A 288,358-nucleotide genomic window follows, 5' to 3' on the forward strand; every position below is an offset into this window, starting at 1 on the left:
CTCTGCTGTATGGCAGGAGTTGGTTTAACACACTACAGACTACCCATCAAGTTCTTCTGTTTCTGGTGGCAAAAATCAGGGCTTCGATATTTAAGTGGCGCAAGATACTACAGGATGTAGAAGCAAGGGTCTGGGAGATCTGTTGCCCTGCAGCCATATTTCTCTGTGGCTAGGCCACACCCTTCACAAAAGTAACATTTTGAACAAGACACATCAAGGAAAAAATTTACATATTCAGATGAAAGAAAAATAAATTAGATGCCAAAACATTTGTTATTTTACAGCCTGCACTAAATAAATAAGCTTTCAAGAGCATGCATTTGTGATATAGCTAATCTGCATTATAAAACAGTCTTCAAAATGAAAATGAAGTCGGAGGGTAACATATTTTGCCAAACAAGCCTGTCTCTGACGACCTGGTGGAGTGGGCTTGTGGTGAGGCTGAGAGCAGCACGAGGAGATCCAGCGGTCCAGCCTGGGACTGCGTCTGCAGACGGAGCTGCCAATTGTGAGCTACCAACCGAGACCCTTTACGGCAGACCCTCTCATGTTTACCAGGCACCTTTGAAAACTGCAGCAGTGCTCCTTCGTGGCCCCTGAACACTACGGGCTGATGCTGGGGCTGTGCTCTGGGCCGCTGCTGCCTCCTTTGCGGGCTTCCGATTAGCTCTGCCATCTTGGGACCCCTCGTGGGGAGCCTAAGCACTCTATGTGGAGGTCGCCCACCTGAGGCCATGTGGAACCAGACTCCCTGGTCCCTGCACGGCTGGACGATTGTGCCCCAGGACCCATAACCCTGCGATGGGCGTCCCCTGGGCCCGCCGCTCCTGGCCTGCTTGTGGAGACTGTGTTGGCTGCCTCAGCCCAGTGGTGGCTCTTGAAGACATCGCTGAGGCCTGAAAGGAGTCGCAAACTCTGCACCTCTGCCGACCCTCGACCAGACCTATGGACCTGGCTGGGCGCCTGGACATCCGTGAGGGACTTATCTGACAGCGCTGGACACAGCTGCTGGCTCTCCTACTTACAGTTGAGGCAAGCAACCACAAGATCAGAGGTAAGGGGTAGGATCGGCTGCGAGGCTGCACAGCGGGCCCCTTATCCCCACCCTCCTTGCAAGCGCTATCTGGGGCTTCCTGTTGGGTCCTGGAACCGAGCCTGACTGCATCGGATGTGCATGCTGCTCCCGCACCTGAGCTGAGGCCTTCCCCCTTCTTGATGCTAGAGATCTCTGCGCAAACAGGTCCTGAGGGCTGCTTCAGCAAGTTAAAGAGCCTCGCCATACCGAGACTTCCAATTACTTGACTGGCCCTCCTTGATCTTGCAGCCGCCGGCCTCAATGAGCTGGAGGAGACTTTTCTAACGTGGATATTTGACAAGTAATCCTCCCCCCCTCCCTTAGCGCCTTGAGACCCTCTGGGTATGTAGTGCGCTATATAAATTCTCTGACTTGACTTGACTTCTACCCCCGGACCACCAGTCCTGTAAGGACACACACTCTGCGGTGACCGCCAGGGCCCCATGGAGCTCCCTCATGTCCTGAGGGAAGGGTCCTATGACTGGCAACACTGAAAAGGGACATCGCTGGCTAACCCCCGGTGCTCCCTCGGGGGCCCCTACGGCACTGATGCTGCTTTACACCTGGATCTGGCTGGCATTTTTAGCCCTGCATAAACGGTGGGTCTTACTGGGCGCACAACTGAGTTCTTTACGTGTTTGTTCAAAGTTGTATGGTGCAGCCGGGGTATCGCTCTCTGACAAAATACTAGAAGATATCCACATTCAATTATCTAAGCATACAGCAGAAGTTAGTGAACGCAAGATTCGCAAACTAAGGAGATATACCATCGATTACAAGATGGGAGAAGTTTACACATGGGCTGACATTTATGCAAAGCGCGGTCAAAACAAGCCTTACACAACTAATACAGACACTTCTTCCTCTGAAGGAGAAGCAAGTAACCGACAGACAAGAACTGGACGTTATCCTCCACAAAGACCCATCGATAATAGATCTATGCCCCAAACAAATGCAGAGACCCCATCAACATCGACGGAGTCTTTTTTAGAGGTAGGCCAAGAAAGACAAGAAGAACCAGGAGGGGCAAAAGAAAAACCGAAAGAGCCACCTCAGACACGCACAGTAACGGCCAAGAAAGACAAACCGAAGGTGAAATAGATGACAATTTGGTAATTAACATTTCCAATTTCCCCCTGAGCGAAACACAGACGAAAATCTTACAAAAGGGAACATTGTTTGTCCCCACGGCCAACACTAACAAACTTGAACTTGAAATCTCTTTTTTCAAATTGATGAGAAAATTGCGGTTGCGCCACTACTTCGACAACGTTATACAAAATCCCAGTGACACTGATGAAGATCAATTAAAAGGTTTACGTCCAACCAGCACCTTTTTGGCACCTATATCGCACAAAAGTCTTGACACCTTTGAAACCTTGTTTAAAAACGACATCCAAAAACTAAATTGTCAATCCAAATCTAAAAGGAAAAACTATACCAAAAAAGAAATGGACACCCTCAAGACTATCTCTCAAAACAAGGATATAATGTGCGTTAAAGCTGATAACTATAGCTCTGCCTTTATCTTGAACACTACATATTACAACGAACAAGCTATCCTCCACCTCTCGGACCAAGATACATATCTTAAACTGGAAGCAAATCCTACTACACAATTCAAGGAGACGCTTGACATACAGCTTGCTGTATGTTGTCCCTCCTGAGGCGGAAGCCGGGAGGTTGTGTTGTGTGCCTGCGTGACTGTCAAATAGAATTTGCTCTGTTCCTCTTTTAAATCGCCGCATTTTAGAATACTTAATTTGCACTCTTAGAGGAATACTGCACTTTAATTTTCGTTACCACATTCCTCTAAGTAAAATCGCCGCATTTTAGGCTACATCATTTGCACCTCCTTCGAGGGAATATCGCACTTGATTCTACCTACCCCAGATCAGGCAGTAACTGACCCCGTGCCCCGCATTTGCTGCTGGTTCTCCCGGTGCTCGGCCGATTTTGGCGCCGAGTCACACGGACCCGGAGCACTGCGGCCGCCATCTTGGGGGGGAAGTCTGAAGATTCCAGCGCTCTAGTCCACAGCATATAAAAGAAACGGTCATGCCTCCGCGTAGCGGACGCGCCGGACCTGTGCCGGAGTCGCACCAGAGTCCTGCCCCTCTGCGCCTGTACGTCGCCCCTCGCCCAGGCACCAGAAGGAACTAAGAAAGGTGAACATATGTACTCTAAACACGATCTATTAGCTCTCAATCGTTTGAAAGACGACTGTACTAAATTCAACCTTTCACACAGTAACACCTTCCCTGCGTGTCCTTGTGGTTTTTCCCTACCAACACCTTCACTACCACCGTCCTGCACTAAAACCCCTTTGCAACCCATTAGACTAGGCCAACTGAATGTCAGGTCCTTGCCAAAACACCACCTGGAAATCCACGACCTACTGTCCAATTACACCTTAGACATCCTATTTTTAACAGAAACGTGGCTGAAGGATGATATGGACTCAGTTGTAAACCTAGCTACCCCGAAGGGTTACACGACGTATACCCTAAATAGACACACTAGGGGTGGCGGGATAGCGATGATAGCTAAATCCCACCTTACTTGTACCTTCACTAGGCTAGAAATTGAGGACTGTGAATGCGCCTGATATAATATCAAGATTAACCCCCAACTTACCCTCGCGGGTCTTTTGATCTAGAGACCTGTGGGCGCTGACGCAAACTTCATAACATCTCTCCTAGAGAATGCATGCTCCCTGGTTATCAAAACCGCTAATTTCTCTATCATTGGCGACCTAAATATTCACTTTGACGCCACCACAGATAATAAGATTAATTCCTTAATAGCTGATTTAGCCGCCCTGCAGCTCTGTCAACTTGTGAGTGGACCCACGCACAGTGGCATGCACCTCCTAGACCCGATCTTTTCCAACCTGACCAACATGAAGGTTAAACCGCCCATCCCCATGACTTGGACAGATCACTATTTAGTGACTATGGAACTACCCACGGGGAGCGACTCATACACTAACCCTGCTCAGCAGGTCAGGAAAAGACCATGGAAAAAGCTTTGCCTTGAGGAATTCCACGCTCTTCTCACAGCAGATCCCCCCATGTCTAATGAAGATCCCAACTTAGGGTATGACAGTCTTTGCGACTGGATCAACAAAGCTTTAGATTCGCTGATTCCAGCGAAATGGACAAAGCCACGATCCCATGAATCCAGCCCTTGGTTCAACAACGAGCTTACTCTACAAAGAAAATAGTTAAAAGTAGCAGAACGTAGATGGAGAAGGGACTATGATCCCACGTCCAAAACCCTATATGTCCAGCTACAAAAAAGCTACCACCGCAATATATGTAGGATTAGAGCTGCATATTATGCCACTGAAATCCACAACAACCAGAATGCTTCTAAAACTATTTTTAGAATCCTGAAAGAGCTCAGTGCTAAAAAAAAAACTGTAAATAACCCTAACATCTCTCCTGCACTATGTGATGACTTGGCCACCTTTTTCATGGATAAAATCAAGAAAATCTACAACTCCTTTCCGACCACGTCCCAACCCACTTCCATAACAGACTCTAACAGACCCAAACTTTCCATCATCCCGGCAATTAGTCATGAAAATTATCTGACACTATGTGACAAAATTAAATCTGGCTCCCCTGCAGATCCCCTGAAACCTGAATTTTTCAGAGAAGCCGGTGATACAATACTAGGCCCACTCAGAGACATTACTAACTCCTCTTTTCTCACGGCCAATATTCCCGCCACCTGGAAGCAAGCATGGGTCTCTCCTATCATAAAGAAACCCTCACTTGACCCTAACTTACCTGAGAATTTCAGGCCAATTTCTCTGCTTCCTTGGCCAGCCAAAGTGGCGGAAGCTCATGTTGACTCCACCTTGACCAACTTTTTGGTATCTAATTCCATTCTAGACAGGTCTCAACATGGCTTCCGGGCCGGGCACAGCACCGAAACTGCCCTCCTGAGTGTCATTGAACATCTCCGGACTATACTAGACTCAGGAGGAACGGCAGCACTGATTCTTTTAGACCTCAGTGCTGCCTTTGATACGGTTTCCCACAAGGTGCTGTTGTCCAGTCTAGAGGAAGTAGGGGTCCTTGGTCAGGCTCTTAGCTGGTTCAAGGCTTTCCTGTCAGATAGATCTTTTAGGGTCTCTATCCCACCGTATCTCTCCAAGGAATGTCCAGTTGAACAGGGAGTACCCCAGGGCTCTGCCCTCAGCCCCACCCTGTTCAATGTTTATGTCCTTCCGTTGGCAGAGGTAGCCAGGAAGCGCGGGCTCTCACTGGTGTCCTACGCCGATGATACCCAGCTGGTGGTAGCACTAAAAGACGAGAGCGTCCTGAGTGCACAGAATTTCAAACAAACCCTCGCAGATATCACCAGCTGGATGTCATCAAACTACCTCCAACTTAATGCCGGCAAGACGGAGGTCCTGCTACTAGGTAAAGACACAACGGCCTGGGGAAATAACTGGTGGCCTGAAACTATAGATCAACCACCTGTGCCCAAAAATGTGGTAAAAAACCTAGGAGTGTGGGTGGACTCTGCCTTGAACTTTACCCACCACACTAAAAAAGTGGCTGCCACATGTTTTGGAATTTTACGAAACCTACGGCCTATTTTAAAATACTTTGACCATCATACCCGCCAAGTGGTGGTACAATCAGCAATTCTCTCGCGGCTGGACTACGCTAGCTCCTTGCTGTTGGGAACTAACGTGGCCGAGAAAGCCAGACTACAGCGAGTTCAAAATGCTGCCGCAAGAGCTCTGATGGGTCTTCCCCCGGCACAAATCTGTTTCCTCTACTCTCAAGAGCCTACACTGGCTCCCTGTTGAAAAGAGGATCCATTTTAAAACCTTGTGCTTTGCTTTTAAAATTTTGAAACTCGCTTCCCCCCCCCCCCATGCTATGTCCACTTCTCTCACCCTACGCTCCTCGACGCACTCTACGGTCGGAGGGACAGAACCTGGCCACTATCCCTCGCATTAAATTAAGCCGAATGGGCGGTCGCTCATTTAGATACCTAGCGGCCAAGCTCTGGAACGGACTCCCAGCCCAGATTCGTGAGTTGAAGGATCTTCTATCCTTCAGAAAAGCCATTAAAACTCACCTTTTCGGTTAGTTATGTTGTGTTGTGTTCACTTCTGTTTACATCTTCAGCAGTCTCCTTTGGACAATGGCAGCTAGCGCCGGGACGCCCCTTGGCTGGGGCAGCCGTGCGCTATACAAACACCTATAACATAACATAACATAACATAACATCCTACAAAAGGCACTTGAAAACGGGATCATTAACAACAAAACCAAAAAATATTTGTCATCACAACACCCAAAAAGTCCAAAATTCTTTTTGGTTCCTAAGATCCACAAAAATCTTGAAACACCACCTTGCAGACCTATTGTTTCCACCTGCGGGAGCATTCACAAACCTGTAGGCAAGTTCCTCGATAAATATCTCCAACCAATAGTAATGTCGAGACAGACATATATCAAGGACACCACAAATTTCCACAACAAGCTTCAGACCCTAAACCTAGATGATCAAGACCAAATATTATGTACAGTAGATGTCATCTCACTGTATACTTCCATTCCTCACTCAAAGGGCATCGAAGCCATTGAATATTACCTCATGAGAACGGACCTTGATGAATCTTTTTAAGTATTTCTGATGGAATTGTTGGAATTCGCGCTATTTCACAGCTACTTTGTATGGAATCAGGAATGGTACCAACAGAAGACAGGAACTTCTATGGGCAATTCGGCAGCGCCAGCTTACGCTAATTTATTCATGAGCAGATTCGAAGAGGAGCACATATTATCTAACATCATTTGGAAGGACCATCTGAGAATGTTTGTAAGGTTCATAGATGATATTTTCCTAATCTGGCAAGGTCCTCAAGCAATCTTAGAAACTCAACTCAAGCTACTCAATGACATAGAATCTCGTATACTGTTCACACATGATATTCAGGACGAATCAATTGCTTTTCTAGATGTCAAAGTAACCAAAACAGAGAGAGGATTCGAAACTGATCTATTCAGAAAAAAAACGGACAGAAATAATACACTACACTATTCCAGTTTTCATCCTCAACCTCTCAAAGACCATTTAACCTACAGTCAATTAATAAGAGCAAAAAGAATAGTCTCAGAGCCAACGAAATTACAAGAAAGACTACAAAACATGACAACAAGATTTGAAGCACGTGGGTACCCAAATCCTATCCTTGAGCAGGCCAAACAACGCAGTGCTAGTCTCACGAGAACGGAACTTCTACAGAGCAGAGAACCCACAAGTAAAGATTATATTACCATAGTTTCTAAACATTCAACCATGAGCACAAAATTCAGGAACATCATTAAAAATCATTGGGAGATTCTTCGAATTGAACAAGATTTTAATCATATTTTTGACAGGGATCCGATTTTCGCTTATACGAGAGCAAGAAACCTAGGAGAACTGATAAAACATTCCAATCAAAAACCAGTCCAACACAAGGGTACATTACCATGCTGGAATTGTAATCATTGTAACAGCCTAATTAAGGGTACATCCATCAATCATCCCATGAAAGGATATGAAATCAACATCAGGGCAACAGCCACTTGTGACACATCTAATGTGGTATATATGTTAAAATGCCCCTGCGGAAAAACTTATGTAGGACAAACTGAGAGGAAGATCAAAATCAGACTCAATGAGCATAAGTCGAACATCAGAACAAAGCAAATCAAGTCCACAGTGGCCCAACATTTTATTGAAGCAGGACACATGAGCCAAATACGCTTTTGTATCCTTGAGACAGTACCCAGAATTGAGGGTAAAGACAATCATAATGTACTTTTACAGAGAGAAAATTATTGGATTTCTACCCTGACCAGCATGAGACCGTACGGCCTCAATGACCATATGGAGTTTACTTGTTATTTATAATCTGCATCTATTCCTTTGTCCGAAATGTGGTATTGCCATTTACATGTTTTTTTAATGCTATCAGCATTGGTATGAACTGTACATATACTGTTTAAATTGATCCTTATTTCACCTTCCATTGTAGACACGGAGAGGGATACTCTCACCATCGTCGCTGTCTATTGCACTCCTTGCACTTTTTTTTACTTTATTGCGTAGGTTTCACGCAGGGTCTTACGACCCTTTGCTTTTTTATTTTGAACAATTTTCACTTAACGTTTATCAGTCTACATCACTTTCCTTTAGTCATTTATCAGTCTCATAGACTTTCACCATTATTAATTTTTACGAACATACTCACGAACTTCCACGTCGCTTAGCAACAACACCACCTTTACTTAACTCCGAAAACACTTCCGAGTTTAGACACACCCACATCTGGATCGGCTATACTAGCACGGATACACACAGCGGTAAGCCCGCGCTCTGAATATTTTAGCGGGGATATTTTTACGATTAATTTAGAACCCCAATCCACTCACATTTAATTTTTTGAATACCTGGATCCTGTCGAGTCATTAACTTATCTGACAGGATTGAAAGCGTGCCTTTACCCGATTTTTTTTACACACATCACAAGCACAACACTTTCAATCGGGCACCTTCATTTATTGTTTGAACTCACGGACCCTATTGAGTCCTTTACTGACCTGAAACGAGTATATGCATTTTTTGAATCACTATGTGATTACAATGAGAACAAACCCTTTATTTGCGAACCATTATTATTTAGATAACCCCGTTTACTGCACTACATGTATGTGATAGTATGTTTTGACTACCGTTATTTAGTTATTAGACCACTGAGTGCATTTTCTTTGTTACAGAACATTTCCCCAGATGAAGGCTTTGCCGAAATGCATTGGGATTGTTGAAGTGTATGCCTAATTAATAAGAAATGACGATTGTGAGAATTACATCCTTGTGATATGAACAAGATGAATTAAATAACACATGGATTTATATCTACAAGATCGGATGTAACTTTTTTCATTTAATTTGAAGAAACCTTTATTTAGAAGGACTTTCATTGAAGCCCGGGGGACACTTTCCACGTCTGGGGGAAGTGCTGCCCTTTATCATTTTTAGCCCTGCAGCATTACCCTACCCTGCCTGTCCACCATCTACACACCAGAACATATAAGAGTAATTCAGCTCACACTCTGTGTACCGGGTGATACTCCTCTGGACATGCCACGCACCAATGCTGGAAGAGATACCCTGTCCACCCCGGCCAAAGACAACCCTGTGGCTAAAATCTAACCTTCCCCACTGGCCAACACAGAGCCCGCTGAGGCAACGGCCTCAGTTGAACATGTACATCTCATTAAGCATATTAAACTTGGCTTATGGAAATAAAACAATTCCTTACCCAGGAACAACCAATTCAGTGAGTAGAGATACCCACTTTAGTAGATAAAAACCTCCACTTCATTCCTCAGCACCAATAAACAAGGCATCAAGCTCAGGGGAGCCTCTCATTAGGCATTAAACAACAAGGCACCCAGGCAGGGGTTAATTTGTACCAGTTGAGGCCCCCACGATGTCTTGAGGGGCGTCGACCCAGGTCCAGTGCTGAAAGGGGGCCGATTAGAGCCAACAGGGCCCAGCCACAGTCTACCCGAGGGGAGGGGTGGTTTCGGGGCCTCTCTCTTACTCTTGGGAGGTCCCACGTCAGTACAGGTTCTCCGCCCTGCCCCTGGGGCTTTACCTGCTGTTTTCGGGCCTTTCCAGGGCCCCTTGTGGTGATTGCTGCCGAAGGGAGTGCTCCCGCTCTCCGGAGGACCTCACTCGGCTGGGTGCGGGCGGAGAGGCTCGCGGAGCCCCCACTCCGCACTAGAATCGGTCCTGGGCCTCACGCTGACTCCGGGGGCCCAGGGTACAATCTGGCAGAGCCTCGGAGTAGTCGCGCCCGCAGCCGCCGATGTCAGAGCGGCCTGTGGGGGCGGACAACCAAGGCTCACAGCAGGCGCCGCGCCGGCGGGGGCGGAGCCCAGGTTGCGCCCCGTCACGTGACTCGGGAACAGGCTTCGGGGCCCAGCGCGGCCTACTGTGAACCTGGCGGCCCTCTTCTGACACAGAGGGCCGCCGCAACGATGGCATAAGTGGAAGGGGGGGTCCTCAGACCGGCACCCCGACGCGATGGCGTCTGCTGAAGTAGAGGCAGCAGCGGCGTGATGCTCCAGCACTGCAATGCAGCAGGCAGTGCTCTGGGGGCACACAGAGGGTCCGCGGTGGTGGCGGTGAGTACCACAGCGCTTGGGCATTCCAGCGCTCGAGGGGGGGGTTCAGTTCGACAGTTCTGGCGATATTACTGGTAACACAGTGCTCTTTAAGAATTCAGCAGGAGAGTGCTAGGGGGCCGGACAGGCCACACGGAGGGAGTAAAGCGCCTCAGGGGCACAGCAATTCAGGCAGTTCAGTCAGGGGGAGTTAGGCAGAACAGTGCAGGGACCCAGGTGAGGCAAAGGACGCAGAGTGGACACAGCCCTATACCTGGTTGATCCCCAGTAGTCCTTGGTAGTACAGGAAGTAGGTTCTTTCGGCGCTAGATGGTTCCTGCGCCCTTGTAAAGCAGTTGCTTGAAGGGGGGAGGGGAGGGGGGTTGAGGTTGAGTTGAAGGCTTTCCTCAGCAGGTCACTTCAGGTGGTCCCTGGGTTCCCCTCCCGCCGGGCCAGATAAGTGGGCTAGTTCAGTGTTCCTCACACAGCTTGGTGGGCAGCGCCTAAACCCTGTCACCCCCAGTGGTATAGGTTCCTGACTGGGCCCTACCGCCTAAGTCTCCTGCGTAGGGTCCCCCAGGTCAGTGATGCCCCAACTGACTAGAACATTTCCCTCCCTTTTCTTTTATAGTGCCAGTTTGGCAGTTGGTGTCCACTCCCCTATTCTGGAAGGTTCCAGGAGCTTCCCTAGTCTAGCTATGGGCAGGCAGGCTGGAGTCGCAACAATGTTTAGGGTTTCCAGCCAGCTCCTGGCTACTAGAGTGCGTCTAAACAGACCACGCTGCAGTAGCAGGGGTCAGTGGCAGCCATGTTGGGGGAAGAGAGCACCTGCACCTTGCCATTGGTTAGCAATGGGAAGGTGCCCGGAGACCTAAGGCCAACAAAAAGAAGGTGGGAAAAATGAGGCAAAGGCGAAAAAAAATAGGGAAAGACCACCCTAGGGCTGACAGGTCTAACATGCGTCCCCCCAGCTGAAAGTGGGGCGAGCTACCCAACCTCTAGGGAGTTCTCGTCACTAAGGCGGAAAAACCGGGAGAGACCGTCAGCATTGGCGTGGTCAACTCCGGGCCAATGTTCCACCCGAAAGTCAATCAATCAATCAATCAAAGACATTTATAGAGCGCACTACCTACCCGTAGGGTCTCAAGGCGCTTAGGGGGGGGGGGGGGGGGGGCCGTTACTGCTCGAACAACCAGGTCTTGAGCTTCTTCCTGAAGGAGAGGTGGTCCTGGGTCAGGCGCAGGTCGGCCGGGAGGGAGTTCCAAGTCCATCCCTTGTAGGGAAAAGGACCACCTTAGCCACTTGGGGTTTTCGCCTCTCATCTGCATGAGCCAGCGAAGGGGTCAGTGGTCGGTTTGAATTAGGAAGTGAGGGCCAAAAAGGTATGGCCTCAACTTCTTCAAGGCCCAGACCAAAGCGAAAGCTTCTCGCTCGATGGTACTCCATCGCCGTTCCCGAGGGAGGAGTCTTCTGGAGATAAAGGCCACAGGTTGGTCTTGGCTGTCGTTGTTGAGTTGCGAAAGCACAGCACCTATGCCGTGCTCAGAGGCGTCCGTCTGCACGATGAACTCTTTTGTGAAGTCAGGTGTTGCAAGCAACGGAGCGGTGCACATCGCGTGCTTCAGTGTTTTGAATGCCTCTTGGCAAGCAGCTGTCCAGATCACTTTTTGTGGCTGCTTCTTGGACGTCAACTCAGTGAAGGGGGCTACGATGGTACCATATCCCTTGACGAACCGGCGGTAATAGCCAGTGAGGCCGAGGAAAGCTCGGACCTCAGTCTGGGTTTTGGGGGGCTCCCAGGCCAGGATGGTCTCAATTTTGGCCTGGAGGGGTTGCACCTTACCCCCGCCCACCAGGTGTCCCAGGTAGACGACAGATCCCTGTCCAATCTAGCACTTGCTAGCCTTGATGGTCAGGCCAGCACGTTGCAAAGCCCGAACCACCTCCTGGAGATGCTGCAGATGGCCCTTTCAGGTGCTACTGAAGACAGCTATGTCATCCAGGTATGCCGCTGAGAAGGACTCCAGGCCAGACAGCACCTGGTTCACCAACCGCTGGAAGGTGGCTGGAGCATTCTTGAGCCCAAAGGGCATCACTCTAAATTGAAAGTGGCCCTCAGGGGTGGAGAACGCTGTTTTCTCCTTTGCTCCATCGGCCATGGCAATCTGCCAGTACCCTGATGTTAGATCAATGGTGCTGAGGTACCGGGCTGCTCCCAGCCGGTCAATCAGCTCATCTGCCTGTGGGATCGGGTGAGCGTCTGTCTTGGTGACAGTCTTTAATCCCCGATAGTCCACACAGAACTGAAGTTCTGGTGTGGTGTCCGGTGGGGCCGCTTTCGGCACCAACACTACCGGACTAGCCCAAGGGCTGCTGGAAGGTTCAATTACCCCCAGCTCCAGCATTTTGGCCACCTCACCCTGGATACTGTTCTTAACTTTATCGGACAGCCGGTAAGACTTTGTTTTTACAGACGCACTGTCCCCTGTGTCCACATCATGGGTACACAGATGCGTAATTCCAGGCGTGAGGGAGAACAACGAGGTGTACTACTCCAACACCTGACGGCAGTCCCTCTGTTGCTCTGGGGTCAAGGATGGGGAGAGGACAACTCCCTCCACTGAACCATCCTTCTCCTGGGCCGCCAGAAGGTCAGGAAGAGGCTCACTCTCTTCCTCCTCGCTCCCTCCGTCACCATGAGGAGAGCAAGCTCCGAACGCTCATGGTGGGGCTTCAGGCGGTTGACGTGGAGCACCCGATGGGGCTGACGTCAACGACATAGGTAGACTGGCCTCGACGCTCCACAATTTCGTACGGACCAGTCCACCGGTCCTGGAGGGCACTAAGCTCCCCGGGCTCCATGACCCACACCTTCTGTTCAGCGTCCAACTCCATCGTCCGAGCGTTGCGTTCATACTACTCCTTCATGACGGCTTGGCTAGCCTCCAAGTTGTCTGAGGCTTCCTTCCACAGCTTGGCCATCTGGCTGCGGAAAGCCAGCATGTAGCTGACGACATCACGGGGAAGCTTCTTCTAAGTCATCTCCCACCCCTCCTTGACAAGGCTGAGGGGACCCCTAACGGGATGGTCATAGAGCAGTTCAAAGGGGCTGAACCCGACTCCCTTCTGTGGCACCTAGTGGCATGAAAACAGCAAGCAAGGGAGGAGGATGTCCCATTTCCGCCTCAAGTCCTCTGGCAGGCTCCGGATCATTCCCTTCAAGGTCTTGTAGAAGCGCTCTACGAGCCCGTTAGTCTGGGGGTGGTAAGGAGTGGAGAACCGGTAGGTCACTCCGCACTCCTTCCACATGGCTTGCATGTAGGCAGACATGAAGTTCGTGCCCCTGTCTGACACCACGACCTTGGGGTATCCCACTCTGGTAAATATCCCCATCAGGGCCCGCGCCACCACAGGGGCAGTGACGGTCCTTGGAGGAATAGCCTCCGGGTACCGAGTGGCGTGGCCCACTAACACCAGATGAACCGGTGTTCCGCAGAGGTCGGAAGGTCCAACGGGCCAACGATGACGATTCCGACCCGCTCAAAAGGGGTCCCGACCACCGGGAGCGGTTCCAAAGGGACCTTTACTTTAGTCCCAGTCTTGCGACTTGCCTGGCAAGTCTTGCAGGTCTTGCAGTAGGTGTCAGAGGCAACTCTCATCCTGGGCCAATAAAAATGCGGGACCAGCCGCGCAAAGGTTTTGTCCTGGCCCAGGTGTCCAGCCAAAAGAATTTCATGCGCCAGTTCCAATAAGAAGGCCCGGTAGCATTGGGGGACCACTAAGGCCCTCGAGGATCCATGCACCGGAACCTTAGGTTCACTGTAAAGGAGGCCATCCTCCCAGTACACGTGAAAACTGCCGGTCTCCTGATCAGTCGCTTGGGCTTCGGCCTGTCGCCGCATGCCTTCAAGCGTGGGGCACTCCTTCTGCACCAGACAGAATTCCTCCCGGGTAGGCCCTTCTTCCACATGCCACTCGGCAAGGGTCGGCAAGTCCCCCACGGGAACAACATCCACCTCCAGGGGTACCTCCACAGGCTCCCCATCCATCACACGCGGTACCTCCTTCACAACATTCTCCTCTTCAGGACCAGCATTGGTTGGGCTGTTGACTCAGGCTCCAACCCAGTTTGAGTTCCTTGCCGGGCAGCCATGGACCGCGTGACCACGCAAGTCCATCCTGGTAACCCCAGCATCTCAGTGTGGGCCTTAAACTCCACTTCCTTTCAGGCGGTATGTTCCAGGTCGCTCCCTAGCAGACAGTCCACAGGCAAGGCAGGGCTTATCGTAAATCTCAACGGGCCTTTCACTCCTCCCCACTCAAAGGGAACCTGAGCCACAGGATAGTAGCTCAGAGTGCCGTCCGCCAACACGGCCGGATGGAACACCTCCGGTACTACTTGCTTAGGGGACACCAGCCGCCTCACTACAGTGGTCATGCTGGCACCTGTGTCCCTCAGAGCCTCCACCTCCTCCCTGTTAACCTTCACCCTCTGCTGGTACTTAGCAGTGTTCGATGGTAAGGACGTCACTGGGACCATCTCTCTGTCCCCGAGTGAAACCAGGGTCAGGCCTGTCTACACCCCTTCCCTATCTAGGGGCAGCTCCACCCCAAGCGCTACACTAGCCACCCCAGGACTCTTGCCACCTGTGGGGGCTGGGGGTCGTTTGCGACACTGGGCATCTCCCTTGTAGTGTCCAACCTCCCCGCAATCATAGCACCGGACAACTTTTGGCTGCTGACTCTTGTCAGGGTAAGTGGGTTTTGGGGAACTGGAAGGAGGTGGGGTACCTACTCCTCTCCCTAACTGTCTAGTTTGTGGGCCTCGTGAGAACTCCTTTTTTTATCTCCCCCCTCTTTCTTCTGGGGGACGCCCTGTCCGCCTTTCGGACCATCTCCCCCGGGGCCCTTGTGTGACACCCGGGTGCTAACCCAAGTATCCGCCTCCTCCGCAAGCTCACGGGCATCAGTTCGCTTGCGGTCCACCAGATGTTGGCGCAGCTCCGGAAAACAATTATCCAAGAGGTGCTCTCTCAAAAATAAATTGTACAGGCCCTCATAATCATGCACCTCGCTGCCACGCACCCAACCGTCCAGAGCCTTACGGGCATAATCAAAGAAATCCACCCAATTCTGCGTGGACAGCTTATGGCTACCACAGAACTTTTGGCGATACCTCTCGGGGTTGAGGCCAAACTTTTTAAGGAGCGCCTCTTTCATGGGGGAATACCTGAACTGATCCGCCTTATCAAGGTACAGGAGGGTGTCCCTGACATTGGGAGGTATGTAACGATACAGGCCACCTCCCCAGTGTTTCTCGGGCACCCCATGGGCTGTCAAGGCCACTTTATACGCCACCAACCACTTGGCGATGTCATCCAACTGAGTGTAGCTCTCTATCACCTCCTTGGGTAACCAAATTCTAGGCTCATGTTGAGCCCCTGGTACGCTGCCACCATTGGGACTTCCTGGCGCACTAAATTGCAAGGCTCTCTGCTCCAACTCCTTAAGCTGAAGCTTGTGCGCCAACTTCCTCTCTTCCACAGCTAATCTTTCCCTCTCCCTCTTGTGCTCTAACTTGGCAAGCTCCCATCTCAATTGCCTCTCCTCCCTCCTGTCCTCATATTCTTCTGACGACCCACTCCTAGATCCACTACTGCCCGCCCTGGAACGTCTTCCTGACAACACATTTTAAGTAACATCAATACCCAGTAGGTCTAGCTTTTCTTGGGTGGACGCCTCCCCTGGTGTGTCCTGCCCCTCCTGTCCCCCATCACCTCTCCCCTCTGGGTGGGCCCTTACCCATGCCCTCAAAGAAGTACGGAGTTCCTCCTTGGCGGCTCTCCGCCCTAACCGGCACCCCCATCCCCTGACAAAATTCCCTTAACTGCACCAGCGTATACTCTTCAAGGTTGGCCAGCTGGAACTCCATTTTGACAGGTGGGGACCCAGATAAATTAAAGGAAAAGTACTAGCACGTAGGTAACAGGCTTGGGTCAAAACAGGACTCTACACACTCAGGTTAGACAGTGGGGGCCAATTCAGTAGACTTGCATGCACGATAGGTGTCTAGTCTAATTGCAGCGCACACTGTCCCACTGGAGGGTGCTGTATAGTCACAGGTCCTGATCCCACCGCTCGCCACCAAATGTAGGAACTGGGTTCACCAGGTCCCCGAGGGGTAGCTTGGCCCGAGCAGGTAGACACCAGAAGCTTAGGTGTTAAGTGACTACACAGCACACACATCCACTGAGACAATAAGTGCATGAAGAGACTGAGACCACACCAGTATGTTTGATTCAAATACATAAGTTTTATCTAAGGTCAAGATCAGGCAGTCAAAAATCCCAGTAGTAACAACTCATTACCTTTCCTTAAAACGCATATTTTTCAGTACTTGGCCATAAATACATAAATAAATAGTAAATAGTAAATAACGGTAGGCCCTTCAGAAAATACTGCATTCGACAGGATTAAAACATTTCATGTAGCATTGATAAAATCTTCCAGTGAGCATCTGCAAAGCATTTCATTAGGTATGAACCAATACCTCATCAGGCCCAAGTAACCCCAGCATTAGGCAAAAGTAACAAGGCCTCAGTTGAACAAGTACATCTCATTAAGCATATTAAACTTGGCTTATGCAAATAAAACAATTCCTTACCCAGGAACAACCAATTCAGTGAGTAGAGATACCCACTTTAGTAGATAAAAACCTCCACTTCATTCCTCAGCACCAATAAACAAGGCATCAAGCTGAGGGGAGCCTCTCATTAGGCATTAAACAACAAGGCACCCAGGCAGGGTTTAATTTGTACCAGTTGAGGCCCCCACGATGTCTTGAGGGGCCTTGACCCAGGTCCAGTGCTGAAAGGGGGCCGATTGGAGCCAACAGGGCCCCGCCACAGTCTACCCGAGGGGAGGGGCGGTTTCGGGGCCTCCCTCTTGGGAGGTCCCGCATCAGTACAGGCTCTCCGCCCTCCCCCCGGGGCTTTACCTGCTGTTTTTGGGTTTTTCAAGGGCCCCTTGTGGTTATTGCTGCCGAAGGGAGAGCTCCTGCTCTCCGGAGGGTCTCACTCGGCTGGGTGCAGGCGGAGAGGCTCGCGGATCCTGCGGAGCCCCCACGCCGCACTAGAATCGGTCCTGGGTCTCACGCTGACTCCAGGGGCCCAGGGTACAATCTGGCACAGCCTTGGAGTCGTCGCGCCCGCAGCCGCCGATGTCAGAGCGGCCTGCGGGGGCGGACAACCAAGGCTCACTGCAGGCGCTGCGCTGGTGGGGGCGGAGCCCAGGTTGCACCCCCTTCACGTGACGCGGGAACAGGCTTCGGGGCCCAGCGCGGCCTACTGTGAACCCCGGCGGCCCTCTTCTGACACCGGGGGCCGCAGCAACAATGGCACTAAGTGGAAGGGGGGTCCTCAGACCGGCCCCCGACGCGATGGCGTCTGCTGAAGTAGAGGCAGCAGCGGCGTGATGCTCCAGCGCCCCGATGCAGCAGGCAGCGCTCTGGGGGCACACAGAGGGTCCGCGGTCGAGGGGGGGAGGGGGGGAGGGGGTTCAGTTCAACAGTTCTGGCGATATTACTGGTAACACAGCGCTCTTCAAGGATTCAGCAAGAGAGTGCTAGGGGGCCGGTCAGGCCACACGGAGGGAGTAAAGCGCCTCAGGGGCACAGCAATTCAGGCAGTTCAGTCAGGGGGAGTTAGGCAGAACAGCGGAGGGACCCAGGTGAGGCAAAGGGCGCAGAGTGGACACAGCCTTATACCTGGTTGATCCCCAGTAGTCCTTGGTAGTACAGGAAAGTAGGTTCTTTCGGCGCTAGATGGTTCCTGCGCCCTTGTAAAGCAGTTACTTGAAGAGGGGGGCGTTGAGGTTGAGTTGAGTTGAAGGCTTTCCTCAGCAGGTCACTTCAGGTGGTCCCTGGGTCCCCCCCCCCCCCGGGCCAGATCAGTGGGCTAGTTCAGTGTTCCTCACAGCTTGGTGGGCAGCGCCTAAACCCTGTCACCCCCAGTGGTATAGGTTCCTGACTAGGCCCTACCGCCTAAGTCTCCTGCGTAGGGTCCCCCAGGTCAGTGATGCCCCAACTGACTAGAACGTTTCCCTCCCTTTTCTTTTATAGTGGCAGTTTGTCAGTTGGTGTCCACTCCCCTATTCTGGAAGGTTCCAGGAGCTTCCCTAGTCTAGCTATGGGCAGGCAGGCAGGCTGGAGTCGCAACAATGTTTAGGGGTTCCAGCCAGCTCCTGGCTACTAGAGTGCGTCTAAACAGACAACGCTGCAGTAGCAGGGGTCAGTGACAGCCATGTTGGGGGAAGAGAGCACCAGTAGAGTGAACAGTTTCCCTTGGGTGAGTAACTGAGTAAGTATGCCCAAATATTGGTCTTGGACACAAAGCTTCACTAAGCAAAAGCATAAACAAAAACAATTTTGTATATAAAATATAGAAATTTTATTTAGACGCACAATAAAAACCTATTAAAAGCATTATTCTTTCATAAAAAAGACCCTTTGCATCAATTACAAAAACTCATTCACAGTTCACATACGTAAACAAATACTTATACTGTAATCTAACAAATGATCATAAAAGACTTTCTATGTATCAAAAAGAAAAACGAGAGGGGAGAGACACACAAAGACATCAACAGTTTGTCATTCGAAAATGCACATCATAACCCTCATTAAAACTCAATCCAAGACTTGGCTTTTTTTCTTGTCCTTGGGATGAGTTGGGTGGTTGGATTATGCAACAGTGAGCGTCGACGCGCTTCGATGGCTTTTTTTTATTCATATGCCATCTTTTTCAAGACTTTTAGATTTTTTGTCTCTCCTATAATGGCACTGGATGGTTGCCTATACGGATAAGTCCTTATTCCATATTCAATTGGTGGACAGAGGGTTGGTTTCTATTTTCTGGTTTTGCATAATTTCACCATAAACTTTCATTAAAATCTGTTGTGTTGTACTCTGGTGGTTCTTGTCTCACCGTTGTCCAATTAAATTTAAGGAAATGTACCCCCCTTGTTATTGGCTGCAATGTTGCCGTAGGTATGAATCTTCTCCTCAACATTCAAACATGGAGTTTTCAATGAGTAACAGTGTTCCTCTCTATTCCGTTGCTAAAATTGCGGTAAGTTAGTCCTTGGGTCGGGTGGATGGAGAGGATACCGCGTTTATAGGCGTAAAATCACAGGCGCTTTCTTGCACTCTATCGCGCACTGATAGAGAGGCGCCTTGTTTTTAAAACTCAGTATTACTGGGGTTTCCTTGCGCTCTATTCCTCTTTGTTAAACACCCGAATCCCGTCTCCTCGCTCTCTTCAGCGGTTCCGAAAATTGCTAATAGGAAGAGAGCACCTACACCTTGGCATTGGTTAGCAATGGGAAGGTGCCCGGAGACCTAAAGCCAACAAAAAGAAGGCAGGAAAAATTAGGCAAAGGCGAAAAAATAGGGAAAGACCACCCTAGGGCTGACAGGTCTAACAGAGGGCAAATGTCGGAACTTCTGCTCTCTGCAAGATGCGAAATAACTCTTACTGCTCCCGACAACGCCCAGAGACACCAGCCCCGGGCTGCCTCCAGAGAATATATCAAGCCTGAATGGTCCATGATCAACCCCCAAAACCCAGAGCTTGCACCAAAGAACAGGCATCTTCCCAAGCGAAGAAGGACATTATCAAACACCACCGCACCATGGACAAGTCTCAATCACTGGCTCATTCCCTCAAGCTTTCTGAGTAAAGGATCATACTACATCATATTGGCCCCAACCAGGCCATGGCTCACACTTTGGCCTTGTCCCATGGAGGCCCTGGTCTGGTGCTATGGAGCGTGTAGATGGATGCTCTGAGCGAGGAACCTATGGTGCCACTCTACCCCCTGCTGAATGACAAGTTTTAGACAGACCAGCCTTCCTACTGTAAGGGGCCCGCGTATGGCACTCTTAGTCTCCCTGCTCAAGCACTGCTGTGGAATGCGGCGATCAGCCCATTGATGTCGCTTCTCCCCATGCCCTGAACGTTCAACTGGTCTCCTTGAAGAGTGACTTCTTCAGATTGGTCCTTGTTTTTTTACTTTTGAGCTGTTCCAGGACGATGCTAGACCTTATAGGCCCTGATGGCCACCCTCTTTTAATCACACCTTGCCCCCCCTTTCTACCCTTATCTCTTTGCCCGGGGGAGAGATGAGCCAGACGGGGGGGCCCTCCTGAACACCTACTCCGCACACTTTATTCTGAGGGAACTCCATTACTGCTGACACATACTGCACACATTGCAACTGACCTCCCTGCCCACTATCATGACCACATTCTAGTCCCTTAATGTTAAAGGGCTTAACTCCCCCCAACAAGAGACGAAAGGTGTGGCACTGCCTACTTATACAAGACCCCAACATCATCTTCCTCCTAGAAACCCACCTGAAATCTTCCGACACGTTGCATGGCCCACCCCCAATACCCATGTCAATTCTGTGCATTCTCCACATCCAAATCAGCCAGGGTTGCAATCCTATGTAAATCTAGATGTGGGTCCACGGGTGGTGCGGGACAGTGAAGGCCACTACTTAAAGGTTTGAACACAACTAGATGCCCCGCTCCTAACTCTGCTCAATGTCTACGCACCTAACCGATTGCAAGATGTTTTCCTGAGATCCCTACTAAAGGGGCAGTTGACGCGACCGAAGGGACATGTGATCCTCGGGGCGACATCAACCTAGTCTGGGGTCCAGACATGGATCAAAACGCCTCCTCCGATCAGGGCACAGGGGCAATGTCTCCCGCCCTCAAACAGGATATAACTGACTTGGGGCTAACAGAGGATTGGCAATATCAATTCTCTGTCTCCCAGGACTGCTACTTCTCCCACGTCCATTGCTCTCACTTGCGTATTGACTACTGTTTTCCCCCTTCTCTCTGGTGCGGGCCCTGAAATCAGCTTCCTTCTTGGATATCTCTATAATGGATCACGCCCACCTAGCAGTGGTCCTACAGAGCACTGGTGGAGGCAATGGTTCCCACTCTCGCTGGTTTAAATTGTTTGTATGTCTGCGGGTGGAGGAAAACCATTAGGTTTTATGAACGCCCTCACCCACCAACCTAGTTGGTGGCATGCTTCATCATCGGGCCCCACCCGAGGTACAGAGTGTACTTCAGGTGTGCTTCGACGCCAGATTACTGCGGATCAGCTTTTTTTGGTTTGTGAGGGTGCTGTGAGTGTGCTCTGAGTGAGGTTTAAAATACTGTCCTGGGTGTCCCAAAGACTGTTTTAATGGTGGGCCCCCGCAGTCAATAAAAACAAAGGCTATCGGACGTGCACAGTAGGATTATGGCCTCCGACGTCCAACGGTCAACTAGTTTCAGCCAGGCCTTTTTTTCTACTGGCTTTCGTCAGGACCTTATATGTGTAGGGTGTTACAGGGGTTAGTATGAGTTTGTCAGTGCCCTGTGTGTAAAGCACACGCTGCAGTGCTTATATGTGCAAGAGGTGTTTCCTCTCGAGTTGTACACCTGATTTTAGCGAACAACTCAGCATGGAGCTCAGCCGGGGGCCAGGACCATGTGCACTTGCGCAATGTCGCTGGGCCCGCAGTGAACCTGTTGTCCGGGCAGAGGCGCCTTCTATGAAGACCTCTAAACCGAGACCTCCCATGCCCAGGAGGAGATATCCTTCTTCCTTGCCGCATACCCCTGGGACACCATTGCCCGTCAGCACGCCCAACTCCTTGATGTCCCAATCACGTTAAGATGAGCTACACAGGGCACCTTCCGCCTGGGAAATCTCCTGGGCTGGACGGCCTGGCCTTCCTATCTCATGCTACCGCATCTTCCTCCCCCAGCTCCAGGACCACCTCCTCCACCTCTTCAACACATTCTCTGAAACCTCGGGTCCTACCCCCTTGATGTCAGAGGCGGAAGTTGTCCTCATCCCCAAACTGGGAAAAGATTCTAGTCAATACGCATTGTACTGACCAATCGACCTGCTCAACACGGACACCAATGTACTGGCGAACCGCCATGAGGCATATCTCCTCGGGTTGATAGACCCGGACCAGGTCAGATTGACACGACACCGCTAGAGAGCAGATAACATCCGCTGGGTGGCACATCTCATCGAGAAGGTCCAGCGCTACAGAGAAAGCCTTTGACCACATCGATTGGTATTTCCTGTGTGCATTCTTACAAAAAACAGGCCCAGTCATGATTTCTAGGCTCATGGCATCCTCTGTATCCCGATTTCCAAAGAATCCTCTGTATCCCCCAAGGATCTGCATCAACGGTCCTCTCTCGCCATCCATCCCTATGCACAGGGAAACCAGGCAGGGGTGCCTGCTTTCTACCTTGCTCTTTGCCTTATCAGTGGAAACCCTCGTCATCGCGATAAGTTAGTTGGCGGAAATCACAGGCATCCTCTTCGGAGGTCATGAGCACAAAGTAGCCTTTTCGCAGACTATCTCCTACTCTCATTAACTGACCCTAGCACATCTCTACCTGCGCTAGCCTCCCTCCTCTACTCCTTTAGGAAGGCCAAATCCCAGGCCCTATATCTAACTCCCTCTCCTCATGAGGTGCAACACCTCCAAGCCCTTGTGCCGCTGCACTGGGCCACCCACTCGATGCGATACTTGGGCCTAAACTTAACTCCCTCCTGGTCCCAGGCTAACTGGCCAACCTGCAGGCAGGATGTCCTGGAAGACCTCCGCCGATGGAAAAAAAAACTCCCAATCTCGTGGCTAGGCCACCTGAACACGGTTAAAATGTCTATTCTACCAAAAGTACTGTATCTATTCCAAACCTTGTCTATGCATATCCCTCAAACGGACATCCAAAGGCTCCAGCGCTACCTAAATTCCTACATTTGGGGGAAAGGGACAACCGCACTTTCACAATAAACTGCTTAAGCAGCCCCAATTACACGGGGTTCTAGCCTGCCCCAACCTTTTGGAATACTACTGGGCATCCCACCTCCGCTATATATCGGAATTGGTTGTCCGCGAAAGTTTGCATACACTTGGTAACCTCTAATTAACCAATTCTCCAAGCTAGAGCACTCCCGCTATACTTCCCCCTAGGTTACGAGCCCTCCAACTCTTCAAAAACTGCAACCCTGCCATACGACAGAGTCCACAGGCTAGACCTGTGCTTTCCAGGTCCGGAGAGGAAACCCGTTCCGACTCTGTTTCCCCAGTTGTGTTACTTGGTCACCATTGAGGGCTTACCCTCCCTAAAAGCTTTTGATAAGCTTGTATACCCCTCTAGATGTTGGGCCGCTGATTCTTTTTTTCATTTTTTTTTAGTCCTTATATGTGATAATCTAATATAAGGCTTTAGTTATGGTGTAGTCAAGGTCTGGAACCGAAGCTTGTACCCACATCCTGCTGGATATTCCTGCCCCTGATGCACCTACATTCAGCCTTTATTTAGAGGTGGTGAGGTTACCCCCACTTTCCCTCCCCATGAATTCGAATGTCTTAATCCTTGGACCATTTACCTACTATTACCTAGTTTGATTTGAGTTGTGGAGTACGAGGGGTTCCTAAGTACTAATTTTCTTCTCTGAACCATTCACACAGTCCCACCTACCAAATCGCCTAGCCGCCCTTAACCAAGCTGTACAAGAATGCAAGTTGCTGGAGACCCAACTAATGCATATTTCCCTTCAGGCAATTATGATTAAAATCAATAGAAGCTGTTCTGATAATAAAGTCAGCATGAATCCCAAAAATATTCCTAGACAGGCGTACCTCTATTTTTCTTTTCAAAATGGCAGTCAATATCTTACTCACTTCTAGCCTAAGCATGAACTCCTGGGCACTGCCAGAACAAGTGCACATCATCTGCTTTGGCCAATCCGCATTTTGGGCAGCACCTTATTTCCCCTCCTATTCTGGATAGTTTCTTGGGGGACCAATATACCCTATGTAAAGTAAAAAGATGATTCTTCCTCTATGGAGCATATTTGACAAATGACCAGAGTGTATTCATAGATACTTGCGAAAGAGATGTTAAGTCAGTATCAGGTAAAACATCCCTTCAGGGGTTTGTTATGGCAATCTTCCTCCTGGACCAACATCCAGTACCATTTAGTGATGTCTTTTTTTTGTAAGGGGTTACCACATAGTGCTGTCTCACGATTATTTGAGCCACCCACAAGTACTTGACTTTGAGCCCAACTTGTTAATTGCAAATATATTAATTGGGACATCTGGTTATTAGTTTTCTTTGATAGATGTTCCCAGGAGATTGCATTATGCTCATCCGTTAGTTGGCCCCATTTCTCAATTGGAGCTTCCTTGAGTGGTATGGACAGTGAGTCTTGTAAACACACAGGGGTCCCAGGTGATTTCCAGATTTGGGCAAGCTGGCTGTAGTAAGGTAGTCTAATATTCTTTGAACGTGAATCAATAATTTGCATGCCGTGCTCAGAACCTTTAGGCGAACCTTTTTGAAAAATTTAGGATACCCGTATTTAAACAGGAAACTGCTGCCTTATTCAGCAAAGTCATAAGTTAGAGTTCCATAGCATGGCATGGCATGGCTAGTCGTTTAGCAATTTTCGGTTAGTAGCTTCTAAATTTTCCAGCTGAAAAGCCCAACAGTACATCTGGAAGTTCGAGCCCACCTTATATCTTTTTTTTCCTTAGCTTTTTCCAGGTGATTCTTGGATTCTTGCTAGCCCAGATAAAGCTGATCAAACTGCGTTGAAATTTCCTGAACCACTTTGTCTCAAAGTGTAACGGTAAAGCATTAAATATAAAGGTGAACTTCGGGAGGATCATCATCTTAATCCGATTTACCCTGCCTATGATTGAGAAAGGCAGGTGAGACCAAAGTTGTAGAAGCCTCTTGGTCTCTCTCATGAGTTTCCAGAAGTTTATCTGGGCCATTTCTTCCAAGTTTTTGACCCCCTGGACTCCTAAGTATCTTATCCCTCTTTTTGCGTTTTTTCTCCAGGGTGGTACCAATTTGTACATTCCACGCCAATATCGCTGTCTTTTCTTCATTGACCTGATATGCTGCTACCTTTCCAAAGTCCTTTAGTAAATGCATAATCATTGGAAATTATTCTATGGGATTTTGAGTATATATGATTGGGTCATCGACGTAGAGAGCCTCTTTCTTAACCCAGCCTTGATGTTGAAAGGGCCAGATCCTATATTCTTTCCTGATTCTCCTAGCTAGGGGCTCGATGTATAGGTTGAACAGTACCCCTGCCTATCGTAAATTGTTTAGAGAGGGAACCATTGATTTAAATCTTTGCTGAGGGGCTTCTATATATATTTTTTATAGCGTTCTGAAACTTATCCCCTCACCCATCATCACTCATTACAGCATAAAGGAAAGGCCAGCTAACCCTGTCAAATGCCTTGGTGGCGTCAACAGTCAAACTGGCTAATGGAAGGTTTTTATCTGTGGCCAAGTCTATAGCGCACACCAAATCATGACTGAGATCATTTAGCTACCTGCCCTTCATGGACCCTTTCTGTGAAGTCCCCATTAGGACCCTAGAACTGAGTCTAATCTTTTAGCCAGTATATTAGCATATAACTTATAGTCCTTTTTAAGTAAGAACATCGGTCTGTAGGACTTGCACTTTTTGGGATTTTTGTTTAGTTTCAGAGTTAGAGTAATTATAGCATCTTTTCGAGTGGGAGACACCTGCAATATTATCTCCCTGTATGCGGATGATGCCTTGTTTTATCTGAGGGCCTGAGGGAGGAGCTGCCAGTGTTGCTCCATCAGCTGGATAGGTTCGGAGACACGTCGGGACTGAGACTCAATAGACACAAGTCCCTGATTTATCCGTTGTCAGGGCTAGAATTGATGCCCCAGGTGGATTTGCCGGAGCTCGGGCTACGATGGGAAACAGATAGTTTTCACTATTTAGGTATCCATGTGGCCTCAACGGAGGCGCAATCACTGGCCTGCAATATTGATAGGGTGATTAAGTCCCTACAACGCTCTGTGTCCTTCTGGAACACCCTGTCGTTATCTCTCATGGGTCGGCTGGCCTTCGCTAAGATGGTGATGCTGCCTAGGACACTTTATATACTTCAGAACACGCTATGTCCTCTTCCCCCTAGGGTCTTTCGGACTCTGAATATGCTCCTTACATCCCTACTCTGGGCGGACCGGCATAGTAGAGTAGCCCTTCATACAGTGGTGCACTCCTATGAGGAGGGAGGCCTAGAGGCCCCGCGCTTTGACTTGTATTATTATGCTGCGCAGCTGCTACCGGCTGCCAGATGGTAGAGCAACGGTACAGGAGATACAGGTGGCTTTGATGCGGGGCAGGAGGGCAAGTGAGACTTTGCCCTACGCAGTGCGGCACACAGCGAGCGTTTGGCACCGATTCATAGAGAGGGTGTTGTGGAAAGCGCCCTTCCACAGAGACCTGCCGATTTGGATCCTGGCGCCCATGGTGACAATGGAACAACATATGTCCTTTCGGGCCTGGGAGGAGGGGGGCTGTGAATCCCTGGCCTACCTACACCCCACAGAGACCTTTATGACCTACGAACAAGCGGAGGAGGCCTTCAGTCTTCGTAGAGGGCAGTACCTGCATTATCAGGGGCTGCGAGATGTAGTGCGGTCGCATTGACCTCAGTATCCAGAGGTGCCCCAGACGACTCACACCTTGAATATTCTACTGTTTTGTGGCAGGGGACGTAGACTTATTTCCCTACTATATGCTGCCATGCGTCGGGACTCAGCCCCGCCGGTGCCACCGGCATGGGAGGCCTGGGAAGCGGACTTAGGTACACCACTGGACCAGGGGCAGCGTAAGCGAATAGGGGCCCTAACACAGAAGGTATCTTGCAATGCACGCTTTAAATTAATACATTTTAATTTCCTGCACCGCACCTACCTTACTCCGATCTTATTGAAGCGTTATTCCCCGGACAGGAGAGATAATTGTCCCAGATGTTGCGCGGAGGGGGCAGGGTTCCTGCACTTGGCTTGGGACTGCCCGCTAATCCAGAGTTTTTGGGCGAGCGTAGTGGAAGACATAGTGGCCACGACGGGACTCCGCATCACACTGACACCTTTGCACTGCCTGTTGGTGCTGGTCCCTCGGCCAAAGAAACGAAAGCTGTCTTATAGGTTAATACAATTGATGTTGGTGCTAGCCAGACGCAGGGTGGCTATCACTTGGATGGGCCAGAGGGCCCCGGAGATACCCACGAGGATCAGGGATGTGCGAGAATGGTCCCTAGCTGAGGAAACACATATGCAGAGCTCCAGGAGGGATGAGAAATTACAAGAGGACCTACTGGCCTGGCGAGCCATGTGTGTGACAGGATTGGGGGTACGGGGACACACTTTCCACAGCGACTCAAAAGGGACGAGTGGAGAGCTATTCTCGCCGCAGGGATCGGGATCTGAGGAGGAGGCCAGGGGAGCCCCCTAAGGTAAAGCTAGTATATTGTGTAGTGTAGGGTCTGGTTATGTACTCACAATGATGCTTGTTTCTTGTATGTTATTCTGACATGTCTTCTGGGTGATCATGTATCTCGGTGAAGCCTCTAGTCAACGAAAGTGCCTTAATTAGTCAGTCGATGTGTGTACGTGCTGTTTTGATGCCAATTGGGGTGGGGGGGGGGGTTATGTCTGTACGATATAAAACTGAAAAATAAAGTTTACAAAAAAATTATAGCATCTTTCCAAGAATCCAGGACAACAGTTCTTCTATATAGACTGAATTAAGTAATGAGGTTAATGTGGGGTTTATTTCATCTGCCAAAACTTTGTAGACTACACGAGGGATTCCATCAGGCCCTGGGGCTTCTTCAGATGTTATTAGTTTATTGAGAAGGAGTTTCTTATCTTGTGTGAGTTTTGGCAGGGGATCATTTAGAATCCAATTGTTCCTCAAATATTTGTATCTCTTCCTTATATACATTTTGAAAAAAGACAACGAAAGCGCTCCCAATACCTTGGTCATCATAGCAACTTTCAACCAACCCCTCCAGGACTATTTCCTTTATTGATTTCTGTACTAGGTCCCCTCTAGTCTTCCATGCCAGTAACTTCCAGCAAACCTTCCCATATCATAGTTTGAGAGTTTACTGGCAAACCATGTTTTCTTTACTATGCCTTCAAAGTGCTCTACTAGGTCTTTTTTCCCTCGTCAATTTGTGCCTGAATATTATTAATTGAATCTAAATCAGATACATCTTGCGAATATTTTTGCCAGGGTGCTAGTCTCTTCTCTTTCTCATCGATTTTGTTATCAATTCTTTTCTTCCTACGGATGGCATAGCTGGTTATTCTACCTCCGACTAAGGCTTTGTACGTGTCCCATATAACACGCAGGGGGCAGAACCTGCATTCAATGCAAACTATTCTTTGGTGTCTCATTTCAAGTTTTCTAATATTTCATGTTCGTCTAGAAGGGACCTATCTATTGTCCATCTGGATTGAGGCAACTCATGATCTAGGACTAACTCTAGGATTACCTCTGAATGGTCTGATAAGTGGGCTGGCTGATGTAGAACCGCCTTATCCTTATTACTTAATCTGGCGTCAATCAGGAAGTAGTCTATGCAGGAAGCAAGGCCATATTTCTTATTCTGATGTGTAAACCCTTTATTTCTACCAGCTTTCTGTCTCCAGGGGTCTATCCGTCCCAGATTCTTAATCATATTTTGGATAAAAGTCTCATCTTCGGGGTCTTAACTGTTGGCCTTGGAGTTGATCGGTTAATTCGAGATAGAGCAAGGTTTTAAAATCCCCTGCCATTTTAATGGGATTATCATCATTAAAAATCTGTTGGAAAAGATTCTGTAATGGTGATGGGTCATCTATGTTTGGGCCATAGTAACTTATCATAGAAAATTTTGGGTTGTGCACTCTAATTGTAACAATGACCCATTTCCCTTTAGGGTCTGAAACTGTTTTTATTATTTTAGCTGGGCTGAATTCTTAATCAAAATTGCTACCCCTTTGACATTGCAGTTCTGGTTAGTACATGCAAACTGTTGGACTCACTTATGTCCCTTAAGTATTAACTACAATTCTGTATGCCGCAGATGCATCTCTTGTAGCATTATTATTTCACTTTTTGACTGTTTAAGAAATTAGAGGATTCTCCTACTATCAACCCATTGATGTTCCAACTTAATGATGTTTTTAATCTAAACTAGAAATTTTCCAATAGTATCACGCTTTCCATGCTTCCTATTATGTGTGTGATTTTCACATATAAGGATCATGTTATTTTTCCTCCCAATGCTCTTAACCCTGTGTGCTATTTATATAGTGTGTAAGAAGCTACCCTAACCCAATCCCGCTGCCCACCACCCACCCACCCCAGGTGAACCCTCCCTTCAAGACAATTGGGCATAATCTACCCAACCACCCTCGACTCTCCAAGCTTTTAAGTGTTTTGGGAATGGCCATGGATTTAGCCTATTTATGTCCTTATTAGCTTGATGCAGCATTCCACCGCCTCAGGGTCTTTAAAGGTATGCATTTTATTGTTCCACATCAGTTTTAATGTAGCAGGGAATTTGACGTGCTTGGGTTTCTTTTGCAAGGTCCGAGCGAATACGAAAAGACCATCCGTCTTTATTGTAAGATCCAGCTTTCAATGCTTCAGAGAGTATCTTTTCTTTAATAAAGTAAGTGTTGAAATTCACAAGAATTTTCCTGAGCTTGTCTCTGCTAGGATTACGTCTGAAGGGATCTTTGTGATTTCATTGAATTTCCTGAAAAAGATCTAAGTCCGGGACTTCTGGTACTATTTCTTAAATCACGGTTATGAAAAACCCTTTCAGATCCTCGCCTTCCTTTTCCTCCGGCACGTTGAGGAGCCTTAAGTTGGTGGACGCCTCCCCTGGTGTGTCCTGCCCCTCCTGTCCCCCATCACCTCTCCCCTCTGGGTGGGCCCTTACCCATGCCCTCAAAGAAGTACGGAGTTCCTCCTTGGTGGCTCTCCGCCCAACCGGCACCCCCATCCCCTGACAAAATTCCCTTAACTGCACCAGCGTATACTCTTCAAGGTTGGCCAGCTGGAACTCCATTTTGACAGGTGGGGACCAAGATAAATTAAAGGAAAAGTACTAGCACGTAGGTAACAGGCTTGGGTCAAAACAGGACTCTACACACTCAGGTTAGACAGTGGGGGCCAATTCAGTAGACTTGCATGCACGATTGGTGTCTAGTCTAATTGCAGCGCACACTGTCCCACTGGAGGGTGCTGTATAGTCACAGGTCCTGATCCCACCGCTCGCCACCAAATGTAGGAACTGGGTTCACCAGGTCCCCGAGGGGTAGCTTGGCCCGAGCAGGTAGACACCCGAAGCTTAGGTGTTAAGTGACTACACAGCACACACATCCACTGAGACAATAAGTGCATGAAGAGACTGAGACCACACCAGTATGTTTGATTCAAATACATAAGTTTTATCTAAGGTCAAGATCAGGCAGTCAAAAATCCCAGTAGTAACAACTCATTACCTTTCCTTAAAACGCATATTTTTCAGTACTTGGCCATAAATACATCAATAAATAAATAAATAGTAAATAGTAAATAACGGTAGGCCCTTCAGAAAATACTGCGTTCGACAGGATTAAAACATTTCATGTAGCATTGGTAAAATCTTCCAGTGAGCATCTGCAAAGCATTTCATTAGGTATGAACCAATACCTCATCAGGCCCAAGTAACCCCAGCATTAGGCAAAAGTAACAAGGCCTCAGTTGAACAAGTACATCTCATTAAGCATATTAAACTTGGCTTATGCAAATAAAACAATTCCTTACCCAGGAACAACCAATTCTGTGAGTAGAGATACCCACTTTAGTAGATAAAAACCTCCACTTCATTCCTCAGCACCAATAAACAAGGCATCAAGCTGAGGGGAGCCTCTCATTAGGCATTAAACAACAAGGCACCCAGGCAGGGTTTAATTTGTACCAGTTGAGGCCCCCACGATGTCTTGAGGGGCCTTGACCCAGGTCCAGTGCTGAAAGGGGGCCGATTGGAGCCAACAGGGCCCCGCCACAGTCTACCCGAGGGGAGGGGCGGTTTCGGGGCCTCCCTCTCACTCTTGGGAGGTCCCGCATCAGTACAGGCTCTCCGCCCTCCCCCCGGGGCTTTACCTGCTGTTTTTGGGTTTTTCAAGGGCCCCTTGTGGTTATTGCTGCCGAAGGGAGAGCTCCTGCTCTCCGGAGGGTCTCACTCGGCTGGGTGCAGGCGGAGAGGCTCGCGGATCCTGCGGAGCCCCCACGCCGCACTAGAATCGGTCCTGGGTCTCACGCTGACTCCAGGGGCCCAGGGTACAATCTGGCACAGCCTTGGAGTCGTCGCGCCCGCAGCCGCCGATGTCAGAGCGGCCTGCGGGGTCGGACAACCAAGGCTCACTGCAGGCGCTGCGCTGGTGGGGGCGGAGCCCAGGTTGCACCCCCTTCACGTGACGCGGGAACAGGCTTCGGGGCCCAGCGCGGCCTACTGTGAACCCCGGCGGCCCTCTTCTGACACCGGGGGCCGCCGCAACGATGGCACTAAGTGGAAGGGGGGTCCTCAGACCGGCCCCCGACGCGATGGCGTCTGCTGAAGTAGAGGCAGCAGCGGCGTGATGCTCCAGCGCCCCGATGCAGCAGGCAGCGCTCTGGGGGCACACAGAGGGTCCGTGGTCGAGGTGGGGAGGGGGGGGGGGTTCAGTTCAACAGTTCTGGCGATATTACTGGTAACACAGCGCTCTTCAAGGATTCAGCAAGAGAGTGCTAGGGGGCCGGTCAGGCCACACGGAGGGAGTAAAGCGCCTCAGGGGCACAGCAATTCAGGCAGTTCAGTCAGGGGGAGTTAGGCAGAACAGCGGAGGGACCCAGGTGAGGCAAAGGGCGCAGAGTGGACACAGCCTTATACCTGGTTGATCCCCAGTAGTCCTTGGTAGTACAGGAAAGTAGGTTCTTTCGGCGCTAGATGGTTCCTGCGCCCTTGTAAAGCAGTTACTTGAAGAGGGGGGCGTTGAGGTTGAGTTGAGTTGAAGGCTTTCCTCAGCAGGTCACTTCAGGTGGTCCCTGGGCCCCCCCCCCCCCGCCGGGCCAGATCAGTGGGCTAGTTCAGTGTTCCTCACAGCTTGGTGGGCAGCGCCTAAACCCTGTCACCCCCAGTGGTATAGGTTCCTGACTAGGCCCTACCGCCTAAGTCTCCTGCGTAGGGTCCCCCAGGTCAGTGATGCCCCAACTGACTAGAAAGTTTCCCTCCCTTTTCTTTTATAGTGGCAGTTTGTCAGTTGGTGTCCACTCCCCTATTCTGGAAGGTTCCAGGAGCTTCCCTAGTCTAGCTATGGGCAGGCAGGCAGGCTGGAGTCGCAACAATGTTTAGGGGTTCCAGCCAGCTCCTGGCTACTAGAGTGCGTCTAAACAGACAGCGCTGCAGTAGCAGGGGTCAGTGACAGCCATGTTGGGGGAAGAGAGCACCAGTAGAGTGAACAGTTTCCCTTGGGTGAGTAAGTGAGTAAGTATGCCCAAATATTGGTCTTGGACACAAAGCTTCCCTAAGGAAAAGCATAAACAAAAACAATTTTGTATATAAAATATAGAAATTTTATTCAGACGCACAATAAAAACATATTAAAAGCATTATTCTTTCATAAAAAAGACCCTTTGCATCAATTACAAAAACTCATTCACAGTTCATATACGTAAACAAATACTTATACTGTAATCTAACAAATGATCATAAAAGACTTTCTATGTATCAAAAAGAAAAACGAGAGGGGAGAGACACACAAAGACATCAACAGTTTGTCATTCGAAAATGCACATCATAACCCTCATTAAAACTCAATCCAAGACTTGGCTTTTTTTCTTGTCCTTGGGATGAGTTGGGTGGTTGGATTATGCAACAGTGAGCGTCGACGCGCTTCGATGGCTTTTTTTTATTCATATGCCATCTTTTTCAAGACTTTTAGATTTTTTGTCTCTCCTATAATGGCACTGGATGGTTGCCTATACGGATAAGTCCTTATTCCATATTCAATTGGTGGACAGAGGGTTGGTTTCTATTTTCTGGTTTTGCATAATTTCACCATAAACTTTCATTAAAATCTGTTGTGTTGTACTCTGGTGGTTCTTGTCTCACCGTTGTCCAATTAAATTTAAGGAAATGTACCCCCCTTGTTATTGGCTGCAATGTTGACGTAGGTATGAATCTTCTCCTCAACATTCAAACATGGAGTTTTCAATGAGTAACAGTGTTCCTCTCTATTCCGTTGCTAAAATTGCGGTAAGTTAGTCCTTGGGTCGGGTGGATGGAGAGGATACCGCGTTTATAGGCGTAAAATCACAGGCGCTTTCTTGCACTCTATCGTGCACTGATAGAGAGGCGCCTTGTTTTTAAAACTCAGTATTACTGGGGTTTCCTTGCGCTCTATTCCTCTTTGTTAAACACCCGAATCCCGTCTCCTCGCTCTCTTCAGCGGTTCCGAAAATTGCTAATAGGAAGAGAGCACCTACACCTTGGCATTGGTTAGCAATGGGAAGGTGCCCGGAGACCTAAAGCCAACAAAAAGAAGGCAGGAAAAATTAGGCAAAGGCGAAAAAATAGGGAAAGACCACCCTAGGGCTGACAGGTCTAACAGAGGGCAAATGTCGGAACTTCTGCTCTCTGCAAGATGCGAAATAACTCTTACTGCTCCCGACAACGCCCAGAGACACCAGCCCCGGGCTGCCTCCAGAGAATATATCAAGCCTGAATGGTCCATGATCAACCCCCAAAACCCAGAGCTTGCACCAAAGAACAGGCATCTTCCCAAGCGAAGAAGGACATTATCAAACACCACCGCACCATGGACAAGTCTCAATCACTGGCTCATTCCCTCAAGCTCTCTGAGTAAAGGATCATACTACATCATATTGGCCCCAACCAGGCCATGGCTCACACTTTGGCCTTGTCCCATGGAGGCCCTGGTCTGGTGCTATGGAGCGTGTAGATGGATGCTCTGAGCGAGGAACCTATGGTGCCACTCTACCCCCTGCTGAATGACAAGTTTTAGACAGACCAGCCTTCCTACTGTAAGGGGCCCGCGTATGGCACTCTTAGTCTCCCTGCTCAAGCACTGCTGTGGAATGCGGCGATCAGCCCATTGATGTCGCTTCTCCCCATGCCCTGAACGTTCAACTGGTCTCCTTGAAGAGTGACTTCTTCAGATTGGTCCTTGTTTTTTACTTTTGAGCTGTTCCAGGACGATGCTAGACCTTATAGGCCCTGATGGCCACCCTCTTTTAATCACACCTTGCCCCCCCTTTCTACCCTTATCTCTTTGCCCGGGGGAGAGATGAGCCAGACGGGGGGCCCTCCTGAACACCTACTCCGCACACTTTATTCTGAGGGAACTCCATTACTGCTGACACATACTGCACACATTGCAACTGACCTCCCTGCCCACTATCATGACCACATTCTAGTCCCTTAATGTTAAAGGGCTTAACTCCCCCCAACAAGAGACGAAAGGTGTGGCACTGCCTACTTATACAAGACCCCAACATCATCTTCCTCCTAGAAACCCACCTGAAATCTTCCGACACGTTGCATGGCCCACCCCCAATACCCATGTCAATTCTGTGCATTCTCCACATCCAAATCAGCCAGGGTTGCAATCCTATGTAAATCTAGATGTGGGTCCACGGGTGGTGCGGGACAGTGAAGGCCACTACTTAAAGGTTTGAACACAACTAGATGCCCCGCTCCTAACTCTGCTCAATGTCTACGCACCTAACCGATTGCAAGATGTTTTCCTGAGATCCCTACTAAAGGGGCAGTTGACGCGACCGAAGGGACATGTGATCCTCGGGGCGACATCAACCTAGTCTGGGGTCCAGACATGGATCAAAACGCCTCCTCCGATCAGGGCACAGGGGCAATGTCTCCCACCCTCAAACAGGATATAACTGACTTGGGGCTAACAGAGGATTGGCAATATCAATTCTCTGTCTCCCAGGACTGCTACTTCTCCCACGTCCATTGCTCTCACTTGCGTATTGACTACTGTTTTCCCCCTTCTCTCTGGTGCGGGCCCTGAAATCAGCTTCCTTCTCGGATATCTCTATAATGGATCACGCCCACCTAGCAGTGGTCCTACAGAGCACTGGTGGAGGCAATGGTTCCCACTCTCGCTGGTTTAAATTGTTTGTATGTCTGCGGGTGGAGGAAAACCATTAGGTTTTATGAACGCCCTCACCCACCAACCTAGTTGGTGGCATGCTTCATCATCGGGCCCCACCCGAGGTACAGAGTGTACTTCAGGTGTGCTTCGACGCCAGATTACTGCGGATCGGCTTTTTTTGGTTTGTGAGGGTGCTGTGAGTGTGCTCTGAGTGAGGTTTAAAATACTGTCCTGGGTGTCCCAAAGACTGTTTTAATGGTGGGCCCCCGCAGTCAATAAAAACAAAGGCTATCGGACGTGCACAGTAGGATTATGGCCTCCGACTTCCAACGGTCAACTAGTTTCAGCCAGGCCTTTTCTTCTACTGGCTTTCGTCAGGACCTTATATGTGTAGGGTGTTACAGGGGTTAGTATGAGTTTGTCAGTGCCCTGTGTGTAAAGCACACGCTGCAGTGCTTATATGTGCAAGAGGTGTTTCCTCTCGAGTTGTACACCTGATTTTAGCGAACAACTCAGCATGGAGCTCAGCCGGGGGCCAGGACCATGTGCACTTGCGCAATGTCGCTGGGCCCGCAATGAACCTGTTGTCCGGGCAGAGGCGCCTTCTATGAAGACCTCTAAACCGAGACCTCCCATGCCCAGGAGGAGATATCCTTCTTCCTTGCCGCATACCCCTGGGACACCATTGCCCGTCAGCACGCCCAACTCCTTGATGTCCCAATCACGTTAAGATGAGCTACACAGGGCACCTTCCGCCTGGGAAATCTCCTGGGCTGGACGGCCTGGCCTTCCTATCTCATGCTACCGCATCTTCCTCCCCCAGCTCCAGGACCACCTCCTCCACCTCTTCACATTCTCTGAAACCTCGGGTCCTACCCCCTTGATGTCAGAGGCGGAAGTTGTCCTCATCCCCAAACTGGGAAAAGATTCTAGTCAATACGCATTGTACTGACCAATCGACCTGCTCAACACGGACACCAATGTACTGGCGAACCGCCATGAGGCGTATCTCCTCGGGTTGATAGACCCGGACCAGGTCAGATTGACACGACACCGCTAGAGAGCAGATAACATCCGCTGGGTGGCACATCTCATCGAGAAGGTCCAGCGCTACAGAGAAATCCTTTGACCACATCGATTGGTATTTCCTGTGTGCATTCTTACAAAAAACAGGCCCAGTCATGATTTCTAGGCTCATGGCATCCTCTGTATCCCGATTTCCAAAAAATCCTCTGTATCCCCCAAGGATCTGCATCAACGGTCCTCTCTCGCCATCCATCCCTTTGCACAGGGAAACCAGGCAGGGGTGCCTGCTTTCTACCTTGCTCTTTGCCTTATCAGTGGAAACCCTCGTCATCGCGATACGTTAGTTGGCGGAAATCACAGGCATCCTCTTCGGAGGTCATGAGCACAAAGTAGCCTTTTCGCAGACTATCTCCTACTCTCATTAACTGACCCTAGCACATCCCTACCTGCGCTAGCCTCCCTCCTCTACTCCTTTAGGAAGGCCAAATCCCAGGCCCTATATCTAACTCCCTCTCCTCATGAGGTGCAACACCTCCAAGCCCTTGTGCCGCTGCACTGGGCCACCCACTCGATGCGATACTTGGGCCTAAACTTAACTCCCTCCTGGTCCCAGGCTAACTGGCCAACCTGCAGGCAGGATGTCCTGGAAGACCTCCGCCGATGGAAAAAAAAACTCCCAATCTCGTGGCTAGGCCACCTGAACACGGTTAAAATGTCTATTCTACCAAAAGTACTGTATCTATTCCAAACCTTGTCTATGCATATCCCTCAAACGGACATCCAAAGGCTCCAGCGCTACCTAAATTCCTACATTTGGGGGTAAGGGACAACCGCACTTTCACAATAAACTGCTTAAGCAGCCCCAATTACACGGGGTTCTAGCCTGCCCCAACCTTTTGGAATACTACTGGGCATCCCACCTCCGCTATATATCGGAATTGGTTGTCCGCGAAAGTTTGCATACACTTGGTAACCTCTAATTAACCAATTCTCCAAGCTAGAGCACTCCCGCTATACTCCCTCCTAGGTTATGAGCCCTCCAACTCTTCAAAAACTGCAACCCTGCCATACGACAGAGTCCACAGGCTAGACCTGTGCTCTCCAGGTCCGGAGAGGAAACCCGTTCCGACTCTGTTTCCCCAGTTGTGTTACTTGGTCACCATTGAGGGCTTACCCTCCCTAAAAGCTTTTGATAAGCTTGTATACCCCTCTAGATGTTGGGCCGCTGATTCTTTTTTTCATTTTTTTTTAGTCCTTATATGTGATAATCTAATATAAGGCTTTAGTTATGGTGTAGTCAAGGTCTGGAACCGAAGCTTGTACCCACATCCTGCTGGATATTCCTGCCCCTGATGCACCTACATTCAGCCTTTATTTAGAGGTGGTGAGGTTACCCCCACTTTCCCTCCCCATGGATTCGAATGTCTTAATCCTTGGACCATTTACCTACTATTACCTAGTTTGATTTGAGTTGTGGAGTACGAGGGGTTCCTAAGTACTAATTTTCTTCTCTGAACCATTCACACAGTCCCACCTACCAAATCGCCTAGCCGCCCTTAACCAAGCTGTACAAGAATGCAAGTTGCTGGAGACCCAACGAATGCATATTTCCCTTCAGGCAATTATGATTAAAATCAATAGAAGCTGTTCTGATAATAAAGTCAGCATGAATCCCACAAATATTCCTAGACAGGCGTACCTCTATTTTTCTTTTCAAAATGGCAGTCAATATCTTACTCACTTCTAGCCTAAGCATGAACTCCTGGGCACTGCCAGAACAAGTGCACATCATCTGCTTTGGCCAATCCGCATTTTGGGCAGCACCTTATTTCCCCTCCTATTCTGGATAGTTTCTTGGGGGACCAATATACCCTATGTAAAGTAAAAAGATGATTCTTCCTCTATGGAGCATATTTGACAAATGACCAGAGTGTATTCATAGATACTTGCCAAAGAGATGTTAAGTCAGTATCAGGTAAAACATCCCTTCAGGGGTTTGTTATGGCAATCTTCCTCCTGGACCAACATCCAGTACCATTTAGTGATGTCTTTTTTTGTAAGGGGTTACCACATAGTGCTGTCTCACGATTATTTGAGCCACCCACAAGTACTTGACTTTGAGCCCAACTTGTTAATTGCAAATATATTAATTGGGACATCTGGTTATTAGTTTTCTTTGATAGATGTTCCCAGGAGATTGCATTATGCTCATCCGTTAGTTGGCCCCATTTCTCAATTGGAGCTTCCTTGAGTGGTATGGACAGTGAGTCTTGTAAACACACAGGGGTCCCAGGTGATTTCCAGATTTGGGCCAGCTGGCTGTAGTAAGGTAGTCTAATATTCTTTGAACGTGAATCAATAATTTGCATGCCGTGCTCAGAACCTTTTTGAAAAATTTAGGATACCCGTATTTAAACAGGAAACTGCTGCCTTATTCAGCAAAGTCATAAGTTAGAGTTCCATAGCATGGCATGGCATGGCTAGTCGTTTAGCAATTTTCGGTTAGTAGCTTCTAAATTTTCCAGCTGAAAAGCCCAACAGTACATCTGGAAGTTCGAGCCCACCTTATATCTTTTTTTTCCTTAGCTTTTTCCAGGTGATTCTTGGATTCTTGCTAGCCCAGATAAAGCTGATCAAACTGCGTTGAAATTTCCTGAACCACTTTGTCTCAAAGTGTAACGGTAAAGCATTAAATATAAAGGTGAACTTCGGGAGGATCATCATCTTAATCCGATTTACCCTGCCTATGATTGAGAAAGGCAGGTGAGACCAAAGTTGTAGAAGCCTCTTGGTCTCTCTCATGAGTTTCCAGAAGTTTATCTGGGCCATTTCTTCCAAGTTTTTGACCCCCTGGACTCCTAAGTATCTTATCCCTCTTTTTGCGTTTTTTCTCCAGGGTGGTACCAATTTGTACATTCCACGCCAATATCGCTGTCTTTTCTTCATTGACCTGATATGCTGCTACCTTTCCAAAGTCCTTTAGTAAATGCATAATCATTGGAAATTATTCTATGGGATTTTGAGTATATATGATTGGGTCATCGACGTAGAGAGCCTCTTTCTTAACCCAGCCTTGATGTTGAAAGGGCCAGATCCTATATTCTTTCCTGATTCTCCTAGCTAGGGGCTCGATGTATAGGTTGAACAGTACCCCTGCCTATCGTGAATTGTTTAGAGAGGGAACCATTGATTTAAATCTTTGCTGAGGGGCTTATATATATATTTTTTATAGCGTTCTGAAACTTATCCCCTCACCCATCATCACTCATTACAGCATAAAGGAAAGGCCAGCTAACCCTGTCAAATGCCTTGGTGGCGTCAACTGTCAAACTGGCTAATGGAAGGTTTTTATCTGTGGCCAAGTCTATAGCGCACACCAAATCATGACTGAGATCATTTAGCTACCTGCCCTTCATGGACCCTTTCTGTGAAGTCCCCATTAGGACCCTAGAACTGAGTCTAATCTTTTAGCCAGTATATTAGCATATAACTTATAGTCCTTTTTAAGTAAGAACATCGGTCTGTAGGACTTGCACTTTTTGGGATTTTTGTTTAGTTTCAGAGTTAGAGTAATTATAGCATCTTTTCGAGTGGGAGACACCTGCAATATTATCTCCCTGTATGCGGATGATGCCTTGTTTTATCTGAGGGCCTGAGGGAGGAGCTGCCAGTGTTGCTCCATCAGCTGGATAGGTTCGGAGACACGTCGGGACTGAGACTCAATAGACACAAGTCCCTGATTTATCCGTTGTCAGGGCTAGAATTGATGCCCCAGGTGGATTTGCCGGAGCTCGGGCTACGATGGGAAACAGATAGTTTTCACTATTTAGGTATCCATGTGGCCTCAACGGAGGCGCAATCACTGGCCTGCAATATTGATAGGGCGATTAAGTCCCTACAACGCTCTGTGTCCTTCTGGAACACCCTGTCGTTATCTCTCATGGGTCGGCTGGCCTTCGCTAAGATGGTGATGCTGCCTAGGACACTTTATATACTTCAGAACACGCTATGTCCTCTTCCCCCTAGGGTCTTTCGGACACTGAATATGCTCCTTACATCCCTACTCTGGGCGGACCGGCATAGTAGAGTAGCCCTTCATACAGTGGTGCACTCCTATGAGGAGGGAGGCCTAGAGGCCCCGCGCTTTGACTTGTATTATTATGCTGCGCAGCTGCTACCGGCTGCCAGATGGTAGAGCAACGGTACAGGAGATACAGGTGGCTTTGATGCGGGGCAGGAGGGCAAGTGAGACTTTGCCCTACGCAGTGCGGCACACAGCGAGCGTTTGGCACCGATTCATAGAGAGGGTGTTGTGGAAAGCGCCCTTCCACAGAGACCTGCCGATTTGGATCCTGGCGCCCATGGTGACAATGGAACAACATATGTCCTTTCGGGCCTGGGAGGAGGGGGGCTGTGAATCCCTGGCCTACCTACACCCCACAGAGACCTTTTTGACCTACGAACAAGCGGAGGAGGCCTTCAGTCTTCGTAGAGGGCAGTACCTGCATTATCAGGGGCTGCGAGATGTAGTGCGGTCGCATTGACCTCAGTATCCAGAGGTGCCCCAGACGACTCACACCTTGAATATTCTACTGTTTTGTGGCAGGGGACGTAGGCTTATTTCCCTACTATATGCTGCCATGCGTCGGGACTCAGCCCCGCCGGTGCCACCGGCATGGGAGGCCTGGGAAGCGGACTTAGGTACACCACTGGACCAGGGGCAGCGTAAGCGAATAGGGGCCCTAACACAGAAGGTATCTTGCAATGCACGCTTTAAATTAATACATTTTAATTTCCTGCACCGCACCTACCTTACTCCGATCTTATTGAAGCGTTATTCCCCGGACAGGAGAGATAATTGTCCCAGATGTTGCGCGGAGGGGGCAGGGTTCCTGCACTTGGCTTGGGACTGCCCGCTAATCCAGAGTTTTTGGGCGAGCGTAGTGGAAGACATAGTGGCCACGACGGGACTCCGCATCACACTGACACCTTTGCACTGCCTGTTGGTGCTGGTCCCTCGGCCAAAGAAACGAAAGCTGTCTTATAGGTTAATACAATTGATGTTGGTGCTAGCCAGACGCAGGGTGGCTATCACTTGGATGGGCCAGAGGGCCCCGGAGATACCCACGAGGATCAGGGATGTGCGAGAATGGTCCCTAGCTGAGGAAACACATATGCAGAGCTCCAGGAGGGATGAGAAATTACAAGAGGACCTACTGGCCTGGCGAGCCATGTGTGTGACAGGATTGGGGGTACGGGGACACACTTTCCACAGCGACTCAAAAGGGACGAGTGGAGAGCTATTCTCGCCGCAGGGATCGGGATCTGAGGAGGAGGCCAGGGGAGCCCCCTAAGGTAAAGCTAGTATATTGTGTAGTGTAGGGTCTGGTTATGTACTCACAATGATGCTTGTTTCTTGTATGTTATTCTGACATGTCTTCTGGGTGATCATGTATCTCGGTGAAGCCTCTAGTCAACGAAAGTGCCTTAATTAGTCAGTCGATGTGTGTACGTGCTGTTTTGATGCCAATTGGGGTGGGGGGGGGGGGTTATGTCTGTACGATATAAAACTGAAAAATAAAGTTTACAAAAAAATTATAGCATCTTTCCAAGAATCCAGGACAACAGTTCTTCTATATAGACTGAATTAAGTAATGAGGTTAATGTGGGGTTTATTTCATCTGCCAAAACTTTGTAGACTACACGAGGGATTCCATCAGGCCCTGGGGCTTCTTCAGATGTTATTAGTTTATTGAGAAGGAGTTTCTTATCTTGTGTGAGTTTTGGCAGGGGATCATTTAGAATCCAATTGTTCCTCAAATATTTGTATCTCTTCCTTATATACATTTTGAAAAAAGACAACGAAAGCGCTCCCAATACCTTGGTCATCATAGCAACTTTCAACCAACCCCTCCAGGACTATTTCCTTTATTGATTTCTGTACTAGGTCCCCTCTAGTCTTCCATGCCAGTAACTTCCAGCAAACCTTCCCATATCATAGTTTGAGAGTTTACTGGCAAACCATGTTTTCTTTACTATGCCTTCAAAGTGCTCTACTAGGTCTTTTTTCCCTCGTCAATTTGTGCCTGAATATTATTAATTGAATCTAAATCAGATACATCTTGCGAATATTTTTGCCAGGGTGCTAGTCTCTTCTCTTTCTCATCGATTTTGTTATCAATTCTTTTCTTCCTACGGATGGCATAGCTGGTTATTCTACCTCCGACTAAGGCTTTGTACGTGTCCCATATAACACGCAGGGGGCAGAACCTGCATTCAATGCAAACTATTCTTTGGTGTCTCATTTCAAGTTTTCTAATATTTCATGTTCGTCTACAAGGGACCTATCTATTGTCCATCTGGATTGAGGCAACTCATGATCTAGGACTAACTCTAGGATTACCTCTGAATGGTCTGATAAGTGGGCTGGCTGATGTAGAACCGCCTTATCCTTATTACTTAATCTGGCGTCAATCAAGAAGTAGTCTATGCAGGAAGCAAGGCCATATTTCTTATTCTGATGTGTAAACCCTTTATTTCTACCAGCTTTCTGTCTCCAGGGGTCTATCCGTCCCAGATTCTTCATCATATTTTGGATAAAAGTCTCATCTTCGGGGTCTTAACTGTTGGCCTTGGAGTTGATCGGTTAATTCGAGATCGAGCAAGGTTTTAAAATCCCCTGCCACTTTAATGGGATTATCATCATTAAAAATCTGTTGGAAAATATTCTGTAATGGTGATGGGTCATCTATGTTTGGGCCATAGTAACTTATCATAGAAAATTTTGGGTTGTGCACTCTAATTGTAACAATGACCCATTTCCCTTTAGGGTCTGAAACTGTTTTTATTATTTTAGCTGGGCTGAATTCTTAATCAAAATTGCTACCCCTTTGACATTGCAGTCCTGGTTAGTACATGCAAACTGTTGGACTCACTTATGTCCCTTAAGTATTAACTACCATTCTGTATGCCGCAGATGCATCTCTTGTAGCATTATTATTTAACTTTTTGACTGTTTAAGAAATTAGAGGATTCCCCTACTATCAACCCATTGATGTTCCAACTTAATGATGTGTTTTTAATCTAAACTAGAAATTTTCCAATAGTATCACGCTTTCCATGCTTCCTATTATGTGTGTGATTTTCACATATAAGGATCATGTTATTTTTCCTCCCAATGCTCTTAACCCTGTGTGCTATTTATATAGTGTGTAAGAAGCTACCCTAACCCAATCCCGCTGCCCACCACCCACCCACCCACCCCAGGTGAACCCTCCCTTCAAGACAATTGGGCATAATCTACCCAACCACCCTCGACTCTCCAAGCTTTTAAGTGTTTTGGGAATGGCCATGGATTTAGCCTATTTATGTCCTTATTAGCTTGATGCAGCATTCCACCGCCTCAGGGTCTTTAAAGGTATGCATTTTATTGTTCCACATCAGTTTTAATGTAGCAGGGAATTTGACGTGCTTGGGTTTCTTTTGCAAGGTCCGAGCGAATACGAAAAGACCATCCGTCTTTATTGTAAGATCCAGCTTTCAATGCTTCAGAGAGTATCTTTTCTTTAATAAAGTAAGTGTTGAAATTTACGAGAATTTTCCTGAGCTTGTCTCTGCTAGGATTACGTCTGAAGGGATCTTTGTGATTTCATTGAATTTCCTGAAAAAGATCTAAGTCCGGGACTTCTGGTACTATTTCTTAAATCACGGTTATGAAAAACCCTTTCAGATCCTCGCCTTCCTTTCCCTCCGGCACGTTGAGGAGCCTTAAGTTGTTTCTTCTAGAGTTGTTCTCTATCATTTCGATTTTTTCTTGTAGAGCTTTCTCTTTCTCCTTGCAATGTTGTATTTCTTTGCTGTCACCAGCTACCTCCCTTCTCATGTCTTCTGTGGAATTTTCAAAGTTTCTAATCCTGTCAGTGAGGTCAGTAAGATTTTTTCCAGATTCTCACAAGCATCACGGATTTTGGCTTGACTTGCTTCTGACATTGCAAATCTATTTTTGAATTCCTCAGAAAGAGTTTGCAATAGCTCCCCAATGTTTTCTTGCATCAAAGTATGTATAGGTGCCCCCTCGTCTGATTGAGACACAGCCAGCATGGGCTCACTCTCAATAGGGGCATGGATCCAGGGAATGGAGGGCTCTCTTCTAAACCTCGATATCTGTTAGTCTGAGGTGCAGATTGCTGGAGTGAGGAGGGCTCACAGCTGACGCCTTAGCCGGCCGCCATGTTCCCCGGGGCTCCGACTTTTGTAGGCCTTGAGATACATTGCATGTGTTCAACATTCATATCTTGCTAATGTACAAGGCCTAATAACCTTACACTAATGCTTTAATGACTTACACTTTGTATGGTGGTGATTGTTTATTTTTTTTCCTGATCTGCACTAAACAGATTCTCACTAAAATAGGGTTTGCAAAATTTGGAACGCTTTACTTTTACATCTACCCCTGATTTGTCAGTGATCTAATGCTTTGCCTTACAAAAATGAAAGGTATGCACCATTTACGGGCAACCTGGTTCTCTCTAGATATTTTGGAAAGGGCAAATAAAAAAGCGTCTTCACCTAAAAGTGGCCACAGCATCAACTACATTTGGGGACAGAGTGATTTGAGCACAAAGTGGCTGTGACACACACCTAATGGGGTAACTGTGTAAGAACAAACATGGACCGTTAATATACTATTTAAAAAATCTTGGTTGACACTCCACCTGGTGAAAAAGGTAACCACGAGTCTACTAAGCACATTCAGACTGAGAAAAAGGTTCAATCGAATTCTAGTTAGATAAGTAGTAAATAACAGAATATTTACAGAACATCTGTTTTCCGCACATATTGAATTAATCATGTGAACAAAATGAGTGGAAGAAAAGAGTGACACAAATTCTTTCAGCAAGTAATTTGAATTTACACTTCTCCATGCAATGTCTCTTGAGGTCTCACATCTCCCTTAATTCATCTTATAAGTAAGTGTTTTCTCTGCATAATGTTTATATTCGGCCTGCTCTCACAGCAGATGTTTTCCAAGCAGTCTATATTGTGGGTTGAAATCAGAAAAAGTCGCATGTTTTTGATTTCCGCAGTTTTGAAGACATGTTCACAAACTCCATTCCATCTTCTTGCAAGAATCTACGACAATATTTTCCAAAATCAATCCAGCGCTGATGGCCAGCAAAGACATTTTTCGACTTGTGTTCAAAGTAACTGAAATATACAAATGGATACATTATGTAAGACTTTATGAACCATGCCTGTTAATAGTATATGTTTATCCTGAGAAAACTCACATAGAATCCAACAAATTCTACTGTGCATAATCAGACTCAATGAAGTGCTCAACAATCTCTGATACAATTTATACAAACACTGCTGTCTTACTTATTTTTATTTAAAGTGTTTTATAAGGCGCGCACATGACCCAGGGGTATCAGAGCGCTGTACATAGGGTTGAATCAAACAAGATGAAAGGTATAGAAACAGATACCTCTAAAGTAAAGAGCCCTTTTGGACTGTTGCAATCAATATAATAATTATGAAAACCGTCTGTCCATTAAAATTCCGTTAGTCTTCACAGCTCTAGCGACTTCATGGTGGGTATTTGCTGCTGCTCTGAAACTATTCAGAACCACGTACCCAGAGGATCAGAGTGTTCGAGGGATCTCCAGTAAACAACGTGCCTCTTACCAATCTAGAGGTTGCTGCCATTGATACGTCCCTTGTGCCCTGTCTCGCTGAAAGACTATGCCAGGAATCTATTCATTAGGATCTTTTTTTCTCTTTTTTTTTGAAAAAGTGGATCAATGGCTTTGAGCATTCCTTGGGTGGTAAGGAATTCCAGATCCTTGGTGCTGCTCCGGAGATGGATCGTTTATACATTTTATGCTTTTGGAATCTAGGAGGTTTCAGGCTGAGAGAGTTAGCGCTTCTTAGGTGGCGGCTGCCACAAGATATTCAAATCTTTTCTACCAGGTAACTTGGTTCTTTAGAATGTAATGCTTTGTGTGTGAGGATGGCAATTTTCAGTTGAGCTTTTGCTTCAAAGTTTAGATTCCGTGAGCAATGGGGTGATGTGGTCACAGTGTCTAGTTTCTGTTATAAGTCTTGCTGCCGCATTAACAATCGCTTTGAGTGGAGCTGTTCTTGTTTTGGGTAGTCCTCAGAGTATTGCCGCACCGTATTCTAGTCTGGAGATCACAAGTGCTTGTACTGCTTGTTTGAAGTCTGAAGGTGGTAATGGTTTCAGTTTTTTCAGTATTTTGAGTTGGGCTCTCATATTTAGACTTTTGTCCAGTGTTATTCCCGGGGATTTCGTTGAATCAATATTGGTAGGTGTGCAATTGAGTGCACCTAGGTGCTTGAGCCAATCATGGATGAGTGAGGAGCTGTTTTGTGGGGAGATAAGAAGGAATTCGGTTTTCAGAGAGTTCAGCTTGAGTTTGTTTTGAGAGACCATCAACAAAAAGGAGCAAAAGAGGGAAAATTATAACCAGGTTGCCCTCAATTCACTGAACTATAATACACAAGACCTGATTATAAAAGAAAACTATATCTTTTTAAGGACACCAAGGGCAATCTGACACTATCTCTGCCCAGGAGCTGGCTTTGTCAAAATGCCAGTCATACCTGGTTCCCAGTGTTCAATTTTAAATTGTTTGTCAATACACCAAATAACATCTCATGAGAAAAAACAGGAAAAAAGTGTGAGAGGTCAGAAAGTACCTCACGTAAGCATCACCAAGGGAGCTGCTGGTTGGTACTCACCAGTTTGCTCACGCTATCATCATTGGTAACTTTCATTACTGTGAAGAAAGAAAAAAGCAGTGTCCTAATTTTGGAGGCGAAGAAAAGAAGAGAATTAAGTGGAAAAGAATGCAATATAAATGCTAGTGTCATTCTTCGCTAACCGGACCCCAATGTGGGAAAGAAGAAAACTGCTTCTCCAAGCTAAAATGAGTTGTGACTCCCTTGCAGGTATACATACTTTATTGATTGCTGTGAGCACACTCAGATTAAAAGAACAGCATGTGTTAGACCATTTCAATTAGGAAAGGCAGACATGTTTCATTGCCAATTATTTGGGGCAATTTCATCAGGGCTTGGGGACCAGTCTCCACCTCACTGCTTCAAGCATAGCCTGTAATGATTGGCAAACGATAAAAGAAAGATGGTGCCAACCATTAAAAACACATTAAAATTGTTTATTGGCAACATTGCCCAGACGTTGATGCATGCAAATTTACTAGGTAATGCCATATTTACCAGATGGTTGCTAACAGAGTTCGTACCAGCAACACATCATCGGGGAAGCGCACACAGCTTTTAGCCACACATCCCCTGCAGAGAGTAGCAGTCGCCGCTCATCAACCTGTGGGTATACGTACATACATATTCGTGGATCTGCACTGATCAAATCTCCTGGGTGTCACCCATATTTTCCATTTAGTTTGTCAATGCCCCCCTCACATCTGTACATCTATCCTGCTAGGTACAATTCTCAATCTTCAAAGCCTAGCAATACGATCGTATTCACGCTGTAGGCATCACTGACTATGTTCTATATTGTTCATATCTTGCGGAAACCCCCACACAACACATCATAGCACTCAATCGTACATTGCAGTGACCAGTGCTGTCACTTGTTCAATAACCAGGGATCCTCACAACCCACAATCATGCTATCGTACTCTTACCGCACTTGGAAATGTCTCTGTCTTGCACTCGTTCCGGATGACCGGAGTGCTTACGCGCTCCTTCAAGAGCGTGGTGTGCGTCCCCGAGGAGCATTGGGAAGCGCGCCCATTGACGTCAATCGGCATCCGCCCCATAGTGTGAAGCAGGACACTGGTACACGTCCTGCTCACCCGCAAGTGCAATCTTAGAAAGATGTTATATAGGCCAAAACTGTGCATGAGGAATGACACTTGTGAATTCATATCTATGCTGTATTGCGCCATTAAAAAAATATATATTTTATATAGCCGAGAGCCGAGGCTCTGGCCAATTATAGGCCAATTTCACTTCTTCCGGCCCTCACGAAGATCACGGAAAAACACGTCCACGGTGTCCTGTCGCGCTTTTTGGAAGCTAACAATCTGCTCCACCCATCCCAATCCGGTTTCCGTCCTAACTTTAGTACGGAAACGGCATTGTTAGAGGTCACTGAGATCATCAGGGAGACTCTGGATGTCGGCGGGAGGGCCATGCTGGTCATGTTAGATCTATCGGCGGCCTTCGACACCGTCCCCCATAAGGCGCTCTTAGCGAGGCTTTATGACATCGGCCTTAGGGGGACGGCGCTCAGGTGGTTTACATCCTTCCTTGAAGGCCGCCGCCAGACGATCTGGGTTTCCCAGAGCTCTGCCGAGATGCCGCCATTGGGAGTTGGGGTTCCACAGGGTTCTGTGTTGAGCCCCACGTTATTTAACATCTTTATGTCCCCTTTGGCGGCCTTGGTGGAAGCATATGGGGCCCAGATCGTCTCCTACGCCGACGACACGCAACTCCTCTTCACTTGCGGGAAAGAGCAGGAGTTCGATGGAGGAAGAATTCGGGACTGTCTTACATTGGTCTTTGACTGGTTCCAACGGAACAGTCTAAGGGCCAATTCTAGCAAGTCCGAGGTTCTGTTTTTTGGTTGCGTTGTCGATCCGGAGTGGCAGCATTGGTGGCCGTCCGACATGAGCCCTCCTGCACAGTCTTCGTTGGTGGCTAAAAATCTGGGTGTCAAGCTGGACAACCAGCTGTCGCTGCGAACACATATTCTGGGTCTGGCGGGCACCTGTTATGGAATTTTGAAAATGCTCCGTAAATTCCTGCCCCTGCTGTCTGAGGAGCACAGGCGTATTACTGTGCAGGCTCTCGTCGGCTCTAGGCTAGACTATGCTAATGCCCTCTTCCTTGGCCTCCCTGATTACCTAGTTCAGCGCCTACAGGTGGTACAGAACTCTGCCGCCCGGGCTATCTTTGGCTTACGTAGACGAGCCCGAGCTTCCGGGCTGCTACAGGCATTACACTGGCTGCCTATCCGGAAGCGGATCCAGTTTAAGTCCCTGACTCTGATGCATAAAGCCCTGTTTGGATCAGGGGCCGGATACCTGCGGCGGAGACTGGCCTTCTATCGACCAGTCCGCTCCTTGCGCTCGGAATCCCTTTACAAAGCGGTGGTCCCTCGGGTGAGGAAGGCCCGTATGGGAGGACGCTCTTTCAGCTGCAAAGCTCCACAGCTGTGGAACTCGTTTCCTCTTTCGCTGCGCAGCACTGCCAATTTGTTCCAGTTCAGGAAAAGCCTGAAGACTTGGCTTTTTAATCTTTAGGCTGTTCTTATTGTTTCAGTTTCAGTTCTTTTTCTTTTTCTTATTTTTCTACTGTGTTGTGTTATTTTTATTCTGAGCTGCAGGTGGAAAGCGCCGGGACACTCTTTTTGAGTAGCCGTGCGCTATACAAGAGCGCTATAACATAACATAACATAACATAACATTACGATCTTCTTGTGTTTGAGGGTGCGTTTATTCATTACATTCATTTTGGAAGGAAAGGAACATTCACTACAATGAGTTGCTTAACTGAGCAATAGTGAGCTGGCCTGATTTAGAGACACTGCAATGGGAACCCTATGCACTTTGCATGATAGAGAAAAATATGTGGCTCTCTAACAAGGTCTATCAGTCGTGTTCTACCTATGACTGATAGTTATGACCATAACCCCCTTGTGCCCAAGTGGGTCCCTAGGTGTCCTAAAAGGTATACATCAAAGCAATGATGACAGTGTGATATGATGTAACATTACAACAACCTGTATTTTGAATTGTAATGAGGACCCCATTCTATCCTTCCCAGGCATACCCTAAGTAGTGTGAGCTCCTCTCACATGATGATGCCCCTGGTATGTCCCACCCACAACAGGTTCCTATCTGCCAACCTTGTTCCACTAAATACAGTCGTTCAATCCTATTCGGTCCACCTTTTCTGAAAAAATTCAATGCGCCTTCTTCCTAGCAAGTACATCTTCAGCACTATCTGTGTCTCCCACTATTCTCTAAAGCAATGTCTATTTCAGATTCCTGAAATTGTGTTTCTGCTCCTGATAATGCCAAACCATTTGCATGGTTAGTTTTCCTGTCTTGAGGGTGCTGATGCGTTCTTGTATCCTCACTTTCACTTTGCAAGACGTGAGACCAATATAGTGCAATCCACACACACAAGTGAGTGAGTGGAGAAGTGTGGCTCAATGGTTAGAGCGGCAGACCCTGATGCAGAGGTCTGGCCCGGGACCAGGGTTCAATTCCCGCCTCGGCGGGTCTTGGGCTCAATTTCCCCAGACCTGATAATTCTCGCCTCGGTGCCTATTCTAATCATGGGTCCCACTCTGCAACTCTGGGCAATAGCTTGCTTAATCTCCACAACGGCCCCAACAGCGCTGGGATGCCTGGCTTCACCTTGGGGGTGCCCAGGAGTGGACATTTCACAGGGAAAAGCCAGGAAGGGTTCCTCAGCGGTATGAGTACAGCGCCAGGACGCCCCGTTGCTGGGGCAGCAGTGCGCTTTACAAGTACAAATTCCTTTCCTTTCCTATAAATGACATTTGTGGTGTTGGTTGCTAAATTTATTTAGATGCCACGTCCTGCCATCAGTCAACTGTTTACATGGGAAGTGCACTGATGGTAAGCCCGAATTCATTACAAGACCGGGGGCTAACATCATGCAATAACTTTTATGCTGCCCACACATGCAGCCCTTTAAAGAACATGTATTACATCATGAGGTGAGACATTCCATAGAACATAACGAAACGTTGTAGGAACTAGGCATCTTCCTCTTTTATTTGCTGCCCTTGGACAGTTAAGTATATGTTTATTATATCTCTCTATATTGTACTATTTTAAATATAAGAACTACCATTATAAGATATTGTTTACCTATTCTATCAAACCCAAAGATGATCTCCTTCATTACAGGTAAGGAACTTTTTGTTATACTATATCAGTTGTATTTTGACCACCTTTTCGCTGTAGGGAAGACCTTTCAGCATAGGTGAGTAAACGACCCCCTTCGTATTGTCACCCTTCCAATTTTGTGGGGTTTGCTTATTTTTTTCCAACCGTTTAATTTATCAATCTTTAATCTTTAAAAAGAAAAAAAAACTTGATCAAGCACTCAGCGCGAGACTCGTCTTCTCCTGACCCCAGCTGACTTAAATTTAAATACCCCAGACCGAGTGGCTTGCATCCTGCCTGTTTACTTTCGCGACCTGCGAGCCTCCGAATGTACCCCGGCCTCGGCTGACTTCAACGGCTGGGACCGTGTCACTCACGGCTTTCCCTGTTGTTCACAGCTTTCGGCTCTGCCTCGCGGGGTGGGGCTTGCTCACTTCCGCCTCTTTTGCCTCGGACGGGCTCCCCCTTTGGGACCAGCCACAGTGATAATTTGAATTTAAAATTATTTATAAAGCGCACGTTCACTAGCGGTTTCATGGCGCTACAACTAACAAAAGATCTGGACAAAGGGGCTGGAGCTGAATGAAGGAAAAACAAACTGCTAGTGGGTTAATTGAAGGACTTTGTGAACAGATGAGCCTTGAGCTGCTTCAGGAATTGCGGATACAGGGTTAAGGCTCTGAGCTCGAGAGGCAGGGAGTTCCAGAGGAGCGGGGCAAGGGTCGCAAATTTCGAACCTCCCCATTTTTTTCTCCGGAACCGTGGGACTGTAAGAAGGGACTGATAGACGATTGATACAAGCTCCGAATGATTTTACAACATCCTGGAGACTGAAATCTCTGAGCAGCTGCTCATTAGAAGTGCATATTTCTTCCCTAGGTGCCAGCTGGAGTACAAAAGTCCTTAAGTCCATCCTTGCAGTGGTGCCAGGTGGCGTATTCTTCCAGTTGGGAATTCATCTGTCGTCCTCACTCCCAGGTCCATTTTGTATTCCACCAATATACTGGATCTGGAGAAGTTTGTGCTGGGTTTTCGCGCTGACCGCCGACTGCGAGGCACGAAGCTGAAGGACGCCAAAAGCACTGTCTCGCGCCCCGTGGCTTCCCAACTCTGCCTGAGGGGTGTGCTGCGCCTGGGATTCACTGTGGATGACAGGCAGAGAGCGCACTTAGACCGACGACCCTCTGATCGGGACCAGCGTGTGGAGGAAACTGTCCCGGGAGCGGCATTGTGCGCAAGGATACAATGGTGCACGCATACAAAGAGACCGCCCGGACAGAAGGGCGCGCGAATTGCAGGCGGGAGAGGTTGGACTGCCTGCCAGGCAGCCTCGGATTGGTAACGTGGGCATTCGGGCAATGCCCGAGGGGCCGGTGTCTGAGTTCCTGCTGTGGGCTGCTTTTTTGAGCAGTCTGGGGCCGATTTGGGAGGGGTGTCCATTTTCGCAATACAGCCAGCGGCCCAGTGGGTGGCTGAGTGACCTCTCTGCAGGCAGATGGGCGCTCATTACCACCCTCCCTCGCCACCAACACCGCCGATCCCCCACCCCCGGTTTAGTAAAAGGCAGAGGTGTCACTCCCTTTGTCTCGCTGGCCGGCCCATTAATCTGTGCACATACTGAGCGAGACAGGGGGCCTCAGTAGAAGTGGCCTTGTTGGTGTGTTTCACTAGTGTAAACTAATGCGTGCATTTTTTTAAGTCCCACCCCCCTCCTTCTTTTTATTGCAACTACGCTGAAGCAGTGATTTGAGGAAAGGCATTATGCAAATGAGGGCCGATTTTTTTTGTGTGCCCGGGCCGATTTTCAGTCCCAATCCGACCCTGCTGCCAGGGGCCACTGGGGAGCTTGCCCCTGCTTTAAGCCTGGTGTTGGAGCTACCGGAGGGTCCCCTTGGAGAGGCGTTGAGCGCCCTGGGTGCTACGAGGAGCAAGTGCTGTGACCACACAGTGAAGCTGCTGCACAGTGGGTTGTGTGCAGGGACAAGGACTGGCACATTGGTAGACGCCTCCCTGGGGGGTGTTCAGGGGGCAGGATTGAACTCTGATTCCCACCTCTCATACAAGACATTGACTGTAGACACAGATCAGATACTTGACCTGTCGCCAAACATATCTGGAAGCACTACAGTCAACACCCTCCATCCACTCTCACAGGAAGCTAGATCCGTTGGCTATAAATCGTCTGGTATACAACCAAAAATAGTGTCCACATTTGCCTTTCTGAAAGACGTAGAGTCAGCCATCTTCTCTAGCAATATGAAAATCAAGGGGTTACTTGTTCCTTTGAGCCCCACTGTGACCATCTGCAAGGGAAGCCCTGGCGGGAACATCGAGTTTGGCAAGATGCAAAACAACACAGTCACAGACACCAGCAATCTTGAGGAGCCAGACACATCCCACGTGAGAGGAGACTCGAACACTACCACTTTGGGAAGTTTTGGGGTCCCAACAGCTGCCCCGGCCGAAGGGTGTATCAAAACCATGACCACATTAATTCCCCCAGAGATAATGAACAACTTCGCAGCCACTTCCGCAGCCATTCCCCATGCAAGCTCAGACATCATGTCCGAGCTCACCAATTAAGCTAGGCATACAGGGCCGTATCAGCGTTATAACAGAAGGGAGAGTGGAAACTTCTGCAAACATACCGTACGTCCGCAAGCACATTCTTCACAATGCAGGACGGTGGGAGAGAGCTCGCCCAGTGCTCACCCCAGGGGCAGGGCTGGATTATGCCTTTGCCATATGTGGAGGATGCTTGCATCTTGGAGAGAGATCTTTCCTTTTTACAATCAAAAGAATGGGAAAACATGCTTTCATCATATGGTAAGGACGTTCCCAATTACCCTACGCACTCATCGGTCCCTAAAGGGGGGGTAAGGAGGAGGAATTTAAACAAGAGACAGCATGGGCCACTGCTTTGGACATTTTACAAAGGTCAGCGGATGCCATGACATACCAAGCGAATAAAATGGATATACAAATCAGCCTTTTGAACACACTGGCGATGCACGTCGCTAATATAGACAACAAAATCACCAATTTAAATAACCTGATAAGACAGGCTCAAGTGTATGCCGACCCCCAGCGATAAGGCTGCGACTGCTCACCAATAATTGGCAAACTAAGTACGCTCCCAGAGATGATGGCAAAGCTGGTGGTAGACTTAAAAGCCCCCCCCCCTCCTCCCCCCCCCCCCCCCCAAGTAAAAGAGATGGTGCAACAAGCCCTGCCAACAAAGTTAAGGTGGCGGCAAGCCCAGGGGAAAGGGGGGCCAAGGCCAGGGACATGTCATCTCACCCAGAAGCACCAGCCACAGCAGAGGAATGACCAACCAACAAAAATCCCCAGCTACAGGTAAAGCAGAGTCCATTTCACCACCTCTATCAGATAAGGACACAGAGGATTTCAACTGCAAGGGGAAAAGGCAAAGAAAGCGAAAGGGCCGTAATAAGATCCGCCATATCATGCATGACTCCAGCCTTTACCCACTGTTTAACACCCACACATAAGCAGCCTCAACCGGGCATAACGATTCAAAAAGAACAGATGAGGTAGCTAAGGAATCAGAGAACCCAATAACCTCATCTGGCAGTGCCAAAAATCAGGAGATTGGCTCTCCATCCCTTAAGGAGGAGAACGCTGCTGCCAGGGTAGACCCTGAGCCCACGGGAAAAAGGGGAAAAACAGGTCAGACTGTTAACAACCAACTGGCACTCCCTGACCCCACGTCTTTGCCTTGGGAAGAGGGCCCAAAGCGCACCAGGCATACAGACTTTATAGGCAGCACCAAATCACCTAATGAGGCCAAAGCCAGCAGCCGGCATGAAGAACACTTGGGTAACTTTATTACACCCAATCAGGTCAAGGGCAGTGAGGCGCAAATCGGCCGCGGTACAACCCAAAAGAGCTCTAAAGTACCGAACAGGTTGACCCCTCCACCAGTTCAAAAGGCAACTAAGGATGTAGCCCCGGACTTCCCGCAGGAACCATCTCTATGCACTAAACGCTGGGGTCAGAATCACTGCCCGGGCCTCCTGAGGTTCTCTTTGGGCAGGGACCTTCTTATAGGGAACTGAAACAAAGAAACCTCACTAATGGCGATCCAGAGACCACTTACACTGCAACCAATTATGAAAGTCTTCAGACCACTAGGCAATCTCACGGAACTACAACTTTCACTCTATTCTATCCAGAGTACAAGTCCAAAGGCAGCTGTGACATACTAAATTGCGGGAACATCATGAAACTGATAGAAGCCATAGGCCTGTCAAACGAAGTCACATCACAAGACATTACCTCCATAGAATTTATTGCACCAGGCCAGGGTCAAACAAACAAACTTATCAAGGTCACCCAGCGCTCTGCGGATGCATCAAAATAAATCTTGAGGCACATAGAAACCTTTAAGCAGTGGGGTATTTCCATAATCCCTGGCAGGGAACCAGGCTACCCACATGTTCTTCAGAACATAGGGCTGCAGAGCGCCCATGCGCAGGACCAAAACCGGTGTATTTGGTCCTGAGGAGCGCCAGGGGTAAAACCCCCTCCTCTAATTAGTGGCGGGGTCACTAAATTCAACCAGACTGCTACGTTGACAAAATAACAGTCAAAAGGCTCAAGAAGATAGCCCACTAAGAATTTGCTCTTGGGAATATAAACGGGCTAGCAAACAAACTGGGGGATGAGGCTACGTTCTCCTACCTACGGTCATTAGAGATTATTCTGTTACAAGAGACGTGGCTTGTGGAGCAGCAGCACTTGGAAGGATTTAAAATTACCCATACTCCAGCAATGATAATGGGACGAGGTAGCGGAAGTCTAGCCATCTACATATCAGCTAACAGCGCATTTACCTCATGGGATCTTGTAAGTTCCTCCCAGGCTCTCCAGTCAGTGGGAATCACACTCAGTACCCACATAGGTCATTCCCGGACCGTAATTTTATTGAACATGTATATCCGTCATAACTCAGTGTCCAGGCTAACCCTATCTGACGAGGTGACAGCGACAGTACTAAAAATAAGATCTGGGACCCCGAATGCAGACATTATACTATCTGGGGACTTTAGCATGTGGCTGATGTCTGACTTACATAAGAATAAGATAACTAAATCACAGGAAAGCGACTGGTCCATACCACTGCAGGATCGTCCTGGAAGGTGCAAGGAGGACCCAAAGTGCTGCGCCCTCCAAGGCAATTTGGAACATCTCCGCCTCAGAGCCCTCAACTGGCGTTTTTTTCCCTGACAGGCTGCCTGGTCTCTCATTTCTATCAAAAACTGGCACATCTCTGATCGATTACTCTTTTGTCAGCCTTTCCCTTTTGAATCATGTCTCTGGCTTTGGGTTTGGCAATAGATTAGAAAGTGGCCACAGCCCTCAAGAAATACTACTCAGCATTAGGCTGGTGCAACACGTTCAGGCAACGGCACAAGCTTTTGAAAGCTTTATGATCAACTTAAAACGTATCAAGTGTTCAGTTAATCATCTCCAGCTCGTAGTAACGGAGGCAAAACACATGATAGTGAACACCAGCAGGATAACTGAAGACCCAATTGCACCCGGACAAGCTTCACAAGGAATTTGATAGCCAGTCATGCAAAACCGACCGGGTCCCATCAGCCAACCCCCTGGGGCCCTGTGATACGATCGGCTAAACGCAGCATGAACCGGCTATGGCGGGAACTTAAAAGGAAGCCAATGGACCCACTAATAATAACTAAATTGAGAGATGCCCGAAGTCACTTTAAGGCTGTTAAAAGAGAACATCGAAGGGATCATTGGAATTCCTTTTGGGCCAACAATACCATGACATAAGGTCAATCAACCCTTTGAGGTTTTGGAGCACCATAAATAGCTTAGGGGGCAGTGTCCCTAAAGTTGCCTCGTCAAACATACTGGAATCTGAGTGGTATCTCTTCCTGCATAGTCATTTTAATGACCCACAAGACTATATCCTTAATCAGGCTACTGGTACAGAGGGCAACAAAGCTCCGGAGGCTCAACATTGGACGGAGGGTAACTCGCCTCTAGAGCGTTTCCACAAAGCGCCAATAACCGAAGAGCGTTTTCACAAAGCGCCAACAACCGAAAAGCAAATCGATAGTTACAACCGAGTTAACAGCATAGAGTACAGTGCAGTCCCAGAGGATCAAATCCAAAAGCAGATCACAAAGGGACAGAAAGATCGGGCCCCAGGACCAGGAGACGCATCCCTTCAGCTCTGTTTAAGGAGGATCCGGCTTTCTGGGCTTCTAAGCTAGCTCCACTCTACTCTACCATCCTAGAAAGGAACATCATTCCATCCTCTTGGCAAGGATCGATCCTCGTCCCAATTTTCAAAGGAGGAGACAAAAAATCTCCAGGAAACTATCGGTTGGTTGCCCTAATCGACAACAAAGCGAAGTATTTCGCAGGGATACTGCTCAACTCACTTTGGGCAAGGGCCACAGTACGCTCAATAATCCCACCAAACCAAACTGGATTTACACCACATACCGGCACTATGGTCAATCTTATGGCACTTTCTTGTTTAATTGACCAGGCAGATACTAGCACCAGACTGTTTTACATGGGGTTTATCGACTACAAATCGGCGTTTGACTAGGTCAACAGGTCAAAGCTATGGCAGACGCTCTCTTCACTGAACATTTGAAACGGATTACTGAGAGCTGTGGAGCTTTTGCATCAGGACACATGGGTCAGGATCAAGATTGGAGATGGCTCCAGACTGTCACAACCAATTTCGACAACGCAAGGCCTCAAGCAAGGGTGCATCTTGGCCCCCACACTTCTTAACATATTTCTATCGGATCTCCCGGAAGCCCTGAATGCAGTCAACTCGCACACACCCAAACTAGGTAGTCTCCATTTGTGAAATTTATTGTATGCTGACGATGTGGTCCTCTTAAGCCACACAAAGATAGGTCTACAAAGGCTCCTGGATGCAACTGCCACATACTCAAATAAGAATGGGCTTCAGATAAATAATAAGAAAACCAAAATCCTTTGGGTTCGACCGGGAAGGCCCAAGAAGCTGTCCTGGGTCTTAAACTCGGAAAGTATTGAAGAAACCTTTTGCTACAAGTGTTTAGGAGTCTTCTTCAATAACAACGGACAATATAAAAGCCATTTGGGCGAGCAAAAAAAGAAAGGAACAGCACTAGCATTCGCACTTGGCTCTATCCACAAGAAATTACTTGGCCCAAACTTCGCTCCAACACTTCAGGTGGCCTAGGCAAAAGTCATTCCAACTCTAACATACGGAAGCGAGGCCCTAAAAGGACTGGATTGCGGCCAACTAGATAAAGTTGCTGCAAAAATGTTTAGAACGGTCTTCCAGCTACCGTCACACACTTCACCGGCACAAATCAGGCTGGAACTGGGCATCTGCAAACAATCAACGGGCAGAATGATGACCTTTCTAATAAGCTCCCATAAGCGGAGGTCGTTAAAGGAGGGCAGTCTAGCGCAGCATTCATGGACCAACCTTAACACAAAACGATGGCTAGCGGGGGACCGCTATTTGGCCAGTGGGCTTAACACCTTCGGCCTGAGCGAGGTCTGGGACCTACATGTAAGCCAAAATGAGTTCAAGAGGCTAGCAAAAATTAGTCGAAAAAGCTTTCCTCAAGCCTCGTAGCTAGAAGCCATGGTTGGATGACCCACAAGATATATGATCAGCTGAAATCCTACAGCTATTTAACTTTCTCCTTCAGTGCACGCACCAAGTTCTGCTTTTTAAAATTGAGAATGGGGGTGATCCAACTGACTTGCCATCTTCCCAAATGGAATCCTGTCGGCTTTGCGGCCATCATAGGGAGGACTTAATGCAAGTACTGTGCCTGTGTCCTAACCTCTTGAAGGAAAGAAGGGCTCTTCTACCGAGGGGCTGGAACGACAAGGAGGTTGATCGTGCAGAGCTACAGTATTGGCCTGTTTTGATCCCCGGAATACTAACCTAAATTGCACACTGGTGAGGTTTATGGACCGCGCAGCAAAAAAAATAGCGATGGGGAAATGCTTAACGTTACCTTGGCTGGAGATTCAGACCCCTGACTCAACTCAATAGACATTAAACAACTCTTTTTGCAGGGCAGTCAGACACATGAATAATTGTCGGAAATACCAAAACAAAACGACTATCGGAAGGGGAATGGCACATAGGCTGGCTAAATCTGGGACTCAAAAGCTACTTCAACTAGGACTACAATTGCCCCTTAAGGGAACACCATTATAGGATTTATGGACAGTGCACTTACAAGAGAGTTTTACAATTGGGATGTTAGGTGCTTTTATCTACAGGAGCCGGGGTTCTTTTTAACAAATTTAATAAGTGCTACATTTTTTCTTTTTGTATTTTGCAAAGGTTTTATCAGGTCATGTAATAAAGTTTTCATACATTCAATCAAAGATCTGAGTTTCTCGGAAGGCCCGCTCCGGCTCGTGGTGTGTTCTTTTTGTATTTTGCAAAGGTTTTATCAGGTCATGTAATAAAGTTTTCATACATTCAATCAAAGATCTGAGTTTCTCGGAAGGCCTGCTCCGGCTCGTGGTGTGTGTTTCCATGACAACGCACAGCACAATGCCCAAAGGCGAGTGTTAAGGAGCCATTATAAAGAAAGGACAGCTTTTCAGCGGTAGGAGCGCAAATATTATATTACTATGTTTTTTAAGGAACAAATAGCCTTGAGATCAGGGCAGACGGTGTATAAACACTGCACTGTACCCTGCTTTACGAAATTAACGCTCTAGAAGCGTTCTATATATAATTACCGCTCAAGAAGCGTTCTATCTATACAAATAATAATTATTAAAAGGGAAAGTTTTTTCTTGTCCTAAATCATTTAAAAAAAAAAATTTCAGACAACGAAATGAAGTTTAATGGGGATATATTGCCCTAACAGAGAATTCTTTAATGAATTTATTTAAGAGACAACTGAAATCCGCTCTGAAAGAGGAAGTAAAGGAAGCTTTTACCAAAAGAAAAAAGGACCACATTTCCAAGGACAACTCAGCTGATATCTCTGAAGAGGAAAACCCTCTACCCAAGAAATGAGGTAAGGCTTTGAAAAAGGCAAAGCACCTTGAATCCCATGGTAGCCTGCGCGCTACAAAAAACCCAGTGTTATCCCTAGGTAGCCTGTGCGCTACAGATGAGCTGGGTGCCCCTAGCAGCACAAAGAGAAAGAGTGACCTTCTTGGCGCAATAAGTGCAGCTGCCCCTCGCGGCACAAAAAGACCAGGTGTCCTTCTCGGCACAAAAGACATCAGTTCTATAACCGATGATGATGATGACTATTTATTACCAATTGATATTGACGATGAGGAACCAAATATATATTGGATCCACTCGAAAAATTTGTGATGACCTCCTTGATGAGGATTTAGAACAACCCAGTAACTCCAGCTCAATTAAGTACCCAGCTGGGATGGAGATGTTTAATCCCTCTCGCATTACTCATCCTAGGGGATCTGACTGGTGGCCCTTGGCCCACATAGCCAAGTCTATCAAATTCTGGATAAGAACACCACTTGATAAAGATACATGAAACCTAATGAGGTCAGAATGCCCTAGACCCTTTTTGGATAATGAGTCAGGTATGATACCAAATTTAGCACCCAGAATGAATGAGCTTCCGGTTTAAAACAGGAAGGGACCCGAGGAAAGGTCTGGAACATTGCCTCAAGCAGTGACAAGACAAATTGCTGGACACTCTAGTACCTCAGGCTAGAATCCTAGACTTAGCTGAGGAATCCTCTATTAAAGGCACTCCAGTGGATACCGAAATCCTCCAAGGATGGAGTCAGCGTACTCTATGCTTTCTTGGCAATGCCAATGCAGGCCTTACCTTGGAAAGGAGAAGAGCTATACTGATGTGGATGAACCCCAAACTAGGAGACCTGGCAAACAAGGATGTCCAGGATGACCCGAATGGGATACTCTTCAGAGAAAACTTAGTTAAAACCATGGGGAAACATATTTCCACCTTCTCCACCTTCAGTAAGGCCCAGTCAAACATGAGATGCATGTTTAGAGGTAGAATTTTTAGAAGGGCTGACAGGACGGGCTGGTTGTCAGCTGCGGACACTACAAGTCTCCCTTCTACCAGCAGAATCCACGAGGGTATGGAAGATCTTTCCACAGGAACAATTCCTTGTTTACGCAAAGAGGTCACAGCAATCGCACACGAAGCAGAGGAAGCGGAGGCAGATTCTCAAGCCATGGACAACAAGGTAAGGACTCTTCCCTCTGGTTCTTCCCTCCCAAAGGTAGGGGGAAGGCTTTGCCTTTTCTACCAGAATTGGTCTTTATTAACAAACAATGTGTGGGCACTAGATACTATAAAAGGATTCAGAATAGATTTTGTTACAACTCCATACCAGGCTATCCAACCCAGAGAACTTACCCTAGACCAAGAACAATCAGCTCTGGTAGACACTGAAGTGAGTCAAATGCTATCAAAAGGGGCGAATTCCAAGGTATCGAAGACTGGTCTGGGTGTAGTGAGCACAATTTTTCTAGTAAAAAAAAAGAGAGAAAGGTTGGCATCCCCTAATAAATTTGAGGAAACTAAATACTTTCCTTGAGTACAGACACATCAAGATGGAAGGTATCCATCTTCTGAGAGACATCCTCCAAGAGAAAGATTGGCTCATAAAACTTGACCTCAAGGCCGCTTACTTTACAATTCCTATGGACATAGAGTCTCAGAAATACCTAAGGTTCAAATGGAAAGGTGTGACCTACCAATTTCATTGTCTCTCCTTCGGCTTCTCCTCAGCACATGGTGCTTCACCAAGGTCCTGAGACCAGTGGTGGCCTCTCTGTGGAGAAGAGGAATTTGACTAGTAATATACTTAGACAGTATTTTGCTGAAGTCTAATAGTCAAGAACAACCTTTTAGAAGGTTTAGGATTTATTATCAACATAGAGAAGTCTATTATGACACCAACACAAAACCTTGAATTCCTAGGTTTCCAGGTAAACACCATTTCGGCCCAGTAACAACTCCCTTTAGAGAAGTTGTCCAAAATAAAAAAGGAAGTAAGTTATGTTTTATTGAAAAATGTAGTGAGCTTGCGGGAACTAGCGAGAGTAGTTGGTCTCTTATCCTATACGATGCATGCAATATCCCTAGGACCTCTTCATTACATGGCCTTATAGAGACTGAAATCTTCAGGGCTGAAGAAGGGCCTTTGGTAGTCAGACAGAGTTCCCCTGTCATTGAAGGCTCGAGAAGACCTCTTACGATGGCGGAACAATCTAGAAAGCTGGAATGGGAAAGCAATATTTGGGAACACCCCGGATCACACTCTGTAATCAGATACAAGCAATCTAGGCTGGGGTGCCTGTCACGGCCTGTCGTAAATAGCAGGTAGTATACACGCACAACACTAGAGATGGATGTAAGAAATGAGTGAATAGGGACTACAGCTCCTAGAATACCTGCGGAGAGGCTAGCACCGATCACGGGGTAATATAAGCCCCGCCTTTACATGATCAGGTGCTTGTCAATCTTTCTTTGCAGTAACATAGAGCGACATTGCCCTTCGTCCGCGCTGGAGTGCCTTGCCAAAGGAACTGCCATTTCTTGTTATCCGGGCTAAGGAGCCTTGTGCTGCGCTATTATGGTGCTCTCCTCTTCAGCCTTTTAAAGCACGTCCCTAAGAGTATGCCTGGGCGCATTCAGCGAAAGAGCCGTTGGGAAACTCTGCTTCCGCTGTTTCTGCATTCTGACCCGACCGCGCTGGGGCGCATTTGCATATTTCACTGCACTGGAGTGCATTGCACATTTTCTCCACGTGGATATGTGGACAACTCTGACCGCATATTCTTTCAGTCTTCCGAGGGACCTTGGAGACACATAGTCCCAGGAGCGCTACATAGAGTAATTAATGGCCGCCTTGTATAGTGGATGTTAAAGAGGCATATACATCCATTGTTCGTTCTTGGGTTGGAGGCAGAGGCTCTGCCAGGACTCCGCTTAATCAAAGGAACGGAAAGTTCTGTGAAGAGAACAGAACGTGTGGGGTTCCTACAAGTACAGATAAGTACATTGTGTTGAGCAGTGACATTTTCTTCTCATATCGTTTATGGAACATTGATTTGGATAACAGACTTGTTTGTGTGTTTCCTAGCAAGGAGGGTTATCTCATGATCACTCATTTCCCGTAAGCTTGGATATTTTTTATTTTGGTTATCTTTGTTTTCTGTCGTTTACATGAGGCTGTTTGCGGCAAGTGTGTACATGTAGACCTATATATTATACCATGCATGTGGGCACGTATAGGGTAGCACAACACATCTTTCTTTTGTCTTGCTACAGGGAACACGGGGATAGATAGCCTGAGTAATAAGAAGAGAACTGGAGCACTACGTCCTGAGGAAGGTTTTGCCTCTCGTGTCTACTACAGCCACAACTTTATTGTTTCTTTTGTCCCTTTCCCCCACATGGTATTTCCAGTTTGAGTGCTATTCTTTATAGGCTGGACACTCCATGACAGGGTATAGGGTGGCCTAGCATCTTCCATCGCTCCGCTTTACTCAAGACCTAAGGCAAGTACATTTCCAGTCTGAACTTGACAGATTGACAAGCCCACGTATACCTACGGCCCGGGCGATGGATACCAATACTGTGCTTACTTCAGTACTGGAGTACTTGACCGTCTTGGGGATGGAGGTAGATGCTTTCTGTGGGGAGAACCTAGAGTTAAGAAACAAGATGGGTTCTATGCGAAGAGAAGTAGCTGGATTTTCTCGCAAAAGCCCAACTAGCAATAAAGGGGGTTCATAAATAAAGGGATGGGCGTTACTGCCCCCTCTTCAAACACATAACACGGACACTGATCACTGGGCCAAGCTCAAGGAGGGGGAGAAACTGGGTCTGGGTCTTTCACAACCACATTTTCTAACCCCTATCCGGTCCCTCCTCTATACAGGTGATTCAACCCATGCAGTTGCCTCTGGCCCCTCCGGAACAATTCTTTGGGGACCCCAAGACATTTTTTATTTTTTGGGGACAGTGTAGACTACATTTTATGTGTAAACCTGCAGTATTTCCTAACAATCAAGCCAAAACCGTGTTTATCATGTCCTATTTGGGTGGTAACACAGCTAGTTGGTCCTTCCCCTTAATAGTGAGAGATGACTCTGTGTTGTATAATTTTACGGATTTCTGCATTATGCATAAGCTGTTTGATAGAAAGGCCCATTAGTTGTCCCTGGATAGAGAACTAATTTCCCTAAAACAGGGTTTAAAGGACTTGCTTACATATATCACTTCATTTAATAGACTTCTTGTGGAAACTAATTGGACTACGGAAAAAAGAACTTCGTGACAGAACCCCCTCTCAATGGCCGACGCCCCAACAGCCTACCAGGTTAAGATGGGTACTGAAGGTGAAACTGCCTAAGAAACCCTGGACAACTAAGGTTGCTCCTAGGTTCCCACGACATGTCCTCAGACCCATACACTTTGCAATAAACAAGATAGTGCACCCGCCCCCTCCCAAGTTTGGAATCGAGAACACGCCTGACTTCGTATTACTCTTCCCCATCAATTATATAGGAATGGGTTTTGCGGGTAGTCTAGTCTGTGGAGGGCAAGGACGTAACCAAGAGACGTGGAACACAGGATGGATGTGCCACGAGGAAGGGAGAGACAGACTCATAGCAACCGAGATGATCATCCTGTCTATAATATATGGACCAACAAATTTGGGTTTTAATCTAGTGTTCCCTTTCATTCTGAGATGTTTCCTGTTCAACCAGACTCTATACCCCACCTGATAGTAAGGTTCTGGAGAAGGTTTCTTGTCTGCATACTGTTTGACCCCCCCGGAGCTCCCGGGGGGGGTCCCGCAGGGGTCCTCCCTAAGCCCCACTTTATTCAACATCTACGTTGCCGCTCTTGCCCCAGTAATCAGATCCTTCGGGTTCGAGTTAACATCATACGCCGATGACACCCAGATTGTGGTCTCGGTGTTCCCGGGGACTGAGAGGGAGGTGGCAGGCAGGTTTCAGGATTGCATGTCTGCAGTCAGCTCCTGGATGGCAAAAAGCTGTTTAAAATTGAATTCATCAAAGACTGAGGTGATCATTTTTGGCCCAAGTACTAATCTTTGGAGCCCTAACTGGTGGCCCACTGATATGGGGTCTCCTCCTATCCCTGTTACAAAGGTGAAGAATTTGGGGGTCGTTATTGATAACCTTCTCACCTTCAAACCCCAAGTCAATGCGATGAGTTCCTCAGTACATTACACTCTGAGAATTATCAGAAAGGTTCTACCTTACCTTCCTGAGGGCTGTAGAAAGACGGTGGTGACAGCCCTCGTTCTATCACGCATTGACTATTGTAATAGCCTTTTTCTCGAGGCACAACAGGGAGTGCTCAACAAGCTTCAAGTTTTACAAAATGCGGCCGCCCGCCTGATTGGGGGTTTGCCCAAGTTTTCCTCAGTCTCCAAGGAGTTGGATAAACTGCACTGGCTTCCGGTACGGAAGCGAATTAGGTTCAAGGCCCTCTGCATTGTCTTTAAGGCACTGCATGGCCTTGGCCCAGTGTTCCTTCAAGATCTTTTTCAGTGGTATAGACCAGGTAGACAACTGAGGTCGGCCAGTCTGGGGCTGGTCAAAACCACCCGGATCAAGAGGGTACGCTGGGGTGGAAGGAGTTTTGTCAGGGGAGCTGCGATGGCGTGGAACTCCGTCCCTCTCTCCCTCAAACTCAATACAAATCTCCTGGCATTCAGGAAGGATCTAAAGACATGGCTCTTCTCCCAATAAGTACCTAGATTCTCGCTTCTCTGGAATTATCACTTCAGCGCCAGGACGCCGACTGGTAGCAGTGCGCTCTATAAGTGTAAAAAATAAAATAAATAAATAAATAAATAAATAAAATTTGTCATACGCATGTGCCTTGGCTAACTGCGCTTTGGCCTTCTTTAACACTGCTCTTAAATGTGTGTGATGCTCCTGAATGGAGGGGTGTTTAGACTGCACAGGCCATTCAAAGGGCAACATATTAGGATGGTGTTCATTCAGTCACTAAAAAGGGGAACAGCCCAAGGTGGAATGCTCAGAATTATTGTAAGCGAACTCCACCATCCATAGTAGCGTACTCCTTTCCTCTTCATGTTGTAGCGTAAAACATCATAGGTATTGTTCAAGGGTTTGGTTGAGTCTTTCGGTTTTGCTGTCCATCTGCGGGTGGTAGCTTGTGGACAGACGGGTGTCTACTTTCATTACGTCACATAGCGCCTTCCAGAAGTGTGAGGTAAATTGCATAACTCTGTTGGTGATGATAACAGCTGGTATACCATGTGAGCGTATAACATGCTGTAAGAAGGTCTGGGCCAATTCTATGGAGGTTGATAGCATTGGTCAGATGGTCTATAACTACCAAGATGGTGTTGTTGCCTAGAATAAGCAGCATCTCAACAATAAAATCCATCGACGGAGTATGCCAAGGTACTGGAGGTATGGGTATGGTTTGTAGCAATCCGCTAGGTTGTTGATGCTGTGCCTTTCCTTGTGCACAGATGGCACATTCAGTAACGTTTTGGGGTTTATCCGCCTGTAATGTGGTCCACCAGAAATGCCGCTTCATGGCTTGAACGGTTGGCCGACTACCCAAATGTCCTCCCAGGGTAGAACCGTGAATCCAATGTAATACCTGTGCCTGTAGAGATCAGTCCAGTACCTACAATCTTTTATCATTGTACAGTAAGTTGTTGTTGACTGTTCGGTGTTCGGGGTCCTTCTGCAACCACGCCTGTTGATCCACTTCAGCTGTCCGTTTTCTTACTTCGTCCAAAAACTCTTGCTGAACGGAAACCGCAATGATTTCCTCCTGAAATGAACACTTTTGCAGAATGACAGGAGGATCGTCCTTAGAGGTCTTGCTTTTCTCCAGGTCATGTCTAGGTCTCGAAAGGGCATCAGCCTTGCCGTTTTGGGGTCCTGGTCAGTACTTTATCACGGAGACATAGTCTGAGAAGAATAACAACTAGCGCAGCTGCCGAGGGGTCAGTGCCCTTGCCGTCCTCAGGAACAACAGGGGTTACGATGGTCAGTGTATATTTCAACGGTATGTTGAGCCCACATTAGGTAGTGCCTCCACTTTTTACAGACTAGTGTTATGGCCAAAAGCTCCTTGTCAGTGATGCAGTAATTCACTTCACAAGATGTCAGTTTCTTCAAGAAGTATGCCACAGGATGTAGCTGCCCTGTGTTGGGTTGTCTCTGGGATAGAACACCACGACCGCGTAGTGTGATGCATCTGTTTCTACCATGAAAGGAAGGGCTGCATCAGGATGTCTCAACACAGGGGCGCGTGTGAAGCATCCCTTCAGCGTTTGAAAGGCGTGCTCTGCGGACTCATCCCATACAAAAGATACTCATTTCCTTATCAGGCGTTGTAGCAGGGATTCCGTTCTCTTACAGAACTGTGCATAGAGATCCGGAACCTCAGTGAATTAGGGTGACCCAAAACTCACCTCAGTATCCAAAATCCCCTTACCTAGCTAGCTACAGTGTCTCATTGATCATAACAAACTCCCAATGACTTAGACAAACCAGAACATGAACTTAGGTTACCTCAGGTATCGTGGAACACATGAACACTCTTTCGCTCTATAATCATTTCAAACCAGAACGTGGAGTAAAAAAAGGACACGTGCACTTTTAAAATATTTATTAATCAATGCAAGGTTCTCAAACGCAGTATCTTATATAATACAAGAAGACATATTATAAGAATCAGAGTTATCAGCATAGTCACTAGTCCATAATAAGCAAACGGTGATAGCATATTATAATGCAAAAATCAATAGAAATTTATATCACCTACTTCTCGCACTCCCTATTTAACATACTATATTATATCTAAGAAGGTCTCATTTGGGTTTTAGCAGGGCGGGCCCATACCTCTAAATGTCAGGAGGAGAGGATCACATCATCTGCTACCAGCTCTCTGCATGCGAAGCATCATCAAGTGTGTTTTTGCATTCTCAGTAACTCTATCTTAAACCTGCTTAGAGCCCAATGTTGGCAGCAACTGTATTTGTGTTATGTCTAGTGGTGCGAGGATCAGACCTCCCAGCAACCTTGTGTTAGGTTATTCTTAGAGGGTTCAGCACTCACTGTTCAGACAGTGTACCAAGCACGACTGATATCAGAGTAATAACATATTATTCTCAAATAAATCACATATTTCGTCTAGGTTGAAAGCTACAATAACAATTATGTGTCGTGTGCAAACTGAAGCCAAAGGAAAATATGTCGTTTAAACACTTAATAAACTCATGCTAACTTAACACAGTATATAGAAAAGCAGCATCTATATGACAGCGTGTTACTGGTTGGATGATTTTGGAAAAGTCTTTTATAAATCTCCTATAAAAATTTGCGAAGCCTAAGAAGCTCTGCAAGGCTTTGACACTGGAGGGTGTTTCCCATTGAGTTATGGCCTGTGTCTTTTTGGTATCAATGCATAGCCCGTTGGTTCCTATGATGTACCCCAGGAATTCTACTTCTGAAGCGTGAAACAAACATTTCTCCAGCTTCACAAAGAGAGAAAAACGCTGTAGGCGTTCCAGCACCGCCTTCACATGAGGGACATGTTCTTCCATGGATGCCGAGTATATAAGGACGTCGTCAATGTATACAATGCAGGAAACATCCAAGAGCCCTCGTAATACCTCATCCATAAATACTGAAATGCGGCAGGTGCATTGCACAGGCCGAAGGGCAACACCTGGTACTCATATAGTCCGAAAGGCAGTCTTCCATTCATCTCCTCGCCTCACTCGCACCAGGCGATAGGCTCCCTTTAGGTCAAGTTTGGGGAATACTCTAGCTCCTTTTAAGTAATCCAACAAGACAGGAATCATGGGCAACAGGTATCTATTTTTTATAGTTACTCTATTGATTGCTCTGTAGTCTAAACAAATGCTCAATTCTCCTTCCTTCTTAGGTATGAAAAACAGAGGCGAGGAGGCAGGAGAGGAAGAGGGACGTATGAACCCTGACGATAGCAGTTCTTCTAGGTATCGCTGCAGGTATATGATCTCCGGTTCTGTCAGAGCATGGATCCGACTGCATGGAATGGAGGGTCCTGGCACCAAGTCGATCCTACATCGTAATCCCTGTGCAGGGTTAGCTTCCCTGCTTCCTGCTCACTAAAGACAGTATGAAACTGTTGATATAAATCCGGTAACGTAGAAACACAACACAAAGTCGTGTCATTGCATCCGATGGAAAGATTAGCAGGGTTTTCCTCTGGTTCTATGCTGGATACTTTTTCCCGGGTGCAGTTGTCTCTGCAGAATGAAGAGTTCGTCATGACAGTACGTGCCACCCAATGCATCGTAGGATCGTGATGAGTTAACCACGGCATTCCCAGTAGGAGCTTAAAATGAGGGGCATCGATGAGGTTGAATTTAAGTTTTTTAAAGTGGCTCTCTCAGACTTGCAATTCAATCAGATGCGTGTGATAGCATACAGGTCCTAACGTCAAGGCTGTTCCATCCACTGCCTTTAATGGTTGGGGGAACAGCTTGCGTATACAGGGAACCCCTATTTCCTGGACATACCGCCGATCGATAAAGTTGCCAGTGGCTTCTGAATCATACAAGGCATGTACAATTACAGGCTCACCAGGGTTTCGTACTGGCGCTACAGTCTTTGATGAAGTGTCCAGGCTTCCCACAGTACATGAATAACCTTTGCCTCCGTCTCTTTTCCCGTTCTTCCTGACTTAGGGTCCCTCTAATTCTACTGATCTGCATGAGTTCTGTTCCATCACTGGTGTGCAAGTGTTCCTCAAGCACAGGCTTAGGATGTGGTGCGTTGTACCTATCGTCAGCTCTGGTTTTGTCTCCTTTTCATTCCTGAAGTCGGTGGTCTAACTGCACCGTGAGGTCTATCAACTCATCGCAGCTGCTTTGGGACATTTGTCCTACTTATGCTAAAAACGTCTTTTAGTTCGCCTCTCAAACAATGAAGTTCATGGTCATCCATTAAGGACATATTCATTTTTTGTAGGCACTAGAAAATTAGGTGATTTGTAGAGAATCACAGGATGTTGAACAGACCCCAGCTCCGAAGTCAGCAGCTTTGAACATTATGACACATCCTCTCCCCACTTGTTGGGTTTCATGGTTAGCAGTTAGTTCTGTTATAGGCGGCGCTAATAGGAGCAATGGTCTGGGGCAAGCTGCCTCCTGACTAGAGCCCCGGCACTTATTTTTTCACTAATTAACTACGGCATCTAGTAAAACGCAGGTTGAGAGACTGAAGTGGAATGGACTTTAATGAATACGGGTGCCTGATTAGTTATTACTACTGTGCCATGTATGCACTGTTGCTTATTCCGTGGGCTATCTCAGGGGCTCTGTAGTAAGGTGGAAATACTGTCAATAACATCAAGCTAAATTTAAATATTTAGAGAAGGCGCGCCAGACTAGAAGAAAAGACCAGAATATTTATAGTAAAATCGCTTGCACGATCAATTAAAGACAGACCACTAACTTTTCAAGCAAAAACGTGCACCTTGTGCTTTTGTGCTTGGCGTAACCTATGCTCCAGAATGTTACCACAAAGGAGAATATAGCAAAAAAACTCTCTCAGACAGTTTATAATGCCTATTTCAAAGTTACATACTCTGCTAAATCAGTTTACATTGATTTGAAGCTGAAAAGGAATGATTAAGAGTAAAATAAAGTGCTGCGATAATACCGCTAAATTTCCATTTTTGCGCAGCTTAATTTGCAAATCTATGCCACAATTTCCTGGGGGGTCTGACTTAGGACCTAAGGTTAGTCCACTTCCAGTCTTTACTTGACAGTGCCAGACTGGGAAATATGGAAACAAGGGAAATGGTCCCAAAAGGAAACTCACACTACACATAAATTGCTTATAGATGTTGGCAAGCTTGACTGCATTAATGAGCTTCAAGTCAATCCTAAAACACAGCGTAGTCTTTATCAAACTGGACAACGTTAGGGCTGTCTCTTACATCAACCGCTTGAGAGGGGCAAGGTGAAGGTTACTTGCAGATCTAGCCAAGAGGATTTGCTTCTTTTGCTGGAGTCAAAACATTGTTCTAAAAGCATAATTCATCCCTGGCCATCTAAAAACGAGGGCAGATTGCAATTTGAGATTCCTAAAAGACTCAAGCAACTAGAAACTGAATTCAAGTCAAAAACATTCAAGATTTATGGGCCCTTTCCAGGTGGATCTTTTTCCCAGCAGACTAACTTTTCAGATAGATCAGTATTTCAGCTGGAGGCCAGACCCCAGTAGCGGCCGGTAAATTTTGGGGGGGAGGGGGACGGACGGCACACACATATACATGCTCACATACACATAACACTGACAACCAGGGGCACACACAAACACATTCATTCACAACACTCTTTCCCAAACATTCACACATGCACGCACCAAACAATGTAAAAAGAACTTAAATCACACTTACCTTTAGCCAGCTCTGCTCTGCCTCGGAAATGCCAGGAGGCTTGGGACTGCTGCCTTCCCTCATTGGCTGACCTAAGGTCAGCCAATGAGGAAAGGTAGCAGTCCTATCATCATCACAGAGTGGGATGGGGTCAGGGAGACTACTGACCCCACCCCACTCTGTGATGAAGTGTCACTGATTGACACTCGACCCTGGGCGCTTCAGGGCTTAAAACTGAAGCGCCCAGGTGCGAGGCACTCAGTGACAATATCCCTCGTCACTGAGGGGAGGGCCTCAGCAACCATTGCTGAGCTGAGAAAGTCACGCCCAACGGAGCTGTGTCTTTCTCAGCCCAGCAAAGTTCAGTTCAGGCAGCCAGGAGCCAGTGCTAAATGCGCATGTGTGTCTCCTGGCTGCTTAAACTGAAAGTGAATAGTGTCTGTCAGGCTGACTTTTGTTCAGCCTGACAGACACTGTTCCTACGGGGAAAAAGGGGGCGGGCAGGGCAGGGCCCTTCTGCCCAAATGGACCAGCCGCACCTGACAGACCCCCAAGCTGCTGCAGTGGACTCTCTGGTTCAATCTTGGAACAAATGGAGATGCTATGCCTTCCCTCCATTCGAACTGATTTCGAGAGTTTTGCTCAAAGTTCGAATGGAGCGTTGCCGCATTGTTCTCATTACGCCCTTTTGGAATACTCAAATATGGTTTCCAGGGGTGATGGAGTTGGCAATGAAGGTCCAATGCCTTATCCCAGGGAATTTAGACCTTCTCCAGGGGCAAGAAGGAGAGGAACACCCTCCTCTTTTGTAAGGAAACATGAACCTTCTTGCCTGGAGGATTTCAGCAGCTCACCAAGATACTCTGGCCTTTCAGGCGAGCCTACAGGATGAGTCATGGGCACCGGGAACAAGGAAAAGATACACTGTTGTATGGAAAAAAAGGTGTAGTTGGTGCCTGGAACGGGATCTGGATCCCGTGTACACTCCTGTAGTAGAGCTAGCCAATTACCTAGCAGGTCTATTTAATTCAGGTTTATGATACAGAACAGTAAACTTCTACAGATCTGGAATTTCAGCAGGCCATTCACTGTCAAATCATTTTTCTATTGGTACCGATCCCTTAATACGTAGAGTAATGAAGGGAATAAGACTTAAGCATTCTCCAAAGGCCAAATATGATTTACATTGGAATGTTAATCTCATCTTCGACCTTTTCACCGCTTGGCCAGATAACTTATCTTTCGAGAAAACAATTATCAATAAAGCTAGCAACATTACTTTCTCTAATATCTTTTAGAAGAGTGTCAGATGTTAAGGCTTTAGAAACCTGTAACAGAGTCTATTCCCCAGATGGAGTATTTTTGAAATATGGAAAAGGACCAAAATTATGTCTGAAAATATTTTTTATGCTTACGTTACTGATTACCCCAAACTATGTGTGGTGAGTTTTAGGAACAGAAAATGAATAATTATAGACCTAATAGTGAATGTCAATTACTAATATTGTTTGTAAAACCCTATAAGGCAATATCTTCTGCTACAATTTCGAGATGGGTTACAACAGCAATGTTGGAAGCAGGGATAGACTTATCCAAGTTTGGCGCACACTCTTCCTGTGGAGGTTCCCTTGCGGATATTCTCAAAGCAGCAGACTGGTCAAATGCTTCCACGTTTGTTAAATTATACCTTAAACCTGTGGAACATATAAGCAATATAGCATTAAAAAGCTTTAAACTTGCATAATGGTAGCCTCCAGTCTTGTAATGAAATGTCGATTCTCCAATTAGCATACGGAGAGAATCTTGATTTAATTAAAGACTACGAAGATTGGCATTATCCGTCCCTCCACTCCCTGGTGGATTTTTAAGAGACTGTATTATTTGTTTTATACATACGTAATTGTTAAATTTTACGTCTTACTTTGTCTTGTAGTTTTGAATTACTTAGCAATAGTTATTACTTGCTCTCCTTCTTTCTTTCCAGACACTGTGTGACTGTGAGAACTCTTTTCTTATCAAGTGTAATTAACATGGAAGGAGTAGAATCTACAAATACTTTACCTTGTAGCAGCTCTAAAAGGAAGATGCCAGATTACCACAATGTTTTGTGGAATGTTTAACTTATGATGTAATACATGTTCTTTAAAGGCTGCATGTGTGGGCAGCAATAAAAGTTAATGCATAATGTCAGCCTCCGTAGTCTTTATTGAAATCAAGATTCTCTCTGTATGTTAATTGGAGAATCTACTCACAAGCGGAGTTGAGGGGCTGATCTGGCTGGGCACTTCTGTTTACCCTGATTGACTCGACCGTCGCTGGATTTCATCGCTTTTCACTTTGGACGCGGCTCTCCTCAGAGAGTTGCTGCTGCAGACTACAGGACCTGCCCACACCGCTGCGGGACTGCGAGGCAGTCTCCACACCTGTAGCCTCTTCCCGCAGCGCCCCCGACCCCCACCCGGTGCTCCATAAACTTTCGCAGCACCCGTTGCGCGGGTGCTACTCACAAGCGGAGTCGAGGGGCTGATCTAGCTGGGCACTTCTGTTTACCCTAATTGACTCGACCGTCGCTGGATTTCATCGCTTTTCACTTTGGACGCGGCTCTCCTCAGAGAGTTGCTGCTGCAGACTACAGGACCCGCCCTCACCGCCCACACCGCTGCGGGACTGCGAGGCAGTCTCCACACCTGTAGCCTCTTCCCGCAGCGGCCCCGCCCCCCACCCGGTGCTCCATAAACTTTCGCAGCACCCGCTGCGCGGGTGCTACTCACAAGCGGAGTCGAGGGGCTGATCTGGCTGGGCACTTCTTTTTACCCTGATTGACTCGACCGTCGCTGGATTTCATCGCTTTTCACTTTGGACGCGGCTCTCCTCAGAGAGTTGCTGCTGCAGACTACAGGACCCGCCCTCACCGCCCACACCGCTGCGGGACTGCGAGGCAGTCTCCACACCTGTAGCCTCTTCCCGCAGCGGCCCCGCCCCCCACCCGGTGCTCCATAAACTTTCGCAGCACCCGCTGCACGGGTGCTGCTCACAAGCGGAGTCGAGGGGCTGATCTGGCTGGGCACTTCTGTTTACCCTGATTGACTCGACCTTCGCTGGATTTCATCGCTTTTCACTTTGGACGCGGCTCTCCTCAGAGTTGCTGCTGCAGACTACAGGACCCGCCCTCACCGCCCACACCGCTGCGGGACTGCGAGGCAGTCTCCACACCTGTAGCCTCTTCCCGCAGCGGCCCCGCCCCCCACCCGGTGCTCCATAAACTTTCGCAGCACCAGCTGCGCGGGTGCTACTCACAAGCGGAGTCGAGGGGCTGATCTGGCTGGGCACTTCTGTTTACCCTGATTGACTCGACCGTCGCTGGATTTCATCGCTTTTCACTTTGGACGCGGCTCTCCTCAGAGAGTTGCTGCTGCAGACTACAGGACCCGCCCTCACCGCCCACACCGCTGCGGGACTGCGAGGCAGTCTCCACACCTGTAGCCTCTTCCCGCAGTGGCCCCGCCCTCCACCCGGGAGGATATAACCAGTCAACTCGTCTCGCGCAGCGGGACGCGCGCGGGACGAAGCCAGGGCTGAAGACCGGGCAAAGAGCGGGCCGTTTGAGGCCGTTAGAGGCTGGGAGAGACTGGACTGGGCCATTCTCTCTGGCCCTATCCCTCTACAATATCCGCACTGTCTGTTGAACATCCTGACCAAGCATTATGTCAACCCACGAGTACAAAAACAGGGCAGCTAAGACCAAGCTGAAAAACGGTACACTAGATGACTTTATCACCAGGACCCACACAGCCATTGACACGGAGATTGCTAAAATGCAACATAGAGTATCCATCGAACTAGATGCAGCAAGGAGGCTATCACAGGAGCTAGCTGCGGCCAAAAAATCCTCCCTAGGGCCTATTGCCTTCGCTAAAACACCTGATCGCCCAACTGGTCCTGCTCCTACCTTGATTGTAACACAGGCAGACATCCATCAGCCACTAGCACTCACGATAACTTTACCTAAGGGGGGGTCTCCACTTGCATCCACTAATTCCTTAAGATTCTCATTGGGTGGGGCAGCCAGGCCGGAGAAGGAGGTTGAGGGGGGCCCACTGGAAACGGCACCAATCCCTAAATTCATGGAACCGGGCAGCGGGAATTCCCATACCCCACAAAAATGGCTACATAACAAAAGGAAGCGTAATAATACATCGGCATACTCAAGAAAAAAAGCCAAGATAGCGAAGGCTCAGTTATCCACCAAGGCACCACTCCAGGCACCCCTAGATCCCTTTCCAGCGAGTAGTACATACCCACCTGAACTAAGATTAGAACCCAGCTCTTTACAATCGGCAGGTACACATGAAAATGATAATCTTGCAATAGAAAGTGAAACTAGTGGGGTTCCACTTTGTACTATAAAAGGGAAGGATGTGGAATTTTTAACAATTGTGCGGGAAACACTTAAAAAACTGCTAACCCCCTTGAAGTGAGACTTTCACGCATAGAAACTCAGCTACTGGAGACTGAAAAAAGTATTTTGAACCTAGCAACTATTAGCATGCACGACAATAAACCAACTTGTTTACAGGAAACCACTAACACTACATCACTACCTGTTGTTAAAACATCAGCTGCTACTATCCCCTCGGTTGCCCCGAAGGTTAAACCCCCGGGAACTATTAATACCACATCATTACCTGTTGCTATAACACCGGCTGCTGCTACCCCTATTGTTGCCCCGAATGCCAAACCTATTCCAAAACCTCGGCACAAGGTTACTACAGATACTTCTGCCAAAGGGCAACGGTGGCTATAAACCAGCCGGCGGTTGACAATTTACCACCCCCGCCAGCCGCGGCAGGCCAACCTGTATCACCCTTGACAGATTCGTCCATCCCGAGGGCTACTGGTAACAACAACAACAACTACCCTACCACCCAGAGAGTAAACACTAACAAAAATCGCCACAGGGGTTATGTCGATCTTCCCCCTGAGGTAAGACCCTATGTAGTTGTGCTGACAGGGGTGACGGAACTGACTTACCACCAGCAGGAAGACTTTGGTTTATTAAAGAACAAAGTAATCCACTGGCTTAATGTCAACAGGCCAATACCGAACCACCTGAGGAGTAAAATCCTCATGGTGCGCAGGGTCCCCTGGGTAGGCACCTCACATAAGTCTATTTGTGGCGATTGCGTAATTGCCTCATTTGAGAATCCCAACACTGCGCATGCCATATACTCCTGGAACTACAATAGTGCAAATTCACCTATAGCATCTAGACCCCTTACTTACTTCTACCCACCTCATTCATATCCGAACTTGGGAGGGAATTGGAGCTGGATCCCGGAGAGAAAAGGTGGGCGGGGAGGGTTACCTAATTATTGGTCAGATACACATGGTGGGTGGACCGGGGCACCAATTTCTAACAGATATGGGTGCCTCGAGGAAGTGGACTGACTTCCACATAGGCCCACTACCACTCCACCAGTACCTGACCTATCCAGTCGTTCCATCTATCCCTTGGGCCGACCAGTTCTTATCACACTAAAATCCCAATTGGGCCGATTTGTTTCTCCCCCACTACAAAACCAGCTGGGGAATTATAATCAAACTGCAGGGGAAGGCAGGCATAAGGGTAGGGCATCTATAACATTCAAGCTTACCAAGGATAAAACCAACAACTCTGATAAGTTTAAACTAGATCCGAGTGATAAGGACAACCTCTCCTCTGAGGTTATGCCGAAAACAAAGTTAGTGCCATCAGTCATACCCCCCCCTACCCAGCAAGGCGAATCCGGCCTACGCAAGTGCTCTCTGACACTAGCTACCACTGACACGGACAACCTCTCTTCTGAGGTTATGCCGAAAACAAAGTTAGTGCCATCAGTCATACCCCCCCCTACCCAGCAAGGCGAATCCGGCCTACGTAAGTGCTCTCTGACACTAGCTACCACTGACACGTCGGAGGCTCCTGGAGTAATATCCATACTCTCCTGGAATGTCGCCGGGCTGGCTAATAAATTAGATTCTCCTGAGTGGGGGGAACTTATTGAAGGGCATGACATATGCCTACTTCAAGAAACGTGGGCCAGGTAAAAAAATACCCCCGTGCAGGATAAGCTACCTTTGAGATCCAGGCAAAATGGGGTGGAAAGGGTCGACCATCAGGGGGCCTTTTGATTTGGGTGGGTTCCCATCTCGGTTGCAGGGCTACATATCTGGAAACTACGTCAACGGGGTTATCTCTCACCTAAACGGGGTCGTCAACTCTGACGCTCCCAAATTAGCTGGTGTTAGGGTGCAGGCTGTCATGTTCGCCGATGACACCCTGCTGCTTTCAAAGTCTGCAACGGGCATCCAGCGGGTCCTTGATGGTTTTGTGGACTTCTGTGAGGACCACGGACTAGAAATCAACACCTTAAAGACCAAATTCATGGTCTTCAACCCCCCACCGAAATTCCGCTTCAGCCCCAAAATTGGACAGAGCAGGCTTGAGAGGGTGAAAACTTGAATATCTTGGTGTCATGCTAAACGATAGATTGTCCTGGAACACGCATCAGGAGAAAGCACTCCTTAAATTGATCCAATACTCGGGGGGCATCATGAATCTTCTGGCGAATAACAAATCATCGATCAGGCCCATAGGTCCTCCGATACAGATCTACAAGATACAGGCAAGGGGGGCTGCCATGTATGGGTGTGAACTTTGGGGCCATGTAGGAACATTAGATCTGGTGAAAGAGGAGAACAAATGTATTCGACGGGTTGTAGGACTCCCTTCTAGTACGCCCCTTGCCCCTCTCAGGTTGGACCTGGGGCTACAACCAAGACGAAGAACTGGCTTTTCGCCCTCTGGCTTACTGGCGCAGGCTGTGGGCAACCCCAGAATTGGCCAGCTACAGACAGGGATTACAGGAGGTGCTCGCCATGCCCAATGCTGGGAAAATTAAGTGGCTTAAATTTATTAAAACAGAACTGGAGGGTATGGGACTTTCAAAGATGTGGTCTGACCCTTTAGCTGCCTGCCCACTTATTCCCAAAAAGAAATTAGCTAAGGCATATCATGATAGCAAACTAATGGAACTTTTTAACCACCAAAAACCTGGTTCATTGACAGATTCCTTCATATGGTTTAAGGATACTTACAACTTTGAACCAACTCTAGATAAATTGCATCCTCCTTCGCTCAGGAAACTATATTTGCAGTGGAGACATGGGTCTCTCCCTATTCGAGCATTCACAAGCAAATGGAGCGCACAATCAGTCAGTACCTGCCCAGCATGTAGAACGTCTGACGAATCTGAACTTCACATACTCTTTTTCTGTCCGGCTTACCGAGAGATTCGTAAGAAATGGATAGTTCCCCTATGCAGAAATCTGGGATTTGTGGAGTGTTTGGCTGCCCTCAGAGTTTTGAAATCTAATTCGACTGACTATATTGTCTTTGCAGTGGCCAAATACCTGGGTGCTATCTGGTGTCTGAGAAGAAAATGTCTCAGGGCTGGCAACTGACCCTAATGCACCAAGGACATGATATTGTAACAAGGAACTCTGTCTTTTAACGATAATGTTTGATTTTATATTGTATAAATTTCCATTTTTTAAAAACTTTTTAAATGAATGTTCTAAACGTCTTTTATGGTAAAAAGTTTACCGAAATAAAGATTTTTGAAATGAAATGAATTGGAGAATCAGCATTCTCTTTTATGCTGGATTGGTCGGGTGTGGACCAGCCGGTCTCTAACATTAGGTTCTCTCCTAAATGCAAACCTTGGGGGAGGCATCTTGGTCTTACTTATGTCCAGCAATGCCCAATGCTTTCTAAAAATCTGCCTAATTTTAGTAGACAGGGTTCAAAGGTGGTGATCACTGGAAGACAGACCTCATTGCGCCTCTCATTTCTTTCTAGCAATGCCTCATGGGGGGGGGGGGGGGGTGTTAAGCGCTCTCTTTGCATGCCCCTTTAACCACCTTAGTTGGATAAGCTCTATTTTCAAGCCTTTTCATCATGTCCTCAGATTGTTCCATATACATTATGTAGATGTACAGTTCCTACGATATCTGAAAAACTGCTCCATGGGAAGATTATCCCGCAGGGTCCAAGGATGGAAGGAATGATAATGTAACAATAAGTTTCTATCAGTGGGTTTTTGATGGACAGTTGTGTGAAGTTTATTGTCAATTGCAGCAATGTCCAGATCTGAATAGACAGCCGAATGCCTACTGATGGTCTATGTAAACCAGAGGCAACTATCTGCCTCATTAAGCCATCTTAGGAAGTCAAGCAGTTTATCCTCTGGCCCAGTCCAGGTACACAACACATCATCAATAAACCTCTTCCAAGGAGAGAAGTTATGTTGGAAGGGGCTGGAGACATGATGGACAAAGTGAGGAGGGCATTCACTAACTAAATTGGAGTTATGGGTGACAACCAGCAGATTTGATCAGTGCATATCCACTAATATGTTTGTACGTATACCCACAGGTTGATGAGCGGCGACTGCTACTCTCTGCAGGGGATGTGTGGCTAAAAAGGTGTGTGCTCCCCCGATGGTGTGTTGCTGGTACGAGCTCTGTTAGCAACCACCTTGTAAATACGGTATTACCTAGTATATTCGCCTGAATGAATGTCTGGGCAATGTTGCCAGTAAACAATTTCAATCTGTTTTTAATGGTTGGCACCATCGTTCTTTTATCGTTTGTCAATCACCACAGGCTATGCTTGAGGTACCAGTGAGGTGGAGACTGGTCCCCAAGCCCTGATGAAATTGCCGCACATAATTGCCAATGAAACAAGTCGGCCTTTCCTAACTGAAATGGTCTAACACATGCCGTTCTTTTAATCTGAGTGTGCTCACCACAATCAATAAAGTATGTATACCTGCAAGTGACTCACAACTCATTTTAGCTTGGAGAAGCAATTTTCTTCTTTCTCACATGGGGGTCCTGTTGGCGAAAAATGACAAGCATTTATATTGCATTCTTTTCCACTTTATTCTCTTTTCTTCACCTCCAAAAGTAGGACACTGCTTTTCTTTCTTCACGGTCATGAAAGTTACCAATGATGATACCATAAGCAAACTGATGAGTACCAACCAGCTGCTCCCTTGGTGATGCTCTAGTGAGGTACTTTTTGACTTCACACTTTTTCCTGGTTTTTCTCATAAGATGAAAGGTTATTTGGTGTACTGACAAACAATTTAAAATTGAACACTGCGAACCAGGTATGACTGGCACTGGCATTTTGACGAAGCCAGCTCCTGGGCAGAGATAGTGTCAGACTGCCCTTGGTGTCCTTAAAAAGATGATATAGTGTTCTTTCATAATCAGGTCTTGTGTATTATGGTTGTTTTGAGAGAGTCAGAACTGGGTTTTGATTAGAGTGTTATTTATTTGAATGACGTCGTCTAGGGAGGCTATCTTTAAGTATAGTTGTGTATAGTCTGCCTACATGTGGAATGCAATGTTCGATTGGTTGAGAATTTCAGTTAGTGGTTCCATATATAGGTTAAATATTGTGGGTGAAATGGTCGACCCTTGGGGGCTCCACATCTCACTGGTGGGGAGTCAGAGAATGAGTTGCCAAGTTTGATGCACTGTGAGCGATCCTGTAGGAAGGAAGCAAACCAAGAAAGCACTTTCCCAGACAACCCCATTATGTGTTCTAGTACTTTTAGTAGGATGTTGTGATTGACCTAGAAAAGAGATCGAGGAGGATGAGTAGGCACGAGTCGTTGTTGTCTAGTATCTTAAATGTGTCATCCATTATATGCACGATGGCTGATTCAGTGCTGTGTCCATATATATATAGCATTGATCCATTGGATTCGGAAGGAATGAATAATTGAGCACTTTGAGATAATGGCAAAGAACACAGTTTTTATCATAACTTTTTTTCTAAATATTGGGAAAATGGGTCAAATAGTGCAAAAACAGTATCAAGGATGCTGAGCATGCAAGCATAAGCCACCTCCACAAAGAGCAATACATTTACCACTTATATGAACAAAATCAGTATTTCTGAGCTACAACATATGGAAAAACCTATTCATTTATTTTATTTGTTGGTGATTTCTTAGACTCACTTGAAGCACAAGAGAAACGCTGGGCGAAAAGGAAAAGGAGGGGGTAAAAGGAAACAGGCTATCAGTATGGTACTTTCACAGTTTCGATTTGTCGCTTTCCAGGACCTATTTGGCAAGTAGCATAAGGCGTCCAACTTGACAACCTCAAGTGTGTCATGAGGCGGAGTCACCGTCTTGTGGTTCCAGTGGTTTGGGGTTCATGTGGAGTCTAGGTGCAGTGTAAGAGCTCTATTCCAGCAAAGGGGCATTAATACTCAGAATCGTCCACAATAGGTTGATACTAACCATTGTCAACAAGAGCAATGATGAAAAGTTAGTGTTATTCTTTTTAAGACCACTTTGAGCAACACAGTGCAGGCGGATCAATATGGGATGCAAAACAACAAGAAAAAGAACTACTGAGATAAACTGGCAAAATTGCAGCAAAGCTTTTTCAGTTAAGCACTTTATTACAGAGACCTGTGTCCAAGCTGCAGGTCACATGTTGAAATGCTTAGCCTTCGACACTCCAGTGGCTAATAATAATAATATTGCATGCACTTAGACACAGATCAGTTTGTGGTGCACTATGTAAATTTGGTCAATATGATTAGCACTGTTGTTTAACAATGTTAATAATGTTGCAGTCCCCACTGTACATCACTCTCTGCCTCCTGCTGCAACCACATAATTCGCACTGCCCTACAAACCCCTGAGCTGTCCATCACCCTGTATTTACCTGATGCCCTGCACCTGGTGTTCTGTTAAGACAATTCGCTGAGTTCCCCGTTAAGGGCCATTACCCAGTCAGTACTCTTTGTGGTGCATCACTAGTGCTTTCTTCAAGCATACCATTTTGTGCTCCATGCTGGAAAGCATTCTGTGCCTCTGATGATGCGCAGCACAAGTCGACTCCGGCTGCACATAGGTATGTATTAATGTTCCTCTGTGTTCATGGATGCCTGCATGTTTGTTGGTCTGTGTGCGCAGGCGCATGTACATCTGCTGAACTTTGTGAAACGAGTGTTCCCAACCGTGTTAATCTCTTGTAAGTGAGCAAGTTCTGTAACGCAAGTATCTCCTTATCTTGAAAGTCCCTGTGTCCATGTACTATGCAATAGCCTCACATACAGGCTTTTTCAGCGCTGGCTTTGAAAATGTTGCTATAGGGGTTTGATTTCAACCCCCTTTCTCTTTTAGAGTCCAGTGCACATGGTATCAATACATGTCTCTGCCGGCGCCATCAGAGACAATTTAGGTAATGTACATAATTCAACTTGGCAAATTGAAAGTCAAATTTACTTCGCCTGGCCCTTCATTCAATATTACATGTCTAGGGCTAAAAGTTCAGTTCCATATGAAAATTCACTTTATTCTTCATTGCTAGCAGAAATGGCTAGGCAATACGGCACAGCTTATCAAAGTGATGACAAAAACATTCAGGAAGTTCCTAAATAGAGTTTTTCCCTTGACAAAAAAAGACCAGAACGCTTCTCATACATCAAGCATTAACAAGCTAGGATTAATGGTGGGTTCCGAAGTTTAGGCAATCAATATGTACTATCCCCCCCAAAAAAGCGACAACCATTAGTGCAAGTCCAGTCAAACACCATCGCTCCCAAGACAAAGCTCCTGAATCATATTGAAGAATCCAAGGAACACGAATCTTGGCCAATAAAATCTGCATTTAATTCAACTGTGATTAATCCTTGTGGAGGGCACGCAGACTTCCGTTAGAATTGATACTATAGAGGAGATGGTTGTATCACCCCTGCAGTGCTACACTGCAGGACTCTTGGCCATGACAACCCGAGACACAAAGGACACAATATCTCAGCCCAAAATGGTGGCATTTGCGGTTAGCACTAGGCAACTAGTGTTTCGGTTCCCACTCACTTGTTCTTCCTCGTCGCCAGTGTCGACTCGGACACTCCAGAGACTGAGCAGGCTGGTGACTGAGCTATAAACCGTTTGGAACACGGAGTCTCATGCTGTTTTTAGGTTTTGCCTCGCCGAAAGCTGCGAAGCAGACTTTTGCGCAGGGCGAAATCTTATGTCTAGAGATGTGTGCTCATGTCCCGCCCCTCTGTTCCATTGGCTAGCTCCATAAATGGGGGCTAGCCATTGGAACAGACATCTGTCCGTCATGGCCGGAGCAGATTCGTGGGCGTTCCCCCGAATTTTTACTCATCCCGCCCCTTTGCGATCGTCATGCGGCGGTGGGCGGTGTTTTTTCTTTTTTTTTTAAATGCTTTGTTTTCGCTATTTTGGAAGTGTCTTTTTAAAGGGTGGGTTGCACGATGTCCCGCTCTCCGTTCCCGCCCCCCCTCCCGCTGTCCATGTGCCCGTTCCAGCGCCCCCTCCCTCTGTCCGTGTGCCCGTTCCCGCCCCCCCTCCCGCTGTCCGTTCCCGCCCCCCCCTCCCGCTGACCTTGTGCCCATAGGTGCTTGTTTAAATAGGGACTAGTCAACATTTGTGCCCTCTCTGAAGAGTCACTGTTTAGTAATTGCATCGGTTTTGTGTAATTCAGACCGCGCAGTAACATTCCGTCTCTGCCGCTCCTCTCCTTCCTATACCGGGCCTCTTGGCTCTCTTTGGCGGTGAGACATGCTGCTCTAAATGTGACGGTGCCAAGTGACCCGAGTTCTGGTGTCTATACATACTGGTACAGCCGGGGGTCACGGAAAGAGAGCGGGGACAAAAGTCCCGTTCTTTTCTCCTCTGATATCAAGTGACGCGGGACCCAAAGAACGTGTCACTGGCCCGTGGCATTTGTATGACAAAGCCAGAAAGAAGGCGGCTGACGACAATAACAAGTATTGTCTGCTGTGCCCCCCCAAAGCATATTGTGGTATAAAAACCACTAAAACAGCCACTCTACAGCACTGTTCAAAGTAATTTACAGGTTGGAGCAGGGAATGACCCTTAGGTCTAAACCTTTGTCTTGCGTTGTTATCAGTGCGTTTTTCGAACAGCTGTGCTTAAAAAGTGTCCTGACCCTTATTTATAATAAAGTATGAGTCTGAAAGTGGATATACATTATCTTAAGCTTGAAACTTTTTCTGGCATACAACTTTATTTTTTTAAATTCTCGCAGTTTGTCTGTCACCCGTCATATCATGTTCTTTCTTTCGCCCCAGTTCTCCGAGCAATAAGCGGCTTTGCTGATGAGCGCAAAAGAGTCAAAGGAATGTGAGCCAGTGAGGTGGCAGGGCCAGGTTAATTTTTAAATATATTAAACATCAGTCCTGCCGTTGTGCTGCAGAGACTGCAACAATTGGCGCTGGTGATTATTTTTCTTAGCGCTCATTACTCAAGTACCTTTGCAGCATGGCATGTGGTATCTGCACAGAATTCTTTGTGGCAAGGCCTGCCATAGATTGTACAGAATTTCAAAATAAATGTGGACAGAATACCCACATATTTAAAAAAAAAACTTTTTATAGTACTGGATATTTCAGTCAGAAAATCAAAAATGTATTAAAAGCCTAGTCCACTAACCAGAGCACGTAAATTATCTATATAACGTACTATTTGTATTCCTGCTTTATTTCAGACTTCACACTCTCAAAATAAATCATTAAAATCGTCCTTCTTGTTTCTAGTTTCGCCTTAAATATATTTTTTTCAATTCGGTATCGCACATACAATATCTTGAGCTAGCACGGGCTTATCTAAAGAAACTTTCGTTTTTAAGAGGCAGAATTCTGAGCCTAAACATATACAGTTTCCTAGAAACGAGAGTCTGGCTTGAATCCCGCAGCCACTGAAGCTCAAGGCATCTCTTCCAGGAGGAAACCACATGTTCACTACATCTGAAGAATGCATCGTGTAAGGGCCCTCTTAGTGGATGTATCTGATGTTATAGGTACAGGGTTACCAAAGGAGGTTTACCAAGGATATTGCTGTTCTGCAGTAACTTACATATTTTTAAATTCCATTCATTGAGCAATAATATTTATTTATTTATTTATTTATAGCATTTGTAAAGCGCTCTGTAACCCTACGGGCATCCTGGCGCTGAGTACATATAGCTAAACCCTGTGGACACAGAAGAGGACGGGGAACAATGTGCTAATCAGGTTAGATTTTTTGTTTCTTTGGTGGATTTTCGGGAGATTTTGTGAGAGATTTTTATTTAGGGAAAAGCCATGTTTTCACCTTTTTGCGAAAGGTCATCAACTCATTTGTTTTTCTAATATCAGCAGGGAGGTTGTTCCATAGGTGGGCCGCGGCTATACTGAAGGCTCTTCCCCCACAGGTGGCTTTCTTGATCCTGGGAATGCTAATGAAGTTTAGAGATGATGAACGGAGAGACCGGGTGGGCTCATACCAATTGAATTTGTTCTGGAGTGGTCGGGGGGCCTAGCCCGTGAACTGCCCTGAAGACAATACAAAGGGATTTGAAGCAGATCCTCTGATGTATAGGCAGCCAGTGTAGGTCGGCCAAGGCAAGAGTAGTAGAAGATCTTCGCTCACGAGAGAGTGCCAGTTTAGCTGCTGCCGCCTGGATACTTTGGAGTCTGGAAATGAGATAGGCAGGGGATTCCAGCAAAAGGGCATTGCAGTAATCCAGACGGCTGAGGATGGTGCTCCTAACTATGTCAGCTCTAGTCTGTGGGGGCAGGAGAGGTAGCAGCCTTCGGAGTCCTCGCAGTAGGGCAAAACAGCTGCCAACCTGTTTCTTGACGTTGGTTTCTAGGCTCAGTTTATTGTTGATGGTGACTCCGAGATTCTTTACTGAGTTCATTGGGGTGGGCGAGTCCCCTAATAGCTGGGGCCAGAAGTCTAAAGGTAGACTTTTGGGGATTTTTCCTACTGTGCAGTGCAATATTTCAGTTTTCTCACTGTTAAATTGTAGTGAGTTCTGGTGAAGCCAGCGTGACATTTCCAGCATGCAGGTGTGGAAAGTCTCCAGTGAGTTTGCATGGGCTCCATCAAGAGAGATCATCAGCTGAGTGTCATCTGCGTAATTTGTCACGCTGATGCCATGGCTTTTGATGATCCACATCAGGGGTTGCATGTAAATGTTAAAAAGTATGGGGCTGATAGCAGACCCCTGTGGGACCCCATACGGGACTTTGACAAACTCAGATTGGTATGGAGGAATAGCTACTGCCTGCTATCTATCCGTCAAATAGGAGCGGAACCAGTCGAGCGCGACACCTCGGACTCCGATGTTCTTTAGTCTTTCTATCAGGATGCCGTGGTTCACCGTATCGAATGTGGCGGACAGGCCAAGCAGAATCAGAATTGCTGATTCTCCCCTGTCCGCCCTCATTCGCAGGTCATCCATGACTGTCAGCAAAGCTGACTCCGTTCCATGAACTGGTCTAAAACCAAATTGCTCTGCTTCCAGAATGTTGTTGGTTTCTAGAAAGAGGGCTAGGGATCTACTGACCCATCTCTCTATGATCTTTATTGGATATGGTAAAAGAGATATAGGTCGGTAGCTCTTTTGGCAGTTTGGGTCCAGATTTGGTTTTTTTAATAGCGGGGTGACAACCGCCAGCTTCCAGTTTTTTGGTACGGAGCCAGTGCAGAGAGACTGATTACAAAGCTGGTGCCGGGCTGGGAGAATGTCTTCCTCGAAATTCTTGGCTATTCTATGGGGAAGAGGGTCTAGAGGAGAGTCAGATGACGTATTGAGAGCTGTTCTTAGAAATTCCTGTGCTGAAGGGACCACAAAGTTTTCCAGAGTAGCGTTTGGAGAGGAGTTACTAACATATTCCACATTCTCATCTCTGTTCGTTTGGTTGCAGTTATCCTGCATTATGGGGATAGACTTACTATTCATACCCTCTACAATTTTACTGATTTTTTCCTGAAAGAACACTGCTAGGCCGTCACAGAGCTCTTGTGAGGGCTTGATTTGGCTATCAGCACAAGCAGGATGAGATAGCTCTCTGAGGAGTCTGAAAGTGTCGCAAGACTTATTGGAACTTTTGAGGATTAGATCTGCGAAGTGGCTTGTCTTGGCAATAATTATCTCCTTCTTATATTGTGCAATAGTGAGCCTCCAACGCACTTTCTCCTGATCTAGTAATTTTTCCTCCAGAGCTTCTCCACCTTTTTGCAAGTTTTTTTCAGTGCTCTCAATTTGTCCGAGTACCAAGGGGCAAAGGGTTTTCCCCTTTTCATCGGAATGATGGCGTCGAGTTTCTTGGTTATCTCGTCACAAAATAGGAGATAGTTTGTAGCGACGTCGTTCTCAGGTTTGAACGAAGTCCCAACCTGGCAGAGGTCGGATTTTCCATCCTCTTTCCTCTTCATCAGGTTCCTCCAGTCACGACCTAAGAAGGTTTTGGTCTGTGATCTTGTGGATCCTGTGTGGGTCGGAATATGGATATTGAATCTAAGGAGGTGATGATCTGACCAGCCTACTGGAAGAATAGTGTCTAAGGTCAATAGGTCTTCTGCCGCGAATATTAAGTCTAGTGTATTTCCTAGTATATGTGTGGGAGTATTTATCCACTGTTTCAGTCCTAGATTGTGGCAGGATTGAGTGCTATTGTGCAGGGCAGTGCATAGTTGGTCATTGTCCCATATATTAAAATCGCCCAGAATCAGCAGCCTGCTGTGAGAGATTGAAATATTATTTATGGCAGTGATCAGTTCCTGTTGTTGTGAGGCATTGAAGTGCCCCGGAGTCCTATAACATATTAGGACCGTAAGGCAGTGTCAGAGTCGTGTTTTATGGAGATCCCGAGGATTTCGACACAAGAAATGGTATCAACGTCCAGCGTGGTGATGTTTAGCTCCTCCTTAAAGATGATTCCCAGGCCTCCTCCTCGTCCTATATGTCTGGGTTTATGAATGATCTTATATCCTGCAGGACATGCTAGGCCTAGCTCTGATTCTAATCCTGCAGTCATCCATGTCTCGGTTAGAAAGAGGATGTCTAAATTATTGGCCTCAATCAAAAGCTGTATTTCGGTAGTATGTTTCGGAAGGAATCGGACATTTAGAAGTCCGTTAATTAGATTTCCCTTAGTGCTGGGTTTGGGTCCCGCTTGGGCTGGTATGTAATAGGTCTTGGTCTTGTCTGAGGTAGGAATAGGTTTCGGTATAGATTTGGGGAGGAGGGGGTTAATGTGTGGTAGCCGTCCTTGACAGTTGGGGCATACGTTCTCATCCTTATGTATTATCAAGGGGGCTAAAATCGTGGGCACTCGGTTTTATCTGCCCTTGGGTTTAGTAGTGTAAGTGTATCCCTACTGTAACTAAGCGCATCGAGGGAGGATGTTGGACGGATAAGGGGGGGGTGCCCTGTGCCCGGCCTCGGCACGGACGAGCGCAGACGAGCTTGCCTTAAGCGCGCCTTCGGCGTGCAATCGTCGCGCCCGCTGCGCTCGTCCACTGCGCTTCCGGTAGGGACACATGCTTTGTAAAAGCAGAGGGAGGGATAACATCTTTTATGAATGCTTGACTAATTACTGCAATGTTACCATCGATATTTAGTTTATTTGTAATTTTGTAAGTTAAGTATTTAAATAATTAAATAAATAAAAACATTAAACACACTAGGTAGGGCTTGTGTGTGTGTGTCAAGTTATAAGACCCTTTATTGGGCTGTTGTTGCAGATGACTGCCAACGAAGGTATCATTTTATAGATAACCTTCCATTTCAAAAATGTTATGCTTCTCTAGTTTTTCTTGGTGCCCTCCAGCAGAGCCTTCACAGAGTGACTAGGGAGTGCTAGGGAGTGCAGAGTGACTATGGAGTGCTAGGGAGTGCAGAGTGACTAGGGAGTGCTAGGGAGTGCAGAGTGACTAGGGAGTGCAGAGTGACTAGGGAGTGCAGAGTGAGTGCGGAGTCACTAGGGAGTGCAGGGTGACTGCAGAGTGCTAGGGAGTGCAGAGTGACTGCAAAGTGCTAGGGAGTGCAGAGTGACAGCAGAATGCTAGGGAGTGCAGAGTGACTGCAGAGTGCTAGGGAGTGCTAGGTAGTGCTAGGGAGTGCCGAGTGACTGCAGAGTGCTAGGGAGTGCTAGGGAGTGCAGAGTGACTAGAGAGTGACTAGGAGTGACTAGGGAGTGCAGAGTGACTGCAGAGTGCTAGGGAGTGCAGAGTGACTGCGGAGTGCAGAGTGACTAGGGAGTGCAGAGTGACTAGGGAGTGACTAGGGAGTGACTAGGGAGTGCTCGGGAGTGCTAGGGAGTGCAGAGTGACTAGGGAGTGCAGAGTAACTAGGGAGTGCTAGGGAGTGCAGAGTGACTGCAGAGCGCTAGGGAGTGCAGAGTGACTGCAGAGTGCTAGGGAGATTAAGCATTAATGCTTCAGTTTTGCCAAAGTAAGGAATAAAGAGCTGCTTTTCAAAAATCATTGTCGGGGAAAAGGAAAAAGCTTTCTAACAAATAAGACAGGAGTGGAGAGGATGTGGTACACCGGCCAGGGCTGCTGACTCGAGAGCTGGGGGTCCCAGTTCAAGTCTGCTGCACCAGGCAACACTCCGAGATTCTATGCAAATCACTTGTTTTACTGTGCTTTCAGTTTCATTGCGACTGTGCGCATTTGTTTACATGTGGCTAGCCGTATTTACTTTACTGCGGCTGCACGGACGGGAAGTAGCAGGGGGCACAGCCACACGGACGCCCCCACCCTCACTACAGTAAGGAGCCTCTGTCAGATGAGTTCGGGCAGAGAGTTCACTAAAGTGACGTACCGGGACAAGGTTAAACTGGAGTATTAGAAGAGGGAGGCGAGTGTGTGTACAGCACTACAGGGAGCAACATATACCCGGAGAGTATACACAGGGGCAGCAGGCACTGACGAACCAGGACAGTGGGCACTGTCTCATGGGGTGAGGGATGGTCATCGGTACAGGACAGTGACGAACGTGCCACCACCACCATACAGGGGTTAGAGACGTGTTTGCCTCAGTGGACAATGTGTTACTGGGCCTGTGCCCACAGAAGGTAGTTATTTGGTTCACTGAACAGTAGGCTCGATGGCCAAAGTGCACCACCGGGTGATACAAGAGAGAGAGTGTAGAGTGCCACGAAGCGGTGGGGGCTTGTTTTGTTAGGCACGGGGAGAGTGGGGGGTGTGTGTGTGTGTGTATGGCTCCGGGTGTGTGTGTGTGTGTGGGGGGCTCTGGGTGTGAGTGTGTGTGGCTCTGGGTGTGTGTGTGTGTGGCTCTGGGTGTGTGTGTGTGTGGCTCTGGGTGTGTGTGTGTGTGTGTGGCTCTGGGTGTGTGTGTGTGACTCTGGGTGTGTGTGTGTGGGGCTGGCTCTGGGTGTGTGTGGCTGGCTCTGGGTGTGTGTGTGTGGCTCTGGGTGTGCGTGTGTGGCACTGGGTGTGTGTGTCTGGTAGTAATTGCTGTCTGCTGAGCTCGTCCGTAGGGTACAATAGGTCTCACATTTGCAAGAGATTAAGCTACTGGCAATGTAAATGACAATGCCATTTATTTATCTGTTTTCAAAACCAACACATAAATACAAATTTTGTCATTTACAATGCCAATAGCTCTAACTTTTCCAATGGCGAAACCGTTGCATTGTAAATGCTTGTTGATTGAGGTAAACTCCAGAGTGATGATACACTCTAGTGACAGGCTATGCACCAACAGAATTCCTGTCAGGCATGGTGTGGCCTGATGGTAAGCTAAGATCCCTTGCTGAGTTGTATGCTCCCCTCCCCCTCAAAACAGTTCTAGAGTGTAAAGCAAGGGAACACACTACTAGGATTGCCGCTTTTTGCAGAGAAGGCCAGTGGGCAAATATGCCTGCCTAGAAATGATGCAAAATGTAGCTGATGGTCTTGCCCCTTTATTTGCAACATATAAAGAACCTGCCCAGGTTCCCCATTCTTCTGTATGAACGTACCAGAGTGCCACCTGGTGCTTGAACCTATGTTTACTGCCCATAGGTACCCTTTGGAAAACGAGTCCGATGGGCTGCCAGGATAAAGCTAGGAGAAAGTGCCCTCGCACTTTACAGTGGCCGATAGACAGTTCTCTGCCCACCACGGATATGGAACTGTAAGAGTTAAATCCACAGGTGTTTCGCACTAGGTGAGAGGATTAGCAGATAGCCAGTGAGCATCAGGAAAATAGTTCGAACGGACAATACCCTGGAGGCACCAGATTGTAACCTACGTCTGGCCAGGGATTTCCGTCTATATGCACAAATGTACTGCTCCAAGGTGTGGCAGATATGCTAAATGCCTTAGATAAGGGTGTCAATTTGCCACTGTTTACAGCGATGTCATCTTTAACTGTAGCTTTTTGCAGGAATGGCACTGCAGCACACATATTATAAGGACCATGGGAAGCCACAAGGACAAAAGTGGTTCTGTCAGTGCATTCTAAGAATACCAAGTATTGTGTTATGTGGGCAGCTCAATATAGTGTCGTCATCCCATGTACCCATCAACAACTTGAAAATGGGTGTAACTGTGGGTCATCTGATAAGCGAGAACAATTAGACTTGGTAAACCTTTTTCTTGTACCTAGATATCACACGTGAAAGAACTTTTGGCCTGCTCATTGTAGGTGGTCCACACTAAATATTTTGAACAGTTGACCAAGAAAGCCGATATAGCAATCAATATTACTTACATTGGCATTTGTAAAGCACATAATCTGTCTCTAGTATTGCACTGGAGCGCCGTTCGGTATTCTGGGGGATCGCTCTCCTCCATGTGATTCTAAAGTTCCTAACACACACACAGGAGTGATATCACTCAAAGTATCAGTACTTGGTGAGCACACTGGGTTTGCTTAATATAATACAGCTATACACGGAATCAAAATCCCTGGATACAAACCTCAAACAGTACTATGAACTTTGACAACAAACTCAATTGATCTTCCATTATTATTGGCTCACACTGGACTACAGAAGGCTTCCTACAACATAAGAGTATGCTACACAATCTCTCATGCTGGCATGTTAAATACATTATACATGAGATAAGGTATTCCCTACTATACATTACAAGGATACGGAAAGTCACTGAGGACTTCCATGACTTTATAGAGGACCAGGGCTGAGTTCCTTTATAAGGACATGGGACTCCCTGCAGTGGGTATTTTATTACTTATAATATAAGGTCCTTCCACAAGTCACTTAAATCATTGGCGTCTTGCTTTTTCATATGAAAGCGATTAAGTGGTTTCAGACACGAAGAATATGATTAGACTATGTATTGCAAAATTAAACACATCAAAAAGCATTTAAAAATGTGTTGCAAAAAGATATAATTATCAGTTTAAGATATGTCCGATTTAAAAATGCTGTCGGTCAGAACGTGTAGAAACATGGGAAGGGATTTTATTTTTCTTGTAATGACCCACAGAACAAAAAATAAGCATCTTGGCAAAAATTTCTCCTTGTGCTGATTACTGGAGATTTTAGAGAAAACGATCAGAAGAACAAAAAGTTAGTTCTCCTTTTTTCGTTGTTTAATCTGCAAATGTACTTATGCTGTTTGACCAGCCTCTTCCCAAGTCTGCTGGCTCTGACAGCAGGCATAATGACATCACAACTGAACTCTAATAAATGTTTACAGTTGAGCTGCTAAGGCATGTTTTTATTAAAGATGATTAGAAACGTCACAAGTTGCCTGTAATAAGGACACACGAGAAGAGCTTTTACACAGGGATTGTAAATTCTCATGTATTGTAACGATGTTGTAACCAAGCTGTATAAACTAGTCATAACTCAATGTGCCCACATATGTCTTAGTTTCACATTTCGCCTAGTAGGTAGAACCACACTCCTCTGTGGTTTCTCCTCGCACTGACTACAGGTATACAGAGTGAATGTTATTTTTATTCCGACCCCTTACCAAAAAACTAAGAAATTGTCCACATTCACATTTGACTATCACACAAACCTCACAAACTGACTTTAAAACTGTGGGAAGCTGGCTTTTTATTTAGTGCACCAAAATGACGTACACTATGTAGAAAGTCCAGACGACCCTTATTGGCTTACAGGGCTTAAATTATTAATCCCAAATGCTCTCTTTGTTGTAGTGTGGGCGAGCAGTTTAGGCTTATCAGAAAGCTGTGTTAGGCATTTGCTGTACACACAGAGTCAATAAATGAGAGAAACACTCATGAAGAAACTCAAGACCAATTTAGAAATATAACAGATTTTTATATAATTTTAGACACTAAGATCATTAGAATCAGGTAAGTACTTTAGATGTTATAAAAACAATTTACAGTAGCAAATACGAGTTTTAGATTTGAAGGAACAAGCCTCGAAAGTGGTAATGTTAGTCTATGAGAGAAACATTCACAGCATTGGTACACTTACAGATGACTTACACGACTGTTCTTCTGGATTTAAGGTAAGTAGAGGCCAAGGTCCAAGAAAACACCAGCATCAAGTTTACCTGCCCTGGGGTGTCCAGGTGCAGAGGTGCTATACGCGGTGGTAGCCTTGAATGCTACATGCTGAAGTATATGGGAAAAAGTACCTGTAAGAAAAAAGATGCAATGGTGTCTGGGGGACCAGTACGGCAGATCCCAAGTGGCGGCTCGGTTTTTGAGGGTCTTAGTGTAGGAAGGTGGATATCTGACTATGGTTGCCCCCAACTTTTTGCCTGGTGTTTTGCTGTTTTTCGACTTAGTTGACCTGGGACCCTGCTATTCAGGACCCCAGGCCCACTGCTCTCTCTGTAAAATTGATTCCATGTACCTTAGGTACATATCTAATTGGATACTGAGTCATCTTATCAGCCCCTGTACAGTGTACCTTAGGTACCCAGGGCATAGGTGTACCCAGGGCCTACCAGGGGCTGCAGCATGTATTATGCCACCCCTGGCTGGCCATCCAAATCTGACACAACTGGCTGCACAACAGCTGGGGCAAGGTGGTGTAATCACCCTTTGCTTTAGAAATAGTATTCCTATATCTAACCCTAAAATGGACACATATATTCCTATCAGTCACTCCTATGGCAGGCCTTATCAATCCTGAAGGCAGAGTGCTTGGAATTATGTGAGATGGCGCTCTGGCATGAGCTGAGCCCGTTTGCAGCTTGCGGAACCAAGTCCTAATAGCTGCTCCATGATAACGCGTACCATATACTCTTAAGTGCCTTATAATCCTCGCGGTTATTTGCCAATTTTGGTATCGCTTTATCAAAACATGTCGAGTAAGGTGTCATACGAATTGGAATACTAACCCCTCGCCAATTCTGGCGACGGGGTTAGCATTCCACCCTTCTAGAGGGACACGACATGTATGTAACTGTGAACCCCGGTTAAAGTTAACTCGAGCCTCAGCATCACAAAATGGATGCTGCCACCACAGACACAAGTCTGACCTCCTGCTGCTGGGAGTCCTTCCAGCGAGGAGAGCTCGGACAAAGGGTTTCCTGTCAGGGGCGGTGCTAGCACCATCCCAGACAGGGTTTTGTGTATCCCAAGTAGGCAGGGCTGAGAGGAAAGTGACTGCAAGTGGCACCCCGGTGCTCACTGTGCATATGCCGGCTCAAACCAGTTCCAGGGGCACCCCAGCCCCTGAGCTGGGGAGAGACTGGACAAAGGAGAGGGGTGTAACCACCCCCCCCCTCCTGGTCCCACCCATGGGCAGGACCTAGTCGCGTGCCAGCCCCCTTTCTTAGGATAAAGGTAGGAGAAGGCCCCCTTCCCAAAGTAGATAATTCTGAATCTTGAACTACTTTCCACGAAAGGAACTCTTGATACCTTCTGAAGACTCTCCCTTGTGGCTAAGGAGTAGCCACCCTGCACCAGCAGGCACCATCTAAGCGCTTGCGGTTTGCTGCACGTCCATCCTCCGGATCAAGACTGACCAGCTCGACGAGACCCGGATTCCCTGGCATCTCTGACCTCTACCTGCATCATCAGCCCAGCTGAGATTCGTGGGTGTGACGAGACCTGAGGGACCGGCCATCTTCAAGACCAGCACGGCGCTTAACCAGCACGACCGCCGAGGGATCCTCGAGTGAGTGCTTTGGGGTTTGAGAAGCCCTAACCCTGAGCAGCTCCAGCACCGAAGTCCAGCCCCCCAGCATCCACGAGATCTGCGTGGGGCCCTTCTGCTCTTTGCTGCTCACCGCGTTGTCCGGTCACTTGCCTGCTGGCTAGTGGCCCTCCTGACGACGCACCACAACGTTTCGCCGCTGGTCTGGTTGCTCCAGACTGGCCCTTGCTCCCTTCCAAAAGAGGAGCACCCGGACCCTCCTGGTCCACTCCAGACGCCATCTTGACTCCACCGCGTGGTCGTGCCTTTGCCAAGGCTTGTTGCTCCACTCCTGGTTCCAGTATCGCCGACAGCAGACACCTTCGTGGGACAGCTCGCACCTCCAGCCTGGTCGCCGACAACGCCTCCTGGTCCGAGGGACAGCAGAGTCCAGCATCACCCACTCACCTGGTCGAGGTGACTTCATCCGGTGCCATCCTGGTTCCCACACAATCACTGGCTAGTGATTAAGAACTGAGTCCCCTCTGCTTTCAGGTCATCTTCATCACCGATCCAGGCTTGGATCACACCGAACATCTTCACTGGTCGCCTGCCAGCAACTTCTTCTTTCAGGCTCCATAGACTACAACGAGGATTCCTGACGTCTTTTGAACCCTATGCAGCCTCGGCCCCTGGGCTAGGTAACCTGAGCATTTCGGTGCTCCAACGTAGGTTCACTATCTAAGTGTCCAGATCCTTTTTCGTTTTTAGTCTACCTAGTCGGATTCGTCCGGAAACAGTGACTTTAGAAATACTAGCCTCCATAGACTTTGTCCCGCATCCCGCGTGAGAATGCACACTCTGCACCCGATCTCCCTAGGCCTCCTGCTCCTAACCTTAGGGTTCAGTAGTGTAGTCCTAGCGATCCTGAAGCCTCTGGATCTTGTTACTTACCTGCTAGTATTTCGCATTCCACTTCTAGAGTATATGGTTTTTCGTGCCCCGAGGCATTTGTGTAAATTGTGCAACTTGAAGTATTTTCTTAAGAGTTTTGTATTGTGCTTAGCTCCCTGACTCATAAAGAGTTCAGGGTAGTCTTGTTATAAATAAATATCCTTTATTTTCATAACAACTTGTGTGGTGTCCTTTCACTTGGTGTTCAAGGGGTATATGTGATGGTATAACAGCTGGCTTAACACGCCCTCTAGAGTTTAGCCTAAAGTCTGCTCTTGTCCATGCTACTAGGATAGCTGGTCTATAAGGTTGACTTACAACCAATCATCAATAAGGGTCGTTTGGTATGATACACAGTGATCACTAGAATAGTGAGCACTATATATCAGGCCAACTTCTCACATTGGTGAGCAGCGGTTGGGATTTGAGCTTGCTGTTATTTTACCACACGTATCCTAAGAATATCATTTGAAAGATCACATAAGTACCAAGGTACATATAACTTAGCTTAGAATACTCTGAGTTCTACTGAACCAGCTGTTGTAGTGTAACGGGGCTTAGCACACCCTGACTACAACTCTTAGCAAGGGATCAGTAGGCAAACAAATAGTGTAGGTAAGTGCACCACTTACACCTCACTAGGAGCATGTCTAACCACGGAGAGTCTTCAGAGACTCTCCTTGTGGTTGTTGACCCTCCACAGATCATGTCAAGATATGCAGCTCTTAGCTTCCAGGAGATGAGACAACTGTGTACCTCCAGGAAGCTAAAACAGGGTTCTAACCCTACCATCCCATTCCTGATAGGTCTCTTAGAGACTTATGATGCCAGAAGGGCCTCTAACACAGGCCCCTCTAATCCAGATGGGAGCATGCCCCCCTTAGAGGGAACCCTTGGTGACCCTGACCTTAACCTCCATGAAGCAGAAGGTGAAGAGGAGGAAGAGGAGTTATCAGGGGATGAGGCAGACAAAGGTCAGGTAGTAGTCAGTAGGCTCACCAGGACCAACTTAAGCAGGCATGAGAATGGAACTGGGGGACCCCCAGGCCCACTCTCAGGCAGGCTTAACATTGGGAATGGACGAGTTAGGTCTCTCTCCAGAGGCTCTAACAGATCCACTCGTACCAATGGCTCTCAGGCCTCTTCTCACAAAGGGATGACATCCCCTCAGAGAAGAGAGCATGAAGCTAAGATTAGGGAAGTCAATCTGAGGATTGAGAGGGAAGAACTTGCCCTTGCCAAAGAGAGACTTTCCTTTGCCAGAGATCAGAAATTGAGTGGGGCAGACCCCACTGGTGGCAGCATTATCCCTAGAGATAAGGACAGGAGTTTTGATACTAGACACCTGAGTAAAATAGTGCCCCCCTTTAACCAAGGGGATGACATCCACAAATGGATGACTGCTTTAGAGAGGGCCTGCACTGTCCAGTGCATCCCCCAGAGTCAGTGGGCAGCTATTTTGTGGCTCTCCTTTGAAGGCAAAGGTAGAGATAAGCTCCTCACTACTAGAGCTGAGGATGCTAACAATTACCAAGTCCTGAAGAATACACTGGTTGATGGGTTTGGCTCAACAACTGAACAGTACAGGTTGATGTTCAGAGACACCCAGAAAACTCAGTCTCAGGACTGGACTGACTTTGTTGATTGTGCCACTAAGGCTCTAGAAGGCTGGCTATTGGGTAGTAAAGTTACTGACTTCACAGGATTGTATAATCTTATTATGAGAGAGCAAGTCTTAAATAATTGTCAGAACCAGTTATTAAACCAGCACCTGGTAGACTCTGATCTGACCTCTCCACAAGAATTGGGTAAGAGGGCAGACAAATGGGTCAGAACCAGGATTAGGCCTAAGAACCAGGGTGGTGACCAAAAGAAAGAATCAACCAAGCCTCAAGAGAGGAGTGGGAATAAATCTTCTGATCAAACCCCAGGGCCCCAAAATTCCTCTGAAAAGGGTGGGTCCCAAAATCCTTCCAATACCCAAAAGAAACCTTATTGTCATACCTGCAAACAGGTAGGCCATTACAAAACTGACATCAGTTGCCCAAGGGCCAACAACAATAAGGAGAACATACCCCTCAAGTAACACTTCCAAGCCTCCTGTTACTACTAGTAGTAATCCCCCAGGTGGTGGGAGTGCCCCCAAGAATTTGGGTGCATTTACTTTGGGAGTTCCTGGGGACTCTGGCCTAACCAGGTCGCCTGACTTAGATACTCTTGTCTGTGAGACTGGCATGGGGTTTGCCAACTTCACAGCTTGTCCCAACACTTTGGGCAAGTACAGACAGGAGCCCCTCATCAATGGTTCAAAAGTTGAGGCCTACAGAGACACAGGGGCTAGCATCACCATGGTGACTGAGAGCCTAGTCCCCTCAAGGCAACTTATACCTGGAGCCACATACCAGGTAACCAACATTGATGGAGTGCAGAGAGATCATCCCATAGCAGTGGTCAATCTCAGCTGGGGAGGTGTCACTGGCCACAAGAGAGTGGCAGTGTCACCAAACTTGCCTGTAGATTGCCTACTGGGGAATGATTTAGAGATCTCAGCCTGGGCTGAGGTAGAGCAAGAAACCCATTTTAAAATGGTAAACCTCCATGGTAAGGTTAGTGGGGCAGTGATAGCCACAGCCCCAGTCCAAGATGTCCTCCCTGAACAGGTCAGGAGGGCTGTGCCAGCCACAGCCCAATCTCAGACAGATTCCTTTCCTGAACAGGTTGGCAAGGCTGTGATGGTCACAGCCCATACCCAAACTGGGTCCCTTCCTGAAAAGGTTGGTGGAGTTGTGATGGCCACAGCTCAAACTCAGACAGATGATAGTGTTGTGAAGCCTGAAACTATGGATCACTCCACTCAGAGAGAGAGCATTGAGGAGGAAGAGAAATCTCCCTCCCACCAGACTCTAGGAAAGGATCAGCCTCCTTAGGGAACTGATCTGACCCCTTGTGAAGGAACTGCCCCAGAGGTAGTCAGGCCTAGCATGGCAGAGCCACTGATGTCAGTGGACCCTTCCAAGGTGGGATCCAGTCTGGAGCAGGGAACCTGCCCCTCTCTACCCTGCCTCAGTCAGCCTAGGGCTGTAGAGGTCAGGAAGGCCAGTGGTGGACCCCAAAGGGCCCCCTGTCCAAAAGAACTTCCCAATCAGCAGATTAAGGGCACTGAAGCTAGTAGTCCTAGCCAAGTGAAAATAAAACAAACTCCTGAGGGATCCCCCTTAAAATTAGTTAGGGACCTCCCACAGATGGACACTGTTGGGCACAGCCAAACCTGGGACCTAAAAGCCCCAAACCTGACCTGTCCCTCCAGTAAGCCAAACAGAGGGACTCAGCCTCCAGCTTTAGGTAGCCAGAGGTTGACCCTGAGAGCTCACAGCAACTCAGTCCTGGAAAGAAAGGCACATATGGTGGATAGTGATTGGAGGAAGTTGAACCCAACATTAGTGGAGTCTCACTTCGGTACTCCATCTCAGCACCAGCCTTTTACTTTGCCAAAGCACACCACGGGTAGAGATTCCCTATGGTGGAGACCCTCAGATACCCTTAGGGTGAGGGATTGCTTAGTGGACCATGATATAGGGGGTAACCATGCCAGTGCATATACCACCTCATATGGCCACTCAGGCAATATAGGCTTACCTGGTCAAGGATAGCCTTATCTCCTTTCGTTTGGGGTGGGGGGGTTATGTAGGAAGGTGGATATCTGACTATGGTTGCCCCCAACGTTTTGCCTGGTGTTTTGCTGGTTTTTCGACTTAGTTGACCTGGGACCCTGCTATTCAGGACCCCAGGCCCACTGCTCTCTCTGTAAAATGGATTCCATGTACCTTAGGTACATATCTAATTGGATACTGAGTCACCTTATCAGCCCCTGTACAGTGTACCTTAGGTACCCAGGGCATAGGTGCACCCAGGGCCTACCAGGGGCTGCAGCATGTATTATGCCACCCCTGGCTGGCCATCCAAATCTGACACAACTGGCTGCACGACAGCTGGGGCAAGGTCGTGTAATCACCCTTTGCTTTAGATATAGTATTCCTATATCTAACCCTAAAATGGACACATATATTCCTATCAGTCACTCCTATGGCAGGCCTTATCAATCCTGAAGGCAGAGTGCTTGGAATTATGTGAGATGGCGCTCTGGCATGAGCTGAGCCCGTTTGCAGCTTGCGGAACCAAGTCCTAATAGCTGCTCCATGATAACGCGTACCATATACTATTAAGTGCCTTATAATCCTCGCGGTTATTTGCCAATTTTGGTATCGCTTTATCAAAACATGTCGAGTAAGGTGTCATACGAATTGGAATACTAACCCCTCGCCAATTCTGGCGACGGGGTTAGCATTCCACCCTTCTAGAGGGACACGACATGTATGTAACTGTGAACCCCGGTTAAAGTTAACTCGAGCCTCAGCATCACAAAATGGATGCTGCCACCACAGACACAAGTCTGACCTCCTGCTGCTGGGAGTCCTTCCAGCGAGGAGAGCTCGGACAAAGGGTTTCCTGTCAGGGGCGGTGCTAGCACCATCCCAGACAGGGTTTTGTGTATCCCAGGTAGGCAGGGCTGAGAGGAAGGTGACTGCAAGTGGCACCCCGGTGCTCACTGTGCATATGCCGGCTCAAACGAGTTCCAGGGGCACCCCAGCCCCTGAGCTGGGGAGAGACTGGACAAAGGAGAGGGGTGTAACCACCCCCCTCCTGGTCCCACCCATGGGCAGGACCTAGTCGCGTACCAGCCCCCTTTCTTAGGATAAAGGTAGGAGCAGGCCCCCTTCCCAAATTAGATAATTCTGAATCTTGAACTACTTTCCACGAAAGGAACACTTGATACCTTCTGAAGACTCTCCCTTGTGGCTAAGGAGTAGCCACCCTGCACCAGCAGGCACCATCTAAGCGCTTGCGGTTTGCTGCCAAATTAGATAATTCTGAATCTTGACCTACTTTCCACGAAAGGAACTCTTGATACCTTCTGAAGACTCTCCCTTGTGGCTAAGGAGTAGCCACCCTGCACCAGCAGGCACCATCTAAGCGCTTGCGGTTTGCTGCACGTCCATCCTCCGGATCAAGACTGACCAGCTCGACGAGACCCGGATTCCCTGGCATCTCTGACCTCTACCTGCATCATCAGCCCAGCTGAGATTCGTGGGAGTGACGAGACCTGAGGGACCAGCCATCTTCAAGACCAGCACGACGCTTAACCAGCACGACCGCCGAGGGATCCTCGAGTGAGTGCTTTGGGGTTTGAGAAGCCCTAACCCTGAGCAGTTCCAGCACCGAAGTCCAGCCCCCCAGCATCCACGAGATCTGCGTGGGGCCCTTCTGCTCTTTGCTGCTCACCGCGTTGTCCGGTCACTTGCCTGCTGGCTAGTGGCCCTCCTGACGACGCACCACGATGATTTCGCAGCTGGTCTGGTTGCTCCAGACTGGCCCTTGCTCCCTTCCAAAAGAGGAGCACCCCGGACCCTCCTGGTCCACTCCAGACGCCATCTTGACTCCACCACGTGGGCTTGCCTTTGCCAAGGCTTGTTGCTCCACTCCTGGTTCCAGCATCGCCGACAGCAGACACCTTCGTGGGACAGCTCGCACCTCCAGCCTGGTCGCCGACAATGCCTCCTGGTCCGAGGGACAGCAGAGTCCAGCGTCGCCCACTCACCTGGTCGAGGTGACTTCATCCGGTGCCATTCTGGTGCCCACACAATCACTGGCTAGTGATTAAGAACTGAGTCCCCTCTGCTTTCAGGTCATCTTCATCACCGATCCAGGCTTGGATCACACCGAACATCTTCACTGGTCGCCTGCCAGCAACTTCTTCTTTCAGGCTCCATAGACTACAACGAGGATTCCTGACGTCTTTTGAACCCTATGCAGCCTCGGCCCCCGGGCTAGGTAACCTGAGCATTTCGGTGCTCCAACGTAGGTTCACTATCTAAGTGTCCAGATCCTTTTTCGTTTTTAGTCTACCTAGTCGGATTCGTCCGGAAACAGTTACTTTAGAAATACTAGCCTCCATAGACTTTGTCCCGCATCCCGCGTGAGAATGCACACTCTGCACCCGATCTCCCTAGGCCTCCTGCTCCTAACCTTAGGGTTCAGTAGTGTAGTCCTAGCGATCCTGAAGCCTCTGGATCTTGTTACTTACCTGCTAGTATTTCGCATTCCACTTCTAGAGTATATGGTTTTTCGTGCCCCGAGGCATTTGTGTAAATTGTGCAACTTGAAGTATTTTCTTAAGAGTTTTGTATTGTGCTTAGCTCCCTGACTCATAAAGAGTTCAGGGTAGTCTTGTTATAAATAAATATCCTTTATTTTCATAACAACTTGTGTGGTGTCCTTTCACTTGGTGTTCAAGGGGTATATGTGATGGTATAACAGCTGGCTTAACACGCCCTCTAGAGTTTAGCCTAAAGTCTGCTCTTGTCCATGCTACTAGGATAGCTGGTCTATAAGGTTGACTTACAACCAATCATCAATAAGGGTCGTTTGGTATGATACACAGTGATCACTAGAATAGTGAGCACTATATATCAGGCCAACTTCTCACATTGGTGAGCAGCGGTTGGGATTTGAGCTTGCTGTTATTTTACCACACGTATCCTAAGAATATCATTTGAAAGATCACATAAGTACCAAGGTACATATAACTTAGCTTAGAATACTCTGAGTTCTACTGAACCAGCTGTTGTAGTGTAACGGGGCTTAGCACACCCTGACTACAACTCTTAGCAAGGGATCAGTAGGCAAACAAATAGTGTAGGTAAGTGCACCACTTACACCTCACTAGGAGCATGTCTAACCACGGAGAGTCTTCAGAGACTCTCCTTGTGGTTGTTGACCCTCCACAGATCATGTCAAGATATGCAGCTCTTAGCTTCCAGGAGATGAGACAACTGTGTACCTCCAGGAAGCTAAAACAGGGTTCTAACCCTACCATCCCATTCCTGATAGGTCTCTCAGAGACTTATGATGCCAGAAGGGCCTCTAACACAGGCCCCTCTAATCCAGATGGGAGCATGCCCCCCTTAGAGGGAACCCTTGGTGACCCTGACCTTAACCTCCATGAAGCAGAAGGTGAAGAGGAGGAAGAGGAGTTATCAGGGGATGAGGCAGACAAAGGTCAGGTAGTAGTCAGTAGGCTCACCAGGACCAACTTAAGCAGGCATGAGAATGGAACTGGGGGACCCCCAGGCCCACTCTCAGGCAGGCTTAACATTGGGAATGGACGAGTTAGGTCTCTCTCCAGAGGCTCTAACAGATCCACTCGTACCAATGGCTCTCAGGCCTCTTCTCACAGAGGGATGACATCCCCTCAGAGAAGAGAGCATGAAGCTAAGATTAGGGAAGTCAATCTGAGGATTGAGAGGGAAGAACTTGCCCTTGCCAAATAGAGACTTTCCTTTGCCAGAGATCAGAAATTGAGTGGGGCAGACCCCACTGGTGGCAGCATTATCCCTAGAGATAAGGACAGGAGTTTTGATACTAGACACCTGAGTAAAATAGTGCCCCCCTTTAACCAAGGGGATGACATCCACAAATGGATGACTGCTTTAGAGAGGGCCTGCACTGTCCAGTGCATCCCCCAGAGTCAGTGGGCAGCTATTTTGTGGCTCTCCTTTGAAGGCAAAGGTAGAGATAAGCTCCTCACTACTAGAGCTGAGGATGCTAACAATTACCAAGTCCTGAAGAATACACTGGTTGATGGGTTTGGCTCAACAACTGAACAGTACAGGTTGATGTTCAGAGACACCCAGAAAACTCAGTCTCAGGACTTGACTGACTTTGTTGATTGTGCCACTAAGGCTCTAGAAGGCTGGCTATTGGGTAGTAAAGTTACTGACTTCACAGGATTGTATAATCTTATTATGAGAGAGCAAGTCTTAAATAATTGTCAGAACCAGTTATTAAACCAGCACCTGGTAGACTCTGATCTGACCTCTCCACAAGAATTGGGTAAGAGGGCAGACAAATGGGTCAGAACCAGGATTAGGCCTAAGAACCAGGGTGGTGACCAAAAGAAAGAATCAACCAAGCCTCAAGAGAGGAGTGGGAATAAATCTTCTGATCAAACCCCAGGGCCCCAAAATTCCTCTGAAAAGGGTGGGTCCCAAAATCCTTCCAATACCCAAAAGAAACCTTATTGTCATACCTGCAAACAGGTAGGCCATTACAAAACTGACATCAGTTGCCCAAGGGCCAACAACAATAAGGAGAACATACCCCTCAAGTAACACTTCCAAGCCTCCTGTTACTACTAGTAGTAATCCCCCAGGTGGTGGGAGTGCCCCCAAGAATTTGGGTGCATTTACTTTGGGAGTTCCTGGGGACTCTGGCCTAACCAGGTCGCCTGACTTAGATACTCTTGTCTGTGAGACTGGCATGGGGTTTGCCAACTTCACAGCTTGTCCCAACACTTTGGGCAAGTACAGACAGGAGCCCCTCATCAATGGTTCAAAAGTTGAGGCCTACAGAGACACAGGGGCTAGCATCACCATGGTGACTGAGAGCCTAGTCCCCTCAAGGCAACTTATACCTGGAGCCACATACCAGGTAACCAACATTGATGGAGTGCAGAGAGATCATCCCATAGCAGTGGTCAATCTCAGCTGGGGAGGTGTCACTGGCCACAAGAGAGTGGCAGTGTCACCAAACTTGCCTGTAGATTGCCTACTGGGGAATGATTTAGAGATCTCAGCCTGGGCTGAGGTAGAGCAAGAAACCCATTTTAAAATGGTAAACCTCCATGGTAAGGTTAGTGGGGCAGTGATAGCCACAGCCCCAGTCCAAGATGTCCTCCCTGAACAGGTCAGGAGGGCTGTGCCAGCCACAGCCCAATCTCAGACAGATTCCTTTCCTGAACAGGTTGGCAAGGCTGTGATGGTCACAGCCCATACCCAAACTGAGTCCCTTCCTGAAAAGGTTGGTGGAGTTGTGATGGCCACAGCTCAAACTCAGACAGATGATAGTGTTGTGAAGCCTGAAACTATGGATCACTCCACTCAGAGAGAGAGCATTGAGGAGGAAGAGAAATCTCCCTCCCACCAGACTCTAGGAAAGGATCAGCCTCCTTAGGGAACTGATCTGACCCCTTGTGAAGGAACTGCCCCAGAGGTAGTCAGGCCTAGCATGGCAGAGCCACTGATGTCAGTGGACCCTTCCAAGGTGGGATCCAGTCTGGAGCAGGGAACCTGCCCCTCTCTACCCTGCCTCAGTCAGCCTAGGGCTGTAGAGGTCAGGAAGGCCAGTGGTGGACCCCAAAGGGCCCCCTGTCCAAAAGAACTTCCCAATCAGCAGATTAAGGGCACTGAAGCTAGTAGTCCTAGCCAAGTGAAAATAAAACAAACTCCTGAGGGATCCCCCTTAAAATTAGTTAGGGACCTCCCACAGATGGACACTGTTGGGCACAGCCAAACCTGGGACCTAAAAGCCCCAAACCTGACCTGTCCCTCCAGTAAGCCAAACAGAGGGACTCAGCCTCCAGCTTTAGGTAGCCAGAGGTTGACCCTGAGAGCTCACAGCAACTCAGTCCTGGAAAGAAAGGCACATATGGTGGATAGTGATTGGAGGAAGTTGAACCCAACATTAGTGGAGTCTCACTTCGGTACTCCATCTCAGCACCAGCCTTTTACTTTGCCAAAGCACACCACGGGTAGAGATTCCCTATGGTGGAGACCCTCAGATACCCTTAGGGTGAGGGATTGCTTAGTGGACCATGATATAGGGGGTAACCATGCCAGTGCATATACCACCTCATATGGCCACTCAGGCAATATAGGCTTACCTGGTCAAGGATAGCCTTATCTCCTTTCGTTTGGGGTGGGGGGGTTATGTAGGAAGGTGGATATCTGACTATGGTTGCCCCCAACGTTTTGCCTGGTGTTTTGCTGGTTTTTCGACTTAGTTGACCTGGGACCCTGCTATTCAGGACCCCAGGCCCACTGCTCTCTCTGTAAAATGGATTCCATGTACCTTAGGTACATATCTAATTGGATACTGAGTCACCTTATCAGCCCCTGTACAGTGTACCTTAGGTACCCAGGGCATAGGTGCACCCAGGGCCTACCAGGGGCTGCAGCATGTATTATGCCACCCCTGGCTGGCCATCCAAATCTGACACAACTGGCTGCACGACAGCTGGGGCAAGGTCGTGTAATCACCCTTTGCTTTAGATATAGTATTCCTATATCTAACCCTAAAATGGACACATATATTCCTATCAGTCACTCCTATGGCAGGCCTTATCAATCCTGAAGGCAGAGTGCTTGGAATTATGTGAGATGGCGCTCTGGCATGAGCTGAGCCCGTTTGCAGCTTGCGGAACCAAGTCCTAATAGCTGCTCCATGATAACGCGTACCATATACTATTAAGTGCCTTATAATCCTCGCGGTTATTTGCCAATTTTGGTATCGCTTTATCAAAACATGTCGAGTAAGGTGTCATACGAATTGGAATACTAACCCCTCGCCAATTCTGGCGACGGGGTTAGCATTCCACCCTTCTAGAGGGACACGACATGTATGTAACTGTGAACCCCGGTTAAAGTTAACTCGAGCCTCAGCATCACAAAATGGATGCTGCCACCACAGACACAAGTCTGACCTCCTGCTGCTGGGAGTCCTTCCAGCGAGGAGAGCTCGGACAAAGGGTTTCCTGTCAGGGGCGGTGCTAGCACCATCCCAGACAGGGTTTTGTGTATCCCAGGTAGGCAGGGCTGAGAGGAAGGTGACTGCAAGTGGCACCCCGGTGCTCACTGTGCATATGCCGGCTCAAACGAGTTCCAGGGGCACCCCAGCCCCTGAGCTGGGGAGAGACTGGACAAAGGAGAGGGGTGTAACCACCCCCCTCCTGGTCCCACCCATGGGCAGGACCTAGTCGCGTACCAGCCCCCTTTCTTAGGATAAAGGTAGGAGCAGGCCCCCTTCCCAAATTAGATAATTCTGAATCTTGAACTACTTTCCACGAAAGGAACACTTGATACCTTCTGAAGACTCTCCCTTGTGGCTAAGGAGTAGCCACCCTGCACCAGCAGGCACCATCTAAGCGCTTGCGGTTTGCTGCCAAATTAGATAATTCTGAATCTTGAACTACTTTCCACGAAAGGAACTCTTGATACCTTCTGAAGACTCTCCCTTGTGGCTAAGGAGTAGCCACCCTGCACCAGCAGGCACCATCTAAGCGCTTGCGGTTTACTGCACGTCCATCCTCCGGATCAAGACTGACCAGCTCGACGAGACCCGGATTCCCTGGCATCTCTGACCTCTACCTGCATCATCAGCCCAGCTGAGATTCGTGGGAGTGACGAGACCTGAGGGACCAGCCATCTTCAAGACCAGCACGACGCTTAACCAGCACGACCGCCGAGGGATCCTCGAGTGAGTGCTTTGGGGTTTGAGAAGCCCTAACCCTGAGCAGTTCCAGCACCGAAGTCCAGCCCCCCAGCATCCACGAGATCTGCGTGGGGCCCTTCTGCTCTTTGCTGCTCACCGCGTTGTCCGGTCACTTGCCTGCTGGCTAGTGGCCCTCCTGACGACGCACCACGATGATTTCGCAGCTGGTCTGGTTGCTCCAGACTGGCCCTTGCTCCCTTCCAAAAGAGGAGCACCCCGGACCCTCCTGGTCCACTCCAGACGCCATCTTGACTTCACCGCGTGGGCTTGCCTTTGCCAAGGCTTGTTGCTCCACTCCTGGTTCCAGCATCGCCGACAGCAGACACCTTCGTGGGACAGCTCGCACCTCCAGCCTGGTCGCCGACAATGCCTCCTGGTCCGAGGGACAGCAGAGTCCAGCGTCGCCCACTCACCTGGTCGAGGTGACTTCATCCGGTGCCATTCTGGTGCCCACACAATCACTGGCTAGTGATTAAGAACTGAGTCCCCTCTGCTTTCAGGTCATCTTCATCACTGATCCAGGCTTGGATCACACCGAACATCTTCACTGGTCGCCTGCCAGCAACTTCTTCTTTAAGGCTCCATAGACTACAACGAGGATTCCCGACGTCTTTTGAACCCTATGCAGCCGCGGCCCCTGGGCTAGGTAACCTGAGCATTTCAGTGCTCCAACGTAGGTTCACTATCTAAGTGTCCAGATCCTTTTTCGTTTTTAGTCTACCTAGTCGGATTCGTCCGGAAACAGTTACTTTAGAAATACTAGCCTCCATAGACTTTGTCCCGCATCCCGCGTGAGAGTGCACACTCTGCACCCGATCTCCCTAGGCCTCCTGCTCCTAACCTTAGGGTTCAGTAGTGTAGTCCTAGCGATCCTGAAGCCTCTGGATCTTGTTACTTACCTGCTAGTATTTCGCATTCCACTTCTAGAGTATATGGTTTTTCGTGCCCCTCGGGCATTTGTGTAAATTGTGCAACTTGAAGTATTTTCTTAAGAGTTTTGTATTGTGCTTAGCTCCCTGACTCATAAAGAGTTCAGGGTAGTCTTGTTATAAATAAATATCCTTTATTTTCATAACAACTTGTGTGGTGTCCTTTCACTTGGTGTTCAAGGGGTATATGTGATGGTATAACAGCTGGCTTAACACGCCCTCTAGAGTTTAGCCTAAAGACTGCTCTTGTCCATGCTACTAGGATAGCTGGTCTATAAGGTTGACTTACAACCAATCATCAATAAGGGTCGTTTGATATGATACACAGTGATCACTAGAATAGTGAGCACTATATATCAGGCCAACTTCTCACACTCAGGACCACAGGGACACCATTGGTTTACTCAAGCCTGGGGAGCTCAGGTGCAGAGTTGTTTTGTCCAGCGGGTTGGTGAGTTAAAGGCTCCCACGGTTCTTGGTGAACCTGCAGAAGAGGGAAAAGACACACAGTCGGACCACTCTTGGTGTGGTGCTGGCCTTTCTTGAAGTCCCTCGACATCCAGGTAAGGTTTGGCGGCAGTGATGATCCGACTGAACACAAACAAGCTTTGGTTTTTACAACTGGTGGCCTGGGTATTGGTGCAGGGGGGTCCTGGAGGGTCTAGCAGCTCAGTACCCGCTTTGGAACGGAGGCTGCCTCGAAGTGCTTCTTCTGGGGCTCTGATCCCTCGGTGGGCCCAGGGGTTGACAGAATGCTGTACCAGGCAGATGCAGTTGGTGAAGAGGCTACTCCAATCCAAGGTAGATGTTGCTGGGTCGATTAAGTGCAGGGCAGATCTCCAAGGGTTTGGGAAGGCTGTTCTGCTTCTGGACTAGTCAGTGTCAGTGATTGTCAGGACAGCAGCAGACAGGCAGGGTTTTGTGCCAAGTTCAGTGCTGGTCCACAGTGCTCACATCTTCGGCTCTTCTTTGTCATTCTTCTTTAAGGCAGCCAAATCTGAGTTCCTGATGTAAGGGGGCCACCTAAATACTAAGTTTAGGGGCGTTAATTGGAGCGAATGGTAGCAGCCAATTGGCTACTTACCCCTGGGATCACTACACCCCCTATTTGACTACTTCCTGCGGAGAGTGGGAATAACCCTGTCCCAGAGTTCATAATTCCACCAAAAATGAGATAGTGAAACCTTCTTTCGTGAAGCACATCAGGTAGCCCACGTTAGGTGTGTGACTAGCCTGGAAGTGCAACACGCCTACTTGCATAGCTAATTGTCCACCGGTCCTGGTGCCAAATTAGCCTCAGGGCAGGGGGTGGCATGCTCCAGGTCCGGAGGAAGCCGGGGTTGCATATCAAAGTTGGAAGAGGCTTTGAAGCCTCTGGCCTTGGTATGTAGATTCATTAGCCATCCTGCTGGAGGAGGTAGTAACACCTTCTCAGGATCAGGTATTGTTTCCTTACCTTAGAGAGCACTGGCTCTCACCTACAGGGGTTCAGACACTTGTCTGTGGTGGCAGGCTGAATGATACCAGTCAGTAAGCACACTAGAAGACTAGTGGCGTTCAGAGGGCACAGGTGCCCTGTGGGTGCCTGTCATAAAAATCTAATACTGGATTCAGTATTATTCTTTAAGACCAGGTGTTTAATACCAAACACCATAGGTTTCAGTGAAGCCATTGTGTAGCTCACAAAGACCAGTACCCAATCCATACCTTAAGATGGCTTCCCTATTCACTTGCAATATCTAGTAATTGGACTAGACACCACAGGGGAATATCTGCTCATGCAGATATGTCCTCACATAAAATATAATACACCTTGCCTTAGAGCTCTAAGGCCTGCTATCGGGTTGCCTCACATATATTATATGCAGTGACTTTGGCATTTGCACACTGTGTGTGCGCCATGTCGTGTTTTCACACATTGTTAGCAACCTGTCAAACAGCCTGCAATGGCAGCCTTCATGCAATTTGTATAATGGTCCATTAGGGTGGCAAAATACATGCTGCAGCTCTTAGGGACCGTCTTTAATACCCATGCTCTAGGTGCCAGGGGTACCATTTACTAGGGGCTAACAGGGGTGCTAGACAATATTCAACCTCTCTCTGTCCTAAGGCACCAGGCCCTTCAGAAGAATAGACCACCTCTCCTGTGCTGTTTCATAGATTACAGTACTTCTTTTGACAGATTAGATAGGGCTATCCTCTGGAAGAAGCTTGCGGTGTGGGGTATGCCAACAAATTTGCTAAGAGCTATAACATCACTATATACAGAGACCTGGGTTCGGGTGATAAATAGCGCAACAACAGTAACACAGAAAGTAAAAACAAACTGTGGGCTAAAACAGGGTTGTGTATTGGCACCTGTTGGTTAATTTGTACGTGGCTGATCTAGGGAAAGTACTGGGCGGATGCAGTGTGGTTCCCCCTAATCTAAGGGCAGTCGGATCACAAATAGTTCAATACGATGACGATATCGTGGTCATGCATCATACCATGTCAGGTTTGCAAAGGGCTTTAAACGCTTTGGGTAGATTCAACAAGGCTAACCACCCATTGGTAAATCAGTCCAAAACTAAAGTCCTGATTTTCGGGGGTTACCGAAGGAAGAAGCTGGCAACTTGGCAATTGGAAGGTAAGACCATTGCTGCAGCAAGGCTTTATAAATATCTGTGTGTGGTTTAGTGAATCTGGTTCTGCTGTTGCCCAAGTTAAAGATCTTAAAAAGAAAGCGGCATCTATTACTTATGGAATTGGTCAACTGAATCGCTTATTAAGTAGCGCTTCTGCTTACCCTATTTTAAAAGTAATAAAGGCAACCTTCACCCCAGCCCTGCAGTATGGTCACTTTGCTTATCCTGGTGCACTAGTTGATGCATTGGAGTTATGTCACATTAGAGCATACAAAAAAATATTCCATCAAACACAACACATCCGATGCTCCTGATTAAGACTGGAGCTAGGGTTAGTAATTCAATCAATCGAGTGTAAGGCACCCATGTTAAAAGATTTTATCAAGTGTAGGACAGCTCCCAAGAATACGTTAAAAAAATCTTTCAAAACTGATTTACGAAAAACCTGGTAACCCATGGTCTAGACAACTCAATGAGGCAATTTGGTATTTAAGATTGAGGAGTCTGCCTTGGGGGGACGGTGATATCCCATATCTGGCATGGAAGACAGTTATTAACTAGCAATTGAAAGAGTCTTCCTGGCAACAGGACTTACGTACAGTCGAGGACTGAGGATTGGCACAGCCCCTAAAGGATTCCTATCATGTTGGGAAGATACACATTTTTTTTCGGATCTCATTAATGCAAATACTCGGGATCAAATCCTCTACATGAGCGTGCTTGTACTACCAATAAGAGATTTTAACCCGCGCTGGGCTGGCTTAGGGGGTGACATCAATTGCAGGCTATGCTACAACTATCAAGAATCATGGTTTCATTTGTTATGCTGTTGCCCTCCCCTAGATCATCAAAGGAGACTACTGTTAAAACCTATCTTTTTGGCAGAGGGAGTCCGTTCTTGTGCACAGGCATCTTCCTTTTGCTTTAGCAGTAGATCACCTGGGGGGCTGGGGAGATATGCTAAATTTGTGAATATTTTAAATCAAATATTATCGAATAGCCTTTCCACTGAAACAACATCAGTTAACAATTACATCATTTACAATTCGTCCTGGGCTACCTGTTCAACAGTTGGGATATAAGTAAGAGCAGATTTGGAGAAAAGTCGCCCCCTATGATGGATGGTGCCCGTTAGTGAGGTTTAAACCTTCTTAGAAGGAATATTTGGCATTTTAAGGCTCATAAAAGAAGATTATGTTGGACTTTTTGTGTGCTCCCTTGCATGTTGGCATTCCCCTCTGGAGATGGAGGCACCAGGAGGGTAGGTCAGAAGCAATAGGAGGGACAAGTCCAGTAGCCATTAAGCTCAAGCAGGTATATTAGAGGTTCTAAGTATAAGACTAGAGTGCAAAAATCATCCTGTCCTCCTAGATTGTACTACTCCACTGGATCCCATGGAAATGATTTAGGCTTTATTGTAATTAGGTTCACCATAATTATAAACCTGATCAGTGTATAGATTGCTGACTCTGTATTATGAACATTTTATATTGAATATGAATTTTAGTGGTATGAGATTATTTTGTATTTTTATGAAGGAAATTGCTTATTTAGATAGGGTTAGATCTAGGCACTTGGCACTTTAATAAGGTATATTGCGCAGAGTACCTTAATAATAGAACATTGCTGATTTTATTGTTAATTAAGTACTTGAAAATGTAGTGTTTCATATTGATTATTTTCTTAATTTCATGTTTAATTGTTATAGTTTTAATCAACTATACAATAAAATGCTACAACTTTACAGGGGTGCTACTGTGTGTGCCAATAGTAACATCATTAGACCATTTTACCTTGTTTTTAGGGAAACAGCACTGCCACTGAGGCCTGGTTAGCAGGGACCCAGTGCATATCAGTCCAGGGTAGAAGGTTAAAATGGGCCAATGTGACCCCGATCACCTTCCTAAAAGAGGTTCTAGCAAAGGTTGAAGAGGAGGTAGGCATTTGTTTAGACCCCCTTTCCCCTAATGATACTATTGTACAGGCCTTCAACCGAGTATGTCAGCAAGTAAATAATGACTTGACCTTGAAAACTAAAACCGGGGGCAGAGAGGCAAACGGTGGTTTGACACCAATTGCTCGAGGGCCCATTCTGCCCTCTTAAAGGGCCTAAAAGAGTCACCAAGAAATAAACCAAAAATAATACTACTTAGGAAGGCGTATAAAAAGGCTGTTTATACTAGGAAGAAGAACATCAAAGAACAGGCATGGAATGATCTCCAATCACCAGAGGTCCTTCGGGATAGCTCTAATTTTTGGGAAGTGATTAATCACCCCTATTTTTCAGGGGCAGAGAATCATGCTGTGGAGTGCGTTATACCTGATGATCAGTGGTTATCCCACTTTGGTAATATTTATAGCCAGCCTATATCTGATCAAACACAGGATCGCCCTACTCAACTTAACATTGAGTTAATTGAAGTGTTTGACCCTGAGGATGTTGAAAAAGCTATAAACGATGCATCCAAGAACAAGGCGCCGGGCCCTGATGGAGTCCCTGCGGATTTATATAAGGCAGCACCCAAATTCTGGGCCAAGATTTTGACAAATGTGTTTAACTCCGCTAGGGATGGCACGTTCCCACAATCTTGGGCAAGATCTATCATTATACCGATCTTTAAAAAAGGCCTAAAGAGTGACCCTGCCTGCTATAGACCTATTTCCCTCATTGACTCTGCTGTTAAGATCTTGGGCAGAGTCATCTTGGGGAGGATAACATCTTGGTTAGAAGGCAGGGAAATCTTATCAGATGCCCAATACGGATTTAGGCCCAAAAGAAGCACACTGGATCAATGCCTTAATTTGCATCTGATCATCAGTAAATATACTATAGTGAAAAAAGGGGCCCTGTATATGGCATTCATGGACCTCTCCTCAGCCTTTGAACTGGTAAATAGGTCTAGGCTGTGGGGAGTCCTTCTGGAAATGGGCATAGAAAGATCACTGGTGGGCTTTTTAGCCGATCTCCACCAAGGATTAGAGGCCTCGGTTAGAGTAACTCAAGATGGTAGATGCACTGAACCCTTCAACTCACAGAGAGGCGTGAGGCAAGGTTGTATCCTTGCCCCTCTCCTCTTTACCCTGTATATAAACGCACTTGAGCCGGCGCTTTCCACCTTGGGGTCCGACGTTCCGCGTGCAGGAGAGACTAACATCCCGGTCCTCCTGTACGCGGACGATGCAGTCCTCTTGGCACGAACAGGTGTGGCCCTTAATAAGCTATTGGCTTCCTTTAGGGACTTTATGACCTCGCTAGATTTAAAAATAAATACACAAAAATCGCAAGTTATGATCATGGGACTCAAGGGCAGGAAAAAGAAACCCATACCCTTCATCTGCACAGGAAAGGAAGTGCATAGGGTCCCTTCCTTTACTTATCTGGGCGTGTTATTCGATGATAAAGGCAAATGGATGCCCAACATAAGTCCAAATCAAATGCAGTCACCAGATCTGCCGGAGCCCTCTTGAATTTTGCTAAAAAATGGGGTCACGTCCAATGAATGCTATTCTTAAGGTTTACAATGCTAAATGTTTGGCAATTGCCATCTATGGAGCCTCAATATGGGGATATACAAACCCAGTCTTCATCCAGAGGGCGGAAAATAGGTTCTTTAGAGCATTACTCTCCGTACCCCAGTCTACTCCTACCTTTACTATCCATTCAGAGTTGGGTACTGGATATGTCTCAGACATCATAAAATCTGCCCCTGTCATTTCTTGGCTAAAAACTTGGCTAAATGAGGAAATTTCATTAAATCACAAAATCCTCAAAGACTGCCTGAGTATGGATGGAGCCTTAAAGATTCCATGGTTGATGTATGTAAAAACAATGTTAACCCAGGTGGGACGCATCGATCTCTTTAACTCCCCTGATGGCATTCTAAAGGAGGATGTCAAGACGATAAAGACATCACTGATAAACTTCTTTACAGCAGAGCGGGAAGAAACAGAGCTAAAAAAAACAATGGTTAGAAGAAATGTTGCCCTTAAGACTGTCCCAGGCCCAGAACCCTACCTGGTATTTGTTAACACCTTGGCTGCTAGGCGTTTCCTCCCCCCCCCCCCCCCCCCCCCCCCTGTGCTGGAAATTGCTATTCCCCTTCTTTTATGACGGGCTCAGCTCGTCATCAGCACAGCTCAACTGTGCATCATGACGAGCTGAGCTCGTCATGAGCATCGAAAGGGTTAATAAACCATTTCATCGTTTTCTTTTAATTAGATTTCGTTTAAAGCTGATACACTTCTTGTTGGGCACCTATTATAGATGGGATTCACCTGATAATACTAAGCCATGTGACTGTGATCAGTTTTCATCCCAGGACACTTTACATTTTATTATGTTCTGTGATCACTACGCTCAAATCAGGAGGAAATATCTTGTTCCAATCCTTCGAGAGGCTGGCTTTTTACAGGTTAGGCCAGCGCTCTTATTTCTGCAACTTTTGCACAATGCTAGAGTCATTTTTCATGTTGCAAATTTTTTAGTAGCAGGAGTCCGTATTAACAAAATGCGTAGTAAAGGAAACAAAGGATTGATCATAAACCAAATATTTTAATGTATTATTAATAGATATTCAGATGTTTTAAATTTTTTATATGAAATGTCTTCTTCAATGTACTGTATAACTTGTGTATATACTATTTAAAAAAAAAATTCTTTTTATGTAATCCGATGATTTGATGTATGATACATTATGTAGATATACTATGCAGATATGTTTATTATTGTCTTTTTTTTATTTGTGTATTTCTTGAACTGTACCCTGTGTCTTTTTATGATTCCCAAAAATCGAATAAAAGTGATTGACTGACTGACTGGCATATCAGTCGAAAACCATCAGTAACAGTAACAAAAAGTGGGGAGGACCATAACAAAAAGGGTCACTTTCCTACAAACACTTTCACATGTTATCTGGAGTACATGTATAGGAGCTCATCCACACTCCCCTTTACAAGCCATACTGAACAGGATTCTACAGACCACCACACTAATCGGAAGTTACCCCAATTACTTAGATCATACTCACCTAAATCAATGGCCATGTTTTCTACACAGCAGAGGTGTGGTTATGGAGGCTTCTGGATATCACAATTTTCTCTTCTTTGAGTAACTCTCATCCTGTATAGTTTCTAAGGCTCTGGAGGCCTAAGCCAATTGTATGGCTCCCATTAGAAACTGTGAGGTGGGCAGCATTTAAGCACCTAGTGATTCATTGTCAGAAATATCATGACCAGTTCTTACTGAGCAGTGCTCTTTAGTAGGAAGTAGGGGTGAAAGATGGGACTACAGCAACTATTGTACATGGTGAGGAAGTTTCTAGGCCAGGCCTGTCTTTTACTGATTACTACTTCATATAGGGTGATTACAGTCAGGTGCTGAAAACTCAGAGTTCAGTGTGCCCATTTGTGGGAGCTCCTGCTTGGCGACAGACCCAGTGCTACCTGCTGTGAAAAGCATCACTTTACCCGAGGGCTTAATTCGAAGAGCAACCTGAGAAGGAGACTTGAGAGTATTGCCGCCACACGATTTTCAAGTCTGAATTAGTAGGTCTGCTTCCAATGTCTGAAAAATGTGGATGAAAGTGGGATGCAAACCAACCCTCTATGTAAACCAGTCCCAAGTTCTTCTTGATCAAGGAAGCAAATACTCCACAGAGTACTGGAACAGTTGCTATAACCAGGCCTGGAGTCTGCCTGACAACCAGTCTCGCAGAGGTGAGAGGATATCACCTGAAGTCACCACTTTCTGCTGAAGGAAGTCAGGATACTGACTGAAGAAACCTAGAGGCACATAAACTTGCTCAGAAAGGCAGGCAGTTTCCTGGTACTACAGGAGATGAAGCTGTCCCAGACTGTCCCCACATCTTGCTCTTGACATGAAAACACCAAGAGGCAGCTGACAAACTCAAGAGAGTGATCCAGGAGTGACCCGTGCTGAGATGGGGTCCCATTTACTGGAGTTGCCATTGCAGATGCCAAAAAGTGCCCGAAGTGGGAAGCCCCAAGCGAGGTCCGACTGCCACAACAAACAAGTAGGTTAAGAGCAGAGCTCCTACTAAACAAAGCACAGTATTCATCCTTGAAGCATGAGTTGAATTAGACTATTTTTGCTCTTTCCTACACAAGAGGAGAATAAGAGCTAGCTGAACATCTAAAGAAGCAAGGGTAGAATTTCCAAGCTTTCAAACTGGAAGGAAGACCTCTTGATTCAATGTCTGAATTTTCACACCTTAGGGTTGTTGAATCAAAGAAGATATTTGCTTCTTGGACAAGTGCCTAAAGTATTTTATGTTAAGTATTTTGGTTCCATGAAATTAATTGCTTCATCTGTAAGGCCTTTCTAAGGGTGAATGGAAAATGTTGTGAAAGGAACATGTCTAGATTTTTAATTAACAAATTCAGCTGAAGTGTCAGAAGGAGGATAATTTTTAGAAGTCGATAAAGAATAATGCATGTCTGTCTAGGTGAAATTACTAGTCTGGAGTTCGGATCATAGGTCAGATGTTCCATAAGAGGTGTAATTTGTAAGACACTGACGTCACAATCTTGGAAACATGTTTTAGTAACAATAGATAAGAATCTAGGGTGAATTCTGGAGCATGGGTGGCCAGAAATGAATGCGTTCACAGGAGCACTGACAGAGAAACCCAGTTTGGTATTCTGACAAGAGGCACATTTGTAAAAAATGTCAGACTCCTGCTCGCTCATGCTTTTTGAAGAATGAATACATTTAATGTTAGATTCTCGAAAGGACTGATTTTATGGGTCAGTGTTATTAATGGAAGAGAGCATTGGGCAGTGCATATTGTCAGCCGCATAATATTACCACTTCATGCATTAATTGACAAACATGGATGACCAAAACACAAAAGAATAGCTCAGTATAGAAGCTACAGGGGAGACCCGGAAGATTACATTTCTTTTTCTGACAGAAAAGAACATGTTAATTGTTCCTTGAGTAATGGGTGTTGACTTGGCTGGCTTGGAGAGCAAACGAGAAAGGTACATATTCAAGAGAAGCTTTGAAAAGGAAGAGGTTAGTAGAGGCTGAAAACTTAGGCAATTGACTGCTCAGGTAGGATTTGGAGCATGCAAGATACCCAGAATGTTCACATGATAAAAACGTGAATCATTTTGTGTATTAAAAAAACATATTTTTTCATCCATGATGGGTCCTCTCAGTGGGTAGCACTGATGAATGTGGCTCATTAGGTCCTCAGCTTTAAATGGGAGTATTATCCTACCACTCTTCCATTCCACCTGACCCTGAGGGACATCTTGATTGGTGGCTTAGAAGGTAAAGATATTACAGGAAGTTTACACTTAAACACAGAAGTGTACTAGATTGGATATGAAAGATTTTGAAAACAGGTGTTCAGCATCCCCAAGGCTTAAAAAGATGAAAAGCCACCTGTAGTTCACCTCGGGATAACAATGTCATACAGAAAACAATCACGTAAAAAAGTTGGAGCTGCTTTTTTTTTTTTACTATAATGGTTTAAGATGATGACTATATACATTTGAACGCAGTATGCAGCAGTAAACATATAGCAAAGATAACAGATAATTACCTCGAATTGCTTGAAAGTTTGACGTCAGCACAAAGAGTTTGATGAGTTTCAGGCTCACAAATGTGTAATCGTGTTCCCAAATGACAGCTGGGATCAGCAGCAGCTTCCCATAACTAGACAACAGAAGTGCTTTCAGAAGAAGGATGAAATCCAATTTTGTTTTCAAAGTCTCACATGTCATAAGAAATAGGGCAGCAAAGATGCCCGAAAAATAGGCTGATAGTTCTGAAAATGAAAAAAGAACCAACAAAGCATTACATACCCCAGTTTTGTCTTTTTACTTTTTTTGACACGAATGGATAGTTTTTGTATCTATACATTTTTTCCAATACTTATACCCATATGGGCCTTTGATGTGAGGGAAACTTCAAAGAGTGGGTCTGAAGTGCACCAGTATCCTGTTCAACCCAGCCCTCACTCCAGACTATCACTAGGGGTTATCAGTCCTTTGTGTGGGGTCAGACCACTACCCTTGGAAGTGTAAGCCCCTTTGTCCCATCTGCCCAGGAAGACCCATTAGAGTGCAAAAGGATGCAAAATCTCGGGGTGGGAGGAGCTTGCGGAGTTTTACTCCTCGGAATTCTATGAAGTAACCTAAAAACTCCATGCAGCAGAAATCCAATCACCATACAAGTTTGTGTGAAGTAAATCAGTGATCCCCCACTTCAGAGGTCCGGGGTGGGTTCCTTCTATTCTCCCTGGGGCACTGCACTCTTTTGGGAGTGTCATTATAATGCGTCTATTCGTCCACATTAGCACTAGCAGTAGCACATTTAGGGAAGACGCAGCGTTTTACCTTCTACGCCATGCTGCAAGCATAAACCTGGTTTAAGTTGGCTTGGCAAGGAGGCCCGTCAGTTACCCCAGGAGACAAGCCCAGCACGTTTCTATCAGTAACAACCCTCACATGTTTACAAAAAATGTACAGTCAGTAACCCACTGATTCTTATGGTCCGAAAATACAGACCCACCACTTTGATGACAGCCCAGACGTTAGTATCTAACACCAATATCACCCACATGAGCTGAAGAACTGGGGGTGGTACGTGCGGGGTGTCAACTGTCAAAGAAGACAAACTGGTGCCAAAAATAACTATATTTCCCAAAGCACTCCGTGAAAGCTGCTTTGAAACTGAAAGTTGAAATTTGAGCCTATGCTTGATGCCTTCACATAAGCGCTGCGTGCCTGAATCACAACATATGAAAGACATGGAATGGGTCATTCATCAATAAAATTGGCAGCAGTTTTTTCTAGCTTTGCAGTATATTTATTTGGCAAAACTGCTTTGTGTGGGTGTATCACAGAAGAAGATTTATTTTTATTAGGGATGAGCAGGTGCACTGGCAAACTCCGCTCCACTGACGATAAGCGGATTCTTTTTGCAGAACTACACACTCCCAAGCAGAGTACAGAGTGGCAAGACTCAGGGAACTCTGCCGGAGGAGCGGAGTTCATGCTCACCCTTAGCTAAATCCCACCTAGCCCTTCCTGTGTCTGTGGATGTCTAGAATGAATTCAGAAAAGGAACTTTCACCTAGCCCAGACGTGTATTAGAGACAGGCTGTTAGGCACACATGCCCCTCCATTGGATGTATTAGTCCACTAAGCCACCAGACCCGGCTTCTAGTACAGTGAGGTAGAGTACACTGGCATAGAGTAGAGTGGAGCAGAGTAGAGTAAAGAGGCATGGAGTGAAGTGAGGTGTAGAGTACTGTGTCATAGAGTGCAGTAGTGCACATCAGATCAGAGTGGTATAGAGTAGATTAGCGTAGAGTACAGTACTAATAGAGAGGATTGGCGTAGAGTGCAGTAGAGTGGAGCAGAGAAGAGCAGCGCAGAGTAGAGTGGCATAGAGTAGAGTGAAATGGTGTAGAGTAGAGTGGTGCAGAGTGGAGTGGTGCAGGGTAGAGTGGAGTGGCGTAGAGTGGAGTGATCCAGAGTAGAGTGGCATAGATTGCATTGAAATAGGGTGACGTAGAGTAGGGCAGGGCAAATAAAGTGCAGTGCCATAGAGCGCAGAGGTGTCACATAGAATGCAGTGGCGCAGAGTAGACTACAGTGGCATGGAGTGGAGTTGCGTACAGAGGAATGGCGCAAAGTGGAAAAGAGTTGCGTAGAATGCAGTGCTGTAGAGTGAAGTGGTGCAGAGCAGATTAAAGTGGACTGGCGAAGGGTGCAGTGGCACAGAGTGGAGTGATGCACAGTAGAGTGACATAGATTATAGTGCATACAGTGCATTGGCATAGAGTGCAGTAGAGTGGCATAGAGTAAAGTGGTGCAGAGTAGAGTTGCGTAGGGTTCAGTGGTGGAGAGTGCAGTGTTGCAAGGTAGTATGGTTTAGAGCAGAGGTCTTCAATCTATGGGGTGCGACCCCCAGGGGGGTCGTGGAGTCCTGGGAAGGGGGTCGCAGATTCTGTCAGTTTGCAGACTTTGAGGGCAGTCGTTTACAGGGTCTAATTATTCAATGAGGTATTTGATTGTTGAAACTAAATGTGATGTTAAAAACACTTTACTAGGGGGTGAGTACAAATATATTGTTTTATTCTCAGTTCATTTTTGTAAACATAATTTCAAGACTATTGTGAGCTAGTCAAAATGTGTAGGTGTGCTTGTTAAGTATGCTTGTAACTGTGGATATGCTGAACAAGTACGCATTCAGAAAGAACATTTTATGTAATAATGGCTAGCAATGTACAATGTAAACTTATTTCACTGAACATATGTTCTGGAAATAGGTGCCTTAATCTCATTTATGCACCACCTGCGTTGTCGTTTACTAGCAAAAGTGCAGGGGCAAGCATTCCTTTTGCAGATACATGTCTTACTGTACCCATTGTAATGCAAAAACCCGGGAAACATTCCTGCTTCGATAGTCATTTCTATCATTAGGGATTTCGTGGGATGTGTGTATACATGTACATTGGAAAGGGTGCGTTTTTTTGCCAAGAGGATTGCTTGGTGAGTTGCTAGCTTGCTGCTGTGATGTAGTGATCTGCTGGTCACGAGGGCAACTTGGTCTAACATCCTTCAGAGAGCAGGAAATAGGGAATATTATATATATATCTATATATATATATATATATATATACATATATATATATATATATATACATATATATATATATATATATATATATATATATATATTTGTATATACCACACACACATCCCCTCCTCCATCAGTAATTGTGCTTGGAATAATGAATGACCAGCTAATACGGCTTTATTGGTATGGCCTCTTTTTAGCGTTGATTGGCCCTACTTTGCCCCCTCAACACAACATAACTGTTTTTAGACGATTCCTTAAAAGTTAGGATGGATAAGCAGATATCACTTAGAAATGCGAGTAAGAGATTGTTGTTTGTATTTCCTTTTGATAGAATGTATATGCTGTGGAAGCCACATGCTTTATTGTTTGCGAGTTTCTACGAACATAAAGTTACTACAAAGTGGTAGTAATTCTGCTTGATTTTAATGTTGATGGCATTTCAGAGTTCAACATGCTGTCAGAAAATCAAGTAGTGAAACGTGTAATAACGATGGTGATCAAAGTGGCAACGTTTGTTATCGTGTGCTAACGATGCCCTGCTCAAAATTAACTTGTTGCATATAATTTGTCAGTTATTCCTTTTTCCTGAAGGAACTTAGTGGCGTCGGGCTGATTGAGGGTGCTCAGGGCAGAGGTCTAATTCACATCGAGGTATGAAAAACATTAAAGCCTCATTAACAAGTAAAAGGTCTTTTAAAGACCTGTGAAGTACTTGGGTGTGGCTTTATGTGTGACCGCCGGGCTCACATACAGGGGGGGGGGGAGGCTGTAGCTTTGAGTTCAATGGGCGTTGGGCGCCTGGAGCTGTGGGTCCTACCTGTAAAGCACATGAAAGGTCTTCTCCCACCCCCCTCCCACACGTCCCATAAATCATTGGTTCAAGTCCCAGAGCCCTCATACCTGGGCACAGAGATGCCCTCCCATGAGAGACGAAGAAGAAGGAAGAAGACGCAGAGAGATACTGACCCCCCCCCATGAGAGAGGCACAGAATAGGTGGGTGGATGAATGATGGGTGGATGGATGAAGGATGAATGTATGGATGGAAGGATGAAAGGGTGGACAGATGAAGGATGGATGGATGGAAGGATGAAAGGGTAGATGGATGAAGGATGGATGGATGGATGAAAGGGTGGATGGATGAAGGATGGATGAAAGGGTGGATGGATGAAAGGGTGGATGGATGAAAGGGTGGATGGATGAAGGATGTATGTATGGATGGAAGGATGAAAGTGTAGATGGATGGATGTATGATGGATAAAAGGTTGCATGGATGGATGGATGTGTGAAAAGGTGGGTGGATGAATGATGATTGGATGGATGAAAGGATGGATGAAGGATGGATGGATGAAAGGATGGATGGATGAAGGATGGATGGATGAAAGGGTGGATGGATGAAGGATATATCGATGGAAGGATGGAAGGGTAGATGAATGAAGGATGGATGTATGGATGGATAAAGGTTGCATGGATGAATGATGGATGGATGTGTGAAAAGGTGGGTGGATGAATGATGGGTGAATGTATGGATGAAAGGGTGGATGGATAAAGGATGGATGTATGGATGGAAGGATGAAAGGGTGGATGGATGAAGGATGGATGGATGGATCGATGTGTGAAAGTGTGGGTGGATGAATGAATGATGGATGAATGTGATGAGGTCTAACAGGCACATTTATGGTTGTCAATAGTTGTTGATGACGAGGAGTACCAGTTTCTAGAAACTTTTGTCGGAAGGGGGTCCTTACGCTTAAAAAAGTTTTCCAAGGGGGTCTCGGCATCAAAAAGTTTGAAGACCTCTGGCTTAGAGTGAAGAGGTGTAGAGTGTAGTGGTGCAGAGTACAGTGCAGTGGTGCAGGGTAGAGGGGAGTGGCATGGAGTGGAGTAATGCAGAGTACAGTGGCATAGATTGCATTGAAATAGAATGACATAGGGCAGGGCAAAGTGCAGTGGCATAGAGTGCAGTGGTGTGTAGTAGAGTGGCATGGAGTGCAGTAGGGTAGAGTAGAGCGGTGCAGAGTAGAGAGGTGTAGAGTACAATAGTGTAGTGTGCAGTTGACTTAGAGTGCAGTGGCATACTGTGTTTCAGAGTAGAGTATAACGGTATAGAGTGCAGTGGTGCAGAGTAGATTGGCACAGAGTTCAGTGGCGTAGAGGGCATTGGTTTTGAGTGAAGTGGTGTAAAGTGCGTAATCGTAGAATACAGTGGTTAGAGTAGAGTGGAATGGTGCGGAGTAGACTGGTGCAGAGAAGAATGGTGCAGTGTAGAGTGGCATGGCGCAGAGTGTCATGGCGCCCAGTGCAGTAGCATAGAGTAGATTGTTTTAAAGTAAAGTGGAGTGGTGCCTGGTAGAGTACAGTGGCATACTGCAGGGTGGGGTAAAGTGCAGTGGTGCAGAGTAGATTAGTGTGTATAAGAGTGGATTGGCAATGAGTGCACTGGCGTAGATTGGAGTGGTACAGAGTAGAGCACATTTGCGTAGAGTGCAGTGGCATAGAGTGCAGTGTTACAGGGGTGAGTGGCATAGAGTGGGGTGGCGGAGTGGAGTGGTATAAAATTCAGTGGCGAAGAGTCTAATGGTGCATAGTAGAGTGGGGTTGAGTGCCCTGGCATAGAGTGGAATGGTGTAGAGTACAGAGGTGTTGAGTAATGTGGAGTGGAGTGAAATGGTGCATAGTAGAGTACAGTGGAGTATGCATGGTGTGGTAGCGTACTGCCATTACAGACACCACATCTTCAATAGAAATTACCATTAAATTTGCACCTTTGCAAAGACATACAGTTTTACTTATAAAAGTATACCACACACAAACGATGTGTGGAAATGTCCTCACTTAGTATTGACTTGTTTTGATCGTATTCAAATATTTGTTTTCACCCAAATATGTGCTTCGGATATATTCTGAAATGTTGTAGTGTGCCATGCTAGAAAGAAAATTACACCGTACAACAGCCTTCTTCAAGCCAGCAGTAGCCAGCATAATTGTCACACAAATCCTCTCACTTTGAAGTCAGAGAAAGAAAAGCAAACACCAAGCTCCCTGGAAGACAGAGACAAGCATTTGACCCCTGTCTTTGAAAGCACAGCAAATGTGACAAGATAAGAAAAAGATTTAAAGGCCTGTTTGCAGGAATCCAGCACTGGTGGAAGAATACAGTAAATAGAGTTTGGGCAAGGGAAGGGACGAACTCAAGCTGGAAAGCCTAAAACAAATAAAGCCAGCAAATAGAAGTCAAGCAAATGTGAGTTACAAACAAGCTGGACAGCCTAGAACAAATGAAGCCGCAAATAGAAATCCAGCAAATGTGAGTTACAAACCACAAAGCTCATGGTAAGCAATCGGTGGAATTCATTCCAGGGAAGCTTTCCGAATGCCCCCAAGATGTCATTAGCAAACCAGCTATACTTCGACCTACTGAAAAAAAATGACTTCCCTTTTTAAACCTTAATAAACAAGACTAGCAAAATTATCTAGCTGTAAAGAGATAACTTAAAATGCTTACCGATACATGCTATTCCAAACATTCTGTAAAAATCCCATTCTTTAGCATATCGTATGATGTCTTCAGGGTCGGTGGTCTGCGTTGATCCCTGCAGATGCAACCATCGGACGTATGCTTCACAAAGCAAGCAAAATATGCAGAGCTTACCATGGATCTAGAAATGGAAACAGGAGAACTACCATAAATTGTGGAACGTTTTAGGGGAAGAATTTGATTTATGTTGAGAAAGAAGTGATTTAAATGGGGCAGTTCGTACCTTTGTGTTTAACATGCTGGTCGAAAAAAAAGCAGTATTTTGGAATTTTAGTATTGCATCAGGAAACAAACTAGCAAGAAAACGATACTTATGTATTTTTGGCTAACCACTATGAAACTACCGCATTGAACAAAAGCAAGCATGGATAGCCAAGCACAAACATGACATTCTTGACCGTAACACCGTTAAATGAGAATTGTAAAAGGAAATTCGAAAATTGATGCCTAGATATCAAGCATATCCTTAACCCCATATTATTATATCTTAAACAATTTCTAGGAATAATGACTACAATTTAGACTTAATCATATAAATATAAGGGCGAAATTAAGCAGACAAGTGAAAAAGTATCATGCACATTAGAAGGCAGAATTTTTTTTCTCGCCAGATGCAACAGAAAAAGTCATTATTCCGATATCTCTTATGAGTTACTAAATGCAGTGCCTTTTGTGCCCTTCATCCTTCAGTTGCTTACTCTATCAGTCATGGATGGCGAATATTGACCTGCTCCCACATGCCCTATTGGCAAACCCTTTTTAGGTCTCCCCTGGAAATCGCATCCGAAGGATGCGTCCAGGGCGGAGACTTATAGCTGTCCGATGCCGGGGAATGAGGGACAAAAAACTATCACGAGCTTTAGCAGGCGGATTTGGCTGCGCGAACGCGCACGTTCCGTCCTGCGCCGCGCCGTGCACTTCCCTCCCAGCAAGTCAGGCTAACGCGCATGCATGCACACGCATTTATACTTACACGCAGGCACCCAGACAGGCAACCCCCCACAGTCACACACACACACGCATACACACAGACTCCAAGACACAGACACACACACGCACGCACGCACGCTCACACACATACACAGCCCGTCGCCGCACGCGCGCGCGCACACACACATGCCCCCCCCAACAAGGCGAAGCCCCACTCACCGGCTTCCTCGGCTCTCACCGGCAGCAGGACTCTTCCTTCCTTCTTCGGCACCGGGGCGCAGGGTAGGCTCCTGCCTGCTCCGGTGCTCAAAACAATCGCGGGCTTCCTCGGCTCTCACCGGCAGGCACCGGGGCGCAGGGTAGGCTCCTGCCTGCTCCGGTGCTCAAAACAATCGCGGGCTTCCTCGGCTCTCACCGGCAGCAGGACTCTTCCTTCCTTCTTCGGCACCGGGGCGCAGGGTAGGCTCCTGCCTGCTCCGGTGCTCAAAACAATTGCGGCTCTTCCGTGGGAGGCGGGGTAGGCTCCCGCCCTCCTACTTCCTGTTTCCGGTTGTCCCGCCCGGCCTGCCTGACTTCCTGGTCGCAGGCCGGCGGCGGACAGCAGCACGCGCCATGCTTGTTCCAAGGAGAGGCCGGCGGCTTGAGCAGGGGGATGGGCAGTTTGGTGTTTGCGTGGTATAGGGAGGTGAGAGCCCAGCAGGAGGGCGACAACTTGGAGTTTGTTCTCATTTCATTATATTTAATTAGTGTTCTGTGTATTTGTCAGCCTTTTTAAGACTTTCCAGTGCGGACCTCCAGCGCTGTTACGATTCATTGGATGATGAACTTGAACGTTCTCCGCCTTAGTTCCTGAAAACGCATGGGGCACGTTTTACTTTTCCTTTCACCTCGTTGAAGGTATTAGTTACAGAACGCATCCATCCATTCAGCAGGCAGGATGGTCTTTAGGGGAACCTCCAGCGCCCTTTATATAGAACAAAACTAGAAATTCCCGTTGGTGTATTTGGCTCATCTTTCGTCCCTCTTTTATCAGTGCCCCGTCTCACTCGCTTTCTCTTTTCTAGCGCCAGCCAGACAGCAGATGTCCGCCTGCTCGAGGGTTTTTTTGTTGCTGATTGTATCGCACGTTAATCTTTGAAAAGAAGTATGGTGACTCCTTGCAGCAGACAAATGCAGAGTGCAGAGTGACAGTAAGTGCAGAGTGCGTGCAGAGTGACAGTGAGTGCAGAGTGCGTGCAGAGTGACAGTGAGTGCAGAGTGAGTGCAGAGTGAGTGCAGAGTGACAGTGAGTGCGGAGTGACAGTGAGTGCGGAGTGACAGTGAGTGCAGAGTGACAGTGAGTGCAGAGTGACAGTGAGTGCAGAGTGACAGTGAGTGCAGAGTGCGTGCAGAGTGACAGTGAGTGCAGAGTGACAGTGAGTGCAGAGTGAGTGCAGAGTGACAGTGAGTGCAGAGTGACAGTGAGTGCAGAGTGAGTGCAGAGTGACAGTGAGTGCAGAGTGACAGTGAGTGCAGAGTGACAGTGAGTGCAGAGTGACAGTGAGTGCAGAGTGACAGTGAGTGCAGAGTGACAGTGAGTGCAGAGTGTGTGCAGAGTGACAGTGAGTGCAGAGTGTCTGTAGAGTGACAGTGAGTGCAGTGACAGTGAGTGCAGAGTGCGTGCAAAGTGACAGTGAGTGCAGAGTGAGTGCAGAGTGAGTGCAGAGTGACAATGAGTGCAGAGTGACAGTGAGTGCAGAGTGACAGTGAGTGCAGAGTGACAGTGAGTGCAGAGTGACAGTGAGTGCAGAGTGACAGTGAGTGCAGAGTGCGTGCAGAGTGACAGTGAGTGCAGAGTGACAGTGAGTGCAGAGTGACAGTGAGTGCAGAGTGAGTGCAGAGTGACAGTGAGTGCAGAGTGAGTGCAGAGTGACAGTGAGTGCAGAGTGAGTGCAGAGTGACAGTGAGTGCAGAGTGACAGTGAGTGCAGAGTGACAGTGAGTGCAGAGTGACAGTGAGTGCAAAGTGACAGTGAGTGCAGAGTGACAGTGAGTGCAGAGTGACAGTGAGTGCAGAGTGTGTGCAGAGTGACAGTGAGTGCAGAGTGCGTGCAGAGTGACAGTGAGTGCAGAGTGACAGTGAGCGCAGAGTGACAGTGAGTGCAGAGTGACAGTGAGTGCAGAGTGAGTGCAGAGTGACAGTGAGTGCAGAGTGACAGTGAGTGCAGTGACAGTGAGTGCAGAGTGACAGTGAGTGCAGAGTGTGTGCAGAGTGACAGTGAGTGCAGAGTGCGTGCAGAGTGACAGTGAGTGCAGAGTGAGTGCAGAGTGAGTGCAGAGTGACAAGTGAGTGCAGAGTGACAGTGAGTGTAGAGTGACAGTGAGTGCAGAGTGACAGTGAGTGCAGAGTGACAGTGAGTGCAGAGTGCGTGCAGAGTGACAGTGAGTGCAGAGTGACAGTGAGTGCAGAGTGACAGTGAGTACAGTCACTCAGCACCACCACATTATCACTCAGAACCACCACAGCATCACTCAGAACCACCACAACACCACTCAGCACCACCACAGCATCACTCAGCATCACTCAGCACCACCACAGCACCACCATAGCGCCACTCAGCACCACCACAGCATCACTCAGCATCACCACAGCCCCATTCAGCACCACCACAGCATCACTCAGCACCACCAAAGCACAAATATGTTCTCTCAATGTTTCAAGCTTTATTACAAATGTCATAAAAAGATGTTAATATTTCACTTCTGTTCTTGGATTTCGTTACAATAAAGTACACTGAACATAATCTTCACAAAAGTTATTTACAAAAGTTTAAGCTATTGTCATTATAAATTACAATCACTTTTATTAAGTATTAAAAAAAATTAAAAGCCATTGTTATTTGTAATATCAATACATCTAAGTCACGTAAATACAAATGTTGCATTACAAATGCTATAGGTGTCACATTTGCGAAAGTTATAACTATTGGCATTGTAAATGACAAAGCTATTAATTTAGCTATTTTCAAAACCAACACATAAATGAACATTTGGTGAATTACCATTAAAATATTTGACTTTTTTACTAAGATATTATTGTACTCTTTTATGCAAACAAAATTTAGATACTGCATAAATAAGTTGAATAAAACATATTTTATATGTAGCTTTTTATGTTAAAAAAAAACTATAGCACAAAGCAAAAAACAATTGCCATTTACAATGCTAATAGCTCAAACTTAAATAATGCGAGACCTATTGCATTGCAAATGCTTGTTGTTCCTTTTGCCCGGTTTGCAAGACCTGCTGTATTTGATAAAGGATTTTGCTCCCGCCTGCTGCCTTCCCATTGGTTCAGTAAAGTATCACTCTCATATGCTGCTTCCTAAAAGGTTTATGCAGCGATATGTCACTTCCGTTTTTCCCACAGGAGCGCTGCCCAAGTACAGTTTCATTCGGCTTCCATTATTCACGTGTTGTTGCGAGAACACTTTTTTATAATTGTTCTACCACAGCATGCCAAGCTGTAGCTTCAAGTATGGCAGCCGCGCGTTTCTGTTGTTGTGCACGGCGCGACTCGCCCCCCTTCATTTGTTTTTAATAATCCCACCATGCTTTATCTTGAACTTGCAGCTTCAGCGCTAGAGCCATCTATCTTCCTCACCCGGTTCGCAGCTACTCTGTTGCTGCGGGCAACCTGGTGCCTGATATTCAGTTCAAAATTTAATTTGTAATTTTTATTTTAACAGCAAAACACCGGGCAAACTGCAACATTTTATTGTGTGTAGTTTACTTTTGATAAGTTTTCATTTCACAGCCTGGAGCGCTGCCTGGTGGTGCCGCAGTGCGCTCTTGCACTTCCTGTTCCTGTTCTTTGCCCTGGTTGTGCACCTGTCAGCGGCCACTGCTTCTACTGCCAGGGGTGCAGCTGTCCTAGAGTACCCACTGCAGACTGCTACCAGTTAATGCCAGTGTGGGTGTGGTTTTAATCGGAAGGAACACAGTGCTTCCTTATGGGCAAGGGACGGCCCCGTTGTGGCGGTCACATGGACCCAACTTCTTGGCATGTGATGAGCAGGGAGTCTGGAAGTTGTAGTTCACTGGGCTTTACATTAGCAGAGATGGGAACCACACCAGGAGATAAGGTATATACCCGGCTTTCTGATTGGATATTGGGCTCCGGTGAGTGCTGTGATTGATGGGTGCATTGCTTCTCTGGTTAAAGGATGTATCCAGCTTCAGAGAAAATAACTTCAGCCCTGATCTCTGGCAGCTCTTTACCCTTAGTGCCCGAACTCTGCTCCTAGCATCAGGGCTTCCCCTTACCCCTAACTGCCTGCAATCTAGGGCCCTCATCAGGACTAGGTAGCAAAGCTGTGAGCCTGAGCCCATCGGAAGGAGAGCCCAAAGAGTGAGCACCGAAATGAGAACGGAGACTCAGCATTCGGGCAGTCTGGGGGTAAAGGCTGTGGGGCGGTGCACAATGATTAACACCACCGTGATACTGCAGTTTGGGCAACTAAATTCCACAGTATCTGTGCTGCACTGAGCTCGTCGGTGCTTGCGTACCACACAGAACCACCGACCCCTCTCAGAAGCTTGCTCTGCAAGTGCCTGCCCATGCCTAGAAAGATTCTACCTCCCCAAAGGAGCTCTGCAACGCCCAAGAACTTTCCACCCCCCTAAAAAAATCCTATAGTCAAAGTCAGTGACTACCTATCCACTTATCATAACATATTCAATTCAAATCAAAAATTCTTTATTTCGGCCAATTTGGCCATAAAAGAGTACTATATAAAACACAGACGGGAAAAGGGGGTCAGGGAAGGTATATAAAAAGAGGGATGGGAGAAAACAGGTAACATTTCAAATTCATTTATGTGCACATGGCAATATTTTTGTACAGGCAAAAATACCCTTTCTTCAAGGAATTTTTTTAAAAAGAATGTCAAATTCAGAGCACTAATTTCTCGACATTAGGGCTAGCAATCAATATCAATTAATTTACGCTGCTTGCACCTCATAGCTAGCAGAAATTTAGATAGTGCAAACGCAATAGAGCTCAATGTACTGGTTTTAAAAATTCTAAAAGCATTCAAGCAATGTTTAAAACCCAGATTTCTGCACAATGGTATCAACCAATATTTTCTTGGTTTGGTGTATGCTGGACAAAAGAAGACAACATGAAGCTCATCTTCTCAGTCACAGCTGCAGCCGGGTAAGACTTATTAGAAGAGGCCGTCCACTTACTTGTGACGGCCTTGAGGGGTAAAGTGCCATGTCGCCATTGGATAAAAAGTTTGCGCGCTAAAATCGGGAAGACAACATCCATGAAGTCCTCAAAATAATAAGAATTTTTGAATTCTAAAAAGGAATTAGTAAGGATACCTGCATTGGGATTAACATATCCAGAGTGTGCACACCCATTACAAATAAATTATCAACAACCTGAGACTTCTACACCACATATTTGGGTGAAAATCTGATTATTTTTCCTCCACCTTAAACTTGTGCAGCTTGGGACCCTCACCCAGTGGCTATTACCTTACTCCAAAAGACTGTCACCCTGAACTTGTAGGTCTGTGTGCTGCATCACTTTCAGGGGTGTGTCTTGTGAGTGGTGTTGACCAGTGTGTTGTGAAAGTGCACTCTAGGGATCTAGTTTCGTCTTTTAATTCTGTTTCTCCTGTTCTGATTTCTGTCTCCTTACACCTGCCCCCAGCAGTCGCCCTAGGCAGTCTAGAAGTGTTAGCTGAGACCAGCATTGAAAAATATAATAGGTTATCTATCAGAGGGTTTCAACCTAATCTTGAAGCCATCTTACATGAGAAGCAGAATGTCTACTTAAGTATAAGCATGGTGGATACTACATAAACTTACATAACTGGCAGTTAGTTTGCTTTATAATTGCATTCAAAAATTGTACCTAGTTCACACACGTTTCTGCTTTTTATCTTCACACTTTCCAGCATTTATGAGCTCATTAGATAAAACCTCAGGGAACAAGGCCACAAGCATAAGACAAATCTATTTTGTGGAGTTTGGCAAATTCCAGACACCATTATAAAAACGCTTTCCATGTGTTAGTTTGGATATATGCCTGAGAAGCAATAAAACAAGCAACTGAGGTATAGCTTTTAGCTGTTTTTCCTGGACATTGAAACTTCTTAGCAACTAAAGTTATGTTCAGAAAAAAGGATATGGAACTCTAATGGTATGTTCCTGATGAGAGTAATATCTGGCACCACCAATTCCTTTGCTGTATTAGTGGTTGAAAGTATTTCTAAATATCTTAACCATATTAGTTACAAAGTTGTGTTCTACACATAGTATAAGATGGTTGCCATAACGTTTAGTGTGACAAAATTGCTTGAGACCATCATAGGGATCATTTCCCCAAGATGAACTCCTCCGCATGGAGCAGTGTGTCAGCTTATTAGAATTAAATATACCTGCAGTAGATCATTTTATTCATACAGAAAGCCTCCACATGAGAGATTTTTTCCTTCGCCTCCAGTAATACAGCTCTAGGGACACTAGAATCATGTGCCAGATCCAACCGCAGCCGCTGCAGGTAAGATCAGAGGGGCCAGGTGAGGGGTGTTTCAAGAGACTACCACGAGGGAAAATTAAATAATTAATTTTCCCTCGTAGTCGTCTCCCGAAATATACCCTCACCTGGCCCTATCGCCCCACCGCTCTTACCTGCAGCGGCCACAGCTGGCCAGATCCTTTCACAATGCCTCCATTTTTAAAATTCCTATCATTTCAATAACTTACTGCCCAAAAACTACATGGGAATACCCAAAAGCAAGGTACTAGATTTCCCCAGAGTACCACCTCAGACATCCAGCATTCTTCTTTCATGGACACGTTTTATTTTTTTCTTGGCACAGTGCTCTGTCTGAAAGGTGAATTAGAAGAGCCATTTGCAAATACAGCTCCCAGGTACTGTGAGGGTGTCACGCACACTATTAGAATTCTCAAACCAGTATTTTTGCAAGACCAAATGGCATAAGTAGCTTACCCAAAGCTCACTATGTCTGCCACCCCGTTTCCCCTCCATTCCCCCTCATGGTTTTTGTGAGAAGTTGGCCTGGTATATGATGCTCACTAGTTCTTTTTTTTTTTAAATATCTTTTATTAAAGTATTTTGTATTTATATACAAGGCACGGCATCATTAATACAAACCAAAGATTGAAGGAGAAGACATGTATACCAATAGTTCATAAATCAAAGTAAGAAACAATCACTAAATCATCAGCAGGCGAGGGTGATATTACCAGAAACATATTAGAACACAAGTTAGATAACAAAAATAGCATAAATAGAAGCAAAATATACTTTCATATTGTACAACATCGATATTATAATTGCACCGAGTTGGTATTTCTTATCTGTAGGCAATCCAACATTTCACACTATTATTCCTCCTTCCATCGTGTTATAGGATCCCATATTATATCACCTAGCTTCCTTCCCCTTTTTCCCTTCCTTGCATATATCTCTTTCTCCATTTTATACGTTATTAATAACTTAGCCAGCCATTTATGGAAGGTAGGTGGTGCAGGATCTATCCATGCAGAGGCTATACATAATCTCATAATAGACATAGCAACAAACAAAAGTTCCCTCCCACAGAAAGAGCGTACATCCTCAACGTTAACTCCTAATAGAATGGTTCCTGGGGTTAGGACAATTTCGTTTTCCAAAATTTTACTTATAAAACATTCGATTTCTTTTTTAAATAAATCTAAACGGGGGCATAAAGCAAATACATGTTCCAAATCAGCATCCGAGCTTCCACACCTATAGCATGTAATACCCACTAAACCTCCCCATTGTGCTATTTTAGCCGGTGTATAATACAGGTGATAAAGTGTTTTGTAGTGTTGAGCCTGTAATGGTGCTGCACATAGTAATGAGTTCCCCATTTCTAGGGAGATACCAAAACTTTCAGAGCTGATTGTAAGATTATCCTTCCATTTTTCGCTCCACTTTTGGTGATCATCTTGTTTTGCTTTAATCAATTCAGCATACAATCTTTTAATTGTGCAATCCTGCCCCTTTTGAATAATTTCCATGATAGCATTACGCCTAAATCCGAGAACACCACCTTTTTTTCCCAGGAGGAAGCTCCTAATCTGGAGGAATTTGAAAAATTGCCTAGCATCTAGGTTATACCGGTCTTGCAGATCTTTAAATTGGAGAAAGCACTGTTCCCCCCTAATATCTTCAATGGTTCTAATTCCCCTATTTTCCCACTCTGCCATTATAGGTCCCGAGAAGATATCTTGTGGGAGGGTTGGATTATGTAATAATCTCGTATAAGAATTGAATTTTCCTAAGCCAATTTTTTTAGCAAAGCTTTTCCAAATTTCGAATGCTGCTATTACTGTCTTGAACTTTGTCCTCTTGTATGAAATTGTCCTGTGTTTCCGCTGTTAACTCGTAGTGTCGCTACTGGATCTAAGTAGAGAGTTTGTAAAGCTTTGATAAAACCTAGTTTAATTCCTGTTCTAGCTAGGGCATACCAAAGGTAGCTCCAGGAGACCCGATCGAATGCTTTTTCTGCATCGAGTAACATCACTGCGATCGGGTCCCCTGTAACTGCCGAGACATCAAATAAAGTTATTGCCATCCGTATATGGTGGGTGGTTCCTCTCCCTGGTATAAAACCGTGTTGGCAGCTACTGACGATTTTATCTATAACTTTTGCCAGCCTTGATGCCAAGGCTTTAGAGAAGACTTTTGCGTCTGCATTAAGTAGGGTTATAGGCCTATACGAGCCTGGTTCCTCCGGTTTTTTACCTTTTTTTAATATTACGACCACCTCTGCGCCCCCCCATGATTTAGGCGATGTTGTGCCCAGTTGTGCCCCTTGCATCACCTTCACCATTTCTTCTCTCAAACAATCCCAAAATACTTTATAAAATTCAATGGGTATCTGATCAGGACCTGCTGCTTTACCAGAAGGTAGGTTCCATATTGCCTGCTTTATTTCTTCTACCTGCAACTCTTCCTCTAACCCATCTGCTTCCTCTTCCTCTATTGGGTCAACAGGGATCTCCTGGAGATACTCCCTCATTTCTTCTTCATCTTTTAGAGGGTCACGACCCTGTAGCTCGTCGTCATATAACTTCTCATAAAATATCCTAAAGACTTCTCTTATTTTAATCGAGTCTGTATGTACCATACCCGCGGTATCCCTAATCTCCCTCACTATGCCTACAGATTCTTGTTGTCTTGTTCTAGTAGCCAGTATCCTACCCACTGACTCACTCAGCTCATAGCACTTCTCCCTTTTAGTGTTATAAATTTTCGCCGCTTTACTGGCAATTTCACCCTCTGCCTCCCCTTTGGCTTTTACTAGCTCTACCCAAGCTTTTTCGATATCCCACCCCGACACCACACTATTTTCTAGATTTTCTTCTGCCATCAAGACATTCGAAGCTAATTCTAAATTCCTCAGCTGAACTTGTTTCCTTTTATAAGAGTTATAACTCATTGTTTCACCTCGTATTCTAGCTTTAAAAGTGTCCCAAACAACTCCCATTTCTGCTGTATCTTTATTAAACGAAAAAAAGTCAGTAATCCATTTATTCATGTATTCTATATAGTTCTCATCTTTCAGTAGCTCTCTTTCAAAAGTCCAGTTCGTGTACTGTCTAGTACTTGTTTTTGTTGTTATAGCAAGTACTAGAGGGTTATGGTCGCTTAGGACCCGTGGCAGCCTTTCAATCTTCGAATCAGAGATACTAGTACTTGAAATAAAAAAATAATCTAATCTTGCACATGTTTGGTGCGGTGCCGAGTAATATGTGTACCCTTTGTTATCCAATATCTTTTTCCCCCATACATCTAAGAGTGCATTGTTTAACACCAGGCTGTGTAGTGCCTGAAATGCTTTTTTTTTCCTACCGCTATACTTTCCAAAAGAACCCAGTCCTAATCCGTCTGCTCCATTAATATTAAGATCGCCTCCCAATATAATTTTTGGTGCCCAGGTTGCTAATTCAACATCTAAGTATTGAAATATATCGGGATCGTCCTCTGTTGATCCATATACATTTACCAATGTTTTCCACTCTCCATCAATAAAACACTCAACCATAGCCCATCTTCCCCATTTGTCTTGTGCTTTCTTTCTGGTTAGAACATTATTATTCCTAGCAAGGATAGCTACTCCTCTTTTTTTGACCCCTTGGCTTGAGTGAACTAAAACCTTAAATCCTAACTGTGACAGAACATAAGCTTGTGTTATTATTATATGAGTTTCCTGGATATATACAAAATCAAGATTCATTTGTTTCAGCATTAACGCAATTTTCGCTCTTTTGTGGGGGTCATTTAGCCCACAAACATTCCAAGTTACAATTCTAATCCCCATTATCCATGTTCTCCCATCTCCTTTCCCTACTACCCTCAGTGCTATACATTATCTGCTTAGTAATCCTGCATTTCATTATCTTTGAATCAGCGTCCTTTCACAATGCCTCCATTTTTAAAATTCCTATCATTTCAATAACTTACTTCCCAAAAACTACATGGGAATACCCAAAAGCAAGGTACTAGATTTCCCCAGAGTACCACCTCAGACATCCAGCATTCTTCTTTCATGGACACGTTTTATTTTTTTCTTGGCACAGTGCTCTGTCTGCAAGGTGAATTAGAAGAGCCATTTGCAAATACAGCTCCCAGGTACTGTGAGGGTGTCACGCACACTATTAGAATTCTCAAACCAGTATTTTTGCAAGACCAAATGGCATAAGTAGCTTACCCAAAGCTCACTATGTCTGCCACCCCGTTTCCCCTCCATTCCCCCTCATGGTTTTTGTGAGAAGTTGGCCTGGTATATGATGCTCACTAGTTCTAGTGATCACCTTGTACCATGCCAAGCAACCCTTATGATGATTGGTTGTAAGTCAACCTTATAGACCAGCTATCCTAGAGGTAGCGTGGACAAAGCAGTCTTAGGCTAAACTCTGTAAAGGCATGTGAAGCAAGCTGTTTTACCATATACAATCCCCTTGAATACCAAATGAAAGGATACCACACAGATATATATATTGAAAATATATATATATTTATTTACTACAAGTATCCCCTATACTCTTCACGAGCACAGAAGCAAATGCGTTAAAACAAAACACAGTTTAAATATACAAAAGCTGCACAATATAGATGAGCCCTAGGGGCCACCTAAACCATATACTAAAATAGTGGTATAAGTACCACCAATTGGAAAGAAAGTAGGCCTAGGGCCTGGGGAATCGTTGGAGCTGTTCGGGACTAGCAGTGACTAAGTCGGGAAAGGCCCGCGGGACTCGGGTGCAGCGCTTAAAGCACACGCATACACCAATGCAAAGTCAATGGTGCGTAAAAGTTACAAAGTTACTGAAAAGGGAACCTTCCGGATGACCTAGAACCTAGAAACTTGGAACATAGACACTAGAGGTGTATTGCTACACAGGAGCACCGGAGTGCCAGGGTTACCTCACCCACAGGAAGCGGTTGCATATGTCTCAAAGTGTGTCGGGTTTCGTCGCGCTGGTCTATGGAGCCTGTAGATGAAGATGCTGCAGGCGGGTCGTCGTGGAGAGTTCCGGTGGATCCAAGGGTGGATCTTAAGAGGTGAAGACCTAAAAGCAGAGGGGACAATGTTCAAAGTCACTAGCCAGTGACTACCGTGGAACCAGGCAATGTCGGGTGCAAACAGGCGAAGAGGTGAAGATTGTCTCTGCAGCCACGTGGACACGAAGAGGTCGAGGACGTCCAGGCGTCGGTCACGAGCTGTCCCACGAAGGCTCTAGCTGATGGCGGTGTCGGCTTCTTGATCGGAGCAAACAGGCCTTGGCTAATGCAAGCCACGCAGGAAACGATGCAAGCTTCTCACTCGGACCAGCAAGGTCAGAGCGGGTGCTCCTTTTCAGGGGAGCGAGGGCCAGTCTGGAGCAACCAGACCAGCGGTGTTGATTGTAGGTTTCGTCGCCAAGATGGCCGCTAGCCACGTGGCTAGTGACCGGGATGGCGCGTCGAGTGGCAAAATGCAAAAGGGCCCCACGCAGATCGTGGAGCTGCTGGGGGGCTGATCTTCGGTGCAGATGCTGCTCGGTGGTGGGGCTTCTCAAACCCCAAAGCACAGCGTTGAGGGTGCCTCGAGTGCTGCGCAGTCAGCTCCTCGTGAATCTTTCAAGATGGCCGGTCCCACGTCTCTCTGTGCCTCCACGGGTCTCTTCTTTTCAGGGACTGTGGATCGGGCTCTGAGATGTCTGGGAATCAGGGTCTTGTCGGGCTATGGGCTCGGGCTCCGGCGGCGGCAAAGCAGACGTCGAGTTGCTGGATGGTGCCTGTATTCACAGGGTGGTCACTCCTTGGCCACAAGGGAGATGCTCTTCAGTCTTCTGTGCAGCAGAATGTCGAAGTCCAGTTTTCTTCTTAGTTTCAAGTCGAGTTCAGGATGATCTGAAGTCTTGGGACACAGCTCCTACTCTTATTCCAAATCTGGGGGCCGGATCACCTGCTAGGTCCCTCCTCTGGGTGGGACCAGGAAGGGGGGTGGTTACACCCCCTTTCCTTTGTCCAGCTCCACGCCAGGACTGGGGCTGGAAAGCCCCAGCACCGGTTTGGACTAGCTTATGCACGAGGACACCTTGTGTGCCCCAGGCATGTCTCATTCTATTGAGCCCTGTCCTACCCAATACACAAAATCCTGTCTGGGGTGGTGCTCGCACCTCCCAAGGCAGGAAACCCTTTGTCCAAGCCTCCCTTGCTGGAAGGACTCCCAGCAGCAGGAGGTCAGACTTGTGTCTGTGGTGGCAGCATCCATTTTGTGATGCTGAGGCTCAAGTTAACTTTAACCGGGGTTCAGGTTATGTACATGTTGTGTCCCTCTAGAAGGGTGGAATGCTACCCCCGTCGCCAGAATTGGCGAGGGGGTAGTATCCCAATTCGCATGACACCTTACTCAACATGTTTTGATAAAGCCAAACCAAAGTTAGCAAGTAACCGCGAGGATTATAATGCACTTAAGAGTATATGGTATGGCAATATCCCGGAACAGCTAAGAGAGTTGTTCCCGACAGCTGCAGACAGGCTCAGCTCGTGCCAGAGCACCATCTCACATAAAACCAAGCACTCTGCCTCCAAGATTGTCGAGGTCTTCCATAGGAGTGGCTTATAGGTTATCATGTGTCCAGATAGGTTAGATATAGGTATACTATATCTAAGTAAGAGGTGATTACACCAACTTACCCCAGCTGATTGAGCAGCCAGTTGTGTCAAATATGGAGGCCAGGCCAGGGGTGACACAATACATGCTGCAGCCCCTGGTAGGCCTTGGAAACACCTATGCCCTGGGTACCTGGGGTACACTATTACGGGGGCCTATAAGGTGAACCAGATTCAATTGTGTATGTACCTAAGGTACATGGAGTCCATTTTAAGGAGAAAGCAATTAGCCTGGGGCCCTGAATAGCAGGATCCCAGGCCAACTAAGTAAAAAACCAGCTAAACACCAGGAAAAATGTTTGGGGGTAACCATAGTCAGATATCCACCTTCCTACAGTTTTCTGATGTAATTTCAATGGCTGGAAAGTATACACATCCGTAGTTTATGGTCAAAACGTCTGACAACTTGGCCAAGCAAAAGCAAACACTCCGGTTCCAGTGGACGGGAGCTGTCAAAATGCTCCCACCTGTTGGAAGTAGAGGTTTCATCTCTTTCCCTGCCCCCAGACATGCGGGCAGGGAAAGGGATGAAACTATTTTCCTTTTGCACACAGGGAGCAGCATTTGCAGCAGCTACCAGTGTGCAATTGCAATGCCAGCTCCCACAAGAGGAAAGGCAGCTGACTGGGACAGTGGTGGCCTTGATGCTCTCCCAACGATCCACATGCTGCACACTGGGTGTACTGGGTGAGCTCCAGGGCACTCAGGAGACATGGCCATGCCCCAGAGGATGGAATCCCTGGTTCCCAAATTGGCATGGGGAGGGGTGCCGTATGGTACCCTCCCCCATTTGTTTGTGGCTAGGCCCTGGGAGATGCAGTCGCCGGGACCGAGGGGGGCCACCCTGCTCCTTTCCCCCATCACATTTTGGCTAGGCCCTGGGGGATGGGGTCCCCTAGGCCACAATTGGCCCAGCGAGAGGGGGGTTCATAGCTCCCCTCCACCATCACATTTCAGCCGGGCCCAAGGGTATGGGGTCCCGGGGCCGAAATCGGCCTGGGAGGGTGGCCGATTATAAATAGATTAAGATCTAGCCCAGAGGATGGGGTCCCCAGGGATGAAATCAGCAAGGGGCGGGAGGCACGTGGCCCCCTCCCCATTTAATTATGGCTGGGCCCTGGGGGATGGGTTCCCTGGGATCAAACTCAGCCCAGCCCGCCACCCACAGACCCACTCAGACACTCATGCACCCTCTCCGACTCTCTCACACCCACTCCCAGGCCTACTCAGAGACTCATGGACTGGCTCACAGACCCACTCAGACACACACACACCCACTTAAAGACCGACTCAGAGACTCCCACTCACAGACTCATTCAGACACACATGTACACACTCACAGACTGACTCACACACTCATCGAGGCACTCGCAAATCCACTCAGACACTCTCACACCCATTCAGAGTCCCACTCACTCATGCACCCACTCAAGACATACAATTAGACACTTAACTAGTCACATACCCAGTCACCGACCCATACAGCCGCTCACAGAGCCACTCACTGTCCTATACAGCCACTCACACACTCAATGGTTACAAGTTAGCAAATAAAATGTAACCAAAACCTCTGATATATATAATATATATCTCCACGCTGTAGTTATAGTTAAGGTAACCAAAGATAGGAATTCCCCTGAGTTTTGTCTCTTAATAACTTTCTACCAGGTTGGCGAATCTCTGCGAAACTTTGCAGACCTGCTGCACCCATTACATTGCACCCATTAAATTGAAGGTTTTGCGACTTTTGCTCAGACGGGTGCAAAGAAAAAAGGGGGGTGCCAAAACTCACTTGCACTCCAATGCATTTTACATAGACTTTTATATTTCACGTAGCACAAACAAGGCTGCAAGGATTTAAATTAAATGTAGCTGGATTAAATATTATGGTGCTCAGAATATTCTTTTGGGTATTTTAGGTAAGAAGAGTATGTATTTCTTTAAGTTATAAGGGATTTTTAACTTGGAAATATCGGTTGCTGTACTTTTGCAAAATATTGCAGTATTTTTTGGTATTTTGCAGCAGTGCAGCGGGACATAGCAATGACGAGTCTAGGTAAGTATTAGGTTTGCTATTTCCTCCTACCTATTATCACTTTAGTAAAGGGGTAATAGGTAGGGGAAAATATACTTGGGTCGTATCATCCAAATCACATGACCCTGTGATTTGGATGATACGACCCAAGTTTAAGGTCTACATCATCCATCTCACCCTTTTTAACCAGATGCCCACGCCGATCTTTATTAAAGTTTGGTTTGGATCAGCGTCCGCACCTTTTTACTTTTATCACTTTCTCACTTTATCCACTGTTTTTATATAACCCAGCTCCACTGCAGATGCAGGTGTCGTAGCACACCGGTTAGGTCTTTTACCTGCCCGGTGAAAATACCCAATGATGAAGCATGTCACCCAATAGTCGGGTGAGTGAGGGTAATATAATAAATAATTGTGATTTTTCACATTTCACTTCACTTGAAAATATTTTCTTTGTTTCTTTTTCTAGTCACTCCTTTGTTGTTGATTGTATCTTAGAGATGCCCCCTGAAAAACGACCTACAACTAGTGTCCAGGCTGAGTGGCTGCTTTCAGATGCCACCACCAGACATGTTTCTGGACCCCTGGGATGAGAGCCTGCTGCTCTCGGGGGCCTGAAACAATGCACATCCTGGGACGAGATGCCAAGCCTCTTCCCCCAGGATGGGCAGGGTCCAGGAAGGGGAAGCTTCAAAGGCTAGCCGCCTTTGTGAGCTTCCCCATGCCACATGCTGCTTTCAGCAACTGATCCCCACTGGTTCTGACCCACACTTTGGGCGGAAGAACCGGCGGGATAAACAAGTGAAGAAGAGCGGTGTGCCCACCTATGCCAACTCCACCCCTCAGGTGGGGGAGGCGAGGTGAAGCACTACTCTCTATCCCCGCCATCTTGCAGATGGGAGGACCCTGTCAACCAGAGAAAGGCTCCCAGCGGAGGGTGGCATGATAGGGAGTGTACCCACCCCAGGGAAGGGCCCCGTTGGTCCCAACCTTTAACCTACATGTAACACCCCTAAAGCTAGTATTTAGCTAGTATTTAGGGGCACCCCTGAACCTTGCTTCCTCAGACAACAAACCAGAAGAAGGACCGAACAGCTGTGCCGAAGTTAACAAGAGGAGGACGTCCACTGACTTGGCGTCAGCCCTACCAGCCTGTCCCCACCTCAAATCTGCTACAGGGAAATCCCGGTGTCTTCTGCAGTCGGCAACCTTGACAAACCCGGAGGACCTGCCTGCCTTCCATCCCAAAGACTGTCTCCTGTGAACACCGGATTTGTTCAACCTCAGACTCCAGCTCCGCAAGGATCCAAGAGTTTCCACCACTCTGCACCCGACCCCTGCAGCCTCAAACAGGAAAGTCCCCCAACCGCGACCAGGAGCTGGTAAGAAGATCGATCCTAAAATGCACCCCTGCTCCCGATGCCCCACGGCCTTGGGTGGCCCAACCGACGGTGCCTAACCAACCCCACTTACCTCTCCAAGTGGTGGTCGCACCCTGAAGATCTTTGTCCCCGTGCCTGCAGTGCTTTTGGAAACCAGAGACTCCCCATTGAAAGCTACAGGGCTTAAAATGCCAAACAGCACTCTGCACCCAGCCGCCCCAGTCTGCTGAGGGTGCATCTTTTATACTGGCCTAAACCCCCATTTGCCCTGAGCTTAAGTCCAGGAGCTTTGCTCCCACAACCTAGTGTCCTGCTTGTCAGCAGCCACCAACCGGAGGCGCCCTATCCCCCATTGGATAAGATTGGGCCTCAGCGCTCTGCACTCTGCCACCCTAGTGTCGCTGAGGGTGTATCAAGAGTGCAGCCTTGACCCTCGGGCCTCTGAGTCTAAGCCCAGAATACCAACTTCCACAACAAAGTACTTACCTTTGAACCGATAACACTATTTACCTCCATAGGATAACATAGACTCATAGACTGTTTTTCTATGAAAAGCTTTTAAGTGTGGAGTTGGAAAATATTTACTGCAAAGTATTTATCCCTTACCTGTGCCAGGCTTGCTTGGTTCTAGGTAATAAAATAACTAAAAGAATATTTTTTATACAAAAACAATTGGTCTGAAGTTCAGTCTTTGAGTGTGTGAATTCATTTGCTGACTGAGGGCGTACAACAAATACTTAACACTGTCCTCTGATAAGGCCTTACTGCTCGACCACACTACCACAAATAGAGAGTGGGGTGTTATCTACTTTACCTCTGCCTACCTTTTGGGTTCCACTGGGCTCTGTGCACACTATACCTCACTTTGGTATAGTATATACAGAGCCAGCTACCTACATTGGTGGATCAGCGGTGGGATATACAACTTTGCATTTGTTGGACTAACTTGGATACCACCTGATCACATGACAAAACTCTTAAATTGTCTTTAGAATTTTGATTTTTTCAAATTGGCATCTTTGCAAAATTACTTAAAGTCTTGTTAGGGCCTTGGTTATGTCCCTTTAGAATTTTAGAAAAATAAAAAAGTACCTTTAGCTAGGGATAAGAGGGGTTAGAATTTTATTTAACTATGTCTCCTAACAATAACCCAGCTACTAGTGAAAATAACCACAATAACATAGAGGACCAGGTTGAGGAGCTTGACCTCACCCCTTACCTTCACTTGTCTTTCAAGGAGGTAATGTCCCTATGTAAAAACATAACCATGGGGTCCCATCCCACCAAACAAAAGCTCCAGGAGCTGTTGGCTGGGTATGCGAAGGACCACCCATCTGAAAATGGTGAAGACCAATCAGACGAAGAATACAATGGAGGGGATGGGAAGGTAGACCCCCCGCCCCCTCCAACTTCATAGGGAGAGAAGGCCTAGATCCCACACAGGTACTACTCATGACATTGAGGACAGCCTCAATGAGGAGGCCAGCCTTTTAGCAAGGTTGACCAAAATACTGGATCTAGAGACCAGGTTACTGGCTTTAGAGAGAGAGAGCGCAGAAATTGGCCTAGCACCCATCAATGGTGGCATCAATTTACTTAATAAGAGTAAAGAGCAATGTTTTTATCCTAAAATCCCCAAAGGGACTGTCCCTAATATGAAGAGAGTGATGATATCACAAAACAGTTCACAGTCTTTGAGGGGGCCTGTAAAATGAGAAAGGTGAAGAAGTCACACGGGTGCACTCCTTTGGGAACTGTTCTCTGGTAACTCCTGAACCTTTCTGGAGCAGATGCTGGGTCTTATGACTTCATGAAGAGAGCTCCGATTGAGGGATTTGGACTTACAACTGAGGAATATAGAATTACATTCAGGGGGGCTCACAAACCCAAAACCAATCCTGGATTGACTTTGTAGACTACTCAGTTAAAAAACTAGATGGATGGTTAACTGGACACAATGTGCATGATTTGAATGGACTTTACAGTCTGTTTATGTAAGAACATATTTTAAGTAATTGCACAAATGAAACGTTACATCAACATTTGGTAGACCTAGGTCCAATTTCCCCCCAAGATTTGGGAAAGAAGACAGACCATCAAGACAAGGGTGACAAAACAATCACTGGGGGTGACCAAAAGAAAGGGGTTACGAAACCTTCCCAGGGGAAAGGTGGTGAAAATCCCCAAGATAAAAAGCCGGAGGCCCCAACAACCTACACAGGGCGTGGATCCCAAAACTCTTCCCAATCTACTAACGAGTAAAGGGGAAAGAACTTTGACCCTACAAAGGCCTGCTGTAACAACTCTAGAAAGTTGGGACACTTAAGTGGAGATGCTACTTGTCCTAACAAGAAGCCCCCCTAGTCCTAGTACAGCCACTCCTGGTGTAGCAATTCTCCAGATGCGATCAACAGTGTGCCAAGAGAAAATCGGGTTGCACACTGAAGCAGTTCTAGTTTCAGAAGGGGAAGTTGAGTATGCCACTGTAGCTGTGTGGCCACCCAATTTAAAGAAATATTTGCAATACCCTTGGATTAATGGAACTAGGATAGAAGCTCTGAGGGATACAGGTGTCAGTGTCACTATGGTGAGAGATACACTGGTTTCCTCTGTGCAATACTTGATTGGGAGAACGTACTCAGTCACCAATGCTGACAGTGTTACCACTAACCATGCAATGGCTATGGTGACAGTAGACTGTGGGAGGGTTTACTGGCTTGAAACAGGTAGCGGTCTCTCCAAAGCTTCCAGATGCATGTCTGCTTGGCAACAACATGGAAACCTCAGCATGGGCTGAGGTAGAATTGAAAACCCATGCAGCAATGCTGGATATCCCGGAGATGGTATGTGTAAAAACAAAAGAACAGAACAGAAAACAGGGTGAAAATGAAGTGTTGGGGCCTGCAAGTATGGCCCAACCTTCCAAGAGAAACTGTAAGAAGACCGGGAACCCAGCTTCTGTACAGCAAAAGGATCAGGACCCCTCTCATCAGGGAGATGACTTGGACACCCCAGAGGGAACTGAGCCCATGGAGCTTGACCCTTATCAGGTTTAACTCTTGGGCCCAGGGGGATCCTCTAGGGAAGAGCTGTGCCTTGGACAACAAGGCTGTCCAACTATTGAAAGCCTAATGCAGCAAGCTGCTGCACAGGAAAAGGGAGATGTCAGTGGTATCCACAGAGTTTATTGGTAAGAGGTACTACTGTACACTGAGGCCAGAGACCCCAACCCTTGAGCCACTAGGAGAGTGGTAGCGCCACAGAAGTACAGGGAGTTCCTCATAACTTTAGTACATGACATCCCTCCTGCTGAGCATCTAGGCCAAACCAAAACCTGGGAAATGCTAGTGAGCCACTTTTACTGGCCCCAGATGTCTCAGAAAGTAAAGGAGTTTGTCAGCTCCTGTGTCACCTGTGAAGCCAGTGGCAAAACAGGTGGGCACCCAAAGGCCCTCTTGATACCAGTGGTTGTAGTTCCCTTTGAAAGGGTAGGGGTGGACATGGTGGGTCCACTTGAACCTCCCACAGCATAAGGAAACAAATTCATACTAGTGGTAATGGATCATGCCACTAGGTATCCTTAGACAATTCCCCTTAGAACTACTACAGCTCCTGCTGTAGCCAAGGCCCTCATTGGTGCCTTCACCACGGTAGGGTTTCCTAAGGAGGTGGTTTCAGACAGAGGTTCTAACTTCATATCTGCTTACCTCAAACACATGGGGAAAGAGTGTGGAGTGCAGTACAAGTTTACTACACATCATCACCCACAAACCAATGGGCTTGTTGAGCGATTGCAACAATGGAGTGTGCCGTAACAGTCTATCGAGGCTAACTACAGCGCTCACAGGTTCCTCTCGAGTGTCTAACCGCCAGAATTCAATAGAATAAAAGACCTAGACCTGCGTAGAACACACCGAACGGCAAGAAGTTCCGCAGGCGAAGGCGACGAGTCTGAAGAAGACATGGGTGTAAAAGATTGCTTTCCCAACGTCGGTTTGATCAAAAAAGCTTGTGTAAGAGAAGCTATTGGGTCCTGAAGAGAACTCTACAGACATCAAAAGTTCGAAACATGTAGACCAGTTTTCTAGCCATAAGAAGATTTAAACAAAGCTTGAATTATGCATAAAAAGATAAAATGCTGATATTGTTTTTCTATGGCATTATTCTAAATCCAAAAAGATTGAACAAAACTGAATTGTAAATAGATATTGTTAGCTGTGAATGCAGTGTATGTGTTTTGAGTGTTGAAAAAGTTGAGTGAGAGATTGTATGGGGAAACTAGAAATATGCATAGGTGAATGTTTTAACGTGATATTTGTGTTGCAATCATGATGTTAAAAAAGTAAATGTTTTGTAAAATTGAAAAAATTCTTCTTTTGACATGAAAATAATTAAAAAGAAAAGATTGATTCAGACAGAACTAGAAGTCTTTAGCACATGTTGTTTGGTTTTTCAATATGGTTGCACTGATTAGGCTATAAACAAAAGAACAGTATTGGCATTTGTTTAGTTATATACAGGTCAGTGGCTTGGCCTTACGGTTGGGAGCCCAAACCCAGTGGTGGTATTAGTAGAGAGATTCAACAAGGCATTGAAAGGCATGAATATGGGGCTCCCTGAAAAACTCAAAAGGAGGTGGGCTATCCTCTTAACCTGCTTGCTTTTGGCTTACAGAGAGGTGCCTCAGAAGGGAGTAGGGTTTTACCCCTTTGAACTATTTGGCCATCCTGTGAGGGGACCACTCAGTCTTTGAGGGTTGGGAGAAACCTCTTCAATAACCCAAACAATATATTGTGGACTATGTGCGTGGCCTCAGGTCCAGAATGGCTGACTACATGGAAAAAGCATCCAAGAATCTTGAGGCCAGCCAGGAGCTTCAAAAGCACTGGTATGACCAAAAAGCTACACTGGTAGAATTTCAACCAGTACAAAAGGTGTGGGTTTTGGAGCCAGTGGCACCAATGGCTCTCCAGGACTTTGTTGACCTGGGCACAAGCAGGACACCCAAAAGGGTGATCCATGAGAACCGCCTTAAGCTTTTCCATGATAGGGCTGACATCACCATGCGGATGGTGACTGATGAGGATCAGGAGACAGAGAGTGAACCTCTCCCTGACCTCCTCTCATACAGCCCAAAAGATGGGTCAGTGGATGGAGTTGTCCTTTCAGACACCCTCTCTGCCCAACTGCAGACTGATTGTAAGCAAGTCTTGCAGCAGTATGCAAAGCTCTTTTCCTTGACCCTGGTCAGACAAACTGGGGTTCCAATGAGGCGGACACTGGTGATTGTTCACCTGTCAAAAACAAAATCTATTGCCAGTCTGATCAAGTCAAGGAAAGCATCAGAGCTGAAGTCAGCAAGATGCTGGATTTAGGGGTTATTGTACCCTCTGAGAAACCCTGGGCCAGCCCAGTGGTTCTAGTCTCCAAACCTCATCCCCAGGGTGGAAAGAGATAAATGAGGTTTTGTGTGGACTATAGAGGGCTCAACTCTGTCACCAAGACATATGCTCACCCTATCCCAAGAGCAGATAAACTGATAGACAAACTAAGTGCAGCCATATTTCTAAGTACCTTTGACTTAACTGCAGGGTACTGGTAGATTGGCATGGCACAAGGAGCAAAAGAAAAGACAGCATTATCCACCCCTGATGGGCATTATCAGTTTAATGTTATGCCCTTTGGTTTAAAGAATGCCCCTGCCACCTTCCAGAGGTTGGTGAATCAAGTCCTTGCTGGATTGGAATCCTTTAGTGCAGCTTATCTAGATGATATTGCTGTCTTTAGTTCCACCTGGCAGGGTCACCTGATCCACCTTGGGAAAGTTTTAAATGCCCTGCAAACTGCAGGCCTAACTATCAAGGCATCCAAATGCCAGATAGGGCGGGGAACTGTGGTGTACCTAGGCTACCTTGTTGGTGGAGGTCAAGTACAACCCTTACAGCCCAAAATCCAGGCTATCCTGGACTGGGCAGCTCCAACATCCCAGACCCAAGTCAGGGTATTCCTTGGCTTGACTGGGTACTACAGGAGGTTTGTGGAGGGATATGGGTCCATTGTGGCTCCCCTCACAGAACTTACCTCCAAGAAAATGCCCAAAAAGGTAAACTGGGCCGTTAGCTGTCAAAAGGCTTTTGACACCCTGAAAGAGGCAATGGTCTCAGCACCAATTCTCAAAACTCCAGACTATGTCAAGCAGTTCATTGTGCAGACTGATGCCTCTGAGTTAGGGATAGGAGTGGTCCTTTCCCAGACCAATGATGAAGGCCTGGACCAACCTGTTGCTTTTATGTGCAGAAGGCTTCTCCCCAGGTAGCAGAGTTGGAGTGCCATTGAGAGGGAGGCCTTTACGGCGGTTTGGTCCCTGAAGAAGCTGAGACCATACTTGTTTTGTACTCACTTACTAGTTCAAACTGATCACAGACCGCTCAGATGGCTAAAGCAGATGAAAGGTGAAAATCCTAAACTGACGAGGTGTGTAGGAGAGTAGGGTCTGCTATCCTATGGTCAAACCCAAATTTTTGCTTTTTGCTTCACTGGTTTATGACTTAATGTGGCTGTGGGCCTGCTAATCAGACCCACATCACGCTGTTCTCTCTCTAAATTGATGCCAGTGCACTCTAGGTGCATTACGAATTGGAACTGGTTCACCTTATAGGCCCCTGTAACAGTGTACCCCAGGTACCCAGGGCATAGGTGTATCCAAGGCCTACCAGGGGCTGCAGCATGTATTGTGCCACCCTTGGCCTGGCCTCCATATTTGACACAACTGGCTGATCACTCAGCTGGGGTACGTTGGTGTAATCACCTCTTACTTAGATATAGTATCCCTATGTCTAACCCTAACTGGACACATGTTAACCTATAAGCCACTCCTATGGAAGGCCTCCGCAATCCTGGAGGCAGAGTGCTTGGTTTCATATGAGATGGTGGTCTAGCATGAGCTGAGCCTGTCTGCAGCTGTCGGGAACAACTCCCTTAGCTGTTCCGGGATATTGCCATACCATATACTCTTAAGTGCATTATAATCCTCGCGGTTATATGCTAACTTTGGTTTGGCTTTATCAAAACATGTCGAGTAAGGTGTCATACGATTTGGAATACTATCCCCTCGACAGTGCTGTCGACGGGGATAGCATTCCACCCTTCTAGAGGGACACAACATGTACATAACCTGAACCCCGGTTAAAGTTAACCTTGAGCCTCAGCATCACAAAATGGATGTTGCCACCACAGGCACAAGCCTGACCTCCTGCTGCTGGGAGTCCTTCCAGCGAGGGAGGCTTGGACAAAGGGTTTCCTGCCTTGGGAGGTGCGAGCACCACCCCAGACAGGACTTTGTGTATTGGGTAGGACAGGGCTGAATAGATTGAGACATGCCTGGGGCACACAAGGTGTCCCCGTGCATAAGCCAGTCCAAACCGGTGCTGGGGCTTCCCAGCCCCAGTCCTGGCGCGGAGCTGGACAAAGGAAAGGGGGTTAATTGCCCCCTTCCTGGTCCCACCCAGAGGAGGGACCTAGCAGGTGATCCACCCCTCAGATTGGGAATAAGAGTGGGAGCAGTGCCATAGCACCTCAGATCATCCTGAAATCGACTTGAAACCAAGAAGATGCCTGGACTTCGACATTCTGCTGCACAGAAGACTGAAGAGCATCTCCCTTGTGACCAAGGAGTGGCCACCCTGTGAACACAGGCACCATCCAGCAACTCGACGTCTGTTTTGCCGCCGCCTCCTGCCGGAGCCCGAGCCCAGAGCCCGACGAGATCCAGACTCCCAGACATCTCAGAGCCCGATCCACAGTCCCTGAAAAGAAGAGACCCGTGGAGGCACCGAGAGACGTGGGACCGGCCATCTCGAAAGACCCCCGTGAAGCTGACTGCGCAGCACCCGAGGCACCCTCGAAGCTGTGCTTTGGGGTTTGAGAAGCCCCACCACCGAGCAGCATTTGCACCGAAGATCAGCCCCCCAGCTTCTCCAAGATCTGCGTGGGGCCCTTTTGCACTTTGCCACTCAACGCGCCATCCCGGTCACTTGCCACGTGGCTAGCGGCCATCTTGGAGACGAAACCTACAATCAACACTGCGGGTCTGGTTGCTCCAGACTTGCCCTCACTCCTGTAAAAAGGAGCACCCGCTCTGACCTTGCTGGTCCGAGTGATAAGCTTTCTTCACTTCCTGCCTGGCATGCATTAGCCAAGGCCTGTTTGCTCCGATCAAGTTACCGACACCGCCATCAGCTAGAGCCTTCGTGGGACAGCTCGTGATCGACTCCTGGACGTCCTCGACCTCTTCGTGTCCACGTGGCTGCGGAGACAAGCTACACCTCATCGCCTGTTTGCACCCGACATCGCCTGGTTCCACGGTAGTCACTGGCTAGTGACTTTGAACATTGTCCCCTCTGCTTTCAGGTCTTCACCACTTCAGATCCACCCTTGGATCCACCGGAACTCTCCTCGACGACCCGCCTGCAGCATCTTCATCTTCAGGCACCATCGACCTGCGTGACGAAACCAGACACTACTTCGCACCTGTGCACCCGCTTCCTGTGGGTGAGGTAACTCAGCAACGCCGGTGTTCCTACACTGGTACACACCTCTAGTGTCTAGGTCTAAAGTTTTGTCCTTCTAGGTCACTCGGAAAGTTCCTTAAACAGTAACTTTATAACTTTTACGCACCATTGACATTGCATTGGTGCATGCGTGTGCTTTAAGCGCTGCACCCGAGTCCCGCGGGCCTTTCCCGACTTCTTCACTGTTAGTCCCGAACAGCTCCAGCGATTCCCCAGGCCCTAGGCCTACTTCCTTTCAGCTAGGTGGTTCTTATACCACTATTTTAGTATATGGTTTAGGTGGCCCCTAGGGCTCATCCATATTGTGCAACTTTTGTATATTTAAACTGTGTTTTGTTTTAACGCATTTGCTTCTGTGCTCATAAAGAGTATAGGGGATATTTGTAGTAAATAAATATATATATATTTTCAATATATATCTGTGTGGTGTCCTTTCATTTGGTATTCAAGGGGATTGTGTATGGTAAAACAGCTTGCTTCACATGCCTTTACAGAGTTTAGCCTAAGACTGCTTTGTCCACGCTACTAGGATAGCTGGTCTATAAGGTTGACTTACAACCAATCATCATAAGGGTTGCTTGGCATGGTACAAGGTGATCACTAGAACTAGTGAGCATCATATACCAGGCCAACTTCTCACAAGGTGGTCCATCTCCCTACCACTCAGGTGGGGAAAGCGAGGTGAAGCACAACTCTCAGTCCCCGCAGTCTTGCAGATGGGGGGACCCAGCCAACCAGGGAAAGGCTGAAGGGTGAAATATTAGGGGGTGTACCCACCCCAGGGAAGGGTCTCATTGGTCCCAACCTTTTACCTACCTTTAACACCCATGAATCTAGTATTAGGGGGCACCCCTGAACCTTGCTTCCTCAGACAGGAAACCAGAAGAAGAAGTACCGAACAGCCGTGCCGAAGCTAAAAAGATCAGGACGCACACTGACTTGACCCCATCCCTACCGGCCTGTCCCCACCTCGATGCCTGCAGCCTAAAACCGGAAGGTCCCTCCGAACTGCGACCAGGAGCTGGTAAGAAGATCCGACCCTAAAAGGCACCCCTGCACCCGACGCCCCATGGCCTTGGGTGGCCTAACTAACGGTGCCCAACCAACCCCCAAGATCCCAACTCACCTCTCCAAGAGGTGGTCGCACCCAAAAGCTCTTTGTCCCCGAGCCTGCACTGCTTTTCCACCCAGAGCCTCCCCATTGAAAGCTACAGGGCTTCCAACGCCAAAACTGCACTCTGCACCCGGCCACCCCAGTGCTGGCTGAGGGTGCCTCTTTTGTGCTGGCCTAAACCCCCATTTGCTCTAAGCTCAAGTCCAAGAGCTTTGCTCCCACAACCCAGTGTCCTGATAGTCAGCTACCACCAACCGGAGGTCCCCTATCCCCATTTTGATAACATTGGGTCTCAGCACTCTGCACCCGGCCGCCCTAGTGCCGCTGAGAGTCTATCAAGAGTGCATCCTTAACCCTGGGGGGAACTCTTGAGACTAAGCCCAGAATAGCAACTCCCACAACAAAGTACTTACCTTTGAACCGATAATACTTTTTTCCTCCATAGGATAACATTGATTGTTTTTCTATGAAAAGTTTCAGTGTGGAGTTGGAAAATCTATGAAAACCTTTTACAAATGTACTAAATGACAAAAACGCTTTTACTTACCTGTTTACAGGAAATGCCCCAGTGTAGTATCCAGGTATGCTACACTGTGTAAGAAAATAATCTGAAAGTAATGTACTGGTCATTTTACTAAAAAAAACCATTCAAAGTATAGGTGATGTATTTCCAAAGCACTGCATTTCTCAGTAACAGTCCTGTAAATCAAAACAAAGTGCATATACAATTACAATCCAAACTGTATTACAACTGTATATTTACTGCAAAGTATTTATCGCTTACCTGTGCCAGGCTTGCTTGGTTCTAGGAAATAAAATAACTAAAAGAATATTTTTTATACAAAAACAATTGGTCTGAAGTTCAGTCTTTGAGTGTGTGAATTCATTTGCTGACTGGGGGTGTACAACAAATACTTAACACTGCCCTCTGATAAAGCCTTACTGCTCGACCACACTACACAAATAGAGAGTGAGGTGCTATCTACTTTACCTCTGCCTACCTTTTGGGTTCCACTGGACTCTGTGCGCGCTATACCAGCTTCCTACACGGCACATCAGGTGCACTGAAGGCCCTACCCACCCAATAGTGCAAGCTTGTCCTGTTTGGCAATACAGATTATATAATGTGCGACAACCTCTGCTTACCTTGTGGATACCACAATAAAGTGTGCTTCACATTCCTACTTCAATATACTCAATCACATTACACCACATCAAATGTACACATTAGCACAATACACTACCACTGAGACAGACACTCTAATATACCTGCACAGATATGCTTAGTAACACAAAGCTAAAAACACTTTCCTCAACTTCACATAGGAGAGATGAACCTTATCCGTGAAATGCCACATCACGCATAAGGATAAGTACAATTATGCGTAAATTTGGATGATTGAAGATTTGACTCAGAACCATACAAAGCAAGCAAATGAGAACTTTGCAGGAAATTCAGACAAAGTGTAAAGGATCACCATCTTATGTTGCATTCTATTTAAAATCACAAGGCGAAAACATGCCAGATACTGCACAATTCTTGACACAACAAGACTCAGCACTACGTCCCGTTCTTTGCATCTTATACTATACTCCTCTGTTGGTCCTGATTTCATCTTGTCATATGTGTTTTTATGCCTATGCCGACAAAACTCTATTACATGACTGGACACCAATCAGTCCTTTCTTTGGTCCCAATCGAAGGGCTGCATGTGCATGGTCACAGCATAGATTGACAGCAATTCAATCTATTTGAACATGGATAACCCAAAATTACTTGTTTTCATTCAGTCTTCTATCTAGTCCATTTCTCGATTTGTTCAGATGATTAAGGCCTCTTTCTTTGTTACGTCAACAATTTAAGAATCATGTTGGATGTTGAACTAACCATTGCCACAAAATTGATAAACTCTCATCCATTTGTTTTTTCATGCTCCACGACAGCAAAATAAATAGTCACTATTTTTCAGGATCATTCTCAGAAAACTGTTGTCCAGGAGCTCATATTTATCACTTCGAGACTACTGTCATACCTTATGAGTGAGTCTATCTGCATATAAAAGGTTAGAGTATTGAATTCATAATATTTTGTTGTTATGTTATGGGTTTTATAGAGCACTTTCACCGGGGAGGTTACTTGGTGCTGGGCAGCAGAAGGCAGCATACGGCAAGAGGAAGTTTAATCATATGCTTGTCGGAAGAGCAAAGTCTTCAGAAGTTTACAAAAATGCATATAATTCTAGGTGAACCCGATCTCTGGAGGAAGGGAATTATGGGTTTGGGGTCCAGTACAGCGAATCCTGCCTAATCTCATCCGTTTCAATGAAGGGATTCTAAGGAATTTCTTGGTCCTGGATCTGAGATTGCAATTGGGTACATATCTTTTGACTCAATTGTATAGAAAGGCAGGGCATTTACCATTAAGGGATTTAAAAATGAGACAGCATGACTTAAAAATCCAGCGCTTTTCCACTGGTAACCAGTGGAGGTTTTTCAGTAGGGGGGAGATGTGGCGACGTCTAGGTTGTTTGTTAAATAAGCCTTTATGCATGGTTTTGAACCAGCTGCAATCTTTGGTTGAGTCCTTTAGGGAGGCCAAGATAGAGGGAATTGGCTTAATCTAATCTAGAGTTTACTAGAGCCAACACAACCTGAATTAAGGCATCCAGAGTAAAAAACAAAATCTACTAATTTTCTTTTTTCTTCCATTTTGGGCAAAGCAGGCAGAAGTGACTACCCTCAGACGGGGTTTCGGAAATAGATTCTGGTCTATAGTAATTCCAAAGCTCTTAACAGAGTTCTTGGGCTTAGGGGGATCGGCTATCGATAAAGGGCAAAAGAAGGAGTTCCACAGGTCCTGCTTATTGTGATTGATAACAATCTCGATCTTATCAGAGTTACGTTTTTAATAGTTGCTAGTCATCTAATCTTTTTTGGATAACTTAGTATTCTGAAAGAATTCCATGGATTCAGGTGAGTTGTTAATGGAAAATAGCAGCTGCAGATCATCAGCATAATTGTAGACTCTGACTGATCTCTCTTTCAGTGAATTCACCAATGGACGGATGTATAAATTAAAAAGATGAGGCGACAGAGAAGGTCTTTCAGGGACTTCACAGGTATGCTGGACCTTGGAGGATTTAAAAGAGGAAAGCCGGACAGTCTGTGACCGATCCTTCAGAAAAGGTGTGACCCAGGCCAATGCCAAATCTTGAAAGCCTGTGGCTCTGACACAGTCGACCAGAATCTCTTGCTTGACTGCGTCAAAAGCCGCTGACTGATCTAGCAGGATGAACGCTTGTGTAATGTCTCCATCAATTCCAGTCTCCTCCCGCATATCGTCAATGACTGAGAGGATAAATAATTCAGTTGAGTTGGTTGGGCAAAAGCCTGTCTGCTGGGAATCAAATAAATTAGACAAGAAGGAGCAGAGGAGATTGGCCTCTGTGTGCCTCGAGTTCCTTCACCAAGAAAGGCAATAGTAAAATTTGCCGTCAATTTTTCCGGTTGAGGGGATCCTTACCAACTTTCTTTAGAGGAGGAACCACTATGGCCTCTTTGCAAGTGTTAGATTTTTTTGCCATAGCTGAAGGGATTACTGAATAGAGAGATAGCTATCTCAGAACAGGGTGAATAGACCATCTTAAGAATTCCAGGTGGACAGATGTCATCAGGAGAGCCCGACTAGTAGGTGCACATAATCATCTGTGCTAATACGGGGACAGCAGAGAGTTTGACAGAATTGCTATCTTTAGTGACAGTCGCATTAATAGTAGACCTGTGGGGGGAAACTATCCTTTATTGTTCTGATCTTCTCTATGAAGAAAGTGTTGAGCAGGTCACAGAAGCTTTGTGACAGTTAAATGGAAAGGGTCCCCCGATCAGGGTTAGACAGTTCAGATACAATGTTAAAAATTTCCTTTGACTTGTTTGAAGAAGCCAGGATTTTAGTAGAGAAGGTGATTATCTTGACTTGCTTAATTAGTCTCTTATAATCTTTAAAAAGTGATAGAAAAAAATGCCTTTTCCTCTATTATGTAATTCGCTTGCTATTTCCTTTACATCCAAAATGCGCCCACTTATCTTATCCTTGGATTAAACTGATGATCTAGGATCTCAAGCAGCCTGAAATCACTTCACTGACTTTCAGTTCACAATTGTTGTGTTTTAAAGGTCTTTGTTTATATTACAAAGCTTTCTATTCTTCCACCACTTCTTTGACACAATCCCCAGGTTACTTCCTATCTGCCCACCAGGACTTCAATTTCCAGGTCTGTGCGAATGAAAGAGGGCAGTGGAACCACTGTGAGCCTTGACGGGTTATGACCAGGGGGCTTCGAAAGCAAGGGGCTCAATGAAGTAGTGGGAGAGAACTCTCACCTCCCATAGAACAGCATTCCGTGAAAGTGAACTGGTTTTGAGTGTCTGCAAGTTTACAACTTTTATTTACATTAAAGATTGGGCGGAAGGTGCAGCACCACAAAAGTTATCAGACAGACTGCAAGTTTAGAAATGTGCTGATGATGTGGAGAAATTTGATCATGTGCAATGCAGCTATCTAAAGCCAGCATGGATGCAGTCCTGCACTTCATAATAAAGATAGGCAACTTGGCTTTATAACAATAAGATTATTAGAAAGTGGGCCCCTGGTACTGTACCAGTGTATGTGGCAAAGTCGAGGCAGCCGCCATGTGATAGGTAAAGGAATGCCCAGACTGCTCAAACTATTAATATTTTTAAGAATCATGTGACAGTGAAATGCAGGCCCAATTTAAACTACTACTTGAAAACATTGAACTTGAAAGGATACCAAGATAGGATTGACCAACCTAGTAATTTGTGGACAGAAATGAAGATCAACTGAGACCTTAAAAGCACAAACATGCTACAAATACCCACACAACTTAGCAGTGGCCTGTAACTGTACCAATACACACGTACATACACAGAATCACTCAGAGTAGGCACTGACATAATCTAAGTGCACCTCTGATATCCGCTTTCTACTTTACCAAGAGATCTTTGTCCCTCTCATTCTTGCCAAAATGATGAGTGATTGCCAATGCATCCACTGTTCGTCCAGCACTTTACACATCAATCAAGTTGTTAACCTCTCCATCTTATCCTTCTGTCGACTGCTGTTCCTATTAATTCAGCTTCACCTTTCTGTCTGGGCACCATCATCGCTGAAGCTAGCATTGCCCACCTTGGGGTGACTACCAGTGAAAAGGATTACTGCCTTTCTATTTACTGTGTTCACATGCATGGCTGGGAGGTTCTCTCTGTGTGCATATGTGACTGTGTGTCCGCTACCTCTATGCACCACTGTTGTTGTGTGTGGGTCTCTATGGGTGTTTTTTATACCGGCATGTATGCCTCTAGAGTTGCCACTGAGCATGTACGTATGCACTATAGGGAAAACTAAACCTACTGGTGTAGCCAATGTTTGTCCTTCCTTTGTTTCATTTTTCTGTCTCCTTGCCAATTCGCATTGTCCTGACAACATGTCCGGATTCTAGAACTATAAAATGAGAATAACATACTTGGCCCATCTCACCCAAGACTGTTTGGCAAAGTAACGTGTGTAGCCAGATCTAATTGGGCATATGGTGCCACGTTTCCTTTGCTTCCTGGTGGCATGTGACTCCTTTTTAGCTAGTAGCAAGGGGACTGAAAAGAACAGCCGTGTTGCATGTATGTTTCAGTTGCCCCTTCTTCCCCTGACAGTCGACTGTCAGAAGATATCCTGTCTGAGGTGCATTCATCAAAAGGGAATTTACTACCTATTATCCACCTACCACCCCCATGTTGGAGACACCTGAGAAGAAATCACAAACAAAACATACTTCCATTCCTATATCCCCTCTATTACATCCCAATCCTCAGTGATGTAATTAATTTGAGGATATCATCACTTCACTGGGATCGGGCAATTCATATCGAGAACAATTGTAAATGTGGGTCTGCCTTTGCAGCTGGGACCCCAAGGAACCACCCAAGATAGTGACACAGGGTCCCACGGAGGACGGGTGCCGTGTGAGAACACAGGCACGAGCTCCGTACAACTCTATGGGAAATACGCGGTTGGAATTTTAAAGATTAAGGACACTTCGGAGAGGACTTTCAGCAAACCGTTTCAAACATTGAAGGTTCTAAGGCCAGCACCCTTGTGAGCACCCGAGTACTCATGTTACCTACCCCAGGGAAAGCCAAGTGCATAGGTGTCAAGTGATGTTGGGAACCTTCGTCGTTTTCAATGGCGTGATGCTGAAAAGTGTTGCTGCCGTGAAGTGAAAAGTATCCGGTGGAATTCAAGCCTGGATTCGAGGTGAGAAGAACCTGAAAGCAGAGGGGACAGAGTCTGGGTCACTTCAGGGTGATCAGGGGCTCGGTAGACGAATGTCCACCGATGTCGGGTGTTTCAGGTGAGAAGAGGTGAAGCTTGACTCTGCAGCCACGGGGACCAGGAGACGTCGACGACGACCAAAGTCCGAAGATGAGCTGTCCCACAAAGGATGTTGAGTGCTTGGGGGGGGGGGGGGGGTGATCGGATGATACACCAACAAGCCTTGGCAACTGCAACCCACGCGGTCAGAAGAAATCAGCTTTGATGAGGACCAGAAAGGACTTTCCAAGCAATGGAGAGTTAGGGCACGTCTGAAGCAACCAGGAAAGCTCACAGAAAGTTAGTTACCTTCACAGGGACCCTCAGACCAACAGACCAGGGATCGTGGAAGGACTTCGAGATGCATCACGAGAAACCAGCCCACGGAACACTTGTGGAGTGTAGGCCGGAAATCTTCAGTGGAAACACTGCTCCGGGTCAGGACTACAAGTAGCCCAAAGCACAGCCTCAGGGGTTGCAAAAGAGCACAGTGCACAGGGGTTCGGGTTGCACGCTCCCCACAAGGGATACGTGCCTCAGAATAGCTGAGAGCGCAGATCAACCTCAGAAACCCACCTCCTGTATTGCAGAAATCTTCGGAGTCCTCAGGAGCTTCGGAGATGCAAACCAGTCAGATGCGTTTAGGTGCCTGCTTAGCAGTGGAGTAACTCCTTTACTCCAAGGGAGATTCTTCAGTCATCCAGCGTCGTGCAGATCGTCAAAGTACTTGGTTTCTGTAACAGAGTTTAGTCCTGGTAAAATCTTAAGTCCTGTAGTCAGGGGTTCCTACTTTATACCCAAGGAAGGGGTGGGACAAACTCTGGGAACCCACCTATTGGAGGGTCAGGACAGAGAGGTGGCTACACCCATGTCCTTTGTCCAGTTTCACGCCAGAGCAGGAGCAAATGGCTCCTGCAACCGGTCTGAGCTAAACTATGCACAGGGACACCAAATGTGCCCCCAGTGCAGACATCAGAGCACTCTCAGAGCGCAGCCACCCAGCCCCAATACACTAAAGCTTGTCTGGGAGATGGTTACACCTCCCTGTGACAGGAAGCCTATGTGTCAAGTCTTCCCCTGCTCGAGCTTGGCTCTGCAGCAGGAGGGCAGACTCGTGTCTGTGGCTGGCAGCATCCATTTTGTGATGCCCAGGTTGAGAAAGCTGGTACCGGGTGTACCGGTGTGTCGCATGTGTCCCTTAAGGAGGGTAGAATCATACCTCCCCCACCAGTTACTGGCGAAGACGTATGATTCCAAGGTGTTTGACACCAAACATGCCATGTTTCTAAGCAGCCGTTTTAAAGTTAGAATTTACCACAAGATTTTAATGCACTTAAGAGTATATGGTTGGCTGCGTCACAGAACAACCCCGGAGAATAGGTTCCGAAGGCTGCAGAGGGGCTCTGCTCATGCATAGGCACCCTCTCACATAAAACCCAGCTCCCTGCATTCAGGATTGATAAGGCCTGCCATAGAGGTGACTGATAGGTTTATATCTGCAGTGACATAAGGTAGATATAGTGAACCTATATCTAAGTAAGGGGTGCATGCACCACCTTACACAGGCTGCAGTAGCAGCCCTGTGGTGTTAGTTTGAATGGTCTCTCAGGGAAGGCACAATACATGCTGCAGCCCCTGGGAGGCCTCTGGGGTACCTATACCCTAGGTACATTGTATACCATATACTAGGGACTTATAAGTGTACCACAGAATCCAATCTGGAGTGTACCTAAAGTACATGCAATCAATTTAGAGAGAAATCAGCTAGGCTGGGGTCCTGGATAGCAGGATCCCAGCCAGACTAAGTCGTAAACAGTGAAACATCAGCAAAAAGTGGGGATAACTATAAGAAGCTGATCCTACTCTCCTACACTTAGTACCTGTGACAAGGAGCTGAAGCAATTTACGCCGGGCAGCACGCTGCTTCGGAACACACGGTTAATGGTTAGTTCAGGGTTATTGGTTACTGTTAGTTATTGGGATTAGTCTTGTGCGCTCAAAGCAAACCCTTCCATACAGTAATTTCAGCATTTTTTGTGCTGGACTTTAGTAATAGTGGTTGGTTGCAATTATTAGTGAGGGGGGGAGCTCAAGCACATGGTTGGTGGAATTAATACAGGAGTTCGAGGAGATTAGTTATTCTTAGGTTGCATAGGTATGATTTCAGGGAAGGAGGATGATTGTGATCGAGTAAATGAGTTGTGAGAAATTTGCTGAAATAGACAAACGTACATGTGTAGGAATAGGTTGTGCTCAGAGAGAGGAGGCATGCAGAGGATAGAAGGGAAGAAAGAGGGCATTTGAAGAGAGAAGAAAATTAAGTGGGGACAAACAGAAGTTTTAATTAAAGAACAGTTTTTTGATGCCGGAATTAAGGAATGTAGTGAATATTTTTGAGATAGCGTGCAGTTTGAGGATCCAAGAATGTAGAAAGAAACATTTTTTATTTGCAAAGATTGTGCTATATTGGAAAACTTTTAATAGGAACTAAAATCAAGTTAATTATCTCTCTGCGGCTAGGCTACTGGCAGACCACCCATCCAGCTAATTCAGTTGGTCAATTCAAGTGTTGAAATTGAAAAAAAATGGCTGGACGCATATGTAGAGAAAAAACATGGGAAATGTACACGATGTGTGATGTCTTCTCATTTATCCAAACAAGCATTGGCATAGCCAATAGGTCTCGCCTTTGGGACTGCATAACTAAATACTTATAATGTCTGAAAGGCGCGACCTATTGGCTATGTCAATGCTTGTTTTAATGGTTGGCATCCATGGGCAGCATTCCTGAATGGAGCAAAAACATGTCAGTAATGCACCTGCTGGGCGTGGGGCGGCGCACAGGCACTCTTGGCATCTCGCTGCTGATATCAACACCGGCACATGTTGGGTCTGCTGGCAGGGGCGGCCGCCATGACGCAGAGGACGATGCCAGCAGCAGGGTGGCAGCCAGGGCTGGAGGGCTGTCTGCGACGCACAAAGCTTTTTACGGTCAAATGGCACACGCGCACAGTACGCTTCACGCGCCCATTGAAGTCCCACAGACCATGTCCAAGAGCCCGCCAAAACGGAACTTGCAACGGGTTGGCTTTCATCTTCATTTCCATGAAACAGCTGCTCATTTCATTCATGGCATATGCAATTCCTCACTGGCAGCTTCTAAGCCGTACTTATTTCTCCGCAAAGCTGTGCCTTGTTTAGTAAAAGCGAGAAATAATGGCAGTGGGCGGGGGGCAGGGCAATGTGCTGCGTGGCCACTGTACCACAGGCCGCCTGTGCTTGGCATTCTTCATAAACTTTGTGTAAAGATGTCAAAAATAACACATGCCAGGAGAAACGAAAAGTGTTTCTTTGCCCCAATGTCTGTATTAGCCAAGGAGTATATTTTTTAAGTGTGGGCCGAAAATTCGTTCCGCTCACAGAATTTGTGGATTTTCGGAAATTTCGCGATTTGCGAATCTTGAGAAATTGCAGAAAAATCCGCAAATTCGCGAGCAGGACGAATTTTCCATGAAGCATTTATAGGGTTGCAGCAGGTGCCCAAGGTGAGGCTAATTTCTTTGTAACCATTTACAAAATGATTACAAAGAAATTAACTTCAACTTGGGCACCTGCTGTAACCCTGTAAGTGTTTCCTGAGCGGCGCCTCCAGAGTTCGTTGCCTACTTGCAACTATTCACTGACCCTGCTCTGACCCTCGAAGCAGGTCAGAGAATAGTTACAAGTATGGCACGAGGCTCCTGTCCTAAAAATTAAACCTCAACAGGAAGCACTTACAGATATAAATAAATCAGGTGCCCGAGTTGAAGTTCAAATTCAGTAACGTTTTTAATCAGCCCAAAACATTAGTGAGCACGGTCGAGGCTGGGCAAGTGTGCTTTAACCCCATATCTGCCGTCGAAAATTAGCTGTAATACTCGAGGGAGGTCTTTGCATCCATGAGTTTCTCGAGCGCAAAACCCGTGTAGTTTCTGTGACCAGGAGGCTGCTTTCTCCTCACCTGCTGCCCTGCTCGCTCTCTGACCCTTTATACACAAGAGGCATTGACACGCATAGAAGCCTCGCACCACACACTAGCGGTATCAAACGTCTTCCCGCCCTTTCCCAACTATGAAGGACAGCTCACTGCGCCTTTTGGTGCGGTGGCAAAGTTACAGGCACACACGGTCAGTGGAGACAAATCTTCTGGCCCTTTACGCAGCTGCAGTGTAGGAAAAGCACTATACATTAGTGAGCACGGTCGAGGCTGGCCAAGTGTGCTTTAACCCCATATCTGCCATCGAAAATTAGCTGTAATACTCGAGGGAGGTCTTTGCATCCATGAGTTTCTCAAGCGTGATCCCCGTGTAGTTCCTGTGGCCAGGAGGCTGCTTTCTCCTCACCTGCTGCCCTGCTCCCTCTCTGACCCTTTATACACAAGAGGCATGTTAACACGCATAAAAGCCCCACCCGTTCGGCCCCGCACCACACACTAGCGGTATCAAACGTCTTCCCACCCTTTCCCAACTATGATGGACAGCTCACTCAAGGGACCTCAGCGCCTTTTGGCGCGGTGGCAAATTTACACGCACACAGGGTCAGTGGAGACAAATCTTCTGTCCCTTTATGCAGCTGCAGTGTAGGAAAAGCACTATACATTTACCCAACAAGGTAGCACTTACTGATTAGCCAGTAGAAAGTACTCCAGTTGAGTATAGTGCAAATCGCAAAAAAAATCAGTGATTTCGCGGGAAAATCTGCAAATTCGCTGATTTTTTTGCTATTTCGCGCAAATTCGCGGACCGCAGATCCGCAAAATTCGCCCATACTTAATATTTTTTGTGGATCAAAGGGATTGTTTCGGCTTTAAAACAATAATAACTACTCAAAGATGTTGCTCCTCAATTTAACCAAGCCCACGAGTGGTGCGCGCACGTGCGCCACTGCGAGCCATGGCCTATTGGTGTCTATTACGCGCACCAAGCACGTAATAGGCACCAATAGGCCATGGGCGGAGCAATGCGCCCGCCTTTGGCCAATTGCATGCAGTCTTTTATAAAAAGACGCACGCCAAGGCAAATCGGGTACCACAAAAGGAATCGCACACGCACAAGCGTGTGCGATTTCTAGGTCAGCTTGAATACCCCGTTTTTTACCTACTAAATGTCTCGCACTGCGCAAGCACTGCTGCGAAGTGCAACGCTAGGTGCGATGTTGCAAGGATCCTGCTCATACACAGAACTGTGCACAGAGACCTAGGACGTCAGTGAATTGTGGTGTACCAGAAACTCACCTCCGTACCTAGAAAAACCGCAACCAGCTAGCATCAGTGTCACATTAGCTCTTCGTCCTATAGCAAAGTAACCAATGATTATACAACCTAGAATATGCGACTTAGGACCATCTCAGGAATGGTGGGAAGTGAGAACACTCTTTTGTTATACTCTCATACCAGTCCACAACAGGAGTAAATAAGAGACACTGTATGGTTAAAATATTTATTTTAACAACGTGTTCTCATGTGCAATATCTTAGCCAACATAAGCAGACATATGATTAAATATAATATGGTCAGCATGGTTACAATTCTATAAAATACCAAAGGAGAAATCATATTACAATGAAGGTGAAAATAGGTCCTATAGCACCTAGCTTTTACACCCTCCCTATATAGGAACTATGTATTATAAACTATAGAAGGTCTCTTAGGCTTATGTGGGGGACCCCATTACCTTTCCGCTAAGTAAGTGTAAATTACATCTGGATCAGCATAGGCTCTCTGCATTCCTGGAAACAGAAATATTCCAAGTGTCGGAAATCATGGCTAGTGTGTGATAATAAGGACGCCAGAATCCTACTTGGCTCACAGCTGCCAAAATGTTGTGTCTAGAAAATGTTACCCGAACATGTCGAAAAACATGTTTTGATAACCTTGACGGCTTTAGCACTCACTGTGCAGACTAGTGACACAATGTAAGTCTAGAGACGTCAAAAACAGAACTTTTCTCATTTGTAGACCTTCACGAAGACTAACTTACAAAAACAGCTATGCAGTATCGTGTGCAAAAGAAGCAAAAGGTAAAATAGCGTTTAAACTTCTAATAAGCCATGCTAACATAACATGCATGCAAACCAGGCCCTAGGCCATACTACACCCTCCCTTGATCGGGTAACGCACAATAAAGGGGGCAAGATTCATAGAACGCAGGGTTCAAGTTCAAATGAGACAGAACCAAGTTCAGGAATTTTGCCAAACTTGATAATTGAGAGTAAAAATCCGAATTAAAAAAGAAACCAAGTCAGTGAAAACAATCACGGGTGGCCATGGTGTGAAAAAAGACCTCAAAAATTAAGAAAAACATTAAGGCAGTACAGGGGGAGAAAAAAATTCTTTCCGAGTTCAGTACGTGTCTAGGAAGCAGAAAAATTCCCACTTCAATCCAACAGCGTATATGCACCATACGTTGCAACTGCCTCCAATAGGAAGTCATTGTCATCATCCATGAACATTTCAACCATTCAATTAAGCAACGGAAATGAACATACATGTTCCTCAATTGTCGGAGCCTCTAGCACCATCAGAGGACAACTCAGGTTTACTTCAAGAGAACTGCGCGCCAGAAAGTCAGTGGCAGCAGTCCAAATGTTCCAATGGCCTAGAACACCATGAGCCGCTGCACAGGCCATAATCCTCAACTAGAACAATTTATTTCATGAGCAACTAAGGGACTAATTAGTAGATTAAAATCCAGGTCAGGAGACACCGTGTTGCAGAGACACAAATCCAGGGCCCATTCAAATCCACAATCCAGGCAATGGAAAACAGGCTGCATGCAAATGAAGAATGAGAACCGGAAAGATAAACCATACGCCACACTCAGAGTCGCCAGAGGCAGCGATCCATAGTATTCTAGCATCCGGTTAAGAAGCTGAAGCAGCTGGGGCAGATCGTCGTGGGGCACAGATTGTGCATACATTCTGGAGTAAACAAATTAACAGCAGTATGCCCGCTCCTAAAGCGAGAATTAACGGGGAACCGCCGAAGACACTCGAAAAAAATTGAATGAAAAAATGCAGGGATCACACCAAATATAGTTTGAAATGAGGTCACAAGACTAGAACATACGACTTTAAAAAAGTGTGCCAGGCCCGTGGTCGGCGAGACATTAAAGATTGTGTGAATCAAAGCACCGAAATGCAGAGGCAGGTCTGTGTTGAATAAGGCATTCACCTCAGTACGAGTATTTGCAACGTGAAGGACGAATGTCTCACACGCAGATGTAAGGGGGACTTCCTTCTGGGACAAAAGAGCTCTTATTCGACTCATCTTGTTGAACTCTGCTTTCAAGGTCAGAATAGAAGGCCAGATGAAAACATCGCATCCCATGTGGAGGAGGAAACAAGACATTCTTACAGCAAACTACACGCTGGGAAACTGTAACGATATAAGGAATACAGGCAAGCATACCACAGCATTCTTCATTATTTAATAACAAATAACTACTGTTTGCAAGCAATGTGAATGTTGGTGTAATAGCCGGGGTAGGGGTGCCTTTCAAAACACATGCAAGATTTGGTGCCTGTACATTGCAAGAACCGAGCAATTGCAGATTTATACAGACTAATGAATGATCTGGTGTGGATGTTCAATCTTCACCTTTCAAATAAACTTCCTTTCTTTCCCTCAAGCACCTATATGTGAATGGGAGATTCAAAACTTCATGAAGATAAGCACTACCTAAAGGTTCAAATCTACTTATGGCATAGTGTTTCATGCAGGACTCAAATTTAAACAGGGGAAAAGGTAGAGTTATCAACCCATGCATGAGCCAAACCGCAGAATTCGACTTGGCCACTGAAAATGGTAATGGTTCCAGCTTTTCAATATGCAACAGTGAAAACGTGGCATCCTTCATTGACATAAATTGTCGTTTAACAGTCAAATTAAAAGGCAAAAATAACAGGCTTGTGTTCATGTAATCCCAAGGCACCATTTTTCAACATTTGAAGATTCCAAGCAAACTGCATAACAGAACACAATTGATTCTGCCCATGGTACAGTACTGCAACGTCTTCTTGCACAATATCAACAGCAGATGAAACAATATTATCCAATGTGTAAATGCGGGAGGAAAGGGTGTTGATGTTATTATCTACAACGGCAAGCACTTTTTCTAAATTGGCCTGATCTATAGCTCTAAGCCTAGAAGCAGCTTCAATCTGGGTTTCCAAACCTTATTGTAAGCAACATATATCAATTTTTTCGATCTGCCTGCTGCAGGACCTTTAACAAAATCATTTAAATCAACAGTCAGTGAGTTTGGACAAGTGTAACTTAACTGACGTCAAGGTTGAATGTCTGAGCCAACTCTGGCATAATTTGCCTACAGAATAGGTGGTTACTGAAAGTTGAGTCTGAAAACGGGGATCTACTCTAACCTCTGTATAGCAAGGGGTCATATCCAGAAAACGGTGCTGGCAGGAATCTGCACTTTTTTGCCATAGCAACCAGCCTTCGGGATTAATACTTGGAAACATTAAAAGAGGAATTTCTCAACAGGGCTTGTAATTCACTTAGGGTAGTACTGGTGTAATTATTCCAATGGTGAAATTCACCCAAATCAGGAAATGAAGGAGCATTTAGTTTTTTAGAAGTAGCCAATCCAAAGCAGGTGGTTTGTGAAATAGTGGCATTCAGAAACAATATAGGGTTTGGGATGAGACATGCACGATGCAAAGCCTCAGTGCCTTGCACTTGCCAACTTTTAGAACCCCAAACAGATTTAAGATCAATGGTATCTTTCCACATTTCATAGCCCCCAACAGCCAACTGGTCAATAAAGGACTTCGAGTACATTAATTTAGTGTGGGTAAGTCTAACCTTGGAAGAGGAATTTTTAGTCATCTTAAAATAAAATGCATTAGGGTTTGATTGATTAAAATCAGTAAAATATGAAAACTTTTTCAGAAGCGTTTTTGAGCTGCCTTCCACAGGTGCATGACAGAGTTCCCACTGTGTGTAGTTAACCACATTTCTAAATAAATTTGTCTTATGCAGAAAGTGATTGCCAAAATGCTGGTAACAGTACAAATCACCATAGTTTGCAGACTCTAAATATAAATCTTCAGCATCGAAGGCAGCATAGTATTTCAAATCAGAAAACAAAGCCTCTACGGCCTGGACGTCCCAATCATCAGAGCGAATATTTTGTTTAACCACATCCTCCATAAAAACACGGAGTACATTGGGAACATTAATACCCTCTATGGGACCATGTATCTTGAACTTTACCACATCCCATACAATCCCATCTAAAACGGGCCAAGCAGTTATATTCACAAATGTCTGGTCCCTCTTCATGATGTGTGAAGAGGAGGGGGGGGGGCAAAGTTCCATCAATTAGTCTAATTGAAGTTCTTTCTTGAACGTAGTGTCCATTAATAAAACAAAAAAAACCACCACAAATCCAATGGATATGAATAAAAAAATTGCAAAAAGTACCACCCAAATGTAAGTCCAAGGGGGAATCAAAAAATGTTTTTTAAACCAGGTAACAAAAAAATCGAAACTTTTGAAGGGGACTTAGATGTGGACGAGCCAGAGTCAAAGGCAAAACTGGATTCATTAGCCAAAAGGGTCTCCAAATCAGGCATAGACAAGTCAGTTGGGCAAGTATATTCAGAATCATTAAGAGGATCACCAGCAGGTGGATTCAATAAAGGATTCGTACCTGTATTCATCTCAATGGCAACATCAGGCCTGATGGCAGGATCCGGAACTAAAACAGAGTGTCGCACCATTGCTGGACACGAAACCGCAGGCGTCATACTATGAAGAATCAGCCACCCTGTGTAGTTTGACATTGTGAACGGAGATGCACCTGTTCCCCTTTCTCCCAGGAAGGAGGTAAAATGACTGTTCTTGTACCCTGCACGCCAAGTACAGCAACTGGAGCTTGATAGGAAGGACCAAATTCTTTCTTGTTCTCGATCTTCACTCGGACCAGTTCTCCAACTTGGTGTAGCCAGCCGACTACCGGAATCTGCAACACAGCATCAGATGTGGAGGGCAAGTGTTCCTTTGCAAGACTGTCTCTGGTCTTTATGTAGGTTCTGCAAAACATTAGAATGTTCATCTACGTCAAAGGATGCGGCCGCCGCCGCGTCTAGACCATCAAGGTCCGGGACAAACATTTTGATCCCAAAGAATATTTCGTATGGGGTCCGCCCACCCAGACACCTTCTAGGGAGATTATTTAGTGCACGCTGTACGCTATTGAGGTGGTTAAGCCAGTCTCTGCCAGTACCCAATACCTTAGCTGTCAAGGATTGCTTTAAGTCACGGTTCATCCGTTCCACAACACTATTACCCTCAGGCCGGTATGGAGACGAAAATTTGACCTGGACCTCAAATGAAGCCATGGAATCCTTGTATACCTTAGGACGAGTGCTGGACCCTGGTCCGAATGGAAGGTACCACACGCAAAAATTCCCACAAAGACACTCAAATCCCTTATGACAGTTCTGGAATCAGCGCTCCTTTGAGGCCACAACCACACAAAGCATGTGCAAGAGTCAACTGCTACTAAGATGTACTTATACGCAGTATCAGAGGAGAAAGGACCGCAGTAATCTAAATAAACACACGCAAGTGGTTTATTAGATATGTCCAACTGAGTTTGGGGCGGGCGTGCAGCAGTAGAAGATTTAATTTGCCGACAAATGCCACATTGAAGGACATAATCACGCGTTTGTTTGTACAAACCCCGCCACCATTATCGTTGCTGGAGAAGAGAAACAGTAGCTGACACGAAGGCTTGCGATGAGGCCATCCCAGCGTTGGCTGCTGTAATCAAAGTCGGTCTGCGGTCTGTGTTTGGTATTAACCTGTCACCAACGTCGTTACTTTTCACATAAGGAACTTTATCAGCGCTTAAATGATATGAGTATTTAGAAAGGAAACCTCTAGAGTGATTACCTCGCTTCCCAGTTGCGGCAATAGCTGCCAAGATGTCATCATCGATCTTACTTTTGGAACGTGTAACCGCTGCTACTGCATATGTTGCAACTGCTGTCTTCTCAGTCTTGTCTGCTAGACAGTTGCCAACAGCGTGAACTCCAACACGCTGGTGACCCAGAGTATGAATTACAAAGACAAGTTGTGGAGTGGTGTGGCTCACTGGTTAGAGGTGGCAGACCCGTAAGCAGAGAACGGTCCGGGACCAGGGTTCAATTCCCGACGCAGCAGGGTCGTGGACCAGGGTAAAAACGGACTCGATAATTCTCGCCTCGGTGCCTACTCTAACCAGGGAACACACTCGGCAACTCTGGGCATTAAGCTTGCCTCATCTCTACAACGGCCCCCCACAGACGCCGGGGATGCCTGGTTTCACCTTGGAGATACCCAGAAAGGGACCATCTCACAGGGAAAACCAGGACGGGTTCCCCAGCGGTCTTCAGCGCCAGGATACTCCATGGAGTCGCAATGCGCTTTACAAGTACACCCACATTTACATTTACATTTACAAGTGGCAGCCTCTCTTTAAGCTCAGCCACTCGAACCCAGATCATTTTATGTTTTATTGTGCGTCCCTTTAAGTCACAATAATCATTTTGAGTCCAAAAGGGTAGATTGTCATTGTAGGATTGAACACAGTAGTATGAGTCACTTACAATAAGAGTAGTCATACAGGGGTCTGTGTACTCTAATGCAAGCATCAGAGCACGGAGCTCTGACGATTGGGCGGTACAGTCCCCTAATGTCTGAGTATGCACGACATCGGACTTGAATTCACCATCCACCATAGTACCAACCACAATTATGCAGGCCGAAGAATATGCGTGCTTGGAACCCGTTGCCGCATGCGCGCTTCCATCAGTGTAAATGATACAACGGAAATCCTCAAGTGGGCGCATAGTCAGAGGAGCAGTATGAACAAATTCATACTGCAAGAACTCTTGAGTTTGCAGTGAGGAATCAAAAATGAACGTGACATGCGGAGATGTCAAGGACGTGGCCCACTGTATCCACCGAGGGTGCAAAGCTTTGGAATATGGTACACTGGCTTTCATCACTGCCTCTTAGGCAGGATACGGAGCAACACCCAAACAGCGTTTTCCCCTTCGACAGTGCACGTTCCTTAAGAATCGCCATTTGCATGGCTGTCAAAACTTTTTCCACAGTGGAAATCGCAACTCAGCTGAAGTATACAATTGTGACTTGTAAGCGATAGGGACTGTGTCACCCTCATTCAAAGTGAGGTACGTGAAACCCACCGCCCCTGGCACGATTCTTATTACCAGGTTGGTGTGGTTATCACGGGCCAGCAAGAATTTAGATTTGAGCAGATCAGCCAGCAAAGATTGCAAGATAGCTGAATGCTCAGGCAGCCAGCACAATTTGGAAAAAGGAGGTTGTATCAAAGTGTAAAGAGGCTTGATACGCTGGGCATATTCGGGAATGAAGGTACACCCGAAATTCAAAAAGCCCAGTAAAGATTGTAGTTTCTTCAGTGTTGTGGGAGCTCGCAAAAGTGTGCATTTCTCCAGGAAGTGAGGAGCCAATCCTCTACCTTCATTGTTGAGCTCGTAGCCCAGGAACAACACTGTGTACTCTGCAATGTGAGATTTTGCAAAGTTAAATTTGTAGCCAAAATCCGCAAAATTGCAAATTATGCGGTCCACTCTGCACAGATGCGGCCATAATTCGTCTGTGAGATAAATGTCATCCACATACGAACATGCATCTGTGTCGATCCCCTCAAAGAGAGAGACAACGCGGTTGGCAAAGATGCCTGGACTGTTCTTATAGCCCATAGCCAAACGGCGAAATTGGCGCTGTTTGCCACCACTGGTAAAAGCGGTCAATTGGCTACTAAGTGGGGGCAGATTGTGGGCAAAAAAAAAATTGGAAATGTCAAGTGTGGTTTTGAACCGTTTACGCACAAGACTATCCACAAGAGCAGACCTGTGAGTATTCTGCACCACGCACATACGACAATGTGAGTTTCAGTGGCGGTAATCCAATACCAACCGGTATGAACCAGCTGTGTAGCTCACAGTAAAAAGGGGTTTATTCATCGGAGACAAAGACGTTTCAATCACACCTTGATATTCCAATTGTTCAAGGATTTCTGCAACGGAAGCATTTGCTTCTCGCCGCATGGGGTATTGGGGTTGAGGCTGTGGCATTGACCGCAAAGAAATCTCATGTCGAGTGGAAAATTTGTCCCACCCACAGTGAGTACGGTACAAAGCCAGCGCAAGCGCCTTAGCCCAATCTTCTGCAAAATGCAGTGCCTGCTCTTTCTGCACTGTGTGCGCGAAACTAGGGAGGATTACCTCCTCCCCTTGGGGAGCAGCAAAGACAAAAGGAGGGGGCCAGTCGACCTCCGCCAACAACATATCATAGGTAGTAGTTAGATTTTCCCAAAATACCTCTTTTATGGTACGTTCTATGTCACCTTCAATTACAAGGACAATTTCATAAAGTCTGTCAGGGGGAGCCACTCTAGTGTCAGCTGTCTCAACTACAACAAAAGTGTCAGTCGCTGTCACCTTCAGTAGTGGACGCAGGGCCTCTCACACTATGGTAATCTCAGCCGCGCCGACTAACAGCGTCAGCGCCCATGTCACATTCCGAAGCTGCGTTCTCACTATCTGTGGCATATCTCGCTGTTACTGCAGCAACTTTCCTCTTTTGAAACTGGGGTCTCTGTCGTGATGACTCATCTTGCTTGCCTTTTCCGTCAGCCTTGCGTGGCTGCTCACGGCTCTGTTGGGAAACTCAACCTCTGACGCCGCATCCTCCACCGGTGGGAGAGACCGATGTTTCCTGCAAAGAGTGAGGAGAACGTTGTTCAGGAACCTGAAATCTAACAGGTGACTTAATTGTACTGCGGCCGTGCAACTCATATGTACGCTCAGTAGAGGCAGGTGTAGGTGAAGCAGGACGGGACCCCTGTTTCTGTTGCTGTTTCCCCTGTTTTTTGTTCTTACTCCAATTTTGTTTCTGAACTTTTGGGTGGTCATCCTGATCAGAGGACGCTTGCTGAGTTTGCTGCTGTGTTTGTTTTTTAGCAAAAGGCTTAACACCCAAACTATTACGGCCAATGGTCTTATAAGCCTCCGTAATAATTCTAGGTAACTGACGAGGTTTGTCAGCGTCTGAGACATCGCGCAAAGCATTAGACACCTGGAAACTTACCGCATGCCCCTTGACATTTGCAAGGACGAGATCGTGTACCATGTCAAATGCTCCCACGAGTCCCATTCCCAACCCCACAGCCGCCTCCGACCCGTGTTCATCTTGAACACGCTTAATGACTGAGTGCAGGACAGCCATTGACGGGGTGCCGAAGAACCTAGTATATACTGCTGCAAAAATCACAACCCCAAGTTGTATAGTCATTTACGTCTGGCATTAAGTCTTTCTGCAAACTTATGTTAAGGATCCTGTGTTTTTCCACAGGAGTAGTATTCTGGAATACTGCTTCCAGTTGGTCTATTTCTCGGCAAGCCAAAAAGGCATCTCATCCTTATCCTGGGGGCGCTTGCCCATGACCGCATTAACCATGACAGGGCTAAGCTTTAGCCCGCCCGCACCAACTGGATGCGCTGCACCACCCGGGGCCCCACCCGGGAGGTTGCAGGAAATGTAATGAACCAGACCCCTTACTACTGACACTGCAGAGGCATAAAGGGGTCTTAATTCAGGAGCTGTCAACCGTGGCACATTAGGATGCGGGGTATAAGCAGCTAAAACAGGCCAAGAAGAGTCTGCTTCTAGGCCTGCAATCGACAACGGTCCTTCTCTGACCGCCGTTATAACGTGTGGGAGGGCGCCATTAAACGAAAAGGCATGCTGCCAAGCAGAAATCGGAACTTCCTGTGTCCTATATGGTGCGTACACTGCAGGCACGGCAGACGGAGTGTAAGAATGAAAAACCCCAGTACCAGCATCAACCACAAGTAACGTAACCCATGAGTAAAATAGCTCAAACAGGTGAAAAGCGTCAGCAGATACAACAAAACCACTGCCTGTCCTTCCTTCCGTAGACAAAATAATTAAACAACAGGGGGTGGTGATGGACAGAGTTTCTGAATTAAGCAGAATACTCTCACCCAGTCAAGAGATCAGGGCTTAATCCAACACCGTTTTTTAGCTCACGGCACCATCCCAGCTCAGAACCTGGCTATATGCAAATTAGTCTGTCCCTGGCCCAGTGTATCATGGGGACAGGCCAAACCAAACTACCAAGCCAATTCTTTCACTGGGAAGGAAACAAGCTACCGGGGACCGGTTTCTGGCATTTCAGCCGTCTTCGGCCCGGCTTGCTTGAATCCTGGTGGTGCAATGAGCAAGGGACTCACGTCTGAGTATACCCTTCCACGCTTATGGTGGACAAAATATTTAAACAACAGGGGGTGGTGATGGACAGAGTTTCTGAATAAGCAGAATACTCTCACCCAGTCAAGGGATCAGGGCTTAATCCAACACCGTTTTTAGCTCACTGCACCATCCCAGCTCAGAACCTGGCTATATGCAAATTAGTCTGTCCCTGGCCCAGTGTATCATGGGGACAGGGCAAACCAAACTACCAAGCCAATTCTTTCACTGGGAAGGAAACAAGCTACCGGGGACCGGTTTCTGGCATTTCAGCCGTCTTCGGCCCGGTTTGCTTGAATCCTGATGGTGCAATGAGCAAGGGACTCACGTCTGAGTATACCCTTCCACGCTTATGGTGGACAAAATATTAAACAACAGGGGGTGGAGATGGACAGAGTTTCTGAATTAGCAGAATACTCTCACCCAGTCAATAGATCAGGGCTTAATCCAACACCGTTTTTTAGCTCACTGCACCATCCCAGCTCAGAACCTGGCTATATGCAAATTAGTCTGTCCCTGGCCCAGTGTATCATGGGGACAGGGCAAACCAAACTACCAAGCCAATTCTTTCACTGGAAAGGAAACAAGCTACCGGGGACCGGTTTCTGGCATTTCAGCCGTCTTCGGCCCGGCTTGCTTGAATCCTGATGGTGCAATGAGCAAGGGACTCACGTCTGAGTATACCCTTCCACGCTTATGGGGGACAAAATCATTAAACAACAGGGGGTGGTGATGGACAGAGTTTCTGAATTAAGCAGAATACTCTCACCCAGTCAAGAGATCAGGGCTTAATCCAACACCGTTTTTTAGCTCACTGCACCATCCCAGCTCAGAACCTGGCTATATGCAAATTAGTCTGTCCCTGGCCCAGTGTATCATGGGGACAGGGCAAACCAAACTACCAAGCCAATTCTATCACTGGGAAGGAAACAAGCTACCGGGGACTGGTTTCTGGCATTTCAGCCGTCTTCGGCCCGGCTTGCTTGAATCCTGATGGTGCAATGAGCAAGAGACTCACGTCTGAGTATACCCTTCCACGCTTATGGTGGACAAAATAATTAAACAACAGGGGGTGGTGATGGACAGAGTTTCTGAATTAAGCAGAATACTCTCACCCAGTCAAGAGATCAGGGCTTAATCCAACACCGTTTTTTAGCTCACTGCACCATCCCAGCTCAGAACCTGGCTATATGCAAATTAGTCTGTCCCTGGCCCAGTGTATCATGGGGACAGGGCAAACCAAACTACCAAGCCAATTCTTTCACTGGGAAGGAAACATGCTACCGGGGACCGGTTTCTGGAATTTCAGCCGTCTTCGGCCCGGCTTGCTTGAATCCTGATGCTGCAATGAGCAAGGGACTCACGTCTGAGTATACCCTTCCACGCTTATGGTGGACAAAATAATTAAACAACAGGGGGTGGTGATGGACAGAGTTTCTGAATTAAGCAGAATACTCTCACCCAGTCAAGAGATCAGGGCTTAATCCAACACCGTTTTTTAGCTCACTGCACCATCCCAGCTCAGAACCTGGCTATATGCAAATTAGTCTGTCCCTGGCCCAGTGTATCATGGGGACAGGGCAAACCAAACTACCAAGCCAATTCTTTCACTGGGAAGGAAACAAGCTACCGGGGACCGGTTTCTGGCATTTCAGCCGTCTTCGGCCCGGCTTGCTTGAATCCTGATGGTGCAATGAGCAAGGGACTCACATCTGAGTATACCGTTCCACGCTTATGGTGGACAAAATAATTAAACAACAGGGGGTGGTGATGGACAGAGTTTCTGAATTAAGCAGAATACTCTCACCCAGTCAAGAGATCAGGGCTTAATCCAACACCGTTTTTTAGCTCACTGCACCATCCCAGCTCAGAACCTGGCTATATGCAAATTAGTCTGTCCCTGGCCCAGTGTATCATGGGATTCAATAACAAGAGGAGCTTAGAGGGAGTATTACGGGTATTTATGGGAAGAAGGCCCTCCACTCATCAAATACAATCAAAGAAATTCCCAAAACCCAGGACTCAAGTTAGTAGTTATCTAGCAGGCATGAGACTGTGATCAGCTCAAATTCTCAAAAGTAAAATTTGGGAAAAAACACCCGATATTATTTCTATATTAAGGTGTTTGTTGTCTCTAATGCCTTAACGTCCTAAACCAGACTTTTTAGTCTGTAGTTATCACTGATTGTGGGGGGTTCGTAATTTTTCAACTCGGCGCAACCCAAAAAAATGTCAGCCCTATTTAGGACCATACACAGATCCACACATGTACCAAAATAATAAGTGAAAAAAATGTGTGGCGGAGAGGAAGGCACCTCACGGGCGAACACCCTCGGGGCAATCTGGTCAGATGTTTACCAGAGACTTGGCCCCTTTCTCATCATAGGCGGCCGTTCCTATTCCAGAATTTTGGTGAGTAAGTGAAAAGAAAAGAGAGAAAGTGCATATCAAGGAGATTTAGAGCGTGACTCCTTGAACAAACAAAACAGAGTGAAGGATAAAATCAACAACCACACCACTTAAACTACTTTTATTTATGAATCGGGTGTGTGAAGTTGAAATAAAAGGAGGGTAGCTTAAAATTGCATACCACTACCTGTGACCAACATGTTTCACTGCCCAAAAACCTTTATGGCAGATTCATCAGGGTCAATACTCTGTTACTGCACCCCCTTCCAACATCTTTTAAACAGGAAGCCTTATTCAGCTATGCTCCCTCGTACCAGCTGAACACAGGGTACTGCGCCGAACAGTCGGTTGTCACATCAACCAAACAAAAACGGAAACTGGGCGTTGTATCTGGTTCCTGGGATGATACAATTTTAAGCTACCCTCCTTTTATTTCAACTTCACACACCCGATTCATAAATAAAAGTAGTTTAAGTGGTGTGGTTGTTGATTTTATCCTTCACTCTGTTTTGTTTGTTCAAGGAGTCACGCTCTAAATCTCCTTGATATGCACTTTCTCTCTTTTCTTTTCACTTACTCACCAAAATTCTGGAATAGGAACGGCCGCCTATGATGAGAAAGGGGCCAAGTCTCTGGTAAACATCTGACCAGATTGCCCCGAGGGTGTTCGCACGTGAGGTGCCTTCCTCTCCGCCACACATTTTTTTCACTTATTATTTTGGTACATGTGTGGATCTGTGTATGGTCCTAAATAGGGCTGACATTTTTTTGGGTTGCGCCGAGTTGAAAAATTACGAACCCCCCACAATCAGTGATAACTACAGACTAAAAAGTCTGGTTTAGGACGTTAAGGCATTAGAGACAACAAACACCTTAATATAGAAATAATATCGGGTGTTTTTTCCCAAATTTTACTTTTGAGAATTTGAGCTGATCACAGTCGCATGCCTGCTAGATAACTACTAACTTGAGTCCTGGGTTTTGGGAATTTCTTTGCCAGTGTATCATGGGGACAGGGCAAACCAAACTACCAAGCCAATTCTTTCACTGGGAAGGAAACAAGCTACCGGGGACTGGTTTCTGGCATTTCAGCCGTCTTCGGCAATTAAACGATGGATTTAGGCCCAGATCCTTGTACTGGGGTGAATGTATGACATTGTGCTACATTCTGTCCATCAACTGTGTTTTTTGCAATTTTCACCCCGAGTGTGCTGGGGATGCTCAGACGTGAGTCCCAGGCACTCCACACCACTGGAGTCAAGCTATCCAGGCTGATGAAGGCTGATAGCCAGAAACCGGTCCTTGGATGCTTGATTCCGGTCTGGGAAAGACATGGCTTGGTAGTTCGGACTGGACTGTTCCCATGAGGCACAGGGTCAGAGGTGATTTGCATATAGACAGTGTCTAACCCAGGGTGGTGTGGAGTGCAAAAAAACGATGGATTTAGGCCCAGATCCTTGTACTGGGGTGAATGTATGACATTGTGCTACATTCTGTCCATCAACTGTGTTTTTTGCAATTTTCACCCGAGTGTGCTGGGGATGCTCAGACGTGAGTCCCAGGCTCTCCACAACACTGGAGTCAAGCTATCCCGGCTGATGAAGGCTGATAGCCAGAAACTGGTCCTTGGATGCTTGATTCCGGTCTGGGAAAGACATGGCTTGGTAGTTCGGACTGGACTGTTCCCATGAGGCACAGGGTCAGAGCTGATTTGCACATAGACAGTGTCTAACCCAGGGTGGTGTGGAGTGCAAAAAAACGATGGATTTAGGCCCAGATCCTTGTACTGGGGTGAATGTATGACATTGTGCTACATTCTGTCCATCAACTGTGTTTTTTGCAATTTTCACCCCGAGTGTGCTGGGGATGCTCAGTCGTGAGTCCAAGGCTCTCCACACCACTGGAGTCAAGCTATCCAGGCTGATGAAGGCTGACAGCCAGAAACCGGTCCTTGGATGCTTGATTCCGGTCTGGGAAAGACATGGCTTGGTAGTTCGGACTGGACTGTTCCCATGAGGCACAGGGTCAGAGCTGATTTGCATATAGACAGTGTCTAACCCAGGGTGGTGTGGAGTGCAAAAAAACGATGGATTTAGGCCCAGATCCTTGTACTGGGGTGAACGTAAGACATTGTGCTACATTCTGTCCATCAACTGTGTTTTTTGCAATTTTCACCCCGAGTGTGCTGGGGATGCTCAGACGTGAGTCCCAGGCTCTCCACACCACTGGAGTCAAGCTATCCAGGCTGATGAAGGCTGATAGCCAGAAACCGGTCCTTGGATGCTTGATTCCGGTCTGGGAAAGACATGGCTTGGTAGTTCGGACTGGACTGTTCCCATGAGGCACAGGGTCAGAGCTGATTTGCATATAGACAGTGTCTAACCCAGGGTGGTGTGGAGTGCAAAAAAACGATGGATTTAGGCCCAGATCCTTGTACTGGGGTGAATGTATGACATTGTGCTACATTCTGTCCATCAACTGTGTTTTTTGCAATTTTCACCCGAGTGTGCTGGGGATGCTCAGACGTGAGTCCCAGGCTCTCCACACCACTGGAGTCAAGCTATCCCGGCTGATGAAGGCTGATAGCCAGAAACCGGTCCTTGGATGCTTGATTCCGGTCTGGGAAAGACATGGCTTTGTAGTTCGGACTGGACTGTTCCCATGAGGCACAGGGTCAGAGCGGATTTGCATATAGACAGTGTCTAACCCAGGGTGGTGTGGAGTGCAAAAAAACGATGGATTTAGGCCCAGATCCTTGTACGGGGGTGAATGTATGACATTGTGCTACATTCTGTCCATCAACTGTGTTTTTTGCAATTTTCACCCCAAGTGTGCTGGGGATGCTCAGACGTGAGTCCCAGGCTCTCCACACCACTGGAGTCAAGCTATCCAGGCTGATGAAGGCTGATAGCCAGAAACCGGTCCTTGGATGCTTGATTCCGGTCTGGGAAAGACATGGCTCGGTAGTTCGGACTGGACTGTTCCCATGAGGCACAGGGTCAGAGCTGATTTGCATATAGACAGTGTCTAACCCAGGGTGGTGTGGAGTGCAAAAAAACGATGGATTTAGGCCCAGATCCTTGTACTGGGGTGAATGTATGACATTGTGCTACATTCTGTCCATCAACTGTGTTTTTTGCAATTTTCACCCCGAGTGTGCTGGGGATGCTCAGTCGTGAGTCCAAGGCTCTCCACACCACTGGAGTCAAGCTATCCAGGCTGATGAAGGCTGACAGCCAGAAACCGGTCCTTGGATGCTTGATTCCGGTCTGGGAAAGACATGGCTTGGTAGTTCGGACTGGACTGTTCCCATGAGGCACAGGGTCAGAGCTGATTTGCATATAGACAGTGTCTAACCCAGGGTGGTGTGGAGTGCAAAAAAACGATGGATTTAGGCCCAGATCCTTGTACTGGGGTGAATGTATGACATTGTGCTACATTCTGTCCATCAACTGTGTTTTTTGCAACTTTCACCCCGAGTGTGCTGGGGATGCTCAGACGTGAGTCCCAGGCTCTCCACACCACTGGAGTCAAGCTATCCAGGCTGATGAAGGCTGATAGCCAGAAACCGGTCCTTGGATGCTTGATTCCGGTCTGAGAAAGACATGGCTTGGTAGTTCGGACTGGACTGTTCCCATGAGGCACAGGGTCAGAGCTGATTTGCATATAGACAGTGTCTAACCCAGGGTGGTGTGGAGTGCAAAAAAACGATGGATTTAGGCCCAGATCCTTGTACTGGGGTGAATGTATGACATTGTGCTACATTCTGTCCATCAACTGTGTTTTTTGCAATTTTCACCCCGAGTGTGCTGGGGATGCTCAGACGTGAGTCCCAGGCTCTCCACACCACTGGAGTCAAGTTATCCAGGCTGATGAAGGCTGACAGCCAGAAACCGGTCCTTGGATGCTTGATTCCGGTCTGGGAAAGACATGGCTTGGTAGTTCGGACTGGACTGTTCCCATGAGGCACAGGGTCAGAGCTGATTTGCATATAGACAGTGTTTAACCCAGGGTGGTGTGGAGTGCAAATCAACGATGGATTTAGGCCCAGATCCTTGGACTGGGGTGAATGTATGACATTGTGCTACATTCTGTCCATCAACTGTGTTTTTTGCAATTTTCACCCCGAGTGTGCTGGGGATGCTCAGACGTGAGTCCCAGGCTCTCCACACCACTGGAGTCAAGCTATCCAGGCTGATGAAGGCTGATAGCCAGAAACCGGTCCTTGGATGCTTGATTCCGGTCTGGGAAAGACATGGCTTGGTAGTTCTGACTGGACTGTTCCCATGAGGCACAGGGTCAGAGCTGATTTGCATATAGACAGTGTCTAACACAGGGTGGTGTGGAGTGCAAAAAAACGATGGATTTAGGCCCAGATCCTTGTACTGGGGTGAATGTACGACATTGTGCTACATTCTGTCCATCAACTGTGTTTTTTGCAATTTTCACCCCGAGTGTGCTGGGGATGCTCAGACGTGAGTCCCAGGCTCTCCACACCACTGGAGTCAAGCTATCCAGGCTGATGAAGGCTGATAGCCAGAAACCGGTCCTTGGATGCTTGATTCCGGTCTGGGAAAGACATGGCTTGGTAGTTCGGACTGGACTGTTCCCATGAGGCACAGGGTCAGAGCTGATTTGCATATAGACAGTTTCTAACCCAGGGTGGTGTGGAGTGCAAAAAAACGATGGATTTAGGCCCAGATCCTTGTACTGGGGTGAATGTATGACATTGTGCTACATTCTGTCCATCAACTGTGTTTTTTGCAATTTTCACCCCGAGTGTGCTGGGAATGCTCAGACGTGAGTCCCAGGCTCTCCACACCACTGGAGTCAAGCTATCCAGGCTGATGAAGGCTGATAGCCAGAAACCGGTCCTTGGATGCTTGATTCCGGTCTGGAAAAGACATGGCTTGGTAGTTCGGACTGGACTGTTCCCATGAGGCACAGGGTCAGAGCTGATTTGCATATAGACAGTGTCTAACCCAGGGTGGTGTGGAGTGCAAAAAAACGATGGATTTAGGCCCAGATCCTTGTACTGGGGTGAATGTATGACATTGTGCTACATTCTGTCCATCAACTGTGTTTTTTGCAATTTTCACCCCGAGTGTGCTGGGGATGCTCAGACGTGAGTCCCAGGCTCTCCACACCACTTGAGTCAAGCTATCCAGGCTGATGAAGACTGATAGCCAGAAACCGGTCCTTGGATGCTTGATTCCGGTCTGGGAAAGACATGGCTTGGTAGTTCGGACTGGACTGTTCCCATGAGGCACAGGGTCAGAGCTGATTTGCATATAGACAGTGTCTAACCCAGGGTGGTGTGGAGTGCAAAAAAACGATGGATTTAGGCCCAGATCCTTGTACTGGGGTGAATGTATGACATTGTGCTACATTCTGTCCATCAACTGTGTTTTTTGCAATTTTCACCCCGAGTGTGCTGGGGATGCTCAGACGTGAGTCCCAGGCTCTCCACACCACTGGAGTCAAGCTATCCAGGCTGATGAAGGCTGATAGCCAGAAACCGGTCCTTGGATGCTTGATTCCGGTCTGGGAAAGACATGGCTTGGTAGTTCGGACTGGACTGTTCCCATGAGGCACAGGGTCAGAGCTGATTTGCATATAGACAGTGTCTAACCCAGGGTGGTGTGGAGTGCAAAAAAACGATGGATTTATGCCCAGATCCTTGTACTGGGGTGAATGTATGACATTGTGCTACATTCTGTCCATCAACTGTGTTTTTTGCAATGTCCTTCCGTAGAGACCAGGAAATCCTGCAAATGATTTTGCACAGCCAACCGGCTCTGTACCGCGATTTCAACCGCAGCCATAATGACACAGTGATAGTTAAGTACAATGCAATATGAAAAGGCACAACTGGGTAGTAATTCAACAGAAACCCGTTTAAAACTATCAAGCTTGAATAGACCTATGTAACTATAGGTAGGTTTTATCCGTCACTACTGTCAACCGGAAACAATAGTGAGGGGGTCGTAGACTGATATAAGCACTACTCAAGCGTCTTAAGCACAATAAGACCACACTTGTTGGCGGCGCCATGTTGCAAGGATCCTGCTCAAACACAGAACTGTGCACAGAGACCTAGGATGTCAGTGAATTGTGGTGTACCAGAAACTCTCCTCCGTACCTAGAAAAACCCCAACCAGCAAGCATCAGTGTCACATTAGCTCTTCGTCCTACAGCAAAGTAACCAATGATTAGACAACCTAGAACATGCAACTTAGGACCATCTCAGGAATGGTGGGAAGTGAGAACACTCTTTTGTTATACTCTCATACCAGTCCACAACAGGAGTAAATAAGAGACACGGTAAGGTTAAAATATTTATTTTAACGACGTGTTCTCATGTGCAGTATCTTAGACAACATAAGCAGACATATGATTAAAAATAATATGGTCAGCATGGTTACAATTCCATAAAATACAAAAGGAGAAATCATATTACAATGATGGTAAAAACAGGTCCTATAGCGCCTACTTTTAACACCCTCTCTATATAGAAACTATGTATTATAAACTTTAGAAGGTCTCTTAGGCTTGTGTGGGGGACCCCATTACCTTTCCGCTCAGTAAGTGTAAATTATATCTGGATCAGCATAGACTCTCTGCATCCCTTGAAACGGAAATCTTCCAAATGTCTGAAATCATTGCTAGTGTGTGATAATCAGGACGCCAGAATCTTACTTGGCTCACAGCTGCCAAAATGTTGTGTCTAGAAAACATTATCTCAACATGTCGAAAAACAACTAACATGTTTTGATAACCTTGACGGCTTTAGCACTCACTGTGCAGACTAGTGGCACAATGTAAGTCTAGAGATGTCGAAAACAAACCTTTTCTCGTGTGTAGACTTTCGCGAAGGCTAACTTACAAAAACAGCTATGCAGTATCGTGTGCAAAAGAAGCAAAAGGTAAAATGGCGTTTAAACTTCTAATAAGGTAAGCTAACATAACATGCACGCAGAGCAGGCCCTAGGCCATACTACAGCAAGACCTAATAAAATCACACTGCCAACACATAACACCGCCATAAGTGTGGCAGGGTATGCTCAGACGTGAGTCCTTTGCTCACTTTGCCACTGGATTCAAGCAAGCCGGGCTGAAGACGGCTGGAATGCCAGTAATCGGTCCTCGGAAGCTTGTTTCCGGTCCAGGGAAGACATGGCTTGGCAGTTCGGGCTGGACTGTTCCCATGAGGCACAGGGTCAGACTGATTTGCATATAGCCATGTCTGAACTGGGGTGGCAGAGTGGGCTAAAGAACGGTGATGGATTAATCCCAGATCTTTTGACTGGGTGTGAGTGTTTGATTGATTCAGGTGCTCTGTCCATCACCACTCCCTTTTGTATCGCTTTTGGCCGCCATAAGTGTGGCAGGGTATGCTCAGACGTGAGTCCCTTGCTCACTTTGCCACTGGATTCAAGCAAGCCGGGCTGAAGACGGCTGGAATGCCAGAAACCGGTCCTCGGAAGCTTGTTTCCGGTCCAGGGAATACATGGCTTGGCAGTTCGGGCTGGACTGTTCCCATGAGGCACAGGGTCAGACTGATTTGCATATAGCCATGTCTGAACTGGGGTGGCAGAGTGGGATAAAGAATGGTGATGGATTAAACCCAGATCTTTTGACTGGGTGTGAGTGTTTGATTGATTCAGATGCTCCGTCCATCACCACCCCCTTTTGTAACACATAACATCACAGCATTTGAAACCTGGCCACAAGATGGAGTTAACGACACAAAACAGGATTTCACTAGACAGACACCCTACCTGGTTTGATGGCAACAGGAAAAGCCCATCTTATGCATGAATGACTACGATGGAGGATCAATGGGTTAGTGTTCTGCAAATCCCACATTGACAGAAGGAAACGCAATTTAAATCAATTATAAGGCGCCAGCTTACAATTTCAACCACTGCTACATAATCATATTAACATAAGACATAACACACCAGAGAACCAATATAAGGTAGTCATACGTTTATCTTGGTGTTGAAAAGGATATGTCTGTAAGCCTGGGCCTTGCAAAGGATGGCATTAATTAAGATGATGACGGGGTCGTACTCTATGTACTTATCCACAGGCTTGTGGCAGGTTTTCTGAAAAGAGCAAATAGAAAGATATAAGTCAGGGCAAGCAACGTTCGAAAAACATCTAAAATTGTTAGTACAAATTGACCTGAGATTACAGGTGGCGTATCGAACTGCAGCAGCGTTGATCAGCTCGGGGCACACACATTGCCTGGGTGTCATCCAAATTCATCTAGAGGTTCCTTGAAAATGTATCACAACAAATGCTGGCACAGTAACAGTTTAGTCCAAGAGAATAAATAAATAAAACACACAACCTTCATAACAAAATTAAACAGTACAGTAGAGAACAGCAGTCTTTCTACATTTGTCTCCATTCCATTATCGATTCAGTGATGGAATTAGAAGGTAGTAGGCCGCAGCAACGAGACAAAAAGTGTCCTTCAACCATATTAATAAGACCAGCCCTTGTCACCTAACCTTCCTACCTGTGCATCTCCTGGCATGTCCCTCAATAAGACCAAGTGGAATACTGCATAAGAGAACCCTTTAGCTAGAGGCAGGCAGAGATGTTCTGTTTCCTATGAGCTTTGACCTGTGGCTATGGAGGTCATAAACAAGAGCTGATGCGTTGCCAGTAAAATCTCTAGAGAGGCAGAAGCAGTCTTCAAACTTACTTTGCTTATACATACCTAACTTATGTTATGATTTGGGGATTAGTTAGTGGGTTATGGGTGGCGCCTTCGGTCGTCCAACAGACTCATGTAACAATCTAACCAAGTGACCAGACTTCTTTTGCGGTGAGAACTCAAATCATTAAGTGGAGTGGTTTGTGTTGAACCAGAATGACCATCTGTAGGGCCACTACATACACCCTCATCAACTACAGAGCTAAAGTAGTGCAGCTGGCATTTCCCCAAGTCGCCTACAAAACTTTGACCTCTGCTTCATAGAGAGCGGTTTGTATGTGAAGGTTGCAGCCCGAGCACATGCGGAGTATTGGAGCAGCGTAACATGCAGCGGTGGTCAGCATAGCATGCGGCTGTGGTCGGCAAACATGGAAAACGTACAAATGGTGAGAAAATGGTAAGAGCTGAAAAAGATAGATAAACTAAAAGACACTCAGAGTTGGGGGAGAACGCTAGGATTCTAGGATGACAAAGCTTCATGTGGGCGGATCAGTGGTAATCAAACGAAGACCCGACTCCAAGCTAACTTATGGTAGCATTTATTGAGATAGTAAGTTCAGGATAAAAAGGTACAAAGAAAGCCCCACCAGGAGCAGCCTTCCTACTGCTCAGCCCATACTCCAACTTACAGCCTCACTCATCCAACATTCGACCCCATCACACGCACCAACATTCCACACTCACACTGGCTGAGCAGCAGGTACAACACTTCTCCCTTCCTCACAGTGAACAAAAAAACAATGCAATGGTCCAAGGAAAAAGCACAAATTGGTAAAATAACATTCACAGAAATCTGAAAAGGATCCATTGCGAAGACCTGGAGATGAGTAAGGGCTAACCATTTAGGATAAAAAGCAAGGAAAACATAGTATAATGGGCTTTGCAAGTTAACATCAAAATGCAGAAAAGCACAGGAGAAAGTGACAAATTGCATGAACGTTAACATACAGAAATACAATAATAAGAAATGACAAATGCCCATCCATGTACTCACTAAGATGAAAACTACAAACTGGACAAGGAAAACCAGTCTTTAAGCAGAAAGGCAACACCTACCCACATTCACTCCCTTTCCACACAAAACAGACAAATACCTTTCACCTTTCCACACAACACCAAACAAACTAACAAACTGCTACACCACACACAACCAACCAACCCCTTATGCCACAAACATACCAGCTGGCCAGGCTGAAAATGAACGTGAACACACAGAGAACCAAACCACAATGGTGCAGAAGAAAGCTTGCCACAGAACACAAACATCAGATGAGACCACCCCCCAAGTTGTAAAAGAGAAAGGAAAGGGAGGACAAGCACACATACAATCACCGACCCCAATGCCAAAGGTGAAACCTAATTCACCTACCAACCACACAAAGGTGGTACACACGAGTGACAAAACCAGTCAACTAAAAAACCATACCAACAGGGTGACTTACACACACCCAAAACCAGGGCTGAAACCTCAATCAACCACCCACCACACAAGAGTGGTAGACCCTAGTGACCTCTACCCAGTCAACTCAAACACAACACCCACCAGGGTGACAAACCTATGTCAACCCACAACCACAAAAAATAGTGGTAGGCCAGAGAGGCTCAGCACCTAAAAGCCTTCTCGTACACACACCCCTAACAGTGAGAGATAGGCAAACTCCCTCAACAAAGACAAGGGGATAACCCAGAGTGACTTCACATGTAAAAGTCAACTCACACACACACACATTCAGTGGAAGACTGAACTAAGTCTCCCACAACCACAACAAGGTGGTAACCCAGAGTGACTCAACAACAAAAGTAATCTCACAATGCCAACAGGGTGACTTACCAAATCAACCCATACCCACAAACGTTGTGGGAGACCATAGTGGCTAAACACCAAAAAGCCATCACACCACCAACCGAGAGGGATTAACCAACCCCCAAAAGCAAGCCAAAGTGATAACCCAGAGTGACTGAACATCACAGCTTCAACACAAACACCATACCAACAGTAGGTGATTCCTCCCACAACCACACAAGTGGCAACACTGAGACTTTAAGCCAAAAAGACAACCCACCCACAACACTTGTAATAATGAACAACCCTTTTGGCTGTGAATGACACCCCTTTCATGAAGTTAACAACATTTTTTTTTGGCGCTTTCCCGAAGTTTACATTACTTAGAGTGAAACATTTCCACCATGAGTTAAATGTATAGTCAACAGAAACAAAGATCTTCAATAAAGAATAAAGCAACAAACATCAAAGCCTCTTGAGAAAGGCCTGAACGCCAACTCTCCCCAAAAGTCAGCACAGGCAGTAATCCCATAAAAGTTACACAAAATCAGCAAATTAACGCAGAGACACTTGTCAACCTGAAAGTCGTGTCGCCGAATTGCTCACCTAAAAAAATATAAGGCTCAATGCATTTCCAAAAGATGAGGGACAACAACCGGCTACAGGGAACACAGACACAAAACGTCCCTGGCATAGGACACATAATAAATAGAAATTTGAAGACGAAGGTGGCACGCAGACTGACGGAGAGCCGGGTGGCTCCAGGCACGTCCATGTAGCACAGCGTGGTAACTGCAGAACACTCCGCGAGTCGAAGACAGGGCTCGCGCTAGAGACAACGGACAAGGAGAGGCCGTCGCGGGCAGGTGACAGTTGCTAACAAAATTGTAAAAGTTAGAAAGCATCAGGCACAGCGGTCGAAAGTTAAGACATAGTTACCTCAGAAGCACCAACACACTGCACAAATCCATGTAATACAGCCGATTGAAGGAAACGCATCGGCAGGTGGAAACTCCTCTTCGCAATTCCGCTAATGACACAAACTTCGGGGACTACTCACAGCTGTTGCTCCAATTAACACTGACAACACTCGAGGCCAAACGCAACTCCATAACCCACACTGCGAGCCACTCACTCGATGCTTCTCCTCAAGGCACGGACAAAGGGGCTCCTCTGTCCACCAAACAGGGACAGCGGGGAATTCTTTCACTAACTGCTCTGAGCACTTACCATTGGTAATTCCACATAGGGGCTCTGGGGGCTTGACGCTCCTCACGACAGGGACACCTCTTCAAGTGACAGCCCCCCAAATGCTCTTCCACACAAAGAAAGAGGGAAACTGCTTCTTTCTCAAAGTTGTTTGTGACGCAGACTAGAGGGAAACCTCATATTTGTTGCTCCTCTGGGGAAATCCTCTTGAGGGAGACACTCTCCCAAGGTAAATTGACACGGACACCTCTTCCAAGGCTTCAGCAGCCAGGAAGACGGAAAGTCCAGCAGGAACTGGCACGCCTGGGTTGGGGCCCACAGGACTGTGGTCACTGGTGGGGCTCAGGGCTGCCAGCTTGCTGTACACGCCAAACACAGATAAAAGAGGAGCTTCTTCAAGGTCAACTTCTTCTGTTTCTAGTTACTTTAAAGCTTCAAAGTCCAAATAAGTAGCACCCGCAGGTTGAAAAATCGATGTCAAAATGTTGTAAACAAACGAAGATCCGACTCCAGGGTAACTTAAGGTAGTATTTATTGAGATAGTAAGTTCAGGATAAAAGGTAAAAAGAGAGCCTCACCAGGAGCAGCCTTCCTGCTGCTCAGCCCATACTTCAACTGACAGCCTCACTCACTCAACATTCCACAGCATAATCATGCACCAACATTGCACACCACACTCACACTGGCTGAGCAGCAGGTACAACAGAATCCTAAATGCCTTAAGGGATAATGCCCAGGCGGAGTCCTAGTGTGAACAAGGGCAGCTATCCAGAAGTCAGAAGAGACTATGGAAGTGAATCATGAATATACCACAATAAGGAAACTAGCAGGGGTGAGATAAGCTTGGCAGTGGTAACCCAAGTTTCCTGATTTCCCCATAGTAAATGAGTTATGTCCGTTCAGAGTGCCACGGGGCAAGCAGGAGCTACTGGGTCCACCCATCGTAGTTGAGACCTTTTAATCTTGATGTCCAAGGGCCCAGCATACTGTGGGCTCTGAGTAACTATATCCAGATATTACACAGCAACGAACATAAGACTAAAACAACCCAGGACTATTGGTGTCGCGAATACTTTAGAGCAAAATCAGATCATAGAGTAAAACCGATGATTTTGCTAATAATTCGAATTGAACATTTCAATACTGAAAGTATTAGACTGATTTGAACAATCTTGGACTGTAAAAGCAGTAGTGTCTTTTGAGTGTCTCATTCACACATGGTCTCTCATTCACACCATTTTCCTCTGCAATTTCTCTCTATTGTCAACTTACCTTGGTTGTGGTGCACCATACTGTGCTGATGGCAGGCAGGCTGAGCCTGGTGTTTCCCAGGGAAGAAGCCTGTTCTTGGAGTTAACTTCTGATCTGGCCACAGCATTGTGTCCCAAGACTGCTGCACAGTAAGGTCAGTTCTGTCTCGCTATTAGCTGCTGGTGGTGTCGTCCTGCTGTCATCAGGAAGTGCTCTTTGTTTCCCTCTCAGCTTCAGGTCCTTCGACAGGGTGCTGGCTGGTCAGCCACTACTGCTGGGATGGGACAGCAAATTCCGACACAAGTGACCAGGGGCAGGTGGGAGTTGTTCCCTAGCTTCACTAGTAGTCATTCTTTAGACGTGGATGAACTAACAAATTAACTGAGTGAGCAGAGCTCTGGTTCTAAGAGACCATGCTCAAGTTGAGCCTTAAAAATATTTGGCAGGGAACATTATGAAACAAACATCATTTTAGAATATGATACAATCTCATACAAAAAAGTGTATTTTTTGTAGGTTTTGCTAGCAAACGCAGTGCATGCGCTGCTTCGCTAGCGAGACTCTATTGTTGCCGATTTGGTGCTGGAAGGGAGACAGAAGATGGCATGCGCAGACAGAGGATGTGCACTCCGTACGCGTGCACATCTTCTGTCCCCGGAGGCTGGCATCGCGCGCTTTCAGTTTCCCTCCCCCCGTTGGCGGTCTAGCTCGAGCTTTCATGGGATGCCATAATGTCTTGCCCTAATAGCCTCAATAGGAACCAGGAAAACACACAATCATTGCAATATTGAATTATTTGATTTGTTTATTGGTATATGGTATAACTTACTGGCGAAAGTGTATTCATTATAGTCAATTCTATTGTATTGTGCCAAAAATCTATCTGGGAACATACCCCACATTTTATGATCTTGGCTGGTTCCAGAAGCTATGCTGTTTTAATGTGTTTCATACTGAAAGAGTATGAATGAATGAGGTATGATTGGTATCCGTTTGAATGTGAACGCAATATTTTAGCGCCAGTGGAATGTCGGGAGGTTTGTGACGATTTACATATATTTGTTTTGACATTATTTGTAATACTTGTGTAGCAAAGTTGCAATTTATATAACGTTGGACATAAATACAGACTTATGTATGACAAAAAAATGACTCTGTGGAATCAAAATAGCAAAACGGTTAAACTATATATGAGTTTTTCTATAAGGTGGAGTTGGCAGTGTTTTTGATTGCTTTAGTAGTGTCTGCCTCCTGGCTGTGCCTCTCCTCTATCCGTTTCTTTCCAGGGGCCCTTTTATGTATAGTATACTGTCTACAGACACCCATAAATGTGATTCTTGTAAGTGGGGTTTGGGGGGGGGGGCAAGGATTGGCAGAATGTTGACATTATACATGTTTCTAGACCTGAAATGTGATTTACTTTAGAAGGGACTAAATATAAATCCTACATGTCCCTTGTACCAATTAGACATGTATCGACTCATCCAGCATATTCCTTCATCTGTTCGCCCGTGTGTAGGTACATTTGCTCCCTATGTGTATTTTACCTGCGGGCATGGTTGCAGTTGCTTATTTTCAGGGAGCATAGGTGACCTGTCTTTTGTCCTTTATCCCTCTCTACCTCTCTGTTCTTGTTAGTCTGTGTCCATGGTGAGAGAAATGGGCAACCCAAACTACCCTTGAGGGCTCGGGCAAAGTAAGAGGGATGGGTAAATGTGTCTTCAAGGGATTTATTCAATTGAATAATTAGTTTATTTTAAGATAACATTTGTGAGCAAGATAGAAGATATGCTTGCTAATTGATTTCTTTCAGCTCGTCAATTCTTTTAGGTAATTTTTTGTAAACGGGTACAACTCCGTTCAAGAGCGAACAATCATATGGAGTAAATCTCAAAAAGGTGTATACAGTCAAAAAACAGTGTATATATGAAAGTATTAAATTTTATATTAAAGTTTTTCAGGGTACTTATATACAATACATGCAATGAAAGAAGAAGGTAATTATTATGCACTTGAACACCTTCATTGGAACAATTGAGACACTTTTTCTTAAAATAAACCACAAATCAATATCAAAGAAAAAAGTGTATAAGTCGACGTTTCGGTCTCTAGTTTGCATTAGTGAGACCATCTTCAGGACTGTATAGTATTGAGGTTGTAGACCCCTAGAGACAATCAGACCAACTTGACTCAATTTCTTGAGTCAAACGGTTTTCTTTCTGAAGGTGTTCAAGTGCATAATAATTACCTTCTTGTTTCATTGCATGTATTGTATACAAGTACCCTGAAAAATTCTAATATAAAATGTAATACTTTCATATATTCACCCGTTTTTGTCTGTTCTATACACCTTTTGAGATTTACTCCATATGATTGTTCGCTCTTGAACGGAGTTGTACCCCGTTTACAAGAAATTACCTAAAAGAATTGACGAGCTGAAAGAAATCAATTAGCAAGCCTATCCTCCATCTTGCTCCCAAATGTTATCTTAAAATAAACTAATTATTCAATTGAATAAATCCCTTGAAGGCACAGTCTGTGTCCATGGCTGCTTATTAGTTAGATGTGTGCATTCACTGTACACAAACTACTGGCTATAGCCTTGTTTACTTTAGTCTTTGCACAGTGGCACAGATTTGACCTGTTGCGCCCGCGCTGTTCTTTTCCTGGCCACACGGCCCAGAGACGCTGAGGGGGCCACACCAGCTGGGAGAGAGTTTTCTTCTTCCTCCCAAAAGCGAGCCAGCTTGTGGCATGTCTTCTTCACCACTGCCTCCATGTCCGTGCCTGCTTCCATGCCTACACTGCTGCCACCAGGCTAATGTTGGTCGCTGTTAAACCGGGTTCAAACCCAGTGTCGTCGTTGCCTATCGCTTCTCAGGTGACGCTCCAGTCATTTTCGGATGGCAGCCGGACCACAATCCCAGCAACGCGATGAGGGTAGCAGTGATGACTCACTCTACAACAACAATCTATCCAATGATGATCACTGCTCAGCCTCTGCTTTCCTCCCTCTTTCGCCCCCTGCCAACCATGCCCCTTGCCACCTGATTGGGCACTTTGAACCCAGACGCTAATGCCGTTTAGGGGATTTTGAGGGCATCTGACTGCCCACCCTTTGCGACCAGCTGCCCTAGGGTTGTTAGTTAAGACCCCTTCAAGGGTCTAGCTTCACCTTCCGGGGTCTGCGATTTCTTTCTAGGACATACAATAAAATGGAGAGGATCATCAGATTAAAGACTGTGTAGGGTCAGCCTTCAATGTATTGGTACCTCTGTTTGTTTGCTATTTTCTGCTTTGCATCCACAAATTAACATGTGTTTCTGTTTTTGCTGAAGCAAAACATAATCTGCATAAAGCATCTGCTCTGCATTCAATGGCAAAACCTACTGGTGTTGCCAATGCTTGTATGCTAAAGCAACCGCTGGGTGCTGCTGTAGTGTAGTTCCTATTTTCCCAATAGGCTCTGCGCATTGGAATAACATAAACAGCAGTGTAGACGTAGGACTGAGGTCCTCTAGGTCTCTACTGACTATGTTAAACTTAATTCAGGTTTGCGCCAGCTAGCTCAGAGGTCACTAGAAACTTTCTTGAATGAATAGGGAGGGGTTAACTTCCCTGGCTCAGACAAGAAGGGATTCAGTTTCTGAAAACCGCATAAACATGACAACTTTGCTCCCTCGGAATAAGAGTGTATCTCTAGAGTTGTGTGAAAACAATAGGCAGCTATTTCACTCAGTCAATCGTGCATGCTTAGTTCCACCAGAATGCAGAGAAATAGAGAGAAGGGCGTTTTCAATAAAAGTGATGTTATTTATTGAGCAGTCTTCCTTCTCATGCAAGAGAAATTAATTGCCACAATTGCAATACTCATTATAAAGTAAAGTGCGTACAGTAAAAGTAGTATTTTGAAATAATACTGTAAAAGCATTGATATGGTTTCTTAGCCATAAAGTACTTAAAATAGATAAAATATATACATATATAAAAACATTGACTAACGTCCTCAACTGGTGCTTCTAACTACGCCTACCCCGGTGTACCTGACCTAAGCCTAATACTTGGGAAGGAGTAAGTAAGTAGCAGTTTAAGTTAAGTTGGTTAAGATAGTGTTGCCAAGAATCTGCCTCAAGAATTCTCCTAAGGGTTTAGTCAGCTCCGTACCTTGGTAATAGAATGGGAGGTCTGGTATCTCTTTCCTCAGGACTCGGTACCCCAGCCACCCGCAAGAGTAGGCTGGAAACACCGGAGCTGGATTTTCTCGGCTGGAGAAAAAGACAGCGTCTCACTCAGTGCGTCAAAACGGGAGGGGCGGCTTCCGTTGGCTCTCGCATCAGCTGGGCTCTCGGGCAAGTAGACGTCCGCTCTGCTCCAAACCACCGTGTGTTTGCTTAAGGCAACTGTTGGTATTTTATACCTGGAAGGTCCTGGGTTTGACGTAAGGTTGGACACAAGAAGTCACTAAGAACTAACAGTTCTTGCCGGACTTCAGGAGTTCTTGTTCAAATCAAAACAAAAGCAGGGGGGAATTTCCCGGGCTGCTGGAGGCTTGGTTTGTTTAAAGAACGCGTTATGCTTTCTAGGAGTCGATGGGAGTAGCCGTGCTGTGCTTTGGACTGCATAGGTTGTTACTGAATATGGATCTGATTCTTATGCCTTTATCAGGATATTATTGATTATAACCTCACAAGGGCATAAATCGTGAATATTGAATTAGGGTCCTAGCTATAAACACAACACTGCAATGTACTGTTTCTGAACGGGGTAGGTGAACGAGACAGCAGGCTTCTGACAATAATAGCGATTCAGAAAAGGGGGTGGTGATGAACAGAGTGTCTGAATTAAGCAGACCACTCTTACCCAGTCCAAAGATCAGGGCTTGATCCATCACCGTTATTTATCTCACTGCCCCATCCCAGCTCAGAACCTGGCTATATGCAAATCAGTCTGTCCCTGGCCCAGTGCATCATGGGAACAGGGCAGACTAAACTACCAAGCCAATTCTTCACCAGAAAGGAGACAAGCTACCGGGGACCGGTTTCTGGCATTTCAGCCGTCTTCGGCCCGGCTTGCTTGAATCCTGATGGAGCAGTGAGAAAGGGACTCATGTCTGAGTATACCCTGCCACACCTATAGTGGCCAAAAACGATTCAGAAAAGGGGGTGGTGATGAACAGAGTGTCTGAATTAAGCAGACCACTCTTACCCAGTCCAAAGATCAGGGCTTGATCCATCACCGTTATTTATCTCACTGCCCCATCCCAGCTCAGAACCTGGCTATATGCAAATCAGTCTGTCCCTGGCCCAGTGCATCATGGGAACAGGGCAGACTAAACTACCAAGCCAATTCTTCACCAGAAAGGAGACAAGCTACCGGGGACCGGTTTCTGGCATTTCAGCCGTCTTCGGCCCGGCTTGCTTGAATCCTGATGGAGCAGTGAGAAAGGGACTCATGTCTGAGTATACCCTGCCACACCTATAGTGGCCAAAAACGATTCAGAAAAGGGGGTGGTGATGAACAGAGTGTCTGAATTAAGCAGACCACTCTTACCCAGTCCAAAGATCAGGGCTTGATCCATCACCGTTATTTATCTCACTGCCCCATCCCAGCTCAGAACCTGGCTATATGCAAATCAGTCTGTCCCTGGCCCAGTGCATCATGGGAACAGGGCAGACTAAACTACCAAGCCAATTCTTCACCAGAAAGGAGACAAGCTACCGGGGACCGGTTTCTGGCATTTCAGCCGTCTTCGGCCCGGCTTGCTTGAATCCTGATGGAGCAGTGAGAAAGGGACTCATGTCTGAGTATACCCTGCCACACCTATAGTGGCCAAAAACGATTCAGAAAAGGGGGTGGTGATGAACAGAGTGTCTGAATTAAGCAGACCACTCTTACCCAGTCCAAAGATCAGGGCTTGATCCATCACCGTTATTTATCTCACTGCCCCATCCCAGCTCAGAACCTGGCTATATGCAAATCAGTCTGTCCCTGGCCCAGTGCATCATGGGAACAGGGCAGACTAAACTACCAAGCCAATTCTTCACCAGAAAGGAGACAAGCTACCGGGGACCGGTTTCTGGCATTTCAGCCGTCTTCGGCCCGGCTTGCTTGAATCCTGATGGAGCAGTGAGAAAGGGACTCATGTCTGAGTATACCCTTCCACACCTATAGTGGCCAAAAACGATTCAGAAAAGGGGGTGGTGATGAACAGAGTGTCTGAATTAAGCAGACCACTCTTACCCAGTCCAAAGATCAGGGCTTGATCCATCACCGTTATTTATCTCACTGCCCCATCCCAGCTCAGAACCTGGCTATATGCAAATCAGTCTGTCCCTGACCCAGTGCATCATGGGAACAGGGCAGACTAAACTACCAAGCCAATTCTTCACCAGAAAGGAGACAAGCTACCGGGGACCGGTTTCTGGCATTTCAGCCGTCTTCGGCCCGGCTTGCTTGAATCCTGATGGAGCAGTGAGAAAGGGACTCATGTCTGAGTATACCCTGCCACACCTATAGTGGCCAAAAACGATTCAGAAAAGGGGGTGATGATGAACAGAGTGTCTGAATTAAGCAGACCACTCTTACCCAGTCCAAAGATCAGGGCTTGATCCATCACCGTTATTTATCTCACTGCCCCATCCCAGCTCAGAACCTGGCTATATGCAAATCAGTCTGTCCCTGGCCCAGTGCATCATGGGAACAGGGCAGACTAAACTACCAAGCCAATTCTTCACCAGAAAGGAGACAAGCTACCGGGGACCGGTTTCTGGCATTTCAGCCGTCTTCGGTCCGGCTTGCTTGAATCCTGATGGAGCAGTGAGAAAGGGACTCATGTCTGAGTATACCCTGCCACACCTATAGTGGCCAAAAACGATTCAGAAAAGGGGGTGGTGATGAACAGAGTGTCTGAATTAAGCAGACCACTCTTACCCAGTCCAAAGATCAGGGCTTGATCCATCACCATTATTTATCTCACTGCCCCATCCCAGCTCAGAACCTGGCTATATGCAAATCAGTCTGTCCCTGGCCCAGTGCATCATGGGAACAGGGCAGACTAAACTACCAAGCCAATTCTTCACCAGAAAGGAGACAAGCTACCGGGGACCGGTTTCTGGCATTTCAGCCGTCTACGGCCCGGCTTGCTTGAATCCTGATGGAGCAGTGAGAAAAGGGACTCATGTCTGAGTATACCCTGCCACACCTATAGTGGCCAAAAACGATTCAGAAAAGGGGGTGGTGATGAACAGAGTGTCTGAATTAAGCAGACCACTCTTACCCAGTCCAAAGATCAGGGCTTGATCCATCACCGTTATTTATCTCACTGCCCCATCCCAGCTCAGAACCTGGCTATATGCAAATCAGTCTGTCCCTGGCCCAGTGCATCATGGGAACAGGGCAGACTAAACTACCAAGCCAATTCTTCACCAGAAAGGAGACAAGCTACCGGGGACCGGTTTCTGGCATTTCAGCCGTCTTCGGCCCGGCTTGCTTGAATCCTGATGGAGCAGTGAGAAAGGGACTCATGTCTGAGTATACCCTGCCACACCTATAGTGGCCAAAAACGATTCAGAAAAGGGGGTGGTGATGAACAGAGTGTCTGAATTAAGCAGACCACTCTTACCCAGTCCAAATATCAGGGCTTGATCCATCACCGTTATTTATCTCACTGCCCCATCCCAGCTCAGAACCTGGCTATATGCAAATCAGTCTGTCCCTGGCCCAGTGCATCATGGGAACAGGGCAGACTAAACTACCAAGCCAATTCTTCACCAGAAAGGAGACAAGCTACCGGGGACCGGTTTCTGGCATTTCAGCCGTCTTCGGCCCGGCTTGCTTGAATCCTGATGGAGCAGTGAGAAAGGGACTCATGTCTGAGTATACCCTGCCACACCTATAGTGGCCAAAAACGATTCAGAAAAGGGGGTGGTGATGAACAGAGTGTCTGAATTAAGCAGACCACTCTTACCCAGTCCAAAGATCAGGGCTTGATCCATCACCGTTATTTATCTCACTGCCCCATCCCAGCTCAGAACCTGGCTATATGCAAATCAGTCTGCCCCTGGCCCAGTGCATCATGGGAACAGGGCAGACTAAACTACCAAGCCAATTCTTCACCAGAAAGGAGACAAGCTACCGGGGACCGGTTTCTGGCATTTCAGCCGTCTTCGGCCCGGCTTGCTTGAATCCTGATGGAGCAGTGAGAAAGGGACTCATGTCTGTGTATACCCTGCCACACCTATAGTGGCCAAAAACGATTCAGAAAAGGGGGTGGTGATGAACAGAGTGTCTGAATTAAGCAGACCACTCTAAAAAACGGTGTTGGATCTAGCCCTGATCTCTTGACTGGGTGAGAGTATTCTGCTTAATTCAGAAACTCTGTCCATCACCACCCCTTGTTGTTTAATTATTTTGTCCACCATAAGCGTGGAAGGGTATACTCAGATGTGAGTCCCTTGCTCATTGCACCATCAGGATTCAAGCAAGCCGGGCCGAAGACGGCTGTAATGCCAGAAACCGGTCCCCGGAAGCTTGTTTCCTTCCCAGTGAAAGAATTGGCGTTGTAGTTTGGTTTGCCCTGTTCCCATCATGCACTGGGACAGGAACAGACTAATTTGCATATAGCCAGGTTCTGAACTGGGATGGTGCAGTGAGCTAAGAAACGGTGTTGGATCTAGCCCTGATCTCTTGACTGGGTGAGAGTATTCTGCTTAATTCAGAAACTCTGTCCATCACCACCCCTTGTTGTTTAATTATTTTGTCCACCATAAGCGTGGAAGGGTATACTCAGATGTGAGTCCCTTGCTCATTGCACCATCAGGATTCAAGCAAGCCGGGCCGAAGACGGCTGTAATGCCAGAAACCGGTCCCCGGAAGCTTGTTTCCTTCCCAGTGAAAGAATTGGCTTTGTAGTTTGGTTTGCCCTGTTCCCATCATGCACTGGGACAGGAACAGACTAATTTGCATATAGCCAGGTTCTGAGCTGGGATGGTGCAGTGAGCTAAAAAACGGTGTTGGATCTAGCCCTGATCTCTTGACTGGGTGAGAGTATTCTGCTTAATTCAGAAACTCTGTCCATCACCACCCCTTGTTGTTTAATTATTTTGTCCACCATAAGCGTGGAAGGGTATACTCAGATGTGAGTCCCTTGCTCATTGCACCATCAGGATTCAAGCAAGCCGGGCCGAAGACGGCTGTAATGCCAGAAACCGGTCCCCGGAAGCTTGTTTCCTTCCCAGTGAAAGAATTGGCTTTGTAGTTTGGTTTGCCCTGTTCCCATCATGCACTGGGACAGGAACAGACTAATTTGCATATAGCCAGGTTCTGAGCTGGGATGGTGCAGTGAGCTAAAAAACGGTGTTGGATCTAGCCCTGATCTCTTGACTGGGTGAGAGTATTCTGCTTAATTCAGAAACTCTGTCCATCACCACCCCTTGTTGTTTAATTATTTTGTCCACCATAAGCGTGGAAGGGTATACTCAGATGTGAGTCCCTTGCTCATTGCACCGTCAGGATTCAAGCAAGCCGGGCCGAAGACGGCTGTAATGCCAGAAACCGGTCCCCGGAAGCTTGTTTCCTTCCCAGTGAAAGAATTGGCTTTGTAGTTTGGTTTGCCCTGTTCCCATCATGCACTGGGACAGGAACAGACTAATTTGCATATAGCCAGGTTCTGAGCTGGGATGGTGCAGTGAGCTAAAAAACGGTGTTGGATCTAGCCCTGATCTCTTGACTGGGTGAGAGTATTCTGCTTAATTCAGAAACTCTGTCCATCACCACCCCTTGTTGTTTAATTATTTTGTCCACCATAAGCGTGGAAGGGTATACTCAGATGTGAGTCCCTTGCTCATTGCACCATCAGGATTCAAGCAAGCCGGGCCGAAGACGGCTGTAATGCCAGAAACCGGTCCCCGAAAGCTTGTTTCCTTCCCAGTGAAAGAATTGGCTTTGTAGTTTGGTTTGCCCTGTTCCCATCATGCACTGGGACAGGAACAGACTAATTTGCATATAGCCAGGTTCTGAGCTGGGATGGTGCAGTGAGCTAAAAAACAGTGTTGGATCTAGCCCTGATCTCTTGACTGGGTGAGAGTATCCTGCTTAATTCAGAAACTCTGTCCATCACCACCCCTTGTTGTTTAATTATTCTGACAATAATAGGGCAGCCTCTAGCTCTAAGTGCTACAGGAAAATAAAGCCTTTATGGGCCTTGTACTTAGAATCGGGCACACAGTACAGACAGACTTAGCCGTGACTGTGCTGTTGTGTTACTCTGTCGACAAGGGGCTCTCCTTGAGCAGCACCATACCAGGTTTCCTTGACTTTCACGGTAGGCATCGGCTAGTAGTACAGACAAACAAAGATTTTTTTTTTAAATTACGTTAGTTTACTGCTAACAAGGCAAGTTTATGTAAAGATCTATGCCCACCCTCAAATGTTGCTCCATCTCTCCCACTTAAGGCATGTACAATGCCCACGCTTCCCAGGTACTCTTTTACCATAAAGGGGACCAACAAGGAGTTGGAGGTGTGCATCAGGACAGGTAAGAACAGGAGAAAAGGACAAAAGATGCAGGGTGGGTGGCTCTCGGGTAGCTGCTCCATGACTAAATGACAAACATGGATTGAGCAAACTTTGGTGATAAATGTACTGATCGGACCAAAATCAATATTATACATTCAAGGCACTGGCACAGAGGCAGAGTTTTTGACTCTGGAGCTGGGGATCCGGGTTCGAGTTTTGACGTCTCTGTGTAATATATGTGTGATGCAAAGTGCTCAGACACCTTACACTGGTATGGTTGGCGCTATATAACTAATTAAATGCGTGAGAGAGAGTGTGGTTATGGAGGCTTGAGGGGCACCGTTAACCCCTCCCATGCTCGTGACGGAACCGTTCCGTCACGAGCCTCGGGTGGGCTGTGCTGGTGACGGAACGGTTCAGTCACGGCCCGCTCGCCGCGCCTGCGCGGCGCGTTCTATTGAGCGGGCGGGGCCGTGACGGAACCGTTCCGTCACAAGCACAGCTCACCCGCGTGCTGTGAAGGAGCGGTTCCGTCACGAGCACGAGACCGCCGCGTGGCCCCCCCACCCCCTTAGCACTGCGGCGGAATAGCCGCCGCAGTGAAGGGGTTAAAGGGTGATTTTGAGGGAATCCGTGGTGGAGGTGGTCATTGGGGGCACCAACAAACATTGTTGCACCGGGCATCACCAGCACTAAATAGATAAAACAAACAAGCATTTGCAATGCAATAGGTATCACAGTCGTGAGAACTAGAGCTATTGGCATTGTAAATGGCAATGCCTTTTATTTACGTATTGGTTTTTAAAACATAAATAAAAGGCATTGTCATTTACAATGCCAATAGCTTAAACTCTTGCAAATGCGAGACTTATTGCATTGCAAATGCTTGTTTAATATATGGAAGTGTTTCACCGTAGATCAGATTTTATCTTTCCATAAGCATTCATTAGAAATTTGAGAGTTTTTAAACATGAAATGGGAAACTTTCCTGCCCCCCCTGAGGACAATGTTATTAGTGAACTAAGAGGAAAGTCTGTTGTCATATGTACCCCATATGTGGCTTAATTATTTATTAGATGCCTGCAGTACCACTGTAGCCTTTTACATCAAACACAAGAGCGGTTTTTATATGGGGCACATCTGAGGCTCAAATATTTGAAGGTGCTGTCTTGCATGATTTTGAACAACAAGCATTGGCAAAGCCAATACGTCTTGCTAATCCGAGAGCTATTGGTGTTGTCAATGTCTTTTAGCCATGTTGAATAACAGTGAGTCAAGCCTCCCAACACGGTATGGGGTGAAGGGTGGTTGGGGAGAAGGTAAACAATCAAAATAATGGTGGGGCAAGTCAAGCAACACAACACGCAAGAGGATGGAGCACAGTTGTGATCTTAGCACCCATGCACCAGCTGAGCCCTGAAAATATTTGCTGTGTAAATCATGCAACACACCACTTAAAAAATGAAAAGTTTCTTCAAAATTCACAAAATGTGTCTGTTTTTAACATGTGGAACGTATGTTTTACATGCCTAGATATGAGCAGCACTTAAAAGCAAGTAAAAAATGTAGCAATAATGAAGTGACTTAATTGAAATACTCTGATAAAATAGGGTTGCATGAAGTTTAAATGCTGTGTGCATTATTAACGCCATTGCTAGAAGACAATGTCATTTATATGGAGTTCGGGAGTAAAAAAAAAAAGAGGCTATTCTTTTCTAAGCGTGCCACTGAATTTGCAAAATCACTAAGGGCTAACAGCTCACCAGCACACAGGAAGATAAAAAGGCAGTGCTGCTCCATGGGTGGGACACCAGCCTAGGTTCCCTGCCTGCTGTTTGCAGTCATCAGCCCAGTCCTGAGCTAATTAGAGTTAACGGGGTGACCGTATGTCCCTCAGAACCTGGGTATTAATAATATATAAAACAAGTGGTTCTAATACAATTACTATGATCTATGTATTCAATACAAAAGCAATGATTTATTTAAATTAGTTATCAGCAAATGCAAAACAATTTTTGTGAAAGAAGGAAAGAAACCTTATAGTAGGAACACACAAAAAGAACATTTATTGCCAAAAATTGAGTTTTTCACTCTTCTTTTTATTTACAATGGGATTGAATATGGTTGTCATAGAAACAATTAAATTGAGGCGATACAGTAGTGACTATTGTGAAGAATAAGTGACATGTGGTGACACATGAAGTCAATGGTGCATTATTTACATAACATAGATAAGTGACATAAATACAATGGATTCAAAGCTTATTTTGTTCTGTCCCTTAATTTTTAAACAAGAATACGAGACCCAAGGATGATTTTAAGTTAGGGTCAAGAAGACCGTATGGACAAGTATGACAATACCATGGACGTTTCGACCCTGGATATAGCGCAGAGTCAAGGTTGGTCTTCTTCAGGACTGTAAAAGGGAGTGGACAGCCACAAAGACAGATAATCCAATCAATGGAATTAGAAGACTGTGATCCTAATGGGACAATCACTAGAGATCAGAGAACAAGAACCCTGCTGATAGTCAGGGCATATTGAGGATCCAAAATGTTTATCCAAGGTTAATGTGATCGGTTAATATCCACCATCCGGTGTGATTCTGAATACGAAGGCATCATTGAAGACCTCCACCCACAGGTTGTGGTTTTAAATGTGAGTAATCACTCAAACACATGACCTCCACCAGCCAGTTGGAGTCTTGTGATGTTGAGTATGCTTGATAAGATAACCCTGCCAAAAGCGGTCAAATACTTCACAGCTTGCGCTTCGTCTGCCGTCTGTCTGTAATTACGTTGAGTCCTTAGCTAAAGCAAGCCTTGTTCCTGACCTGTGGGAGACTGAAAGTTTCCCCTCCTGCCACAGTGCTTGCGTTGCATCCTATAGTTGGCAGTTTGCGTACAACATTCACACCTCAGTACCCCAAACTCACTCACTTAACTCAGGCGAGGGCAGAGCAGGCCAGTGTGTAGATGAGCTGTGACATTGATAAGGCACATTATAGCACTGCATCGCAAATTACTTATTCAAAGTGATACTTTTGTACAACTGGTATTCTGAACTCACATATTTGAAAGCACATTCACACGCGCCAATGAACAAAAACGATATTGGTGAAATATAATATTTGGCCAAAAGCACACATTTTAATCGGAGAAGCCGCAATTTACCCAGGTTTTCAGGTTTCACTTTGTACAATTCAGTCAGGAAATAGGTATCTATTTGTTTTTCCTTAGATAAGTCATTTTACATGAGCAATAGATACATTACACAAACACTGTTTATAGGCATGGGGAGATTAAGTGATGTGCCCATAATCACAGTATGTTGAGCAGATGCCAAGAGAGGGGCTGGGGAGTTAGTACACATGGACACAGAGCAGATCATAATTCTGTAAAAGAAGACAATCCACAGGTAGACCAATACATTTTAAGTGCCCCCAAGAGACCTCCGGGACCAATCACAGGTGAAGTGGAGTCCAGGAACAGAGTAAAGAAACACAAAATTGAAAGCAATTCAGGACCTGTGCTCACTGCTATACACAAAGGAGCTACCAGGTGACCAGAACTTCTCCTGAGAGAGGATGCTTGCAAAACACATCAATGATACCTAAAGTAAAAGAAATCAAAGTAAAATAACGCACCAAACAGGGGTGGGCCTGGGAGTTTTCGCAGAAGCCACCCCCACAGGGGGCTTAGAGGGCCGGCGCCTTAACCCGCGCTGGGCCCCCCCAGAGAAACCGGTTTGGGGCATTCCAAGAAGCGGGAAAGTCTGTGCCACCCCTTCAGAACCCCCCGCTAGCTGCGCCAGGTAGGCGCCGGGCCCGCCGGCCAATGGGGGCATTGCGGGGGTCAAACCCCCCCAATAGGAGAGGGGGCCAGCTAGCCGGGAATGCAAAAATGGGGGCATAAAAGAGCAGCGCCTGAGTCCAGTAGGCATCATGCGCTTGGTCCTAGGCAAGGCGGGCCTCCCCCCGGCCTCTTTTGGGTCACACTCATTCAGGATCGGAGCTGCCACATCTGCAGCTCAGCACGGGATGGCAGAGGCAGGGATAAAGGCCTTAGGGAGATGGCGGTCCCGCGCATTCAAAGCAAACGTGAGGCCTCACCTACAGTAAAAAGTCAGCAGCGCGCCAGGTTGGCCCCAACAACACAGAGCTGACCATTGTGACCATTAAATCAGCAGGGAAAAGACCGCGGCTGGTGGTGGGCCACTCTTTTGTGTCCAGGATGCAGGCATGGTGGCAGCAGCGAGGCTGCAAGCGGAAAGGAAGGCCAATGGAAACATGCATCCGCTGGTTGGGCAAGCCTGGGATGAAATGGGAGCAGCTGGCGGCGGCGCTGGAGAGAGTGCAAACAGACACGCCCTGGCTCCCCGACGTCTTGATCATCCACCTGGTGAGCATGGGTAGGAAAGTGCTCCTCCATGACATCCAGAGGGACCTCACAGAGGCGGCCAGAGCATTCCGGAACACGGCTGTCATATGGTCGGAGCTCATTAGCAGACGGCAATGGCGTGGGGCAGAGTCAAGGAGAGCCGTGGAGAACTCCAGAAGGAAACTAAACATAGCCACAAGCAAGTTCTGCAGAGTCAACGGGATGGAGAGCGTGAGGCACGGCTCATCCACCCGGGCCGCCCGGAGCTCTATGCGGGCGATGGAGTACATCTCTCTGAAGAGGGGATGGAAGTGTTCTGGAGCAACCTATGGGGGCGCAATGGCGCTGGCAGGGTGCAAGTAAAAAAAAAAAAAAAGAGAGGAAGCACATTTTCGGACATTAGGGGGGAGCCGCAGGAAGACGTAAGCCTCCCTAGCGGCGTGGCAGATAATAAGGAAAACAATGGTTGCTACGTAGGCACACCGTCGGGCGGTGTGTAAGAATGGGCACCCTCACACTGGGATGCCGGACGGCAGGGTGAGGGGCCAACCCATGAGAAAGGGGGTAGCAAACGGAGACGGCACTCGCTGCCCAGCCCCCGCCGGTTGGCAGGGCACAACAGAAACCAACAAGGTGGCGAGTATGGTCCTAACTCCGGGAAGGAAGCTACCCCCGCGCAATGCAAGCGATGAGGCAACCCAAAAGAACTAACGAACGAACTGCCAGTCCAAAGGGAACAGACGTCAGACGGGATCAGCAAACACGGACTGATGATTTATGACCATGTATGACAAATTATTAAATAGTATTTTATGGCAAGAACTACATGTGATGTATGACAAACAGTATTCGCATGTATTGTAACAAAACTGCGGCCAACACTGACCACTAAAGAAACTAAAGCAGGTGTTGGCTTGTTCATACAGAAGGACCGGGATAGGTCCCATGCATGTGTGTGTACATACTCTGGGGGACTGGGGCACAGTGCGAGGGTTAATGAAACTGGGAGTGGGTAGGTGGAGATGGAGAAGGAAATGAGAAAGCGGCGGAGAGGAAAAACACAAGCACTTATGTGGAGTACTGGAACACAGAGAGAAAAGTAGCTCCAAAAACATGAGCAGCAAATGGGCACAAGTACTTGGTCCATGCTCCAAGGCAGGGCCAAGGATAAGGGCAGGGCATGACACAGGCATGTCTACACAAACCGGATGAAGGAAATGACAGTGACTCTACAGCAAGCACATCAAAATCTGTGGACGGGGTGTAGGCCCACTGTGTGTAAACAACATGTCTCAAATATGTCTAGCTGAGACCTTAAAAGGAGGCTCAGTATTTGTGTAGGATCACACAATTTGATCACTGTCCAATTTAACAATTAGAGGGTGTTTTTCCCACATCAAATGGTAATGAATTCGCTTTAATTCAGTTATGATGAGATTAGAGAGTGGGTGACAGGCAGATCTGCATTTTATTGTTGGCAGTTGTACACAGCACAACCTTTGCCCAAAGTCATCCAAGCGCTTCAAAACAGACACAGACTAGATACAAGTTTGTTTCCTGTCCAGGGAGATTCATATGGGTTTCACAGGATGAAGAAGTATTTTTTCTTGTGTCAGGAAGGCTTCGCCTGTTGCAACTTGGCCAGCTGGAAAATGCAACAGGTGGTCGCTAAACGGAGCACCTGCTGATGTCAGAAGTCTGGTAGAAGGCGAGCTGCAAGGCTATTCGTGCCCCCACCACTCAAATATTTAGTGTCTCCTACGCCCTTAAATGTTGTAATTTCGTAACTTAATAATGCCCGCGGCGCTCCCCTAAAGGCGCCATGAAAGCAGAAACCTAGAGGTATTGTTTAGATGGCCATTGTTTGAACGCCCCGGAAGGAGCATCCCACTGCTGCATCCCAACACACACACATTCAAGGAAGACCCGGAAGTGAACTCACGCATATGGTGAGCTTCAGTACTCCGCGGTTGTAGTCTCTGTACAGTTCCCCGGCTAGCTGGCTGCATTCGATGCACCGATATGCCTCCATTGTACTCCTCGTTTATGAAGCGGTACTTTTTCCAGTACCGGGACAGGTTGCAATACTGTGGGAAACAGCGATGAAGGGTTGATGTAGGACAGGATTCAAGCTCTCGCCATTTCTATCGAACTGTCATCCGCTTCCTCCTTCGTGCTAGGTAGTCATAGAAACAGAAAGAGGACAAATTGAGACATTGTGAACTACCTTTAACCTCCGAAATTGATACCTCGTTTTATTTTGGCCATCTTTTAATATATTTCACTTTTAAATAATTATCCACGATTGACGATAATTATAAATGTAACGTTAATCGTTTTACTTTTTTGATCAGTAGATACAAAAACATACATTTTCACTTAATGTCTTTTACAAACATAATTTGTCTTGTGATATATTGCTGTCTCATATTGTAGTTAGCGAATCTTTTGTCGTTCTAAAATGTTCGGTGTTTTCAGTGAGACGATGTTTCTTATTTCAAGGGAATCTACAGCTCGGACGTATTAAATGTATATGATACGTTTTCACCACCTAGTGACCGTAATCAGAACTGCAAGCAGCAGTTTTCATCCTTGGTCTGCTTGAGAAGGGTCTTTTACGTGCTCATTTTATGTACCATAGCAGCCTCAAGAAATCGTGCGAATGTTAATAAAGAACGTACACCAAAATTAGATAAATGATGGTATTATAGAAGAAGAGAGAAAATCGTCATTGAATACTTCTCTTTACTGGCTCTAAAACTATTCACTCACTAACATACGAGCTCTCAAATTGACAGGCTCTTTTTTCAGGCAATTAATATTTTTCATCAAATGTCCCTCACTACGATGCGAGTCAGTTGAAATGCAAGCCCCACTCTTTCTTCAGAGATAAATCATTCATTCATTCATTCATAAATCTTTATTTCGGTAATATTATCACCATAAAAGATACACAAGATACAATTCATAATTGTTAAAACATTTAAAACATTACAATTCATCCTAGTGCGTGGAAATTTTACAATATACAAGGTTCCAGGTTTTGCGGTACAGTTAATGACCAGCCTTAAGGCTCTGTATCCTCAGCGCCCACATTGCACCTAAGTATTTGGCTACAGCAAAAACAATGTGGTCAGTCATGTCTGTTTTTAGTACTCTGAACGCGGCCAAGCACTCCGCAAACCCCAAGCTCCTACATATAGGGACAATCCATTTCTTGCAGGGAGCTTTGTAGGCCTGGCAAAAAAAGATCATGTGGAGCTCTGATTCACTGGCCACTCTACAAGCCGGGCATAAACTAATGGTTGGGTCTCTCCACTTACTAGTTAGAGCTCTTAGTGGGAGGGTCCCATGCCTCCACTGCAGGTAGAGTTTTCTAAGTAGGACAGGGTAGATTTTTTCCAAGGCTGGTTCAAAACTGTAGTGATCCTTAATACATAAAAATGAATCCGTAAGTGACCCCAGTGTTGCCTGACGACAGAGTGCCGCTAATTTACTGTCGTGGTAGACCTTTGCCAGCCTTTTTCTGGAAATTAATGGACATGCCGTCGAGGGATCAGACCAGAGTGTCGCTAGGCCTAGGCCCTCTAGTTCAGTTTTGATTAATTTTAGCCATTTAATTTTCCCAGCATTCGGGATGGCTAGGACCTCTTGTAGACCCTGCCTATAACTGATCAGTTCCGGGACTGCCCACAGCCTCCGCCAATAAACTAAGGGACGCAGTGCCAGTTCTTCGCTTAGAGGTCGCAGCCCTAGATCTAGCCTTAGTGGGACAAGGGGTGTACTGGGCGGAAGTCGGGCCAGCTGCCTAATGAACTTGTTCTCCTCTTTCACTAGGTCTGGGGAGACTACGTGACCCCATAACTCACAGCCATACATAGCGGCCCCCCTTGCCTGTGCCTTGTAAATCTGGAGTGGTGGGCCGACGGGTTTGATAGATGACCTGTTGTTTCCTATTAGCCTCAAAACCCCTCCCGAGTACTGGGTCAATTTAAGTAGTGCTTTCTGTTGGTGTGAGCACCAAGTCATTTTTTCATTTATCATGACCCCAAGATACTCAAAGGTGTGTACCCTTTCAAGACTGGTCTGACCAATGGTAGGTGTAAAGCGTAATTTAGGTGGGGAATTAAAGACCATAAATTTGGTCTTTAAGGTGTTGATTTCTAAGCCATGTTCCCCACAAAAATCTACAAAACCATTTAGGACACGCTGTATCCCCATTGGGGACTTTGAGAGCAGCAGGGTGCCATCGGCGAACATGATCGCTGGCACCCTGCTGCCTGGCAGCTTGGGAGCGTCTAAGTTGGCAATTCCATTGAGGTGAGCGATTACCCCGTTGACGTAGAGGCAGAACAGGGTCGGTGCAAGCACGCAACCCTGCCTTACCCCCCTGTCAACGGGGAATCGGTTAGACAACGCCCCATCCTTGCCACGCCTCACCTGAGCAAAGTTGGCAGTATGGAGACGAATAATCATCTCTAGCAAGCTCCTCGGGACCCCCAGTTTGGCCAGCACCTCCCAGAGTTTTATGCGGGGACCAGGTCGAAGGCCGCCCTCAGGTCCACAAATACAGTGTAGAGGCTGGCGCCCTCCAGCTGTACCGTTTTCCAAAAAATGAGGGTGAGTCGGAAGACCTGGTCTGTGGTGGAGATCTTCCTTCTGAATCCCGCCTGGAGTGGACTCAGAATATCGTGGTCCAAGATCCAATCCGACAGACGATCCAAAAGTAGCCTGGTAAAGAGTTTCTGAGAAACATCTATCAGGCTTATTGGCCTATAGTTGGCTGGGAGCAGAGGCGAACCCTTCTTAAATATAGGCACTATCTCTGCCCCCAGCCAAGTTGGGGGGATCATCATGCCGTTCAAGATTGCATTGAACAGCATCCTCAAGTACGGGGCCCAAATCTTAACTTCGTGCCTGTAAAGATCACCTGGGAGCTTGTCCAGGCCTGGCGCCTTTTCAGCCGCAAGACCCAGAATTGCCATTTTGAGTTCACCCAGGGTAAACCCATCCATCTGGGGTAGGGTTTCAGGGGTTCGGTCCATTACAGGTTCGGGTGGGTTCCCAACTTGGCTCTGGTCGGGCGCACTATACAGGGATTTAAAGTGGTCCTCCCACACTGTGGCAGAAATATTTGCATTTACTGCCGCTAATGGTTCAGCTGATCCGTGCTTGACGATCTGCCAGAATTTGCGGGCATCATGGACTGCTAGGGCAGCCGTCATTTCCGACCAGTTATCCTGGTATCATTCTATTTTGGCTATACAAATGGTGGACTTGTAGGCCATCCGTTTATCCCTGATCTTGCTAGGAGTTTCCCGTGATTTAAGGGACTCCAAAAGGGCAGCCTTTGCTCTTCTGCAGGCAGCATTGAACCAAGAGGCTCTTTTCCCCTTGGCCTTTTTCGTCCTGGCCTCCGGGTTCAATACTTTTGCTAGATTGGTACAGAGCTCGGAATGAATATCCCCAAGCGCACTGAACTTATCAGGGGTGGGTGACTGAGGAAGAAGATCCCTGGCCTTTTCAAGGGCAGGGACCACTGCCTCATATAGCCTCTGAATGTTTTGTGGGTTCTGCACTAATGTTGGCCATCTAATTCTGCGTCTGTTGCTGGTTGCAACTAGGCCCTCCGGGGATGCTGAATTTATATCTATATTTGCTATCGGGACACCCTGTACAACGAGTCTCAGTGACAATGCATTATGGTCACTGTCGGTCCTACTAAGTATTGTAAAGTCCCTCACTTTGGCCCAATCCTTTATCGGCACCAGGATATAATCTATCCGCGATTCGTGCCCTGGTCTGTTGAAGGTGTGCTGGGGTGGGATGTCTCCCTTAACCCGCCCATTGCAAGCCCTCAACGAGTGGGATAGGGTAAAGGATAGTATTTGGGTGACTAAGGGTGACCATGCTTTTACAGGTGGACCCGGCAGGGTGGGTATCTCCCAGAGATCATCCTCTTCATTAGTTAACCCTTCCATATGATCCGGGAAGGGCTCAAACTGGGTGTTAAAGTCCCCCCCAATTACGAATGATGGACAGAGGGTAGTGGAATCAATAAACGCAGATAAGTCCTCGATAGTTCCCGAGGTGCCCGTAATGGCAACTGGTCTAGAGTATACGTTTATTAATGCTACTCTCGCACCAGATGGCCACTCTAGGACAACACACTGCAAGTCCGGTGAATTGGTTTCGAGGATTCTTGCCCTGCATCCAAGATGGGAGCCCACCCAGATCGACAGACCGCCAGACGGTCGGCCCTTCCCACCCCATTTAGCAACTGTCTCAAAGGTTGCATACCCTATACGGGAGTGTTGTTCTCTAGCCCACGTTTCCTGAAACAGGCAAATATCATATTCCTCAATGAATTCCACCCACTCTTCGGAATCCAACTTATTAGCCAACCCGGCCACATTCCAAGAAAGTATCGAGAGTGTGCTCGGTGCCCCCCGCTCCTCGGTAGCAGGGCCGGCTCTAGGCTCATGGTGGCCCTGTGCAGGGAGCGTAGGTGGTGGCCCCGGAAGAGGGGGTACGGACGGGGCGGAGCTCAGGAAGTTGTTTTAATAATACGTCCAGAAAAGTCGTTAGATGATTGACCAGTACCTGCGGCTGCTCCTACCCTTCCGAATTCGTCTCAGAACGATACAATTTAGGAGGAGGAGGGCATTGTGACACACGACATGAGGGACTGGGCGCATCTGTGACCTGCATGGTGCATGCTTCACTTTGCAGCTGGGACATCACATTTAACTCTGTCTCTTTATACTTTGTATGAGTGACTGAGGCCGGCCTGTAACTAATCTGCACACAAATCTCGCCAGTCGCCAGCAAGTGTATTCACCACCAAAGTTATCTTACAGCTACAATGCTTTGGAATTTGTTGGGTAAACAAAGATCTAGGTGTCTACAGTCTAATCCCCTGCAATAAACTATTTTAAAGTAAAGCCTGCTCAAGAGAAAACAAAGTATAATTAGAGGAGGTATAATACAGCAATATATGGTAGACACTAGAGCACAAGAACAAACGTTACGTTCGTAGGCAAAAGCAATGGTGGCACTTGTGCAAGTATCAAAGCAAACAAAATGCCATTACCACGCAGTCCCCGGCAACACTCACTCGAAAGATCTGCCAAGGTGCCCTTTTTGTCAACTGGAGAGCATCATTATATTCCCACCCAGCCAGGTAGATTTGTCCACACACGCCCACTGCATTAATCTGAAGAGGATCAAGTGCACAAAATCTGATAGTCTTCAGAGCATCACCCCATTGTGCACGCCATGCAAGGCGTAGATGGCAAGGGGTCATCTCTGAGGGGGGGACTCTATGCAGGCAGTGGAAGGCACGGCATCTTCTTTTCTGGGAAGTGCTGTGCCCAGAGTAGAAGGCTGACAGAGGTCATCTCTGGATGGCTGGACAATAATAGACCATGGAAAGGGTAAATAACAGGGCAATACATAAGGAAATCATACTACTTCGAACAGGGCAATAATACTGCCTCAGAGGGGGCGTTAAGAGGGCATCAGGGGGCGTAACATGGCATCAGCAAAGACAATGATAGGGCCTCAGGTGTCAATAACAGAGCATCAGTGGCAGGAATAACAGCCAACTACATAAAACAATAACGGGCGCCCGAGAGAATAAAAGTGGTGCTTCAGATTGGGTAGTAATAGCTCATCGAGAGGGCAGAGGAGCGAATCAGATGGGCTATAATGTCATCACAGAGGCTAATAAGGCCTAAAAGAGAACAATGGCAAGGCGTCTGTGAGGGTAATCAGACACGACAATAATATGGCATCACCAGAGAGGGCAATAAACAGTTAATGGGGATCATAGTGGGCAATAATGGAGCATAAGGGAAATGGAGCACCAGGACCAGAAATATCGACATGATACCTACTTGGGCCACTGCCTGGTCGCAGATGAGTCCTAAGGTTTGTGTGTTCGGAGGCTGCAGATGGGTGGCACTTCTAGGCAGCACCCCACTCCGGCCTGCTAGGGCTGGCTGCAGCACTGCAGGCTGCGGCGGGCTGAGCTCAGGTGAGGCTGTGATTCCAGGACTAATTGCCGCCCGGCCCATGGCCCCCTGTTATGTTGCCCTTTAATTCTTTCAGAATGTTTTGTAGGTATTCCACTGTATCCTGGTTTCCCCTCCCTAGCAACTAGGGTAGTTGCTGATGAAGAAGTCCTGTGTAGGCTGTTCCCTACCTTGCTCCTGTGTTCCTTCATTAAACTACACTTCTAATCCTAATTGTGTGGTTTCAACTTTACAATTTTGGCGACTTGGCTTAAAGGAACACCAGGAATCTAAAGAACCCATTTTTCTACAATTTTCTTTTTATTTTTTTTTTCAAAAAAAAAAGAGAAACTTAAAGGAAAATTCATCCTTGATACTTCTAAAGAGAACTCTTATCTACAAAAAAACTTCGACCTGTTTTCAGTCGAGTTTCACCGTGTAAAAGGTTTGATGAACTTTTCCTGATGGTCACTTCGAGGAACCTGTGAGTAATTTTTTTTTAATTATTTACTTCGTTTCTCTCTGCAACCTCAAACCATTCCTTCTGAACTATTCCTGTGGTTATTGACTTTATCTGAGTTTTTGGAGATCGTAAATTATTGACTTTATCTGAGTGTTTGGAGATCGTAAATATACTCGTTGTGGACGCATCTTTTGAATTCTTTAAACTATCGTTTACCTTCAGTGCTTCAGCGCGCAGCGCGTTCGATGCTCGCCCTTCATTTCATTCCTTTGTTATGACGTCAACCCGTCTTCACAAGAGAGCGTCTTTCACGCATTGACGTTCGCGTCTGGAACGATCGTCAACCACGTTCTCCAAGGGTCATTTCCATGACAACCCAAAGCGTCCTCCAACAGAGCGCCGTCTACGCTTAGACGCTAGGATCATCTCCATAACAACCAAAGCGTCCTCCTACAAAGCGCCGTCTACGCTTAGACGCTTGAGTTCATCTCCATAACAACCCTTCGTTTCCTTACGCGTTTGAAAACGCGTTTTTGAGCAATTTCACCCGTTTCTTTTTCCCATTTCTTCACGCGTTTGAGAGCGCGTTTCAGAACACTTTGCTATACTTTGCATTCAGTTTGGGGAAGAATTTATTTGTATTTTCTAAATATCATAAGGGTGAATTATTTAATTATTAATTTCGTTTTTTCTTCGTTTTTTAAGTGCACAGTCAAGGATTCTTCTACTCCAACCTGATTCTTCAAGTAAGATTTTATTTATTCTTTGTTATTACTTTTATACAAAATGACTTCACAGAATTTTACAATTCAGTCACCACAACCCTTTTGGCCCACTGGTTTGGAACCTTGTATGAAATGGCTCCAATGGAAAGCGTATTTTATGAACTTTATTGACACTATTGATGAGGATGGTAAAATGAAACCTGAAAGAAAGAAAAAACTATTCTTACACTCATTAGGTGCAGGTGGTCTTAAAGTTTATGAAGAAATGCCTAAAAGTGGTGGTAGTGGTGATTCTAATGTCTTTGATGACATTCTAAAAGACTTTGACAGTCATTTTTCACCTAAAGTTTGTATAGGTATTACTCGTTACAAGTTTTTTCGCAGGAAACAAAGACCTGGAGAAAACATTGATGTTTATATTGCTGAACTTAAAAAAATAGCTGAGGATTGTAAATTCGATCATCTTCAAGAACAGTTTATCAGAGACCAAGTAGTTATGCACGCTTCTGATCCTTCCATTCAGGACAGACTTTGGATAAACGGAGATTCAGACCTCAAAGATATTTTAGCCATTGTCAGAAAAGCAGAACTTTCTGGTCGAAGTGCTAAAGCTATTAAAAATGAGGAAAAAGCTGCCTCTGACTCTAAAACTGCTAGCGATCAAACTGTTTCAAAAGTTCAAGGGAAATCCAACTACAAACAAAGGCTTCAACATAAAAACAAACCTACTGAATTTAAAAAGAATGATAATTTAAAGTGCTTTCGTTGTGGTAGCAGTTCGCACTTAGCTAACTACAAACTTTGTCCTGCATTGAAGGAAAAGTGTTCTAATTGCAGTTTAATTGGACATTACTCCAGAGCTTGCAATAGACTGAAAACCAAAAAAGTTAAAATTGTTTATGATTCATCTTCTGAGGATGAAGAAGATTTAAGTGACAAAGTTATGCATTGTTATGTTGATAATGATTGTGTGAAGAGTATTACACCTTGCTCTATGAATGAGATCTGCATACCTAAACCCCTTGAGAAAGTTTACATTTTTAATATTAATGACTCAGGGAAAAGGAATGTTCTTAAGAAACCTATTTGTAATATGCTTATTGGTGGGGTCCCCATTGATATTTATGCTGACTCCGGTTCCCCATATACCATCATTAATGAAAATGTTTGGAATTCTAAATTTGTTCAATATTTAGGAAATGATCTCTATTCTCCTGACATCTCTGCTGAAGGGTTTTCCGGTGGTAAGATTGATGTAATTGGTTACAAACCCTTATTATTCAAGTTTAAAGGTAGAGAATCTTTGTGCAAATTGTATGTTGCTAAAGTTGGACCTTCTGTCCTAGGATGGAGAGATCAGTGGGATTTAGATATCGTCTTGAATCCCAACAGTCCAGATCCTGTTTTGGTTATTAATGAGGGAACTGAAATTGATGATGCCATGCTTAAAAAATTTCCAAAGGTCTTTAGTGGTAAAATTGGAAATTTTCAAGGTTTTTCCCACCACATCGTTTTGAAAGATAATGCTAACCCCAAAATTTTTAAGGCTAGAAACATTCCTATTTTGGTCCGGGGCGATGTTGAAAAGGAATTAGAAAAACTTGTCAAGGAAGACATTATTGAACCAATAGAGTCCTCCAATTGGATTTCTCCAGTAGTTATCGCAAGGCGGGCCAATGGTAAAATCCGTCTTTGCGTGGACCTTCGCCACTTAAATGAGAATATTGTTGTTGATAAATTCCCCTTACCCAAAATTAATGAAATGTTGTCTCTAGTTAATGGTGCTATGTATTTTTCTACAATAGATTTATCCTCCGCATACCATCAGATTTCCTTAGACACTGAGAGTAGACAACTTACTGCGTTCATCACTCCCATGGGGTGTTTCCAATTTAAACGCATGCCATTTGGCTTAGCGTCTGCCGCTGCCATTTTCCAGCGCATCATGCACCAACTTTTCGGGAAACATCCTAAAGTTAAATTCTTTCAGGATGATATTCTTGTTTATGGTAAGGATAAAGATGAACATAATACCATTCTAGAAGAGGTTCTAGGTATTCTAGAGAGTAAGGGTTTAACCATTGAATATTCAAAATGCCATTTTGCAGTTAAATCAGTGACTTATCTTGGACACGTGTTGTGTTGTGATGGTGTTTCAACTAAAACTAAATTAGTTGATGCTATAAAAGATGCTCCTCCTCCCGCCAGTAGAGATGATGTAAGATAATTTCTAGGGATGGTAGAATTTTATTCTAAATTCGTTAAAAATTTCTCATCCAAAGTGTTTAACATTAGACAACTTCTAAAAAGCAAAGTTAAATTTGAATGGTCTCCTCTTTGTGAAGATGAGTTCAACAGTATCAAACTGGACATCGTTAATGCCCCTGTGCTATGTCCTTTTGATTTAGATCTAAGTTCTGTAGTCACTGTTGACGCCAGTAACAAAGGCCTGGGAAGTGTTTTATCCCAGATTGACAGTTCAGGTAAAGAACGCATTGTTGCATTTGCGTCAAGAGCACTTTCCGTTCCGGAGAGTAAGTTCTCAGTTATTGAGAAGGAAACTTTGGCTGTAGTTTGGGCTCTTGAGCATTTTCGCAGTTTTGTATGGGGAAGAGAGTGTATAGTACGATCAGACCATAAGCCTCTCACTAAACTCCTTTCTACTGAAGGTCTGTATAATGCTACTGCTAGAATTGCAAGAATGTCCATGCGGCTACAAGATTTTGTTGTTAAAATTGAATATCTACCCGGTAAAAGCAATGTTATCGCTGACTTTCTCTCCCGGATGCCTACTGATCTACAAGAATGTGAAGTGAATGAATGGGATTCCCTCCACGTTGCTTATTGCCTTGATAGTAATCCTTTTTGTATAGATAAAAAGTTGTGGAAGGATGATTATCTCAAAGATAATACTTTAACTTCTATTATCACCTCCATTCGGGAAGGTTGGGCAGATAAGAAGGATTTATCGTCCGATCTTAAACCCTATTGGGAAGTTAGAAATGAACTAACTGTTTGTGATGATACAATTTTTAGAGGTGAGAAAGCCATTCCCCCTTCTTCTTTAAGGAAAGGCATTATTGACCTGTGTCACAAAGATCATTGTGGTATTGTAAAAACCAAACAAAATGTCAAACAATGGTATTGGTGGCCAGGTATTGATGTTCTTACCGAAAGAATTGTTCGTGAATGCGTTACTTGTGCTAATTCGGACAAAGTTCTCAACACGCTTAAACCTGACATGTGTGAACCCTTGGTTCCAGAAGGTCCTTGGCATACTGTTGCTTTAGACATTATGGGACCAATTGGAGTCGATCATAAATTTATAATCTCAATGATTGATGTATTTTCCAGATGGCCCAATATCACCATTGTTGACAAAGTTGATTCTTCTTCTGTTTTGAATTTTATTGATAGAGTTTTCATTGAGGAAGGCCTGCCCAATCAGGTCATTAGTGATAATGGTGTTCAGTTCACGTCTAAATTAACTAAATCCTATTTTGAACGTGTTGGTATTGTTCATAAGACTACCTCTCTTTACAACCCTAGCGGTAATGGACTTTGCGAAAGGTTCAACAGAGTCTTGAAAAATGCCATACAAATAGCTGTACAAAATGGTGAGGATTGGGAAACCTCAGCCTTCAAAGCTGTCTGGTCCTATAGGACCAATATTCATGATGCTTTAAAAATGTCTCCCTTTGAGATCATGAGAGGTCGTGTTGCCAGAACTAAATGCAATCCCAAATGGTTACACAAAAAATCTTGCTTAGACATTTGCATGAATAAAGTCAGATCTGATGTTATTGATAAGCACCTTGAGTATAAGAGAAACTTTGATAAGAAATGTTGCTCTAGCACGGCAGAAGTTGATGTTGGTATGTGGGTAAAGGTAAAAAAACCCTGGAAAGTCCGTAAGGGTGATTCCCAATTTTCTGAACCTCTTATGGTCAAGAAGATACTTCGAAATGCCGTCCTTCTTAGCGATGGTAAAGTGTGGAATCTTAAAAGAATTGCCATCTACAGAGGTAAAAATTGTTTAACTAATGACTACTCTATTTCTCCTGACCTGCCATGTACTTCCACTCCTAATTCTACTCCTTGTGAGGATCATGGTGGTTTTAGTGTTTCTGAAAATCTTTCCTCCAATCCCAACCCTTCTTCCTCCAATGTACGTAATGTTCCTCCCAATGCCAATGTAGTAAACCCTCCCTCCAATTCAGATGGATCAGTTCCGTCCTCTAGTGTTCCTGCTACCTTTGATTCTATTCCACCGAATCATGATGTCAATCCTACATCTGTTAATGAACTTCCTTGTAGCAGTGATGTATTTGTAAACCGGAAACGTATTTGCTCTAAACCCAAGTGGTTAGAAGATTTTGTTTGCTGATTGTCTTATTTCCTTAATTTGTTTTTTTTTATCTCCTTTTGCAAAAGGGGAAGATGTGTTATGTTGCCCTTTAATTCTTTCAGAATGTTTTGTAGGTATTCCACTGTATCCTGGTTTCCCCTCCCTAGCAACTAGGGTAGTTGCTGATGAAGAAGTCCTGTGTAGGCTGTTCCCTACCTTGCTCCTGTGTTCCTTCAATAAACTACACTTCTAATCCTAATTGTGTGGTTTCAACTTTACACCCCCACACAGTGATTGGGCTGCCGCTGTCCTGAAGTTCAGTGAGGGGCAGCCCAGTGATACTCTCCTGGCGGCCCCATGGCCCTGAAATTCCCGGGTCACTTCTCCGAATAGGCTGCATTCAGTACTACGCAGGGATAAAATTAATAACAGCTGACGGGGATTCAGCAGAAGGTGTTTTTTTATTATTTGTGAAAACACATCACCTGTAAAACTAAAGTAATCAGTTCCAGCAATGGCTGCAACCACTTACAAATAGAAAGAAAGAACGAGCCTCTGCACTGACTGCAAGAAATAAAAGTGAAACCAAACTAACTGAACACTTAGGGGACCCTGCACCACAACTTCAAGACAACAGCTTCAACAAGCAATACTCTATTATTAAAGAAAACATGTTTCCTACCTTAGAACTCGAACCAGCTTAAAACTTTCCGAAAAGGAGGCCCCTGCACTTCGAGGAAAACAAAACTGAGAGTGTCACAACTCTGTGCTACACCATCCTGCTGCCGTGGCTGCCCTTAAGAGTCGAGGTCACTGGGAGGACAATCAAACTTCTGCAGATCGGCAGCAGCTCCTGGGGCCCAGGAGCTGTCAATTGGCAGGAAATTAGGGGGAAAAAAACATATGATTGGTGCCTGCCGAAATTAAGATGCGTGATACTTGGCAGTCCTGGTCGTGGTGGCCCCTGGGGTTTGGCGGCCCTGTGCAGGTGCACACTTTGCACATGCCTAGGGCCTGTCGGTAGGATTGAGAGGCTGTCTATGCCTACTTATCCTAGACTGGCTATAGTTTAAAAAGGGCAAAGCCTCTGGTGCCGGAAGTGAAGTTACGTTGAGCACCTCACGAGAGGCTTTATCCTTGTTGGTATAACCAGCTAGGCATGTGTTGGTGGTACCATCTTGATCTTTCACATGCTCAGTGGGTGTGCCCCCCTCAGAATGATCATCGGCCTGCTCCTCCATATACTTAATATCACCCGTGATTTGTTTACAGTCTCCGGGGAAATACGGTGCTGGTGGTGTAGCTAAGCATGGGGGGGAGCAGTGTGAATATGCCAGTGTATCAGTAATCCTATGTGGTATTGGTGATACGGGGACAGGACAAGGTGAGATTGTAAAAGGGTCGAAAGCAACCAGTAACAAAGATCCTTAAGTGTTGCCCGGCGGTGTCGCCTCTTTAACCCACAAAACATTAATCAATGAAGAGGCAGGCGCTGGAGACTGGAAGACTGGAAACAAGGGTTTATTCACTCCGGAGGAGAACACATCAGTTCAGACAGCAAGTATCGTCTCGAGGTGCTCTAACCGCATCTCTGAGGCCTAGCCTCTTATACATGAGTTTATTGTTTTATTACGTTAAACACATCCCTGTCATTACTTTGATGTAAGGAAAGACATCCTCGGAATCCCCGCTTTAGGCCCGTTCCCACACATATTTACAGTTGAAGTCCCCACCCCGGTCACATCAGATAATGATTATCGCGCAGCTGGATATTCCGCCAATTCACGGAATGTGTGAGGTTGATCGGATCTCATGGGGTGGGGGCTTTGATCAGCTCAAGGATCCTTTGATGGGGAGGGGGTTTTCTACTGTACAGGAGGAAGGGGGTAATGACAGTATCCGCAGGGTCAGGTGGTGGCTTGGGAACGAGTGAGACAAACGGGCACAAAGGAAAGAGGGGTGTTATCAAGGGATCCGGGACCATGAAAGGGACGGAGGGAAGTGTCGCGCTGGGAACAGGATGGGGTTCCGAGGCAGAGCTGCGTGGGAGAGGGGTTTATGACCCAAGGCATGTGAGAGCGGGGGCTGTCGGCGTGCGGGGGATGTGCTTGTGAGGGAGAAGAGCCGTGCTAGGGGTCAGTGGCGCGCAGAGCGTGGTTCTGGCCAAGGTACCTAAGATGGCGGGTGTGCATGAAAAAGTGTGGCATCGAGGGAAAAGGCAAGATGGCGCAGATAATGTTTACCAAACCGTATTAATTTTCCACAGTCCTCCCTTTAACATTCACAAGACATCTTGCTGACCTATTTCCTACTCACGTCTACTGTGGCAGTCATAAGCAAAGAAGTAGGAACCTAGGCGAAGGAACTATGCATAAACGTTACACTTTAAATCTTTCATCTTAGGAGGCGAGCCCCTCGTTAAGCTTGTTGCAGGAAAGTCATTGTAATGCAATATCGGGTAAAAAATGATTCTGTAGTGGTAGCATTGAGTACATTTCATAGATGCTTATAGTCATTCGGAATATGAGCTGACATGTTATTTACGTATGGAAGTTCATTTCATATTTGGTTGGAGCATAATCAATACAATGGTGGCTGGGAGAGAAATGAGACGTAATAGAAATGATAATCAGGGGTGTCACTGTTCGAAGAGGAGGGGTGTTGCTTTTTCCAGTGTCTTATTGTTCTAGACCATTATTAGTGAGTTCTCAGTGTTCTTTGTCGTCTTCTGTTGGCACTGTTGAGCACCGGCAGTGGAGCTATGCGTTCAGCTCTATTCTGGGTCCTACGTTGCAGGGCATGACCTTTTCCTCGTTTTTCTGGTCGATAAGGTCCTTTTTCTCGCCCTGTGTCCGAAGTGTTCTTTTCATGGATACCTTAGACAGGGCACCCAAGTTTCGTTGTAGTTTGCGACAAAAAACCCTATTCAATCGGACTGCAGCTGTTGCTCTTTTTCGAGTCGATTGTCAAAGAGTTCAGGTGGAAGAAGGGGGGGGTGTGCGTGGGTAGTCCTTGTGGTAAGTCGGGGGAAGAGGGGATGGAGCGGGGCCAGATCGGGAACAGACCAAGGGGACGGAAAATTTCAGGTAGGTGGGCCCATGACCGGGCTCAGAGGGCGGGGTCTTTCGGCACATGTTATTCATCGAGCAGGGGCGTCAGGTCGGCCCTTTCCTTTCACTTTGTTGGAAACAGTGCCTCGTCCTGCAACTCCTTACGGTTGCGGTCCCGCCTTGGTCAATGTCGCTGGTGTTCCACGATCTGCAGTCAGGCCGCGTGCTCCCACATCCGGTCTCTTTCTCCTCCGACAGTGGTACCCTTAAATGAGTTTTGAAAAGACAGTCTTTAGAGAACTGGTAGAGGAAGGTAGTCACATAAGTCTATTTCTCTCCCAACTCCAAGCAACTGGGAAAACATCCATTACATTGAGATTTACAACCAACGTATAAATAAGTGATGATAGGTTTGCTGGATCCCCTACAACTTTCCATCGTAACTATTTCTCTGGATTGCATTTGTTTATTACCGTCACATCAGTTCCTCTGGTTGAGACCTTACTTCTCCAGTACGAGTCTTGCAAAGCCATACCGTTCTTTTAGGGCTCCGCAATTTTACGAAAAAGTGCAACGTGCTATTACCATGGCCGGATAGATATCCGTCTGAGGGATGAACATAGGCTAAACAATTTCCCATTATGTCGATGCATCCTATTTTTCTACTAAACATTTAAACAAGGGTTTACTGCAACCATTTCTTCATTTCGATCTAATCTTAACTTCGCAAACATCATTCTAATTTCTACATAGTCTTTTACAACCTAGCTACTTCATTAAAAACAGGGGGGCTTGCGATATCTATTCAACTCATCCTTGGGGTGAGCCACATTTTTCAAACTCTCGTTCGGGGCAGCTGATACAAAACTGGGGGGTGTTCTGAGAAGACGGGGAGGTTTTGATCACTTTTTCTGTGTAGGCATTGTGACAATTCGGGACGGGGAGGGTCGCGTTACCTGAAGCATGTTTATCATAAAGCCACTGACATGTGGTTCCCTGATTACGGGTCAGATTAGGGAACTTCAGTCGTCTTACCTGTCCTTTCTCTTCTGGCCAATCTAGTCTTTATCAATATTTAGCAGAAAGGAGAGGTAGTAACATGGCATCGATGTGATTTTATTAAGACAAATTTTGTGCAAATACTTGCGGTATTTGAAGCCAATTGGGTGGTGCACCATGGATGGCGGGTCGCCAATTAGGTGCCAGTCGTTATGAAGAGTGAGAGCGTGGAGGAGAGGGAGAGAGAGAGAGAGAGAGAGGGAGAGAGAGAGAGAGAGAGAGAGAGAGAGAGAGATGCAACAATAGGCTAAACAGTACACGTGAGACAATGGAGAGTGGTCGTGTACTAGGATAGGCTATTCAGCGCATCACACAACATGAGACATTTACGGGTCTGCGTTAGAATTTTAGAAAGTATGCAGTTTGGGACAGACAAGCATTAGGTCAGGTATAAAGGGACAAGTATTAAGCAAAAGGCACCATCGTGCCGCACTTCTCGCACTCTTGGTCAATGTTTCAATCGCATAGAAAGCATTTTTCCATAGGTTTCAGACATACGTGACATGTGCTCATTCACGCAACACGGGTTAGGGGCGATCGCGCCCTATCAGATCATACAACTATTGGCTCTTTCGTTACAAGGGTAGTTCGTGGGCGTCCTTGGGTGTCATCTTGCTGCATTAGTCCGCTTCGTGTATCAGACATGACGTGGCTTCGGACCTTCATCATACCCCAGTCGTTATTCCAATGTAACCTGTAGGGGGAGGAAAAGAGGGGAAGGGAGAGGGGGACAGCATTCACGCATATCAAGTGTACGGGCACGAAAGTCCTTTACTTACCTCATACTCGTCTTATCTCCTCGGGATGTAATCCTTGGGGCCTTGGTTTCTGAAGCCAGGGCGGGGGCGGGCAGTGTGGCAAGGATGGCGAGCGATAAGTTGATCATGGGGAAGACAGTCCGAGTGTGGCATTATAGGTCGTGTGTAAGGAATTGTTAGAGATCAGAGGCGCTTGGTGCGAGGTACCTGGCTTGTAGATGTATCTAGCTATCGGGACCATTATATCATTCCCAATGCTGTGATGTCCTAAGGCATACCGGCTCTTCGGCCAACCCTGTTCCCTAGTACCTTCGAGTGTCACACCCTCATAACATTTTATCGTTCGTACCGTTCTACTTTACCCGTTCCCAGAAGTCGAGGTCCTTCCCCATGCGTCTGTTCCTGAGTCAGTCGTACACTTGGTGGCAGCGTGTCGTGCTTTAGATTCGATCACCAATCCGGGGCTAAGCAACCATTTTCTAGTAACCTTAAAAAGAGAACAAAACAGATCGCCCAGAAAATCCTCCCGCTGGTCCCACATTTACAAAGATATACGATACCTGTTCATAGTTTGAAAAACTTTTATTTGTACAATTATTCAGCATGTATATATGAGAGTGTAATCGTATTCGGCCGGACACGGCGTTTGGCTGAAGCGTGTACAGTAGGGGCGGGGGGCCATTTTGCAGTATTAAAAACATTTAAAAAGCTTTTATTAGTTATTTGCAGGAAACTAAAAACGTCTACCAATAGTTGAGGGATCAGGGAGCATTCATTTCATTACTGGAAGCATAGTCAGACTAGTTGTAATCAAATTTCCTATATGCATACTGTGGGCGTATGTCATAAGCGACGTTATGTATCAGTTACAATAATATCACAATAAATCGTACATTGAAAACAACATTTTAACGGGATCTTTTCATATGTTCGTCAAGTGGACCCTCCCTCTTTTTCATCAAGTGTACAAAGGACCATATACATATCTCAGAACATCAAGTCTTATTAGCGAAAAACACCACGAGGCGTTCGTGAGTTCCTGTTGACACCGGCGCCATTTTGAGCGAGGCCGGGTTAGTCCGGAAACAGCATCAGGGACAAAATGTCTCCAACAACCGGCGGTTGGACCAGAGTCCCTTGCGGCAGTTCAAAAAGACTTGTGCTAACAGAAGGGGCAGGCAATGTGGACCATCAGTCAAAAAGGGGGAGGGAAGCAAAAATTTCCCCTACCGGGTCACGTTGAGGTTCAGCCGGAGCTTGCTCGAATTCGTTAGCCCACAGTCTTTCAGGATGGTTCAGACTGAAGCTGGCGCCGACACGAGAGCACCACCATCTTGTGGCTACGTAGTGAGTGATCGAAGCAGTCGTTCCCCACCGGAAGCCTGTAGGGGCCGAGGGCTCCTGGGACTCTTGTAGAATCTTCAAGGTCGAGGAGATGCTGTCGGAGGTGGGGACTCGTGCCCATGTGGGCAAGCATCCTTGTTGCATAGACTTTTTGGGGCGAAAAAGAAGACGGAACTGTGCCGTGGGAGCAGGACATTCGGCTCGGGGCACCAGGGTGCAGCTGTGGTGCCTCCACCAGTACATTTGAGGGCCATTGTATGTCTTGTGCTGCGCAAATAGGGTGGCCGGCCATTCCATGCTCTGTGCTGCGCAAATAGGGTGGCCAACCGTTGTATGTTCTGTGCTGCGCAAATAGGGTGGCCAACCGTTGTATGTTCTGTGCTGCACAAGTAGGGCTGTCGGCCGGCCGGAGGACTTCTGCGCCGGGCCAGGGCTGGGAAACCTCCACCTGGGGAGGCGAGGGGGGCTCGTTCGCGCCGCCTCCCTCTCCCAGCCCACCCTGTACCAATTTCAGCGGAGGTATTCGTGATGGCCGGACCAGAAGATACGAGGGAGGGGGCCATCTGCATCCGCCCCCTCCCTACTCGTGGCCTGGGCCGCGGCGGCGAAAGCCGAATCCTAACCACGAGACCACCAGGGAGAAGAGGATGCGACAAGCCGGGCCCATGGTGCCTCCTGGACATCCCACCGGCGACCTCTGTGATCGCTGGTTGCCGGCAGGACTCCGCCCCACACGTGCTGAGTGTTTCACCTTCCGGATGGGCGTGGCCGGCGACCTGTTGCATTTTGGGAACTTCCGGAAATATGCGTTGTATTGCTCCTATTAGTATGGTGTTATTTAACTGAAATTAAATCCTTTAATTTATATGACAGAGACTTGATTTCCTTGAATCTTTTTTTTCTACGAGAACCTTACTGCAGTGGGGGTAGGTATTTATGCCTGGGTAAGGGGTGGGGTGTCCACAAGAACAGTTTTTCTGAACGGGGGGGTTGTCTATGCAAGCCTGTAATTGCTTTTGTCCACAGAGTGGGGGCAGCAGAGAGTAATCAGTCCCATTGCGCTCAAAGATTGAGTTCATTAATGGAATGTGTACTAATCTGTCCGAAACTACTCTGTGTGTTATTTTCTGTACGTTATCCGAAAGGGTGGCTTTTGTGTTCGTGAACAGTAGCGGTAGTACGGGGTTCGTCACCGGGTAACCTAGAGCTTGACTGGGTTTCCCGTCTTAGCGTTGTTTGTCCTATGAAAACTCTGACATGTCGCTGAAATCTGTCTGGCGGAATCTGTGCCATCGGGCGTAATCAAACGGGGTGGTTCTATCCGGCCTGTCCGTGTCAGTGTGATTCGTCTTTGTCTCACGCCTTTTCCCTTTCGGGCGGCCTGTTATTTCTGTCGGCCCCCTGCTCTTACCCGTGTTCAGTAGAGTCGGGCATTGGGCTTTCCAGTGTCCGGAATATTTACAAAAAGCACATTGGTTTTGTCCTAAGTCTGTTCGTCCTATGCGTAGTGTCGGGGGATTATTTTCGGGTCGTTGTGTCATGGGATTGTCCTGTCGGTATACCCCTTTACACCGTTCCCTTCCTGTGTTTACTCCTTAGAACCGTGTCGCCGCTATCCCTTCCTTTGGCCTCCCAGATGCGGGGGTATTTGTCTGTCGCGTTTCTTTATCTACTCTGACTTCGTCTCTTTTCTTTCGTTGCATTGCTTCTTTGCGCCACATACCGAGGCTGTCGAGCATAATAGGCGTCGTCTTACTGTTACAAAGGGCTATTTCTAACGTCTCTATTTTATCAAGGTCGAAGGATCCTATCAGTGGCCACTGTTTCTCTTGGTTTCCTTTGGTGTACTTATGCCACAGCTTACTATAGGCTATGGTAACTAATCCATATTTGGTGAACATGTCTTTATTAGGGGTGCCTTCCAGTGGAGCTAGATGGTCCACCTCTAATAAACGGTCCGGGTTGAACCAGCTACCAATTAGTGAGGAGAAGATAGACATGACAGATCACTATGGGGACAAAAGGTCCGTGTTACCTATCCTTCACTACCTGCAAAGATTAGACAGAATATTGCTATTCTACGTTGTTTGCAAATAGTGAATATCTCAAAAGCAAAATCTATTCTGACAATAAAACAGGGAGCGACCCTTACAATCAATCAATCAATCAATGAGTCAATCAGCCAGTGGGGAGAATAAGTAGGCCCGCAAAGGTTTGCGTTACTTACCCTTTCACCATCTGCAAAGAGGAAATCTGTTCTTTCCTGTTTGTAGATAGAGAATCTCCAGAAAATAATCCGCGAACGTTAGTTCGGGTTCAATCATTTAATCAGTGGGGGAGAAGGAAATCTCCAGAGAACAATCTTCAAACAATCAATCAGTGGGGGAGAAAGATAGGCACGATGGATTACAATGGGGACGAAAGTCTGCGTTACCTATCCTTCACTGCTTGCAAAGGGAGAGCCTATTGTTTCTCCGTTTGCAGACAGCGAATCTCCAAATGAATCAAAAAAGTAATACTAGTATTTTCCAATCAATTAAACAACCATTTCGTAATTCGTCGTGTTTACACGACCTTACCCGGACCACATGGGCTGTTTCTCGTCTTCCGCGTCCAGCGCCCGATCGTCCTCCAATCTCTGATATTGCCGCGGCACTCCTGAGGGTTCCCAGTCAGGACCGTAGATCACTCGAGAGAGGTCGATTCGGAACCAGTGAAGTTCGGATGATCGGCTGCCAGACGAGGGTCTATTGGGCATGAGCTCTCCCGATCGTTGCAGTCGTTCACTCTGTCGTCAGGACCTCTCCCACTGGATCCACGTGTCGCTGATGGGCCCCACGTGTGGGACGCCAATTGTAAAAGGGTCGAAAGCAACCAGTAACAAAGATCCTTAAGTGTTGCCCGGCGGTGTCGCCTCTTTAACCCACAAAACATTAATCAATGAAGAGGCAGGCGCTGGAGACTGGAAGACTGGAAACAAGGGTTTATTCACTCCGGAGGAGAACACATCAGTTCAGACAGCAAGTATCGTCTCGAGGTGCTCTAACCGCATCTCTGAGGCCTAGCCTCTTATACATGAGTTTATTGTTTTATTACGTTAAACACATCCCTGTCATTACTTTGATGTAAGGAAAGACATCCTCGGAATCCCCGCTTTAGGCCCGTTCCCACACATATTTACAGTTGAAGTCCCCACCCCGGTCACATCAGATAATGATTATCGCGCAGCTGGACATTCCGCCGATTCACGGAATGTGTGAGGTTGATCGGATCTCATGGGGTGGGGGCTTTGATCAGCTCAAGGATCCTTTGATGGGGAGGGGGTTTTCTACTGTACAGGAGGAAGGGGGTAATGACAGTATCCGCAGGGTCAGGTGGTGGCTTGGGAACGAGTGAGACAAACGGGCACAAAGGAAAGAGGGGTGTTATCAAGGGATCCGGGACCATGAAAGGGACGGAGGGAAGTGTCGCGCTGGGAACAGGATGGGGTTCCGAGGCAGAGCTGCGTGGGAGAGGGGTTTATGACCCAAGGCATGTGAGAGCGGGGGCTGTCGGCGTGCGGGGGATGTGCTTGTGAGGGAGAAGAGCCGTGCTAGGGGTCAGTGGCGCGCAGAGCGTGGTTCTGGCCAAGGTACCTAAGATGGCGGGTGTGCATGAAAAAGTGTGGCATCGAGGGAAAAGGCAAGATGGCGCAGATAATGTTTACCAAACCGTATTAATTTTCCACAAGGGGTCAGGCAAAGAACTGTGTAAATCTAGCGGGAACGAAGTGTCAGTTGCACTATGTGGAAGTCAGTCCACATCCTCGAGGCATCCAAATCTATTGTGGGTGGGGACCCCGTTCCACCCTCCATATGTGCCTTGGCAGAAGTTGGGTAACCCGCCCTGCACACAGTTTCGTGCCGGCATCGTGTTCCAATTCCAGTTTCCCCCCATTTGAGATTGGGGACGCGGGGGATAGAAATAAGTTAGTGGTCTAGTTGCGATGGGAGAATTGGCTCTATGATGGCTCCATGAGTGGATAAAATGTGCAGTATTGGGATCTTCAAATGAGACTATAACACAATCACCTGAGATAGATTTGTGCGATGTGCCTATCCAAGGGACGCGTCGCACCATGAGAATTTTACTTCTCAGGTGATTGGGTAATTGTCTATTCACATTGAGCCAATGGATGACCTTGTTTTTTAAAGACCCAAAATCCTCCTGCTGATGGTACTGAATTTCTGGCACCCCCGTGAGGACTACTACGTATGGTCTAACATCTGGGAGAAGATCAACATAACCCCTATGGCGGTTTTTAGAAGATTTTTGTCTCTGTGGATAAGTATCGCGATCTTTAGCCCTCGGGGCACCCAGTACTTCCGGAGCTAATACAAGTGGAGCCGGCAACTCGTTTACACTTCCCGCTACTCTATTGTCATTGGTGGTTGCAGGAACCTTATGCCGGGGCTTTGGGACAGGTTTAGTTACCAGGGCTACCGGCGGGGTGACAACCACTACTGGAGGAATATTGGTCACTGCTGGTTGGCTAGATGGTTTATTACCAGGCGTAGTCAGGGTGGCAAGATTTAGGATGCTTTTTTCGGTCTCGAGGAGCTGGGTTTCTATACGGGAAAGTCTGAGTTCTAAAGGGGTTAGCAGTTTTTTTAACGTTTCCCACACAATCGTTAAGAATTCAACATCCTTCCCTTCAATCATACAAAGTGGTACCCCACCATTCTCACTTTCAATTACGAGGTTCTCGTATTCCCCCATCGACTTCACTGGACTAGAATCAGGAGCTGGGGGGTAACTATTTACCTCGGGAGTGGGTAGGTGGGATGGCTGGGCTAGTACCTGAGAGGGTAACTGGGCCTTTGCAACCTTGGCCTTTTTCCTAGAGTAGGCGGTAGTGGTATTACGCTTTCGTTTTTGGTTGGAGCCCTTTTGGGGGTTTGGGGGGGTTCTCACACTCCTGTCCTTGCATTTGATAATTGGTGGTGTTTCCATGGGGGGCCCGTCTACCCCTCCCACCCTGATCAGTAATGTGGGGGCTTCATGTTGAGATCCGGCCTCCAGTACTAGGACTGAGGGAGGCAAGACTGGTTGGTGGTGGATAACTGCCTGTGTTAAGTTTGGTGCTGGACCCATTATGCGGTCCGGTGTTTTAGCAAAAGCAAAGTGACCCAGAGAGGATTTCTTGGCGTTGGCCATCTCCTGGGATAGCCTTCTAGCTGCATCAAGTTCAGTGGAGACCCTATGCTGCATCTTATTGATCTCCTTGTCTATTGCAATGTTGGTTCTGGTGATAAAGTAATCAAGTGTTCCATTTTGCAACTTCCCCTTAGCTGCCCGGCTTCTGTACTCACGTGTAGACATCGCACTTTATCCTCTACGTGCACCAGTGTCAAATGTAGTGACTACAACAATGGAAGTGGGGCCAAGGGGTATAGCCCGGCCGGACTCTCCCGTACTCGAACGGCCTCAAACGGCCCGCTCTTTGCCCGGTCTTCACCCGAGCTTCTGTCCGCGCGTGTCCCGCGTTCGCGTCAGGAGGCGGGGCTAAATAGGAGGAGGAGGGGGGCGGGAAGAGGCACCAGGTGCGCGCAATAAGCAGGAGTTAGCACCTCTGGGCCTCGCAGTCCCGCTCCCGCTGGGTGATTAAGCGTCCCTCTCCCTCAGCACAGCACGAAATCCTGGGCTGGAGCACACGGGCTCAGAGTTCCTCTCGCTATTCACCAGATCAGGGCAGTGTCCACAAGTGATCCCACAGAGTCCTGCACAAAGAACGACTGCGAGCGGCTCCCGCGGAGCGGGGGCCGCGAGTCGTGTTAAAAGCCTTCAGGGAGGAGGGGGCGGGAAGAGGCACCAGGTGCGCGCGATGAGCAGGCGCTAGCACCTCTGGGCCTCGCAGTCCCGCTCCCGCTGGGTGATTAAGCGTCCCTCTCCCTCAGCACAGCGCAAAATCCTGGGCTGGAGCACACGGGCTCAGTGTTCCTCTCGCTATTCACCAGATCAGGGCAGTGTCCACAAGTGATCCCCAGAGTCCTACACAAAGAACGACTGCGAGCGGCACCCAGAGATAAATCCTTTTTTCTGTTCCCAAATGTTGGCTTATCCTGATGCTGAGAATGTTTTGGCAAATAGAGTGATGGAGCTCGGTCACCCCTTGTGAAAGCTTGGGCCCATTCACACATTTACCCAAAGGTCAGTGGATCTTTTATTGGTAACATGAGAGGAAGAAGATGATCAAGGTCGGTCATTAAATTTCACCAATATTGTGACACAATAATCCAGACCACAACTGAAAATGGAATTAGTTAAATGTTACTCATAAATTCAGAACTAAGTTTACATATACAAGTCTCAGCATTAATTATTAAACTAGTATGTTACATCTTTTCATTAGTCATCATGTTAACTCACATTTTATAAGCTATATCTAACACATGTGAAGCAGCCTCTATATGCGGTACTCCACCTTTCTATTAGTAACATTATTCCACACAAAAATTTTAGTAGTGCTGACTCCAAAGGGGGATGATGGACAGAGTGTTAAACAATGCAAGCACTCACCCCCAGTCAACTGATCTGGGTTTAATCCATCATTCTTTTGCTCATTCCACCACCCCAGTTCAGATTTACAGGAGGTATGTAGAAGTTTGTGGGAGTTCAAGGATGAGCTGTCTCTTAATGAGAAGGGTTATGTTTGTTGGGGAGACAGAGTGGTAACCCAGAAGGTAGTGAGACCTAGAGTTTTGGACATAAACCATGAAGGATATCTCGGTACTGTAAAATTAAACAAAAAAAGTGAAATCTATGTATCGGTGGTCAGGCATAGACAGGGACATAAAAAGGTTTGTGAAAAATGTCGAAGTCTGTGCCGATTCCGACAAAACTCAAACTGTGTTAAGACCATCAAGTAGGAGACAGGAAGTGTCCAAAACATCCGTGAGAGGACCTTAGTATAGATATTTTGGGTCCCATTCTAGATGTTGGGGGGGTGCAAGTATGTCATTGTTGCAATTGATCATTGCTCCAAATGGCCGGGGATCGAAGTAGCTGGAACGGTTGACACCAAAACCAAAATTGCTTTTCTGGAAAAGTTGTTTTTTAAGGGATGGCATTCCGAAGTCCATATTGAGTGATAATGGACCATAGTTTATATTCGGGAAATATGAGAGTTTCTTGAGTAGGAATGGTATCCTTCGGACGAAACCCCCGTATACCTTCCAACTGAGAATGGTGTTGTTGAACGCTTCAATAGGGTGGTGATTGGGAGCATTCAGGCATTTATTAATGCTGGTAAAGATTGGGTGAAGGAGTTGTACAACACCATTTGGGCTTTCAGAATAACACCCACTGGGACAGAATACAGTCCGTTTAGGATTCCGAGGGGAAGGGAACCTTTCACTAAGGACAATTTGGCTTGGAATAACTAAGAGGAATGAAGATTACCAGTAAGTAATCGGGGCATTCAAAGAAGTGTGTCCTTCGGGGAGGTGGAGCTTCCAGCAGATGTAGGTGTTCCGCACAGCAGTTGAAGTGGTGTATGCAATGGGGTGGAGTCATTGAGCATGGAGGTGAGGTCAAAGGTGTAACTAAAAAACGAAATATTTTGTTAGTTTTTGTGGTCTTTCACCTTCAGGTATCAGCATTTAAAATAATGTGCATCTTTAAAAAAAAGTTAATTAGTGAGAAACTCGCTATAGTACATTATGAAACCTCTATTAGTTAATGTACTGCAGAGGTCTGTGTGTAACTTGAGAGCCACAGAATTAAATCTTGGTTGGCGAAGTGGACAATAGAGACGTGTATTTTTAGTGCTCCGAGGTCCCAGCCTGTGAGAGGCAGCACTGTGAAAATGTAACTCATTATTTTTAAATTAGATTACACACAGTATAAGATAGACTGCACCAAAATGCATGAAACATTTAAAGATAAAATGTTGATTTTCAAAATATAGATTTTAGTAATACCCAGACTGTAAGTAATGCAATTTTTTATATAACTGTCCCTTAAAAGCACACACTTCACAGCTCACCTGGTAACTCCCTATGCACTGCAGTTCAAAAAGAATAAATCTTTTTCATCACAAAGCTTAAAGTGATTCATCAATTAAAGAAAGTACCGGCTCCCCAGTACCTTTAACATTTGTAAATTGACCAGTTGTGCACATTTGTATTTCTTTCAGGTAAGCAGGCACCCTGGCATTAAGACTTGTTTAGCTGTCTGCCTGCCTTTGGTTTCACAGCACAGGAGACTCTCAGATGACACTTCAGCGGAAGAATTCAAACTATCGGAATGAACCGCCCTGGGACGGTTGTCTTTTCACAAAAAGTAGGGGAACGTTTTTCATAAATTAAAAAAGTATGGGCCTGTCATTTCCCTCTGATCCCACCCACTTTGATCTCTGGTTCTGCAAGAGTGACAGAGGTGTTAGCGCTATTTCTCGACATGTCAAGCTAAAGCTCTATTTCAGGCCACAGGAGAGGTTTTAAGACTCTAAGGATTTTGGGGTTCCACAACTTAGCCTGCCCAACATTTTGATTTGATATTCAGTAGCAATTTAGGAATTAATATAAAGCATGTTAGGCGTTACAATGAAGACTGAGCCAATAATATAGTGAACACTATGAAGGTTTATTGAAAGATTAAAGGCATTACTGAAGGCAAAATAAATGGTCAGAGTCAGTCAAATAGTCAATAGCACAATACTCAGATTAAAGTGCAGGAAATATATAAGCAAAGCCAAAAACAGTTTAGCTCTAAGAAATAAACCAGTTATAAACCAGAGGTCAGTTATAGATTGGCGCTGCAGGACTACAGGCAGAGACTTCCAGGTAGAATGCTTGTATGGCTCTTGAGCAGGGAGCGTCCCTCCTCTACTATACTGTTAACAGACCTGGATCGCTCATTGTTCATCACCCAAGCAAGTATTAACACCGCCTTATTTCACTACCTGAAGACTCTCTACACAAATACAGTAACTGCCCAGTGGACCAGATTAATTTTTACCTTAGCACTATGAGAGTGACCACATTTACCTAAAACATAGAGGCTGAGTTAGAACAATAGCTCACCAAGAGGGAAGTTCTGACTGCCCTTGAGAGCAGGACATTGGGCAAAACTCCAGGATTAGATGGTTTCCACCAGAGTTATAATGCAGCTTCTGGGTAGACCTCACAGATAAACTCTCTGAGGTACACAAGGAAGCGTATCATTGATGTAGGCTCTCTGATTCAATGAGGGAAGCCCTAGTGTTGATGACTGAAGCCGGATAGAGACTTGAATGACCTAGGCTCTTATTGACCTCTCTCGGTGATCAAGGCTAATATCAGGTTATTGGCCAAGACTTTGGCGAATAGACTGAACCTGGTGGTGGCCTCTCTGATTCATCCGGAACAGTGTGGCTTCTTCCCTGGCCGTAACAAGCAAATTAACTTACGCAGACTCTTCCATGCCATGGATATGGTGGCAGATACAGAACTGGAGGCAGCACTGGTTGTGCTAGACATTGAAAAAGCTTTCAATACATTAGACTGTAATTATATGCTCGCCATGTCGCTCCGAATGGGAGTTTAGATGCTGGAAGAAGTTATTATATATGCTGACCCGGTGGCCAGAGTAAAATCGTAGAGATGTGTTTCAGAACAGTGGGTAATAGAGAGGCATGAGACAAGGCTGTCCTTTTATGTCATTGTTATTTGCCCTGGTGGTAGTACCGCTTGATCTTTGACTCCAAGACCAAATGTGATACTGGGGATCATAGTGGGAAAGGCCATGCACATGGTTTCGATGTACACAGGTGATATATTGCTTTACTTATCCCGTCTCGCAGAGGCGATCCCAATCCTGCTACATGAACTGCACCTCTATAGGGCCTGTCCTCTCTTCAAATCATGAGAGCAAGACTGTATTAGTCTCACTGGCAGCATATGCCAGGTTGCCCTGGGAGGAGCTGCAGAATTTAGGCTTGGTGTGGGAAATGCACAAAATAGGCTACCTCGGTATCCAGATAACACACTCGCCTGAGCGTCAATACACATAATAAATGGGTAGGATACTCATCGGGTTGGAGGCATTGGTCAAATTATGGAATAAACTACCAGTCTTAGTAATGGGTCAAGTACCGCTAGTAAACATGGGCATCTTCCCTCGCTGTCCACACCTTGCAGCATTGGATTTATCACATTCAAAACTCAACCTTCAAAGTGCTGGACAAACTGCTTATTTCTTTGGTATGGACTGGCACGTATTAAAAGCGATAAGACGTAGGGTGGATTGGGCCTCCCGGATCTGGAGTTGTATTACCTAGTGGCACAGCTCCAGCATGCAACACATTGGTCTGCCAAGGAAGATAACTATGAAAAGACGTTGCTAGTAATCTTGTTAGAGACAGAAATTGTTACTTATCTGATACAGTGGACACACCAAGGTGTCAAGCTCCCTGCAATAGTTAAGAGAGTAGCGGCAACATGGGACTCAGTGGTTCACCAGAGTACTAAGTAGGATGCCGTTCTCGAGATCCCTGCAGCATGAATGGACTAAATGTTCTGAGATATAGAAAGAGATATGTCCCTGGAGAGATGGCAGGAGGGCGGATGCTCCACATAAGGTAAGCTATACCTTCAAACTAATTTATAACTCTTATGGATGCATGTGCGACTTTCAGTGTTGGCAGAGGTCAAATCCTGCAATTCTCTAAATTGAGTAACATGGCCTGATGTATGTGAATTAATGGAAAAACAAAAACTGAGAAACCACATTGGAGAAAACCAAATCATGGAAACCCAATTTTAAGGAAAGACAAATATAAGGAAACACAAAATAAATTGAAATTTAATGGAAACATTTTAAAAGGCAGATTATGTTAAGGAAAAATTAAAAATTACATTAAACTTCGGGGGAGTTTAGGACTATTGAGGGGTTTTTGGGTTCAGGGATGGGTAATGTTTAGAGGTGATGAGGTTTCAGGGGTCAGGAAAAGGCGGAGTTCAGGCATAGAAAGGGGGTTTTAGGGTTCAGCAATGGGTGGCATTTAGGGATGGCAAGGCTTTTTTTAGGTATCAGAAATGAGTGGCGTTAAGGGGTGGTGAGGGTTTTTTCACGGTTTAAGGATGAGTGGAGTTTAGGGTTCTGAGGTGTTTTTAGAGTTTAGGGATGGGTGGAGTGTATGGGTATTGAATGGTTTTAGGGTTCAAGGAGGGGCAGAGTTTAGGGCTGTGGGGTGTTTTAAGGCTCATATATGAACAATACATTTCTAAAATCATATTTTCAGCACTATCTCATAGATTCACATAATTCATATCCCATCCATGGTGCCTGTCAGACACCAAAATTGTTAGATACAAAGTCGCTACAAAACCTACAAGGACAGGTTCTCATGAGAAGCCATTGTGGTTCCAATAAGTGAAGCCTTTGAACAATTCATTTTCAGTGGAACAGTGCTACAGAGTCCTAAGAAAGAAACCATTAGTCGTTACCTGGGAAGGTGACATTACATCTCAAACATATATAGAAGGATACTAGTGCATGAATCGTCTGTGTGCAGAGTGAGATAGAAACGGAACAAGCATTTATAATGCAATAGGTCTCGCATTATAAAAGTTTGAGCTGTTAGCATTGCTAATAATACTGCAACACTATCAGCTCAAAGATTCAGTAATGTGAGACCTATTGCATTGCAATTATTATTATTATTTTTTTTTTAATGTAGCACGAACTACACACACAACGACACCAAGCATTGGCATAGCCAATAGTTCTCGCTTTTGGGACCTTCTAAGTATTTTTTTATGCAACATAATATCCTTTGTGCAACCACATCAACTGTTGCGTGGCTAAACACTTATAAGGTCTCAAAGACGAAACCTATTGGCTATGCCAATGCTTGGTGTGGTAGTGTGTGTGGTTGTGTGTTATTGTGTGTGGTTGTGTGTATGTGTTGTTGTGTGTGGTTGTTGTTTTGTGTCTCCTGATGCATGCGGCAAGCCTTACAGGTACATGTAATCCATGTCTTAGTAAAACATGAGAAAATCTGCCTAAATATTTTCAAATTTCTGTGAGGGGTTGGGAAAGGAAGGAAAATTTGAGAAGAAAACCTACAAATACCTCTCATCCTTCCTGTGTCATGATGACTGCTTCTCTGCTCCCTCACACAACTCGCTTCAGCCCTCCCTTGCGTTTCTGAGTTCCTTGCTATTTTATCAGCAATTTTCGAGCAAACTTCTACCAACAGTGTGGCACTGTAATGCTTCTGGAGATCGGGAACCCTTTCCTGACTAAATAAGCATTTGCAAGGCCAAGAGGTCTCTCATTCTTTACCCATTGGCCGTTAAAGCAAAATGCTTTTTGGTAAAGGAATGATAATGAGGTGAAAATGTAACCAACCTCATTATGCTGGTGTGCCAACTCATGATGACATATATGCGTGCCAATGCAATGATGCTAGCAGCATTTTCTCTTTTTATTAAATAAATGTATCAATCCCAGAAGGCAGGTGCCACTTAGTTCAGTAAATTAAAAAAAAATTGTTAGCACAAAAGCACCAGTTAATTTTGGAGCTGCCTAGCAGGAAACTGCAGCAGCCAAGATCTCTAAAAATATATATGTTTTAAATGTAAAAAGAGGTTGGTGCAACGGAGGAGAGAGGGGGAAGCAACAAGGGTGTGGGTGGGAAGGGAAAGCAATGGAGAGTGTTCTAGAGGGAGAAATAACGGGAAAGCAGCACAAGGAAGACAGCAACATGGAGGAAGTAGAAAAGCGCACACAAGAGCAAGCAGTAAACGGTGGAGAGAGCATGGGGGAAGATATTTAGCAGGGAGAAGCACACAAAAGAGCGAGCTAGAAAAGAAATGCAGTCTCAGAGTACTTACCCAAATAAAAACAGATATCACATCACATTATTGTTTGATCACCTAAAAGTTAGCAAAATGGTGTCAGAATCTTATCCTCTGCCACTCCTGCCGGTGGTGCATACGCGCTTGAAGCAAATGTCCAATCAATGACTCAAAGACCTGGGTGAGAAACGTAGATGGCCCCTAATCACTCGCTAGTACACTCTCATGTTGGTAAAAGTAGTTTTCAGAGGGTGAAGGATTCCCTTTAGTAGAGGGCATCAACGCTCTATTAAGTACAACGCAAACGGTACAAAGTTATCGGCTTTTCATCATGCTAATGTTTTATATGTGTTCTAAACCTGGTGTTCGTGTTGGATGGCCTCTTTAGAGGACTTCAAGTAGGAAGAAAAGAGGGAGAACAGAATGGTAAACGGTTCTCCTGAGGGTAAAGTTTGAGCGAGTGCAGTGGACCCCTGGGTGTGAGAGGCAGGAAGAACATGAGGTAGAATGGAGACCGTGAAGCGCGTGGTAAGGGAGGGCCTTCACATGCGCAATAAAAGAAGCCAAATGGCAGCTGTGCACGATGGCAGCAGTGCACCTCACGCGCGCGCTTGTGCGAGTGATAGTAAGCTGGTCGCTGGGAAAGTAGCACTTTTCAAAGCAGCTACTAAATGTCTCGGCCAGACCAGCACATGCGCTGGATCAGGCCCAGACCTAAAAATGACAATGTACTGAAACAAGAAGGCAAGCAAAGTCTGTCATTTTGAATTTTAGGCCTGCATTGAATAATGTTAGCATAAGCACAATTCGCTAAACAAAATGTCTTTATTTCAATTACATGTTAATTTTTTGTTGTGTTATGCATAAAATAATACAACTCTACATCAGGGGTCTGTTCTGCTCAGAGGTGGCACTTCCAGGCTGACAGGGATATTGTTCCAAAATCTGATGAATACGGCCCCTAGGGCAGGGCTGTCTGAACTACAGCATTAAAGGCCACCCTGGGAAAGCAGTGCTCTGGGCCCTGCATACACAACCACTCAATGGAATAAAAATGTTTAACGGAAATTAGTGTTAAATTATGGTCTGCACTGGGCCCCTGTACTCTAAGGGGCCCCTGGGCAACTGCCCAGCGTGCACTTGCGTTAAGAAGGCACTGTCCTAGGGTTGTTTCTCCTGCCAAAGGCTGTACTTTGAGACTGGCAGAGACTTTGTTTCAAAAGCTCACGGAAGCGGTACATGGAAGTGTTTCTTTGGAGGTTTTTACTAAGGGAGTTCTCCCCTGGCAATGGAACACTAGTATGCCATGTTATAGCTCTGCCACAGCTTTTTAGGAGATTGTGCATAGCAATTGAGGGCCACAGAAATTTGAATACTTGGTCATGTACAGTATTTTTTATAAAATATAAGCTTTGCACTTGGTGAAAGTTATGCTTGGATAAGCATGAGATTCTATGTTAGGAGTATGCTTTATTTTCTTATGCCTCCTTATCTTTCTGCAAACCCTAAATATTAGTGGCCAGGTCCTGGCTCAGTTTCTACAGACCCAAAATTAAGTTCTCCGTTATTTTTGCACAAAGATCAGCCTTTATCGGATTAACAAAGTTGGTAAAGTTGTTTTTCAAAAGCACAATGGTCTCTTGGAATGGTGGAGGTTACTTCAGGGCACCAGGAATTAAAGAATTTGCTGATGTTGCTTTCCTACGTTCGAGGGATCCTGGTATGGCATGAGTGGAACAGCAAAGGAGAGTCAATCCTACCTCCTGTAAATCGATGCCTACACAATTATCTGTTCGTTTTGCAGGTGTGCGTAGTTACACCAGTTGCTCTAAAAGTCTTGTCGGTGGTGAATGAATCAATATGGCTCTGAGACACGGCAGGCTTTGGAGTGGGGATTTCATTCGAGCTCATTAGTACAGAATTATCTTAATAACTTGGCTAGCCACCAGGCCCCTCTCTAAATACAGATGGCAGTGGCACTTGGCAATCATCTGAGGTAGGTTTTCAAACCTACTTGTTCATAGAAGTGTGTTGCTTACGTACAGCTGAAGCTGTCTCTACTAGTTCTTGCTAAATATTTGTGGTCTCTACTAGGTGCCCGGTGGCAGAGAGCTGGGAGTGGATGGCCCCAGTCCAGCTAAAACAGAGCAGCAAGCCAGGGAGTGAGGTGGGTGTGATGTGTATTATATCTTTAAGATAGCCATGGGGTTTTAGTTAGAAAGTAGGTAGGTGATGTAGTTCACAATTTGAATGTGAGGTGAGAACCAGAAGTCAGTTGAGAGGGACCTAGCTGCTCTTTATGTCGTTTAGTGTGTTATAGCCTGCATTTCTCCAATAAATCTTCTGTGAAACCCTGGCGGTGCCAAGCATGTTTCCTTTCGAAACCAAAGCATATTTGGCGATGAGCAGACCCATGCTGGGGCACATATTCGACACACTCAGAGCCGCCTTTAGGGCGGTGCGATTTGTGCGGCTGCACTGGCCACTGACCTGGGAAGAAGGGTGCTGACCTCGTGGGGGCGGGGGGGGGGTGGTTATGAGGGGGTGCTGTGATTAGCAATAACTTACCATTTGAAAACAACTGCTTCCAGTTCATTGTCTGCTCAACTCGCAGGAAACAATACAATGGCAAGATAACTCTTGTGATTAATGTTCCTGGGAAAGAGAGAGCTTGGAGTTTTGTCTAGAGACAGATTTGGTTCACCATAGCTCAGAGGGTTAATATGCATGCTGCAAAGACACCGTGCAGATCCCAGATCTGTGTTTTATGTGGAGAGCTGAGTGGAATACTGCTTTTGTCCCAGTGATCCTTTTATTACTGCAGTTCATAAGATACAACCCTAATAATGAACAGTGATAGTTATGGAACTGTCTTCAAAGAGCTGCATGCAAACTGCATTAAATAGGTTAGAAGGCATTAGGGAAAAAATGGAGGATTGTGTTAAGAAGAAGCACACGTTTTAGTTGTAAGAAATCCTTTATTGTTGAGGAGCAAGTAAAGTACGAAAGACGCTCCAGCAAACTCCAATCCAACTGCCCTCAAGATCAAAAGCAAACATTCTACGTGACATACATAACCTTCTAACAAAATGTAATGTAATCCTACCTCATAGTATTCCAAGGATAAGAACATAACACATCCCCCTTTTTTTCCAAAGGAAAATGCAGATAATAAAGAATTAACTATGACAATAAAAATAACAATAATAAAAATAAAAATAAAAGGAAAATAAATAATGAAAATCCAAAATTGGAACATAACATTACAGCATGCTAACTAAATGCAATAAAGAAATATGCACATCATGCAATATCAAAAACAGTATAACATGTTAAAAGAAAATAGAGCATTACATGTTATTAACAATGTAATCCTTCAACCATGACGGAGCCATCCTTTTCCTTTTCAAATGATGATGAATGATCCCATCAACAAAAGAAGGCTCAACATCTTTATCAGACTGAGTAACATTTTCGCTAGTGGAAGGAGCAATGGTAGTACTGGATTCATCTAAACACTCATTAGGAATTGAACAAGGAGTAATATTATCTGAAACAGTACTAGGTTCTCCATTATATTCATCAAACATCCAGTCATAATTAACAACATTGTCAATTTGGAGTAAACTTTGATCGTGGTTTCCTACCTCTCATTAACACAAATGGAGAAAACCCAGTAGCCATATTGCTTGTGACCCGATAAGCCCACACAGTCTTCCCAATCTGAACAGATAAATTCTGATTATCTTTAAGAGCAATTTGAATGGTGCCTTTAAGGACCCTATTGAATCTCTCCACCATTCCATTTCCGCTTGGATTATAAAGAGATGTTGTATTGTGTGTAATGTCTAACTTCTTGAAATAAGCTTTGCTTGAAGTGACAAAAATTGTACTCCATTATCGCTTAAAATAACCGAAGGAATACCTTCTGAAACAAAAATCTCATCTAAAAATCCTAAAACCGCATCAGTGTCAGCATTGTAACCATCTTGACCACAGGCCACCTTGAAAATAAATCAATGAGAACCAAAAGATAAATATGAGACTCTCCTACAGGACCCATTATGTCAATTGCAACAATCTCCCAAGGATTTTAAGGTAGAAATCCATCACTTATAGGAGGACAAAATGTGCCCGAGGATTTCTCAGAAGTAGAACAAGACATGCAATTCCTTACCTTCCTTTCCACCTGAGAATCCACCCCAGGGCACCAAAACAACCTGTTTACCACAGATTTTGTTCTGAAAATACCAGTATGTCCCTCATGACACACATCAATGATCCACTTTCGTAAACTCTCAGGGGGAATTACTCTTTCACTTCTTAAAAGAGTGCCATCCATCACAGTTAGTTCTGACCTAATCTCCCAAAAAGGTTTGATAGAGGTACTAAAAAGGTCTTTTTTAGGGCAATCATGCACAAGATAAGATATAACTGACTGAAGGGTGAGATCATTAGTGTATTCCTTAGCCCACTCTTCTTTCCCAATGGCTGAAAACCCCTGATCATGAATAAGAGCCACCTGCAAATCATTCCACTCTTAATTCTCGCAATTTTCAAGTGTTACAGGCATCCTGGACAAAAAGTCCGCTACAACATTGTTTTTACTTGGCATATAGATTATGTTGTAAACCAAATTCTGCATGCACGTAGAAATTCATGCAAGTCTTACAGACGCATTAATTGCACCTTCAGTGGTAAGAATTTTCCCTAAAGGCTTATGATCACTAAGGAGGGTACAAGCCTTAACCCAAATAAATTACTTGAAATGTTCTAAAGCCCAAGCACATGACAAGGCCTCTCTTTCTATAATGGGATATTTCTCTTCACAAGGAGAAAGTGATTTGATGCATAAGCAATTATGCGTTCTTTTCCATGCTTATCCATTTGTGATAGTACTGCACCTAGACCTTTGTTACTAGCATCAGTTGTAATTACAGTTTGTGACAGAGCTGGAGCCGGTCCACCTTCAGGGGAACAGGAGCGAATACGGGACTGGTGGCTAGCTTCCCCTCTCTCACCTGCTTGTGTTCCTTCTCACCAGGAGTCCCTTCCTTACTACCAGGACGAATGGTGTCAGCAAGAAAACGAGCCCCTTTGGTCCGGCGGCACTGTAAACAAAGACGGCTCCTTTAATGAAGGATTCCAGCATGACGAGACTCCTTCCAATGACGTCACCACGCCACTGGCCACAAATGCGGGCGGAATCCGGAAGTCAGCGGACGGCGTTTCCCCAGAGGACGAGAGCGGTGATAGAGAGCGGAGAAGAGGAGCAGAACTACGCGTTACGAAGGAGGACGAGACGGAAGAAGATCCCCGAGGTGTTTCCAGCAAGCCCGGAGGCCAACGTCACCACAAGACGCCCCGCCACGCTCCCGCGTGGAGGAGCGTGGCTTCAACAGGTACAGGGCACAGTGGCGGGTTGGGTGGGGCGATACAGCCTGCCTGCTACCGAACACCAGTGTAAATAAGAGTATAACTCAGTGTACAGTTTGCCAAAGAACCCTTCCCTTTCACGAGCACACTGAGCACCTACCGCGTTTGTAAATAGCACTCTTCCACTGGGTTTCCTTCACCCCCAGCCCTTGCACTTCAAGCTCCCAGTCACCCCTCTAATACCCCTACTTGTCTCTCTTTCTCTCCTGGCTGCCAGACGAAGTGGAAGAACCTGCTGCATCCCGTGCTTCACAGAAAAGTGCCAGTTGCCACCCGTGGTTTCTATACACAGCCTGGATCCCAATACCAAGACGGACCCCGCAGCCTTCGCAAGAGAGAGACTGACAAGCTGGAAACGGAAGTCTTATATAAAAATAAAGCCTTCTTTGAGATCCCTACTTCAGGCCTCTGACTCCCTTCCTTCTACCCCTTCCACCCCGATTACACAGTAGCACCAGCAATAGCAGCCTTAATAGTTTTAAAGTCATTATCACATGCAGAAGACCAAGCAAAGGTACAATTTGTTGAGTATTTGACGAATATTAAATATTTTCTCAGCAAAGTTGGGTACATACTTTGAAAAAAATTCAGCCATCCCTAAAATGACCGAGCATCCTCCTTGCTAGTAGGAACAGAAGCTTCTGAAATGGCAGATACGAGACTGGGTTTGGGTTTAACACCAAATTCATCAATGACATGACCCAAATAGGTAACACTTTTTTGTGCGAATTTACATTTAGAATGCTTCACAGTAAGGCCTTTGTCTTCTAAAATACCTAAAACTTTCTTTAATCTTGAGGCATGTTCTTCTTCATCAGCACCAAACACAAGAATGTCATTTTGAAAGAAGGTGACACCTTGTTCTTTGCCAAAAAGTTGGAACATTAAACGCTGAAACACAGCAGCAGCTGACGCAAGGCCAAACGGCATATGCCTAAATTGGAAACACCCAAAAGGTGTAATGAAAGAGGTGTACTTCATAGATTCAGGTGACAATGAAATCTGATGATAAGTGGACAAAAGGTCCACTGTGGAAAACCATTTAGCATTATTGAGACAAGTGACCATCTCATTAATTTTTGGTAGAGGAAATTTATCCACCACTATGTTGTTATTTAAATGTCTCAAATCAACACAGAGCCTGAATTTCTCATTATTACGTCTTGCTACTACAATGGGAGAAACCCAATCTGATGCTTCAACAGGTTCTATGATGTGAGCAGCAACTAATTTGTCCAATTCTTTTGACACTTCATCTCTAACCAATATTGGAATATTCCGACATTTGTGAATTTTCGGAATGGCATCCTGCTTCAATATAATTTTGTGTTCAAACCCTCTAAGATTGCCCAACTCCTTGCTTAACACTTTAGGAAATGTGTTCAAACAATCATTGCTAATAGCACTTCCTTCATCCACAAACAAGACTTGCTCCTTGCTGTTGGGATCAAGGATAATGTGTAGTAGCTTTTGATCTAACCAACCCAAGACCGGAGGTCAGTCCTCGCAATGTACAATTTACTTCTACTTTCACGTCCTTTAAATTGAAAGGAAAACCAACAATAACCCAGAAGGTCAATTTTTTCACCATCATACCCTTCTGGTTGTATATCTTGTGTCAGCAACTGCTTACCTATTTCTCCACAAAGGAACTTTTCCAGAGATCCTCGTTAATAATAGTATATGGAGAACCAGAGTCGGCAAAGATTTTTATCTTCATTCCCCCAATTTCCATCTCACAAATAGGTTTATTTTTGCAGACCTCATCATAAATGTTGAGCACCAGATTTCCACGAACATTCATGACCAAATTTTTAACCCCAGAGGTATTGTCATTAAACTCTTCCATACCTTTGAGTTCACTTTCTACACCACCAGTACTACTTACAAATCTGACGCTGGATACCTTCCTCTTACAAGCTTTAGCAAAATGACCTTTGATAACACAATTACTACATTTAAATCTTATAGCTGGGCAATTCTTACTATGAGCTAGATGTTGAGAGCTACCGCATCTAGAACACCTTGCCTGAGAGTTGGGGTTAACATTCTCTTGGGAAGAAGGTAAAACTGTTTTACTTTGTACAGGGGTACTGACTTTGCCAACAACTTCAACTGCATTGTGATCCTGTTTGAGTACATTAGCACATCAACTTGAAATCTCTGCTTTATGTACTATAGCCAAGATGTCATCCAAGGATGGATCTCCGTTAATCCATAATCTATCCTGAATTACAGGATTAGAAGTATGCATTACAACTTGGTCTCTTATTAATTCATCTTGAATAGCACTGAACTGGCAATCCACAGTTAACCTTTTGAGATCTGAAACGGATCACTGACATAATATCGAGGGACATAATATCGACTAGCAAAAATATCGGCGAAAAAATATCGACAGACAGAATATCGACTTTGTATCTACAAACAAGTAAGTACAAAAATATCGAGTAAAAAATATTGTTTACCAAAATATAGTTTATAAAAATATCGACTTTATTAAAAACAATGCTAAATTAAATTAACATTAAAAATTAATTACTAAAATATACTTAAAAATACTTAAATTACCTTATAATAATTAAATAATTAATTAAAGTTATAAAAAAATGTTTTACAATCATATTTGTTAAAACATATTGTAACGTGGGCTAGAAGTAGACTAGGACGAAAAGTGGTGGTTTGTTTATCAAATACTTTTTATTCGTACTTCTGACACCAAACGGAAATAAAGAATTCTCAGAGAACCCGATATGACAATAGTCCACACACTGTCTTTATCCCAGGGGGTTATGGGAATTGTAGTCCACTGTTTCTTTCACAGGTCGGGGAAGTGCGTAGGGGTATTGTCTGCTGGTCCGGGTCTTGTTGTGCTCCAAATTGCTGTAGGCCAAAAGAAGAAAAATAGAAAGAAAAAGAACCATCAGGAAGGGATTCTCCTTTCCTTACTATGTCGTGGGATGCAGGGGGAAAGTGAAGGGAGGTCACCACTGTGTAGCGCTCTTTGCGGCCATAACGGGTTTCCTATGCTTCCTCACTCGTACCTCCCCCAGCCTTCCCCGGAACCCAGGCCCCTCCCGGCAATAGTCCGAGGTGCCCCCGTACCTTGTAAAGCCACGACCCTTCTCCTGGGCTGCGGCGGGCTTCAGCGTAGTGCCAGCTAGGGTCTGGCTGCCCTTCTCCTCGTTCGTCCGCATTCTCGTCCTGCTGTGAAGGCTTTCCGGTAACGGCTGGCTCCGTCCTCTCCTCCGGCGCGTTGTTCCACGGCGGCACCTCAAAGGTCGTTACCAACGTCTGTTCCTCCCAGGCAGGTCCAGATGAACGACGGTCTTTCTCGGCGTCTTCCTTTTGCAGAAAACCTGTACCACGTGATCCAATCAGCTGACCTGCCCGGCAGAAGAGTTAAAGGGGCCGTACTCATTCTGTAAACATAGAACAGGAGAACAGTGAGGGGAAAAACGCCCCGACTGGGCATCCACAGAGTCCATGTCCTCACACACCCCTACCCCAGTTTGTTCACGGTCGGGGAACAAAGGAAGACGGGAAAGAAAGTCAGCATTTCATTTGTCAATTCCCTTCTGATGGACCACCTCAAAGGAATAGGGTTGAAGGAACAGGAACCATCTCAAAATGCGTGGATTGTTGCCCTTGTTGTGGCTCATCCACTGAAAGGGAGCGTGGTCTGTGTAAAGAAGGAAATGGGTCCCCTCCAGATAATACCGTAATTTCTCAATTGGCCATTTAATGTCCAAGCATTCCTTTTCAATGATAGGATATTTCTGCTCCTGAGGAAAGAGATCTCTACTAATGAAAAGGATGGGATGTTCGGTACCATCAGATGATGATTGGGACAATACTGCTCCCAATCCATGTTCGGAAGCGTCTGTATGTAACAGGAAGGGTTTCGAGAAATCAGGAGACCTCAAAATGGGGGCAGAAGTTATGGCCTTTTTAAGGTTCACAAATGCCGTTGTGGCGCTCAAGCTGGGGTGTTGGAAGTCTTTGGATTTAACGTTCTTCTGTAGCAGGTCGGTCAAGGGAGCAGCCAGTTTGGAATATTGTGGAATGAACCTCCTGTAATATCCCAGAAGGCCCAGGAAAGCCCTAACCTCTTTTTTTGTTGAAGGAAAAAGGGCCTCTACTATTGCTTTTACCTTTTCAGAATGAGGTTCGATGACACCGTTTCCCAGAAGGAACCCGAGATACTTCACCTTTCTGTAGCCTGCCCTGGAATTTTTCGCATTGATATGTAATCCTGCCGCTTGCAGGGACATAAGAACCTGTGTACAAGGCTGTAAATGGGTGTCCCAGTCAGGGCTAAATATGACTATGTCATCAAGGTATGCAGAGGAATACTCCTGATGCTGTTGTAAGACTTTGTTCATAAGGCGTTGGAACGTGGCAGGCGCTCCATGCAAGCCAAAGGGTAAGACCGTAAACTCATACAAGCCGGTTGGTGTGACAAAGGCAGTCTTTTCCTGATCTTCTTGTTTGAGGGGTACCTGCCAATAGCCTTTTGTGAGGTCAAGGGTTGTAATGTATTGAGCCTCCCCCAATTTCTCTATTAACTCGTCGACTCTAGGGATGGGATATGAGTCACACTTTGAAATAGAGTTAACTGCGCGAAAGTCAATGCAAAAGCGAACTGAACCATCCGGTTTTGGCACGAGTACTATAGGAGAGGACCAGTCGCTTTTGGAGGGTTTTATGACCCCCAGGTCTAACATACTCTTTACCTCCTCCTCAATGGCTTGTCTCCTGGCAGCTGGAAAGCGGTATGGTTTCTGTTTTACTACTTTTCCAACCTGTGTGTCTATGGCATGCTCAGCTAACTGTGTTTTTCCTGGTAGATTGGAAAAAAGATGGGAAAAAGGATTCAGGGCATCCTGAAGGGTTTTGCCTTGTTCTTCAGTCAAATCAGGATTGATGTTTAGCTCCTTCAGGGTGGTTTCGCTCTGGGGCGAGATGCCTACGTGTTGTATATTTTGGGGGGTTGGCTCTAGCCACTTTTTTAACAAATTTATATGATACAATTGGGTCTTTTTAGGTTTGATCTGTACCTTGTATGAAGTTAACCCCACTTTTTCTGTGACCCTATACGGGCCTTGCCACCCTGACCTTGGTTTCCCTAGGTTGGATGGTAAGAGGACTAGTACCCAATCTCCTACATTGAGGCGGCGCCACTTCTTTCCCTTGTCATATAGGGTTTGTTGTTGTCTCTGAGCCTTTTCTAAATTGGCATCAGCAAACTCCCTCAGTTTTCCAAGTCGGGTGTGAAGGCTTTGGGTATACTCCAGAAAGTGTTTAGTATCTTCTTCTTTCTCTTGTTCACACACTTCTTTGGTGATCTCCAAAAGACTCCTGGGCTCCCTCCCGTAGAGGAGTTGGAATGGGGAATACCCTAGACTGGCTTGTACCTGGCTACGGATTACATACAAAGCTAAGGGAAGCAATTGATCCCATTCTTTGCCCTCAACAGTAAGGAGTTTCTTCAATGTCAATTTCAAAGTGGCGTTATAACGTTCACAGAGTCCATCCGTTTGAGGATGATATACAGATGTTTTGATGTGGGAAATGTCCAGAGACTTACTGATCTGCCCCATCAACTTGGAAACAAAAGGAGTTCCCTGATCGGTCAGTATTTCCCGAGGGAAACAGACTCGTGAAAAGAGCTCAAAAATCTTCTCATAAATGTTTCGGGTTGTGGGAGTGCGCAAAGGAAAGGCTTCGGGATATCTCGTGGCATAGTAGCTAGCAGCCGTCTTCAGCCAGGATAGCTTGACTCCAGTGGAGTAGTGAGCACGGATCACACGTCTGGGCATACCCTTCCCACATATGGTGAATAGCAAAACAAACAAGATGATGGACAGAATGTTGCACAATGGCAAAACATTCACCCCCAGTCACAGATCTGGGTTTAATCCATCGTTATTTTGCTCACCAAGCCACCCCAGTTCAGACATGGCCATATGCAAATCAGTCTTGACCCTGTGCCTCATGGGAACAGTCCAGCCCGAACTGCCAAGCCATGTCTTCCCTGGACCGGAATCGAGCATCCTAGGACTGGTTTCTGGCTATCAGCCGTCTTCAGCCAGGATAGCTTGACTCCAGTGGCATAGTGAGCACGGGACCCACGTCTGGGCATGCCCTTCCCACATAGGGTGAACAGCAAAACACACAAGATGATGGGAGGGATGTTGCACAATGGCAAAGCATTCACCCCCAGTCACAGATCTGGGTTTAATCCATCGTTATTTTGCTCACCAAGTCACCCCAGTTCAGACATGGCCATATGCAAATCAGTCTTGACCCTGTGCCTCATGGGAACAGTCCAGCCCGAACTGCCAAGCCATGTCTTCCCTGGACCTGAATCACGCATTCTTGGACCGGTTTCTGGCTATCAGCCGTCTTCAGCCAGGATAGCTTGACTCCAGTGGCATAGTGAGCACGGGACCCACGTCTGGGCATACCCTTCCCACATAGGGTGAACAGCAAAACACACAAGATGATGGACGGAATGTTGCACAATGGCAAAACATTCACCCCCAGTCACAGATCTGGGTTTAATCCATCATTATTTTGCTCACCAAGCCACCCCAGTTCAGACATGGCCATATGCAAATCAGTCTTGACCCTGTGCCTCATGGGAACAGTCCAGCCCGAACTGCCAAGCCATGTCCCTGGATTGGGATCAAGCACCCTAGGACCGGTTTCTGGCTATCAGCCGTCTTCAGCCAGGATAGCTTAACTCCAGTGGCCTAGTGAGCCCGGGACCCACGTCTGGGCATACCCTTCCCACATAGGGTGAACAGCAAAACAAACAAGATGATGGACGGAATGTTGCACAATGGCAAAACATTCACCCCCAGTCACAGATCTGGGTTTAATCCTTCGTTATTTTGCTCACCAAGCCACCCCAGTTCAGACATGGCCTTATGGAAATCTGTCTTGACCCTGTGCCTCATGGGAACAGCCCAGCCCGAACTGCCAAGCCATGTCTTCCCTGGAACAGAATCAAGCATCCTAGGACCGGTATCTGGCTATCAGCCGTCTTCAGCCAGGATAGCTTGACTCCAGTGGCGTAGTGAGCCCGGGATCCACGTCTGGGCATACCCTTCCCACATAGAGTGAAGAGCAAAACAAACAAGATGATGGACGGAATGTTGCACAATTGCAAAACATTCACCCCCAGTCACAGATCTGGGTTTAATCCATCCTTATTTTGCTCACCAAGCCTCCCCAGTTCAGATATGGCCATATGCAAATCAGTCTTGACCCTGTGCCTCATTCCGTCAATCATCTTGTTTGTTTTGCTGTTCACCCTAGGTGAGCAAAATAACGATGGATTAAACCCAGATCTGTGACTGGGGGTGAATGTTTCGCCATTGTGCAACATCCCTCCCATCATCTTGTGTGTTTTGCTATTTTAATCCGGCTTCACTTGGGAAATTATGCACAAGTGCGGGGCAGGACGTCAGGCAAATTAAAAGCCCCTTTCTCTGTGGATCATGGGGTGAGGCAGGGATGTGTGCTCGCTCCCACCCTGTTTTCACTGTACATGAATGACTTAATTTAATTCCTGGATGATTGTGATGGGGATGCACCTAGATTAGCGAACACTAGAGCTCCGGCCCTAAAGTTCACAGCTGATACCCTATTCACCTTCAAATCTCTGATGGACCTTCAGAGTACTCTGTCGCATTGAGAAATTTTGTGAACTGCAGAGCCTAGAAATAAATGTAGCGAAAATGTATGATATTAAACCCAGGCCATTCTACAAGACCGAATCCTAAACTTCTAGGTGTCTTGTTAGAGAGAGTTAAAGTTTTTGACTATTTGGGGCTGTCTCTTAGTAAAGGTATGGACTGGTGTAATGACATAGAAAAAAGTAGATATAAATTGTGCAGCATATTTGCGAATTTCACCCATTTGTGGATATCTATAAGGTACAGATACTGGGAACTGCAATGTATGGTTTGGAACTCTGTGGTTATGAAAACATCCATAGCATTATATGCCAATTATTAAGTCTTCCTAGTAGTACACCACTAGACCCCCTGAGATTTGATTTGGTATTAAGGCCCATCTCAGAGGAAGTTGGTCTTATGCCCACTCTTTACTGGCGACGGATCTGGGCAACACCTACACTTTCATCCTATTTGGAGGGCCTTAAGGATGTGCTGGGAATTCCAGGGACAGGTAATATCCCCTGGTTCAAGTATGTGAGACAAACCCTCGGCAAGGTTGGATGTATAGATCTGTGGAATGTATGCGAGGAAGTCCCAGTTACAAGTAAATATTTGATTAAGGAAAGTTACTGCCAGTTTAAACTGGGACAGATTTTGTCAGCTTCTAAAATGGGTACTATGACTGACTAACTTCTGCAAGTTAAATTCTTGTATTGTCTTGTAGTTCTTATAAATCTGTATTGGATCTGCGCTTTTAGACAACATAAACTGTGAGATTGGTGTCCAGACTGATTCTAGACACTCCCACTGGTTACGTTCCCCTTTATACCAGCTAGCTCACAGTGCCACAATGAACTTCTCTTACCAAGGAGAGAATAGTTTCTGGCAACTATCAAACATGACAACCCTGTCCCTTCAGGGATCGTGGAAACAGTAAAGTACTTTTCATTCAGCCATTCGTGCTCACCTTGACTCAGAGAGATACACAGAATAAACGGTGGGGATGTTTTCAATAAGCATTTATTGAACCAGTGTTATTCAAGTGTGAAATAGGTGTGCTGAAACAACCATAAGTAGTAGTAGTAGTAGTAAAAGGCTTTATTTCGATAAAACATATCTTTAAAAGCAAAACATAGTACATCAGCTTAAAAACCACATCATGCACAGTATTCATTCAAAACAATTATGTAAATAAAAATATCCGTATTAAATTAGATTAAAAACACTTAAAAGGGTCGAGCTATAATGACCATAATTAAACAATTTCATTAAGCCTTTTGGATCTGATGGAGCAAGCCCATCTTAAAAATTTAGACAAACCACACATAAAGGCTGAGTGTCTGACATCAGAATTCGCATTGCAACAATGTAGTGTCTGGTACCTAATTCTCTGCATAGTGGTTTAAGCCAACTTTTTCTCGGTGCTTTGTATGCCGGGCATTCGAATAAAAGATGAGCAACAGACTCAACTCTGGACGTGCAAAATAAGCAAAAGGGTGAGGTTTGAAAAGGGATCTTCCACTGTGTGATCAATTCACCAACTGGGAGGGTTCCTACCCTAAATTTGAAATACAAAGCCTGATCAAAAGTCTTTAGAATAATATCGAGATAGGGTTCCCGAAATGCCAAGTCTTTGATCCTGAGAAACTCAACAGTAGCTCTGCTTTGTTTTGGGTCGGAACAGCATTTGCTGGAAACCCATCTCCAGTAGAGATTCTTGAGTACAGCTTTGGGGGGAGCAGATCTAGAAGCCCAGGCATCCCCAAGCCCCAACTCTACAAGCAAAGATTTTACATCTTTAAGCCACTTGATTTTGGACCAACCTGGCGTTGACATTACTTCCGACAACCCATAGTTGGCTAGTTCTGGGACTCGCCATAGATGGGCCCATAGTAATAGCGGATGGATTTGCGCCTGGTCTTTAATCGAGCGGCACCCCATATCAAGTAGCAGAGGTAATATCGGGGTACTCTGAGGGAGGGCCAACAGATCCTTCAAAAATTTATTTTCAGACCTGGATAGCTGGTCTAGGTTATAAGTACCCCAGAGTTCTGCCGCAGAGGGCCGCGCTAACTCCTCTCGCCTTGTATATGTCTATAACTGGGGAAATAGGTTTAGTTGAGGAAGAACGCTGTTCCTTTAGGAGTGCCCCCACTACCCTTTTGTGGCTTAACAACATCTCCTGGAGATTTGGGTTCCACTGCATTTTGTCTGATATGTGGATACCTAGATAGTCAAATTCCGCCACCCTTTCCAGGGGCACAAGGTTCAGAGCCGGAGGACGCCCAAATTTCGTGGGGGGGTTCAGCACCAGGTATTTCATCTTGTCAGTATTGATTATGAGCCCTCTACAGGTACAGAAAGATTGGAAATTATACAAAAGGCTCTGGAAGCCCACAGAGATGAGGAGGGTGTCGTCAGCGAATAGGAGAGTTGGTATCCGCTTACCAGCCAGGGAAGGAGCGTCAGATGGATTTTTCAGCAAGTGCTCCACCACTCCGTTCACATAAAGGGAAAACAGAGTGGGGGCAAGGACGCAACTCTGGTGGACACCCCTATTCACTGGGATTCGTTTGGTCTTCTGGCCCTGGGTACCCCACCTCACCTGAGCAAAATTTCCAGTATGGAACCTTACCAATAAAGACAAGATATATGCAGGCATCCCCATTTCGGATAGTACCCCCCACAGACAGTCCCGGGGCACCAGGTCAAAGGCAGTCTTCAGGTCGATAAAAGGGAGATAAAGACTGCCTTTGCCTAGTACGACCACCTTCCAATATAAGAGCAGTAATCTAAAGGCCTGCTCTATAGTCCCTGTGCCGGTCCTAAAGCCTGCTTGTTAATCCGAAAGGATTTTGTTATCATCAACCCACTGCAGCACTCTCCCAAGGAATCCCTCCCCGCACTGGCTTTTTTAGATCTTGCCAGTACTGGTCCTCCCAGTCTTTCCTAGCTTCGCTGATGGACAGCTTATATTCTTTCCTGGCCAGCCGGATCAACTCGGGGGACTTAAGTTTGACTGCTTTCACAAGAGCAGTTTTCGTCTGCCAGCATTTTTTGGAATACCAACCCGAATTACCCTTAGGTCTCTGGCACTCCCTTCCAAGGGGACCCTTACTATGTATTGTGAATAATTTGCCCAAAGCAGTAATAGTATCGCAAAAGAGTGCAGATAGTTCTGATGGATCCAGGGTAATAGTGTCCAGCTTGGTCACAGCCGCTGCCATAAGTGCCCTTATATTCTGGACCTTTCCCTCATCCATGACAACTTTGCACCATTTGAGGCGCCTCCCACAATTAGACAAACAGATTTCTAAGGTTGACAGTATTTTGGGGGGTTCCAGCGGACCGTTAGTATGCGACCACAAAGAGTGCAAAATCAAAGAGAGCGGGTTATGGTCACTGACCACAGTGGGCAGGACTTCCATGTCATACAAGAAGCTCCCAAGCTTGAAATCCAGGAGGATGTAATCTATTCTTGAGGAATGATCTACCCTGTTGAACGTGTGGGGTCCAGAAGGGTCCAAGATTGTTCTGCCATTTACCGCCCTCAGTCCAAATTCCAAGGTTAAGGTGTTAAGCTGAATGGCCGGTTGGGACCATCTCTTTATGGGTGAGATTGTTAAAGATGGTATACCCATCCTAGCATCCTGGTCGGAGATGTCTAAAATGTCCTCTGCCGCCAGAGGCTCGAATGTACAATTTAAGTCCCCAGCGATCAAGACATACATACTATCGCTACACTGTCTAAGTTCGCCTTCCATCATAGCAATTATTGGAGAAGGCGAACCACCTTTAGTACCCCTAGCGTAAATATTAAATATTTCCAAAGTACGCCCTCTCCTGGGCCCCCTAACTGAAATCCCTAGCAAGTCTGGAGAATTGATTACTTTTTGCCTAATGCGAAGGCCAAGTGAAATCGAAACCCATATGAGGAGGCCTCCTGAAGGGCGACTTCTCCCTGTAGGGGGTGGAATTGCTGGTACGAAAAAAAAGTAGTATAACCAGCCTTATGACAGGGCTCCATGCTCCAGGTCTCTTGAAATGCACATATCGCAAAGGATTCGATAAGCGTATTCCATTCAGGGAGATCTAGCTTTCTGGAGATGCCCGCTATATTCCAGCTAAGAATCCTAACATCGGAATCCGCCACTGCTGACCCGACAGGGGACTGTATATCAAGCATGCTGGGTCTGGTTAGGGTCTCCAGTGGTGTGCCATCAGGCTTAGAAGGCCGACGGCTGCTCACTGAAGGAAAAGTGTCAGAAGCTCGCATACTCGTAGGAATTGGAGCGTATGGCAGGGATAAACTGTCAAGAATATGCGTGAGCCCAAGAGGCACGCTATACTCACCCAGCTCACTACACCCAGAGATAAGTACTCCAAATGATGAACTTAAGTGAGGGGAGTGTGCACCATGTCAATAGCCATGACCCATCCCGTGTTCTTCTAGGTCTACGTTGAAAGTAGGGGCCATCTGATTACAATGGAAGTTAGGATAAAAGCGTCTTTCCCTCCCGCCCCAGGGCTGATAGCGTGCATTCAGGGAGTGTGCTGATTGTAATTGGAAGTAGATTAGGTCATATGTGCCAATACCTGATCTACTATGGTCATTTTGATAGCTGCAGATATACCCTGCAACCCTGGCATCCCTAAAATTAACCAAAATGCAATCTCCCAAAAGTGTCTTTAGTCCTATTTCCAACCCAGCTGACCCTTCTGACATGAAGGACCAGACCATCAAGTTGGCATGGGAGAGGTCTGTTCTTATTTAACCAAAACTTAGTTTTGTTTTTGGACTCATTGTATAATTCTTGTTTGCCGACTTTCAGCTGTAGGACCCCTGAAAGCACAACTACAAAGGGTAGGCATTCTGGCGGTAAGTTAACATGAGGAAGGTTAGTGTGATCATTCGTGGCCGGGACAGGCTTCTGTACAAGTGCAGGAGGAGAACGTCTATGACCCCCTCTAACTTCCATGATGGTATTAGTAACCTGACTCTGCGAGGATGAACTTTGGCGGGGACTTTTTTGCCCTTTGGCCATGTTCGATTTAGAGGGTGATCTAGTTGGGCTACCAGTATGGGTTGAACCAACTGCTACTACAGCGTTCGCTCCCAAATTAGGTCCATGGTCTACCTCTGATGCTATTGGTGCCCTCGTCTCTATAGGAGTGCAATCCACCTGAGAAACCTCCTTCGCATCAGACGTGACCTCCCTGCTCTTGGAGGGAAGTTTGATTAAAGACTTGAGGGAAAAGAAGTTGTCGAGAGTGGCTTGCTCAAATCTATCCAATCTCTCTGTCAAGACCTTCACCCTCTCAAGTACAGGGAGTATTAGGGATTTCATCAATTTCTCTATCTGGGCAAGTGGGGGAATCTGAGGTAAAGTGCCTGTGTTGGAGATTGGCTTTAGGCTTACATTCTCCAGCTCTGTTAGAGTGCGCATAGACTGACCGCTGGACGAGGAGCTTCCTGCTCCTCTATTTGGCATAAGGCTTTCAGTCCTCCTAAACCCCAGAGATTTCACACTTCCCTTAGAACCTTTTGCCTTAAACTTCTTAGAGGTTTTGGGACAACCACCCCTTAACCCACTAATGGCTCGTTTCCTTTTGGTGGGTGCTACTCTCACTCCTGTGACAGCCACTGACTCTAATTGCACAGGAGAGCCCTCTGGGATCAAGGGGATACTGGTTAGGGATTGATCCTCAGGGGATAAGGATATGGCAGGCCCGATACAGATGAAGTGCCTAATTGTCTACGAGGTTATAAGGCATTAAGCCTCTCCAGGCTAGCCCTTATAGAGCTTGATCTTGGAAGAACTATGCCAGGAGTGGCTCCATCAGTATACTCAACTGTATTTGTAGGGGAAACCGCCAATGCCAGAGGCCCTAGGGAAGAACGCTTATGGTTTAAGGGTTCGAGTGAAAGGCGGCGCTCTGTTATGGCAATTTCCTTCTCGAGCACCGAGAAAGCTCGGGTGATAAACTGGTCCAGTGTGCCACTCACACAACCACCCCCCCACCGCTTACCCTTTCCTGATCGGGTTGTCATGGGCATGAGCAATACACTTTACCTCGAATAAAGCTGCACAATCAAGTTCGTAGTTTAAGACAGAAGCAAAGCAAATCGTCCAAATACCTATCGGGAGACCTTAGGATATAGCAAATGTTATACCAAATGTTAGAGGGGCGGCCCAGCCTAGCCTTGGCCAGCCCCGGACGGCCACAGATGGCCCGCCCTTTGCCCGGGCTTCACCCGGCTCCTCCCGCACGCGTCCCGCGATGCGCTGTGAAGGTGATGATTTTATGCACCGGGTGAGGGCGTTGCGGGAGGGTGTCACTGTGCCCCAGTGCCTTCTGGGCAATGTAGTCACCCTCTGCTGCTACACGCTGAGCCCCCAGATGTGAGCGTTTCCCACGAAGCGGGAAACGCGAGAAGTGATGGTAACAGTCCGTGGGGGGGTGCGTGGTTCACCTCCAAGACATGGCCCCCGCTGCTGCTGCTGCTTTCAGTGTCCGAAACTGCACAAAGTATTTCCTGCGATGCGCAGTGAAGGTGCTGGTTTTATGCACCTGGTGAGGGCGTTGCGGGAGTGTGTCACTGTGCCCCGGTGCCTTCTGGGAAATGTAGTCACCCTCTGCTGCTACACGCTGATCCCCCAGATGCGAGCGTTTCCCGCAAAGCGGGAAACGCGAGAAGTGATGGTAACAGTCTGTGGGGGGGTGCGTGGTTCACCTCCAAGACGTGGCCCCCGCTGCTGCTGCTGCTGCTTTCAGTGTCCTAAATTGCACAAAGTATTTCAACCATAAGACAGAAACAGATATAAATGATTATAAGCACCCTCAGAATAAATGGATGGTATATTTCTACCATAGTGCTAAAACAATAAATATTTGCAGGCATATAAATACATGACAATAATAACGCACACTCCTACGATGTAACCCTAACTAGATGTACCTAAATGTACCTAGCATGTATGTAGGTGTATAGCCAAGAATCCCCCAAGGATGAAGCCAACCCCATTACCTGGTGTGAGAGAATGAAGGTCCCGTCTTGGTCTCGAGATGAACACCCGGCGAGGGATGTCAGACCACTGCGTGCTGGAGTGTTTGCGTGCAGGACCCTCAGTGTATTGCATCAGTGTGTCAGCATGGAAGTCTTTCTTCTCTGTCTGCCCCAGCAAAGATGTGGTGTTTATATACCCAAAAGGTACCCTCAGGTGTTCTAACTTTGCTGTGTCAAGTCGGCCGAGGATGATGAAAGGGATGACCCTTATACATAGCTAATTGGCAGAAGATGGTAATCCTGTTGTGCTTTTGAGAATCCTCAAGCATAATAAATGAGGCTAGTTTTCTGGGAAAACGACACGAGATTAATGCAGCACCTAACTAGGTAAAAGGTCAATACCAAAAACCCGTTATGTAGTACAATGGCAGGGTAAATGTAGGTGAAAGGTTAGGTGACTACCCAGGCCTATATTAGGGTACATTACAAATCATAACATTATAGCTTAGAAGTATTTCTAGATGCTATAGAGTCCACACTAGCACGTAGACTGTACTTGCAATGTAGGCATTGAACCCTAAAAATAGCTATATACCAGTAAATGGTCTCAAACCATTCATCCCTTCAGATTGCCACGGTCCATCCTGTGGAGCAGAGAAGGAGGCTATAGAGTATGTGTTCTTTTTCTGCCCAACCTATTCCCTATCTAGGAAGAAGTGGCTTATACCAATTTGCCGGGCTATGGGCATAAGATCATATTCTTATGCATTCCGAATATTGGAAAATAATGTTAGTTATCTAACTGTATTAACAGTAACATGGTTTTTATTGGCAATATGGAGAATAAGGCAGCGGTGTCTGCAAGATAGAACAATGTTATTTCATAGTTTATAGGTTTTATGTTTCAGAAATTTTAAAATAGAATATGCTAGTCCCTGTATCCATTATTTTAGACCTGTGTACTTTGCCACAGATATCAGCTAATTAAGTAATGAGCCTGGTATTAATGTATGTGGCTTAATACACTATCCTTTCTCCTAATTTTATATTTTTATCTTTCTTGTATCTATTATATATGAGTATTTTATTGTGTACTTTTACGGCTTATGTATTTGCCGAATAAAGTTGTTGACGACAATATTAACAACATATATCTTACTCGGATTACTGTTATGGAGGTGTGAGAGTGGGCCCACACACTGCCAAACTCGACCCCCGCCAGATTAGGAGTTTTCTCCTGATCAATCAATCAATCAATCAGTCATTTGTTAAGGACACTACATACCCGCGAGGGTCTCAAGGCGCTGGGGGGAGGTGGGGGCCGCTACTGATCGAACAGCCAGGTCTTTAGTATCCTCCTGAAGGTCAGCAGGTCTTGGGTAGGCTCAGTGGGAGGGTGTTCCATGTCTTGACGGCGAGGTGGGAGAAGGATCTCCCGCAGGTGGTTGTTCTTTGGATGCGCGGGACGGTGGCGAGTGAGAGGTCGGCGGAGCATAGCTGGAGGTTGGGGGTGTAGAAGGAGAGCCATCTGTTGAAGTAGGCTGGGCCGGTCTTGTGTAGTGCCTTGTGTGCGTGGATGAGGAGCTTGAAGGATATCTCTTGTTGACGGGGAGCCGGTGCAGGTTTCTCAGGTGGGGGGTGATTTGGCCGTGTCGTGGTGCATTGAGGATCAGTCGTGCCGAGGCGTTTTGGATGCGTTGTAGTCGATTGATGAGCTTGGTCGGGGCTCCCGCGTAGAGGGCGTTTCCATAGTCGAGTCTGCTGCTGACGAGGGCCTGGGTGACTGTCTTTCTTGTATCTGTCGGGATCCATCTGTAGATCTTGCGGAGCATGCGAAGGGTGTTGAAGCAGGAGGAGGAGAGGGCGTTGACTTGCTTGGTCATTGAGAGCCTTGAGTCGAGGATGATTCCCATGTTGCGTGCATGGTCGGTGTGGGTCGGGGCTGCCCCCAGTGCCGTTGGCCACCAGGAGTCGTCCCAGGCTGATGGGTTGGAATTGAGGATGAGGACCTCTGTCTTGTCCGAGTTCAGCTTCAGATGCTGATCCTCATCCAGTCCGCGGCGGCCTTCATTCCTTCATGGAGGTTGGCTTTGGCAGTGATGGAGTCCTTGGTGAGGGAGAGGATCACTTGAATGTCGTCGGCGTAGGTGATTATGTTGAGGTCGTGCTTTCGGGCGATGTGTGCGAGCGGGCCATGTAAATATTGAACAGTGTCGGGCTGAGGGAGGATCCTTGCGGTACGCCGCAGATGATCTCGGAGGCTTCGGAATGGAACAGGGGTAGGCGGACGCTTTGGGTTCTGCCGTAGAGGTAGGAGATGGTCCATTCCAGAGCCTTGTCTCGGATCCCTGCGGCGTGGAGGCGTGCGCGCAGTGTGTGGTGGCAGACGGTGTCGAAGGAGGCAGAGAGGCCTAGGAGGATGAGTGCTGCAGTCTCCCCGTTGTCTAGCAGGGTCCTGATGACGTCGTTGGCGGCGATGAGGGCGGTCTCGGCGCTGTGGTTGCTGCGGAGCCCTGACTGGGAAGGGTACAGGATTCTGTTCTCTTCGCGGTATCGGGTTAGCTGTCTGTTAACGATTTTCTCAATGACCTTGACCGGAAAGGGGAGCAGAGAGATTGGTTGGAAGTTCTTGTGGTCTCTTGGGTGTACCTTGGGTTTTTTGAGTAGGGCGTTGATCTCGGCGTGTTTCCAGCTCTCTGGGAAGGTCGCGGTCTCAAGGGAGATATTGATGACGTTGCGTAGGTGGGGTGCGATGGAGCTGCTTGCTTTGTTGAAGACGTGGTGCGGGAATGGGTCTGACGGAGAGCCGGAGTGGATTGTACTCATGGTCTTGATGGTGTCATCGACACTCACGCTGGTCCAGGCTAGCAAGGGGACGTGGTCGATGGTGTGCGGAGGGTCTGTTGTGTTGCTGTCTATTGGGGCTGTCTGAGTGTTGAAGCTGTCGTGGATGTCTGCTATCTTGCGGTGGAAGAAGGTGGCGAGGGAGTGGCAAAGGGATTGCAACGGCAGGATGACGTTGGTGTTGGAGCTGGGGTTGGAGAGTTCCTTCACGATGTTTAAGAGCTCCTTGCTGTCGTGTGCGTTGTTGTCGAGACGGACTTTGAAGGAGGTCTTCTTTGCAGCCCTGATGAGGTGGTGGTGGTTAAGGACGGCGTCCTTGTGTGCTGCGTGGCTGTCCGGAGTTTGTTCACTGTGACATTTCTTCTCTAGTTTCCGGCAGGCTTGCTTGGAATCTAGGAGTACTGGGGTGAACCAGCTGGCCCTCTTGCTGGTGTCTGGTGGGTGGGGCTTTGGCAGTCCCACGGTGGAACTGTGATAAGGTTTGTATGAAGCACAGCAACGCAGTGGGACCGCCAAAGAAAGTTCCTGCGTGGCATGGACTGGTGAAGTCCATGCTGTGGAGGAACAGGGGTGCATATAGACGGGGGGGGGCGCAACATGTGGCCCGCTGCATGCACCCCCACACACAGGGACAACAGGGGGCCCTGCACGCCCCCATTAATTTGCTGACCACCAGACTTTTCATGGCAACCTCACAGCCATGAAAATTGTGGAGGTTTGGTAACTCTAAATATCCTTGACGGTGTTGCAGTGGCACCACTAGCAAATTGCTGCTCCAGACCACCGAGCTACCGCCAAGGGATCGCGGAGCCCCATCGGTTGCGGCGGTCCTATGGTAGTCCAACCGCCCAACTGAGAATATGGCGGTCGCACCACCAACATGGGTTTGGTGGGCTATTGGACAGCCAAACTCATAATTAGGCCCCAAGTCTGCTGGTACCCATCTTGGAGGGACTCAACTTGCTATTCTTTTCCTTAAGGACACACATGTCTGATTGGATTCTGACTCGGTGAATCAGTGGCTGTTGTCACTACTTCTTCATCAGTTTGTTTTACCCTCTTTTTGTGGCAGTTGTGAAACCACTGTTGCAATCTGGCACATTTTACAGCAGTTTTGGTCACAAGGATTACCTGGTGACTGTCCTTCCATTAGGTTTTCTGACTGTTCTTGTGCATATGCTTCTTCACCAGACTCCAATCTTTGGGCATCCTGCTCTGACCCACCTCTCCTACTCATTGTCAGGTTCCTCATATTTAATGTCTCTAAGTTCATTTAGGGATAGGACTGTGGTCAGCAACACATTTGTCACATTGTCACTGTAGGTTTTACAAGATTCATCTACATAGAATGAGCTGGACTCAAGAGCACGGTATTTGGCCACCTGATCCACATAGCAATTTTTGGATGATACCATGATGTCACCCCTCTTGTTTGCAGCACATTTCACATTGGCAGCTTCTATAGGTAAAGGCAATGCTTTGAGGAGACTGAAAATGTGAATCTCATAGTTCACAGGGGAAGCAGAGGATGTCATATGCACCTTTATGAGCACAACATTCCTAAATCATGAACCACATCGAACCTATACAAGCCATCAGTGTAAATGGTAAATCTCAATTTATCGGCACAGAACATGCCCTTGTTAGAGTGATTGATTCAGTTACTTGTGCTGAGGTTACATTGCTCAAGTAGGATTCTTCAACAGTACCAGATGTTGTGCACACTGTATATGCGGTTCTCAAATTTCCATAGTGGTCTCTCAAACAAGAGCCATTACAAATAAAGTAAATTTGTCTGATTCAAGAGGTGCATCCAGTATGTCTGGTCTTGGCTTGGCACACAGTTCGGTAACATCCATGCAGTCATGATCAAAATCATCATCCTCATCATTTGAATTCGAAATTGCCAAGAGTGTTGTAGGGTTTAAGATGTTGCACTTACAGATAGTAATGTTTTTTTAGCTGCCACTACTATTTGCTCATATTTCATTTGTCATATACTTAGTTTGAGTGCGAAGCAGCAAAATTTCAACTGAATGAGGAACCATCACAATAAGGGTATAACCCATTATGATCCCCTCACTCTTCTGGATTCCAATGCTAACATCAGCAAAGACTTTAGACATTGGGGAAGTACTATAGCCAAAGGATCCAGTGTGGTTGAAAATTAAGCCACTGGCCATTTCTCTTCAACATGGGCCGGTGTCAACATAGACAATGCACACCCATGAAGTTTGTGAGAAAAAGACAGGAATACTTCTTATAGTCTGGCATTCCTAGTGCTGGCGCTACAGAGATTGATTCTAAGCTCTAGAAAGACACTCATGTATTCACCATCCCAGGGTGCCAGAACACTCATCGTGAGTAAGCCTCAGCAGAGTCATTGTCACTAGGGAAAAGTTTGGACAATAGCTAACCCTTCCCAGGAACATTCTGACTTCTTTGTATGCAGTTGGAGTTTCTTTCTCAGGATTACAGGGATCTGTTATTTAGACACCTTTCCCACTCCCTTCTCAAAGTGGTCTCCCAAGTATGTGACCTCTTTCTGACAGTACTGGAGCTTACTTGGAGATACCTTGTGCCCATATATTGCTAGGGGATTGAACAGGAGAATTAAGGCTAATCTGCAGCTTTCTTTTGTTTTACATGCCACCATTAGGTGGTCTTTATGTTGAGCTAGCACTGAATTACAGGGCCTCTGTAAGGTCTCCAGATTCTTCCTCAACATTTGATTAAAGATTGAAGGGCTTTCTGTTTACCCTTGTGGGACCCAACTAACAAATATAAATGGAAAAAGAAACTGACTGTCTTCATAATGGGAAATGGAAAATAATGTTTGGCAGAAGTCTATAAAAGGATTACAGTAGGATCTGGTACCACAGGACAACATGAGATTACAATTATATGCACCTTTCGTAGGCCCGGCACTATTCTCCATCATATGTTCAATTACAGGAGTTTTTCTTGCGACTACCACTGGATTGAGTTTGTACTGGGACATGCAGGGATTGACCACTTCTGATTTCTAGCTTTATTTTCATAGGTTCTACTCCTTTGTCAATCCAATGTCTTTGCCCGTAGAAATTCCAAACATCCTCTTTTTTTGTGATTTTTAAATCAGGAGGTAAATATTGCTTTCAAAACAAGGAACAGACTTCTGGCTCTTGTGATTTTATTTTCAAGTCAGCATCTGGAGCACGAGTCTGAATTGCAATTCCATCTGGTGTGCAGAAAATTGTGCAATTATTTTGCGCAAAATGCCTCTTTTCTGTAAATAAACAAGACTTGTAGCACATATTATCAAGTCATGGGTATATTCACTTGTGCCAGGGATGTTTGTTGAAGATGACTATGACTTTGATTTCTCTTCCAGAGGTGGTAGGATTGGAAACACCATCAGACAAACTGTGGAGCGTATAGCCCCAGTATCCATCAAAAATTACACTGGGTCGCCATTCACCTCCCCTTCTACATATGTGCCACTCTGTTCTACTTCTAAGATTGCACCAAGAATGCAATCTCCTCCTCTGTCAGGCACCATCATTTTGATTGATTGGGCCCAAGTCCAATGGAATTTCAGTAGTTGCGAAAAAACTGGGGACACTGTCATCGATTATTAAAGGATTCTGCCGCAATATTAATTTCGATGGAAATTAAATCTGTTATTTTGGATGCTTCACTGCACCCTGGGGCATTTGACAATTTAGCATGATTTGGTCTCAGATTCTGCATCTTCTGCACACAGGTCAGTTGGGTTTGGACTACTGACTTCATCACACCTTTCTGAGACATCACATTCATGTTCTGAGAATTCATCTGAGCATCATTCTGAACTCTAGTTAGGATTCAGTCTACATTCACATTTTCAATGTCCAACCTTGTTACAAATAGGTTATGCAGTGACCTTTTTCAAAATGCCGATGCTGACCTTCGCATTTGATTATCAAGAAAACCGCTGCCTCTTTGAAGAACGATAGTCTGGTTATATGCACACTGAACATCACCTTGAATACCAACTCCCTGTTTGCTAATGTGCATATTCGAAAAAATCAGAATCCAAATCCACCATTTAAAAATCCTCTGCCCACATCTCTGTGCCAACTTTGTCTGTACCACAATGTGCCTCTCTTTAACCTCTCTCTGATTGGTCTTTTGAGTATCATTACAATACCTTGCAATCTTCACGATCTCATCTATAAACTTTGTATACCAACACATTACATTCTTCTGTATCTGAGAAGTAAGTCCAGAGAGACTAAGCATGAACACTGGACCACAAAGGCATTCACAGGCTTGTTCATCTATTCAACTGTTATGTCTGTTAATCTGCAGTAACCTCTCATAATAAGCATGCACTGATTATTTGGACTCTTGGGGTGCCCTGATAATGTTCGACCAATTTACCACGTTCTGTGGAACTTTCAGTTTCAAATGCTCAATCACTTCCCTATCAGTCACAACATCTGGAAATGGACCATTTTGGAGCTCCTATGTGGAACAATTGATGACTCCCTTGCACGCCTTCGACAAATCCATTTGGATGACAACCTCACACAATGTATTCAAATCTTCCCAAAGCATCTTTGACAATCGCACAATCCTTTCTACCTCTTCATACTATTTCCCTGGTTCCTCTCTCAGCTTAGAGAAATTCTTAGTGAACAAAGGAAGATCAGATTGATTCCAAGACACATGTGAATATGCTCCTCCACGCATTTCTCTCAAGCGGAACTTACCTGTCATTCCAGCTTCAGACTCATACTTCTTTCAGCTCCAACAGCTGTCTTTTTCTTTTCCACATTTTGTGGCCCCGATTTTAACTCAACTATTTAATATGGTTGTACGTATAGGTCTACCACATTCATGGTCCCAGTCTATTTTTGTTCCCATATTTAAAAAGGGTTCTAAGACCTTCCCTGTTGTTATAGGCCCATTTCTTTGATAGACTTGTTTGTCAATGTAATGGGCAGGGTGATCTTAGAAAGGGTCATGTCGCGGGCCAAGGATGGGTCTGTTCTATCAGGTTAGCAGTATGGCTTCCGACCGGGCCAGGGTATGTGTCACCAGTGTCGAAATTTATACATGATGATCAACAAGCGCACTGTGGCAAAATCAGGCCAATTCTCCATTGCATACATGGACCTATCTTCCACATTTGAAAGGGTAATAAATCTAAACTGTGGCAGATATTGTTGGATGTGAGCTTGGATACAGCCATTGTTTATTTTCTTAGTGAGTTACACAGGGACATGATGGCTGTGGTTTGATATATATGGACAGGTTTTGTTCAAGCTCCTTTCGCTTGAGGAGTAGGAATGCATATTGGCCCATTTTCTATTCACTTTGAATGTGAACGACTTGGGACTAGGTTACTCGATAAGCAAGTGGATTGCCCGCGAATAGGTTCCCACTAGATCCCGCCACTCCTTTATGCAGATGATACCATTTTATTCTCAAGAACGGCCCTGGATCTCCAGACCTTGCTTGATGGTTTTGTGCGATATATGAATGGTTATATCTCTCTACAGCTGTAGTAAATCACAGTAAATGGTGCTCAGACCCAAAAAGACCAGGTTGAGATATTTTCATGTACAGGGCAATAGGCTGTCTAGGGTTCAGATGTATCCTTATTTAGGGGTGTTTTTTGATGACCAATCTAAGTGGGCCCCTTTGATAAAATCCAAGAGTTTAGCTTTGTCAAGAACTATTGGGGCATTATTTTCTTTTTCTGCCAGAATCGGCACCAAACTATTGAGAGCCTTAATTAAGATATATCAGGCCAAATTGGTCCCAGTAGCCACCTATGGTAGTGATGTATGGGGTTATGTAAATCCAAGGAAATTTAAAGTGATTGAAAATGGGTTTTGTAGGTGTTTACTAATGGTTCCTGCTTTTACCTCTACTTTTATGGTACATGGGAAATTAGGGCTGCTCTATTTGTCGGATCTCATTGCCCTCTGTTCTTTGATTAGTTGGCTTAATATCTGGGTGCGACCAGAAAACACCTAGGCAGAGAGAGATAGTCGAGGACTGCCTTGAAATTGATGGGTGGAGTTCAGTTAAATGGCTGACGTATATACAGGACACTTTTGTCAAATTAGGTAGGTCCACCTTATTTAACCCCTTCGACGCTGATGACGAGCTGGGCTCGTCATGGCGTAGCCTCCTCGCACGCTGATGACGAGCCCAGCTCGTCATGTAAAGTGCGTTTTTAAAAAACCCAGCGTGCGAGCGGAATTCCGCTAGCGCGCATGCGGTTAAGTACCTTCCTCTGATATTGCCTGGACTTGGGACAATTTTTTATTATGGAGGACAACCAAGAGGCAGGCTATTGAGTTGGAGAAACCCCTGGTTCGAGGTCATGCATTGATTGTAACAAGTACCACCATTGAACCTTATATGCTCAGAACATTAATGTCCATCATCAATTCCACCTTACTAGATTTAGGTTTAACCAGTTCTACATGATGTTGACATTCCTTAAACCCACTGCGTGGAGCACAAAGCTAAGTCCCTGTACCTGGGATAATTCTTCTCCTCAGGGCCTCTTGTACTTTGTTTTTTCTGTGGATTTTAGAAGTTCCTTTGAAAAATGTTTCTTTTGCCCTTTTGAAACTTAGCACTTTGTCCAGGTTAAGCTCGCTTTAATGTATTTACAGTTACTTCTGAATGTGCATTCAATTTATGTTGTTGCTTGCTTTCTCGCCTCATCCTTGAGGCTGAGAAAGTTGTTTGATGAGGGGGTGATCTCATTTAAGTGTTTTATGCTCCCTTTGGGCGAAGCTGATTTCACATACAATGCACTTTATCATATTTCACTGTTTTGATTATTATCATATTTTTTATTTTTTTATATGCTCATTAATCTGTCAAAGATTATGTTTATCTGAGGTGTTAACAGCTGGGCTTAAACACTTTTTAAAAACATTGTTTGTATAGCTTTACTGTGGGGCTGCCAGTGATGAAATTGTTTCAGGTAATATTAATTTTAAAGATTAACTTATCATTCTGTATTTTATTTATTAGGAAATCGATATTCAAGAAACAAGGGGCCAGATGTATGAAAACAGAAATTGCGATTCCTAAATAGCGATTTTTACAGAATCGCTATCTACGAATGGCAAACCACAATGTAGCAAAAAAATGCTAATAATTAGTGATTCCTTAAAATTCGCAATCCCGAATACCGACTCGCAAATACAGAATCAGTATTTGCTAAAACAAAATTTTAAAAAATCGCAAATTAGGGAATCTGCTATCCAGGTGCCTTCTGATAACATCTTATACAGGAAGTGATGTTTCTGAGTGTCTGAGGCTGTGGGAGAGGCACAGAACAGGAGCACACATCCAGGAGCTGAACAGGAGTGTTCAGACAGGCACCAACTGCCAGAATGAACATATAGAAGAAGGGAAAGGAGCCTGCAGAAAGGAAAAGGAAGCACAAGTTTAGTGAAAAGGAGTTGGAGGTCCTCATTGAGGAAGTAGTGAAGAACCACGATCTACTATTTGGTAAAAAATCACTGCATGTTCCAGAATCGCAGAAGCGAAAGATCTGGCTGGAAATATAAGCCAAAGTCAATGCTATTGGGGTCGCACAACACTGCATTGATGACCTAAAGAAGCGCTGGTATGACTTGCACTCCAGGGCGAAAGACAGGGTTGCAAATAGGCTGAAGGAAGCCAAACAAAACAGGTGGAGGACCATCTACAGAGCCAGCAACAACACCCCTGGAGAATATGGTGGAGTCCACCCTCCAGCCTGAGAGCATAAGTGGCATAGGAGAAGTGGACAGCTCAGCCACAGACAACACCAGACAAGGTAAGATTCATGCACAATTTATCCTGAACCCTCACCCTCCCAAATCCCAATTCCCAATAACACATGAGCAAATTAGAGTGCTACTCCAGTCCATATTTTGTTAACAACCTGCAATGCATCATGCGAGATGCAGTCCTAAACATTAAATAGCAAAGCAGTGACACAGGTGAACTCAGTCGCAGGAGACTCACATCAGTCAATAATCAAGCTTAGAACTTTTAGTGTGGGGGCAGTGCTATGGCATCACGCAGGATGGCCGCATAGTGGTGACTCTCCTCCTCACCGGACCTCCTCTTCGTTGTTTTTAGCAGCTCCATATCGTCTCTGTAAGCCTACACGCCGCGAATCATCTCCAGAATGTGAGCTGCTTCTAACGCCCCCACTTAATTGCTTTTTTGTCAGCGCGTTATTTATGGCCAGCGCTCTTCGTCATCAGAACCTCTCATGGCGCGCTCTTCACTCACGGACGAGCGCTTCATTCCAAAGTCGCAGTAAGGCTTTTGGTTATGTTTTACTCCCTTACAATGCGAGCCTCGCATATGGACTGCTCTCGTTTTAAATACTTAGCACTTCTTTACTTCATTTTCAATCGAGCAGTTTTCCTCAGTAAATATGGAGGTCTGTGATGTCAACAATATTTATGGCTGTGCCTTTGCCCTCTCGCTTAATGATACCAGCATGTAAATTCTTGCTGCACCGTCCCCAGTAATGAGTGGCTGTAAATCTCTGGTTATTGCTGGCTGCTGTTGCTTTATGTTTTCCATTTGCCTTATACATCTTGTGTGAGCTTCAGAACAGTGTTTTCACAACTCTTCAGGCTGCTGCTTTCTAATACTTATGAACTTCCTCTAATACAGTATATAACCTTCTGTCAGCGCGGTATCAATTTGTTACCAGTGATGACTCTTTTTCAGCTTGTCACTTCAGTTTTTTAATGAATGTTTTCAACTCACAGTGCGAGCTTTTCTGCAGACTCATCCGTCTATCCATACTAACCTCCTCCGTGACTCTCATACTTTTTCAACTGCTGTCCTCTTCTTTTAACCTACACAGGAAGCGGACAGGTAACTCATTGTTTTTCATTGGCTTCTAACTTCAAATGTTCCAGGACACTTGCCTCATCTACATCCTCAGGATTAAGTAACTATTTCACAACAATTACAGTGTATTGTACCTGCAAATTATCATTCTGATATGTGTGTTCCTCTCTCCATCGTCAACAACAATTCCTCTGTGTAAATTGGATTTACTAGCCAATGGAACATACAGGGAAGCTGTATCTCTGTATCTAGCAGTAATTCACTAGCTGAGCTGGCACTCCGATAATCGTTTGTGTATGGGCAAACTGCGACAGCCAAAGTTTATTTTTGTTCCCTCTAGATCTCATAGTGAGTCCTCCATTTTAACTTCTTCTGGTATCTCTGCAACGGTGGCCCAAATGGCCAGTCTTCCCCCGCATCGTTCTTCTTCATCCCAGGCTACATCAAATAAATCTTCTCCTCCAACTACTTCTTCTAAACGTCTAAAACAAGACCCTCTCCCACCAGATAAACCTACTTCTCCAATCTCAATGGAGTTACTTTTAGAGGAGATGTGTGCTCTTTGGCCCTTTATTGAAGAAACTAACAAAGACATGCAAATTTTGAAAGAGAACTGGACGTCGATGGATACCAGAATTACTTCTGTTGAACAACAAGTTTCGGTAGTACAATCTAATTCTCAACGCATCGCTTCTTTGGAAAAGTCAGTTCTTGCTCTCCAGCAGCACACCGAGGACTTGGAAAATAGGAATAGAAGGAACAATCTTCGCATTTATGGTTTACCAGAATCTCTGGAAGGTGATGACCCTGTCACTTTCTTTACTTCCTTCATTCCTAAGGTATTAGATATGCCTCCAAACACCTCTATTAGCATTCAGAGAGCTCATAGACTGGGTCCACGCTCATCTGAGTCCCCAAAGCCAAGAGGAGTTATTATTCTCTTTTTGAAATTCACGGTTCTCCTTTCAGTTCTTTCTGCAGCCAGATCCAAATGACAAATTTCGTGGATGGGTCAGAGAGTGTTCTTATCTCAAGATGTCTCCAATGCTACAGCATCCAGAAGAAAGGAGTTTCTGAATCTCCGTGCACCTCTACGATCTCTCGGTGCTCGATATGGGTTGTTTCATCCTTGTATTTTCAAACTTACTTATCAAAACAAGACTTGGACCTTTCAAGATCCTAGAGAACTCAGAAACTTTCTTCATCTTCACTCCGGTGGCGCCATGGATACTTCGAATTCTTCTAGTGGCTGATCATTTCATTTTTTTATTTTTTGCTTTGTCCATGTTTGATTCCTCCTTATAATATGTTTGCTGTTGTTCCATTTCCAATTTCTCCTTCTTGATCTTTTCTAGCCATTCTTATCTCCTTTCTTACTGCATATTTTCTTTATTTAATTATCTTGTTTGTTATATAGAGCATTTTTGTCTTGTATGCCGCAAATGTCACTTCCCAATTGTTATTTGTCCTTTTTCTCTCCAAATTGACACCTTGACGAACTTGAATCCCTTAAGTTAAAAAGGAGCTGGGTGGGTACAGTTTTATTTTCTCCCTCTCCCAATAAGAAAAATGGTGTTGCTATTTTAGTTCATAAAAAGTTAAAATGTAAAGTATTATTAGAGGAAAAAGACTCGGAAGGGAGATGGATTTTGGTTAAACTGCTAATTAACTCTATTTCCATAACTGTTTTAATATTTATGGTCCGACTCAACCTGATTGTTTGTTTTGGCCCTTCATCACAAGCAAATGTATTCAACACAAAGATGATCTTTTTCTTTTAGGTGGAGATTGTAATCAGGTTATTGATCAATTTCTCGATCGCAAATCCACTGCACGTTTCATTCCCCATAAACCTCATAAGCAGTTTTTGAACACTATCCTTCAAACAAATCTCTCCGACTCTTGGAGACTCACACATCCAGACACTCTAGACTATTCCTTTTTCTCACACCTTCATGCCTCTTCTTCTAGGTTAGATTATATCTTTCTCTCTCAATCTCTCACTCAGAATCTCTTATCTTCCTCTATTGAGCCTATTGTTATTTCAGATCATGCTCCGGTTATAACGGATATTGATCTACTTCCTCCTCGTCCCAAGCCCTCTCGATGGCGCTTCTACTCCGCTCTTCTTACTGACCCTAATGTTTCTTCTCCTTTTCGCACTTTTACTGTTGACTTCTTTCAAACTAATTCTACTCCTGACCCTCCTCCTCATATTCTCTGGGACTCTCTTAAAGCTATGACAAGAGGATTTATTATTGATTTTGTTCCTAGAAAAAACAATTTCTCCTGAAACGTAAGTTCTCTCTCGCATATATTAAAAAATTAGAACATCAATTTTACACCTCTTCTGATAAGTGTATGTCCCCTGAACTTTTACGTGCAAAGATTTCCTTTAATAAAATTCCTGCGGACAATGCCTCCTCAATTCTTCTTCGTAGCAGTGCGCGTTATTACGGAGGTCGTAACAAAACTGGGAAGCTTTTAGCTAACTATCTTAAATCTCGTAAGGAACGTACCTTCATTGAATCTATTTTTTCCTCTGACAATGTTCTTCTCCACACTAATGAGCAAATTCTTGAACAATTCCAACTCTTTTATCAACAACTTTATACTCCAGATTCCCCTCCTACTCCTTCTATGCTCCGTTCTTATTTTGATAAATTGCCTAAGCCTTCTACGTCTCACCTTAATTTTTCATCCCTTGACCTTGACCTCTCCCTTCACGAACTGTCTACGGCTCTGTCTTGTCTTACTAAGGGTAAAACTCCTGGTCCCGATGGCTTTCCGGTGGAGTTTTATTTGCATTTTTCTGACCTTTTACTACCAAAACTTTTATCACTTTTTCAATCCTTTTCTTCTTCTGGTATGGCTGCAGGTACCTTTCAAGATGCTATCATTTGTCTCATCCCGAAAGATGGTTGTGGTCCTAAATTCTGTAAAAATGATCGTCCTATTTCGATAGTTAATGTTGATTATAAACTTTTCGCCAAATTACTTGCTTTGCGTTTGGATTCCTTTAGGCCATACCTTATTGGTAAAGAACAATGCGGTTTTATTAAAGGAAGGCTTATTTCTGATAACTCTTGTATTTTTCTGAATGTTTTAAACAAAGCCCCTTCTTTCTTACAGCCTTTAGCTGCTATTTCTGTTGATGCAGAAAAAGCTTTTGACAGAACAAACTGGTCCTTTTTATTTGCTTCACTTAAATGGCATGGCTTTGGTTCCAAATGTATTTATCTCATTTCCTTATTATATTCTTCCTCCTAAGCTTCTGTTCTTGTGAATGGTCATCTATCTTCTTCTTTCACTCTTCAAAGAGGAGTTCGTCAAGGTTGCCCTCTCTCTCCACTTCTTTTTGTTTTGGCCCTTGAACCCTTTTTGTCCTCCATTCGCCAGAATACTTCCATTTCCAGTTTTTCCTATGGTGAACACCAATTAAAAATTTCTGCATATGCTGATGTCATTCTATTATTTATTTCAAATCCTGAATCGTCTATCCCTCCTTTATTGTCCGAATTTGAAGCGTTTTCTCTTGTATCTGGCTACAAGATCAACTCAGATAAAACAGAAATTCTTCCTTTGACTAAGTTTTGTCTCCCTCATTTCTTTTCTTCCACTGGTTTTACTTGGAATAGTACTAAAATTAAATATCTTTTGATTTGGTTTTCTAATTCTATTTCTTCTTCTGTTAAGATAAATATGTCTGCTGTCCTTTCCCAAATTGATCAATTATTTTCTTCTTGGAATCCTCTGTTCCTTTCTTGGTGGGGTCGACTAGATTCTATTAAGATGATGATTGCTCCTATTCTTATCTATACTCTTTCCATGCTGCCTGTACCTATCCCTACTCTCTATTTCAAACGTCTTGACTCTTCTATCTTTAAATTTCTTTGGAAAAATAAAAAGTCTAGAATTTCTCTGCTGTCTCTTCGCAGACCTAAGTCAAATAGTGTTGTTAATTTCCCAGATTTTCGTCTATATCATGAATCCTTTTCTTTTCATCAAGCCTCACATTGGCTCTCTTTGGACCCTCATCCACTCTCTCCTCTTTGGCTTTCTATCGAGCGATCCTTTCTATCGCCCTTTTCCTTTGACGAATTCATACGTTTTTCATCTAAATCTCCTCACGATTCCTTTCCCTTGTTTAAACATACTTCCTTTCTTCTTAAACCTTTATCCTCTCCCGTATCTATGTCCCGTGAATCCTTTCTACAATTACCCATGTGGTATGACTCCCTTCTTCTTGTAAATAATAGACCTATCAACTGGACCTCGTGGAGACTCAAGGGTATTATTTGGATCCGTCAGCTCTTTGATGGTGTAATGCCTTGTTCTTTCCCGCATTTTCAACTTCAATTTCACTGTCCTCGTTCTTTCCTGCAGAAATACACTCTACTTATGGAACTTATTCTTGATCGTTATTATTCTCTTCCTTCATCAACGTCCATTGCTTCCCCTTCTCATCTTTTGAAGCTGCTCCGTACTCTTCCTAAGGAGTCTCTTATTTATAAAGTCTTTTCTTCTCCTAATCCGGAGCGTCTCAAATCCAAAGTGGAACTTTCCTGGGAGGCTGATTTGGGATGTACTTGGCCCATTTCCCTCTGGGATAAAATCTGGTCCAAATCCTTGAAGATTTCTCGTTCTGTTTCCTTCACTCAATCTCTCTTTTTTCTCTATCACAGACTTTATCTTTCTCCTCTTTCCCTTTCTCGCTTCTCAGCTTCTTCTGACTCTAACTGTTGGACTTGTAAATCACCTAGAGCTGATCTTTTACATATGTTCTTTTTCTGTCCTACGGTTTCCACTTTTTGGAAACAGGTTTGGTCTTGCATTTCCCGTATTTTCTCTCTTTCTGTTCCATACTCACTCCCTCTTCTTTTTCTTGGCAGTCTCTCAGATACGCTAACTTTACCCTCACACTCCCAGGGTCTCTTCGACCTTATGCTTGCACTTGCCTTTCAACATATATCCTCTAATTGGAAATCTCTTACACATGTTTCTATGCACAATTGAAGGAACTCTTTATGTCATTTCCATAGACTTGATGTCTCTTTTGCTTCCTCCTGTAAACCACCTCGTAATGTTGACCTCTACTGGTTGCCTCTTACTGCATACCTAGATCATTTAGCTCAACAAAAAACGTTTCCTATCAATTCCGAAAATTTTAAACCCCCTTGAAAGATTTTACTTTAACCTCCTTGCATATTTCCATACGGTTGTATTGCCCTTATTATGGTAATGTTTTTGCATTTCCTATATAACTTCTGATATTTGCTTCTGTGGTTTTTGCCTTTGCCGTTATTCTTCATAGCAATATTTTTTGTTTTATTTTATTTTAATCCCCCATTTCCTCCCCCCCTGCCCCCTTTTCCTTCTCAAAATACCATAAAATGATGTTAGCTCTCTAGCTTGTCATTAGGATTGTTGTATTTCTTATTTGAATTGTATGTTTTATATCCTCCTTCCTGATGTCAGTTGTTATAATTATTATAATAAATAAAGCTTTTTTTTTTGGTTGGTTGGTTGATTGCTTTATTTCGATATGCATATATCATAAAAGCAGTACAAAGAGTAAAAGCAGCATGTCGAAAAAATGTGACTGTACCTTGAGAATAAAAAGAATAAAAACACATTTGATCATCATAAATTAACTAAAACAGAATTAAATTGATATGGACAGTCTTTTAAGTCGAATCAACCAAGCCCATTTTAAAAACTTGGAAACGGCGCAAACAATGGGAGGGGCTGTATTGGTTAAAAGGATCCGGAGGGCGACCGAATGCTGGCGAGTGCCCAATTCTCTGCAAATTGGTTTAAGCCATCCTGATCTGGGGCGCCCATAGTCCGGACATTCAAAAAGAAAGTGTGGCACCGTCTCTGGTTTGTCAGGACAAAGGGCACAATGGCGTGATGCGGGCTGGGATTTGTTCCACCTAGAGCAAAAGTCGGCAAGGGGTAGGGTTCCTAACCGGAATTTAATGTACAAAGACCGGTCCATGGCGATGGTAATTAAGTCCATGTAGGGCTCGAAGGCAACGACATCTTTTATTAGCAAGAAGGCTGCGGTGGCTTTGCAGTGCTGCTGATTGCTGATGCGCTTCGCGAAAACCCATTCCCAGTAAAGTTTTTTTAGGGACTCCTTTGGGGGGGCTGAGTGACTAAGCCAACAGGAGTCCAGACCTAGATCCCCTAAAAGTTGTTTAATTTCCCGGAGCCATTTGATCTTGTGCCAACCGTCGGAGCACATCACCTCTGCTAGTCCGTCAGCGTAGGATTTTAGCTCCGGAACCCTCCACAGGCGAGCCCAAAGCAGGAGAGGTCGGAGGCGTGCCTGGTCCCCAATTGCTTTACAGCCTACATCCATTAGGACTGGGAGTGTCGGGCTACTCATCGGGATGGCAATGAGGTCTTTAATGAATTTGTTCTCGGCCTTGCTCAGTGAATCCACTTTACCTAGGCCCCACAGTTCAGCTCCGTAAAGTGACGCAGATACAGCTCGGGCTTTATAAATGTCTATTAAAGGGGCAACACATTGTTTGGTTGAATTATTGTACTCCTTAAGGAGGGCCCCCCCCACTCTTTTGTGACCAATTGTCATTTTGTTGATGTGGGCGGTCCAGCTCATCGCGTCACTTAAACGGATTCTCAGGTAATCGAATTCTGCCACTCTTTCGAGGGGGGTGGAGTTCAAGATAGGGGGACGGCCAAGTTTACGAGGTGGGTGCATGACTAAATACTTGGTTTTGTCCACATTGATGACTAGTCCTCTGATAGTGCAGAAGTCCTGGAAGCGGTTCAGGAGTTTCTGGAGACCTTGGGGGGTTTTCGAAATGAGGAGGGTGTCATCGGCGAACAGCAAAGTTGGGATTTTTACGCCTCCCAAGGTGGGAGCGTCTGCTGGTTCGCTGAGCAGGTGCTCTACCACCCCATTAATGTAGAGGGAGAATAGGGTGGGAGCCAGGACGCAACCCTGCCGCAGTCCCCTCTCGACCCTGATCTTATCGGTCTTTTCCCCATTCAAGCCCCATCTAACCTGGGAATAGGTGTTGTTATGCAGTTTGATGAGGAGGTTTAGGATGTACGGAGGCATCCCTAGGCCGTGTAACACCCTCCAGAGTTCCTCCCTAGGAACCAGGTCAAAGGCAGTCTTCAGATCGATAAAGGCCAGGTAGAGACTGCCTTTGCCTAGCTCCACCACCTTCCAGTACAATAACAGGAGCCTGAACACTTGTTCGATCGTTCCGGTACCTGAACGGAACCCGGCTTGCATATCAGACAGAATGTGGTTGTCGTCCACCCATTGTAAAATCCTCCCCAAAATGGCTTTCCCCGCCAGTTTCTGACTCGAGTCTATTAGGCTTATGGGCCTATAGTTCCCAGGTAAGTCCCGGCAGCCCTTTTTGAAGATAGGGACTACCTCTGCTCCTTTCCAGGAGTCTGGCACAGATCCTCCCTCGATGATTGCGTTAAGAAGGGCCGAGATCAATACCCCCCATTCTTCAGGGTAGGCTCGGAGGATGTCTCCTGGGAGACCGTCCGGGCCAGCTGCTTTTAATGGCACCAAAGTTTTGATCTGCTTTGTGACATCCAGAACGGAAAACAAATCCAGGTCTCGGTCTAAGGTGTAAGGAGGGAGGATGAAGGGATCATTGAGTGGGCCTTCAATGGCGGAATAGAGTTTTTGAAAGTGGGAAAACCATGTCTGAGCGTTGATGCTACAGGTCCTCAGTGTGTCATCGGGACGGTTCCTGTTTCCCACCAAGTCCCAGAAGCCTTGAAATGTGCTGAAGGCTTTCCCTGGTGGACAGCTGACACGCCCACGAGGAACATGGCGGCGGGCTGAGAGCCGGTCGCGGCAGCACCGTGGTGTCTGGATGGCCGAAATGAGTGCAGCAGGATAGCGAGAGGTCGCTAGTCTCCCCGCGTCTTGGTGAGCGATTGATGCGTTTTTTTCCCCGCAACCACTGACGGCAATTCTAAGCCGGCTCCTCTGCTTCTTTTTCCCGAGGAACCACGGCCGTCTCAGGAAGTACTGCGGCAGGCGGCGTTAGGACCCGCCGGGCTTCCAGGACCGGGTCGGATCAGCGTGGCTCGCCGTGAGAGGAGACGCCTCTACAGGACGTGCACAGACGGAGACGGAGGTGGATTACCAAGACACATGCTGGGTCTATAGGTTTGCAGCTCATCTCTTAAAGCGCTTAAAACGCTTAAACGCTTAAACGCCTTAAAATCGACATTGTGGCGAAAGTGGAAAGCAGTAATCAGCGGTAAGGAGATATTCAGGGGGGGGTCTTGACAGAAGTTGACAGCAGCAGCCTCTGCGCATTTTTTCCATACTATTGCATGGAGAAGAAGAAGTAGTGAAAAGAAAGAAAAAAAAGAAGAAAAGAAAAGAAAAGGAGTAATAGAAGATAGAAAACAGAAATCTACAGACCACCTTCTTGTTTTTTTGTCTTTTTTTTTTTTTTACTGAGGTTGCAGAAGGCTAAGGTTGGCTAAAGGTTGGCTAAGGCTGGTCAGATCAGATCACGGACTAGTGCACACTTACACTTAGTGCACACTTATATTTACATTTATGCTGGAAGAGCGCCAACGATGTCTATGGAGCAGATTTCGCTCTGCTCTGTTCAAAATTAAACTCGGAAGCCTAGTAATACAATCACTTGAGCAATATCCTATTAAAACAGACATCGAGAGAAAAAAACTTTACTCTCTTGCAGCAAAGTGCGGGGAGAGGGGAAGTAGAGTGGAAGAGACTCGTGGGCTTATTACTGGGAGGGGGGGTTGCATGGATCAAACGCAGCTGGGTCTTCCAGAATATTATAGGACCACTGAAGTCACTGAAGTTACTGAAGTTATAGCGCAAGAGCCGGTTCTGTTGAAAGTTCCCGAGTTAGGTGGGATAGAATCAACAGAAGCAGTAACATTTAAGACTATAGAGCGAGCCAATGTTGAGATAAGCTCAATCTCAGTAAAACAGGGGCACATCCTTCCAGTAAGAAGAAATAGGTATCAGCTTAGATCCAGGGTAGGGTTAAAAGAGAAAGGGGCTTTACAATTTGAAGAGAGAGAGAGAGACCTATGCCATTAACCCCCTGCAAAAGTAAAAAGAAAAAGACTATCTCAGTCAAAAAGCTCAAAGGTGTATCTCATGAGGGCCAAGTGGTAAAAAGTACTCCATCCCTAAAATCCTTCTTCAAGGTCCTGGATCAGGCTAAGCGTTCCGCAGTGCAGTTGGAGGGCAATATCGGCTCTACTCCTTTAACAAATAGATACGGGGTCTTAGAAAACCTAGACAATATGGAAAATGCGGATGAGGCTGAAAATATAACAGAAACCTCGGCTAATTCAATAAAAGCCCCCTCAATAGATAAAATGCGAGGAAACCAAGACACCAGACCCAAGAGTCAGGCTGCAACAGTTAAACCTGCACAAAATAGCTCTAAGGAGGCAGAGGAGGAGACTAGGAGACTGCATGCAAGTAAAGACAACCAATCAGACTCAAGCGAGCAGGAAAGTGACCGACTAGGGGACCTTTTTCGATCCCTGAGAAGTGACATGATGTCGAAATTTGAGATATCGGAAGCCAATCAAAAAACAATACAGGACAGATTCGATGTGCTAGAATCTAAGTTAGAGGAGGTCACTTTGCGTACAGGGAGACTTGAAATAGAAACGGCTGCTTTGGACAAAACGGTACACGAAAATAAAAAAGACATAGAACATCTTAAAGCCCAGAATAGATCATTGGTTATGGACATTGAACGGATGGAGACCCATGCCAGGAGGAATAACCTAAGGATCTTGAAAATACCTGAAGGGGAAGAATTGGAGGACTTAAAGGGATTTGTCTGTAAACTCTTGAGGGACGGTGTTTTAAATGATCGCCCGGATATAAATTTGGAGGAAGAAATCCAGAGGGTACATAGAGACCCCTACAAGAGGCGTACTGACAGGAAAACTCCTAGGAAAATACTTATAAACTTTCAGACATACAGCGTAAAAGAGCTTATCCTAGGGCGATCCCTTACGAAAACAGATCTACGTTATAAGTCCAGTCCTTACCTTATCAGGTCGGACATTGGTGCAAAAACCGCGCAAAGACAATGGGAGCTGGGCACTAGAATGCCGGACTTAAGGTCATTGGGAGCACATGTCCAGATGAGATTTCCAGCTATGCTCAGGATTATGTGGAAAAACAAAACATATAGTTTCACACAGCCAGAAGAGGTTGACAATCTTTTAGACCGAATAAGAAGTGAGCAGGAAGAATAGGACCAGATAGATAATGCTGAGTACTTCAAGGAAGAAATAATAAAAGGAAGGAAATAATTTTAAAAAAAAAAAAAAAGGGAAAGAAAAAAAAAAAGGGGGTAAAGGAAATGGAAAAAAATATATATATATATATATATATAAATAAATAATAAGAAAAAGGGAATGGTGGGGGGAGAATTTGAAAAAAAAACAACAAAAAAAAACAATGGATTGTATAAATTGGCTGTATGATAAACAGGGGACACGAAGATTTATTTATAATTTAATTGGTCTCGCTCGAATACAGTAACCTGGGGAATGGTGTGGGGGGAATCTGAAAAAGCAAAGGATTCTATAAGTAGGCTGTATGATAAAAATGGGGGACATGAAGATTTATTTGCAATTTAATTTGTCTCGCTAGAATACAGTAAACCGGTCAAGGGCACCACTCGGTTGCTCCGAAAGGCGAAGTCATCGCCAGGTATGTTAGGGGGGTTCCTCAGTGGGGAGGTGTTCAATGGGTGGGGGGAGTCAGGGGGAAAAATAAAAAAAACAAAAAAATCCTCATATATAAATAACTGTTTGATGTATAAAGGAATGGATGGGTATGAGCGTTCATTGGAATTATGACCAATCCATATAAGCTTAAGGTTCTGTCATGGAATATCAATGGTATAGGGGAAAAAATAAAACAGAATAGAATTTGTGAATTCTTAAGTAATTCGGAGGCCCAAATTATAATGCTACAAGAAACACATTTGGAGGCAGCAGTATGTGATTCTCTTTTTAAAAAGTGTAGGTGGGTTCAGGATATAATCAGTTCCAGGCAACTGGGTGTTACTAGGGGAGTTTCTATTATAATTCGAGCAAACAGCGGGATAAGCTTGAGTAGCTTTGAGACGGATCAATCGGGTAGGTGGCTAGTCGCACAAGTATACATTCAATCTACCCCATATACATTCGCAGTGTACTATGGTCCTAACGAGGACAATCCAGTTCCGCTCTCCAAATTAGAACTAGCTTTGTTTACGACAACTGATCCTCTAATTCTTGGTGGGGATTTTAATCTGGTCTTCGACCAAAAACTAGATAGAACTTCTAGGGCCAAATACCATGCTCCCTTAAAATCGCTTGCCTTCCTGGACGTTTTAATGAAAGACTTTACTCTAGTAGACGTCTGGAGAAAAAAGTACAGATCTCAGCCAGGTTTTACTTTTTATAGTAAAAAATATAAGAATTACTCCAGAATAGACCACTTCTTAGTTGACCAACACCTTCTCAAAGACATCAGCTATCTCTCTTTTACGCCCTCAGGATTATCGGACCATGCTGTACTTGAACTGGAAATTAAACTGAATATAACTTCACTAAAACCAAGGTGGACACTGGAAAGATCATTTCTATTAGATAATCAGATAAAATTAGTAGTTAAAGATAAAACATCAGAATTCTTTCTAATAAATTCAGGATCCTCCTCCTCCCAGATAGAATGGGAAACTTACAAGGCTTACTTGAGGGGTGTTTTAAGTTCTTTAATGTACCATAAGAGAAAAACTATAAAAATAAAAAGAAAGGAAGACTTAGCAGCAATAACTAGAAAGGATCTCGAATTACAAAACGCAATTCTAACAAACTCCAGAGAAATACATGTGTTAGAGAAGGAACTTGTTGACTTGCAGCTCCAGTTAAAAATTTCTGATGAAAGAATTCTTAAAGAAAAATGGGAGTCCAGCAGATTAAAAAATTTTGAGTATGGAGAGAAGTGTGGAGCTCTCCTTGCCTGGAAAGCTAGAGAAGAGAGAACGAGAAACAACATCAAAGCCCTGGTACATAGACAGTCAGGAGATTTGATAGAAACAGACGTAGAGATAAGAGAAGAAGCCAGGTCCTTTATGAGGAGTCTCTACACGGAAGATAAAGATCCCACGGGGGCGGATTTAGAATCCTGGTTGAGTATAAAACATCTGCCGCAAATGTCCGAATCAGAAAAAGCATACTTGGAAAGTGAGATAACAGATGGGGAAATTTTAGGTCAACTGAAGAAAATGAAAAGGGGGAAAGCTGCAGGTTCTGATGGGTTGCCATTGGAGATCTATTCGGACAATAAAGATCAATTAATAACTCCATTAAGGGAACTCTTCAATCTTTTATTGATCCAAGGCTATTCTATACCTTCTTTATGGGGAGAAGCCATCATTACGCTTATACCCAAGCCAAATAAAGACTTGAAAAGAATAGAGTCCTATAGACCTATTTCATTACTGAACTCGGATATGAAGATCTACTCAGGTATTTTAGCCACTAGATTATCAAAGGTTATAAAATCCATAATTCACCCTGACCAGAGAGGCTTTATCCCAGGGAGACAGTTAAATGAACTAACGTTTCAAGCAATAGGGGCTGTAGATTATGCTAATGCTAAAAATCTCCCACTGGCGCTGGTAGCCATAGATGCGGCTAAGGCCTTCAATCAGGTCAATTGGAAGTATCTATGGGCCACAATGGCGGCTTTCGGGTTCCCCGAAATTTTTATAGAGGCGGTCAGATCCTTATACCATTGCCCAAAGGCTAAGGTTTTAGTTAATGGAATTTTATCTGAGTGGTTTGACATATCTCGAGGCACTAGGCAAGGTTGTCCTCTGTCCCCCCTTTTGTTTGATGTTTACATGGAGCCCTTTGTTTGTGGGATTAGAGAGGACAATATCATTCAACCATTTCAGCTTGGAAATCTGCTTTTGAAGGTGGCGTTGTATGCTGACGATCTTTTTTTATATACCTCTGACCACTCGGCAGCAATTCCAAGGCTATTTTTTCTATCGGAGGAATTTGGGAAACTGTCCGGGTACCAGATTAATAAGGATAAAACAGAGATCATGGGGTGGAACAACAACACACACATAGTTGGAGCAAAACAGAACATGAGGTACCTGGGAATTCACTTAACTCAATCTTTAAAAGATACTACTTCACTTAGTTGGCAAAAGGTGGTTAAAGATATTAATAAAACTTTAACAAGATGGGGGAACTTACCTTTAAACATTTACGGTCGGGTCAACCTTATTAAAATGACAATTCTTCCTAAATTGACCTTTTTATTTAACTGCATCCCCTTATCTTTTTCACTGAAAGACATTAACATTCTACAGGGTAAAATTGGATCCTTTATATGGGCCTGCAAGTCAACAAGAATTGCATGGAAGAAACTGAGGAGGGGTTTAAAAACAGGAGGGCTTGCCCTCCCTGACCTTTTGTCATACTGTCATGCATTTCATTTTAAAAATGTTAGGCTTCTTGCAAACAAGCTGGATGCATCATCACAGGGCCGCCTGTTTCAAGCCTTGTTAACTGATTTACCTTATGATCATGATTACTTTATTTTCAAGTTTGGAGACCAGAATTTTTTTTTTTAAATTCGCCTTAAAATTTTACAGACTGCATTAAGAAATTGGGGGTTCATGAGGAAGACATTCAATATTCCCTATTACCACACACACTCCCCAATATGGGACTCTCCTGGTACACCTCAATGCCTCCAGGATCAACTATCACAACCCTTGAAAACAGCTGGCTTTAAAAAATGGGGAGATCTCTGGGTAGATTCGGGCCTAATGAGTTGGAACACGTTGGTACAGTTTACAGAGGGACAGTTGACTAGGTTTAAATACTACCAGTTGTCTGCCTGGTGGTCCAGTCAAAACATGCAAAGGGAGGAAGATACAGATATTCTTGATGCAATCGGCAGAAGGGGGAAATGGGTAAAAGAGTTATCATTTTGGTACAATTTAATGATCAAAGAAGAGGAGAGTAAACTGTACATGGAGATAATAAAGTTATGGGGAAACTGTATAGCTGAGCCCCCTGAAGAAGTCTGTAAGGCATGGTTAGACTCTTATTCCCTTTCACAGAGGCTAATTAAACCTGCTAATTTAAGGCGCAGCCACCTGTTTACGGCTCATAGAGTCTATTGGACTCCGGCCAAACTGCATAAGATAACACGAAACAACTATTATTGTCCCCGTTGTAATTATAACGCCGCTGATGATATCCACATTTTTCTGGAATGTCCAGCCATTCAAAACTACTGGAAAGCGATAATGGATTTTTTGGGAGATGTACTTTCCATAACTATTACATGTTCTCGCAGATTAGTCTTCTTTGGTTTACCGAAAGAATACAATATCAAGAATTTGGATACTCAATTCATTTTTTACACAATAGTTATCGCAAGGAGACAAATCTGCATGGAGTGGAAGTCAGCGGCTCCCCCTAGATTTGCAGTATGTTTGAAGTATTTAATGGAGGTGTGTAAAATGGATCAGGCTGGCCGTAGCGAGAACTCGGAGAATGTCTGGTCTAAACTGATGGTCTGGATAAATAGGTGAGCAGTCCTGTGATTATGCCAGAGGTTGTGTCGGTCCTGTCCTCAACCAGGCCTGGGGTGCCTAAAACAGGCCTGGAGGAGTAGGATAAGGAAATCAGCCTACCTCTGGGAACCCCTGTCTGCTATGATACTGTTTTCCATGGCGGACTCGAAAAACAACAGTATAAGAGGCAACAGCGAGACCCATCTAGAGCATATATATTCTGGTGGCATATATGAGGACAAAAAAAAATAAAAAAATAAAAAAAATCCCAGAAGCCTTTGGCGTCTTTCCCACGACTGGCAGCCAAGAGGTCCTGCCAGTAATTATCCTCCCACTCCTTCTTGGCATTTTTTTGGCAGAGTGAATAGTGCCTCCTGGCCACCTTAGTCCTGGAGGGTATTTTAGACTTAACCGCTTCAATAAGAAGAGACTTCGCCTCCCTACACTTCTGGTTAAACCAGCCCTGTCTAGCCCATGTGCGGGGTTTCCTCCTGTTAATACTAGCTGGGACTACGAAAAGGTCACTGATGGCCTGGGTTATGGTGCAGAACCTAATGGTCACCTCCAACAACCCATCCTCACAGGGGTCAAGGTTATCTAGAGCTGCGGTAAGAAGCTGCCTGATGACAGAGGTTTTCTCCTCTGAGAGCGACAGCTTTGCCCATTTTAGCCGACGTCCACAGTTGGAAACTGCTGACAATTCCGGGGCGGTATTACGAGTGGTTCTGGTCGCAGTGCTAGATAGCCACCTATGGGACAAGGTGAGAGAGAGGAGATTGTGATCACTCTCTACAGATGGTATGATCACCATGTCCTTTACCATGCTCCACAAGTTTACGTCAAGAAGAAAATAATCAATTCTTGACGTGTGTCCAGGCCTGTTGTAAGTATGGGCCCCTGCTTTATCAGAACCAGTCCTGCCATTAGCAGCCCTCAGGCCAAACTCCATAGTTATGGAGTTAATCTGAAGGGCCACTTCTGTCCACTTTTTGATAGGGCTAAGTTCTAGGGACGGTATCCCCCACCTGATGTCATGTTCCTCTTGAACTTGTAAAATTTCGGAGTCCAGGGGCTCAAAGGTGCAATTAAAATCGCCCGCCACCAGAGTGCAATACTTGTAAGGTGACGAACGGAGCAGGGCTTCTAGGCAAGTTATGACTGGGGATTCTCTACCCCCCTTCGTACCTCGGGCATAAATGTTAAAGATGTTTAAGATGACTCGACCCTGAGGGTTTTTCAGGGAAATGTTGAGGAGGTCCGGGCATTTAGTATCCCGCTCCACCACCCTGCAGTTAAGTTCAGAGGCCACCCAGATGAGGAGGCCGCCTGAAGGGCGACACCTACCAGTTCCTGCGTGGACAGCTGGTAAATAGTGGGTGGAGTATCCTGCCTTGTGTAGGGGCTCCTTACTCCAGGTTTCCTGGAACAGGCATATGGAGTATTGCTCCACAAGCGAATTCCAGTCGGGCAATGCCAGCTTTCTTTCGAGGCCTGCTACATTCCAGCTGAAAACCCTAAGGGATGGGTCCGTCACAGCTGCAATGCTACAGGTCTCGACAGGAGCAAGTGAGTCCACAACACCCTCAGTTGGAAAGCCAACTGGGGGGTCAAGTGGTGCCCTCGCCTCCCCTGGTCCCCTTGCAGTCTCAACAATGACCTGGTCTTGTGATGTGGTCGGAGGGCTATGAATTTTAGCAGAAGGGGAGGACTCGACGTCGGGACTCCAAGCCACCAAAGCCTCCTCAGGAGCGTCACGGAGTCAACAGCCCCAGAAACCCCAGTTTGGTAGTGGTGGAACTGGATGGGACTGTGCTAGGGTAATTCCTGGGAAAAATTGACTATGGACGTTGTTTTGGAAAGGGGGCCCGGGATGGATAAAAGGGGTAATCGGGGCCGGCCGCGGGTAGAAGAAGGATAGATCAACTGCATCGACTCCCGGACCGGCCACGGTTCGCCCTTGGGAGCATATTGAATGGGCAGCTCTTATGTCTTGGAAATTGACCACCACGCAGTCTCCCTCAAAAGGTTTTTTCCCATGTCCAATCCAGCCCACCCTGCGCACCCCAAGAATCAGGCCATCCACGCCCAATGGAAGGGGTCTATTGGTTTTCAGCCAGTGGATGACCTTATTCTTTAGCGCCTGGTGAGTTTCGTGCTGTGTATCTTTTAGGGGGGGAGCTTTTTTTTTAAAAAAAAGGAACTTTTAGTGTGAATACCAACTCATGCACATTTAATGACTGTCAATTGATTTAAGGAAACACAGTAAATGGTCTTCTTCTATCCACAGGCAAACCTGCGCCACAGGCAGAAGACAGAGAGACAGATTAGGCACCAGGTGCAGGGGAGGAAGAGTAGCAGACAGGCATAGATAGTACACCTATACCAAGACCTAGGAGGTACACTGTGGAGACACCACAGGAGATGGAGGGAGGATTGGAACAGACACAGGAAGATCCACAGTCCATGTCCGAAGAACCAGCACAGTCTCTAAATCAACAGTCTCCTGTGCAGCTTAGACACATCAGTGGTCTCAGACGCAGACCAAGGCTACAATGTGTTGCTGAGCAGGGCGAGGAATCAGGTGTCTTTGCGGGTCTTGAGGGCACCATGGTCAAGATGCAATGGCTGCAAATGAAAACCATGAAATGAATGCAATGGTAGCTGGTGTCCCTGAATAAGAAAATTAGGGATATCAAGGAGGGCATTACTGATCTGAACACCACAGTTGCAGAGGGTCAGTGGGCCAATACAGAGAGCATGAAGGACATGACAGTGGCAATACAACAACTGTGCACCACCATGCAGAGGGAACATGGCTCAAGACGCCATGATAAACAATGTATGGATGAGTACACAGAGGTGGTCAACCGCCTCTGCAACGCTACAGTTGTCTTGAGCAGACACACAGTTGCCATGCAGGTGGAAATGGCCCACTGCAGCCAGGATGTTGCGAGGGAGTTGGTGCAGATCACCAGTGCTGTTGAACTGCTCCATACAGCCAACATAACTGCCACAGGGGCTGGGGGTGCTGGGGACAGTGAGGAGGTCACAAGCCGCAGCAGCATCACTCCAATTATCACTGAGCCCAGACGGCGGAGTGCAAGGCAAGGGACAGCAGCAGAACCCTTGTCAAGGGAGGGCAGTGTGAACACTGACTGTAGCAGTGCTGTGCGTGGGCACAAGAAATAGGTTCATGCTGTGGCAGACATTTGCAAATGGGTGAGGTAACCCATGTGAGACAGTGCAAGGGTTGTAAATGTATGCGGAGTGTTAATATGCCATGATGTGTAACTCAAGGCATACAGAGGCCAGGATTGTGAGGCTGTGTGCACACATATTGCCTGATGTAAAGGACAATAAAACACAATTATTCTAAGGCCATTTTCAGCTTTATGTCATTACTCACTTAGGAATAGTTGCATGTGATCTCATCACGTCTGTGTCTCCCATCTGCGGCACCTACACCACCTGCTGCTCTATGATGTGGCCTTCGGCCTTCCTCATCCTCTGAGTCCGAATCCGTGAGTTACACTAAGGTTCCCTTCTTTGTGGCCAGGTTGTGTAGCATGGCACATGTGGATGCAATGATTTTGCAGCATATCTCGGGCGGTACTGCTGTGCACCTCCACTTTTGTGGAGGCAGCAGAATCTGCTCTTCTGCAGTCCAAATGTCCGCTCCACCACATTCCACGTCAACTTATGGGCAGCATTGTATTTCCTCTCACTTGGGGAAGTTGGGTTGGGAAATGGGGTGAGTATGAATGAACGCACTGCATATGCAAAGTCACCTAAATGGGAAAGGAAAAAAAATCAATCACAGGCCACTTAGAATACATCCAAGGTGCACGAGAGAGTGTGTCACATGCATTTACCTAGCAGGTATCCTTCTCTGAATTCTCCCCCGGTCAGACGTGTATAGATTCCACTATGATTGAAGATGTAAGAGTCATGTGTACTACCTGGAAATTTGGCAACGATATCAGTGATGATGTGTGAGGCATTACAAATGACCTGGATGTTAATGGAATGATAGGATTTTCTGTTTCGATACACATACTCAGTAGCTGAGGGTGAACAGATTGCAATATGTGTCTCATCAATGCACCCAATGACATGTGGGAATTGAGCCATCTGATCAAAATCCATTTTAGTTTTCTGCAGTTCCAGTTGCGTGGTGGGAAACTGGATGTAATGGTGCATCCTTTGAAGCATGGCATCCAGGAAGGTATGAAGGAAGCGTGACAGGCAACTT

The 288,358-nt window shown here is 46.1% G+C and overlaps 1 protein-coding gene across 1 annotated transcript; it reads right to left on the bottom strand.

Moving 5' to 3' along the window:
• Positions 1-44,750: 44,750 nt before the first annotated feature.
• On the bottom strand, positions 44,751-207,268 carry ARV1 (ARV1 fatty acid homeostasis modulator). The gene is made up of 5 exons (XM_086927139.1): positions 207,006-207,268; positions 185,187-185,306; positions 125,762-125,915; positions 119,209-119,433; positions 44,751-45,610 (listed from the first exon to the last, which is right to left on the bottom strand). Exons 1-5 carry the CDS (start codon positions 207,093-207,095, stop codon positions 45,504-45,506), a joined length of 696 nt encoding a protein of 231 aa, XP_086783265.1. The 5' UTR covers positions 207,096-207,268; the 3' UTR covers positions 44,751-45,503.
• Between the last annotated feature and the right edge of the window lie 81,090 nt (positions 207,269-288,358).

The sequence above is a fragment of the Lissotriton vulgaris genome, chromosome 6 (genome assembly GCF_964263255.1).
Source record: "Lissotriton vulgaris chromosome 6, aLisVul1.2, whole genome shotgun sequence".
NCBI classification, from domain to species: domain Eukaryota; kingdom Metazoa; phylum Chordata; class Amphibia; order Caudata; family Salamandridae; genus Lissotriton; species Lissotriton vulgaris.

Excerpts from the sequence above, each read along its gene's own strand:
- ARV1 (XM_086927139.1), bottom strand. The coding sequence starts at position 207,095 with ATGGAGGCATATCGGTGCATCGAATGCAGCCAGCTAGCCGGGGAACTG. Across the intron at positions 185,307-207,005 it reads TACTGAAGCTCACCATATGC|AAAACCTGCCACAAGCCTGT; the intron begins GTGAGTTCACTT and ends TGCTCTTTTCAG. Across the intron at positions 119,434-125,761 it reads GTTTGGAATAGCATGTATCG|AACTATCAGCCTATTTTTCG; the intron begins GTAAGCATTTTA and ends TTTCATTTTCAG.